The sequence below is a fragment of the Dermacentor silvarum genome, chromosome 2 (genome assembly GCF_013339745.2).
Source record: "Dermacentor silvarum isolate Dsil-2018 chromosome 2, BIME_Dsil_1.4, whole genome shotgun sequence".
NCBI classification, from domain to species: domain Eukaryota; kingdom Metazoa; phylum Arthropoda; class Arachnida; order Ixodida; family Ixodidae; genus Dermacentor; species Dermacentor silvarum.
The window spans coordinates 30,531,415-30,792,073 of record NC_051155.1 but is presented as its reverse complement, the minus strand read 5'-3'; the positions used below and the strand labels follow the sequence as shown (position 1 = coordinate 30,792,073).

At 46.0% G+C, this 260,659-nt stretch overlaps 2 protein-coding genes across 4 annotated transcripts; one reads left to right on the top strand and one right to left on the bottom strand.

Moving 5' to 3' along the window:
- Window positions 1-17,218: 17,218 nt before the first annotated feature.
- LOC119441403 (leucine-rich repeat and calponin homology domain-containing protein) lies at window positions 17,219-135,967 on the bottom strand. 3 transcript variants are annotated; one of them, XM_037706028.2, is made up of 15 exons: window positions 135,632-135,964; window positions 129,511-129,655; window positions 125,616-125,742; window positions 122,563-122,805; window positions 115,044-115,171; window positions 113,930-114,053; window positions 111,896-112,057; window positions 109,440-109,514; window positions 107,444-107,544; window positions 94,500-94,662; window positions 86,626-86,748; window positions 64,133-64,264; window positions 59,388-59,525; window positions 49,404-49,481; window positions 17,219-19,231 (listed from the first exon to the last, which is right to left on the bottom strand). In XM_037706028.2, the coding sequence occupies exons 1-15, from the start codon at window positions 135,810-135,812 to the stop codon at window positions 19,127-19,129; spliced, it is 2,025 nt and encodes a 674-aa protein (XP_037561956.1). In that variant the 5' UTR covers window positions 135,813-135,964; the 3' UTR covers window positions 17,219-19,126. The 3 variants fall into 3 exon arrangements, with proteins under 3 accessions (XP_037561956.1, XP_037561954.1, XP_037561955.1); XM_037706026.2 differs by lacking the exon at window positions 17,219-19,231 and adding an exon at window positions 21,951-31,686 and having other exon boundaries at window positions 135,632-135,967; XM_037706027.2 differs by lacking the exons at window positions 17,219-19,231; window positions 109,440-109,514 and adding an exon at window positions 21,951-31,686 and having other exon boundaries at window positions 135,632-135,967.
- A 109-nt stretch (window positions 135,968-136,076) lies between these two features.
- Window positions 136,077-233,120, top strand: LOC119441402 (syndetin-like). The gene is made up of 26 exons (XM_037706025.2): window positions 136,077-136,304; window positions 136,664-136,741; window positions 143,087-143,200; window positions 144,727-144,798; window positions 150,047-150,171; window positions 151,844-151,961; window positions 155,849-155,884; window positions 160,235-160,317; window positions 166,457-166,598; window positions 170,209-170,349; window positions 173,895-174,006; window positions 175,818-175,995; window positions 179,517-179,615; window positions 184,146-184,236; window positions 185,577-185,771; window positions 194,419-194,522; window positions 196,540-196,622; window positions 197,912-198,003; window positions 201,706-201,732; window positions 202,755-202,865; window positions 210,216-210,307; window positions 212,796-212,889; window positions 216,474-216,632; window positions 218,806-218,927; window positions 226,540-226,735; window positions 232,927-233,120. The coding sequence occupies exons 1-26, from the start codon at window positions 136,263-136,265 to the stop codon at window positions 233,044-233,046; spliced, it is 2,826 nt and encodes a 941-aa protein (XP_037561953.1). The 5' UTR covers window positions 136,077-136,262; the 3' UTR covers window positions 233,047-233,120.
- Window positions 233,121-260,659: the final 27,539 nt, after the last annotated feature.

Here is a 260,659-nt window from a genome sequence, read left to right as displayed (position 1 = left end):
TGGCGTATCGGCGTGTACCTAGCAAAGGCGATCCTTAGGGAGCAAAAGTGCCCATCCGAGGCGCCGCCGTGTTTCAAGTTCTCCCGAGGCGGCGCCGCCACAGCGAGGGGCCCAGCTGCCCTGGAAAATGAATTACGCGCGCGCGGCGACGATTTCATCTCGATTGACGTCATACGGAACCTCACGGCGACGGCGACGGCAACGGCGACGCCAGAAATCTGCTTTTGAGTGTCCATATAATTGCTATCGCAATAAAAAGTCATCCAAGCACACGAACACGCACGCACGACGGCTTCTGCTCCAACGCGCGTGCATCCGCACACGCGGCTTGTCACAGACACCACCCACCCAGCGCCCCTTATCAAAACGCTAAGGGACACATAGGGCACCGTTTTGTAGCAACACAACGCGAATCTAGGTGCAATACGGAGCAACGTTTGCTTGCTAGGGAGACCACGCACGCGCAGACCATGGTACTACTTTTCTGCGCGCATACTCCGCCGGCGCGCTGCTGCGTGTCCGGCGTTCCGAATCCGCCTTTTTCACGGCGCTACGGCGCATGCGCCCTGCCCTGGCGGATTAGTCGCGAAACGTTTTGGAAGGGTCGCGCGCGCGGCTGTGCGGCCCCGTCTCGGGGGAACGTCCCCCGAAAAAAAAAAAAAATGCGCTCGCACTAGCTCGCACGCGCGCTACTGCAAGGGCAAACTCGTGCTGTGTACAGGCGCTCTCAGAATAATTCGGAACGCCGGACACGCAGCAGCGCGCCGGCGGAGTATGCGCGCAGAAAAGTAGTACCATGGTCTGCGCGTGCGCGGTCTCCCTAGCAAGCAAACGTTGCTCCGTATTGCACCTAGATTCGCGTTGTGTTGCTACAAAACGGTGCCCTATGTGTCCCTTAGCGTTTTTATAAGGGGCGCTAGGTGGGTGGCGTCTGTGACAAGCCGCGTGTGCGGATGCACGCGCGTTGGAGCAGAAGCCATCGTGCGTGCGTGTTCGTGTGCTTGGATGACTTTTTTCTTTTGCTACTTTGCTTCCTATTTATCATATGATCAGATTATTTCCGGTAGGCGACTGTGACTAACGCTCGCAAAGGACGGTGGTTTCATCTGACGAAACCGTGAGCATATCGGTGGCCAGATTGATAAAGAGATACGAATATATTTGAACCATGCCAGTGACACGAAATTCACCTTTTTCCTATCGAGGCAGCATGCCGAAAAGAGTACCGATCGATGTGCGCAGAAGAATAACTGAGCTCTGGTTACAAGAGAAATCTCAGCGCGAAATATGCCACCTCACAGGGAAGTCTTTAAGCGCGGTCAACCGCATTATCCAGGCATACAGGGATGAAGACGGCCGACTATCAGATGCACCACGATCCGGAAGACATAGATGCACGTCGGAAGAATGCGACCTTCTCATTGTTGCTGCAGCAGTCGCCGATCCTTTTCAGAGCGCCGGCCAGATTAAGGCAGCACTGAACCTGCAAGCCAGTGAGGAGACAATCAGAAGGCGCATGCGAGAAGCTGGTCTTCGTGGATTTGTCGCGGCGCAAAAGCCACACCTGACAGATCGACAAAAAGCCCAACGCCTCCAATTTGCCAGGGCATATGAGCACTGGACTAGAGAAGAATGGACGCAAGTGATATTGTCGGATGAATCGACATTTACGCCGCGGTGGAATCAAGAGCGCCGCGTATGGAGACCATACAACTGCAGGTATTTTATTTTATTTTTGATCTTTGCCACACCAAATCTTCCGGCGCGCAAAAGGGTTTCATCTAGAAAGACCAATATTTATTTTTTCTCATCGTGTAGGTACGAACCCGGGTATGTTTCCGAGACCTACAGTAGCGGCCGCTGTGCTGTCAACGTGTGGAGAGCAAACAGCATAGAGGGCCTCGGTCCGCTAGACCGGCTGTCCCCATCGTTCACAGCTGACGCCTACTGTGAAATTCTGGACTACCACCTGGTGCCATACGCTCTGGACGGGCCATTTAAAGATGGCTGCTACTTCTTCCAGCATGACCGGAGCCCGGTGCACACCACCAGAGCTGTGCAAAATCTGCTTCAAGAGCGTGCCGTTTGTGTCCTTGACTGGCCTCCGAAAGGTGCAGACTTGAATCCGATAGAGAATGTGTGGGGCGCAATGAAGGAAAGTTTGTCCCACATGAATCTGGGAAGTGCCAGTGCTGACGAGCTCTGGCTCGCCATAACCCGAGAGTGGAAGCGCCTAGCTTAGTGAGAAGGACTTCGTAGAAGCGCTCTACGAGTCTATGCCACGCCGGCTACAAGCTGCAGTTCGCGAGGACGGCGCATTCACGCGATATTAAAGCTGAGAATAACAATCGATTCTTTCGATTCTTTTGTTTTTTATGGGAAAATAAACCCAATGTTCTTCCTAATATTTAATTCTGTTTATTTTACATTCCACTCGCACAGCCTCTCTATCTTAGCGTTGTAGTCTACCGCCGAGCAAATTGTAGTATACCGCCGAGCAAAAGAAAATAGCTGGCTGCGCCAACAAATAAAGACATGGGATCAAAATGTAAGAATACTCGCTACCAAACAGCCAGATTCCGTAATTGATTGGTGCACAAATATGCACAGACGTCCTAATGTGATGCGCAAATCAAAGATTGTGGTGTCGTGTAGAGCTTAAGATAGCATCTTTTCGATGGAGGCGAAAATGCCCGAGTGCCGTGTGCTTAGATTTAGGTGCACGTCAATGAGCCCAGGTGGTCGAAATTTCCGTAGCCCTTCACTACGGCATCTCTCAATTTCGTGGTTTTGTGGCGTTAATCCCGAACAATTACGATTGTAGTACTCATGCAGTCACTTCGTCTGCATGAAATTGGACTTGACGAACATGGCGCGTTATTTAATTTCGTGAACTGTTTTATTACCGCGATCACCGACACACCTGTAAGGGAGCGGTCGTGTAATATCCCAAATTGAACTCTTATTACCGAGCTAGTAGTACCATGGATTGAAAGATAACTAAGTAGGAACTAATACTTCGTAGAACAGACAGACACGGTTGAAAAGAAGGCAGGGATGACCTTGTGCCCTTGCCGCTTCAACCCCAAGTAGTATCCCAGAATGAATGCAGATAATGACGAGAACATGCCGCAAGGAATCGAATTGAGGTGCGCAGTACGATACAGGGCCTGGTCCGTCCAGCCCATCTTGTCATAATCAGGGGCGGATCCAGGTTTTTTCTGAGGGGGGGGGGGGGGGGTCAGCTTTTGTCGATGATGATGATGATGATAATGATGATAGTCTCTCTCATTTACCGAATTTCACCGTTTCTGCTCACGATAAACCCACGTTCTATACGGCTAGAGCAACACCTGTAGCGCGCCGTGATGGCTCAGTCAGCTCAGGCGTTGCGCTGCTGAGCACGAGATCGCGGGATCGAATCACGGCCGCGGCGGCCGCATTTCGATGGAGGCGAAATGCAATAACGCCCGTGTGCTTACGTTGTAGTGCACGTTATAGAACCCCAGGTGGTCAAAATTAATCCGGAGCCTTCCACTACGGCGTGCCTCATAATCAGAACTGGTTTTGGCACGTAAAACCCTCGAAAGATGAAGAAGCCCTATAGCGAAGCCAGGTATCGGTTTCTCCGAGCTTATAGGAAAATGACATTACCCAATACAGCCATGTGCTTGGCGGCTGTGCCTGATAATACAGGGTGTTCACAACTAAGCTTGATGTTTTCCTTAAAATTAGGCACTGGGAGGCACGCGAAGACCACCTGTGCAAATAAGTTATGTGGCCAGGGGGGCACAAAGTGAGATGATAATTATCGCTGTGAGCAGCCCAATTAACTAAAATTGAACAATAATTTTTGTCGGCTGCAGTAAGTGGTTATGTTTGTATTGAAATCTTAGAGGCAGTCGTGTGTCTGCACAGCATCAGTCGGAAGAATTATTCTAGCGTGTTCGTGCTCCGAGATATCCGACTCCAAATTTCAATTGTCGTACTTCGCAGAGTTATCGAGTCGACGCGAAAGCGGTTTATGCTTTGCATTGCTGTGGAAGGGAGGCATTTTGAACATTTTTAGGGCATTGACATCTTGATGGGTGAATTGATGTCATAAAATTTGTGCATGACACCAAGTTTAAAGCGACAGTATGAAATATTCGTTAGCATAGCTAAAAAAGTTTCTGCTGTGATGGTACAGTTGTTGCTGTTGATTTCAATAAAACTTACAATACTTGGAAATCAGCAGTCACTTTATTTGCGTAGCCCAGGCAAGGACCATGCCCGGTCGTCTAGTCACCATTACGCACGCGCACTGCCCTCCGGATTCTCTGCGCGCGCCATTATCTCGGCATGGCAGCTGCCGCCATCTTTACAGGCTGCGCGGTCGCGTGTTACGACAGCGGTTACGGGTTCTTCGATTTTTTTTTTTTATTTCGCCAGCCGTGAGGGGAAGGGGGACAGTTATTATCTTTTCCAATGCCTCCGCCGCGTTGTCAGACTAAGCGCCGTACCCAACAGCCACGGCACACCAGGGAGGAGCTTTGCGCCGATCCTCACTCTCTTGCATGCGTAATCACGCAAACGACAATTAAAATTTGTAGTTGGAAATCTTGGAGCATAGACACGCTATACTCGCGGACAACTTTCTGCGGCAATGAAGGGAAAGCTACGGGCGCGTGGATGCTGCACATGTGTTACCGCGCCAAGTAGTTCGGCAGCGTTTGACAGTGCTTTTGGTTGCTTGGAACAGACGCTGAATCGACGCAACTTCCACGTGTGACGATTTCACGTTTGCCCAGACGCGGAAGGGAAAAGCCGCAAAATGAGTAAACTTTTACACTCAGTGGTGTGTTCTGTCTTATTTAACTGTTGCTAATAAGCTGCTTATGTTTACTCTTCGCCAACGTAAACCAACGTGGATTAAAACGCGGGACTTTTTTCAGAAGCACCCTCACTTGTGAGCGCTTTGCCTCCGTAGCTTTCCCTTCATTGCCACAGAAAGTTGTCCGCGAGTATAGAAGGATTCTTCGAAGTGAAACTGTGTAGAAACACGACTGCATTTAACTTTTGAATACAAACATACACACTTACTGCAGTCAATAAAAAGTTAATTATTCAATTTTAGTCAATTCGGCTGCTGACTAGCGAGAATTATCATCTCACTTTGTGTCCCCCTGGCCATATAACTTATTTGCGCAGGTGGCTTTCACGTGCCTCCCATTGCCTCATTTTAAGAAAACCATAAAGCTTAATTTTGAACACCCGGTATATCTAGCCTGTATTGTTTCTTAAAATAAAATTTGGGATGATCTGTCGCAGGTTCGTTATAAACGTGTAAGCACGGGTCCATCTTTGGAGTTCTGTTGGGACACCTTGATTTCCTCAAGAAGATTCTTTGTGTTCGGCTGAGACACCTTCGTTTGCTTTGGAGAAAAGCTCCGCTCCAACGCGGCAACCACTACGCTGGTTGTTTACGATATGCGAATCACCGCGTATGAAGACTCACGACGGCCACCTACAAGAAGAACGATGTGGCGTAGTAGCCGTGAGCGCTGGCCAGCTAGCGTCTTGACGTTTTGTTTCCCACGCGAAGTCAGCCTTTTACACAAGGCGCGCATCTGCTCCCGTTTCTGTAACCACGCGACGCCATCCTATGCCCGCGCAATTCCTTTCTCTATGCCCGCGCGCTGGTGTTGGCCGCTGACGTCACGCTCCCTCATTTCGCAGCCGCTGCTCGAGGCTTCGCCCCGCTCCGCGAGCACGGCCACTCAGATAAACGTATCCGGCGGCTTTGAGCCTCCTATGCTTAATGTACGACAATGCAACTGCGAAGTTACAATGAAAAATTTGTAGCATACGAACGGTACGGTACTCGTACTGGATATTGTCAACGTGTAACTGTGATCACAATTGGTGCTACAGTTTTTTTTTAAAAAGTCACCTATGCGTAGTTCTTAGTTTAGCTGTTAGGTATTATTTATATATGAACACTTCAGCGAGAGATCTCTTTCATTAAGCAGGTTGGTCGCGGAACTGATAACAGCCAATGAGGCAACCGTTGACACCCCAATGGGGAACTAAGTTGATCAGGCGCGAAGGCGCTCGCGCGGACATCGGCATGCTTTGCAAAAAATGTGGTTGATCCCTCTTATATAGGAATCGGTATAGAACACGAAAGTGAAACGTGTCTTCACAGAAGTAGTGTAATGTTTATTGCACATTGATATATAATGTCTATTGGTGTTTTGTGGCTAAAGCGCCCTTAGGCGTTGATGCACCCACGCTGACGCCTGGTGGCACGTCTCCTCCATCACGACTACCAACGTCGATGACCATGAGCAACCGTCGTGCATATGGAAGCTGCACTACACTGCACACGCTAGCACAACGCGAAAGACGAAGCACGTAACTGACACACTAATACAACGCGCAAGACAAAGCACGTAACTGAATCGTCACCGAGTCAAATCAGCGCGTACAGCGCGTCGTAATTGCAGCCTCCGCGATCAACTTCAGAAACATTTTCAGAGCTAATTGCGGAGGCCACGCTCCGCTGTGCTGAGTACGGTGAACGCCACCTAGGTGGCGTTGGTAGTGCTTCTTGATGCCAGCGTCCCTTCGAATGCTGGCATCGAGGCGTCGTAGTGCTGAGACCACCGAAGCGTTCACTGTCGGTGCGCGTTAGTGTCATATAGCAGTACTTCTCTTTTCTGCTCGTAGGCGGCGGCACCGCCCCGAGCAAGAGCGCGGGTACACGGAGGAGTGTTAGATCAATGCCTCCTAAAAAAACAATGCCTGGGACGTCGCTTGCTTTGCCATTGGAGGTACGCTGCCGTGCGTTGCGAGCTAGCGCCGCGTGTTGGCGCTAGCGACTGTACTGCCGGAGTGACGCTGTCGGCAACGCTGTGTCGGCGCAGCTGACTACGTTACAGAAAGTACGCTACAGTGGCCAGAATCACTGTAACTATACGCGTTGTGCAGGCGGTTGCTTGCGCGCTCGTGGCGTGCATTTGAGGTGCGGCGTAGAGCGCGCGCCTGCTGCGTGACAAAATTTTTCTTCGAAGGAAGACCAGCTCTGGGCCGTCCGGCAGAAGATGCCGGCCGAGTCCAAGTCCTAGCTTTTTTATAAGCTTTTTTCGGCCGTCTTTCGACAATGCCGTGTAATGAGTTTTGAAGTTTTGAGCATTACAGTCACTTGGCAGATTTTCGAAGAAGAGTTAAAACTTTGTAAAGATTGGTAAAATCGTGGTAAAAAATGCGTGGCGAAATCGTGGAAAAAAAAATGCGTGGCGAAGAGAGCTACGCTCAAAATTTATCTCGTCATTAACTCCTGTACAGCGCCGCGTCGCTAGCGCGTTGGAGATAACGCTGGCATTCTTTCTGCCGACGGTCAACCGTGCATGCTGTGTTCGCCGCTGCCGAATAGTTTCGCCAGAAGCTCGCTTATGGACACAAGTTCGTCCAAATAAAGGCTACTGTTATCCCAAGTCACCTCCTCTCTTTGCCAACTGACAAAGACCGCCACTTCAACGCGACAATATGTAGCATGAATGTCGTCTGGTGAAGCAAAGGTCACGGTAGGCAAAGGCGGGCGTGCGTCGTCTGCTCGAGTTACCATGGCACGGCGACGCGCCGCCGCCGCAGGTGTGTTGCAAGCGTTCGCCGCGAGAGGATCTAGGGGTTGTACTATGTGGAGAGGAGGAAAACGGAAAGGGTAGGGCGCCGCGTCTCCGGCTCACGTCCCAGGCATAGTTTTTTTTTAGGAGGCATTGGTTAGATATATAAGGCGCGTCTGTGTAGCTCTCCGCAAATGCGTTTGTGGCGCAATGGGTTAAACGCTCGGCGATCTATCGTCGCGGACCGAGAGGTCGTGGGTTCGATTTCCAAATTTTGCATGTTTGTGGAACTTTTTCTTCTGGTTTCTTTCTTTGTATTATGTTCTATGACGTATTTCCGTGACGGAAATACGTCAGTGAAGTCTTGGTGGACCCCGGAATAAAACACTTTCGTGTTAAAAGGGACGTCCCCTCGTTCATTCGACGCCACCGACGGGACGAGTAAGGCACGGCCGGCGCCAGGAGGTCCAAGGTGTGCATGAGAATAACTACGGCAACTTCGCGACACCACACCCCTACGGAACACAACTAAGCTTGTGAGCGAGCTAGCTTTACTTCTACATGGCTGTTACCACTGGTACTCGCGAAAAATAATTTTGAAGAATGCTGGTGGCCGTATTTTTTGCGACAGGGCCATCCCCCTGTCAGCGAGGGGGCGATGCAGAAATCTGAGGGGGGGGTCAGGACATCCGGACATCCCCCCTGGATCCGCGCCTGGTCATAATGCTAAAGGGCACCTAGCGCTACCCATTTAATGCAAGACAACGCCAATCGAGATGCACTAGGGAGCGAAACTAGCTCGCTAGGGAGGCCGCGCATGCGCACACCTTGCGTGCATTTATCCGCCGGTGCGCTCCGCCGGCGAGCGGCTGCGTGCTCGTTGTTCCGAATTATTCTGGGAGCGCCCGTACCTCGTTGAAACCTCGTTGAGTTCTCGCACCCGTAGCTCGACGTCGGTGCGGTACCGAAAACGTGCGTTGCGTAAGACTGCAACTCCACTTTTAAGAGGAAGCGGGGAGGGCTTCGTCTAGACTGCACAGGGAACCACGTAGTTGCCGCCTTGCATTGATGGCTGTAATAGCAAATTTATCGATAAACCCCTGAGTTACACTTGGACGACACTTAAAAACACGTTGCTGACGAAGACTTCTTGCAGCGTCGGTCCTCGCTTGCTGGTAGTGGCAGCGTGTGCCCGACTTCACGTACTCGTTCAAGGCGCGGTAACACTGGGCCGATACGAGACCGACAAGACGCGCACGCCTACGATTGGCCGACCATTCAGCACTGTGTCGCTGAGACCATTTTATCATACCAGGCCTACAAGACGTAACCGACGAGCGCGAGTTGTCGTACTGGGACGGGCTTTCTTGTCGACGGCACCGATAACATCAGCGTTCCGACCATCATTCGATCGAACCCCGCGCGATCGGCCGTCGAACCGATAACGCGATAGCCGCAACGGCTTCGTTAGTATATATAAATAATCGCGCTCAAAGTGAGTCAAGACATGACTACGAAGTTGAAATGCACAAGATTCGACCCTCTCAATCCGTGTACAGGGTCGTCCACTCTTAGTTCGAACACGGCGCCGCGTGGCCGCGCTGCGCGGAGCGCCAGCGCACATGGCACGGCCGCGCATCGAAGCTAAGCGGCGCAGGTTCTAGCCACCCTAGCGCAGGCGCACATGGGCTTGGATGCGGGGCTTCGTGTCGTCTGCTAAAGCGCGCGAGCGAGACGTGTATGTGCCGCCTGTTGTCTGCTAAAGCACAGCGCGCTCGCGCACTTTAGCAGACGACACGAAGCCCCACCTCCAAGCCCTTGTGCGCCTGCGCCGCTTAGCTTTGATGCGCGGCCGCGCCGTGTGTGCTGGCGCTCTGCGGAGCGTGGCCACGCGGCGCCGTGTTCGTACTAAGAGTGGACGATCCTGTACATAAGTTTGAGCCATGTTGACCTGTTCAGCGAAGGTTAGGCCTGGCACCGTCGAGTTCTCGCACCCGCTACCGGCGGACGGGTTCTGAAAAGTAAGCAAGTTATAATGAAGGAAACTGCTTTTATAGTCCAATTCTAACTTTAGCGATTTGAAATAAACTACCCTTCGCTTCGATCGCCGCGTACACAATAAGCTGCAAGCGGGGACACAGCGCTGTGCCCAACGCCTGTGCCAACATCTGTACGTCACCGTTCCCGTAGGCTGCCGGTCGTATTCGCAATGTAGATGGGTGGGTTTTTACGTGTCGGCATGCTGACACATTTCTTAATTCCTGAGATGTACTCTTTATCTCTGCGTCAAACCCGAAACAAGAGACGGTACATTCGGTACAGCAGCATAAACAGCCGCTTCGCTCAGTTATATATACCAACTGTGTCAGCGATGGCATCTGCGTTTTTGCAGGAGAACAACACGGCCTTTAAATGAGCGCTTATGCGAGCACAGTTTGCTCTAATAATGCTTTATGACACGCGCAAACTAACTATTGCGAAGTTAAAGAAAAGCGAGAATCAGTAATAAATTAACAGCCCAATATTTGTAACTGGATCACAGCCGCCATTGTTTAAGTGGCTCAGCCTCACGATTGAACAATGCGGCTCATATGAGCAGATATGTGTGTTTTATTCTACGTTTTGACATTTTTTCATATCAGTGCCTTTTCATATATGCACCTTTCCCCCATTTTTTGACGCTAACAACGATCTGTGGCTGTAGATGCCGATGTAAACAAGTGCATCGCTTTGCTAAATCCGACGCGGAAGGCTGCGCACTCGAAAACATCTTATTTATGCGAGATGTCTAAAGAATGTGTAAAAAGAATTACAAAAAAAGCGAGGTGCAAGTGCAGGAGTTAGGGCCAACAAACTCCAAAGCAGCCGCGACGGCAGAGGGAACTCAGCGTGCCTTTATCGGCCGCACTGTAAACAAAACAGCACACTCAGGCCTGCTCACCCTACGTGTATATAGCTGGTGAGTGCTACATGGCTTCCAGGTACGACATGCTGCCCCCCAGAAGCCATTAATAATTATTCGCGATCCACGAAACGCACAACCGATGCGCACTTAACACGGGCACAGGTTCACAAATCAACCGGCGAAAGCCCCAGCACCCTACCAAAACGTTTCCAGCGGCGCGCGGCAGAGGGCAGCACAGGAAAATGAAAAGGCGGATTATTCTGAGAGCGCCTGTACATGACCAAGATCAGCCCGCGCCCGGCCCGGGCCCGTGATTCCAAGCCCGGGCCCGGGCGTTCATTACTAAACTTAGCTATAGGGCCCGCGTGTGCATGACCAGGTCCGGCCTGTAAGAAAAAAATTCTTTTTTTTTTTTTTTACTTGCAGATTGTACCGTATCTGTCAGCCTCACCTTCTCGAGGTTTAATCAGCTGCCGTATATAAGCAATAAAAGACCGAAATCTTTGTTTCTCCCACGGCAACATCAGTAATCCGGCCCATTGCCTGTGCTACTATTTTTCTGGTGGTGCGCATGCACTTACCTTGATTTGTACGATATGGTTCTATGATGTCATTTAGCATGTAAATATACAGGGCGTTTCATTTTAGCTGAACCAAATTTTTAAAGATTGCCTGTGGCAGATAGCACAGTTATAATCCTTGATCTAAACTACTCAATGAGGCGGCCATTACTTCCACGAGAAATCAAAACGCCTAATTGATGAATTACCATAATTACGCTAATTAATGTTTTAATTAATTTATGGCACATCTTTTAATCTACGAATTATAGCCGCCGAGTTCACAAGGCGTATCCACTTGGAACGAATTCTCAGGACTAAACCAGTTTCGAGATAATTTTCAAAGTGTCCGACGAAATCAATCAAATCAATTTATTGTCCAATTTACATGCCGGACGGTCATTTTGGACTAAAAGCTACATATGTAGCTTGACGTGACCCATAAGACCAGGCAAGACAATAGTACAGCAAACAGTGTGCACATATGCACAATAATTCACATATATTTCCAGCTATCGCTGGAATTCCTCATCCTCATAGACGAAATAGCTATGAACGGAAAGACAAAGAATATTTGCGTCATGGCGAGTTAACAGAATTGGGAAAAGTTTTAACAGAATGCATTTTAAACAACACTACAATAACAATACTAGCTATACAAAACAACGCAACACCAGGTATACAATATTGACCCTTTTCGCGACGCTCCCGTGGGCGCTGCCATGTTTGATCACGTGGTGATGCGTCCATTGCTTGCCTCAGCCGCCTCTGTTGCCTCCGCGTTTACAATGCAAGCGCGTGACGCTGGCGCGGCGGAGCAAACCTCTGTTTCGACGCGTATCGTAGACGGTGACTGCGTGCACGACACGAAGCTTTGGCCACAGCTTTAGAGGACATGCAAGCGCTTTCGGAGCACATTAAGCTTTGTCCAAACGGCGTGAGCAACGTATACGGTGCTTGTACTAAAAGCGGGGCTAGAAATGTATTCCAAGCTGTCCAAACTTTTCACTTATGAATTAAATCGGGATCAGTGTGCTCTGCGTTCTTTATTTGGCAAACATTCTGAATCAGCGGCTTGTCATATTTCTGACTCAGTAAAGTTCCTCGGTGCGGTCACTATCTGATTGTTTATTTTTAGCGTAATCACTCGCGCGTATGCTCTGCTGCGATAAATTTGTTCTTGCTGCGCACAAAGCTTGGAATTTAAATGTTCTGTACTTTGTGGTAGCCCGTAGCAAAGACGTATTATCGCTAGTCCCTCGCTTACTCTGTGGACCGTCACGAAACATTCAGCTTCCAGCATTCGTGTCTTGTCAGTGTAGTCGCCGCCACTCATGCTCCGGCACATTGATTCAAGTGTGCGCCTATTCACTCACACGTTGGCGATAGGGTGGGCGTAAGTTTTCGTGCAAGTAAGGGTGGATGTGCGTAGAATGTAGATAACGTGTGGGAAACTTACAATGCCAGTAAGTGGCACTACTTCATTTTGTAACGAGCGGTACTCACTCCCAAGTGCCGACGTTCCGGAATTGAAGTCCTTTCTTTGGAGGTTAGCTACACAGCGCAGGCGGATGAATTATATTTCTTTATCCTTGAGGAAAGCCGTGCATCGCGAAGGGCGCCAACACAGGCAGTCCTTATGCAGCAGCTGCGACACAGGTTGATTCCATTCATTAATAGACAGTTTTAGCAGAACTCCGCTCCGCTCAGATTTCACGCTCTGAGATACTGCAGGCAACTGCGTAGATTTCTCATTTGATAAGCGCGTCTTGCCGAGACGCGAGCGATGCGCTATCAACTCGGCTGCAAAATGACGAAGAGGCTAAGTAGACACGCTGTCACGCTCCGCTCAATCGGCTTTGTAGCGGAGCGAGGGATGCGGTGTTCGTTCCGCTGACGGTATGAGCCTTGTGCGCAAGCGCATTAGCGTTCCCGCTAAGCGGTTGTGTGGCATTTGGTAGCATATGCCGGTCTGAGCGGAGCGGACAGCAAGCGCTCAGCTAAAACACTCTAATATGTGAATCACTATTTTTGCAGCCAACTACCGCACACATCTTCCCTTTATTGTTACACATTTTGCAGTATGAATTGGGCAGAGTGCATTAGCGCACACCCAGTTGCATTTTCGACAGCTGATCGCACAGTAGGAGGGTAGACGCAGTAATGGTTTCGCATTCGTGCGCATTCGCTGAGGCAACGTATGGCGCGCCGCCGAAAGCGCCATCTCGTTGCTCTAGAGCAAACTGCTCCGTGAAAAGGGTCAATAGCATGAGACTGAATTTTACAAGATCAACATTTGCTAAGAAAACGAAACAGTATTTACATTATATGCTCAGAACCATACACAAAGGCAGAATAATAATCGCATCAGATACATTACAAGCGACCAAAGTGTCAGCTGAGTTCTTTCTTACTTAAATTACCGCTATTTTGTATCTGTTCAAAGTGAATGGTAGGTAATGCTGATGCTTATAGAGTGTTCTGAAGTATGGAATTGACCATATCTCAGGATTTCTTGTGTTCGCATTAATGCGATGACGCTCTAAGGAGGCTAATTGTTTTATGTAGTTCCAAGCTAATTCCGACATGGATGGCCTAATGGATGGTCAAAACGCCTAATTGAATATTTAACATAATTACGCGAATTAACTTTTTAAATAAGTATTTTACAGCACATCTTTCAATCTACGAATTATAGCCGCTGAGTTCGCGAGGCGTATCCACTTTGAATTCTCAGGACTGAACCAGTTTCGAGATATTAATTTTCAAAGTGTCCGACGAAATGCATGGGCGTTCCAGTTAACTTTTTGAGGAAAACGCTGTTTTATGCATTGAAGCACAAAAGTAACAGGCCTTAGCGCTAAAATAATGCCATAGTATCGACACTAGTAATAGTGCGATCGCAAATGCGGTAACATGGAAATGGTTTGAGGAGTGGTTGTTTGTATAATTTATTTTTCCTTACGCGGAAACAATGTTCGTTTTTGCGGAAAAGAAAAAAAATTAGCGTAGCTTGCACTGGCGGCGCAATGCTAAAGAGACAGCGGAGATGATGGGCACCTAGCTAGTCCTGGCTTTTGGGCTAGACTACGCACTACCAAGTCATCCCCAGCATTTCCCGGAATTTATTTATTATTTATTGATTATCGATTAGCTATTAATTGGCTATCGATTGTCTAATGCAAGATATTGGCCACGTATTTGGGATAGGCTAAACACTACCAAGTTATCCGAATTTGTTGATTACTGATCCATTATCGATTAGCTATTGATTGGGTGTCGATTGGCTATCGTAAGGTATTGGCCGCATATTTGGGCTAGGCTAAGCACTACCAAGTCATCCCCAGCATTTTCGGAATTTATTGATTATTGATCGATTATCGACTAGCTTTTGATTGGCTATCAATTGCCTATCGATAGGCAATTAGTCCCCACCATTCTTAGCTAGACTTATCCAGGCTCAGCTTCGCTAGTTAACAGGAGTATGTGCCATTGCGATTGGACCCTTTCTGCACTGCTGCCAGGATCGGCCCACATTTTTGGATTTAGCGGACACATTAGGCCAGGCTGAAACAGCTAGCTGTTAAAATGAGAGCTTCATCTGTTTTACTATTTTCTTTGATAAGATATAGTCATGTGATAAGATATACAGTCAAGAGAGCGGTGTGGATTTGAGAAAAAACGGGGATAACCGATATTCTAGTTGACATTAAGCGGAAAAAATGGAGCTGGGCCGGCCATGTAATGCGTAGGATGGATAACCGATGGACCATTAGAGCTACAGAATGGATACCAAGAGCATTAAGGTAATAAGGGAAGTGCAGTCCAGGACGGCAGAAAACTAGGTGGGGTGATGAAGTTAGGAAATTCGCAGGTGCAAGTTGGAATCAGATAGCGCAAGACAGGGTTAATTGGAGATCGCAGGGAGAGGCCTTTGTCCTGCAGTGGACATAAATGTAGGCTGATGATGATGATGAAAGTCATCTTGCACGTGTCACTTCAGCTTGGCACAGAATGCACTGAACCATGCAATGCATAACGGTCGCGTGTGCTCGAAGGCCTACTTAGGCCCTTCAATGAGCGGGCCCGAGTCTGGCCCGGGCCTGCGGCCTCAAGCCCGAGCCCGGCCCGAGCCCGCCGACAAACGCTTCGGATGCCCGGGCTCGTGCAGTGCTCTAGCATGCGGTGCCACGCGGGAGGCTGCGGTCGGCACACTAGCCAGTATATTGTAGGCACTATAGAATGGTTCGTATTCCGTGCCCTCTTACAGCGCAATTCATTTTTCCACTCTATTTGTGTGCAATAAAATGTTGGGGCTGTCAGCTGCTTGATGCGTTATCGCTAGTTATCTTGCGCGCATATTTTACCTCGTGGCCGCGCCAAATTGCAGCCGGCCTGTGGAGTGGGCCGTGACATCCCATATAAAGCTGATCGTGTGAGTGGTATTACCTCGATCCGTCAGGATCTTCAGTGCGTGCACAGAACCATCCAGTAGTCTGGTTCAGTGAATGATGCGCGAAAGGACGAGGACGTAATAAAACCCTGGCATGGTGAGCTGTTACGCCAGATCGTGTTAAATCGCGCTTTTAGAGCACCTCGCGCGAGCTTCTGGGATTCGCGTACGTCCGACGTGCCTTTACGCACAGAGATCACCAAATGCTGCACCAGTGCCTACTGCTTCACCTGGTTCCCCGCGCCGGCAGCCAGCGTCGGAGCGTAAACAAACTTGCACATGGACGTGGCCAGCACGCGCAATCTCGCCAACAATCGTCCACGCTATTGCACTGCGCCAGCAGACGTCACTCCGCAATGCCGGCATGTCTAGGGACAAATGCATACAAAATGAGCAAATAAACCTCCCCCATAGTACCTAGGCAAAGGTAGACATTCAAGGAGCAAATGCCCCCAGATTTTCTCTCTCGCACCCCCTCGTACTTGCGCTGGCGATTCCTGAAATGAGACACTCGTCAATGTGCAAGCGTACTCGCGAGTACGCTCACTGCAGGCTAGGCGGCAACCTAGTGCCAACGAACGTTACTATATCATTAGGTTCCTTGCTGCAGGCGGCACTAGGGGAGCGTTATGTTTCGCTCTGGCGGCCGTCATATTACGACGACGCCCATCTGCTCAATTTCGTTTTAATTTGCCGTTGCCGCCTTAAAACACTATGCAATAGTAAAATGACAAAGCATGTCTAAGGTTGCTCGGGCCCAACCAGCTCAACGTGGGTCAGTGCCACAGCGATTCTCGCCGAGTGGGCAACTTCCCACCAAAGTGCCCCTCCCAAAGAAGCCCAAGCTGAATTCGAAGCGTGCTTACGTAAGCTTGATAAACTTGCCGAAGCCGCAAAACAGACACTGCACATCCTGGGCCACTTGTGTACTATCTCCCATCTTGGCATAATTTAGAGCTGCATAACCAACTTGTATCGGTCTTCTCACTGTGACATAACTGGAACAAGACACGTTGAAAGGCTCGGGTGGAGCATTTTCTAGCAATCCTTAGCAAGGGTATGCCCACATGTAGCTTTGAGCATTGCCTTCCTTCTCCTCTTTTATTGAAAATAATGCAGGCAATCCAGATGGCAAAACAAGATACACTTCAGGCAAAGTTCTTTCGAAGGGGAAAAACATATTTTATTAAAAAATGTTGCACGTCTTTTGTCTTCCACAACTTGCATATAAATGTTGCATCAAAAGAACAAATTTGTTCAAAGCCACCCAAATGTAAAAAGAAATGTGGGCAACCATAATTTTTCAAGCTCGTCAGTTTAAAGCAAGTGCAGCTTCCACTGCAGTTTGTGACATTCATGACTAAGTGTAACACATTAAAACATGGTGTACCACACAGACAATGAGCATTTATTTTAAGTGAACAGAGAGCCAAGTTTACCGAGCTTTTATGCCCATTTAGAGTGAATGCTACAGCTCCTGCTGTGTTTGAACATAAATAAATGGCTCAAGACCTCCTGGCCAAAAGAAGATGGTACGAGAGGAAAATATGTATAGAATGGATTCAAATACTTTTTGTTTTGGCAGACAGCATGAAGGTGTCAGCTAAGACATTTGCAAAGATGCAGAAAGCTCTCGGTACACTAGTGGGTTGCCATAAGAGCAAATATTGGCAAGAAATAATGGCAATAAGGCTCGTAGCAGGACAATACAAAATGAGTTTTCTAGCACCAATCTGTGCAATGCCTTTCATTGATGCTGAGTGATGCGATAAATCATGGCCATTGAGGAACATGGAGGGTATGAAGTAACACTGTAACGTCGCATAGACACTGGGTACATCAGCCTGTAGGCAGGCTTGCATGAAGAGATCAAGCTTGCAGCAATAGGCTACAGGGCACAGCCCACAAAACACCAATAAAATGAGAGCTCATGCTCTGGCTTTCCAGAAAAGGCTTAGAAAGGAGCATCAATAATTGGCTTGAAAAGGTTCAACTGGGATAGGGATATGCACCAGGTGGCTGATGGCTGCCTGTGGTGAAATGTACAGACACCGAGTCATGGCTAGCAAGCTTGCTAGGCAAGCTTAGTGACCAAAAAAACTATATGTAATTTCTACCTGGCTGTCTTACTTTCCAAAAACTCGCTTTGCAGCTGGCAAAACAGTGTGAGGGTTTGATAAATGAGCCTTGCCACAGTTAACACAGCATTTGTAAATGTGACGTGCCATGACATCAGGTGCACCACAAGGTGCCTTTGGCAGGGTGTCGTTATGTATGACCAAAAGGTCATTTGTACAATATAAACTCCTAAAAGACCTCCGAGAACACTTTCTCTCATTAAAAAGTAAGTACATGAGTACAAACAAGTGTGTGGGTTGATGTGCACGCACTGCATAAATAAGAATGAACTCCTAGGGTGAGAAATAATTTTCCCTCAAAAACTACTCTTTCCTAACGTAATCCATTAAGTACATTGCTTTGGCAACACAGTTGCATACTTAATCACAGCCCAGAAACAAAGCGACACAGCAACAAGGTAGCACAAAACCACTTGGATGAGTAGGGCACTTTGTGACCATTGTAAAGAGGTAAGTGAAATCCACTTTTACAACAGCTTTTACTATGCCAATTTTGTTCAATTAAAGGTAGTGAAGCTGCACCTAATCGAACTGTTTAAAAATTAAATGAAGGTTGCACGTTTCTTAATTGTGCCCCTCAATATCAGAAGCAGCATACTGCACAAACAAAAGAAAGAAAAAACACTTCAGAAATGTTGCCCAAGCTTAAATTGCAGCAAAACACCTAAATCTTTAAAAAAGCCACAAGCCATGTCGTTACACACAACAGCCTCTTTACTACACATAGCAACCGTGTTGCTGTTAGGCTGTTTCATTGCATGTTGACACGAGTCTGCCAAATGCGCATAAGTAGGAGCACCTCGTAATATGTGACTTTTCTGACTAAACTGCTGAGTCATTCATGTTCAAATCTTGCAGAGAGGTAGCATTCTATGGTGCATGCAGTTTGGTACCATGTTTGAGTGCATCACATGACGGTCCAGAATAAAGTATTAGTACATGCCTGTGGTAATGTAGCAAAAAAAAAAAAAAAAAAAGCAGAATTAGAATGATCATGCCACCTCTCATTGCAACAAAGAAACAAAGTGTGCATTTCATTTCGCCTGGACAACAGATGGCACCACCACTGATGGCACCACCAAGCTGCAGCAAAACTGGCACTTTCTTGACCGGGTGATGCAGATTTCTAGTTTATTCTGGGCAACGTAAATGAGAAGTGCAGAACAAGCTCATATTAAACTGCATGCACCATGAAAGGCCATCTCTGCACGAAATGTCAGCACCGAACGTATCGGCAATCTAGCTAGAAGAGTTCTGTACATATAGCACTCCTACGTAAGCATTCGGTATATAACTTCATATCACAATGCTGGTAACTGCACACACCGTTTTGACATGCACTGTTAATTGCTGCGCTGCTCTGTCTGTGCTTTCCTCAATCTTTTTTTCTTGTTACGTCTGAGACTGGCTTACACAATGTTCACAGGAGGTGGGTTGATGGCGCACTGCTATGACTAGAAGGGTCAGTGCTTGTTGCGACTGGCGACCCGGAACAGCTCCTGTACGGTGACTGCAACACGCACCAGGCCTCGCTCTTCGAGCACGTCTGGGGCCGAGCAGGTGGCCTCCTGGAAGACAGTAACAGTGCACCAGTCAGCACTTAATGCTCGGAGGGCAGGGGGACCACATCATGTTATTACTTTCTGGACAGTAGATAGACTGTGTGCCCCTTGTTGTTTTGATCCCACGTGTGTTTAATGCTGGGTCGACCATATTTATATTTCAGCAGTTGTATCAAGTTCATATACGTCTGGTTGCGTTGCACTGTCCTAGCACAACACAAGAACTAACAGGCGAAAAGAAAACACATGGATGACGACACTAAACTTCAACTACTGTTTTTTATTACTTTGTGAAAGAAACGTACGTTAAGAAATGTGTTAAGAACATTATTGCTCACGAAACAATATAAAAAGCTCTGCATACTTTTTGCGTATCTGTGGCACATAATAATTGTATGTTGGTACCTCTTTTGGCAAAGGTGATCCACCAGTGTCTCAAACAAGTCACGCCTTTTACAAAGTGAAGTGGTGCTATTTACTCATATATTTCATATACTTGAGCCAGCAACAGCGATCGAAATAGGCTTCAATAAAGGCAATTACTAATGCTGCAGTGGTATTGAAAGTTGGACGATTTGGTGTTGCTTCATTCTACTGTTCGTTGTTAGTGTCGTCACCATCCTTGGAACAAGGCAAAAAGAGTGGACGTAAAGAGCGAGGCAAAACAGTGTATAATACTACACCACAGCACAACACTTACTCAACGACACTCACTGATAACCAAGATGCCATATGCAAACATGCGAACAGTACAGTACCGGTGGGTATTAAAGCCATCCTCAAAGACCATAGGAACTCAAATGCCAAAGTAAGGGTTACTTTCAAATGGGTGCCTGGACATCAGATGATTGACAGCAATTCCAAAGCAAGTGTGATGGCCCGAGAATACAATTACCCGGATCCCTCAATCTTTTGGCTAACAGCCTATGACCTATATTTACAAAGAACATAACTCTAGAAAAGCTATAAGACAACTATACCACTCTCCCAAGTCCATCCAGAATACTAACCAGATGCCAAGCAGTATTCAAAACAAAACCCAAACCGGTACACTCCTCACAGAAAACATAAAGCATAAGTTCTATAGATTACCAGGTACACCTAAATATTCAAAATTTGGAGCATATCCCATACCATAAACACTTCCTGGAAACACCCAGCCATGCCCCCCCTGTTCCCCCCAGTATTTCAACATATTTCTAGCTGAAACTGGCAGTCCAGCTGATGAAGTGGTAAGTGAAGGTGTTGTTGGATTTACCCCAAAGAAAAATTTAGGCATCAGTATCAGTGCTATAGACCTTTTTCACATACCCATTAAGAAAGTAATTACCCTATCAATGCTTCCACATGCACAGCTAAGCTGCTTTCCTCTTCTCTGGCTTGTAAGGGCTGGCACTGATATGTTACCAATGTCTTGTGTCGACAGGACATGCAGCATTTCAAAGCCACTCTCGCTAATTTTCAGCACACAGTTCACTATGTTGGGTCATTCTAGATCAATGGGAAACCACTGTGCAGTCGTGGGCTCCTACATAACCGCAGTACGATAGGTAGTAATTGAGCGGCGGTGGTGGTGGCCATTGGTAGTAAGTGAACCCATAATCTTCACATAATGCGAAGGTTGTGGGTTCAAATCCCATCTGCGGCAAGTTGTTTTTTTGACTGCTTTCATTTCCCTTTAATTTATTACTTCTACATTTCAATTAAAACTACAAATAACTTTCCCTATGCTTTCCTTGGCTTCAATATCTGTTGGCTCGACATGGTTGTGCGCAGGCCCGTAGCCAGGAATTTTTTTTTCAGGGGGGGGGGGGGGGGGGGGCACTTGCTGCAGGACTTGACTATTTGAGGAAAGCATCTATTTTTCAGTAATTACTTTCGGTAAAAATCGCTGTATGCAGATTATGTGACTTTTTAAATACTATTTTATTAATAGTTTTATATTTTTAGTTATGGGATGAATCTTCCTAATAGTATTTATTTTTATATGGACTATTCGTCTCAATAAATTCCATTACTAAAATTAAAACAGTGTTACTCACTATATGTGACACTCACTTTGAGTAACAGTGTTGCTAAAATTTCAGGGAAGGGAGAGGGGAGGGAGGGGGGCGGCGGGCCTGCCCCTAGGGTCCCGCCCCCCCCCACCCTGGTTACGGGCCTGGTTGTGAGGTGTCTGAATGGGCGTCTTATACCACAGGAAGCATTAGTAGAACATGGACATTTGTGCACTAATACTGCACTGCCAGCAGATGCAGAAAAGCAAACCTGATGACCTTCATGTCATCAAAACATTTTTCTTGGGCGAGTTGGTTCATAATGAAAAAGGGGTAAAACATTAGTGCGGAGTAAATTAGGGCAACAACAATAAGTGCCAGTCCTGTGTACTTGTCTCCTCGTTGTTTATTCCATGCTACTGTTTCATCTTTATGTATGTGTCAGTCAGGCAGACGAGTAAAGTCTGTAAGTGGTAAGAAACAATATCAATGGTTTAAGCCTCTGTACTTGGCTTAAACGTCATTGTGGCACCGTTATCGCCGAGGTTGACAACTGAGCACAGTGGATGATAAGAAATAAAGAATGGAGAATGAAATAGAGTGTTAAAAAATATGGCCCCAGTATTCACGCACACTTGGAACCAGCAGTATAGCTTGCAGATCATGCTGCTTTGCTGACTCCCAGTGACCCTAAATGCGTGAAATATTTGTGCTCAAACACATAAATGAAGTTACATAAGTATCTTTATTTCAGAGAAATATATGTCCATGAGTAACAGGTCTGTAGCACAGTTTGATTTCACACACTGAAATTACTAGACTACTTTTCTAGCGTTCCTCATACATGCAAGCACACAACAGCATGAAAATACAGGAGAGAAGACTGTCCTTCTGGTTACAGTGAAAAAGAAATATATATATATATATATATAGTCACACTGCGCATATTCTCTAGAATGCTAACAAAATAATTAGCTGGAACAAGAGTGCTTACATTTCAAAGGACTTAACAGTTTCATCAGACACGCCAGAAGACCTATCCACACACTTCTCTTTGCAGAAAAAGAAAGCGAAAATAGATCTGGCTTCGTCATCACTTCTGTGGGCACCTCAAAGTGGACCCAAAATGTCCATGCAACCTTGCACAGGGCAACGACTGAGGATGTGCAGTTCTTGTGCACTCACCACAGCCACTGAATACATAAGCTCACCACCACTCCACCTAACATAACCTCACCTGCTGTCATAAAAATGCTCCTGCCCATTTCAGTCGCTGATCTACCTTGGGCCGTATTCTGAAACGTTCCACTTCGGCGAAATTTCTTTTTTCGCTTTCAGGCGCGCGCTGAATGGCTGGTTGAGCAAAATTTAATGACGTCGGGCTCAACCAGCCAATCAGCTCATCCTTTTTTGCTAAAACAGGCGCGCCTGAAAGCGAAAAAGAAATTTCGCCGAAGTGGAACGTTTCAGAATACGGCCCCTTCACTCCCTTCTTTTCTTTGTCTTCACGCACTCCTTCCCCTTACAACATTAAAAAAAAAAGCCTGCCGGACACTGAAAAGGTGCACTTATAAGTTTTTTTTTGTCTTTTTTTTTGTTGTTTTACATTGAACGCTTTCTAAGACCTGCATTTGAGCCTCATGGTGTATTCCACTCTACACTGCTCCTGTTTCCTTCCAATTTCCTCTTGGTGCATTTCTCTTCCTTCCTTCACCCCCCACCGCCTCTTGCCAGCATGTCTACATTTTGAGGGCATAGGTTCACAACTAGTATTCTCAACAATTATAATCGCATAGACTAGCGCACCTTGCCCTTATACTGCAATAATAATCACTGTCGTCAAACAAAAGCGAGCCTTGCGGGGTGGAGCTTTGGTACTGAGCTGTTCGGGACATTTCATGGCACAAGGCCAGCATGTGCATCTGGCTGCATTACACTGACTGCTGCCTTTTTGCAGTGTACACAAGGAAGCAGCGTGAGCAGTGCATGAGGTGTTCTGGGCTGTGGAGAATGCACAACTTGTGCAGTGGTTGTGGCCACTTCTTAATCCAACATAAATTTCCCCCAAAGGCAAGGAATTCAGTACAGGCACTTCTGCTGGGCAAAAGCCCTCGTTCCAGCAACGAGGACAGGCACAGTCCAAACATGCAGGCTATATGAAGCCAGTTACATAAAGACAGGCGTGAATGTTCCAGGGCATCTAGAATACACTGCCACCCGGCACACTGGCAACAAGGTTTTATGCCGAATGCTCAATCAGCAGTGACAGATTAGCCTTACCAACACTTCGCTGGAGTTTCAAATACCGTATTTGCTTGAATGCAACAAGAGGTGAGACTTCAGGACTAAAGCAAATGAAATGCATCATGCAACTCTAGTTGTGGGTTTTAAGTAGAATGGTTTAGCAGATACATGAGCGACCACAGCGAAGCATGCCCCAAGAGTCTGAGTACACATGCACCCAGGCCCAGAAGTACAAATCACAGTACACTCTTAAAAATTGCACACGCCTTTAGCATGTCATTTCTTCCCAACAATAACAATAATCATTACTGACGTGTGCATTTCCTTGTTTTACTGGTGTGCGCCCAGTAATTTCCTGTCGGGAACACAATGGGCCACTGAGAAGTGCATGGCATTCCTACCAGGAAAGTACCAAGTGCGGAGTGTTAAAGATCAGCACGTGTGAGATGAATGACTACTGTTGGGCAATATTAAGCTGTACAGGGTGTACAGTTTATTTAAGAGTGCCATAGATAGGCTGTTTGACCAGTTCGCACTTGTTTCTTTTTCCTTCATCATGTCCTCACTTCATCGCCAACCTGCACACCCTACTGCGTAAGTATGCCGTATGCACGACACTGAAAGGCTGGCTTTATGCAAATCTTACTCTATCATTTCGATTAAGGTGACTTTCTCTATCATTTCGAGTAGGTAAGGTACGCTTTGATGCACGGAACAGAAGAAATGATTGCATCTTCTATATGGAGCACAGTGCTGAATATATTGTGAAATCATTTTTCAAACTATTACACATACGTGCCTCTCCTCGCAAAACTTGCCTCATAGTGACTTCCATTTTTTATTACAACTTTAAAAAGTTTTGTGCTTACTGGTGTATGTTTTCACTTGAATTTCCCTTCCAAACATCGCTGTTGGTTTGGTTAATTTTGACTTTTCATAGTAGTTGGACAGGCAGTGAAGCCAGTTCATGTCCTTGAAGTGGCTTGTTTTTCCTATGAAAAGGTGCACATACAGCAGAGATTTTCAAAAATATTTTTTAAGGTAAGCAATAACACTAAGTGTTTTGGTGATGCAGACCGAAAATGCAATGCTATTAGATTTCAGTGAAAAAGAAGCCACAAGCACAAAACCTTTCAAAGTTGTCGGAATTAACATTCAAGTCACTGTACATTTTTGCAAGTTCAGTATTCCTACTTTCGTCATCCAACTGCCATAAAGCCAGAGCACCTTTGGTAAACCTGTAGACACGAGGTACTGGTTTTCGATAGCATCACTGTTCAACAAACAATGCACACAGGGAATTTCCCTGAGCACTCCTTCGGACACAAGCACGTGACCCTTAGAAACACAGACGAGTCCACACGAGGTGAGCAACCAACAGGTGGCTGAGAACCATTTGACAGAGTAGTAATGCATAGGAAGCAGAATCAGCAGTCAGCCACAAAATACTTCACCGGCTCTAATACAGAAAAATACTGCAAACAAAATTCTAGAGCAAAAGCAAGGACAAGTAGAACCAATACTACAAAGGATATGAAAACAGTCACCAGACCATTTCAGTGGAACAGAGGCACCAGAGACCTCTCTGGGAAAAATAATCAACAATAATGACTAAACTTATACAAACTTATGCTGTTGTAAATTAAACCTATACAGCTTCCATATTTTTTCAGGGACACAAAAAAACACAAACCATAAAAAATGCACACCAAATGATGCACTAAACTGCAGGTACAAAACATATCAAAAAGCACCGGAAATCAAGGTTTCAAGTCTATAAGTTCTTCAATAAAAATAAAAATGCATCTTGACTAGTAGCAGCACTTTGAAAACACACAGTTAATTGTTGAAGACAGAATGCACAACACTGCATTAAACTATGAGATACGTTAGCTTTCAACAGATAGAAGGCGTTTCGGAGTACAGTGTCTGTTGCCATGTGTACACATCTTTTTCGTTGCCTTTCATGCTCAATGACCTCTAGTGAGCAGGCCTTCCACAGTAAAATACTACTTGTGTCCTTGCCGTTTATACACAGACCTCTCGATGTGAGCGAACGAACGTGACAAAACAAATGAAACAAGGGCTATCAGTGTTCACAACTCAAGTTAAGCTCTCACTGGAGGAGCCTTCTCACATGCAAGCTTCCAGAACCAGAAAACAAACACCAGCTGCCTGTCAAGTTTACCTAAAACACACACAGCATTACGACAGAACAATACACAGAAACAGTCGGACAATGTATATACTTTGTTCATTACGGTGTCAGGCTTGCACCCCTCAGAATGCACGCAGGTGTGAAAAAGACACATCCATGCTTCAGAAGGAAGGTGTGACAAGCTGCTCACTAGGCCCGGAATGTTAAGTAACAGCAGGATTACCTCGGAACTATGAATGTGGGTGAAAAACTGTGCCCATCAAGGGCTTCTCTAAGCTTGCCCAACACAATCACATCCCTGGCTCCGTTGTCTTGTTTCCAGAAACCATTATCACACACAAGTCACCCACACCTTGCCCACACCAGCAGCAGGCACAAAAATAAAGAGATTTTCCAAACAAGTACGTCCGTGATGGGGAAACGGCGTACAGCGCTAAGCCAAGCCTCAAGGGCCTCAACATTAGGCACAAAATGCGAGCAATGCCCAAGGGGGGGCTGAAACAACCGCTAAAACACTCTGACCAGAAGCAACACCTGCCTTTCCTGAAGGCGGTAGCAGCGCAAAGTGAAAAAATGCGAACATCTGCGTCATTGGTTACACAGCTTCAATAGATACAGTGCGAATATCACGTTATGCATGTACTCTTTCATGGCAAACATGCTAAACCACAGAGAAAAATGGAGGCGTTTGTTATTATCATATAATGCCCCGATATGAAATGGCAAAAGGGGTTTTCGATAGATTTGCTATTAACAGTCAGGACTAGAGGGATCATACAATAATAGCTTCACACATCACTCATTGGGATTCAAACAGCTCTTAAGGAAAGCATATGCAACTTGGATACCCATGCCAACTTGTGAGCCAAGGCAAGGCCTTTCAAGTACACTTCAGCTATAATGCTTCAGAAGAATCAAGTTTCGGAGAACGCATCGAATTCGTGCATAAAATAATGCACCGGGCAACTGCTGCAACAAGTAAGGGAGACAATGTTGAGATGTCAAATTCCTTCAATGCCAAAGAGGACCAAAACTGTTTGAACCTAAATGACCACAGCAGCTGGACACCCATACTTGGCCGATAGCGAAATGAAGCTTTTGATAAGCAGCTGAAGAGAGTTTTGTGCTTAAATCCACTAATAAAGCTTTTGCGCTGTTACTTTTTAAGGCTCCCACTAATTAGTTTCACACATTCCCTTCACATATTCTCACATACTTTCTCAAATCTAGTGATTAAAAAAAAATTTCATTGTGATGCACTGAATACAATGTGAAAATGCTCATGTTTAGACTCAATTAACACTGGGGGAGACAACTCTTGCAACTCCTCCTTGCACATTTTTTTGAACAAGAAAGATATACCAAATGGCACCTGCAGTTTGCAAAAAAGGATTGCGCAATGCATAAGCGACAAAGTCTGTGTTGGAGGATAACTTCAACGTGCATGATGACCACCTATTTAATCAACGATCGTAGATACATAGAAACTTTGAGTCTGATGGTTGTTGAACACCAAGGAAGCGCTGAGCTGAACCTTTATTTCCATTTTAAAATCTGAACAAAACGAGTGAAGCATTTGTAGGAATAAGAAGTTTGAGTCAACTGGGGCACACTGCAGTGATGGGTTATGAAAAGTGCCCATAAAGCTCAGCACAAGGTATATTTAAGATTCTTAAGTTTCCTTTAATGCTTTGCAAACGCCTCCAAAATAAATTGTCTCTGCATGACGATTTCCAACTTCCTCGCTCACCTTTTTCTGACATCTTAGCTACATAAAAAAAAAGAAAAAAAGTTGTCTAATGAGCCTTAAGTACTAAGAATATAAATACATACAACAATGCAACAGTTTCGTCTTCGCTTAGTACAAGAGTATTATTGCTCAAAGCTTAGTTGCACTTCTGCGAACCACTCATGTGGGACATCCTGTACGTGGGCCACTTCAGGGTTTTAAAGGTTCCGACATGACAGACAAAAAAAAAAAAAAAAAAAAAAATGAGGGTGCTGGAATAAGCACCTATGCAGGGTGCTTCCTTCCCATTTCATTGTCACATTTGCACAATGCACTGGCTATAATTACGTCAACAGCAACTTGCCCAAGTGCAGCATTGCTCTGTGGGTTGTGCCTGGAAATTAAAAGTGCTGCCCTAACAGGGGCTTTTATGAGTGCTTAGTAGCTCCAGTGCTTATAAGTTTGAATTCACGACAATCATTACGACAATATATGGATATGCTAGGTTGGTTGGGCCAGATATGCTGCCCACTTCAGCCGATCAAGTTTGTGCTGCCTACCTTGCACCGATGTGGCTGACATTTCTAATTTAAGAGGAACCTTAATCTTGCAAGGTCCTATCTAAATACGTGGGAAGGGATATAAGCATAAGTATTCATTGAACTAATTTTAATGAGGTTTGTTGCATATAAAAGAAAAAAACAAGAGGTTTACTGACTGTTGTAAGCAAATTTATGATGCATGCCATCAAGCCTTTTGACATAATCTGCCAAAATCTGAAAATCAGGGAGAAATCAACAAGCATAACATTTACAACGCTGTTACTTTGCCAAAAAAAAAAAAAAAACACACACACACACTGGAAACTGCATTTATTCAGATATCTTAAGAGGCCAAAACTTGTTATAAAATGCTCCGAATAGTACAAATAATTTGCAAATCTGACAATAAAAATTATAACCAATGCAATTATTTTACATATGTTGTGAATTAATACATCACATTTGTACGTTTTAGGCAATCTAACAGATATAGTTTACAGAACGGTGATATCTGTGTTTGGTGCAGGGCTATAGAATCGTAAACTTGGCGATTGAATTTTTTCTTGATAGTTTCTAACTTATGCCAATATTTGCAAAACATTTAAGGCCATAAAAGAAATTGTGTTTCCAAGAGCTAATAGAATTTAGATTTCTCTTAAATGAAAACAAAACAAGCAAACAAAAAAACAAACAAAACATAATTCAGATCAATTCAGTGGTCATCTGATGACAGCATTTATATCTGAATATATCTGAGCTAAAGCCTCTTCGTAAGCCAGTTTCTTCAAGTGTGACACAAACAAATGCAGCACTTATTACAAAAAATACTAGTGGGGTGACTATTATAGCATAACACATGAATGTACACTTCGCAGTGTATTGCAACATAACTGCCATGTGGAAAAAAATTAAGGAACGTAAAAAGCAGAACTGCCTGTGCTTACTGTTTAGAATAGACCAATTATGTTCAGTCCATTTTAAGAGTGTGAGCCTGGGTTCATGAGCTATGAATGTTTGAGTGCTCAAAAACAGTGTCCCAGAACCATTAAATTGCCACCCATCTCGAAATGTCAGCTAGCAGGGTCAGAACAATGAAAGTGCCTATGGCTTCACTTGGATCCTCAGTCTGAGAAAACATAACAAAATTGGCGTACATTTAAGTAGCAGCATTGAGTTGCAATGCGGCAAACAATCAATGAGTTTGGTTTGTAAATCTAGATATGTCTTTCATTCACCCTTTGATGCAGCTTTTTCAGAGTAGTTTTTACGATTACTATAAGAAATTTCAATGAACTATAAATAAGTACGTATCGCTCAGAAAGTCTGCATACAATAGCTTTGTTCAGTGTGACTCCATTTGCTCAGTGACTCCTAAACTAATTTAGAAAGGAAGCACTGAAAAGCTTATATAAAAATATGGTCGGAATTAGTACTTGTAAGTTAAGGCCAAGTAAAAAATATAGAGGCAGTAAAAGATAGCCACCACATTATATTTACAGCCTCACTTCAGCGAAATCAGTAGAAGTAAAAAAGCTATGGTACAGAGCAGGGCCTTTGGAAAGAGCAGATGACACTGCTTGCAGGCTACTGACAAAAGTGATAGAGCCCTTTCGAGCATTTGGTCTTAGCGTCCGAGTAGGAAACCGCATCGAATCACGTAGTATTTACAGGCTCAGTTAAGCAATATCAGCAGAAGTACAAAAGTTGACCTAAGGTGCAGAGCAGACATTGCTTGTAGGCTACTGATGAAAGCGGCAGTGTAGATAGACTAGAACTGTTTCGAGCACTTGGTCTGAAGGATCTGAGTAAGACGCAGCATCGAATCCATAAAGCATGCAGGCAACAGACTAGACAACTACACACAGCGTTACATTTCACAGGCTGATACTGTGAACCAATCCAATATGGCCTCAAAATTTTGCATGAGGTCCAGATGATGGCAATGTAGCTGGGCATCAACAAGCGCTGCTTTAAACTGAATACTAGTGTGGCATCATTAGAACATACCACACTATGAAAAAAGGAAATGACTTGTTTTCATAATACAGTAAAACCCCATTGATACGTTTTTCAAGGAACTGCTGGAAAAAAAAAATCGCGTAACAGCCGGGATAACATAACAGCAAAGAAGATCCCAAACTGCTATAGCAATGTCAGGAAAGGCTCTGTGCACATGTATAATTAAGGGACACGTTTTATGTAACGTTACAGTGGCCCCTTTCCACTCTCAATATGCTTTCCAGCTTAACACGGCTGTATTGCAGCTAAGATAACTTTAGGCAGCCAAAAAGAAGTACAACTCCTACAACTGCATCGCGCTTATCGGGACTGACGACCGCGTTCTTCCGGCACTTTATACTTCCAAATGTGCCTCTGCACAGTTAAATTTACCTGACTGCTACATTCAAATACAACTTAACATGTGGGAACAGTACAGAAAGGCAACATATTAAGTGGGGACATAATACATAGGAGTCATTGGACTTTAAGTCGGAACTGCGAAAATGCGACATAGCAGGAAAACTGCAAAGGTGAAAAACATATCAACGGAATTCCACTACATCACTGCAACAGCAACGTAAAGGACAGAAAGTGGAAAACGCATCACAATGATTGGTGCTGCCTTTTTTACTGTACTGCAACTAGGTATCTTAAGAATTCGTACGGCACCTGAAACCAAACAGGGCTGCCTATCGACACAAAAGCTGTCTCATTTGGCTGAACATGGAATGGATGCCCACATGGAAGACAATGCCGGTAGCACAACCCAAAATTCTTTAAGCTGGCTAATCTCATTCAGCCTGAGCCAATCAAAACAAGGCGCACTATCATCGGAGAGAGGATGCAGCAGCAGAATTGGCAACAAATGTCACATTGTGGACAGTGTTTCCCGACAACGGCCACAGCTCTGAAGGACTGAAACTGAGTGGTATGCACCGTAATGGTGAACAAGGAGAGCAGCACGAAAAGCAAGCCAAAGAACAGAAGGATATGGTAACCACTGATGCTAGAAGGAGTTCAGCAGTCAGTTTGCTGAAACCAATTTTTTTTTTTGCTCTAAATGCACTGAGTGTTAGTCAGCGTGGTCCTGCTTACAAGCACCTTGAAAAGGGTATGATTATTGAAAGTGTGGGTGTCCGAGGATTAGCATAAGTTGCCCTTCGAACATAAGATAAAGAAACCTGACCACCACTGTCAGGTGAGACAAAGTGCCATGTGCCTAAACATTACAAGCACACATGAAAACCTCTGTACGTAGTCTTATCCTCATTTGTAGTCCAGAAAAGACCAAAAAGAGCCTAGGCCTCTTTTTTTTCGGTTATGAGAAAAGTGCAATGCAACTCTGCATATAGGCTTTTGCGAGAAATCTGGGAATGTGCCCGCGAAAACTTTCTCCGAGTTGCAAGTACAGCTCAAAGCGACAGACCTCTGCAGGCAACCTCAGAACTTAAGAGGAACATCTTTGCCCAAAAGGACTTAGCGATAGCAGATGGCGTGGTCACAGCGCCCTGAGAGAGGCAGGCGTGAAGGTAGAGGCCGCAGCAGAGCCCCACAGGAAGCCAAAGGTCGACGAAGCTCCACTCGTCGCTATTGTCATTGTGTGGTGGCCATCCACGCAGCAGCAGCAGGCAGGTTCCCGCCAGTGTGACCAGGAGCAGACACGCCAGAGAACGGTCGGCACCATTGGCGCCCAGTGGCAGCCAGTGGCCAGGCACCAGTGCGGCCACAGTGGCAGCCACGTGGCCCACGTCTACACGAAGCACCAAGTCTTCCCAAGCAAACAGGTCCCCCTGCAACGGGCGGCCCAGCAGCAAGCATTGGCCCCTGTCTGATAAGCCTGAGCTCATGTGAAGTCGGGTGTAGCGAAACAATGCATGAGCACCGAGCAATGGGCTAGATAAACAGCACTTTAAATATACAGTCGACTTCTGCCAAATCAACCTTATTAGAAAATTCAAGACAGGTCCGAATATATCATTCAAACCATCCTCAATTAGTACCTGCAACAAATTAAGCATCAATTTGCCAGTTACATAATCAGTGGCTGTAGCGTTCTGCTACTGAGGCTACAGTAGTGGGTTCAATTCCCACGGGTTACGGCAGCCAAATTCTGATGGGAGCAGAAAGCAAGAACACCCGCGTAGTGTGGCCAAAATTAATCCTTCTGCTACAGCCTACTTCACAGGCCCTCTGCTGCTTTGGGACCCTATCAATCAATCATGCATGGCGACTGCAGTTACGGCAAACTCACTTAGTACATTCAGCTTTTCACCATCCTACAAATTCCGCAAAAGCCTAAAGAGGGTGGCCGTGTCAAAACGACCAGGTAACTGACAACTGACACAAGGAATCCAAACACGCAAACTCAGACATATGAAGAAAACCCTTTGACTCGCACACTTCAAAGGTGGCAGAAGAATGTGGGTGGTCAGTGACATTCCCAAGAATCATTAACTGCACTGCCCAACAGTTTCACATTTCACAGCTTCTGAATAAAGAAATACACGCATATACAGTGCAATGTTGGAATCCAAATGATGTGACGCTTGTTTGAATTGGCACGGTAGCAGCAGTGGCGGATGACCAGAGGCTAGGTGTTAGTTTTAGAAGAGCAGAGAATTTGGAAAGTTGGAACCCCGTGTTTGTCGTCTCAAGAGAAGCAAGGCACATACGTGAATACATTTACGGCTTCTGTGCCACATCCATTATGGGGGGATTGGCCGAGAATGGGCACATACCCAGTGATGCAATGCAGAAGTTACCTGTTCGGGCACATGCTCAGTCGCAACTGCCCAAGTTGTCTCTATATGTCCAACTGCCCAAGTTGTCTCTATATGTCCACAAATATATCCAGTGAGGAAACAACAACGAACGCCAACCGCAAGGTAAGAGGCAGAGAAAGCTTTGTTAAAATAAATTAAAAAATAAAGAATATTCAAGACTTTGCAAGGGCATTTCGAAGGACCTAACCTGACAGCGCATTTGACAGGTTTCCTACAAAACACTGTTGTCAAAAGTCAGCACACTGTCATTTTTACTGTACGAAGCAAACGAAAAAATCATTTTGAAAAATAACTTTAATTGGTGTCATGTATGTTCTAGACCAGACGGGTTTCCGTCCATTTCTTGACTTCATAACTTTAATTGCACTAAGCGAAAGTAACTCATTGTGGAACTTTTACTGCAGGCAATTAACCTCGTGCAACAGTCCATCTTGTGAAATTGCTTGTGGATTGCTTCAGGAGAACAACCAGTTGCATTTCTTTTATTTGCTGGTTGGACATTAAATAGCTCTTGGGCCTTGATGTTTACAGTTTTCCTCAGATTATTAAACTTAATGATAAAAGAAGAAGTTATTTGCTGTTTTCGCTTTCAAGCATCTATTGAAGCTGTTGAAAGCAGCAGTGGTAGATTAAACATTATTTTTTCTTTATCATGGTGTCAATCTCTGCTCAATGTGGTGCCTCCATCTTTTAATCTTCAACTTGGTTCTGCCCTTCCATGTATGCACCAATATAAGCAGCTGACATGGCCATCCTGAGCCATTTTGTAATCAGGACGTTGAGAACTTAACCTGAGTGGATCGGGTACGTACAGCTATTGGCTGAAACACCAGCTCAAATGTAGCCAACCATTGCAGCTTCCCCCCCCGCCCCCCTTTTAAGATGCAGAAACTGTGACATTAACAAAACTGTCAAATGATGTTTACTAAATCGCCATTTATATCAACCTACATTTAGGACCTTCCCTCGGCATCACCTACTCCACAAAACCAATGTCCAAAGACCCCTCATTAGGTTTGTGCATTGAAAAGAGACAATTGAAGTGTATAGATAAAGCAGTGACGACTGTGTCTGGAAAGTATTGCACCAATGCACGCCGTGAAAACAACAGAAAAATCAAACAAAGGCTTGCATGCTTTTCTTGAAGGAATAACTGGTGTGGCAAGCTTTTAGTGCGTGACCAAAATTCCCAATGGGGCCTGGCGAGGGGCTCTTTACCAGCTACTGAAATTTTGGACGGTGTCTGTCTTGCTCAATTTTTCACACATGACCGCTGTGCGATAAGGTGCCACAGTTCAGGTTGTTGTCTGTTGTACCACAGTGGTAGAGTGAGTTCTCAGCTTTTCGAGTGCCTTTATTTGAAGGGCAGCTTAAGCACTTTTAAAAAAAAGTTTCAACGAATTATAGTTTTTCACCCCATGAATATGAAAATCATAGTTTAACAGGCCAAAAGTCACCGCTAGTTGCTTTAATTTGGCAAAAACAAGCCACAGCGTCTGCGGGAGACGCTGCGGGTCGTTTAACGGGCTCTGATGGCGAAAACAATCGTGACGTCATCTTAGGTATCGGCGAGGAGTGTGATTCTAATAGAGCGCTCACGTGACCCCTGTATTGATGTCATCCTCATGCCCTGTCTTTCGCCGCTACTCTCCGCGCGCGAAGGGGGCAGAGCTCAACGAAAATTCAAGTCGCGACTGCGGCGCTGCTATGCGCAAAATCAAGAAAAGTACTGCAGGAGTTGAATTATACTGTGTCAGCCTTTCAAACCACCGTACATCTTCCAATTCTAAAACCTCTTCAGCTTCTCTTTAAGCTGTTGCGAAAAGGTGGATGACTTGGCACCAAATGTAATTATTAGGGACCAACTCCCAACAGAACAGCTTTTTAGGCATAGTGATGTATTCAATGTGTCCATGAGGAAAATTCACTGCCAGCTGGAATTGTGGTGGGTGACAAGCAGTCCAGAAAGTTGCCGGCAATGTGCTTGTAGCAGCACCTACCACCAGCAATGAGATTTTTGATCATGCTCATAGGTCAGACTGATAGCAGTAGAAATAGCATTTGCATCTGTGGGCAACCAGCCTACAGGTACTGTAGCCACATACTAAATCTGCTTGCGCACACACTGGACAAAATGGTGAAATCTTTGAATTGAATTCAGGCAGCAGAACATTACTCTTCCACAACATTAAAAATCCACCCTTAACGCAAGATGACGCTTGGTATGCTTGAAAAGACGCAAATACCAAAGGCAGCTGGTGACCCCGCGTCAATGTTCCCGCACCAGCTCACCGTGAGGTCCTGAATTTCGACGCCATCTGGCTGAGCCCAGTTGAATTTTTATCATAGAAATGGAGTGCACAGTATTCTAACAAAAACTGAACTTGGGGACTTTCATGAACTTTGACTGAACCATAACGGCTGAAATGTGGAAAGATATTTTTCAATCTGTTGCATCACAATGATGTACTGGCCCGGGGGTTCAAGTGCGGAATTAAAAAATGAGACTTTGCCGTCATTCTTGCAATAATCAATCGAAAGCCCGGCCCACATTCAGCGTTTTTAGCGGCGTCTCCTGCCGTTGCGTCTCTCGGCGTCGTTGCATCAACGGCGCCGGAGACGTAACCCAGCCACATGAGACGCAGGCAAACAGCGCCAGTCCAGCGTCGCGCAATGTGACCAGACAGATTTAACCAGAAGCAGTGTGCAATGTCATTCAAGTGAACTATGAGAAATGTTCCCGATTAAGGTTTTTAATCCCTGTTTATAGTTCTGTGGCACACACACACCCACACAAAACATTCACAACAGCGCGCTCGAAGGTACGAGCAGCTGCTTTCTCAGATGGCGCCGCCTCGCCGACGAGACTCTGGCGCCCCATGGTGGCACGCACGCGAACTGGTTGCTGCGGAAGTCGCTTGCAAAAGTTGCCAGCAGTGCGACTGCGGCCACGCGCTGATTGGTCGGCGCTCATCAAGCCGCTTCCGGCGGCGGCGCCGGCGCCGAGATCTCTGGCGTGTCTTGAGCACGACGTTTCGGTTTGGAGCCTTCCTCAGCGTCGACGCTGAGCGACGCCGGGTGACGAAACGCCAAAAAAAAAAACGCCGGAAAAACGCTGAATGTGGTCGGGCCTTAATACCGCAAAATAAACCAAAGTAGAGTCCTTCAAGAATTTAGCAGTCTAAAGTGATTCGATGTTTCTCTTTAGTGTCCCTTTAAGTGTGAAACAACTCGTTTCAAAATATTGTTACGGGGAGGCAGACGCAACAGGAAAATGTATTTACAATATATTTACAAGGTGATGAAGCGCTCAACCATATGGGCGAGAGCACGCCAGATAAAAAAACGTCTGCTTCATCGACGCTCCTTTTGAGGAATAGTACCGTGAGAAAATTTTCACATTTCGAGCAATTCTTATTCAGATAAGATGTCGAAACTTTCTAGGTTCAGTATCTGCTGTCTTTAGGATCGTATATAATCCTTGTACATCAATGAAGTATAAGTTAGACACAAGCAGATGGCCTCCAAATCTCAACATGTCAGGATGAGCTGGTGCGGAAATCTCAAGCCCGTCTTTCATTTTTGGGTTTCATCTGGCTCATCAAGAACCCGCCCCGCACACAGCAGGACTGACACTTCTGGTATTGCAGATGAGTAATTTATCAATCCAGCCTAACTTGATGCAACCTAACATTCCTCTATGATGGACCATCATTAAGTGTCAATCATTGCTCGTCTGCCAAATAAGTAAGCAGTATTTGCAGTAGTGTATGCAAAGTAGCAAACACTACCATCCCCCTTTTCCAGAGTGCTAGCTAGCCTCCATGCCTCTCAGCTGTCAGCCAGTGCTATGTACTGCATTTGGCAAGCCAAAAAGCTCAGCATGAATTTTGGCTCCACACAAGGCCACATCTAGCTGTGTGACCTGTGTTGTATCAGATTCGACAAGTGACGACCGTGCTAGCCCGAGTAGTTGCGATTACATTATTGCTTGCCTTTTTATGCACAAGTTTGCCCAATAAGAAGTTCGAGTCTCGCACTTTTAGCAGGGTTTCTGGTTCTTAACCACCAGTACAATGTGACACTTTTAACGAAGTACCTATCATATAGCAACACTTCTCTCATATAATCATAAGTATGGTTTCAGTTGGACGTATTTTGTAAACAGACACACTTGGGCACAAGCAATCACACACAAACACACACACCTCCAAACCACATTAAAAAAAAAGGGGGGGGGGGGCTACAGTGAATGTACTAATCAGCATTTAAGGCATTTAGGTGGCCACATTACATCACTTTAAAAACAAGGGCAAATGTACAAGTGCTTAAATGCATGTTAAAAGTCACCGCAAAAAGCTCTAAGTGATAAGGATGTTGTTTTGCTTGATTTTGATTTTGTGGAGCGCCACTGGAACTCGGGCAGCAGAATTTCATTCCACGTTTTTTCAGACAAGGTTAAACATACACATTCAGAGGGGTACATTTTGTAATGAATTCCCTTCCCTCAATGACATCCCTTTCATATAATCCACTGTGCCAAGTGACCTATCCTAGTGATAATGATCCAACAGTGGCATGTGAGCCAATGACAATGGAAGAAAAGAAGTGTTACAAAATCTGGCTCCTGGAAGCTTTCAATTGCCACCCAGTTTTTCCATGAATTAAAATTATGAGCCACCCACATTGCGGAAAGCTGTTTACACTGGCACCAATGTGACAGAAATTATGGCCATCCTAAAGACAGTGCGAGCTATATGAAAAGAGGGGCACATTGGGACTAGGATGACACAGGGGTGCACCAACACTTGGAATAGACTGAACAGGTGGCTGGTTCTGATGTCACATTTTACCACTCATACCGAGTACATCACAGATTAATTTCAAAATATGTCAGCATGAAACTTAAATGGTATTTGAATATGCTAAGTGAGGACATGCTTCATGTATGTACAGTCAGCAATTACACTAAGAAAATTGAGCGCAAGATCTTCAGTGCAAGATCTTCAGTGCACTCTACATTCATGCAGTGAGCAATCAGAAGAACACGTGAGAAGAACCCACAGCTTCTTTCACTTTACAATGTCCTCACCTAAGAGGTTTGCGAGCATGCTGTCACACAGTGACAGAGCAGAAGGTGCCAAAGGCCACATGCTCTGATCATCACGTGTTGCTCACTGCTCATTAATCACAAGGAAGGACAATGCTAACAAACAGAATGCCATTCACATTAGCAACTCAACTACACTGTGCTTCTCACTGTTGCTCACAAGCTAAAAATAACACACAGGTGCTTCAGCCAAGCATGCAATCAGCACAAAGTGTACTACTACTTCCATGCCAGCTTTACAGTGTAATACACAACTTACTCTTCGGACTTTATTTTTAAAACTCCTGACCAGGGTTCTCCTTATGGTGGGCGGTGAGGGAAATGCTGGCCACCGCTCCGGTTGACCCCCCCTTTTGGGGGGGTCTCCGCAATTAGAACAATCAATTTAACCAAAGTGTCAAAAAAATGTTTTTTTCTTCTAATTCTCAGGTGCCTTATTATCATATGGAGAAATATTATAAAGAAATCTAAAGCAGAAGTTCAGAAAATGGTCTTTCTTTTAAAACAATGCCACCATTTTGGCATTGTTGTAAAGAGGAGAGATCAGAGCTTCAAAAAAGCCCCAGCGGCGCATTTTGCCGTGCAAAACTAAAAGCAAAAGAAGAAAGCGAAATGAGAAAGAAACTGGAGTTGCAAATCGATACTGCTGCCACATGTGCACGGGAAGTGCTCCTATTGGTTGACGCAGATTTTAATGGCTGGCGTGTGTTGGGTGGGGGCGTGTGTTGGCGTGTGAATGGCAGTGATCTGTGGAGATTGTGGTAGGCCGTGTTGCTGGCTCACGTTCCTTTCATTAATGCGTCCGATATGCAAGATTGTTGACTGTACCATGCAAAATGGAAGAACGGTTATAATGAAAAAAAAAGGGGGAAAAAAAAAAAGCTTATTTGTGTGTGCACTCCACCCCTGTCAGATGTCCAACCCTCAAACATTTCTGGGGAGAACCCTGCTCAAGATTACAAGAAGGGTAACAGAAGAGAGAGAGGCGGTTGAGCAACAAAAGGAATATGCACAATGAAAAAAATAAAAAATAAGTGAATTATTACATATTTGATTGCAACAAAAAATAACGTGAAAGCAGTGCAGTAATAAATTGCACTGCAATGACAGCAAAAACCAAGCCCATGAAATGAGTGACAAAGCTCAACATGTGTAATGTGGTAAGGTTGAACAAGTGCGAGATATAATGCAAGTGCAACACATAAAGAGTAGCTATTTGTGAGAGTGACTGAAGCAACATGTAGGCGATTCCAGTCATGGCATATAAATTGCCATACAATATTATAACAAACAGCAGAAAAATCAAAGAGCAGTTCAGCTTAGCGAAAATTCGTCAAGTAAAATTATGCTGGACAATCGTTGAAGACCAGTTACCGTATTTATTCGAATCTAGGCTGATAGCTTTTTCAAATGATCATATACGAAACTCTAGGGTCGGCTTAGATTCGAGGATTTTCAAAAACGTGCCAGTTTTTAACTGAAACTGATAAATATGGTGCACAGTTAGTGCCATCTAGAAAAGTCAGTATCACAGCCACTATAGCTGCGCCAGTAGCCAACTGAAGTACACGAGGAACGTCGCCATTTTGACCTGTGTCGTATTGGTAGTATTGGTATGGTGTATCATGGGCGCGCAGCGTGGCATTATCGTAATCGCACCAAACAGGCGATGCCACTATAGTGCCGCTTTCTAACGAATACTGTATTTAATCGAATCTAACGCACACTTTTACCACGACCCTTAAACTGCATTGCCACATAGCCGTCGGCATTTCAATATGGCCGCCTCGCACGCGCGTCGAGCCTAGCTACTCTCAAGCCTACCTACCGTAGCTTCCTCCATGTGCTGCAGTACACGTGCTTTGGCAATAGCCTACTGTCTGTCTTCATGTTCTCTGCGTCTGCTCTATCAGCATGAAGTACCGAGTTCATCAAGATGCCGCATTTAAAAGGAAAGTGATCATGTGTGCGGAAACGGACGGAAATCGAGCCGCATCATGGGCGTTCGGAGAATCCGAAACTTGCGTTTGGGACAGGTGCAAACAGAAGGAGAGGATTTTCGCCAGCAAAGCAATGCTATGCGTAGCAATGTGGAATGATTTCAGTGGATCGAAGCAGGACGTAATCTGCGACGATCCACTTCGGCGATACGATCGCCTTCGCCCTATCTTGAAAGCAATCTGCGACGGGGAAAGTCCGCCGCGTGCCGTGTTTTTGCCGCTTGTAGGTCGCGTTGAAGCGAGAGGCTTCGTCACTCCAGCGTTTTGACAGTTGGTTTCCGCGGTCAACGAGCGAGATGTGTTCATGTTTGCTTGTGCGCGCGTGACACCGTGCTTGTTCGTTTATTTAGTAAGCGAATGTTTGCCCTATCTTGAAAGCAATCTGCGACGGGGAAAGTCCGCCGCGTGCCGTGTTTTTGCTGCTTGTAGGTCGCGTTGAAGCGAGAGGCTTCGTCACTCCAGCGTTTTGACAGTTGGTTTCCGCGGTCAACGAGCGAGATGTGTTCATGTTTGCTTGTGCGCGCGTGACACCATGCTTGTTCATTTATTTAGTAAGCGAATGTTTGCCCTACCTTGAAAGCAATCTGTGACGGGGAAAGTCCACCGCGTGCCGTGTTTTTGCTGCTTGTAGGTCGCGTTGAAGCGAGAGGCTTCGTCACTCCAGCGTTTTGACAGTTGGTTTCCGCGGTCAACGAGCGAGATGTGTTCATGTTTGCTTGTGCGCGCGTGACACCATGCTTGTTCAGTTATTTAGTAAGCGAATGTTTGCCCTACCTTGAAAGCAATCTGTGACGGGGAAAGTCCACCGCGTGCCGTGTTTTTGCTGCTTGTAGGTCGCGTTGAAGCGAGAGGCTTCGTCACTCCAGCGTTTTGACAGTTGGTTTCCGCGGTCAACGAGCGAGATGTGTTCATGTTTGCTTGTGCGCGCGTGACACCATGCTTGTTCATTTATTTAGTAAGCGAATGTTTGCCCTACCTTGAAAGCAATCTGTGACGGGGAAAGTCCACCGCGTGCCGTGTTTTTGCTGCTTGTAGGTCGCGTTGAAGCGAGAGGCTTCGTCACTCCAGCGTTTTGACAGTTGGTTTCCGCGGTCAACGAGCGAGATGTGTTCATGTTTGCTTGTGCGCGCGTGACACCATGCTTGTTCATTTATTTAGTAAGCGAATGTTTGCCCTACCTTGAAAGCAATCTGTGACGGGGAAAGTCCACCGCGTGCCGTGTTTTTGCTGCTTGTAGGTCGCGTTGAAGCGAGAGGCTTCGTCACTCCAGCGTTTTGACAGTTGGTTTCCGCGGTCAACGAGCGAGATGTGTTCATGTTTGCTTGTGCGCGCGTGACACCATGCTTGTTCATTTATTTAGTAAGCGAATGTTTGCCCTACCTTGAAAGCAATCTGTGACGGGGAAAGTCCACCGCGTGCCGTGTTTTTGCTGCTTGTAGGTCGCGTTGAAGCGAGAGGCTTCGTCACTCCAGCGTTTTGACAGTTGGTTTCCGCGGTCAACGAGCGAGATGTGTTCATGTTTGCTTGTGCGCGCGTGACACCATGCTTGTTCATTTATTTAGTAAGCGAATGTTTGCCCTACCTTGAAAGCAATCTGTGACGGGGAAAGTCCACCGCGTGCCGTGTTTTTGCTGCTTGTAGGTCGCGTTGAAGCGAGAGGCTTCGTCACTCCAGCTTTTTGACAGTTGGTTTCCGCGGTCAACGAGCGAGATGTGTTCATGTTTGCTTGTGCGCGCGTGACACCGTGCTTGTTCGTTTATTTAGTAAGCGAATGTTTGCCCTATCTTGAAAGCAATCTGCGACGGGGAAAGTCCGCCGCGTGCCGTGTTTTTGCCGCTTGTAGGTCACGTTGAAGCGAGAGGCTTCGTCACTCCAGCTTTTTGACAGTTGGTTTCCGCGGTCAACGAGCGAGATGTGTTCATGTTTGCTTGTGCGCGCGTGACACCATGCTTGTTCAGTTTATTTAGTAAGCGAATGTTTGCCCTACTTGAAAGCAATCTGTGACGGGGAAAGTCCAGCCGCGTGCCGTGTTTTTGCGCTTGTAGGTCGCGTTGAAGCGAGAGGCTTCGTCACTCCAGCGTTTTGACAGTTGGTTTCCGCGGTCAACGAGCGAGATGTGTTCATGTTTGCTATGTGCGCTGCGTGACACCGTGCTTGTTCGTTTATTTAGTAAGCGAATGTTTGCCCTATCTTGAAAGCAATCTGCGACGGGGAAAGTCCGCCGCGTGCCGTGTTTTTGCCGCTTGTAGGTCGCGTTGAAGCGAGAGGCTTCGTCACTCCAGCGTTTTGACAGTTGGTTTCCGCGGTCAACGAGCGAGATGTGTTCATGTTTGCTTGTGCGCGCGCGCGTGACACCATGCTTGTTCATTTATTTAGTAAGCGAATGTTTGCCCTACCTTGAAAGCAATCTGTGACGGGGAAAGTCCACCGCGTGCCGTGTTTTTGCTGCTTGTAGGTCGCGTTGAAGCGAGAAGCTTTGTCACTCCAGCGTTTTGACAGTTGGTTTCCGCGGTCAACGAGCGAGATGTGTTCATGTTTGCTTGTGCGCGCGTGACACCGTGCTTGTTCATTTATTTAGTAAGCGAATGTTTGCCCTATTCTCTTCTTTATGTTAGGTGCCGTGTTTTCATTGAATAACTCACCGCTGACTAGCAATGGCACTGACTCCGCCTTTGTAATCCTAGCCAGTGTCTTGGAAGCTCAGAAAGCATAGCGCATTGCATAATGCCGGATTCCGAAAGTCAGCTTCGCTTCAATACAGCAGTGTTATGCAGTCAAGCATACGTTAAGTATTGCGGTGAAGCATAGTAGGAGTGGGAAGGGGGCATTGTCACGGGACACTCTATGTATTCCTTAATTATACATGCGTGCACGCGCCGTCTCCTATCCCAGTACGTGCACTGATACGCCTAATAAGTGTACTGGCAGGCTTTCAGACCTATTTCCGACGAGCCAGTGGCTATTTGAGCCCTTGGGGGCAGTAACAGACATGCATTCATTTTTTTTCTGACTGCCCAACTTTCTGGACGTTTACGTGGCCCCTAGTGAGCTCGCAAAACCAGATGTTGACTGTATTTGAATTGTTTTGTGTCGCAGGCATTCTGGTGACACTGAATGGTGACGAAATGAATTGTCGCCCCCAGAAACTGCTCCTTGGGTAATAGGAGCACATCTCGAAGGCATTGCTTTTGTATACTGCAAACACCGGAAGTGATCCCGGTTACTTTGGTTTGTTGGGCACATATTCTCGGCAGCGATGTAATGATTTGCTTGCGCGATTAAAATGTTAAACATTTTGATATCGCTGCTTTCACCTACACTAGAAGCATCTCCGACCGTCAGACTGCACAACATGCAACAGAAGGATGGTGGCTTGAAAGGTGTTCGAGGGCCCCTTTAAAAGTGTGCAGTACACTTCCAATGGCGCTAGGCCACACGTGTTGTCATAGATAGACGAAGTTACTTAACGCAATAGGATTGGCAGTGATAGCTGTGAATGCAGCATGCGACGACTCGTGAGGAGACTTGCTGGTATCGAAATAGGAAATTGACTGCGTGCTGGCGTTTTCACGTGACACAGAAAGTTGAGCTCTGCAGAGAAGCTGCTGTGGAGGGCAGCTACTGCACTTGATTGCACGCGCCTCATTCCTTTTCTTGTTTACACAAGATCTATTGCCCGAAAAACATATACGATCGCAGTTTGTCAATGTAATGAATGTTGGTGCTGAAAGAAGGTGTTTTCTGGGACTGTATCAACCAGTAAAGAAGAAGCGTAACTTAATAGGTCATTTTTTGTGTTCTCAATCATGAATGTTGGTGCTCGGAAATCATATGTAACAGGATCATATCAATGAGGTTCTACTGTATTCGATGAAATACTATGTTGTTCAGTACTCCCATCGATTCAAGTTCCAGTATTCAGAAGTTTCGAAGTACAGTCGAACCCACTTGTAACAATATTCAAGTGCCACGAAAATCCCACTGTTATAACGATCATTGTTCTAACCGCGTTGCATGAAAAAAATCAAAATAGGGGGATGGCAGAGCTGTTGTGAGAAAACTATAATGGAGGGGAGGCCAGTGCCCCTCCCCACCTTCTTCCATCCGACTGCTGATTGTGCTGACTCGTTTAACTGTTTAACTCCTCTTCCTGTGCACTCCGATAGCGTGTAACATGCCACAACTGTTGGCATTCAAGAATGGCACTGCTATAACAACTCTAAAGCGGGGTCACGGGCGGCAAGTGACATGCGGTCTCTGCCTTGGCATCGCTTTGGTGGCCTCAAAAGGGCTCTTTAAAAAATGTGGTGTTGTGCGAATATTCGAATTTTCGAATAGTAGTTTCGAATATTACGCTATTTGATATCCGCTTCGAGAGCAGTTGTAATATTCGTGCTGTTCGATGTGTTGGCAAACAGTCGCAAGTTTGTTTACTGTCTAATAATCAGATCCGCTGGCAGCCGTAACCACCACTTCGGCAATGCTAGGCCTAGCTACTTCGACATTCGCTACCAAGTTTCTTGCTGTTCAATGCCGTGTTTTTAATTGAAACAGCTCACCGCTGTTGGCGAACTGAAATCGCGCTGACTCTGCCTTTGTGATCCTTGCCAATGGCTTCGAAGCTCGGAATGCACAGCGCATTGTGTAATGCCAGTTCCCGAAAGTCAGCTTCGCCTCAGCATGGTTGTGTTATGCGGTGAAGCATACCAAGAGTGGGAAGGGGCAATTGTTACGGGACACGGTATGTATTCACCTGCCGTCTCCTATCTCAGTACGAGCACCAATATGCCTAATAAGTGTACTGGCAAGTCTTTAAACCTATTTCAGACGTGCCTGTGGTGATTTGAGCCCTTCGGAGCAGTAAAAGGCATGCATTTATGTTTTCGGACTATCCGATTTTTCGGACGTTGACTATATTAATTGTAGTAATTTCATGAACTCTGTTTAACAATGGGCAAAAGAAACCGAGCAATGATCTCCAGAAATGCAGGTATATGCCGGCGTCACCTTTGACAATCTTGGTGCCCTGGTTACCAGCACTCTTTTCTCCCCACCGACACTAAGTCCGACACTAAGTTAGAAAAACCAGTTTCGGACCTTTAAAAATTTCTCATAACCTTCATAATTGCTCAGAAACTTATTTGCAAGAAAATAAACACTGCTTCAAAACATTTAAACCATAATAATCCAAGAAAACGATGAGTAAATGACATCAACAGTCTCAAATGTATTCCAATAAATAAGTCACACTTGAATTAATTGTGGTCTCATTCTCCTAAATTAGTGCACTTAATCATTGCACATAGCCAACAATTATCTTGCATGCCACTTTGTGGCCAAGATTTTTGAACAGAAACTGTTCGATATTCGATTAGAAAATATTCGGCCAAAATCACTATTCGCTTCGAACTCAAAATCCACTATTCGCACATCCCTAAAAAAATGCGAGAAGGTTGCCGCGGCAGCCTCTCAGCTTGAGAAATCCAGAGGAAATGTTGGGGCGAGATTGCCACAAGCATCAGGCTTGCACAAGAAAACCCCACGTCCATCAGCTTTGCTTGCTTTACGCGAAGCTTCCCGACATCCTTCTCTCGCGAAGGTCCCTCGCAAAAATGAAGCCCCGGAGGGACTGAATCATCTGCAGGGCCTCCTGTGAGGACAATGTTGAGGCAGCCCACCCTACCGCGTCATCGCTGCTGCCATCACCGTCACTATCCGATGCAAGTACGTTCGTGACGATCGCCACATTGGTTAGAACTTAGAAGCACTTCGTTTCCAAATCTATAGCAACGTGCTTTCTATTCACTGGCAACGCCGCGCATTGCCGATGATCCGCAGGCAGATCAGCCATCTTCATTCCGGCGGCGAGTCAAACGAGGCTGCGAAACCACGTGGACTGGACAGACTTATACCGGTGTCACACAGTAAACTTTTGATCGCGATCAAGCCCGATCCGGACCGAAATTCTCGACTACGATTGGCTCCCTGCGCAGCTTGCGCAAAACCAATCACAACCGACAAATTCGATCCGGATCAGGCTTGATCGCGATCAAGTGCGCCGTGCGACACCCGTACTAATCCATCAGCAGACCTGCGCAGCATAAGCCGTATGAGCGGCCAGCAAGCAATTGCGGCCAGTGCTATCAGCGCAGTTGGCGCGGTCCATTCGTGTTTCGGAGTGTGGTGCAGCGTAAAGCTGTGGCCGCAGCCCATTCGTGTTCGGAGGGATGAAAGGGCGACGGGAGAGAGGCGCGCGGTGGCATGCAGCGGCTCGAGTTTCTTTTTTTCTTTTCAAGGATTTCGCATTCGATTCTCTTTTGGCACCGACACCCAGTAGCTAGACTTCATCGTTATAACTGATAATGTGGCACAGGGCATCGTAGTAAGTGGGTTATTTCACAATAGAAAACATACAAAAGTTGAGGGTGCAGCAGCTTCTCATTGTTATAACCGACATATTGTTAAAAGCGGTATCGTTATAAGTGGGTTCAACTGTATTCGGCACAAAGAATTCTAAATATAAAAACATGTACAGTAGAACCCCGCTGATACATTTTTCACGGGACCGTAAAAACAAAAACAAAAAAACGTAAGAGCCGGGAAACAGGAAAAATTGAGAAATGGGAGTAGTGTTCAACTGCACAGAATATTATTTTAATTCTTACGTGTGAAAAATGTTGTAGTTTCGCCCGACAGCCGAAGTATCCATTGTGAAAGCAAATTATAGTATACAAAGTAAGAATAGTAGTTTTATCGTCCGTATAAACTGGTAAACATTCACTTATTAACTATATTAACAAGCACAGGCAAACATGAACACATCACACTCAATGAGCACGGACACGTGCTGTCAAACGCTGGCTTGAGGAATTTTAGCGCCGCTGCAGAAGCGAGCAAAGTGACCTTCATGCTTTTGTATATCGCTTCAACGCAAACTGAGCGCCGAGAACACACAGCACGCACAAAGCTACGAGCCGCCGACACACCGACACTGCCTAGACTCTGCCCCCACATAGATCGCTTTCAAGATACGGCCCACGCGCCGCGGTGCAGTACGCAGTTAAGAGCACAATGCTGCCCGCTATCCCTCCCCCTCGCCGGTGCCTCGAGCGCAACGAAAGAAGGTGTGCTTCCTCCCTGCTTTTCTTTCTTTTGCGCGCGAGATTTAGACACGGTCGTCGGCTCCCCTCGCACGCTTTCACTCGCACATACAGCATATGGCGCGCGGCGACGGCGTTATCACCCTTGGACTTTGTACGGAACATCTATGAGCCAAAACCAATTTTAGGGCCGCAACTCGACACCATCTTTAGATAGCAAATACGGATTACAAGGGCTATACTTTTGCTGGCGGAAAGCGAAAATACGTCTTAAGTGTCGTCCCCGGCACTTTGGGCGGCCAATGCCATCGTCAAGCAACCAAGCCAAGCGACATGAAAAGTCAAAATGCCCGCTCGGGCCGGTGCGGGGTGGCAGTTCGCAACGTATGATGCGGGAATGGTCCCACAGTTACGACATATCGTAAAAACCCGCATATAATACAAGGTTTTTTTTCTAAATTTTACCATGTAAAATTTCTGCCTCATATTATATGCAGATCCCAAAGTTTTCAGCGTAAAATTTCCAGTTTCGGGTTCGTTTTTGCTCACTGCTATCATCATCAAGACTCGTAGCAGAGTATGCGTCATCTTGCGGTGGCGTCGGTAGGCTGCTGCTGCTGCTTTCAACGGGCGCCAGTTTGACCACGCTAAGAATCGGTACGTTCGCTAGTCTATCTAGCACGATGTCGGGACCGTGAAAGTAGTACCCAGCTGCCTTTAAAAGGAACGTTATTTTAGCTGCCGAGGCCATCGAAAATTGCGCCGCAGGGCGGCACTTCGGCGTCACCGAGGGCAGCGTTCACGGCTCGGATGACATACCAGTTGAAAAGTTGCAACGGCAGCAGATAAGAGCATTTGGCGTTGGCAACACTGTCACTTGGGTGGCAGTGGCTCCCTCGCCATCCCTCTCAACTCCCTCGTAGCTCCCCCCACCTTCGACTGGCTCCGTGCGCGCCCGCCGCCGCTCCCGCCGGCGCGGCGCCAACTTAGCCCTATCCCTGAAGTTTTGTTTTCTGCCGTTGTCGGGAAGTTGGCCGAGACGTCGGCTCGTACAAGCGTGTTCCGGCGTGACGGTTAGCACCGCTATTTGAGAGTGAAATTGCCGCCGCGCGTTTTTTTTTTTCTCCGCGTGGCGTTGAGGGGTCTATCCTAAGCTTTTGCTCTATGGCGGTGTCGAAGCAATGCCGGTTGGAGGCGCCGCCGCGTGATTTGGAGTGCTGCTGAGGGCATTGTCGGTGCGCCGTATGTTGAAATTAACCGTCGCAAATGCTTTTGCGTTCGACTTACTGGGCGTTTTCGCCTATAGCAATACACATAACTTTGACGGGACCACAGCGTCAGTTCAAATTAAGCGTGTTCGAATTGACGAGATTAGATTGTAAATGCTTTCTGTGGGTTTTCCTTGCTCGCATTATATGCGGGTGAAAACTTTTTTTGCATTATCGCTATCCCCAAATAACACCTTGTATTATATGCGGGTCCGTATTATACGCGGGTTTTTACGGTAACAGCGGCGTTTCCAATGCATTGGGTTCTATGGGAGCTGTGCCGGGACCGGTCGAACACGACGTAACAGCCGGGAAAACGCAGCACCCGGGAACGTAACAGTGGGGTTCTACTGTACAACCAACAGTTTCAGTTTCGGCACTTTTTTAGCCACTTGTGGAATAAAGTCACTTGTTTTCTGGTGAATTCACATATTTTGATCCCGATTATTCAGACATTTTGGCGGACCCCGTCGAGGTCGAATTATTGGTTGGTGATGTATAGATAACGGGGAGTTAGATTTATTAAGCCACTTTAGTCATGCGTGCTATACGCACTTGCAGACCCTTGCAGCCACACACGTATTACGCACTTGCTACTTCTGGTGCACTTTGGTGCAAAATCATGTTTGTTTTTAATAAGGATGACGCAGGAAACCTCATTTGGTGCAATTTGGCACATTAGGTGCAAGAATGGGGGCACCGGCAATACGTTTCCTGGGTATTATGTTTTTTTCTTGTGATCCCCTGGAAAATGTATTGGAGGGGTTCTGCTGTACTAGGAAATTGGCACCTGTCTTCGTCTCCTTGTGTGTTTTCAGATTCTGTCACACACTGGTCAAAATAATACTGTGTGACGTTTCCTATAAAATTTATGGCTCATTGAAACACATCAGAGTTCTGAGGTGCTACTTGGATGGCCTTGAAACAAATGAGGTATGCCGAAGCATGGTCTCGGACAAAAGCGAACAGTTGCAAGTCACTGCAGTTGGCAACAAAAAGGCCTAGAAAGAAATGCCGTTCTGTGTGACAGAAAATGATCTTTTTTTCCATGCACATTTTAAAATCTAAATGCAGAGGCCACCTGGAGGCTTACACAGTGCAGTGAAAAGCTTTTGAACCATGCTTCTGCACAATGATGCCATGACCGTGCAGCATGTTGTAGAGCAAGCAGTGCCACCTTGCAGATGCCATTCTACCAATCTAATCTGAGGCAACATGAATGGGAGGAGATGTAAACTTCACTCACCTCAGGCACTCCTAGCTGGCGGCAAGCATTGAGGAAGTTTTCCACATTGCGTCGACACTTGGCCAGGGTCAGCTTGGGCTGCCAAGAATAAAAGGGAGAAAAAGGGTTGTCAGGAACACCAGTCAACTCTCGTCAGGAGACTGCCCTCGACAAACATGACGTGAAGAGCCATACAGCTTTTCATGACAAACCTTTTTTGCTGATGGCACACTGAAAGATTAATTCATAATTACTCTTTGTGCTTCTGAACTCGCTTTACAACTGTGAATCAACGGATAACTGTTCACTTTACAACAAAAAGCAGGGCCCCTTAACGGCCAGACAATGGGGCTTTGTCGTTATGCAAGCTAAACCATCACAGTGAACACTGCAGCCACCATAAAGCCCTATATTAAATTAAAAACTGCATATTTGAGCTGTATATGTCACAAACTACCTCTTCTGTAATTATCAGGGGCTTATTCATCATGAAACTGCTTCAAATCAAATATATAACGAGCCGCGGCAGCGGCAAGCAAGCATTAAAACAAACCGAAATTCTAGCGAGTGCTGTTCCCGTGCCGTCTAACCAATTGGCGTCATCTTGGTCTAGTTTAGTGTGCAAATTCCTGTGATATTTTTTGCTACCATTAGCACCAGCGACAGCGGTGTGGTCGAAGCATGATTCGCCAATGATGGGTGCCTTGCCTAAGAAACCCATGTGAGGTATTCTGCCTTAAACTTGACAACCAGCACACACAGCTCCTGTTGCGGAACGCCGGCAACTCGTTCACGTCTCCAGAAAAGACAGAGCCGTGATACACTCAACGAAGCCTTTAATGGCGAGAGACGAACACAAAAGGTCTTATGATGATGATAGCGGTGCGCGCACTTCTTGGCGCCAGGCGCGGAGGCAGCAGCCCACGTTCCATTCTTTCTTCGTTGTCTGCTGCTAATCTCCGACATCCTCTGGGGCCTCAAATGTGGTAACATCTAGTTCTAGACGATGTAGCTTCTGCACTGGCCTCTTGAAGACTTTGCCTCCCTGTAATCGAATTAAACAGGCGCGCAAAAATCCGTCGGTGCCTCGGTACACCTCTTGAACCCGGGATAGAGGCCAGAATAACTTGGGCGTGTTGGGAATGTCGACTGTTACGATGTCGCCGACCTTTAAATTTCTTGAGTGATGCGTGGGTGAGCGATGAGCCGTTCCGACCAACCGTTCCCACCAGCCTCCCCACCATGGGGCCACTTCTACGATGAACTTCCACTGAATTCTTTGGTTCGCAATGTAAGCCTGGAAGTCGTCTTGTCGTAGTACTTTTCATATTTTTTTGTAGCTCCCGTGACGTTCTCATAAAGGTTAAGGCATTGTCGGAGTAAATGGTACTTGGGAGTCCCCTTCTTGCAATGAAACGCCGGAATGCCAACAGGAACGCCGGTGAAGACATATCCGAGACCAGTTCCAAATGCAATGCTCTTGTTACTGCACATGTGAAAAGTACGATGTACATTTTCCTGTCGGAGCTCTCGGATGACTTCGCATACAATGGTCCGGCAAAATCAAGTCCTGTAGTGTTGAAAGGTTTAGTCTTTTCGACCCGGCAGACTGGAAGCGGCAGGTACGGCGTCACAGTGGGTTTCATGCGAAAGCGGACGCATAGAAGGCATCGGTTGATTGCTTTCTTTGCCGCTTGTCGTGCTCTTGGGACCCAGAATCGTTCGCGCACGTTGTGTATTATCGCCGTTACTCCTCCATGCATGACTCGACGATGGGCATCCGCAAATACCAGCTCGGTGAAACCATGTCGACTTGGAAGTAGCAATGGATGCTTCACGTCTTGGCTGTGTGTGAGGTTCTGTAGTCTTCCTCCGACGCGTAGAAGCCAGTTCTCGTCGAGAAATGGGTGTAGTTGTGCTACCAATGATTTACTGGGCGGATCTTGCCTTTCCAGCAACCAACTCCTCTCCTCAGAAAATGATTCAGCTTGAACTTGCCGGATCCAATATCTCTCAGCAGCCAATATTTCTTCAGCAGAGATGACTCCAGCTTTTTTAATCTTGCACTTAATGTTCGAGACAAAGCGCTGCACCCATGCTGTGACACGGAGAAGCTTGTGCAGTGAACTAAACTTCGTGGCGTCTAGCAGTGGGGTTAACTGCAATGTGTTTCCTGTAGAGTGAAGCGTCGTAGGATTTGTCGCTGTCATCCCTAGGATGTCGTTGATTTGGGGCTCTGAATGCTTCACAGCTAGCCATTTTTCTGAGTCCTTACTCAGCCAAGCTGGTCCTTGCCACCAGTCTACCTCGGCAATCAGTGCGTTTAAGGAAACACCTCGGGTCAGTCTATCAGCAGGATTGGTTTCTCCTGGACAATGCTGCCAGCTACATTCCGAAGTAATAGACAGAATTTCTGTGATACGATTCTTCACAAAGACATCTAAAGTCGAAGGCGCTCGCTGTAACCAGCCAAGCACTATGGTTGCGTCAGTCCAAAGAAAACATTGCGCTCTTGGCATGAGATCTCCGCAGCTTTCCACTATATATTTTAACAGCCTGCCTCCTGTTAACGCACCCATTAGCTCTAGTCGCGGCAAGGATAGAGCTTTCAGTGGGGCGATCCTTGACTTGGCCACAATCAGAGTGCTAGCCACGCTCCCATTCACATCTTCTACACGAAGGTATGCACAAGCTCCGTACGCTTTTGTGCTTGCGTCGACGAAAACGTGTAGTTGAAGGTCACGCGGTTCTGTAACTCCACTCATGAGGTGACGGGGAGCATTGACTTTTGACAAATGAATCAATTCGTTTCTCCAGCCGTGCCATTTTTCCGCAATGTGATCAGGAAGATCTTCGTCCCAGTCAACCTTCGAAACCCATAACTTTGAAACAGCATTTTTCCTCGCACTACGTAGGGTGCGAGAAATCCTAATGGGTCGTAGATCCTCGACACTGTCTCGAGGACAAAACGCTTAGTGTCCTTTGCCTTCTCCAAGAAAGTAAAGATGTTCTCCGGGTTGTAGACGAAGGCGTCTGTTGCTTTGGACCAACCCATCCCTAGCACTCTCTCTTGATGTCCAACTTTCGCATAGGCTAGAGGGGTAAGAGTATCATTGGAGTCGAACAGTCGTTCTAGTTGCCTACAGCTTGAGCTTCCTTAAAGGCATGCCAGCATCATCCATCAGTTCTTTGGTGCACTTGTAAAGAGTCACCACTGCTTCTAAGTCATTCGCTCCAAATAAGAGGTCATCAACGTAGAAGGATTTCAGAAGTAGCTGCGCTACGGCTTTTTTCTCTGGATGAACTTGTGTCTTCAAGTGATGCTGTGTCGTAGCCGTAAGCATGAATGAACTTGCTGTAGATCCAAAGGGTACTCTGGTCATACGCCAAACCTCTACCGCTTCTTCCGTGAAAGGAACAGCAGGACTTTTGTCAAACCACAGGAATCTGAACAGGTCACGGTCCTCTTTTCGTATCTCCACTTGCAGGAACGCCTTCTCGATGTCTGCTGTCATAGGCACTAGGTACCATCTGAAGCGAAGGAGAACCTGCAGTAGGTCCGGGTTTAGGTTCGGGCCAGTTTCGAGGCAACTGTTCAAAGATCTCTCCCCTTTGGCATGAGAGGACGCATCAAAAACCATGCGGAGCTTGGTTGTGAGCGAGTCCTCACGAATAACCTCCCTGTGTGGCATGTAGTACGCAGGTATCGATCCCTTGTCAAGTACAACTTCAGCATGGCCGGAAACAATGTACTGACGAATCGCCGTATCGTATCTCTCAAGCAATCCTTCGGGCTTCGAGATGCGCTTAACCAGATTTCGTAAACGGTTGAGTGCGACGCTGTAATTGTCTTGTAGTAGCTCAATATCCGGTTCTTTACACGGCATGGCTACTTGGTACCGCTTTCCAATCTTTACAAGTTTAGGTTGGAAAACAGACAACCTGTCTGCGTGCCCATGAGTTGCTTCGTTTGGCGCAATTCCCATAGTATCCAACGACCAAAAGGACTCCAGTGTGCTTTGGTCTGACCCTTTAACTTCTTCAGCTTGCACTCGGAGGACGCAGATCATCACTTCGGATGTTCCGTTTATGAAGCTCGTTTTCATGGTAGGACCTTGCAGTGTCCAGCCGAGATTAGTCTTGACCGCGACCAATCCTTGCACTTCCGTGCTGCGTATGATGTCGCCGCTCAAGATGTTCCAAAGCTGATCAGATCCTATGAGTAGGCTAATGCCTTTCTCGTCACATCCTCGAGGCACACTTTGATCGTCCGCCAGGCGGTAACTTTGCTCGCGTAATTTGGCTGCGAATCAACACTCCATAGCCATGGCAGAGATGTCGTGGCAAATTACTGGCATGGTAATTCAATGATGTACTCGCTATCATCAAATTGACTACGTAGACGAACTTCGACGACACTGCATTTTCTCACACGAGAAGGAGCGTCTGACGCAAACGTGTTCACCGCTATGCATGTTTCTCTAATGATTTTTAGTCCCCATCGTGCCACCAGGTCTTCCTTAATGAACGTGCGTTGACTGCCTCCGTCGAAGATGCCTCTGATATAGAATGTCTCGTTGGAACCGACGATCCAAGAACGAAAAGTCTGTAAATTAATGGTCTCGTCAAGTTGACAGCTTGTAACGGCAGTCGACTGTGGACTCTCTGCCTTCATTGGCTTGGTAGCATCAAATACGACGTTATGTGGCTTCTCGCCCCTTGTCGCTCGAAAAGCTGGGTCGCACATCGTTGAAGCATGTCTGCCTTTGCAGGCCGCGTACACGAACTTCCGCCGGCACTCGTTTGCGCGGTGGCCTTTTATAGTACATCGGTAGCACCTCATAGCTTTAGCCAGCCGGTTCTTTTTCTCTGATATGGTCAAGGTAGCGCTGCAGACCTCGGTTGCATGTCTTGTAGATTTGCAAAAGAAACATTCGTTGCAGATTTGTTTTGATTCTTCCGATGCATGCAGGACTGATGACGATGGCACATGCTTTCTGTGGGACCCGCCGCTTTTGAAGGAGGATGTCGATGGAGCACACTGCTCTCTTGTTTCGAGCTCTATCTGTGTATATCGCAAGAGCTGCTTGAGTTTCTTGGAAGACGTGGTTGCCTCCCCTGAAGCAGAGGGTTCCGTGCCTTGTGCGTCATCCTGGAGACGGTTATGGCGGTGGAATGCCACGACGATTTCTTGTGGCAGATATTGAATCAGAAGGTCGTAGAGCATCGCCACAAAACTACTAGTTGGAACTTCTAGGACGTTGAGGCAGCGGACATTCAGCTGGACTCCATCGTACAGCCTGCGCAACTCCCTCGTATCCAATGGAGACGTCACGGGCTGCATTTCGCGGAGCGCTCTGAAGTGATGCTGTACAATCCGGCTCCTGTCCCCAAACCTCTGCTTTAGCAGATCGATGGCACTCTCATAACACGCTTGTCGTTGGTAGCCCGGCAATGGCAGCTGCTGCTTCCCCTACCAGGTAGTTGCGGAGGTAGTGGAATTTATCTGTCGTGCGCAGAGTTGTATTCGCGTGGACCGCGCCATTGAATTGCTCGCAAAACGACGTCCATTGACTCACGTCCCCATGGAAAGGCTTGATGGTCAGAGTTGGGAGACGAGGTCCGAAGCTCTGTGACGCAACTGTCATTGGGGCAGGTGGCGTATTGAGCGTCGTCGAGGGAGGAGTCAGCACCGTGCTGTCGACGTTGAGATCTTCCGAGTCGAGCCCGGAGGCGTGTCAGGGTCTCAAGCGTCTGGTCGTCATAATGCGCTGCGGACTCGTACTCTCTTTCAAGATCATCGACAGGAATCACGTCCTCAAGTTCGGCATTGATCTTCTGAAGCTCGTCACGGCTGGCGACGAGTTTGTCGATAACCTTGCTGAATGCCGTGCGGTCGTTGCAGCCGCTCTCCAGCGGCGTCGTCGCCTCATTAATGATTTTCGTGGATTGGGTTTGTCTAGCAGAGCGTTTCGCTTTCAGGCGGTCCATATTTTGTTACGATGGCGGATTACTTGCTCCTAAGGTAGCCGGTTCCGCGCGTTGCTTCCCTGGGTGCGGTTCCGATGAGGATCAGATTGCTCCGGCTTCAGTTTCTAAAATAAACTCGTCAGCGCCGCCGGTGCTCATTGTCCACGTCGTTGGGATCCGCTCGTTGTCCCGGGTTTCGGCACCATATGTTGCGGAACGCCGGCAACTCGTTCACGTCGCCAGAAAAGACAGAGCCGCGATACACTCAACGAAGCCTTTAATGGCGAGAGACGAACACAAAAGGTTTTATGATGATGATAGCGGTGCGCGCACTTCTTGGAGCCAGGCGCGGAGGCAGCAGCCCACGTTCCATTCTCTTTCTTCGTTGTCTGCTGCTAATCTCCGACAGCTCCATGAAAAATCGCAGTTTTTCAAATGCTTGTGCTATGAACCAACCCTGCAAATTTCAATGATACACCATGAAACAACAAAAGTTGTGTTTGGTAGCCTCCCCCTTTAAGGGGGGACGCGGCTTTCGGTACTAACTTTCTTGTTTCTTGGTGGATGTCAATGAAAATTGGTACATAGAATAAGAATGGCTCTATGATGCTTTCATAAAAATTTCAAAGCGGTACCATGAAAACTTTTTGCTAGACAAATTATTTCTTTCTTGAACCTCGTGGAGGGACTGGAGGATTTACGAAATCAAGTGAAAAGTTTGTTAAATACTGTATGCACAGCCAAATGTATGCAGAAGGGGATAGCGTTCTCGAAATAATTTTTTTTCAACACTAAAATTTGTAGTTTATGTTTTCTCAAGTCCCACTTCAGAGAGCACCCTTACATTGCAAACAAGGAACCCTACTACGAATTCTTAAAACACTAGGATAAAAAAAGAAGAGCGCTATCCCCTAAAGTACAGTTCAGTGAGTCTGACAAAACAAACGCAATCAAAATGTGTAAAGTAGTTACCAAGATATCTGCTCCACGAGCTGAGCAACATGCCAAAAAAACTGTACTGAGAAAACAAGGCTCAAAGTTGTCAAAATTTAATAGGCACCGGGGTTATAGTCCTTTGTGTCCTTTGCGATGCGGCATTGCTTGACCATCTGACCTGATGGTCTGATGAGCTTTTGCAGCTTTATTTTTCCGCATGGCATCCTTTTCGGCTGGTTTCCTGAACAGTTTCGCCAATACGCGCGGACGATGTTCCATCCGTGCTTGAGGTGCTCAGCTGCACGTCCGCGTCGCGCTGCATGCCACCGTCATTGTCACTGCTGAAGTCGCCGGAGCAAACTTTGTTTTAGAGATCGGTGGCTTCGACTTACGAGCACCAAATTGATGCGCAGTCTTGCGTTTCTTCTTGAACAATCGCCGGCCCATGATAACAGACGAGAGCTGTTCTCCAAGCTAAGAAGGGCCGAGCTTGACAACGTTTTTCGTTTCTCTAACAAGCGAGCGCCGGTCCGTTATCATGAGTGAGATACAATTTCTTTCTCTATGGAGATACGATCTCTAAACCACGCCGCGACGAGTTGAAAAGACGCGAAATCGGCTCCTCAGCGCCGTCAGCGCGGCGAGCAGACGACCTTTCCGCCGGTTGCTAAGGGCAACCGCCCGGGAGACCAATCCGGAGCCGCGTACAGTCACGTGGCGCACGCTGCCGATCAGAAACCGCCGCGAGACCTTGAAACTTTTGCTTGCTGTGCGCTTGCTCTTGCCTGGTGCAGCTGGCCGAGGCGCCAGATTTGAAGACGGAGAATCGCGCTATCCATAGAGACCAAGATGGCGGCGCTAGGTTACATGGTTGCGGAGATATCGCGGCTTGAAAAATTCCGTTTTTTCGCTATTTTCGAGAAACTCCTCGCCACCTTAGCTTCGATAAACATTTTTTACATCATTTCCGCGCGATGTTCCGTGATGAAATTTTGAAATAAAATAGAAAAGAAGTCATACAAACTGAAAATGTGATTTTCAAAAAATCGGTTTTTTGGCCAAATATCGCGATGCGAAAGCCGCGTCCCCCCTTAAGAAGGAAACAATCTAAAACTGCTTCTGTCATGCCAGTGAAAAGTACAGTGGAACCTCGATGATACAATCACGGCTAATACGAATTTCCGGATGATACGAATTTTTCTGCGGTCCCGGCCGAGCCCCATTACTTTGCAATGTGCTAGAAAACGGTTGTTACGAATCGATTTTTGACCCGCGTCGGTTGATACGAATAAAAGCCGCCCCACCGACGGCCGCAAAAGAGAACAGCGCGCAGTCACGCGCTTTCTCCCTTTCTCTTTTGGTGCGCAGGCGTGGACGCGACGCCGGACAGCGTGGAGGGCGCGAAGAGTTCAAAGCGGTGGCGCTTTTGTTGCTTTTGTGCTTTTCCTCCTTTTCCGCGTGCCATCGGGCAGAGTTGGCTGCCGTGCTTCGGGCCGCGTTCTTTTTTGCGCCATTTTGCCTAGTCGCAGCGAGCTATGTCTACCGAGATACGATCTCAGCTGATTCGCACGGCCGTACGCCGATGCGCGGGAGCCTCCGTTGGCGCGTCTTCCGTCGGCTGTGTTATCGGTGCCGATGGCACCGGGCGATTGTGGGTTTCGCTGCTGGAGTCACACGGTGCAAGATAGCGCGGCACGTTCAGTCGGGTGCTCCTCCGCTTCTCCCGCTAATCGCCGTATTTTTCTTGCCGTAGGAGCGCTTCCGTATTCCGAAGGCATGCTTCGTCCAAAGTTTATTCGCCAACGATTGACGATCCATCACTAACCTGGGAGTTCTCAGGAATCCGAATTCTGTGTGTCAAGTGAAGACGCCGGCGTGGTTTACGAAGCAGACAACTGCGGTTGCCATCTTGCCCCTGCCACAGCAGCAACCAATGGAGAGACGCCTTTCAGCACGGCAGCCAATCGGAGGCCCGCTTTTATCAGAGGGCCCATGTGACTACCTATCGCAGACCCGCGCTTCTTTGGTGTTTGTGCGTTTGTTACAAGTTGGCGACGACGGACGAATTGAGAAGCGGAACGGCGAAACTTTGAGCTTTCGAACGATACCAAGATGGCAGCGCTCGGTGGCGGGAAATACGAGATATGGCTCCGTGAACTGCGGTGATATTGTGCGATTTAAAGCTGTTTTCTCGCCCTGCGCACTGACGAATTAAACTTTTTCGGGCACTTTCAGTGCGTCTTCAGCCAAACCATTTTGATGCAGCGTAGATTAGGCGTTGCAGATACCCAAACGCGTGGTTTTCAAAAATCGATTTTCCTCGCGATTTTCGCGATCTGATCCCCGCGTCCCCCTTAATTAAGCTAGTTTTAATTGTGTTTCGATGATACGAATTTCGGCTAATACGAATATTTTTCGTGACCCCGTGAGATTCACATCATCGAGATTCCACTGTATTCCGAAGAGTGCAGAAGCCATCGCCAAATTCAACGAAGCTTGGAGCGAGTTGTCAGCATTTCCAGAAGTTGACGGGTCAGTGGTCGACAAATTTGTGCCTGCAGACGAAGGTGCCTCAACCACGGGAGAGCTTGAGAACGAGGAATTCATTACTGACAATGTGAATCAGCCCATGAGTGAACGGAACAGTGGGTACAAGAACTTGGATATTGCACCCACCTGCTCCAATGTCCTGCGTGTGATCGCCCTGTTTGGGCGTTCTGTGCAAATATAACACTTAACACTGTTACTTACTGGGTTTTTAAGAAACTAAAGCAAAGTTGCCTTCACTAATCGGGATGCAAGCTGCTGCTAAGGCAATGTTAGCATAAAGTTCTGTCGCTGCCTATCGGCAGCTGCAGAAAGCAGTCGTTCCGAGAAGATTGCCGCGTGTTCCAGAGGAGCGTGCAACGTGGTAGCAGACCCAGACCACTTCCCAAAAATTAGGCAAGCCATCTTATTGTGCAATTACACACTGATTAAAGGTCACAAAATAAAGTGTCACATAAAATCCAAAATAATCGAGTAGCCCTAAAGAAAGCCTCGGCAACTGCACTTGGTCTCAAACATTAGGTGTACAGCAGAAGAGGTGGTACATCTCACCGTGGCAGCAGAGGGCACGTGGATGGAGGCGACGGATCGTGGCTGCACTTGGTTGGCCAGGTGGCACAACACCACTCCGTCCACAAGCGATGGGCCAATTTCAGCTGGCAGTTGGACCTTCAGCCTACTCTCGATCACCTGCACAGCCAAACAGCAGCGCAGGCATTCAGCCAGTGCAGTGGGAGTAGCTACTGAGCCTTGGCACAACCCAGATTGTGCTCTTCCATTATAACTTGCAGACAGAGTACTTGCTGCCTGTATCCATCCCCTTTTTTACACCCTTTTCTCGAATGTTTCTAGAAAGTTCGGACCCAGCTAGCTCTTCACGTAGGACTGTAGTGCAACCGCTTGTATTATTTCTTACTTTGTAAACATAGATGACCCATGCCACATCACAAGTGCACCGAAAAGCGTTCGGCACTCCCGTGAATGCTGGCGGTTTCCACGAGGCGACGAAGTAGAATAGCCTTGTCTCATAAAGACTGACTACTGTGTGAAACATGTTCCAGCCAAGTAAAGACCATGCCTCACAACAATAGCAGTGTTGGAACAGGGAAAAAGCCTTTTGTAGCAAGAAGAATGTGCGTTTGTAGCAGCGATATTGGTTTTTGTAGCACACACTTTTGGATCGTTACATGAGGTGCAAAGAGAATTTAGTATGTCATGTCTATGCCACCTAAAATGCTATACGAAGCAAATACAGTTAAACCTCCATATAACGAACTTCAATAAATTATTAGAAATTCTCGATGTAACGAAGTATTTATTATTTGATAACTTCTTGTCCATAGAACACCATGCATTTGGAATCTCAATATAACGAAGTGTGTTTACATGCAATTTCAATACAGCAGAACCTCATTGACACGACCCCATTACGTACGATTTCCCGGCACCAGCATTCATGATCAAGAACATAAAAAGTGACCCAATACAGTTACGTTTATTTTACCGGTTTGTACGTTCCAGAAAAAGACAATCTTGTGATTCCTTTTTCGGCTGCTTGATCTCATGTAAACAAGAAGCGCGAGACGCGTGCGATCGCCCAGTAACCGCCCCCAGCATCTTCGTCCCCGGTACACTCGGCCGCCCATCTCATGTGAAAATGCTGGTGCTCACTAAGTTTCTTATTACGGCACCAGCAAATCTCTTTCTCGGTCGCCGCACACTGCATTCACAGCTATCGCCACCAGCACTACTGCGATAAGATAACCCTTATCTGTTTCAGAGTGCATGGGCCGTAGTGCCGTTGGAAGCATACTGCACACTTTCAATAGACGATAACCCAAACGTGCCACCGTTCCCTGCTGCAGGCAGCGCAAAGGGAGCGTCATGTATCACACTGGCGGCATCGTATTCTGGTGTTGCCCATCAGCTCGATTTCATTTATATTCCAGTCGCAGTCTTTACAACACTGTGCAATAGGAAAACAACAACGTCCCTCTTTGTCACTTGTGCCCTACCGGTTCCACGCACGTCCGCACTGAGGCCGAATTCGAGGAGTGCAAATGTAAGCTTGCCGAAGCTGTAAAAATGACAACGCGCACCCAGGGCCGCTCGAGCCCCACCAGCTCGGCATCTCGTGCTGCAACGCTTCGTGCATGCTTTCGCCTTAAAAACTAAACTTTGTTTGAGAGCCACAGATGACATCTGCATTTTTGTTTTGATGCCGTCGGAAATTACAAGGGTGTGGAGCGGGTGCAGGCACCACAGCGGTAGGGATAGTTGTGATGCAGGCTTGAAATTCAATGGAAAATTTCCGCGGTTGGCGGTGAGAATCCTGCTAAACGTTGTAGCGGCAGGAAGGGAGGCGAGATGATGCAATGGAAGTCAGGTGAAGTGCCTGATGTGCATCTTTAAAGCGTTGACTTGAATGTACGTGTTGATGGGGTTGTCATGCGCGGTGGCTATTGGTGCTGCTGTGGATGCACAGGCTGGAGAGTACGGAAGTTGGTCCTACCGGTCCCAGCCAATACACGCAAGCAGACCCAGGAACAGCGTGTTACAGAGTTGGAACATTGCTCTCACAGACACACCTCACGACTTTCCCGGAAGAAGTCGGAGGACATTAGTGATTATGGTTAGCTTGTCTTTTTCAGGTAGGAAACTTGAGGGTCTCAGGAGAAGTCACAACCTAATATCACTCCAAGAAACTGGTGTGTCTTCTCATAGTTGAGTGGCTATTCATTAATTCTGACGGCGTACGGCCTCATTGCCTTGTGCGTGAAAGCGACCATAGAGCACTTCTTGGTAGACACCTCCAGACCTTGTGTTTCAAGATAATGTGATGTTAGTGCGACCGCTTTTTGGAGTCTTGCACGCACTTGGGGCCGCGTCACTCCTGATGCGCAAGTGCACATATCGTCTGCATAGACCTACATATGAACAGATTGCGGAAGGTAATCAGCCAGTTCGATGACCACGAGGTTAAGTAGCGCGGGGCTCAAGACGCAACCTTGTGATACGCCATAGCAGGTGATATGTCGTGATGTCACAACATCCTATGTTTGCACAAATAGTTACCTGCCCTTCAAGCAGCCCAATATTCTCCAAAAACAAGGCCACCTAGGCCGACATCGCCCAGGGCGCCAAGGATGGCTGGATGAGTTATGTTGCCATGAGCGTCTTTAACGCCCAGGAACAGTGCCTCTGACAATCTCCTTACGCTTCTTTACGCTGGATGGACAAAACAAGGTCCATGTTGTTGTCTACACAAGAGCGTCTGTGTCGGAAGCCTGTCTTAGAGTCAGGATATATCATGCAATGTTCTAAACACCATTCTAAATGGGCCAGCACCATCGCTCCATCACTTTTCCTAGACAACTGGCCCGAGCAATGGGACGATAAGACCCCGTTTAGGGGTGATTTGCCTGTTTTGAGCAGCGGAACGAGGCGGCTGGAATTCCGTGCAGGAGCAACCACTCCTTCGCGCCATGAATTGTACACACCCTGAAGAGCCTGGTGGGTGCGATGAGATGGATTCTCCCACATTGGGTTAACGCCGAGTCGACGCCAAGAATTGGACCCCGTCCACCACTGTACTTGCGGGAGTGAACCTTGCACGTGGTACTGCATGTGTTCGAGCGTGGAAACACCATGTGACTGGTGTCGCACATGCAGTGGTAGAGAACCAGAGGAGTCCACGTTGGCAGAGGCAGATGGGGCTGAGAGGAGGAGCAAGGAAGACTCATTGGCTTGGGAGCCGGCTGAGCACCATCGCACGAGAGGACCTCTATACGGCACATCTTCCGCTTCCGTCACCCAGCCGATGAACAAAGGTCTGCCAGAGCTCGCCTGCCATCTCCTCCCGTGCAAATCATCGAGCGACGCAGCCACGTCAGCTTCAGGGAATGCCCAACAGCGATCGTGCAGTGGCAGTACGAACGCTTTGTAGAGATGCTTAACTACTGTCCTCGTATGCCCAATGCTTTGTTTGCTTGTACATCTCATTTTTGTCTTTGAATACAGATTTGGTGTTGTGCTTGTCACCGTTTTGATACTTATTACGCGCCAAACACGGTTTCCCTCAGCGAGCCACCGTGTAGCACTGTGTGGCAACTGCGGTATCTACACAACGTAGCAGATTGCAGATACATGCAACTGTTGTGCGTATGTGCAGCATTTACTTTGTGCATGACAGCGATTGAGTGCGTACTTGCGCTCATATGCTTGAGTCTCACCGTGTTAAGTAGTCCAAACCAGCTTTGTCCTGCACTAGCTTGACCGAAGAATAGTAGACACATCCAACATGTGCATTTTGAAGCACCATCAATAGCTCAATACGAAGTAAAGTCTGCCAATGCGTCTAAGAGGGGCTAGGAGTGAGGGCGCACTGACAAGCGCGCATGTGGTCTGACCTTAAGTTTCGCGTGGCTCGAGGCTAGTTGAGCGTTCAAAACTAGTTGAAATTAGTGAGATCTGACGGCTATGACACCGATAAGCAGGGTGGCCAAAGTTTAACTCTTATGTGGGCGGCCGCGGCCGAGCGGGAGCAGGCAATAGTTGGCTTCTCCTGGAAGTACATAATTATTATAAAAATTCAAAAACAGACTTTCGATTACTTCAGCCTGTTGAACTTCGTCGATAAATATGCTCAGTAACAGTAGGAAAAAGGGCAGTGATCCAAGCACTCTTCTTGATTGATGTCAGCTATTGGTCAATAGCAGCCGTGTATGGGAATCTGCTATATTACGAAATAAAACGTTCGGAAAAGAGTGAGGAGTAGGCTTCTGTTCAAAAGAGAGTGTTTGAGAGAAAGGTGACTTCGCGCTCTGCTTGCGAGCTCCCACGCAGCGCACGACTGCATGAGGGGTGGTTCAGGACCCCTTTAACGGCAGTAATAGATGTAAAAAAGTAATAGATATGACGAAGTAATGAACATGAAGAAGTAATTTCATAAGAGCAGTTACTTGAGCGAGTTGGTACATGTACATGATGGAAATGAATGGCGCAACTTTAACACAGGCCTTAGGCAAAGAAGACACACACAAGTGCTGATAATTGATGAAGTAATTGACACTAATGCTAAAGTAATTTCAGCCCCCACTTTAACTTTGTTATAACAAGGTTCGGGTCTACTTACTTGTACTGTGGGCTTGGGATGTGTTACAGAGACACTGCGCGTGGCTAGAACTGGAGGCTGCCTCGTGTTCAAGCCACACAAAGAGTGTACCCCATAAGGTACACAATTCGAGCAACCAAATTAGCCCGGTTTTCTGCCTTAGAAGTGCAGTGAGAGCTCTCACCCATCGAAGCTGCTCGATGAGGTCATGCTCCTCGCGCGCCCTGTCCAGGCCTCGGCGGATGGTGAAGTCGCCACCTTGGGGAGTGCCAGCGCGGCTTGGCCGTGGTGGTGTCCTCATCCCGTCACTGGATGCCTGGGAGTCACAATGAACTCTCTCGTCACACTTTGTGCCATAAACTGTGATGTGCTAAATGTTCACTACTTAAGCTGACAGCTCAAGCAAGTCTTCACTTCTGTCAGAGTTTGTCCTATAATAATTTATATTATGCACACACGATATAGGCTTTGAGAACACGCCATGTATGAGCTTTTTCTCTGGATTTCAGCACATCAAATTTGCTCGTCATCTAATATTGTAATGGATGAAAAGGACAGTGGGTGAGAAGGAGGAGGTGGACTGATGGTGGGCTTCGAAAATGCACTACTGGCAACCAAATACCAGTGTTAATGCCATCAGGTTAGAAACAATCTGCCTTTTTTCATGGCGTGATGGTGCATGCACCCTGCCCTAGCGAAATCGTCCCAAAACAGTTTGGAAGGGTCCGCATGCGCCACCCAATCTCAAAGGTACGTTCCCTGAGAAAAAAAAAAAAAATAAGTGCACTCGCGCGCACTGTTGTAAATGCGAGTGCTGTGTACTGTGTTGCAACTCCATCAACAGCTTTACGTCAGTACGGTGCCGCAAACATATGCAGCGTACGGCTGCAACTCTACATTAAAAACGGGAAGCAGCCTAGGCTTCACCTGGACTGCACTGTGCACATTACATTTCTACTTCATTTAGGAGCTTTAATGCCATTTCTACGTTAGTTTTCTACTGGGACACACAGAAAGTGGGTGCATGTTTGATGCGGGGGTGTCTTAGAATTGGACAAATACTGCGAAATGTATTGGCGGTGTGTCTTGGGGTTTTTTTCGCATCTTAATTGGACCCACCGGATAATTCAATCAGTTTCGTTGGTCCCGTGAGGGTCGAATTGTGCAGTGTTCTTACAAATCTGGCTACTGGGTGCCTGGGCTGAAAGAAAAAAGAAAACAAAATCCTGGATAGGAAGAGGAAGACCTGGAACCACCCCACTTGTCTGCATGTGGCGCCCCTTCACTGCACCCGCATTGTGTGGCGCACATGCAGTCCAGCACGTCTTTGTCGCATTGCCAACCTCGTGCACGACCTGGCACATCTCCCTTCCACACCTTTCAAACACAAGTTGCAGGGGTAGAAGGGAGACGGGAGAGAGGCGCACGAGGCTCGCGATGCGTGGAAGACGTGCCAGGCGGCATGCAGGCGGGTGCGGTGACTCGCATATTATTTGAAAAAAAATTATTTTACAGCATTCTGCATTATTTTTTCCGTTCAGCACAGACACCCAGTAGCCAGATTTACAGGAACGTTGTAGTAAGCCAACTTATCTTACCACAGAACAGATAAATATGCTCATGGTGTTCATGATGCCGCCATGGTTATAAGTGGGCTTGAGTGTACTTTTGTTCTGTCTAATTAAAATGTATGATGTCAATTCCCTCAGTTCTCTTTTTCTTGTGCAACCCGGTTATAACCATAATCAGTTATAGCAATTATATTTTCTTGGTGCTTAAATATTGTTATAAGTAACTTCGACTGTACAGTATAGACCACTTATAACGTAACCGCTTATAGTGCAGGACCGGATATAGTGCGGTCTTTTCAGACTCCCGTTAATTTTTGCATAGCACTCCATGTATACACGTATCACTTATAGTGCAGTTGCGGGAAACGAAATACCGGTTACAGTGCGGTTGCCTGGGAGTACGGAAGTCAGCGGAGACAGTGAACGCTCCCTCAAACGGGCGCCCCAAGGAGTGCTCGAGGAAGAAAGAGAGACAAAGTGGAGGAGAAGGGCATGTGGTGCGAACGAACAGCCAGTGAGGCAGAAACCAGAATCTTGAGTGCGAGTTGTGAAATATCATGGCGCGCATAGTGAGCGAGGGCCACGAAACTGCCAACGCCGGCCAACGCTCGCTTCACGGCGAAGGCGAAGGGCGCACGCGGAGACCGTGGAATGTGAGGGAGGAGGGCGGCAGGGAAGCGGATTTCGCCTCGGCAACTCTGCTGCTTCGGTGGCTCTCCTCGCCCTCCCTCGTAGCTCCCTCACTTTCGACTGTCACCGTGAGCGCCCTCCGCCGTGCAGGCGCCGCAGCTACAGCCGGCCCGGCGCCAGCTCCCCAAAGTTTCATTTCCTGCCGTTATCGGGAAGCGGGCATTTGCCGGCGTGGGCAGTTTTGTTGGCCGGCCTGGGAGAGTGCCGCTGCTTTCCTCTGCGCCGTAGCCGCAGCGTGCAAGGTCAACACGTGACTAGAAAGTAGAGGAAGCATAAAGGAGAAAGAAGGGTTCACTGCCATTTTCTACGCGTGGCTACGGTAGCGTGGCTGAGGCGTCGGCATGTACACACATGTTCCGGCACAATGCAGAATCGGCGACCTTGCCATTTGAGAGAGGGTGAAATTTCTGCCGCATTTCTTTTTCTTTCTTTTTTTTTGTTTTGTTCGCGCACAACATTGAGGGGCCTCTCCTAAGCTTTTACTTTATGGCGGTGCTGGAGCAATGCCGGTCAGAAGCGCCACTGTGTGATTTGGTTCGACTGTAAATTGAATGGAAACGTTCCAGCTGCATTCCTCGACTGTCGCATATGCGTGGCGGCTCGGTGCACATGTTTTACATATGTGCGGGCCTTGAAAATTGTTGCTTTGGTTATAGTGCAGTACCGCTTATAGTGCGGATATTCGCGACTCCGGAGACTTACATTATAAGCGGTCTACACTGTAGTTTGATTAGCTTTTAAAGTGCCTCAGAGCGTATGTAGGGTAAGTTGGGTGTGCATCGTGTGTGTTACTTCATATGTTGTCACTCTTGGCTGAAGCTGCATGCTAGATGAGCAAAGCCTTTTCAGCTTTCTTTTATAAAGCATCTCCTATCTTCTTAATTCTTATCACTATCCACATATCCATGTCTACTGCAGGACGAAAGCCACTCTCCCGGTGATCGCCAATTGGCAATTAACCGTGTCATGCCTCGGCTGACCCTCATGCTGTGCCTCAATAATTCATAATCTCATCACCCCGTATAATCTACTGCTGTCCTTAACTTTGTTCCTTCTTCCCTTTGAACGCCCTTCCGTTACTCCAACAGATATCCACTCTGATCTATAACAAGACCTGCCCAACTTTACTATACCTTCTTGTTATGGGGGAACATGGGTGTCTTTAGGCCTAAAAAACAAAAAAAAATTGAATTTTGTATAACTGCATTTTCGGAATCTGCATCTATTATTTTCTTTACCCGCCTAGTTCCTTATCTTGTGTGTTAATATTTCAGCCATAATACAATAACTTTAAAGCTATAGGGCAGGTGATTTGTTTGTCTCTTTCATTTTCACAATTGTAATTTTGCACGCCCAGCAAATTTTTAATGTGACAAATGAGTACCTATCACAGATAAAAGAGTAATTCTTTTCGCTGCACGTAGCTAAATGTTTGGAGCAGATTTAAAAAGTATTTAAAAATTTTTGTGTGTGTGACCCCTGCACGACCATGTTCAAAACACTGCAGTTCAGGTTGTTATAATACAAGAAATAATGAACCAATCATAAAAGTGCTTCCGTCATTGTATGTCATATGCTTTTTAGTATTGATCCATGTGCTATTTATATATTTTTGTGCAGTGATTATTTGTCTATTGTTCTAAAACAAAAGGAAATATTTGCTTAATTATCTCACGAAACATGAACCCATCTCACGATGACTGTCGACGGTAATACGTTTAGGATTGAATCAGTGTAGCGACACAATGTGTTGCCACCGTCGAAACTAGATATGTGTGAGGCGTGTACTGCAGCGGGATTCCTCTTTTGTGCTTCCCTATGAACGCTCGGCGCCATCTAGTGCCACCTTGTCCTCCGACATGCATTGCCTTACGGCGTTCGCAGCGGTGCCTGCGAACACTGAGAATTGTTCCCTTGCTTGCACACTCAGTGGCACATACCCAGTGCATTTGTGGCACAGCCTGCTAATGCGCCCGGTTGCTGTCCTTGAGGAACCATTGTGACCTAGATTTGATTCGGCTCAGCATCAGAGCAATTGAAGGGATCGTTTCTGTCATTGTAGAGTGGCACATTCGCTGTGGAACATAGTGAAATCTCGATATAACAAACTTCAGGGAACTGCAGCAAATTGTTCGTTATTCTGAAAGGATGCTATAGTGAAAGCCCAAAATTAACCACTCGGCCCATCAACCCATCAGTACACCAGTTGCCACCGTATGAGCTATCCATGAAAATGTCGCCTATAGGCTCCTGGCCTGCGCAGTTGCTATTTTCCATACATCCACGACGCACCACCAAAGCACCGTATACAGTATAGACCACTTATAACGTAACCGCTTATAGTGCAGGACCAGATATAATACGGCCTTTTCAGACTCCCATTAATTTTCCCATAGCACTCCATGTATACACGCATCGCTTATAGTGCAGTTGCGGGAAACGAAATACCGGTTACAGTGCGGCTGCCGGGGAGTACAGAAGTCAGCGGAGACGGCGAACGCTCCCCTCAAACGCTAAGCTCCATAAAGTGCCAAGGAACCCCCCCCCCCCCCCCCGATTTAACCGAATTATCGAGGGTATCAAGAAAACAAACAAATGTTGCAGCACTACGTCAACACGCTTTTATTTACTCAATGAATCGTCAAATCTTGTTTCTATTTAGCACAAGACCAGTGCGGAAGCTGACATTCTCTTCATCTCATGACTGATTAGCGCTAGCAGCGGTGAAGGCCTCGCGACATCCTTTGCGGCGCGCGTTTTCATCTGAGACGCGCTTTGCACCAACGGGCCGCACATCCCGATTATTTTTTCGCCACTCAGCTGCTCGCCAACAAATTGTCCGTCGATCGCGATGTAGCCGGTGCTTTTTATCTTTGACAGCTTTGCACTGAGTAAAAGCGAAACTACTGCTTGCCGCAACCACTGTCGACGAAACCGCGGCTGCTATCGACGCGATCATGGACGGCGATTTTGCGGTTCAGAAGGCAGGCGGCTGTCGCACGCACCAAGTCAAAACGAAACTACCTTTCGCTGCAAGAAGTGCGGACGAAACTGCGGTCGCTATCGACGCTGCCATGGGAGGCGACTACGCAGTTGTGAAGGCACGCAGCCGACGCGCGCATCGAGTGAAAACGAAACTACTATTTGCCGCAACCGCTGCGGACGAAACTGCGGTGGTTATCGACGCGATCAGAGATAGCGACTACGCACTTACGGAGGCACGCGACTAGCCGCCAACGCGGTGTTACGCGCGGCGATAAACGCAAGAATAAAGGCTTTAAAGGCACAATTAGGCATGAAGCGCTTCGGCGTTGCTGTCAGTCACGTGCCGCGTACGATTGCCGCTGAGGACCACGGCGATGCGGACTGCGCCGCTTCGTTTCGGTTGGACGCTACGCCGTTCTTGCTCTTCTGCGGCGCGCATTTGCGGTGCTCCGCGTTTTTTTTTTTTTTCCCCCTTCAACGTATAGGTCAGTGCGCACGCTATCAGCACCTACCCTGTGTACAAATAGGAGAAAGGCGCATGGTGGTAAGTTACGGCCTCCGAGATTCAAGTGCGAAAGCTTAGGCGCGCTGCCCGTTCTCAGAGGTTGGGTGGCTAGAAGCTGCTTGCGTATTTATTGCGCAGTTCGCGCGTTGCTGTTACGCACTGTGATGTGCTTTTTGACACTCGGACATGGGTAATGGAGGTTCTTTGGATCAAGCGCACCTCGTGTTCGCCGTTTTTGACACTTGTCGGGAGCGGGACCAGGGAAAATTTATCAGTGGCTCGCGGAACCCCGAGCAGGGGCCTGCGGAACCCGTAGGTTCCGCAGAAGCCACTTTGAGAACCCATGCTCTATCTATACGCGTATCGCTTATAGTGCAGTTGCGGGACACGAAGTACCGGTTACAGTGCGGCTGCCTGGAAGTTCGGCAGTCAACCTAGATGGCAAACGCTCCCCTCAAGCCACAAATATCGTATTTACTCGAATCTAACGCGTACTTTTTTTCCGATAAAACAGGTACAAAAATTGTGTGCGCGTTAGAATAGAGCACGACCCTAAATCTGCGTTACCATATAGCCGTCGGCATTTCAAAATGGCCGCCTCGCACGCACGTCAAGCCTAGCTACTCTCGAGCCTAGCTACCATAGCTTCCTTCATGTGCTACAGTACACGGGCTTAGGCAATAGTTTACCGTCTGTCTTCACGTTCTCTGCGTCTGCTCTATCAGCATGAAGTACCGAGTTCATCACAATGCCGCATTTAAAAGAAAAGTGACCATGTGTGCAGAGACGGACGGAAAAGCATTACGGGCGTTCTGAGAATCAGAAACTTGCATTCGGGACTGGCACAAACAGAAGGAGAGGATTTTCGCCAGCAAAGCAATGTGGAACCGGTTTCAGTGGACCAAAGCAAGACGTAATCTGCGAAGATCCACTTCGGCGATACGATCGCCTTGGCCCTATCTTGAAAGCAATCTGCGACGAAGAAAGTCCGCTGCGCACCGTGTTTTCGCCGCTTATAGGTCGCGTTGGAGCGAGAGGCATGATAGCATGAAGGTCAATTCACTCGCCGCGCTTCGTCACTCGAGCGTTTTGACAGTTAGTTTCCACGTTCAACGAGCGAGATGTGTTCATGTTTGCTTGTGCGCACGTGACACTGCGCTTGTTAATTTATTTAGTAAGCGAATACAGAACCTAGAGCACGGTGACAGCAATGGTAGAAATGCGTCCGGAGTGTACATTATCGCAATAAAATAGTTGTTTTGGTTATAGTGCAGTACCGCTTATATAGTGCGGATATTCGTGACTCCGGCGACTTACGTTATAAGCGGTCTACACTGTAGTAAGAGTGACGCGTGCAAAAGAGAAGCTGATGCCAAGAAAACTACCGACAAAGTAGAAGCTCCATGTTGCCTCCAAAGCACAATGTTTCTTTTTGTTTGTTTGTTTTTCATATTCCTTGCCCTGGACACTAGAGATGTGTCGCTCAGGAGCGAGCTGGATCTTGTGAGCGGCTCTTCTTATAGAGCAAGTGAGCGGTGGTTCAGTAAAAATGAGCGGTGGTTCTTTTGGAGAAAGGGAGCCGGTTCTCTCGCGTTCAGAGAGCCGTGCCGATGCGTTCCGTCAGAGCCGTGTCTTCTGCTGTGTGCGACTTCCGCGCCATCTATTAGCAGTACGAGAAAGCAACTGCCCTCCCGCCCTTCCTCGCAAGAGTCGCCTTCACCCCCTCGCTGAAGAACGAAAGAACCGCCACTCACATGGCTCCCTCGCTCTTCAAAAGAGCGGCTCAAAAGATTCGGCTCACTCCTGAGTGCTCAGGAGTGAGCCGCTCTTTTCGTCACAGCTCCCTTGATCTTCAAAAGATCCGACTCGCTTCTGAGCGCGTCGCTCTTTTTGCCACGGCTCCCTCGCTCTTCAAGAGATCTGGCTCGCTCCTGAGCCCCCAGGAGCGAGCCGCTCTTTTGAAGAGCGAGGGAGCCGTGGTTCAGTAAGTGAGCGGTGGTTCTTTCGCAGATAGGAAGCCGGCAGGGCTGTGTCTCGTTCAGTGAGCGTGAGGGGAACCGTTCCTAGAGAGGGCTCAGGAATGAGCCGGATCTTTTGAGCCCTCTTTTGAAGAGCGATTTAGCCGTGGTTCAGTAAGTGAGCGGCGGTTCTTTCGGAGTGAGGAAGCCGGTTCTCTCTCCTTGAATGAGCCGTGCCGAAGCGTTTCGTCAGAGCTGGGTCTTCTGCTGGATTTCGAGGTTTCGATTTCTGACCGACAAACGGTGGCCGGAGTGGGCAGACTCGCGCTACTGGTACTCGCTCGCAGTGTGTGGTGTGAGCAACAGTCCCTTTGGTTTTTTGTGCATCCTATGGTGTGGCACCCGATGCCACCGAGGGGAGAAGTAAAGAAGTTTTAATTGGCAAAGGATGGTACCGTTCGTTGCCTGCTGCTGTTCGAACGATGTATCACGACTCTCACCGATCGCACATCGTGCGCTGGCCCAATAACACTTCGAAGATGGTCTTTCGTGTCTTTAAAGACAACAGGTGAACGTACAGTTTACGTACTGGTCTTCATTTGTGCTAATTAGTGTAGTCATGAAAATGTCGCCCATGACATCCACTTCAGTGCATTTTCTGAGCGTGTATCATTAGCACGTCATTAAAACGAGGCCAATGATCTGTTGTGTTGTAATAAAACTTTATTTCTTTTTTTTTCTTTTTTTTTGTCCTGGCATATGATGGCATGATCGCCAGTATCGCGCGTGCACTCAAGAGAAAAAAAAACGAAAGGTACGTGCGGCAGTTTTGTGGATCTTTCGTATGATTTTTGTATTGTACGAGAAGAAAGGGAACCGAGGGGCCCGATTTTTATTAATCATATCATAAGAAGCCAACAAACAATGACACCAAGGACAACATAGGAGAAATTACTTGTAGTTACTAATTGAACTAAAGAAATGATAAATTAATGGAAATGAAAATGGATGAAAAAACAACTGTCCGCAGGTGGGGAACGAACCCACGTCTTCGCATTACGCGTGCGATGCTCTCACCATTGAGCTACCGTGGAATCGTTTTGCCATCCACTTTCTGGAGTATTTATGTTTTACAACTAGAGCTAACCCTGGGAGTGTTAGCCAGCGCCACCACTCACAAACCTTGGGGCGGATGTGGAACATCCTTTCTGTACGTACTTCAAGAAATGATTTCTACATTCATTTTGCATGGCGTTACAGCTTACTCATATTACAGTGAACGTACGTATGTAAATAAATGAATAAAGTTGAAACATAATGTACAATCATTTTGTGTTTTTATTTTGACAAAAGTTGATTTTAAAGTACCACAAAAACAGACAAGCTTCTGTAATGACGATGAAGTTACATAATTTTTTCTGAAAAAAGTACTTCGCATTCTGCCTGTCACAGTATCATAAGCATTTTATCCCCAATATCAGAAAAGAAAGTTTCATTAAAACTAAAAATTCACGCTTTTAATATATGGAAAACTATTCTCCAAACATAGCGAAAATACCAATAACACGGTTATTAAATTATGCATATATAGTTTCTTTTTCAAAGCCAGACAACTATAGAATATGGATAACACAGGTTACACGTTTAAGTGAACCGGTGAGCCGTTCAAATGAACCAGTTCATTTCAGTGAGCTGAGCCGTTCCGAGCCGCTGACTGAAGTGAGCCGTTTTCCCCATCTCTACTGGACACCGCAACTGCCTTGCTCGAGGCGGATCCCTGAACTATTCTGAAGTCAGGGTTCGTACAGGTCTTGGAGACAAGAATTCAAGCATATTCAAGGACATTCAAGGCCCCTTCAAGCTTTTTCAAGGGAGCAGAGCGGCATCCCATGTAGCAATCTTTTACTATAACAATGTTTCCAAAACAATGTTTCCAAAACACTATAGTTATACATAGCTACAATGAAGTTGGTAAAATCGGCACTTACTTCGTCATATTAAAAATTGAGAACGCTTAAGCTTCGCCTTTAAGAGTGGAACGAGATAGTGTTATCAGGCCACGTTCGCATCGCATTTTTCTTTATGAGTAGGCTTCACTGCAACACACGTGGGAAAGCCAGCTTACAAAGACCAAGCTTACAGCGATACCCTTAAAGTCGGCTTCACTTTTAAACACAAATGCATTGTTGGGAAGACATTTTTACAGGGGAAATATAAGCTGTCTTAAATGAAAATGTGAAGGTCCCAAGACCTTCTTTTAAATTATTTGATTAATTGTTTGCTGTTGACCCGAGGCACGCGCGTCTAAAATTTGGAGGATGCTTCAGCATTCAAAGATCCCAGAATGCCCGTTAGGCTACCTGGAAACTGCAGCTTTCTTTTTTTCTCCACCTTCGCCTCTGCGCACCGCTACCATTCTACGCTGCCGTAGGGTGCGTCGATGCCAGCACCGCCGTTCAGGGTGGTGCCAACCTTTGACCGCCCCCGCGCCGCCGCTTTCTCGCTGCGACGCCATCTTGAGTCACAGCGAGCGGTTGCGATTGCTTGGTGCCAGTGCTTAGTTCGAGACACAGTGCGCGCGGATGCTTCGCTGACGCTTCTACTTGCTGGACAGTGTTCAGCCGCATGAATGACAAGCTTGTCAAGTGCATCGAGTCGACATGAAGGGCTGTTGTGTTCCCAAGTGCACCCGATCGACGCGTAAAGGGCTTCGTTGTTTACGCTTCCCCCGGGACCCAGAGCGAAGGAAGAGATGGGAAGCCCAAGTAAAGCGGTATCACTGGAAGGCAACGGATAGCTCCTACATTTGCGAGGTAAGTGTCAAGAAAGTTTAGACTATCGCATCGTGTTTTTCATAAATAAGAAAGTATTCTCTGATGCTCGCTCACGTACCTACGTTCGCTCACGAACTAAGCACTGCACCGATGCTGAGTAGCCTATGGTTTGCGAGCGCGCGTCGCATAGGCTTTTGCCGTTTTGATCAGCGCAGTCTATGCGAGTAGTACCCTTATTTTAAGAACTGACGAAAATGCTTCGCAGCGAAATAGCCTTACATTAGCTACAAATCGTCATGTGAATCACCTATTTTACTTTTTCACGGGAAGCACACATCGTGTGTCTCTTGTTTCTTTTTTTCCCCCTCAGTTTCTTTTTTCGCTACTGGTTATTTGGGACTAAAGAACGCAGTGCTTCTTCTGGGGAGAGCGGCTGTTGTGTACGTGGCAAGCGAAGCATTGCGATTTTCTCTGATTTCTCAGCAGATATCTTGCGGATCTCAGGTTGTTACATTATATAGCTGATTTTTTAGACGAATATATTTGTAGCGTGGTGCTCGTAAGCCGATGGTCATTCGTGCTCATTCCCGATCGTAGTGGGTACTGTGACGGTCTTTAAATGCCTGTGCACGGTATGCCCAGGTGTAGTAGAGTTAAGGGGCATCATGGGACCAAAATGTTTCGGCGCTCTCTGGCATGCTGTCTGTTGTAGCCTGTGCACTTCTTTGAAACGTGTGAAGCGAGGTAATACAGCATTACTTCTGCGAAAATTTATTTTTAAGCACTGTAATGGGTTCTCTGTATTTACAAGGCAACTTTTCATATCAATAATCACTTTTGTTGTTTTACTTGTACTTAGAAACACTTTGAAGAGGACCAGTACAAGGGAAATCGACAGGATGGGCGCCGTTTGTTAAAGTCAACAGCCCTACATCATCATGGACTATATTTTCGAAGTGAAAAACATTGCTAATATGTATTTGACTGTCTTAGTTTCATTTACGGTTTTTGTACGCGATATGTATGCAGTGTTGTTTATTTTTTCAATGTAGTTATCAGTGTTCTAATGGTTATTTATAAAATGTTCTGTACTCGCCATCGATGTGTTTGGCTGATGCGACGTATTCGATGGCAGCTGATGTATCCTGGCTGGATATCTTGATTAATATTACCCGCAGTTGCGTTTTCTTGTTTGCATTCTTGTTTTCGATTTATATTGTGTGTAATAAGGTTGATGTACTCACTTGAACCCCCCCCCCCCCATGTAATGAATAAATTACAAAACTCTCCCTATCCCGAATTGTGTGTGTCGAGCCTACCTTGCGAATTTTTTTTATCTCGTCTTTCAACATAACCTTCAGGCGCCACACAGTACATATAATTTTTCATGTACATGTCTCTTTCATGATTGACTGTACTAGACATTACTAAATAAATGTATTTTGTGCATCGTTTGGTTTCTTGTGTGTACTACGCAAGATTGACACAGACAAGTTACGTTACATGTTTCTCTACAGCACTAACTAAACCTTATTTTCACATCGCAGTTATTTTTACACCAGCTTAATCCTGTCAGCACACAGTTTTGTGGGCAAAAAAAAAAAAGCAAAATTGCGCGTAGATATCGTCAAATAATTGCAACGAACGCGAAGAGCACACGCAACGCAAGGGAAACTAACTGCCGTGCGCGAGTGGCTGGCTACGGTAAAGGAGGCATGATGTGTAAAGCAAAATACAACAGCAAAAAAGAAAAACTTCCACACACAGGGGGTCGCAAACCTTATATACCAAGCATCGAAGCGCAAAAAAAAACAAAAAAAAGTGCGTATTTCAAACATACACAAACATACACACGGCATGTTAAATGTAAATTGAATTTGGCAACTTGGGGCATGTTCCCGGCGCCATACATTTACGTCTTGGACCTTCGACGAGTTAACGGCTATTGGTTATAAAGATGTGCAGATGCGATACCGATAAAAAAATCCTCATCAAGGCAAAGCACTTGGAAGTGCGCCGCGAGTAACACTATTCATGAATGCAAGCGTAGCTGTCTCTCAGCTCGTGTGACTCAATATGGCGGCGCCAGCGGGGTTGTCTCCACCCTGGACGGCGGCGCTGGGCATCGAGGCACCCTACGCTGCCGAAGAGATGAGCACCATCTGGATGGGGTTTTCACAAGTACCCTACCTGAGCGCGCCGTTGTTGTTATGGTAGAAATGCTGGAAAAGGGGTTTGAGTTCCCTCGTAACAAAATTATGTCTTATTGTACATTCAAATTACAATCCGACGCTATCATGTCTGTAGGTTGTAGTTAAGTCGTACTTTACGATTTTTCTGACAAATTTTGCTTTCAGAAATTCAATTTTTGTTCACTAATGCCTTGTGCCACGCGGAGGGGCCTGTATGGTTGGAGTGGTAAGCATCAGTGTCTGCCACGGACACCGATGCCTACGCCGGCGCTGATGCCGACCAGGATGCCAGATTTTCTGCGACACGGGGCCCTTAAGGATATCGCGTTAAAATTGGATTTTTTATGCAAATAAGCACAGTTGCCGACATATTTTTCCTACACGAAATCAACTATAAAACCTTTCACATTATCGCACAATTTTAAAAAAAGAATTTCACTGAGGAAAACAATAATTTAGTTGAATTTGAGAATATGCAGCCAAAGATAAGGTTTCATCCAGTGTCGATGATGTCATTAAATCGATGGTATGAAACGAAGCCTGCAAAGTTTTTGTATCCACTCTGCCTTCACGACTGATAGCATTGCCTGCATTGGTATGATGCTATCAGCTATCTTGGCTCATGAACCTTCGCACCTGCCAGAGATTACAGTGAAACCTCGTTGATAATATTCTGTGTAATACGTACTTCCGGATGATAAGTTTCTATTTTATTCTTCCGATAATACGATTTTGGTTGGATAATAGGACGATACAATTTTTGGATGATACACTTTATTTTCTGGTTCCCGTGAAGACCGTATCAACGAGATTACACTGTACCGATAAGATAATGCGCGAGGGCCGCATGATGAAAAAAATGTGAGCTGCCGCACCAGCTTTTGTGCCATGCACCCGATGCAGCATGATTTTGCCACATTGCCAGCCTTTCTCCTATCCTTTTTCCAGTTTTCCGAAACATGAGCTCGACAGCGCCGACTGGGGTGGAAGGAGACAGGAGAGAGGCGCAAGAGGGTTTGACTGCGACAAAGGCGTGCGTGTGGCATGCAGGACGGTGTGATAGTTCACTTTTTTTGTTTCTGTCTTGATTTTACTGTAACATTGTTTATAAAATGGGAAGTCTGCGTGGTCCATGCTGATCCGCCATAGAAAGCGGCTCACGAAACTGACCTTAAGACTGTATTATCAAGACATTCAAGGGTTTTCAAGAGGCTTGTAAACTTTGCTTTCAATTTCAAGGGTTTTCAAGGGTTTCAAGGACCTGTTCGTACACTGAAAGTGCAAGTGCATGTAAACTACCTCGCCAGGAAAGTGCGACCGTGTGGCATCCCCGCGAGCATGGAGGTTACATTTCCCACATCTACAGTGGCCCATGTCGGCGTTAAGGGGGGACATGGTTTATTGAGATAACTTTGTTATTTCTTGATGAAATTTGATAAAACTTTATATGGTCATTCAGTTTTCTGTGTTCATTTTAAATATCCAATTATATTTTGCATATGCATAGTGGTTGCCGAGATAATTAATAATCGCCTTCTATTGTTTGCTGAAACAATGAAAATTGGCCTGCTAAAGCGAAAGTTGTAAAAAACATATAATTGGATACTACAGTGCACAAGGATAGCAACGCTGCAAGCAGATTAGAAATTGAACAATAATTCGTCATTTTACAGCTCATTGAAGTTATGTGTTCACATTATCAATAATAAGAGCAAATGTAGATGTAAATAAAAATTTTTTGAAGTTGAAAATTAACAATATGCTCTCAGCGTTGCCTTGCCAAAAAATTTAGCTTTGTGCTGAAAAAAAAAATAATAGCTCTAGCTGTCCCAGGTCCAAAGATATTGATGCAGAAAACAAGCAAAGTGACCAAAAACCATGTTTCGAGAAAAATGAGAAAAAAGAAAACAAACTTTACTCAGTGCAATACAGTAAGGCTATTTGCATGTTTACATTCAGAAGTGACCAGTAAGCCAGATAGCAATCTGCTTGCAGCACTTCAAGCATAATGCATTTAGCTTCATATAGCAAAAAAAGAAAAATTAATAAAAAGGTGTCGTTTATTGATTACCGGAGCACCGCATTTCGCGCGCAGCGAGATTGTTCGCGAGGGATGGGTTGCACGTTTAGTCGACGCGGCATCAGCGTAGATCGCGCGCGAGATGAATGTCTTTAATCGCAAAAAATGTCATTGCCGTTTGCCAATGACCGGTACTCCGTGTGTCGTGCACAGCGAGATAGTTCACGAGGAACGGCGTGAACGGCGGCCGCCGCTCACGTGCCCCGAACTCCGCGCCGACGCGGCATCGCCGCAGATTGCACACGAGATAACTATCTCTGAGGCGGGACCGCTGTCCCGTTCACCCTTCCCACTGCGGCACCGTAACCTGCGCTTTACGCAAGACAGCGGAGTATTTATAGAATAGAGGCTTGCGATAACAAAGCGCGTCGCCAGCTAGCGCATCCGAGCCAGCCACGGCGGCATCAGCGTGGCGGCTTCAGGGTGAGCGAGAAAATACGATTTTCGCTTGGTAGCCGGCGTAGAAGCAGCCTCGCAGTTTTTTCTGAAGTCTTCACTTGCTCCAAATCGTCAGGCTGCAGTAATTGTGCTCGAATGCCGCATGAACACAGGCCGCTGTCAGTACCGCTTTCATCTACTAACCCTATTTCGCAGTCACGGGAGGAGGCTTCGGCGGCGCTCAGCGCGGCTGGCCGCCGTGCCGAGCGAATCTTTCAAAGCTACTGCGCACTTTCGAAAGTTAACACCCCTCATTTCTTCCGTTCGCGGCATTTAGAAACCCGAATTTGACATCGTTTCATGCCGAGTTTCGCACGCCTGAGCGGCCCGAGCTGACGACGGAAAAAATCCGCCAATGACATGGCGTGCTTACAGTCACGCGCCTCAGTCGACGAATGGAATTGCGCATCGTGACAACTTTTTTGTGGGCTATTTCTTCGTAGCCATTCAGCGCACAGAGTAGCGGTGGCGCGAAAATTGAACGAGAAGAGTGGCTTTTTCAAACAAGACCAAGATGGCTGCGATCGGAAACTTAGAACCGCAACTGCGCATCACGGAAAAAGGCCGTTTTTTGCGCGTTCATCAAGAAAAATGCTGCTCGCCGACGTGATTCAAAACGTCATTACGACCAAAATATTGGTCCAAGAGTGAGTGAAATAACTTTATTGAGGTCCAGAGAAGACACAGGGGACACCCCGCGCCACCCGGCTAGTCCCACGTAGGGACCGGCAAGCCGAGTTTGACGGCCCGATCGCGGGCACTCTGGACGGCCAGGGTTTGGTCGTTGAGTTCGGGGCTGCCCAAAAGCGCAGCCCACCTATCCTCGCTGAAGGCGGAGCCGATGGCTTCACACTCCCACAACACATGGTTAAATGTTGCCGTTAGTTCACAGGCAGGGCAGTCTGCACTGGGATACCTTTCAGGGTATATAGCGTGAAGAACCGCAAGGTTAGGATACGCACGAGCTTGTAAACGTCGAAGGGTCACCGGCCGCGCCCTGCATAAGGCAGGGTGCGGGAGGGGGAATACCCGTCTTGACAGATAATAATGCTTAGTGATCTCATTATACGTCATCACGGGTTCCCCGCGGGGTAGGGGGACTGCGGAGGCGGCGCGGTCAGTGAGTCCTCGCGCGGCCTCGTGCGCGCTCTCGTTAGGGTTAGAGGGAGAGCCCTCAATTGACCCCAAGTGAGAGGGAAACCAAATGAGAGAATGCGGAGAGATACTTTTCAAGCTTTGGAGAATGCGAAGGGCCTGAGGGGAGACCATCCCGGTTTAGTAGGCCTTAATGGCCGCCTTAGAATCGCTATATATTACCTCTCTGCGACCATCGAGCACAGCCAGCGCGATTGCAACCTGTTCGGCTACAAATGGCTTCGAAGTGCGTACTGTAGCGCAGCAAGTGATCTTGGAATTAGAGTCGACGATGGAGACGGCAAACGCCTCTTGTTGGACATATGCTGCGGCATCCACGAAGCCTTGCCTCAATGTGGTTGTTACATACATGTTCGAGTAGAACTCTACCCCTGACCCGACGTCTGCCGACGTTGTGTGCGGGGTGCATATTGCGGGGAATGGGCGGGATGTGTAGTTGAGATCTGATGTCGCTGGGAATGAGCACGGCGTCGGGAAAATGGTCGACAGGGTAGAGGTCCATCTCATCGAGTATCTTGCGGCCCGCCGGGGTGCCGGATAGCCTGAGCAGCTGTGAACGCTCTTGCGCCTCTATTATTTCTTCGAGCGTGTTGTGCACTCCGAGCTTTAACAGGTATTCGGTGTGAGTGCTCACAGGTAAGCTGAGGGCAAGCTTGAAGACCTTTCTGATGAGGGAATTTAACTTGTTCCTCTCTGCAACATGCCAATTATGCATGGCTGCCGAGTATGAAAGGTGGCAGAGCACAAAAGCATGTATAATGCGGATGAGATTGTCCTCCTTGATTCCCCGGTGCCTGTTGGCGATCCCCCGGATGAGGCCGAGAGCACTCTCCGTTTTGGCGATGATCCTTCTGAGTGCGGCACCATTGGCCCCGTTAGACTCGATATATATCCCCAATATTCGGAGCGAGTCCACTCTGGGCACCGGGGACCCGTCACCAGTGAAAAGCCGTATTTCGCTTTCGGACGCTGGTTTCCAATCACGATGGCCACCACCTCTGGGTCTTTTCTTGTAGAGAAGTAGTTCAGACTTGGATGGAGAACATCTGAGCCCAGTGGGGCGTAGGAAGCGCTCGGTCGCATCGATGGCGCTCTGCATGGCGTCCTCAACTTGGCCGTCACTCCCGCCAGCGCACCAGATGGTGATGTCATCTGAGTAGATGGTATGGTTGATTCCTTGAATCTTGGCGAGCTCCTTGGAAAGCCTCATCATTGCGATGTTGAATAATGTTGGCGAGATGACTGAGCCCCGAGGCGTGCCGCGTGAACCGAGGGTGATTTCTTGCAAGAGGTATCTTTCGATCTTGAGCTTGGCAGTTCTCTGGCTAAGGAATGATCGGACGAAATCGTAGACCCTCTTTCCAAGCCCGAAGCCGGTAATACAGTGAACTCTCGTTAAGACGAACTCGGTTAAGAAGAATTCTCGCTTATGACGAACAACATGGGATCGATTGTTTGGTTTTTCATAGACTCAATGCAAAAAAAATCCGCTTAAGAAGAACCATCTCAGACGCACTCTTCGGTTAAGTTGAACTTTCAAACTGACCGCCGCCGCCTCGCGACCCTGCGCAGGCTTGGTAGGGCATTCATGCGACAAGCGGGAAAGGGAAAATAACAAAAGGAACTTCCCCTGACAGAACGGCACGCGAGAGAAGCGAGAAAAAGCACCCGCGCATGGGAATACGGAGCCAGCAGTAAAGCAAACAAAACCACAACAAAAGGAGCCAAGAGAGAGAGCGAGGGGGAATCTCCACCGGGCCGACCGGTTTGGAGTCGTCGTTGCCGCGATCCGCATGCTTCGCTCGAAGGCGTGCGCGCGTCGCACATAGCGGGCAGAGAGAAAAACCGCGAGAGGAGGAAAAGAGAAAAACAAGGCAAAAAAAAAAAAAAAAAGCGGAGTGACTGCTGTCTACATGAGCATGTGGACTCTCTCTACAACGCGCGGACCACATGACCACTGCGGCCACCGCACCGCGCCACCGCACCGCGCCACCGCCGCGTCCCGTCCTTCGTTCCCTCATTCTCTTTGTTGCCTCGACAGCGATCGGCTGCGAACTGTGTCTCGCTCGCATGCTTTCTTTTCTTTGCCTCGTTGCAAGGGCTAGTATGTCTGCTAGGGCAAGTGTTCAGCGCAAGCCCATCACGCTTGCAAAGAAGGCCGAGATATTGTCTGATGTAAAAGCCGGCAAAGCCTCGAAAGCTGAGATTGCACGGAAGTATGGAATTGCAAAGAGCACGTTGGCAGGAATCATTAAGAACGAGGCACGAGTAACAGCCGCGTTCAACGATGGCGAGTTTGCGCCGAAACGGAAGAAGATGCGGACTGCGGCAAACAAGGGTTTAGAAGATGTTCTCCTGGCTTGGATCCAGCGAGCTAGAAGTGCAAATCTGCCTGTCAACGGTGTTGTACTGAAAGCAAAGGGAGAAGAAGTTGCCCTCCGGATGAACTTAAAATTCTCGTGTAGTGACGGGTGGCTTGACCGTTTCCGCAAAAGGCACGGGCTGGTTTTTCGGTCGATCGTCGGTGAGTCCGCCGCCGTTGATGAAGCGACATGCAACGACTGGAGGCTAACGAAGCTCAAGGATCTTCTACGGGAATATAACCCCAGGGACATCTACAACGTGGACGAGACTGCCGTTTTTTATCAGATGCTCCCGCAGAAGACGCTCGCGCTTGCTGGTGACAGCTGCACAGGGGGCAAGCACAGCAAAGTCAGGATTACCGTCCTCGTTGGCGCCAACATGACCGGAACTGACAAACTGAAGCTTTTTGTTATTGGCAAGTCGAAGTCCCCGCGTTGTTTCAAGAATATCAAAACGCTTCCGGTGACGTACACGGCCAACGCCAAGTCGTGGATGACTCGGTCACTGTTTGAGCAGTGGCTGCGGGATATGGACCGCCGTTTCGTAAAAGAAAAAAAGGCGTGTCCTGTTTCTTGTCGACAACTGCCCTGGTCATGGGCAAGTCGCCGGACTTGAAGCCATTCGTGTGGAGTTTCTGCCCGCGAATACAACGGCGAAGCTCCAGCCCATGGACCAGGGAGTGATCAGCAGTCTCAAGAGGCACTACCGCCGATCACTTCTCCAAAGGATGTTGCTCTGCTTGGAGAGCAATAAGCAGTACGTGGTGGACCTTTTGGCTGCTGTGCATTTGCTGAGCAATGCATGGAGCCAAGTAACTGAAGCGACAATTGCGAATTCATTCCGCCATGCGGGATTTGTCGCTCCAGACGATGACAGCGCACCTGACAGTCCAACCCAGGATTGCGGCAGTGACAACGAGGAGGAGGCTGCATTGCTTTCTTCACTAGGGAGCAAAGGCGTCGTCGTGGACATGAGCACCTACGTCAGCGTCGACGAGGATGTGGAAACGTGTAGGGCGGACACAATTGACTCCATCATCGAAGAAGTGCTTGAGGTGTCTTCTGAAGGCTGCTCTGATGACGACGAGGACGATGCTAATCCAAGGCCCGTGCCTGTGTCCTGCGAGGCAGCAGATGCCTACTTGAACTCGCTGGTGATTTTTTTTCAGCAGCACGAGGGTACAGAAGGATTTTTAAAGTCCTTAGGGGAAATGGCATCGTTTGTGTCTGCTCGCCAATTTGCCACGAAGCGGCAAGCATCTATCACGGACTGGCTGAAGCCCAGCAACAGTTCAAATTGAGGGTGGTTTTCAGTAAGGTGAGCTCGAATAAATGTTTTTTGTTATTTTCTCCCGTTGTAAGTCTCCTTCATTTACCGTGTTGAAGTAGGATGTTTAGATGCATGTGGTTATGTTGCCATTTATTTTTTCGAGGCCCCTTCGGTTGAGACGAACTTCTGATAAAACGAACAAATTTTCGCGGTCCCTTCGAGTTCGTCTTAACGGGAGTTCACTGTAGTCTGGAGAATGAATTCGTGTGAGATATTGTCGAAAGCCTTCTCCAGGTCTATTCCAAGGATTGCTCTGGTATCTCTCGTGCTCCGGTCGATGATCTGATGCTTTATCAGCTTCATGGCGTCCTGTGTCGAGAGGCCGGCTCTCAAACCAATCATATTGTGGGTGTATATGTCATTAGTCTCGACGTGCACCGTGAGCCGGCTGAGCAGGGCATGCTCTGCGACTTAACCTACACAGGACGTCAAGGAAATTGGTCTCAGATTGTCGATTCCTGGTGCTTTACCGGGTTTGGGGATGAGGACCGTGCAAGCCGTCTTCCACTGTGTGGGGACATGTCCACTGCGCCAGACTTCATTAATCCTTTCGGTGAGGAAGTCGATCGACTCATCATCGAGATTCTTGAGCATCTTATTAGTGACGCCATCTGGGCCAGGGGCGGATTTGCTGTTCAGGGAGAAGAGGACCTGTCGGATCTCAACCGCAGTGAAATCCTGGTCCAACTCCGGCACATCACACCCCGTGTAGTCTGGGAACTGGGTGGGGGCAGAGCTATCGGCGACTGGTAGATACTTCTTTATGAGCCTGTCGACAATCAACTCGTCCGGGGTAGAGTCTGAAACGAGGTGGATGGCTTGCGCAAGGGATCGTCTCTGGCTGGACCTGGTGCTGCCCTCATCGAGAAGGTGTTTGAGCAGACCCCAGCTCTTGCCGGATCTGAGCTGGCCCTCGACGGATTCGCAGAGCTCCTCCCATTGTTGTTTACACAGGTTCTTGCAGTGCTCGAAGAGCACTGTTCGAGCACTGCAAGAACCTGTGCTCTTGCACAGGTTCTTGCACAGGATCTTGCACAGGAACACAGAACCTGTGTTCTTGCACAGGATCTCCCTGTTGACCTTGGAAACCTTCTTGCGGAGCCTCCTGTTATGCTCCTGTCCCTTCCATCTCGTAAGGAGGGCTTGCTTGGCTTCCAGCAGGTGGGCCAACCTGTTATCGATCTTGTCAACGTCGAGGTCAGTGACGACCTCCTTGGTCGCCGCTGCGGCATCATCCCTGATCCCTTTGCACCAACTTTCTAAATCTGTCACGGCCGTCGGTGCACGCTCCGCTCTGATCTTGCGGAAAACGTTCCAGTCAATCATCTTGAATTTCTGCATCCTACAGCGGGCAACCGTGAAGGAGACCTCGATGACGTAGTGGTCACTTCCGAGGTCTAGAGCCGTGTTTACCCACTTCACTTCCCCGACGTTCTTGACAAAAGAGAGGTCTGGGGTAGTGTCCCGGCATGTGGAGTTGCCTCTCCTTGTGGGGAAATCCTTATCGGTGATGAGTGTCAAGTCCGCTTCCATCGCAGTCTGCCACAGGTCGCGTCCCTTGGGCATGTCATAGGTGTACCCCCACACCCTGTGTGGGGCGTTGAAATCCCCGACTACGACAAGGGGGTGCCCACCGGCCAGGCTGACGGCCCTCTTGAGGAGAAACTCCGCTCTCGCTCTGCGGTAGCTGGGACTGCAGTATACGTTAAGGATAAAGAGGCTGTTTCTTCTGAGGCCCCTTCTGGGTGGGTCCATGAGGATTTCGGTCATGACATACTCAATACCATCACTAACTGTGCCGAGGTCGCGCGAGAGGCAATTGTACCTTTTGTTGACGAGGGTAGCAACTCCCTTACCTCCTGAATGTGATGACAATACCAGATAACCCGCGAGTTTGATGGGTGTACTAGATACAACTTCCTGAATAGCGATGCATGAAAATTTCTGAGATAATGCATCAGACACTGTAGAATCCAAAAATAATGTTTTCAAAAAAGTGATTTTTCCGCGATTTTTCGGTCTCGAAGACCCGTGTCCCCCCTCCCCCACACTGCCACATACTCAGTGACCCAAGTTGTTCCGATGGTTCGTTTGAAACCCTGTTACCTCAACATAGCAGCCCAGTGCACTACCCATTATACCACGGACAACCCAGTAACCCTGGTCGGTGGGAAATTGGTTAGATACAAACAACCATAGATAACCCCCCGAAAAGTGCGTCAAGTCCCCTATGAATGCGAACACATTAAAAGGTGTTTCAGGCAGACCACCATGTCAACCATTGCTAGCAGGCACATAATGTTAGAATGCCTGGTGCCAATTGACTTCAAAGCTCTGCTGGAACTCGTTTACATGGAAAAGATGAATTGGCTAAAGTATGTCACGTCAATGTCACCCCCTGCAGTTCTTTGGTGTCACTAGCACTCACTTGACATTTTAAGTACGCAAATACTTGTCCCGTCTTCATGACCATCCAGACTGAAGTGACCTTTGTCCCACCTTCACTTATTTTTTAGTTTTTGTGCCCCTGGCAGTCCCCGTGCAGGGTCTCTAACAATAACATTTGATGGATGAATGCACAAAAGATTAAATCGATCAATCAGCAGATGCCCAAACAAATGAGAGGTTTTGCGCACCAGCAAGGGTGATGCCGGCAGGCTAGGCGGAGAGGGTGGCCGCTGCAGCCGCTGTTGAGCCCAGGCAGCTTCCAGTCGCTGTTGGTGCACAATGGCCTCGTGCCGTGCCCGGAACTCTTCCTCCTGCGAGGGGGGAACGTGCACACAATCACTGTTGGAATAAATTGAAACACATATGGAAACAAAGGTAAACAACAATGAAAGTGTGCAGATGACGGAACAGGTGAAACAGACAAGACAATGTGATGACTATCAATTGAATTTTTATTCGTAGTCATACAGTATGTCAAGCAGAGGACACTTGTTTGTTTCACTTGTTCCGTCATATGTGCTGTTTTGAAATGGTGATCGTTAACCAACTAACTCAGCTCAGAATCCTTGTGAAGAGTAAACACTCCTTCCATGAGAGAACTACAGTTACCATATAAACTCGTGTAAGGGCCGCACATCTCCAACATGCCAGCCCAAAATTCTGATTAAAAAAATTACACCATCTTCCCGTAGGGGAACCCTGAGTAGTATGCCAAGCAGCCATGAGGTCGACTCAAGTTCCCATTAGTTTTCAGATCGGCCTGTAGCCGCTGCCGTTTCGTGGCAGCGGCTCGAGCCCTCTTTTCTGCGGCGCTGTCCACGGCGCTGACACTGGCGTTGACGCTGGCGCTGTCCGTGGCACTCATCACGGCGTTGCGGGAGGAGAATGAGAGGTCAAAGTGAATGATGATGAGTGGGCGAAGCACCAGGGGATTATTCGGGCAAAATGCCAGAAGCGTTCTCCGGAACCGGAAGTGGAACCAGAAGCCGGCGCATGCGCAGTAGGGGTGTGGACGCCGCACAGTGGAGGGAGGGAGGGAGTGAGATAGCCCCGACCATAAGCTGCTTCGCATCTAAAAAAAAAGAAGAGAGAACCAATCGAGTTCGGTGCCCCGATGGCGCACGCGTGCTGCATACTTCCGCATGCAGCTACTAGACGGCAATAGCTGCACGTTGACCTCTGATGCAATGGTACTTCCGGGGATCCGGGGTGAGCACAAGTCACAGCACCGTTTTGATTAAAGGTTTGGTCCAATGTAAGGGCCACACCTAGTCAAAATTGTGAAAAAAAAAAGAAGTGCAGCTCTTGCATGAGTTTATATGATAAACCTTGATATAATGAAATCTGTAAAAATATAGTACAGTCGAACCCACTTATAACGATACCGGTTTTAACAATATATTGGTTATAACAATGAGAAGCTGCACCGTCAACTTTTGTATGTTTTCTATTGTGAAATAACCCGCTTACTACAATGCCCCCATGACGCATTATCGGTTATAGTGATGAAGCCTGGCTACTGGGTGTCTGTGCCGAAAGGGAATGTGAAGCGGACTCCTTGAAAAGAAAAAAAAATTTGAGCCGTTGCATGCCGCCGTACGCTGTTTTCCACCCTTCTCTGCATCGCCAGCTTCGCGCGCCTCTGTCCCGTTGCCCTTCTACCCCTCTGAACATGAATGGGCTGCGCCCTATGCTCTACGCTGCGCCACCCTCCGAAACAAGAACGGACCGCGCCGACTGCACTGATAGCGCTGGGCTGGCGGAGCACCTCATAGATGGCGTTAGCATCCGCTGGAACGCTTTGTGCCTTTAAAGCCTTGATTCTTCCGTTTACCACCCCACATAGCACCGCATTTGCTGCATGCCTTCTGACTGCGTAGTCCCCATCCATGATCGTGTCGATAGCGAACGCGGTTTCGTCCGCAGTTGCAGCAAACGGTAGTTTCAATTTGACTCAGTGCGTGCCGTCGGCCGCACAACTTAAGAACTGCAATGTCGCCATCCATGATCGCGTCGACGGCGGCCGCGGTAGGGGCACATAGTTTCGTGTATACTTGGTATGTAATCCGCACGCTGGGCAGTAAAGTTGTTCTAAAGGACATGAGCACCTATGTCAGTGTCGACGAAGATGTGCCAATGTGAAGAGAGGACACGGTAGACACTCATTGAAGAGGTCCTTGAGGTGCCTTTAGAGGATAATTCTGAAAACGACAAGGACGGTAGCTCGGAGCCTACACCAATGACCTGCGAGGCAGCAGATGCCTGCTTCAACTCCCTAGTGAACTTTTTACAGCAGGACGAAGGCACAAAAGGATTTTTAACGTCATTAGGTGAGATGACGTCGTTTGTGGCTACTCGCCAATTTGCACAGAAGCAATAAACATCCATCACAGACTCGATGATACCAAGCAAAAGTGCTACTTGAAGACAATTTTCTATTAAGTTCAGCTAAATAAATGCTTTTTATGTCATTTCCCCCCTGTTGTATGTCTACCTCATTTACCGTTTGAAGTAAGATTAAGTTCGTCTGGTAAGACGAACTCCTGATAAGACGAAATTTTCATGGTCCCTACGAGTTCGTCTTAAAGGGAGTATACTCAAATGTTTTTAAATGGGCTTATAGAAATCAATTTGATATACAGTATTTTTACAGGTTAAACATTTCTGTTAGAATTTTTTAACTAGCATCGCCACGAACCGTATAAAATGACAACTGCACTTTAACTATTGGTCAGATTTGAAAATTTTTGGTGGATTGGGGATTCTGGCAAAATAAAACTTCGCCTAGAAGTACCGCCGAAACTAGTCTGCAGTGCAGCTAGCACTTCCTCAATCAAATGAAGCAAAATTTGTGCTTCGATTGACTCGGCCACATAATTTTTAAATGACAGCAGCAGTGAAGGCACAGAAGGTTTCTTTTTCCCACCAAGAGTTGCTTTAATTCAGTGTTTAGACAGCGTATGTACAAATTATTACGAGCAATCCTTCCAGTCGTGTGGGCTTTTCACTCACACAAGAGCACGCAGTTGATTTCAGACCGACTCTGACCTAAGTTCAAGTAGCAGCCTAATGTCTTCCTTTTTGAACACCACCCGTGCAAATGCCCTCATTCACTGCTGTACAATATTGTGCAACACTACACATTACTGTACAGTACGGTACAGGTACTCTACAAAGTACGTGGAGGCTCTAGCACCAGTTGAACGTGCCCGAATAGACCAGCCTGTTGCACAGAAAAACTGAAAGAACACAATAATCAAGAATGAGGAGGCTTCTTTCTGCATGTTCCACAACCTGACAACCAACGGGCACTTACCAGTTTTCATATTTGCAAAGCCATGGCTTTCCCACATAGCACTGCCATATCTATGGCCAGTCTGGATGCCAACAACTCTCCGAAATCATTTTTTTTCGTGATCCGACTCGCAAAAGTTGGAAACTAGGAACCAGGTGCATATTTTCTATATTTCATGTCTTTCTTTTACTCTCAGTAAAAAACATAAAAAATTATTACTTTCATTCATGTTTCTTAAGGTGCTTCTTTAAGTTTCACATAACAATTCTCAAAAACTCTTTTGAGCAATTATTTCTGCTTTCATTCTGTTCAAAACACCACTGATCAGGCTACAATTTTATGTATCAGGGTATACGTTACGACTACTATGTCTTGAAATAAAACATTAAAACTAGGGGTGTGCAAATATCAAAATTTTTTAATACGAATCGAATCCGAATACGTAGCTTCGAATATTGAATTGATATTGAACAATGATATGCATGTGCATTTTTGGGTTATTTGTTATGTTGGAACATTGCAATTACATTGTCAATGTTAAAAAAACTAGACTAGTAAGCCATTATACTAAAACAATGAGTATATGGTTCATGATAACCAGGACCCGGGAAAAGATACTTTTATCATGATACGATACAAGATACTACTACAAAATTGTATCTGATATGATGTTTTCTATTTATATCTTTCGATACATTTGCAAATTTCTTATGATAGATCCATATAATGTAGTAGCAAACGCGATCGTACAAAAATGTTTGCTTGGAAATTTCTGAATTCCGACCAACCTTGTTTCATTTAACCCTTTCAGGTTCAGTGGGGTACATGTATGTCCTCCGCAAACACCTTCAACATGGTCAATGACGTACATGTACGTTATCTCTTGTACATTTAAAAAGCACGCCTCTTTCGATCATTTCTTTCGCTTGGCATGTGCTGCCACTCGACGGAAACACGTGGAATTCTTTTTACTTGTGCCAGTGCCTCTCCGGTATTTTTTTTTTTTATGGCAACGCGCATAGGCTATTGCTCGTGCAACCGGGTGCGCGCGCGCTGCGGCGACAAGTGCGCAATTTTTTCGTTTATTTCTTTTGCTTGGTATGCGCAGCCACTCGATGGGAACACGTGGAACTTTTTACTTGCGCCAATGCCTCTCTTTTTTTTTATTTTATAGCAACGGCGCGTCAGCTAGCGCTTGCGCATCCAGGCGCGCGTGTGCGCGGCACCGGCGGCAAGTTACGGTTTTCTCCTGCGGCGGATCCCGCCTGTTGCACGCGCTAAACTGAAGGCTATCTGGTGTAAAATCTCTCAAAGGGTGACCGCTTGTTACTTGATCGTTTATCGCCCACCACAGCGTGATTACACCTGTTACCAGGCAGGCGTGTATATACACAAACGATGCTGCCGTTTTTGCGTTTCCTTTTTTTGGAGACCACAAAAGCTCTATCACAGCTTGTTGGCGATAAGACGAAGGCTTCTCACTTGTTTCGGTTTCCGGACGTGCACATAACCATTTTTTGGTATGCTTATTTTCTTATTCATGAATAAATATTGTGTATATTACAAAACAAACGATTTTTTCCTCACTTTACTGTCAATATAAAAAAATTACGACCATATTTTTCGAAATAGGTTCTTTCGAAGAATTTAAATTGGCAATAAAAAAAATCGACCTGGGGGGTCGAATTTGGCAAAAAAATTCTACCCTCAAAGGGTTAAAAAAGATGCCTTTGAAAACTGAAAAATTGCGAAAAAGTCAATTTTTGGAAAACCACATATTCTGGCAGTATGTGTTATAAACTACCCTTTCTGTAAATATCAACGTCTAATTCACCGCGAAATTACTTCAAATAAGATATATAACAAGCCATGGCAGTCCCCGTGAGCGAGTGCTGAAAATACCCCAACTTGGCCCGATCGCCCTTTCCCGATCGCTTGACTGAGCGTTGCCATCTTGGTGTTGTTTTGGTTGTAAATTCCCGTGCTTTGTTTTGCCCGCCATCCGCGGCGGTGGCGGAGGCACGACCAAGGCGGGAATTGCTTGTGATTGGGGGGCTCGCGGAAGCTTTGAGTTTCCAGCGGCTCAGATGCGAAGCCGCGATTGGACGAAGCGCGGGCCTCTCAAGGTCGCAGGGGATCACGCTGCTCCTATTGGCTGCTGTGCGCGACGACGTAGTGGTTTGCTCTGGCATACGCCCGGTCATTGTCTGCTTCGGCGTCTTTATTGCCAGAGTCCTGTGTGTGCTCCGTTTGCCATCATTGCAGTCGGTCTTCACACGTTCTCTTCAAGCTTCCACCGTCTTCACAAGACAATCAACCGACTTTATGCGACGACAGTTGCATGTAGCCTGCTGATTGTTGCGCGGTTGATCACGATGCGCGCAACAAAATTCGGGTCGTTACATGCATTCGTTGCAGGGATGCGTTCCTTGAAGCTCGCCGGCATGGCGAAGCTCGCCGCATGACAAAGCGTGCTGACGGTTGCATCGATGCTTCCAGCATGGCAGTTTCTGCTTCATCTATGCAAGAGAACGATTGTGTTGACGCTTCTAGCAACGCGACTTCTGCTCCATCGGCGCAAGAGTTCGTCGTTACGAGTGTGCCTGGCGTCCCGTGCTCACCAATGGCAGCAATTGCGGCCGCAAACATTAAGATTGCGTCGTCCACCGTGCACTTGCAAACACGTTTTCGGACGTGCGAGGATATCGCGGCGGCCGATAGAGAACGTGCTGCTGTGCAACAAATACTTGGCGCTATGCCAGCGACCAAGAGGAAGTTGCACGCGATGAAGCCTGGTCCTGAAACTACCACCGCTACAGAGGCAGCTCCAACGGGCGACTGAGAAAGATTCCCTGCATTTGAAAACGGCCAAGAAACGGTTCCGAGAGAAAATGGAAAAGCGGAAAAAGAAAAGAGTGCCTAAAGACACATACAGTTATTCTGCAGGGTCATTTTAGACCAAGATGAGTGTTCGAAACTTTGAAAGCTCATTTTCTCAAAAATGGCTTTTCTGGCTGGTGAGGCTGATTGCTCCAGAAATATCTCTAGAATCACTGATCGAATTTCTATCAGGTTTTTTTTGATTGTGTACCCAAATAATTTTTTCAAGGCAACACAGGCCCGTTTTTCCAATATATTGTGTCTGTAATTGGTGATAATTAATTAAAATTTGAGTGATAAAGCCCAATCACCAACACTAAATTCAGTACTCTGCTAAATTTTTTTAGCTTGGAAATTTTTAAGAAGGGCTCTGTCTTGCCCTGAGGTACCTATCCAGGAATCATCATAGTGAATTTCACAGTGCTAACTCATTTTGCGAATTCTCCAGGCCTGGAATAAGAGACCCATGTGAACAATTCTGAGTTATTGCTGTTACTTGGGAACCAGTGAACATAACTGCATGAAACTTTGTGGTTCTTCAAACGCCTTTGCTGTGAGCATCTTCTGAAAATTTTATTAATTTATCTCAGCAAACAAAAAAGTTGCTCTACTAGGGTAGCCTATCCTAATGAAATGCCTGTTAGTCATTTAAAATTTTTGTCTTTCTTGCTCAAAGTATAACATATTTTCATTACGAAACAACTTGTTAAGGTTGCTTTAGCTGCTTAACATGAAAGCTCTTTCTATGCTGCGCTGTCAGTGGTTTTTGCTTGTCGCTGCTTTGTTTGCTGACCAGCTACTAGCGGGTCGCCATCTAATTACAAGAACATCAATAAGAAGCCTCTGCACGATGGCGGAAATACTGCTGTGTGGAGTTTTACCTTGTGCGTTAAAACAAAAAATCAAGAAAACAAAAAGTATGCGCGCTTCTTTTTGTCAAGACAGCACGAGTGCCACCACATCACTTTGCTCCACCAATAGGGACGCGCAGACCTCATCGCCTGCTCTTGCTGGAGGGCTCTGGCGAAAAGATAAACGAATGTCGCTGCCTTTAGTTTTATTCAGGTGGCCTAGTGGCAGCAGTATCAGCTTGAGAAGCAGAGTTCAGCCAACGTTTATAGTTTCGCACGGTGATGTTGCGATAGCAGTCTCTGGTATCTCAACATACATGATACATTCTTTCAAGTATCGGAAATACAGATACTGATACACGTCTTGCCAGACGTATCATGATACAGATACAAGATACCCAAACACTATCTAAGATACCGCACAGCACTGATGTGAACTTGGAAAATTTAGTAATTCCCACTGGCTGTCCTTGCTAGCCTGTGCGTTAATATACCACATCAAATGACCGTAAACTCTGATGCCAGTCGGCACTCATCGCACTTGCTGTCAAGCAATAAGCTCAGAATTGTGGGCACCGCTGCAAAAAAAAAAAAAAAAAAAGGTGCACCCTCGCTTTGCAAACCCGTGCCCCTTGCTACTGAGAGGCTGGCTTTTGCGCAAAGTTTAACGTTTGGTGGCTAAGTGTGCTTTACAGGCAAAATTTCGCTAGCAGCACGAAATTATCACAAAATTCAGAACATCGCCCAAATATTCTTAGATTAGATATAAACAAATGGTAAAAACCATGTTTGCTCCCGCACAGCCAGCAATATATTCGATTTGATTCAAATATTCGTATCCAACCGAATATTTAAAGATTTTCGAATGTCTATTTTTCGAATCATATACGAATATTGAAAATATAATACTCGATAATATGCAAACTTTTCAAATTTTCGCCCACCATTAATTAAACCACAAAAGCACCAAAAACGAGCATGTTTCCATCGGGAATGAATCAGTTAAATTCGGTGACTGCAATGTTTCTCCACTGACCGGAGCGATCCTGTTAAGCGGCGGTTGCTGCTGCTGTTGTGCAGTCACGTGATTGGTGGTGGTGGGTGCCAGGCCCAAGCGCTGCAGCCTCAGGGCCTCCTTGAACTCACGGTACGTCTGCTGGTGCACTCGCCGAGGTGGAGGAGGAGGGTCCTTGCACGACCTGCACACGCACCCCGTTTTATCGTTCTCAAGAATCGATCATTCAGTGCTGAACTATACCCTTCAGAGGCCAATTAATTCTGTCTGTTAAAATTTAATTTCACCACATATCCTGAATTTTCCGATTCGTAGAAAGTGTACTGCAGAAGAATTGATCCGAGAATTTTGAATTTTCAGATCTCATGTTTCAGGAATGTCAGATTTTAGAACATCCAACGTCTGCATGTCCAGCATACTTGGAAACCACACATCGAGCCACTTGAAAAGTAGCCTCATGTAAAACGCTGTCAAAGACATTGAAAGGGGAACCCAATCTCCACTCCTGTCCCATCAAATACTGAATGGATTCAGCTTTCAGCAACACGGCAATAGCACACAGTGTGTCTATGCATCAGTGGTGTCTGGTTCTGGTACCACGAGACCACCACAACAGGTTTCAATGACCCGGTGAGTCCCCTGTTTCAATTCCAAAGCCATGCTCATGCACTTAGCACATGTTTTGAACTGGTCGCACTGGGCAATATAATGAAATATTTGTTGCGCCCTAGAAGAATTGATGCTCCATGCAGTAAATACTGGGTCAATGGCTATCCAATAAAAAGTAAGTACAGTAAAACCTCGATAATTCGAAGGTCGCCAGACCGCGAAAATTCTTCGAATTAAGCGGATTTTTGAATTAACCGAAATGAATAATAAAAAAAAAAAGAAAACAAGCAAGAACTTGCCGCAAAAAGAAATCACCTTTATTTTCCATGTCCGAGAAAAATTACTCAATGTAATCACCAATGCGGGATTACTTGGCGCGCTGGTTCGCCGCCTCTAGTACCATGCTCTCCAGCTGGCTCAAAAAACGTAGCATACAAATATCACCCGCACTGCACTCAACAAAGTTGCGGACAATGTTCACGGAATCGATAACTGCCGCGAAAGCGGGCGTGGTGGTGCTTGACTCCAAAAATTTGGACTTGCTGGATATTCCGGACTTCAAAAATGCACCGTCAGGGTTCCCATTGAGTTCATGCATTTTACCACCCAATTTTTCGGACGAATTGAGACCCCAAAGTTCGATTTTGCGGACTAATTCTCTCTTTCCGAGCCGCCTACCCAATCTTGGAGGCCGCCATGTTAGATTTTGCACTGGCTTGGATTCCAGTGGCTCGCTGTATAGCCTCCAAGATTGGAACGCGTGCTATCAATTAAAGCCCCTATATAAAAAAGTAGCGTCACGCTTTGAAGAATGCCGCCGCCTCCTCGCACACCCTGTCCGAGGCCGACGCCGCGTTGGTATTGGCCTAATGGCATCACGTGGACCGCCAGACCGTCGGACGCTGGCTGCGTTTGTTTACGATCACGCTCCGTCGCCATTTTCGCTTGATAAGCGTCTACCGACTGGCGAGGAGCGCACGTTGGTACCGTTGCTCTTCCTTGTTGTTTAAGTTTGAGAATGCGTTAAACTAAGTTTTGTGGCAAGTGCGACGTCGCTTCAAGGCATTTTCCATAACCCTGGCTTGCTGCGCCTTTGGATGCCAAAATACTTCTAGCAAAGGCAAGCGACTCTTCTCGATACCGCCCGGTAAGCGCGACGGGTTAAGAAGAAAGACGTGGATTCATCGAATTGGCAGGAAGAACTTCAGACCAACACCCTCCACACGACTATGCGAGGTAAGTTGCGAGTACGTGTACTTTGGTGTATTTGGACGTGTATTCGGCGCGCTTAATAGTTTTGTACGCCTACAGGCTTGCATTCGCGGGCACGCGAGGCTGCGTGCGAGAACGTCATTCCGAAACTTGATTCTGGAACTTTTTTTTTAAAGAATCTGCGCAGTCCTTTTGATAAAATTAAAGGTTCGAGTGTAAAAAGTCATCTTAGGAAAGCAACTCTTTATCGCTTGTGGTTACTTAATAGCCCTCTTTACAGCGAACAGCTTTGTGTGCCTCTTTCGTTCGTGTTTGTCGTTGGCGGTAGCGCGGTTGATAAGCGATACAAAGGCACCGATGAAAAACGTGCGTACTCTACCAAAATCGAGTTACAGGGTGCGTTCGTCGCCAAATGACAGCATCAAAGGTGTTTGAGACGTACATACATGCTAATTCACGTGAGCTTTAAAGTGTGTGAATTTTAAGAAGCGGCGGTGGAGCACTCGCAAAGAAAACATGCGGTCACCCGCTCGCAACCGTTCCCAAAGCATGCACCTTAATGCAACTCTGTTCGCGACAAGTACGTCACTTCGTGAACGGACGAGCTAACGTGACAAGTCACAAACCTGAAAAAATAATTTACTGAACGTAAGCTCAATATGCTCTAGTTTGAGACTGAGTGAAGCGCTGTTACCGCCTTCCCGCTTCGCGAGCGAATGCTAAAGAAGTGATTTCATTTTCTATGTCCGCAGAGTCCCGACTGGATGACCGGCCGCGCAAAATTCTGTCGAGTATGAGGCACTAGAAACATAATAGGACCAGCGCCCACCCCGAGCCTTGGCGCGTGCTTATAAGATTGGCAAGCACGCATGTAGGCAGCTTTGTAGCTTGCAATGCCCCATCGAACCTTCAGAGCAGCGATTGTTTGTGTCCTCTATCAGCCTTTTTACGTCATCTGATACGCGTCGTGAATTCACATGGTATGGACGGTGCGGATTATTTAGGTTACTGAGGGCTTGCTGGAGGCCAAGATGTTGACATTCGATCACAAACTTATTATTTACACCAATTCGCAACAAGATCTTGCGACACGCGCTTGACAAATGTTACGTACCTAATTGTAGCGCACGCGATACATTCGGAGTCATCATGGTACGGCGTTGGCGCTCGTTTAGGTACTTAAAAGAAGTTTTCAAAACAGGAATAAACGAAAACCTGCCGTCACTGAATTTATATAACCCTCCTTACAGAAATTCTATGCTGTACACGAAGTTACTCAAAGCTAGAAAGCAAACGCAAACGCTCAAACGCACCGCCTTGCTAAGCGCGCATTCACTCTGCGAAAGGTCGTCTGCTACGCTCGAGCGGTGTAGGCGGCGCCACGGTCGAGGAGCGAGCGCGAAAGAGAGGAGAATCGAGGAGGAGGGAAGGTGGAGGAGGAGAGTGTCGCTACTTTTTTATATAGGGGCTTTACTATCAATAGAGAGCTCCAGTCTCGAAGGCCATGCACGCTCTTCCTTGGCTGACAAAACGCTCCAGAGTACTGAGGCGCGATCTTGTACGCATTCCAAAATGGAACGGAGGCGGTCCGTTCCATCGAGCTGCACACGATTGGTCAATTTGAACCGTGAGCCGCACACGATTGGTCAATTTGAACCGTGACAATCAAATTGACCAATCGTGTGCAGCTTGATGGAATGGACTGCCTCCGTTCCATTTTGGAACGCGTACAAGATCGCACCCCTGCTCTTTTTCTTTTTTCTTAGTATATGCGCTCAGCACTATCGTTGTAACCATTTATTGTGGGATGTTTTTTTATTGCGACAGCAATTATATGGACACTTGAAGCGGATTTTCCCCAGTGCAAAGCTGTCGAAGATAAAAAGCACCGGCTACATCGCGATGGACGGACAATTTGTTGCCGAGCACCTGAGTGGCGAAAAAATAATCGTGATGTGCGCCCGTTGGTGCAAAGCGCGTCTCGGATGAAAACGCGCGCCGCGAAGGATGTCGCGAGGCCTTCGCCGCTGCTAGCGCTAATCAGTCATGAGATGAAGAGAATTTCAGCTTCCGCACTGGTCTTGTGCTAAATAGAAACAATATTTGACGATTCATAGAGTAAATAAAAGCGTGTTGACGTAGTGAAGCATTGTTTGTTTTCTTGATACCCTCGACAATTCGACATTCGGTTAATTCAGGGGGGGGGGGGGGTTCCTTGGCACTTTATGGAGCTTAGTAGGGTTCCCTGGGATGAACGTACTTGAGAACCCCTGCTCTAGAACGTCTAAGGCGTCAATATAATCGCGAACAGAGCTTTAGTAATCGAGAAATTGAGGTAAATGCAGGGCACAATAAGAGACTCCCCAGGGACATTCCGGTACTTACTCGATGACGAAGGCACTCCTAAAAAAAATTATGTCACTAGTACTCAACCACTCGTATTAAAAAGATTGTTTCGTTGGATTATAAGACGGAAGAAAATGTTAATTGTCTACTTCTATTACATTCTCAGAAAAAATACCTTTTTGGCGTTACACTTGATAACGACGCGGGCGGTCAAAAGGTTTAGTTTTAGCTCGACTCTCCGCCGCACGCGCTTTCGAGTTTCAGAAGTTTCGTTATCGCGTATTGCTGCGCTGGTGTTACTGGCTCGCTCAACTTGCACTTGAATTTGCTAGCAGCTTGAGATTCGCGACGGCAGGTCCAGACAGTGACCAGCTTCGTCACCCAACGTCGCACTGCTGGAGTCCTCGCTGCTTTCGCACTCGGAAGAGCCGGTGTCGAGGCCACCGTCGTAGTACGCAACGACGCTGGCAGCGCGAGCCCTCAGCAGCATGTCACGCTCATCGGACCTTCAATCGCTAAAATCGAGCCCAGCATCGCAAGCCAATGTGTCAATGTCAGGGTCGTCAACTAGTTGGTCGATTGCGACGAGCGTTGACGATCACCGTGTTCACAATTCGGCGCGCACTTTACCTTTCTCTATGGTGCCTAGCCACCATACTTCCGTTTTCGTACTGCCGTCGGCTCTGTCTTGGCTCTGTTTCTGGCCACGCGTTTGTGCTTTCCGCAAAAAAATGTCGTAGCGCCGTCTGCGGGCGCCGTTTTACTGACCGGTGGCACGTCACTATATGGCCATGACGTCACCACTCCTCACTCGGGCGGGTGATTTGAATTGCGTTAGAGGTACCCGGACGCTTCACATGCAATTTTCTCTTCAAATAAATCTTTTCTTGGCACGAAACAACTGTTTCGAGGTTTCTGGTATGATATTTTAACAGTCCACGTTGAAATAATATTTGCCTTTAGTGTCCCTTTAAAGGAGCCCCGAAACACTTTTTGAACATAGTAAGAAAACACTGCCAATCTGTCGTAGAGGCTGCTGTGAACATGTGAGCGAATTATTACTGGACTGCCTGTAGCAGGGAATTTACAATCTGCTGTCAAACACAGCGAAAAATAGCTTGCTCTTGCTTCTGCAATGTCGTCATGCAGCGTCACCGAAAGCAACTGGCCCACCAAAGCTATTGGCTGATTTCGTGATCGCGAAAGAAATACATAATTGCTAATTTTGAGTTTAAATAAATGAAAAATATGTCTGCAATCTCAAAAAGAGCAGGAAATCATTTCATCTTTGCACTGCACATAGCTGTGTCTGTTGTGTGTAGCCTCCGAGATGGCAGCAGCATGCTGTGTACTAGTGTAGTCTATATCGGCTGCCTCGGGATGCTGTGACGAGCTCTTTTGCTGCTGCGACACATAACTTGCGGCAGGGGCTTTGCCCTCTTGGCTTCACCACTGTATAGCTTCCAGCGCGCTAGCGGAGATGAAAAGAGAGATAAACGTGGGTATCGGTGCAATAAGTCCACCTATAGTTGAAGGCTTAGAAAAATCTTTGTGGCATGAGATTCGCGAACGACGTCCTTTATACAGTTAACGACTGATAATTCGGACTTCATGGGGAACGTAAATAAGTCTGAACTATCGAATGTCCGAAAAAACGAATGCGCCCAAAAAAAGATAATTTTATTTACGTTTTAATGCCCCTGTGCAAGGAAGAAGTGGTCAATTCGTTGCTGCACACACTTCCGCTTACATGCAACCAAGTATGCCTACATTTCTGCCAGGTTTTCTGTTGTCGCTGTACGCTGATGCAAGGACTTCAAAGTCGCTGTATGATGGTGGGAGAACTTGCTTAATTATTTCGTTATCCTTCAGTTCGGCACACAACACCGCGCTGTCGACGTCTGCAAAGTCTTCAAATGTAACGGCTGCAGGAATAGACACACCGCAGCCTAGCAGGTCATCAATGATGTCCACATTTGAGTTCGTTGTGGTAGGCGGCAGTTCAGGCTCTTCAGTTGCGGAGTCGGGGTGATTCGAACTGTGACTAAAGACTCATTCGGAGTCAGACTGCGGGGGACCGTTGGTTCCATGTGACGCGGCCTGTCAATAACTTCTCGAGAAAGCCTTCTTGGAGCGAGCAGAGCACAGTCTGGAATGCCAACTAATGGCTGGGATGCCGGAATAGGATGTGATCATCGCGATGTTGATGCGTCCTCACAATTCAGGCAAAGCCTCCAAGATCAGCATTTGTAATTTAATCTGAGGTGTAGTGCTGCAACTGAGACAAGGCTTCAGAGATTACCATTTTACTTGTAATCTCCGAGGCCATACTTCATGTCTCATCGAGGTTGCCAGAGGAGATAATGGTGGCAGAATCTGCGTACGCTACAGTCACGGACGGAGTCCGGATAATCGAATGTCGAGCTGGCGGCTGTCCGAAATATCGGTCGTCTTTACACATTAAGTCTACGGGGCCAGGGCCATTGGCGTTGCCGCAAAGCTGTCCGAGTTACCGAGCATGTCTGGATTATCGGTGTCCGATTTATCGGTTGGAAACTGTAGTGAGGCCATTCTATGATTAGTTACAAAGTGTTTCAGGGCCCCTTTAATGACTTGCACAACATTTAATATAGCTAACTGTCATAAAACTCTTGTAAAAAAGCATCCCTTGAAAGATACTATGTCCAGGCAGTACTCTTGTGGGAATTATGAAGGTTCATATTTTCCCGCGTTCCTATGCGCGCTCCGAAAGCGAGGAGAACAGACGCCTTTTCCCCTTCTTCCTGTGCGGGGAGCCAGACGGCTTTTCTAGCAGTGGCTCGACCCTCTTGGAAACCAGTTGCAAACGTAACAGTGACTTCGCCGCGGAGTCCTTTGTCCATTGGACCGAACCAAGAACAAGGCGGGGCGGTCGAAATCGGCACGGCCGGCTAACGCCGGTAACGGGAAGACTACCAGTCGCGATGAAGGAAGGACCTCAGGTAAACATCTCGTTCCCACCCTTTGTCGCGCCCAGCCATAGCTCGCCTTACGATCAACCCTGGCAACCATAGCGGTCGTAACCAGCTTGCTGCCAAGTGAATCCTCTGGATCAATAAACATTGTACTCGTTATTCTACAGTGTGCTGTCATGTTTCTGCTTGTCCTGGTACTGCCGAAGCCTGGCCGTACGAGGCGAGCAAAAGGGAGTTGGCCGTCAAGCCTTAGCCTTACCAACAAAGGCGGCTTGAGAGAACCTGAGACTACACTCTTATGTATGACAAAGATAATTTCAAAGAACCTTTAAAACCCTTACGAGGACAAATACACAGTAAACCTGTTAACTATAAGCTGTAAGTGGAGTTTCAAGATAAGCACACCACTGGCTTCTATTTTTGTGATTTCGCTTTTCTCAAAACTCTGGATCTCATGCCAAGACAACATGCTAGGCATAGAGATAAGACGACTGATCCTAATACAATATTTACGGTGGGCTTGCATGCTGGCTTCTTTTGGGCTCAGTGCTTGGGATGATCGTGCCTGCTCAAAAGTGCAAAATAACCTTGCTCAAGGCCACGATTAATACCGTGATCACAATGCTGCGTGCTAGACCGCATTCTAAATGAGAGGGGGGAAAAAAGAAAAAAAAAGTTTGACTCCCAGTTCACCATTGCTGCACGAGGCTACAACGAAGTGCAGGGAGCAGCTGAGCAAGTGTGCGTGAGCGGTGATAGACAGAAAGAAGCAGGAAAAATAATCGGGGAGCATGGCCCGGTGCGGCGCTTCTCTCGAATAGCACGCTGCCGCTGGTAGAAAAGCGAGTGCAAGCAACATTCCTGAGGCTGCCCCTTCTCCCTGGTATTTTCAAAGTCGAGATTTCAAAGTATTTGGAAGCTGGTGCAAAATGTTTTGAGATAAGAGGTGAAAAACACATGGGTTGACAACAAGGCAAAAAAAAAAAAAAAAGATGTACCAATTAAAAAGCACTGAAATGATATTTTGAGATATCAGAGTACAAGTTCATGAGGGTTAAATCTAGTGTACTTTTATCAGGATCAGCCCGCTCACTCCAGGATAGGCCCGTTTCAAAATGTGTAAACACCCTACAAGTGATCTGTACAATGCTAACGCATTAAAAGGCACAATTTTCGCAATTATGTTTCACCCATAAAATTGATTGCTACCCAGTGGTACACAGAGTGTAATCCTTCTCCCTTCGTACATCTTGCCCGCTTACATAAAGTCCAAATCATGTTATGATAAACATGAACTTGCCAGGAGGCATTCATGCCACATACCCTGCAAGTCTGGAACTGCCTTCCCAAACCTGCAACAATGATTGCTAATTATACACATTTTCACGCAGCCCTTGCTAATATTATATCACCAGGAGATTTTCATCTTAAAACACTGATGTTGCACTTATGTCAGTTATTATGTCCCCTGTGGACACCAACTTTGCATTCGCGTAGTTCAAACACAGATTGAAAAATGCGATTTGAAAAGCGCGGGCGAACGCGCGTTTCCTTTCTCGATTTGACAAGTGGCGCCATCGCCCTAAAGATATACGAAATAATGATCATAAAGCGCGGAAAAACGGCCGCTTCAAGCTTCTACGGTGCGAAGCTTAAGTCACTCTTCCTTTTTATTTGTTGTCATGGTATTAACGTTATTAAAAACACTCAAAAGCCATTTATTTGTAAAAAGAAATGTTTCATGATTGACAAATACTATCTTTTCTTGGAGTACAATGTGTAAGAGTGCCGCACGCAACTATAGAAATTTAGTGTCCACGTTTGTGGACAGGGCGCCTCAAAGCCGCCTTTCCGAGCAAGCTGCCTTGTGTAGCACATGACGCCCCATGGCTAAAATAATCAAAACGTTTTGTCTTACTTTTTCAGGCATTTCTAAGCATTCGGTAGAGAGAAGGAAGGTCAATGACCAGAATGTCAACGATCTTTTAGCGAAAATGCAAAATGGCAAGGTAACGGATGCAGATCTTTCAGATGATGAATGCGCGGAGCAAGACTTGGCACATACGGTGGCCCGTGAGGGTGATTTCTCATTTTCTGTGTTTTGTGCTGAGCAACAGCTGGTTAGAGTACCTCAGGAACGCAAGCGCTGAGAAGCTCCTACAGAGAAACACCATGGACATGATGGCGTTCCAAACAGACATTGCAAACAGCCTGATCACTTGCAACAGGAATGCTCCAAAAAAGCGCGGTAGGCCAAGCAATGTCAGCTCTAAGCCCGCTGTCAAGAAGGCCACACCCACGGAGAAAGAAGTATTTGAGGAGGAGAATCTCTAGGCGGCGGCAGCGCGCGAGGGCGGCGCGATAGCGTCACGGCGGAATGCGGTTTACACCGAAGCACGACAGATGACGCTTTCAGCGTGTTGCCATCTTTTACATGCTCTTCTATGGACGGGAAGCATAAAAATCATGATAGCGCCTCGTACATTATAAAATTTCTAAGATTTCTGTCTGTAACATCAATCGGTAGATATGACAGATATTTTAGCTGCAGTCACTAATCGATACTGCCAGAATTATAGGCCATACAGCGCTTGAAACGAACTGCTAATAGTGGCCCCTGAGCAGACGACGTCTGCCGCCGCATGCACGCGCCCCTCGCTCCTCGCTCGCATATTGTGTGCGCGCATGCGTAGGTGGCCTTGGGAGGGAGAGTTCCCAATAAGTTCGCGCATCCATTTGCGATTTGCTGGTTTTCTTTCTCTTTAGCGCTCTCAGTGGCTTCCGCGCGTTTCGCCGGCGGTGCCGACTCCGATGTTTGCGCGCACTTTTTACGCGGCGAAAAAGGAGAGTGCTTTGCAGATTTAGACCAGTGGTTCTTCAGGATGGGGCGCAAATGTTTCGTGCCGAACTGCAGCAGTGGGTACGCGTCCTGCAAGGCAATCATTTTTGACAATCTGAGTCATCGTGACGTCATAGGGCGGTATTTGATGGTGGTGATGATTTATTGCATCACTCGTCCCCGACGCCGCGGCACGCTGACGGTCAAATTTCGCATTTAATGAGGCATCTAAGGCTTTCGCCTTAGTATAAGTGCAGGGTTATACGTCCCAAAAGCACGATATGATTATGAGGGACGCCGCAGTGGAGGGCTCCGGAAATTTCGACCACCTGGGGTTCTGTAACGTGCACCTAAATGTAAATACACGGGCCTTTAGCATTTCGCCTCCATCTAAATGCGGCCGCCGCATTTCCATTATTCCCATTATTCATTGAATAGTCCCATTATTCGTTGAAATAAATTATACCTAACTCATTGGGTTCATGTAATCAAAAATTATAGATTTCGCGTTGTACAAAATATATCACGCTGGTAATTTCCCTGTATGTGACGCCATTTTTCTCATTAATTTACCGAAAAAACTTGGAGGGCGCTTGAGCTTCGCCTTTTAGAGTAGAACGCAATAGAGTAGTCGGGCCCCGTGCGCATCGCCTTCTCAATTGCTAGCCTCACCGACACCGGTATTTCTGCGAAACGAGCTCTTTAACGCTATTGCGTTAAAATTTGGAGCCGGCGAGGACGCACAAAAACATCCATTCGGGCGTGAAGCGCGAACGGCGAATCGGCGACGAATGGCCGAGCTTCGTCGGAGAGCGTGGTGAGAGGGACGCGTGCATTTTTCCTTCTCCGCTAGCGAAATCTCACGACAGAGGGCGCGTGAGCGCTGTGCCCGATTCCTTGACTTTATCAGGACGCCCGAGCGAGCGCAGTTTCGCCTCCTCAAGAATTCTTGCTCCGTGGCCACACCGCAGTCGCTTCCAACTGCTGCTATTAGGTATGACAGGTACGATCACTGGCCGCAGCACATGCGCACACCAAATGCACAGCGTTGCTGCCGCGAGGGATGCGCAGCGAAGAGCCGAATTCGCTGCCAAAAATGGAACGTATTCTTGTGCCTGTCGGCTCAGAATCATTGCTTTCATCTTTACCACACAAAGTAGATTGAAAATGCTTAGATAATCAAGGAAGAATCACGGGGAAAATGTTTTGCCCCACTTACCCAGCTAAGCGAACAGTGCAACATTTTTTTCCGGGTTAAGGCCCTGTCCACAAATGTGGACACTACGGAAAACAACGAAAAATAAAATATGTTTCCATCTTTTAATGGCTCTTGTATTGAAGCATGAAGAGCCGAAAATGATGTTAAGATAATTTTTTTCATTGCCAGAAGAAGAAGAAGTAGTTTATTGATGTGAAAAAGTAGAGAGGTCGGTCGGAATATGGAGCATCTGGCCTGCTACTCTACGTAAGGGAAGGGGAGGAGGGGAAGAAAGAGGGTCACAATGGGGGATGATAATGGGAGGAACCAGATTTCATTCACACCTGAAGGGGATATACCAAGAAGCTAACAGAAAATACATCTTAGTGCTTTTGTAAAGCCCTCACAGAATTATACAATTAGGAACTTACTATATTATCGATACTTTCAAATGCCCTTTATTTTCTCAACCTTTTCATAACCTATTCCCCTGTGTAATACCATTGGCCGTAATGGTACCATAAAAAATAAAGAGAAAGGTCTCCCAAGCGAACCATTGTCAACCGCCAACAGATTGGCCAGAAGTAAAAAAAAAAAAATTATGTTACTTTGGCAGGAAATGCACATTCTTAAGCAAGGGTTACAAGGAGTGCTACAAACCCCGACAGCCATAGGCCTCATGTACAAACGAAACAGTTGTTACCGTATTTACACGATTGTAGGTCGACCCATTTTTTCAAATTTGGCAATCCAATTTTGGGGGGTCGACTTTAATCGAAACCGAACCGTGTACCGCTAGTAACGGCAAGAGAAACGAGAAATCAGGGGCGCTACGGCGTGGTTACAACTTTGCACCTATGTTTTTATGGTTACGGTAGAAGCGTAGCGTAATGATTTACTGTATTGCATACATTCTGATTGCGCGCACCATGAGCACACGGCTCTTGTGGGAGCATCGATCATATGATGGAAGAGCCGCTGTTTAGGGGGTATTGGTAGATGGCGGAAGAGCCGCCGTTTGGGGGGTATTGGTAGCTGGCGGAAGAGCCGCTGTTAGGGGGGTATTGGAAGTTGGCGGAAGAGCCGTCGTTTGGGGGTATTAGTAGTTGACGGAAGAGCTTTTCTTTGAGATACGATTGTTTTCGACGGCCGCGCGCATCTTGTCACTTCTGCTGTTGTGCTGAATCGTCGCGCCTGTCATGAGTGCCAAGAACTTTTGGCGCTCGTTCTCAGCAGCATTCAAACGGGCTGCTATCCTCCATGTTGAGGAAACTAACAACTGCGCAGCGGGACGCAAGTCCGGAGTCAGTGAACGTGTGGTGCGGCAGTGGCGGCTTCAGCGCGAGAAAATTTGGCCTCTCTGGCTACTGTGTGCGGGTGGGTCCTCTCTGCGTGGGGGGCTGTACCGCGTGATGTCGTGGTGCGGTCGTTCGCGAAGTGTGGACTCACTTTTGATGACGACGTGCTGTGGGACCGCAGCAGCTATGATGGCAGCAGTACCAGTGAGGTTAACTCTAGTGACGATGAGTAGTCTTAGCAACCCCATCAATAAATTTCCCTTGTGTGAAATGCACTCCCGTGGTTTTTCCCCCCCCCCACAATGTTTTTTTTTGAGACATGCCATTTTGGGGGGGTCGACCTACATTCGAGTCGACTTACAATCGTGTAAATACGGTAAATGCAATCATCCGGTGCACTCTGGTGCACCAGACTATTGCATAGGTACTCCAGGCCAAAAGCTTCCAGCATTTTTTCGCTTCCAAAATGTCCAGAGCACAGCCATGATGCATCAAGAAGAAAGGCCCACCTGGCTGGAGACACTGTTGGCTCGCAGGTGCTACTGTGATCACCGTTGTGCATCTCGACTGTATGGTTGGGGAGCGGCTCAGGAAGAGCTGGGCCGTTTGACTTCAAAGACCGGCAAGAGAGAGCAAAGGACACCGTCAGAAGATACTATAAAGAACACAATCATTATTGTAATAGAGTGCTGAAGCTGCTCCACTAATCTTTTTTTATCTGTAAGAGTGGCTTTAGCAGTCCAGTGTCAACAGCAGATTCAAGACAGCAAAAGGAAACCAGAGAGCAAGCAAAAAAAGAAAAAAGCAAAGCAAGAGCTACTGCCAGCAGAAGCTTTACTGCAGCCATTCGCATGATGTGTTGCACCAGGGTGGCATCAGCATCACGAATGGTCCACAGAACCCCATGAGGGAACAAGTATTATGTGCAGGCACAAGGACCACAACGTTTGAAATATTTCCGATGGATTTGGTTAGTGCAGCATTTACTGTCTGGTGAGTGGGTGAACTAGAAAAAAAAAAAGAAAAAACCAGTACATCCCACATACAAGGCTCTACCATTTTACCACCACCGCGGTGGTTTCAACGTTTCCGTGAAAAACGGAATTTTTGGAATAGCATCTCCCCTTAAGTCCTGAAATTGCACAGTGGGTTATGAAGGCCATCGTAGTGGTGGGCACCAGATTAATTTCAACTACCTGGGGTTTCTTTCACATGCACGTAAATCTAAGCATACAAGTGTTTTTGCATTCAGCCCCAAGAGGAATGCAGCCGTCGTGGCCAGGTATCAAATGTGTGATGCTGTATCCAATGAGCCACCACAGCAGGTATGCATTGTCTGGATCGAACCTGTGGTGTTGCACCAGTAGCAACTGTGCCATCATGGTGGGTAATGCTGAGACCCTTCTGACAGCATTTCAAAGCACATAAAGAGAGCAAAATGGCCAATTCCCCTCAGAAAAATAATTCTCTGTACCAAAGAAGCATCAAATAAATTTACTCTATTAAAGAGAAGACACAAGATACCATATTTACTTGACTGTAAAACGAATTTGTAGCACAGGCGGCTACACAAAACGTTCAGCTTTGAAGTGTATCTTCGGAAGCATGCAAGCATTTAATGCGCCTGCATTGCTTCGTGCCATCTCATGTTGGAATGATCTTCCAGAGCACATTGTTTCCATATCTGAACACCCATAGGTGGAGAGAGTTCATTTTTCTGAGGGGAGGGTGCTAGGGCCCGACCAGCTTTCCAAACCCCACCCATATATATATATATATATAACCTTTACTAACAGTTGCACTTGGAGAAACTTGGTGTGACCTGGAAGAATGGTTCACTTGGAAGAATTGTCTTAATTGCGCTATTACTGCTTTGCCTTTCCAGCGAAACTGTGGCCTCTGTGTTCTGTGGAAGCCCGCAGGGTGAAAGAAGGTTCACGAAAGAGAAAACTGTCATCCACCCGACTGTAGCACAGTGCAATTTTTAAATGAGAATATTCCCTTTCACGTAGCCTTTCCTGCAACACGACGAAATTGCAACAGTTGTTCCTACACAGTAAGTGCTTGCACCACATATTAGCTTTTTCTGAAAGCAGCACTGCCATATTCAATGACTGTAAAGTCATATAAGGCGCTAGCTCGTGTTGCATTTTGTTATTGTTTCTATGTTTAAATCGTGGGTGTTGCAGTTTTCTTTGTTGTATCAATGAAACATTTCTTGCATCTCTAGTAGTAGTTTGAAAACTGGTACAAAAGAACACGTTAAAGAAGCAAATGCAGAAAAGCAAAGGAGTACTAATCTATGTTAAGACAACTTCCCAGTGACTCGTATCAGTATTCGATACACTTCCAGCCTACAAGCACGCATAGCAAAGCAGCTTGACGTCTTAGCAGAGAAGCTCCTGCTGCATACTTTTTGTGAGAAGTGGAGGGGCATTTAATAAACTGTGCAGAACCTTTTCAAGCAGCTCACATTTGCAGCCAAGCCAAAGCCAGTGGTGTTACCTGCGAGTCTAGTAGCATAGGCGTGCCACCCTCACCGTGTTCAGAGATGTCCGTGTCTGAAGAGTCGTCAAAAAACTGCATGCAAGAGAACCCCCTTCACCTCACACAACTAACGTGTGGCTGGCACATGAAAACTCACTGCAAACATATGGCAAAGGCAGGGTTAAGGACTGTCGGGTGCTCGAAGTACCATGATCTGTGCATGCAGCCCGCATTAAAGGTTTAACAAAGTTGAGCAGCAGTACTGATTATGTGAGAATTTTGCCTTCATGCGCAACTTCCCAGCAGAGCAGTCTGCATTAGCTTTAATCACATTTTTGTGAAGTCGCATGCAGAAGCATAATTGACAAATAAATGTGATCAGCATTACCATAAAGCTGCACCCTGCTTCAACAGAGGGTAACAGTGAGAGATCGGTGATAACTGCATGTACAGATCTGGAGCCTTTGCCAGCAAATAAGCCGGGCATCTTTTATACTGATCTGGGCAATGTCGAATGAAGTTACTGGCGTGGGCCACACATGCTGGTATTTGCTTTCCCCTTCCACGAGGACTGTAACTGCCGATGTATATCATATGCAGGGCAAGTTACATACGTGTAAAGATAAAGTATATCTTGCAACATTAGACTAATATGAATGCTCAACACACTTCAACTGAGAATATCTATGGCTAAAACTAGGTATTATACAATGCTTCGAAAAAGACTGCCATGTTCTTGCACAGAACATGGCTGAACAATCTTTCATATGATTTCACTTGATCAGTGCTTTAAATGATTCAAGCAGTACGCATAATGTAGAGTCTTGTTCACAAAAGCACAGTACAGTCGACTTCCGTTATTTCGACCCTGACAGGACTGACGAAATGATCTGATCATCCGGTGGGTTGAATTAAACAAGATGCAGAAAGAACACCAAAACACACCACTGATTCATTTGACTGTACTTGCCCTAACCTAGCACACCCCCGAATGAAACCTGTGCCAGCTTTCTATGTGTCCAAATTAGAAAACTAACATGGCAATGACATTAAAGCTTCTAAACAAAGTAGAAAGTTAAAGTGCACCCGATTTTTTAGCTAGAAGGATTCTATCACAATAGCGGCCAGTTTTCTAAAATCAACTTCGCCATACATTTTTTTTTGAAGTCAGCTCCGCCGCAGCACATCCGAGTTACGTGGTAAAGCATACGGCCACTACGAAGGCAGTTTTGGTTTCGTGTCCGACTGCACCACGCTAGCAATTTTTGTCAAAATTTTCATTAGAAAAAGAAAGGCACGCGTTAAATACCATAATCAGACATTGTGAGCTACGATTATTGCTTGACAATCTTCCTAGGGCGGGCCAAAAACAGGCTTTTTCGATGAGAGATGACGTGTTCAACACATTCACTGTCCCTGTCCCTTGAGCTCCGCCGAGACACCACTAAAGGGGTCACAGGTATCCTAATGGAATGCAAAGGAATTCACCCAGTGAGACCCATAGGTAACGTACACCTTCCAGAAGTGCCTGAATTTAAAGTGGACGGAAGCATGAACCGATCAGCAGTCAAGATAAACAAGAGACGTTAGCGTATTGGTGGAAAAAAAATCAGGGAAGAGATTGATACGAGTGAATCCGTTACAGGCATACGTAGCTGTTCAAGGTAGAGTAGACGGAGAAGTTTTGAGGAAGAGAGAAAAAAAAAAAAACAGATCTACACAAAAATGCTAGAATGAAAAGCATGTAAGAGGGCATCTGAGTAACTCAAGGAAGCTAGGTGACTATTTGTCACCACCCAGTTGCCAAAGAGTATAGTATAAAATTGAAGAGGAACAATTCCTTTCTAAAGGTACTAATGCCAAACAACATGTTTATTAAAAAGAATTTGGAAAGAAATATCTAAACAAACATTTTGTAGAAAAAGAAGAAAAAGTTATATAAAAATGCCATTATTTTGAAGTTCTTCTGCACACAGGAAAACTTCCAAAAATTTTCAGAATATACACTTCCAACGAAAAGGACCTGTGCAATATTCCAGCAAATATAATCTTTCTATGTGAAAAAATTCTTGAAATATAAGAGAAAACGTTAATCCCAGTGACTAGCCCTAGCCCGATGCCAAGGTTGACTCCTGGCAGTCTTATTGCGCGAAACTCAACTGTGCCGAGTCACGCGAAATTTTGCGAAAGTGAAACTATCTTCGAAAATGATCGCCCGAGAATAATGCCCAAAGAAAACTCCGTATCCTCCTCAGACGATGATGATAAGTGAAGAGAACTCGTTTCTGAATTGATTCCTGAAATAAATATACCATTTCTCTTTTTGTTCATCTCGTGTTACATTCGCGGCTTTATTGTTAAAAATTTTGCGAACTGGAAAGTTCACCCTCGTGTTACACTCGTGGTTGCGTTAAATTTGAGTAAATGCGGTAATAAGGCTCAGCCTACTGTGACAATGCAGGGAGGCTACTCACCGCTCGAGGGCTGGGCTCGGGTCCCGTCTCAGAGCAGGGGCTCAGGGTGCTGGGTGTGGTGGTGCCGCCTGCTGCAGAAGACAGGCTCAGGTCCGAAAGGCGCTCGTGCCGCTGCTCCCGGGGCACTGCCCGCAGTGGCAGTTGCAAAGGATCCTCCGGTGCCTGCAGTCAACCAGTCAGTCTAGCAATCAGTCTGCGGGTCACAGCCTAGACATGCAGCCTAGACATGCAGTCGGGGCACAAAAAGCACAGTATCAACTTGGCTATACTGTTACAGCTTGCCTCCACGACAAACATTCGTGCCACACAAACAAAATCAACTCCAAGTGCTTCAAACTACCAATTTGACAGCCATGACATTTCAGATGTGTCCAAACATTGGAAGGCCTGGATTTCCAGTAGCACAACCTTAAGAGGGCATGCCATGTACAGCTGAATTTAGGAATAAATGTTCCCTATCGGTCAAAGCGACCAATGGTTTGCCGATGGTTTACCGATGGATACGGAACTTTTATTTCTAGGTTCAGCTGTCTAGGCGTAGGCTTGTGCTCTTTTTCGAGATTTTAATTATCTTTTTGTTTAGCCATTACGCATCAGCAGTTTTGGTTGTGATCACGTGTGCGGGGGTACATACATATGTGTTTCTTCGTAATAAAGTTCAGTTGCAAGTCAGAGCATGTCCTCTTCATTCCTTTTTAGTCTTTGTCTCTTGTCCACACTGTGCACATCGCTATGTAATTGCGCACTGTTTATGTGGTAAACAGGTAAATTAGTAACTTTTTTAGACACATGCATGATAACTCGCACCCCACCTTTACCCTTAAATTTTTAGAATTCTCAGTGCCAGCTATACACTCAAAAATGTGACGCTGTCTCACCTGCCAAGGTTTATTGCTTGCTATAATTTGCACTGCTTTCTAAAATCTGGATCGCCAGAAATGTGATGCGGGTGCTGCCATATTTAAACAGTATGCAGCCGAATCTAACAACCTTGCATATAAAGTGTGGGCAGACATTGAGGCTAAGGATTCTAAAAAAAAAAAAAAAAATTTTCCCTTGTTTTAAAATAAATATGGTACTCATCTCCTGACACTCTTGACCATTACCAAGATTTTGAGCACCAATCTCCTGACCAGGCCTCTTAAGCAGCGTGAAAGTGTTACCATGTTTCAAGGTGAAAGCTGATGTGCTTGCACTTCTTGTTGCAAATGTAGAGTGAATCAGCAAAACTGCTTTGGTGTTTCAGACAAGGATGCATACAGCGAGGGAACAAAAGCCACATACCCTACACAGGGTTTGTACAGAACATGTGACGCAAAATTCAAGGACCATTCAATGATTTCCAGGCTGCTGAAGGCCAAATTTTAAGGAGGTTGAAACAAACTTCACAAATACTTATAAACTAAAAATATATTCAAATCCTGTTCTCCTTAGCTGAAATTGTTAACAGCAAAGCAGCCACTTAACTGCACAAAGGCTTCAAGCTCTTCAGGTGGCTTTTCAAAGTCGAGTTTCCCATTGTAATGATGTCAATTGCCTTGTGGCACATCACATACGTCATTGAATGAGCGTTAGTAATGTCCGACTTCCCCCCAAAACACTCGTCCCATTAAGGTGAAATGGCTGAAACTTACTGTCCTCCAGACATTTCTAATCAAAAGAAAAAAGAAAAAAAGATGGTGGTACAGCTTGGCCACTTGATTGGGCTTCGTCTAGCATGGCTGGCCAGGCGATCTAAACAAGTCTGTCGTCAGTGGCCGTGGACATGCCAGACTGCAATCGCTTACTGAAATTTGCAAAACAGAATATATAGGATCGTTTCCTGATGAAGAGTGCCTATGGAATAGCACCGATGCAGAGTTTGTTACTCTGACTGTTCAGAAGTCCCCCCCCCCTCAACACCAGTTTTCAAGGAAATTAAGGAATGCACTTATTTTCAAGAAGCTTTAGGGGCCCGTGGATCTCTTATTCCTATTTCAAAGATTTCAAATAGGTGTACAAGCCCTGCCTAGAGAACAGCGACAGACTACATACCTCAAAGGACCAACGGCTGTCAGTGACATCTGAGGTGCTACAGTAACCAGAATCGATGGTGGTTGGTCGCTTGCCGCCTGCAGGCTCCGTGACATGGCCATTGTTAGCTGGACGTTGATCCACCCTGCAAACAACCACCGTTTGGCAGCGTCAACACCAGACAGCTGTCGCCAGCACAGAACTTTAGTGTTGTCCAGTGAAACGTTTCGTGAATAGGGAAGAAAGTTTTGTATAAATGCAAGGGCTGCATTCACGAAAATTCTCTTTCACAACTGCTTCTTGTGATTGGCCATCACTGTGACAATCATCTTATTATTGTGCTGATTGCTATCATGGCTGGCAGGCACTGGAAGGCTTGCCAATTAGGCAGCATAGTTAGGTAAGATGTTTTCTAAATACAGCTACCCAGATGTTCTAGCATAAAAAAGATAGCCCATGCATTGCTCCTGCTGGACTTTCAGGGCATTTATGGAGCAGATTACAGATCCTAATTATAATTTATCACAGTGCTTGTCAGAAAAGCTGTCCATGGACTGCCAGAAATGCTTGAGGCAGTTAAAGAAACTCCACAGTGAGGGCTTCAGAGACATGCCACTGATCGGCATTGTCTATCGAGCATACATATGGGAAAGAGAAAACAAAGATCTTAATTACAATATAAAAATAAAACAAAGTGCGCTACAGAGTGTTAAATTTGACTTTTTTTTTGCTTATGAACTTGCACAAAGTACTGGCAGCATCAATTTGTCTCTGTGAAGCCATGATTCTGTGTGAAGCCTAATGATTCGAATTGAAAAAAAAAAAAAAAAAATCTGAGTTCATCTATAGCCAAACTTTGTCATCTGAACCCTCATTTATGATACGCAATATTGTCTGCTATATAACCATAGAAGCTCAAGATGACATGGTTTGAGTAGTCTTCTTATGATAAAGCACACAGTTGTACAGAAAACGTGGATTTTTTAAAACATAATCAAGGGGTCCTAAATAACCTGCGAGAAGGATAAAAGGGTTCACGATGGTCAAAAGTTTGAAAGACGCTGCTCTGCTTTGTAAGACTTGGCAAAAACAATTCACTGGGAAGCCCCAGAGAATCTCTGGGTGCACTGCTCACGGTGTGCGGCTTCCTCCTCGGCGAGGCAGGCTCCCATCGGCATCCATGAGGTGTCCTCGCCTCCGGTCTTCCTTGACAGCTTCCAGCTCTAGGTACTTGAAGACGTGCACCTGACCTCGCCTGCAAAGCTGTGCACCACAACCTGCCATCGTAACATAGCCCAAACCTAAGCACCGCTGAAAAAAATTCACCGACAATTACGATACTCCCTAATGCGAAATTTGAGCGCAGCTCTATACATAATTTCATTTTGCAATATATTGGCTGGCGCGGACAATCTGTCTCGTGCGGCACGTTGGAAACGGAGCGAAGTGTGGCCAACTGCCTCGCTAATAAGGAGATCACGACTGGCAGCGCGTGGGTGACGCGTGGGCACGATTCACAGCAGCCGCCGCTGCAGACAGACCTCCGCTCATGCAGCGCTTTGTTTTCATGTGTGGTATCGTTGGACACACTCGCTTGAGCCATCAGTGAACAGACGACAGCGCGCTACTCTGTTGCCATCTTGTAGCGGTCATCGCCCGTCTTGTGGGGCTTCTCACGCTTTCATTGCACCCTCCTCTGCTCTCCTCCTTGCGCTCTCTTTGCTATAGCCGTGTTTCATTGCCCGCTGTGCTCCACATTCGCTCTTTCATTCTTCGCTGTGCTCGTTCGCTTGCTTACGCCAAGGGACAATGCTGACGCTCAATGCAGGAACGGGTGCCTAAAAGCTGCGCTTTAAAACAACCCTTCTCATTTTTATGCCAAGTCGGTCCTCATGAGCCATGCATTGTGCTGATAATCACAGCATAGTACAGTGGAATCTCGATGATACGATCACGGCTAATACGAATTTCCGGATGATACGAATTCTTCTGTGGTCCCGGCCGAGCCCCATTACTTTGCAACGTGATAGAGAACGGTTGTTACGAATCGATTTTTGAGTCGCGTTGGTTGATATGAATAAACGCCGCCCCACCGATGGCCGCGAAAGGAAACAGCGCGCAGTCACGCGCTTTCTCCCTTTCTTAAAGGGAAACTGAGACTTCCACCCAAATGTAGCAATTGCTACAATGGAAACCCAACCGGGTTCCTCGAAAGAAAGCCTCGCAGTTGAGGAAAAATTCGTCCTGGTCCGGGACTCGAACCCGGGACCACCTCCTTTCCGGGGCAGCCGCTCTGCGGTGGTCCCGGGTTCGAGTCCCAGACCAGGACGAATTTTTCCTCAACTGCGAGGCTTTCTTTCGAGGAACTCGGTTGGGTTTCCATTGTAGCAATTGCTACATTTGGGTGGAAGTCTCAGTTTCCCTTTAATTACTTATCTCCACCTAGCGGATTTCCGCTGAACTATTACATCAAACATTTCTCCCTTTCTATTTCGGTGCGCGGGCGCGGACACGGCGCCAGACAGCGCGGAGGCCGCAACTGGGCGCGAAGAGTTTGAAGCGGTGGCGCTTTTGTTGCTTTTCCCCACGCAGGCGTGGGGAAGCACGTCCACCGCAGCGAGCGAAGATTCGTGCGGTCTATCGCTTTAACGGAAACTGAGCGCCATAAGCACAGCGCATACAAAAGTCACAGCCGTGTGGAGATCGCTTGCAAGATACGGTGCGCGCGACAGCACCGAGAGCCGGCACAGGCGCAGAGTACAAGAACGCATTGGCAGAGTAGAAGCCCCCCCTCCCTCCCTCCGGCGCTGCCTTCCCGCTTTGCTTCTTTCGCGTGGGAAATTGCGTTGCCAGTTACCCTTGTGCCCGGTTGCAAGATACGCATTTGGTACCACAGCACAGCGTCGCCCCCCCCCCTCCCTCCCATACCCCAACGGCCTTTCGCGCGATGGTCGCGTTTTCTCTCCGCTGTGCGGTCGCTCTGCGTGAAGGCGCACGGCAACATTTTTATCGCCATTGGACTCGTGCTCCACGTCTCATGCTCCTCTTCCGCATCGCCCTCGTTGATCTCTTCTCCCATCGGTGGACGCACCTCGTTGAGAAGCGTGCTGCTACCACCCTTGTCGGCGAGATTTTCCCGCGAAAGCCGTATTATAACCGGTATTTCGTCTCACGCGGCTGCACTGTAAGCGGTATGCGTATACATGGAGTTCTATGGGAGGGTAAATGGGAGTCGGAAAAGGCCGCGTTGTAACCAGTTTATAAACAGTTACGTTATAAGTGGTGTATACTGTAAATGCTTTTTATGTGCAAGTGCCTGAGTGAGTTCACGTCTGACTCTTTAAATTAGCTAGTTTTATTTGCGTTTCGATGATACGAATTTCGGCTAATATGATTATTTTTCGTGACCCTGTGAGATTCGTATCATCGAGATTCCACTGTAGTTACACAGTAACTGCAACTGAGTTCTGCCCACTTGTGCATGTTGTCGCTTTGCCGTACGCATCACCGGCCTCGTGCGCATCTCCAGTGTCGGCACAGTCTCACTGTGTGCGATGGTGCGCTGTGCAGGGTGTGCAGCACAAAGGCAAGTGTGGCGAAGGTGCGGTGGCTCGCTTCCCCCCCCCCCCCCCTAGATTTTCCATTCCTTTAATTTTCGGCACAGACACCCAGTAGCCAGATTTAACTGTTATGGACAATAATGTGACATAGGAACATTACAGTAAGCAGTTTACTTTACCATAGAATTCACACAAACGTGTGGCAGCTGATCACTGTTAGATCTGAGTGTTGTTAAAACCAGTAATGCTATAAGTGGGTTTGACTGCCCGTCCTTCTGTCGAATTAAAATGGTTGGATATTTGCCCCATGATTTTTTTCATGCAAATCGGTTATAACAATTATTGGTTATAACAATAGGATTTTCTTGGCATTCCAATATTGTTATAAGTTGGCTCGACTGTATTCCAATCCATGTATTTTGGCTAGCTGGCTTATTCTACTGAAGGTGCAATAAATGCCCTTTTTGTGCTTACACTGAGTGTACTGTGTCCTGTGTTCCTAGAGCTTTCAAGAACCCACAATGTACATACACTTTGCCAGCAATCACAGATGATAGCATGACATGCACATTTTTATTAACCAGCTGTAGAAATGCAATGGGTATATAGTATAGTTTTGTGCTTAGATACAATGACGAGTAGTAAGCTTACAGTGTTTTTCTTCTTCACCATACGACTAAAAAATTGAAGACCGAAATGGTCAGAATATATCCTGTTCATTTCAGAACTATTCAAAGATAGCTACCATATTTACTCGCACATTGCTTGCACCACTGACTTTGGCCATCAAAAATTTTGTTTTTTTCCCTCAAGTAACTACTGCACCCAAGAAAATTGCTGCAGCAACAGTCATCAGCTTGTTCCATGTCAGTAATGACACCCACTTGAAGTACGTTGGGCCAGAGAAACAGTATTTATTGATTTAATGACTCTAGGTTCGGCCAGCATCTGCAAATAAAGGTCCTTTGCAGTTCCTGCTTGCGTAGAACATGTGCTCTTATTAAATGGTAAGCACTATTTGGAAGTGATATTTCTTTAAACTTGCACTGGTTAGCCTGAGAACTCCAATTTGCAGCTGCTTCATTTTTCTATTTAGCACCCAGAACATTCCCTCGGAAAAATTTATCCACATACTTATCGTACCTCCCAACTTTGCATTTACCTTCCGACAAAAAAAGTGCAAACGCTATGCGAGTAAATACGGTATTCAAAGACCTGAAACAATACAGTCAATGTCTGAGGGCCGCGAAAACGTCTGAAATATCGGGAAATCCGAAAAATTGAATGTGTGCCTTGTACTGCCCTCAAAGGCCTCAAATCACCACAGGCAGGTCTGAAATAGCTCTAAATTCCTGCCAGTACATTTATTAGGTGTATGGGTGCTCGTACTGGGATAGGAGACGGCGGGCGCTCGCGTGTATAAGTAAGGAATACATACCGTGTCCCGTGACAATTGCCCCTTCCTACTCACGATATGCTTAACCGCAATACTTTGCGTGTGCTTCACCGCATAAAACTGCTGTACTGTATTGAGGCGAAGCTGACTTTCGGGAACCGGCATTATGCAACACGTCGTACTTCCCAAGCTTCGAAGCTATTGGTGACGATTACAAAGGCGGAGTCAGCGCCATTGTTAACAACGGCAAATTGTTTCAATGAAAAACATTGCACTGAAAAGCAAGATGCTTGGCAGCGAACGTCAAAGTAGCTAGGCCTAGCGTTGCCACGGTGGAGGCTATGGCTGCCAGAGGATTTGCATGCGAGAGCGCAGATTCGGGGTGGCGAGATAATCGAAATGGCCGCAGTGGTGGCTTCGATTAATGCCGTTTCAGACCTGTGGTCGTGGCAAAAAGTCCGGAAAATCGGACGGCGAAAGTTTTTGCGTCTGAAATTTCAGACGTTCTTATGCATTGATTCTATGGGGTACGTAGTGGTGCTGCGAAGGCATCCGAATTACCGGGCATGTCCGAAAAATTGGGAGTCCGGAAAATTGGTCATTGGCTGTATTCATAAGTAGTTTGCTTCACTGCAGCTGGGTCACATAAGAGTCACAAGCTGGACATCAAGACTGATAACCAAGGCCTGAAGTGCTACTCAAAGTGGGAGACTATTAAAAGAGCCTCAAATCAACCTAAAACTGCTAAAGTTACAAGTTCAAGGAACAAATATTTAATCCTCAATGAATATACTGAAAAGTGGTTCCTCATATGCTGAAGGAGAAAGAAAGAGAAACTCGAGTGAACTCTGCACAAAACTTCATAAAAAAATTGTGAACTGTATGTTACTGCTTTGAAATATTTTCAGGAGCAAGATTTTTTTTTTTTTTTCAAATTAGGTAGACTGAGAAGTTGTGATGCAGAGCCGTAAGCTCCACAAGAATTATTTCTGGCTGTGATTTGAAAATGCCTACATTAACCTCAAAACTTTCTGCATCAAAATATTTTCCTTGTTAACTACAGTGCAGTCCACTTATAACGATATCGAGAAAAACGAGAAATCCGATCGTTATAACCGATTATCGCTATATCTGGACTGCGAAAAAAAAATGCCGAATATACCTTTGCAGTCCCGAAACCGAAACTTGCGATAAAAAATCGACGTCGTAGAAAGTAGGCCGTGAAAATGAAACATTTATTTATACCTCTAAATAGCGTCTCAATCGTTAGGCACGCGGAAATAAAAATCTGCACTTGCTTTCGCGGAGGTTTCGGATTCACAACCGCCGTGTGCATCGCGTCCATCTGCTGCGCGAACACTGGCGGCTAATGAGCGACTCGATCGACGATGTTGCACTTTGGTTTAACCTCGCGGTCGGTGTCAAAGGCGGGCCATTGTCAATCTCGTTGTCACTGCTGCTGCTGTCATCGCCTCCGTCGCACAACGCCGCCGCCTGTCGCACAACGCCGCCGCCTGTCGCGACAACGATCGCCCCGTCGGAGCTCTCTTCGCAGAACGAGGCAGCACCATTTTCACTCAGAAGCTCCTCCATCGAAGCACCACCTATTTCATCGTCAGTAGCGACGTGCTCCCAGAGTTCGGATACCACCTTGTTGGTTTCGCCCATGGGGGTTTCGTCGTGGCGCACGAAGCCTGCCTTTTCCGTTCATCGGCATGGACACTGCTTCTAGCCTTCATGATCGTGGTGCTCCCGGTTTTCATAATCGTCATATCCACAGCGCGAGCTCGTACTTCAAGTCTTGCAAAATTTGCAGCTTCGTCTCGAGAGACGCAGCTTTGCGCTCTGACGGCGCACCTCCCGCTGCTTCCGCGGTGCATAGGCCGCGCAGGCGCCGCTTGCTTATCGCTTTCTCCCCGCTCTTGCAAAATTAGTTTCGTCTCAAGGGGCGCACCTGCCGCTGCTTCCGTTGAGAGAGAGCGCGGCAGGGAGCGCAGGCGCCCCTCGCCAGAGGAGGCATTGCCTTCGCTTATCGCCTTTCTTCCGCCCTCTCCTCGCGCGACCGCCGGGGACGCGGGGGTGAAGCAGCTGGCGCCATCTTGTGCACACTGCACCAACTTGCGATGCTCTCCGAGGCTTTCGCAATCGGCGCGCGGGCGGGATGCGCTGCGCGGTAATGGCGGCAGATACGAACTCGCGTAGGCAAACTCTTCGCCCCGTCTCGGTTAAGGGCAACGTAGGAACGCAATTTTCACGATTATTCTGCATGAAAAGCACTGTCCAGAAGCAAAATTTCAATCGTTATATCCGATATGCGGTGAATAATATATCGTTATATATGGGTTTTTTTCTCATAGGCCCAATGCATAAGTTGATACTCTTAGGTCGACTCATCGTTATAACCGATATATCGTTATATGTGGTATCGTTATATGTGGACTGCACTGTACAGCATTTGTGTAGTTGACTTACAATTTATTTTCTGCAGAGATTGCTTATAGCTGCAAAGGTAAGATACCCAAAAATTGATGATTGTTTCTTTTTTTATGCTGTGCAATAAAGTCACCAAGTTTAACTGCTAACTGCTAAGTTCACTTCAGGTCACTATGCCTATTAAAGCTCAACCAAGTTCAATAAAGTTCACTTAAAACTAGTTGCTAACTTATCATGGGCCTAGCTATCAGAACTAAGGGTTATAGCAGGGTTCAGCATTTTTGGTTTTTATTTTCCTAATAATGTGTACTTTAGTTTTTATTACCAGCTGAAAATCTGGTTTACTTTGGCAAATATATTTTTCCAGATGAACTTTCACTGTCTTTTCCAGCAGATAATGTTCTGCGTTGAGCTTACTGTTTTTTTTTTAGGTATGTTTTGTGAATATCCAGTTCATTTATTTTGTTGACTGCCATACCTACCGTATGACTGCAAATCCTGGTCATAAAAACTATAGTTTCATCCAATACATGGATTAACAAATTTTTCGAGAAGTCTAGGAGAGGCACACGCAGAAAATAGTGATGTGACTATGCAGGATAATGAGTGAGTGCATTTAATAAACACACAATGAGAGTTCACTTGTAACATTAGAGGGGTACAGAGGTCCAACAAATAATACAGAAAATAATGACTAGGTAGATACGACAACACTTTTTATCAGTTCCCAGTTGATCGACCGCAGTGGCCACAGCGCATGGGCCAGGGCTTGCCCCAACTACGAGTAACACCCTGCCCCTACCTCCTCACCACTGCTTGTTTTCATTGCACCAGCAGGCAAAGCAGACACAAGTAAGAAGAAAACAGACTGCTTGCATGCCAAGCTGACAGATGACTCTGACCTCGGCAGGCTTCTTTGCATCAGAATGCACATAGGCTTGCAGCTGTGAGTCAGTCGGTGTGTTAGCACTCTGGTAAATCTCCTTTCAGTTACCTTCTCCAGTTAAAACTGAATTGCAGATAAATAACTGCATGCTTATGACATTATGTTTTTGTTTAAACCGACAACGTTGAGCCCTAGTTAGAAGAATTGGACCTGCCGTTTACCATAAAAAGGGTCATTACTGGAAATAAGGTGGCTGTCATTTAAGGGGGTCAGCCTGCTTGTTTACTGACATGGTGTGCACGTGTCCCCACGGTGGTTTCAGATCTCTGCTGGCCAGATTCATGTATAAATCCACACAGGAATAAAGTGGCAGACTTACAAAAGCAGGCGGGGACACCAGTGGATTCCCGTCGACCAGCAGGTGGCGCAGGGAGTTCATGAGGCGCAGCAGGGGAGGCAGACGTGCCAGCTGGTTCTCGGACACGTCCAGATGCCAAAGTCGCAGCCGGCACAGCTCGGCTGGTAGCTCGGACAGCCGGTTGCGGCGCACACGCAGCGACCGCAGAGCCTGCAGCTCCCCGATGCCAGGTGGGAGCTGTGACAGCTCATTGCAGCTCACGTCCTGCATAAAGTGCAAGCTTCAAAAGGCAGCCTCGCCATTTGACTGACAATTACACGTGTAAATAGCTGTATGTACCTCATTTTGGCTAATAAAAAATAGGGGCAAAGCTTTTCTGATTCGCCCTCGTAATTGCTTGATATCCCGTCACTGTGAGTCTGAATTCCTCAATTTGTCAGCATGTTTCATATGGCTGAACAGGCTGAATTGTGTTATCTTTCACATCACGTGTGAAAGATAACACAATTCAGCCTGTTCAGGTACAATACATGAAGTGGTATACATTACTTTCACAAAAATTGGAATTTACATGCAGCTAATTAACGTGATTCAAAAGTAAACTTTGAAAATGATTAACTTGTTGAAATTATGCAATTTCAAATAAGTATTGTTGCTGTCATATCTGCTTAGCAGAATTTCTGAGAATAGCCTCATTCTTAAGATATTTAGTCTCGAAATATGTGCTAAAACATGCATTATATATGCATATTTGTTGCAAATATGTTGCAGTAATATTCCAGACACTTAGAGGGAGGTTTTCAAGAAATTGCTAACACAAAAGCCAATATATTTCCTATCACATTTTGGAAGTATATATATGACACAATGAAGTAGCGTTAGTCTTGGGATTTCTGCTAAGCAGGCATGACTTCAATGCTGCCAATTTCCAAAATGTCAACTTGTAACATAAATTGAATAGTTAGTAAGTCAATTAGCCAATATTTTCAATTCGCTACCTGTACACTGCCATTTATCATGGAAGCAATGTCCACATCTTCAGATAATTGACCTGAAGAGGCTGAATTGCACTTTTACAAACAATTCAAAAACATAAATGCATTCTATCTGAAAAGACTAGGGGTGTGTGAATATTCGAGAAGTTCGAATATTATGGAATATTATATACTTTTTAAATTCGTATTCGATTCAAAAAATAGATATTCGAAAATGTTCAAATATTCGGTTGGAGACACATATTCGAATCAAATCGAATATAGTGCTGGCTTTGCGGGAGCAAACACGGTTCTAACTAAGAACCCGATCTAATCTACGAATATTGGGGCGATTCTGTGCCGATTTCGTGGTGCTAGCAAAAGTTCACCTGTAAAGCATACTTAGCCACTAGACGTCTGAACTTTGCAGAAAAGCAAGCCTCTCAGTAGCAAGGAGTACGGGTTTGCGGACGGCGAGGGTGCACATTTTTTTTTTTTAACGTCACCTCCACTTCTGAGTTAATTGCTTGACGGCAAGTGCGATGAGCGACGACTGGCACAGGGCCAAACCGTGGTGGCTATCAATGCGATTATCGATGGTGACTACGCAGTTACGAAGGCATGCGGCCGACATGGAGTTACGCGCGGCGGTAAACGCAAGAATAAAGACTTTAAAGCAGAAATAAGCAAGAAGCATTGCTGTCATTCATGTACGATTTACACTGACGACTATGGCGATGGGGACTCTGCCGCTTCGTTTCGGTTGGGCACGAGCGCAGTTTTTGCTCTTTTGCGTCGCACATTTGCTGCGCTCAGCACTCTCCGAGCGCAGAGTTGTTCGAATTAACCAATGTGCAGCCAAATGTGTCCAAATTAGTGAGAGTTTGATTACATGCCTGCAGCGACCAGAGGACGAGTCTGAATTATCCAATTTTTGGAATTAACGAGGGTCGAATTAACAAGGTTTTATTGTATTACATACCTGCCGAGCTAGAAAACTTCATAAATTCATAAGTTCATAAATTTCATGTGGAGGGGGAGGGGCGATGGCACACATCTTCAAAAACTTTGCCCTTAGCACACACTTTCTTAGCATACATACGGGCTTCACTAACCAAGATCTCACTTTAGATGCAGCACACAAGTACCCGTAAACTTAGAACAGCAGAGACTCATAAGCAACACATTGTTTTTGGATCACACTGACGGCTTCAGCAGTTTGCTGTCGCCGATTTCACTTGCTTTGGGAACTATACTGAATAAACTTGCTTGAAGAAAGTACCCGTCTGAGATGTGGCGTTTTGTGCCACCCCGTCTTTGAATGCCTTTAAAGCTTTTTCAAAGCTAAATTTATTTTCTGACAACAGAAGACAAGTCTGTTGTCAGCGTCTAGTCTAGTTGTAGAGCGCCTGGCTCTGCTGCGAGAGGTTGTGGGTTCGATTCCCCCCACCGCCAAGTACCCACTGGTTCAAATGGGCACAAGCGTACCCCGGCCTGGCGTTTGGCAATCTTCAGAGCTAATACGCTTTGGAAAGGAGCCTGCGGCCTAAATTCCTGTCGAAACCCTTGCGAGCACAAAAAATCAAGATTTGGGCCGCTTTCATGGCGGCAATTTCCCGTGTGGCGCCCCAGACGCCCCTATTGAGGTGGGAATGCCTTCAGGTTAGGGACAAACACGCCTTTCCAAGCATTGAGGTCCCATAATGGCCGAGCGAGCTCGTATATATTTTACCGGTAGGTACCCGGCGGCAGCACTTGCCTCCCACAGCCACGGCGGATGCACTTCAGCAAAGCTGTCTGTGGTTAGACAAGAGGCACCCAGAGACTACGCATGAAATCTCTACTGGGCCCCCTTCTGAGATGTCTGAACCCCCAGAAGAAGCCTCTCTACCTATTAGAAAAATATGATGGGTTCCCGGCAGCACTGGATTTGAATTCAGTAGCTCCCGCATACAAGACAGATGCTCTAACCGCTAGACAATGCCGCGGCTGAAACATGCACATTCTGCTGTCTGTTTCACCAGTCCCGTCATCCTTGCTGTTTCACCGTAAAGAGGGGAGAGGGTTTAACTCGCAACCTTTGTAACCTCTGCTACTCACCAGGTCCATGAGCGAGCGCATCCTGCCCAATTCCTCTGGCAGCTCCGCTAGCCGGTTGTTGGACACCAGCAACACTGCCAGGGGCAACTGGCAGACTGCCATTGGAAGTGCACTCAGCTGGTTCCGGCTGCATGAAGAAAAAGAAAGGAACACTGAACTCTTCTGTGAACATAAGCACAGCGATTGGGGGCCCTGGTAGGCGCACAGTTAGCAAGTTCAGCCCTTGTGCTATAGGCGAACCATATTCATAAATGTATTCAATCTGTTGTTTAGGACAAATATATCTGCCAATACAACACTAAGCTGCACTAATGGTATGCTGACCCATCAGTTCATGTGTACAGCAGATAGACTAGAAGAGCGAAGTTGTACTTGGCACTGATAACAAGAGGCTTCTGTTTAACAATGCTAAAGCTGAATTAAGGAGCGAATTAGTGCCAGAAACAAAAAGGATTAAATTTCTCAGAGATTTCGAGGATTGCATCTACATCTGCTGCAGAAACAACAAAAAATTGACAGTGTGTAACACCTTTGCCATTAACAGCTCAATTCCTTAAAGTTTAATGCCATTCGTGCAGTGCGACATGGACATACCCAATGGCATTAAAAGTTAATTCCACTTGCAGTAAAATGCAGCAAGGTTCTTGCCACTTATACGGCCATGAAATGCGTACTCTACCCCTGAAATTTGCAGTTGCAGCTGCACATGAAAAATAGATTTCTGAAGTAAACTGAAATAAGTTTTCAGCGGAATTTCATGAACTTTTACCTGCTAAATAATGTTCTTTTATAAGACTATGACTGATAAACAAACTCACTGCTTTCAATACACCTATCATCATTATCATCACAGTGTTTCATTAAAAATGAACGCATAGAAGCAACTTCGGATATAATGCCATTCAGAAGCTTAAGGTGCTATCCTGAACAAAATAGGTTAATGGCATTAACCTGTAGAGCACATGAGGGAGAGAGAGACAACGAGATGTTGTTCCAGCACCGGAGCTCGAACTCCCAACTGATGTTTTATTTCTTCAGTTCCCAGCTAACTAAGCTCCCGCGCTGCTCGTGGCATCGCCTGACCACGTCTTCTTTCCCAGGGACGATCGTGTCAATGTCACTACATAACCTTGCTCGTGTCACCACAATTACAAATTGGACCCCTAGTAATTGCTAGATCAGCTTTTCTGTGAACTTTAAACAACTTACGCACTCCTCAAGGCCTTCATGGTGCAAATACTGTTTTATTGAATATCCTTTATATTTAAATATATTTAAAATTTTAATTTCATTTTAAAAATTTCATTATGGGATTTTACGTGCAAAACCACGACCTGGTTATGAGGCACGCCATAGTGGGGGACTCCAGAATAATTTCGACCACCTGGGGTTCTTTAAGGTGCACCTAAATCTAAGTACATGGGTGTTTTTGCATTTTGCCTCCATCGAAATGTGGCCAACATGATTGGGATTGATCCTGCGACCTCGTGCTTAGCAGCCTAACGCCATAGCCACTAAGCACCCACGGCAGGTTCCTTTATATTTCATATAATTTCTGCAGCCCTGCAAATTCTAAGGTACGTTTTACTGGTTAATTTGAGCAGGCTACTGCATCCCTACTCACGGAGTTGTGCGAGACCCGCGGCTGTGCCGCAGGAGTTCTCAACAACTATGCACATACTCGTGAAGCCTTGAACAATATGACTCCCGACAGTGCTTGCTCGGTGTCTATGCACATGTCGGGCTGGTGCTGTGCCTTTTTGCAGATTGCTACCATAAAAACGGCAGACCAGCTTGGCCCAGGGTGCACTTAGATGTGATCCTGAAGAAAATGTGTGTCATTTGTGCTATAGAAGAAAAAAAAAAAATACAGCATATCGAACGAGTTGAAATTTATATACGGCGAAGCTTTGTGTGAGTGCATAAAGATTCGAAACACGAGTGTACACACGCATGCACACACACACACACACACACACACACAGCAAATTATACTGCCCCCACCACTGCTGCGTGCAAATGCATGGAGGCGAGTGGAGGCGAGGCGGTGTGCTGCAAAGAACCCAGCTTCGAGCATGCTCCGCTGTGATTGGTGGGCCTATTCGGCAAGGGAAAAGCCAGGCAGCAGCTCGCACGGTCACGAAACCCAGTGAGGTTCGCAAAGAAAAGTTTTGCATTAAAAAACGGAAGCCACAAAAACCGACATCTGTCAAAAAACAGGAGCAAGGAGTGCTGACAAGATGAGGTCATTGTACGAATACATGTTGCTTCAAGGAATACTGAGTTGCTAGGTGCCAAATAATTAATATTAAATGATATGCAAGCTACACAAATGCTGATTGCACAAATGATTTATAGTCCTTGTTGGACATACTCTGCATAAAAAATTATTTAGAAATGTATAATTAACTATGCAATATTTATTAAGTGCAACTTCTGGCTTCGGTTCTTACAGTTATTTAAAATTTTGAAAGTCCTATGCTACGGCAAGTCTTATTTGTATGACATCTAGACACAGCTTGTGCTCCAAGATATCCATCCTAAAGTGTTCCAATCAGTGTGGCCAATTTCACATCCCCAGAGTGACGGAACTCGTAGCACAGTCATTTCTTTTTTGCAGGTGACTAAGGCAGTGCAACTGTTATCACCTCCGGCCTGCTTTCAGACGAGCAAGCAACATGCTATGACCTGCATCACTTTGGAGCATGTCTTTGCATTGACACTCCCATTTCAGAATGCAATATTAGCCATGCAAAGTAACAAACATGGGGATGAATATTTATCATAAAAGACAAGTCTCGTCGTGTTCGTACACCTTACATGTAAAATTTTATGAAGTTACAATATACTTTCCGACTATAACTTTCCATGCACAAGGACGAGGATCCTTAACGCACCTGTGCAAGCAGCATTTGCAGAGGGTCTTATATGTGAAAAGTTTTAACTTTGAAGGCACAGTAAATGTAAGCTTATGACTTCGAATGCATGTGCTGAGATGACGGCCCCTATGCACAAGATGCCTACGTTAAAAATTCCACGAGGGTGTGCAAAGGTGAGCCAGTCGGTGAGCAAACAAAGCAGCATGAACACTATACTTCTACATCATGCACGTTTTCTGCAGTGGGCACCACAGACAACGCTTGGCTTTCACTGAGTGCCACAATAACCATTTCTACAACAAGCGTGTGGTTTGCCAGCTGAGAACATGACCGCGAGTGCTGCGATTTACTGAACCTAGCATTCTTGTAACAATGGGTGCTTAAATTAACCGCGTTAGAGCTTACTTTCTGACGCAAGACGCACCATTCCTTGCGATAGCAGCAGCCTTAAAGATTTCCCGTGCACAGGCATCATCGTTTACCGTAACAAGCGTCATTGAATGCTACTATGACGCTTGTGCACGGGAAATCTTTGAGGCTGCTGCTATCGCGAGGAATGGTGCGTCTTGCATCAGCACACTGTCTTTGGTCTTGTCTGAGGCAGAACTAATATATCTTAATAACCGCAATAATTCGGGGGAAATCTAATCAGTGTCTCACTCTTTTTTTGGCCATGTGCAGTGATCTTCCTTTCTTTTTTCTTCAGCTATATATTTCTGTTTCTTTCTGAATAAAGGATTCAGTCGTCAGTCAGTGCTGGTGTGTGTCTCCCTTCTTGTCTGTGGTGCTTTTTTTTTGCGCTGTTCCCTTATCGGCTATATATAGCTATAATATTTTTCTTGTAAGTGCATTTCTACTGGCTCAACACATGCTCAATATTGCAAGATATCAATACTGAAATCACATGCGCACGCACGCTTGGTCTGAGTTGTAAATAAAAATAAACATGGAAGCGATTAATGCCGTAGCATCCGGCTGTCTAAAATAAACTGCATTTGCAACACAAAGGCACTGACCTGAGGTCAAGGTACGTTAGGGACTGCAATGCAGCCACGGAAGGTGGTACAACACGCAGCACATTGCTGTGGCAGTCCAGGCGTTCAAGCAGCACCAGGCCACACAGCTCGGTGGGAAGCTCGCTCAGCCGGTTCTTTGACAAGTCTGCACAGAGAACACCGAGGACTGCAACTAGTGCAATACAACACAACACACTTCTTTTGCTTTCTTTATCACACAGCGAGTTCCGTGGTCAGTCTAAGCACACAGTGCTTGTTAGGTGACCAGGCAGTGGTGGAACATCTTCATACATAAAAAGCATACAACAGTAAGCTTGTTATATTGCTTACAAACTAAATCACTACATTGTAAATGTGTAGCGCTTTGTACCGGCACAATCACACACTGACATTATTTACATTTGCAAAACAATTTAATGAACTGGTAAATGTGTAGCGAATTTGTAAGGCAATAAGAGAGAAATAAACGGGCAATTAAAAACCATGATAAATGTGTAGCATTTTAAAATGCTACAATAACACATTAACATTATTCACAAAACAAACGAAGCGAACGATTGAAAAGCAACTACAGTTCACTGATAGCTGCCGAAACGTATACACCACTTCCTCATTTCTTTCATCACTTTTCGTTTCGTGCTTGTGTTATATAGGTCGACAGTGAGGTCATTAAATAATTTTGGCACGTAGTAATTAGGAGTTTCATCACCATAGTTGGTAAACACTCGCGGCTCAACATATCTTTCCGTTTTTCTTAGTCTAACTTATTAATCGGTACCTTATATTCATGAGTCTAGTGGTGCTTCGTGAGCAGGATGTGCCTGAGAGAACTACTGTCATAGTTAAGCAGTGTGACTGGCTATTTTGTCTGAAAAAATATTTGTTACTACAACAGATGAATAAAGTGGTCTTTAAAGTCATAAATATCAATAAAAAGGTTGGTCTGAGGAGAGAACCTTGTGGAATACCCAACTGCATGTGGGCTCAAAACCATGTCACTAACAAATGCTGTTTGTCTACAAGTTAGAGATTTGCTCCTATCCATGTCTCTGTTATTGGGACCTTTGAAGTATTATGACTAAATAAAGAAGGAGAATTATTTTTAAGAATAGGTTGATGTTTCGAAAGCAATCTAGGGTGGGATAACCAATCAAATGTTTTTGTTTTTTTTTAATCAAGAAATGTTATACAAACCTGCATATGTCCAATACTGATGCAAAATTATTGACCATTTTAAGCAGCTAGGCAGTAGTGGATACTGCTAAGCAGAAACCATTTCCGGCCATTAAACCATTATCAGTTATTCATAAATGCTATTATCAGTTATTATCACAAAGTTATTAGTAAAGTTATTATCAGAAACCATTATCAGTTATTCTCAATAAAAGTAGACATGCTAAAAATGGTGTTTGAGTGCTTTTGCTCTGGTACATAGAAACAAATTGGCCTGTAGGAAGAAGTAAGCAACTTATCATATGCTTCAGGTATGCAAGTCATTTTTGAGTATTTCTAATTACTAGAAAGTTCTACACGTGACAATGACTACTTAAATGTTGAGCACAGAAATTTAGTATACCATTCGGCATAACAAGAAAGAAAAGCTCTGGAGATGCCATCAACTCCAGTTCACCATTTAATGTATGAATTGAATAGCATCGTTAGAACCCCCTCTTAGTAAATACAGATATTTTCTAGGGGTGGCACTCCATCAAAACACTGCAAAACATGGAACACCCCCATCACGGGTAAAGCCTCAACAATTACATTCTATTTACAAGAAACCCTTTCAAAAGCATACTTGCATAATAGTCATTCACTTATAAGGCTATGCACAACACGAGAGCGGCTGAAGAGCGTAACTAATGTTGTATTTGTGCCATGTTAACTTTGCATCTTACGTGAACCATTTCCTTTGTCATCCAAGGCCTAGAAGCACACTCAGACTTATGCTTCCAAGGAGCAAAACTGTACATACAATGTGTGACCAAATTTTTCAAAAAAACAAAATGATTATCAATAGATACACTGTTTGAGAGAACATTGAAAAGAAGAATTATCCAGTACATTTAATATATCAACAACACTGGCAAGTGCGAATTCAAGAACCAAGTTTTCGTTCGGTTTAACTTTAGGAACAGAATTTATGTCGAGATACCGTAATGTGGTCCAATATGCTTTCTCTGAGGTGTACACAGATATGTGCTTTAACAGCTGCTTCACAAAGAACAAATCCGAAAACGACGTGCTTTCTCTTCGAACATGTGTGCAGAAGTTATGTCAGGTCACGAAAAAGGAAAATGTTAAAAAAAAAAAAAAACTAAGCTTTACAGGGCAATGCAACAAATAATTTGTTTGCGCAATTTACGAAGTGTTCATCAACTCTCCCATCAGCAACAGATTACAGGATTGATCTTTATGTGTAAAAATATAATCATTTAGTTCTTCTAAGAAAGTGTTGCCTGAATTCGCCAGGAATCATTTGATACAATGTGCATGATCACACTATCAGTGGCATCAGGTAATCTAGACACCATCAAGTATTCTTTAAACCTACCAGCCACACCACTGACGAGGATCCCTTATCTTTCCAGTAAATTGCCTATCCAGCTGGTGTGATTTCCAAATTGCTAATGCCACGGTGCAACCATGTCTCGTTGAATAGTATAGGTGGATGGACCACAACAATGCTTTCAAGGTCTACCATGTACTTAGCTATACTAAAGACATTTATGCTAAAGCAACAAAATGATTTTTCATTCTCTTTTTCATTTCATTTTAGCACATGTTGCTGGCTGTTCAAATGTATTTGCATTCAAAGCTTGGCTGCCACTTTTCTATGAATTGTTGACAGGTGTTACTGTGGGTTTCGTCAATTGATCAAAGCACCTTATTTTCAAACATACAGAAAATAAATACAAAGGTATCTGGACAAATAGCTGAGAAAGGCTAGTTTCTGCCCCAGTAAAAGATAACATATTGGAATGAATAAGCAAATTTGCGAGTTAGATAAAAGGTGCAACAGAACTAACCAAAACTGAATAATTCAAATTACAGATTCTGGCTTTCGAGAAGAAACAATATGCAACCTTGCTTAAAGTTTCATGCAGTCTTAACCCTGAGGGGTAATATATTCTAAATTTCTGAGCCACGGAATTCAATTACTCTTTCACCATATATGTTGTAACAATTCAGCAGATGAAATTTGCCATTTGAAGCATTCTTGTATTATGAACCGGTATTGGCCTCCAGGACACATCGTGGTGTCATCTGTTGGAAAATCTCCGTGACATAGAAAGCAACATAACATGATACCGGCTGTAAAGTGTTCGGCATCTCCAGTGGTTCAGCTACGATTAATTCCAAGTGTTTTCATGTTTTAAGCATTTTATGTGCGGCATCTTGGCTGCAAAACAAGCTAGCGCATACATCCCAGTCTGGTGAGTAGGGATGCAAAGGTTTTTAGCAAGAGCGCAACCTGATGCTTTCGTTAACGAAGAGAGTTGGGCTAGTTGGTGTTAATGCAATTGCTGTGACATAGTTACTAGCACTCTGTCCTGTCCCACCTTTTTTCCATTAACCTTGTTCGCGCTAGTAACTATGTCACAGCAGATGTATTGGATATTCAGTTGACAAGATCTTCCATAAAAGTAGCTATACCCACTCTTGCCGCAATAAGAGTCCTGTTCACAGCATTCGTCACGGGAAGTGTGGCTTGCCCCTTTCACCAGAATTATAGAGGGACCATGATTTATCACTTGTATATTATAATATGTCGAACTTGAACCGCTTATATTTTTGTCTCCTCAATCCATGCTTCCACCATGTGCTAGCATGCAAGTCGGGTGCATCTCTGCGCAGGGTGTTTTGACTGATGTCTTATCAAGCAAGAACACTACAAGCCCTGTGTGCATCGCTTGTTTGACTCTTAACGATCACCACATTATTTTGTTTTCAGTGAACATCTCGCCAAGTATCTCGCTGCCACTTTGTATTGGGGAACACATGAAAACTTCCACAGGGCTCAGTCGAATACGGTTGGCACTACGGCACCGAGCAGTAAACCACGCTGTAAGAGTGGGCAACTAAATTGCTGTCTTGTGAATGAAACGCATTATTTAAAACCTTAAAGCAATGTTTCAATCGCCCAGTCAACGAGCTACGTTGCCAGCCGCAAAGGCGAGTCGCATGATGTCACTTTCTATGTCACAGTGACAGCAGCGCCGGTCTCTCCTGTAGTGGCCCTCGAGGCCATTAGAGAAAAGATTTGGGGAAAAAGGAAAATTTGAGCGTGCGATATTACAGACTGAAATAAAGACCTTATGGCTACATAATGCCTTAACTGAAAGGGCATGTTGCATTTTGTAAATACTATTAAAGTGACAATTTCTTGAGTGGGAACTAATTACTGTCAGAGCTCATCTTCGAGGTTTTAGTGGAGGTTTTATATATGTTTTAGGTAAGATTCAATACACTAACTTATGTGGCTGTGACAGAACACAAAGTACAGTGACCTAAGCAAATCTCGAGGAAAATATTTTCTAGCTTTGATGAGGGTGCAGCAGCCGTACGTGACGCTCTTGCACACATTATGGATATGTTCTTCCCAGAGTTAATGCTGGTGAAATGATTGCTTAGTTCTAGGGGTGTGCAAATAGTGATTTTTAAGACTGAATCAAATTCGATTCAAATAGTGTCAGGAGTGAATCGAATAGTTTTCGAATATTCAACAGCTGTTGTCACAATTATTATAAAATGATCTTCACATCCTAGTATTCTTAAAGTTAGCATGTTTCTGTAATTACATAGCATGCTATGAAGGGTTGTTTATTAAAATTACAAATGAAGCATTAGGAACAAACATTTGCTTCGCATATGCAGGACTCTTCAGAGAGTGTGAATGATCGCTGTATAGCGTGTACCCAAGTATGGCTACCCAAGTGACATAGCCTACTCCATTTCGCAAGTTCTCATGTTTTATGTCTATACTTATGCCCGTGGGGGTGAAAATTTTACGTACTTTTGCTTCAATTTTATGTTTCATTGGGGTTTTTAAATATTTGGAAAGTATTTGAAAAATATTTGAATTTACAAATAGTGACTATTTCATTCGTTATTTGGAAGTTTCGAATATTTATATTTGCCTGTCTGTAAGTTGTTCATTACAACCAGAGCAGAAAACTACATGCTACAAGAACAAGATGCTCAGACAGGACTACACCAGTTGTCACGAGAAAGTCACTGCTTGTAAGGACACTATGCTGTTGTTTTTTAATGATTTGGCTTCCGTGCATGAATTTCGTAAGATTTAGACAGTGCATGATCACCTTAATAACATCTTATTTAATAACAGAAATAAGCAAAATGGCTTGACGAAGTGAATAACAAACACTTTGAGCAATAAATATGGATTCTTTTGTAGCAATTGCGGCTACACTATAACTGTACCGACTATGCCGGTCCAGATTGAAGAGGCAGGAGGGACTGAATGGGATTAAAAATATAAATAAAAGTTGGGCGACAGAACATCGAAACACCTATCAAGAGAATTCAGCACCGTAGTGCGTCTTTAGGCTAGACTCCCGCACACTGTCATAATTCGCATAAAACACAGCAGTTTGTTTTTAGTTTGTACACTGCTCGCCCTACCAGACAAACATGACGCAGAACCAATCGACAGCTGTCATCCCAACGGGGGTCAGTGAACCAAGCGTCACGGCTGGAGAGCTCAGACACTTTACGGCGCGAGATTGACGGCTCGGCGACGGAGTGCAGATGCAAGAGGCAATCTAGGTCGAGATAGGCGAGAGTGCTCAGGCGAGGCTTCCTCTCGAGCCGTCTCGGAGGTCGTCTCGGATGAAAGTGGGCTAACCTAACGGGCGCGGCCGGCAGCAACGGTTCTCCGCTTCAGCGGCCGGACCGACTGGCCCAGCCTCGCGCGCGGTGACACTAGAAGTGCGGCCTTGGCTCTTTGAATGCCCGTGCCGCGGCCAAGCGCCAACCTCTACCAAGTGCAAAGGCGGCGCCGGACATCCCACATCCGGCGGGTTGTCGCCGAGCTCAACGTGCAAAGCACAGAGCACGAACTTGAAACCGCTCGCACGCGCATCACACTTTGTCTCACCTGCTTGTACAATGTCCCGAAGGTCGTATTTGGCCGCGTAGGGCGGCAGCTCTTTCAACTTGCGGCCGTTCAACTTGAGTTCGCCGGTGTGTTGGGCGTCCTCGAGAAGCCGCTCCAAGGTGCGCGTTAGCTGCGCGTTGCTGGACGCTGCCTGCGATGCCAAAGCAGTCGGCGCCGCCATCCCGCCGTCCGCATGTTCAGCAGGACCAACTTGAACGGTCTCGACTGCAAACCGCACACGCGAAACACTGCTGCGCTTTGCTGCCACCGTAACAATCACACACAAGCCATGCCCACCCTACAGCCGCTTCCCCGCAAGCGATCACAAAGCGCTCCGGCTCCGCTCCAGAGCTTCCCACTATTTCGACGGCTGGCGTGACGACGGACGGTAAAAGAAAAAAGACGTCAAAACAGAGGGCGTGCCGGCATGCACGCTAGCCACCCTGGCTATTTCGACGGAAGACGTGTGTATGCTTCATGAACGTAAAGTTGTAGCGGGGTTGTAGGTTGTAGCAGCCGCGCTTCGGGTGCACGATGTGTAAAGAGATGGTTTAGCATTGTGTACATGTCTTTCTTATGTTTTGTGATCATTTTGAAGCAAGGCACGATACAATCAACGGACTAAGGCGCTATGGATCTCACGAAGAAGCTACGATCGCTGGTCGGAAAACAGGCAAGTGTCAAGCGAAGATGTTGGATTTGCTCTGATCAGTATCGCGATATAGGGTCTCTTCAAAGATTCGGGTTACAATAGGATCGTAGTGCTGTGCATTGTCATATGCATTGTCTTGTGCAGAGCGCGGTCGTCCACTGGGCTCAAGCCCAGTACTGTCACTGGCCTACAGTGAGGAAGTGAATATTCTCGCATATGATGTACTAGTTGGGAGGCGTATTCTGCTGCTTGCAGTGGGTAGCTAGGCAAGTCTTCCTAATTACGCTGTTTTCATAGCGTGACTCTCTGTTCGAAAGACTGCAGTATGGAACACGCCAAGTGTTAATGGCGAAATGATAGTGATTGGCAACATTTTTCAGGGGCAGCTGCCGGCACAGGACGCGTCAAACGCTGCAACAGGGACTCCTGAGCCGCAGGCACCCATTCCTAGGCTCAAGGTAGGCATATTCCCGTAGCCATACCGGCAGCACGTTGCGCAGGCCATAGCCTCCTATATACTTTATAGGTGGCTATGCGCGGGCTCAATGCTACCAGTGGTGTGCAACACCGCGCGATTGCAGATTGCATATATCTCGCACTGCCGTAAGATCGCGCAGGCTTTCTCAAAGCCAACCGTCATTAATGACATGCAGTAATGCTTGCAAAGTATAAATCACGGCGCATGTATGCCACAGACCCACTCTCACACAAACTTCCGAATCTATAGCACAGTGTCCACAAATTTTAGTTTCACTTTTCGTTAGATCGAAGCATTCAAATTCCCACAGGAATTTAGCAGAATTTACGTTTTAGCTAAGCAATGAATCGGACTACTGTCAAAGATAACTGTCAAACGTACTTGGCACCAAATAACATGTGCCTGTTTGGCCCTATCTAGTCTCCGCTTAAAGGAGTACTGACAGAAATTTTTTGTCCCGTTTTTATTACTTTATTGGATAGCCGTTGACCCAGTAATTACGGTGTGGAGTCTCAATTCCCGAGAGCGCAGCAAATAATTACGTTAGCTTTTAATACGAGCATTTCAAAGCGCGCAGCTTCGGACGTGAGAAAGGTTACCTATTTCGTCACCAAAACCTGTTTTCGCAGTTTCGTGGTACCAGATACCACCGACACGTGGTGCCTAAAGCTGAGTCCATTCAGTACTCAACAGGACATTAGGGGAGAGAGCATCCTCCTGCGTTCCTAAAAGAAGCGAACAAACGGTAGGGGGGTCCGTTTGGCAGCTTTCGGCAACACAGTCATTGTATGGCCTTCAACCACCACACCTCGCCTACCCCGTTTTTGGTGACGTGAGAAGTAACCTTTTTCACGTCCCAAGCCAGAGAGAGCTTGATGAGCGTTTTGGGTAGGCCGTAGAAAAGGTGCTGTAATTATTCATTTGTGGGGCTCTTGAGGGATTGAGATGTCGTACCGTAACTATGGAATCGGCAGCTATCTAAAAAAGCAAGAAAAGGGGGACACCAAATTTTCGTTTTAGTACTTCATTAAACAGACCTCAAAGGGACAGGTAGTAGATTTCCATTTATCAGAAGTTACAATTATGCGAGGGGCGCAAGAATTACGAAAAATCATTTTATTTCAATTGCTGCTTTAATTTCACTGCAGTGAAAAAAAGACGATATTGTACTCTGCTTGGGGTATCACAGCTTCTTTCGCACAAGGTATTTTCTCATGCGCTCTTGGTTTGTGACTGTCTCCATCACGATGCATAAAGGAACACGAAAACTAGGCAACGCGAACGCTGCAAAGCAACCGCTGATGCCACGGCAGTGCAATCACTGATATATTGGATTTTTTTTGGCTATTTGGCATCACCATTTGAAATTCTTGTCGACCTAATCAGGGGGGGGCTTCACGTGAAGTATAACAGCTGACGAGGTAGGTGCAGTTTCGGTTCCAGTTCATTTTGACCGGAGTTCACAAAAAGAAGCATTCCATTTAAACCAAGTTTGTTAACATTGTTCCTATGAGTGGCCAACCAAAGTTGGTACCCTCATCCCGTTTATTCGGAAATTCTGTTTAAGTGAGTTTCGATCATCCAGAGTCCATTGTTTCTGGTGATCTTTTACTGTTTTTTCATTGATAGTAGAAGGATAGAGAAGTTACATTGCACTTTTCATTAGATCAATCATTGACAGAGACTTTGAAGCTGGCAGAAACTGTGAAGGGGATGAAGTGCCGATGCTCCTTTATAGACATGTTCTTGAAGCCATCAAGAACATGTGGGATTTTTGTAGCAAGGCCATTTTAATATACTGGCCCAGTACGGCTTTAAGGTTAAATGCGTGCCTTACTTGACTGGGAACAAATTGTGCGTGCATCTGGCAGTTATTCTCAGCCTACGAGAGCTAATTCTGGTCTCCCAGAAGGTTCGATACTTGAACCACTTCAATTTATATTAATTAGTCATCCTTTTATTTTATGCCGCATGTGGCTGAATATGAATTCTTTAACTCCAGCCTATGATGTGCATGCAGCAATTTGTGTGTGTATGTTTTTTAAAGTCTTTTTATGTACATGCATGAGAAGATGTATTTTTATTGCTAATTTCTCTCAACGGCAGAGGAGGCGAGCTCAGCTGCAGGCACAGGGAAAGAGGTTGAGTGAGCGGCCTCTTGAGTCAGGCTACCTTGGAGTCACATAGTGCATATTGATGTAAGGTTTATCTACAGTGGAGTTGTGAATCGTGAGAAGGAATTGCACAGAACAAAAATGGGAAATGCATATGGCAGGAAATAACAGTTAATGACTGGCAGTTCACCAATATCCTTGAAAAGAAATGTGTACCATAATTGCATTCTGCTGGTACTAACAAATATATGGGGCAGAAACTTGGGAGGTTAAGAAAGGAGCTTGGGAACAAGCTGAAGACCCCGCAACCAGAGATGGAATGAAAAGTGTCAGGCCTAACGTTAACAGACAGGAAGACAATGGTGTGGATTGGAAAGCAAATGGGGGTAGCCAATATTATAGTTGCTATCAATAGAGAAAAATGGAGCTGGGTGAGTCATGTAATGTGTAGGTCTATCAGAGTTGCAGAATGGGTGCCAAGGGAAGGGAATTAAGTGGCACGATGAAATTAGGAAATTAGCAGGCATAAGATGGTTTCAGATGGTGGAATAAAGGGGTTATTGGAGATCGCTGGAAGACGCCTTCATCCTGCAGTGTACATGAAAGGGGATGATGAAGTGACAGTGATGGTAAGAGTAGTTGAGTCTTTTGTATGTGTGCAGGAAAAGGTGTTTTGAAGAAGCTTGTGTATGGCATGCATTTGCACGCGGTGCAAAAGAACAAAAAAGTGGGATTGGTTTTAAGCTTTGCAGGGATGTGGAAGGCATTGTGTGTGACAGGCGGATGAAATTAAGGTTGATGGGGGCACCATAAAAACTTTTAGAGCGAAGCTGTATATGGCTAGGTTCGGGCAGATCGCGTCCGCAAACAAAATGACGCGTAGAACAACAAAGTGGGCCGATCCTGGTGATAGTGCATAAAGGGTCCGAGCTCAATGGCACATACCCCTGTCATGTGGCCCGGTCCTGATGATACTGCAGAAGGGGTCATGCTCGATGGTACATACCCCTGTTGGCTCGGGGACCTGTAACGTTCCCTTGAACTACCCTTGTCACATGTCGGACCCAAAGAGACAAAAACATTGCACCGGAGCGATGAATGCTGTTGCCCAAACGCTAGTCTATGACGATGCATGTTGAAACGTCAGTGATAAAACGTAATAGTCTACCAACCAATAGCTGTGTCTCATTCTCTCTTGACATAGCCATTTCCCTAGCGACATCATTAGTTGCCCCTTAGACTCGGTAAGGGTAAGACCTGTGTCGCTCGCTCCAAAAAGGAAGCACGCACCTTCAAGGAGTGCCGGCGCACTCAACGGCGCGAATGGATGCGAAAGCTACAAGAAGCCGAACAGGCAGCGGTCCAACGTGCTGTGGCTGATGGTGCAAGGTGGTGTGAATCTAGTCGCCTAAAGTCACTTTCACTCGCACATACAGCATACGGCGCGCGGTGACGCAACGAAGTTATGTGTTGTGTCTTTTCAACCATTTAACATAACCACCAAATTAAAGAAATTAAAATATAATGAAACAAAATCAACAGCTTCGCTGGTCTTCCATCTTTACTAAGTGGAAGGGCTCTGAATTTTTTAGTCTTGCAGGTGTGCAAGAACAGTGCAATAGAGGTTTAGAACAATCAGTGTAAGAGAACTAACTGTGTTGATGAAAGTTATAGTCTTGGGTTCTCTCAAGCCGCCTTTGTGCGTAAGGCTTAGGCTTGACGGCCAACTCCCTTTTGCTTGCCTTGTATGGCCGGGCTTCGGCAGTACCAGGACAAGCAGAAACACGACAACACAAGATAGAAACAAGCACAACAATGTTTATTGCTCCAGAGGATTCCGTGGAAGCAGGCTAGTTACGACCACAACGTTTGCTGGGGTTGTTAGTGCGGCGAACAATAGCAGGGCATGACAAAGGATGGGAACGAGATGTTTACCTGAGCTCCTTCCTGCGTCGTGGCTTGGAGTCTTCTCCCCTCACCGGCATTCGCCAGCCGCGCCGATCTCGACCATCCCGCTACATTTGCAACCGGTTTCCAGGAGGGTCGCACCACTGCATGAAAAGCCGTCTGGCTCCCCGCACGGTAAGAGGGGGAAAAGGCGTCTGCTCTCCTTACTTCCGTGGCGTGCATAAGGACGCAGGAAAATATGAACCTTCATAATTCCCACATCCCTCCCCCCTTAAGACCGATCGCCCCTTGCCGCGCCGATCTTGACTGCCCCGCCTTGTTCTTGGCTCGGTCCAATGGGCGCGGGGCTCCGCGTAGACGTCACTGCTATGTTTGCAACCGGTTTCCAGGAGGGTCACGCTGCCACATGAAAAGCTGTCTGGCTTCCCGCACGGGAAGAGGGGAAAAAGGCGTCTGCTCTCCTCACTTCCGTGGCGCACATAAGGACGCGGGAAAATATAAACCTTCATAATTACCACTAACTGTAAAAGATAAAATGGGGCGGCAGTATGAAGAACTTGCACTGGAAGTCGCGAAGGTGTGGGGCAATTGGCGGCATTAAAAGAAATGATCATATTCAGGCTAATTTCTTAGAGTCGCAGACATTGGGGGTACTGAAAAGATTTGTAGGAGAAAACTAGAGGTCATATTAAGGGGAAACTGTCAAGGATATGGAACTAGTTCATAGTAAACATTTCCAGTATTCTAGTAAGGAAGGCAGAGGAAATTAATGCATGAAGGGCCTGCTAAAACACGCTTCAAAGAGTGAGATAACGTATGAAGTGTTTCTTAAGTAGGGGAATAAAGATTTTGAGCTTGAAGTTTGCGAAGTTATTGCTGAACTACTCTTCAAGCAGGTGTGGATGTGAAAATAGTTTTAAGGAATTGAAATAATGCATTAATTAAGCACAATAAGAAGAGTGGAGTGCACCCAGTGGTGGTGGAGGTGAGCTAAAGTAAGGAGCACATGTTGTCGGCACAAAAGGGTGTCAGAGGGCGTGTTGTGCCACAGTCGTACAAGTGCTTTAGTATCATTTGCTATGTCTGAAGTCTGGGCTTAAAGCGAGTTAAATTGTTGCATATGCAATTTTTTATTACTAGGTCAGCACACCTTTACCAGTGACTGTAGCATGTGGGTTAGAACCTTGAGCCATTACCATGCTTTTTTTTGTCATTATGGCATTTCACAGTCGGTAGCGTCCTCGGAATGTAGAATTCAGCATTTAGATATATCTATGCATGCACACAGCAGGGCAAGAATTTGGTGAACAGAAATTTAAAAGCAACATGTCAAATTGTTTACATGACTTCTGGAATGCCAATGAAACACCTGATGTCATTCAGGTGTTTCACAGGGTAGGGCAAAATTTTGCAATAAAGCGATTTCTTGTTAGTTACAGATTTCGAATCCCCAGTCTTTCCTGTACAATGCTGAATGTGTCATTTACGCGTGCACGATTTATTTATCCTGAAAAAGACCTTTTCCAAAACGTAGGTGGTGTCTGGCCACGCCCCCTTTTACACGTACATATACAGGATCTGTACATCTCCTGTGTTGAAAAAAAAATCTGAAAGCAAAACGCAGGCTTTCTTTAGGTTTAGCAGAACCTAGGGAAACCTGTCGCGTCTGGTGACAGCAAAAAGCTGATTAGCTTTCCATTTTAAGCCAAATCCGTAGATGCTGCCAGTATCACATCAAGGCAAATTATCTCAAAACATCAATTTTTGTGATGTTTGATCCTTTTTCTTGGGAACCACAAAAGCTATAAGCATTATGTTTTGCCACTACCACGACAACACAGGGGAGAGTCTACTCAACTAGAATTATGGAAATTAATGCAGGCAATGTTGTCTGACAAGCTGTTTATTGTCCATTTTGGCGTGAAAATTGTGAGGGTCCACTAAAAACTATCCACTAAAAACTAAACTATATATAACAATAATTCTAGTTCAGTAATGAAAACACAGATAGCTTAATACAATGATACCAACATGAATCCTTTAAGCCTAGCAGATCCTGAGAAAAAGGGTCATATACACAGGCTAAAATACAGGGCCTACCGTATGTTTGTGTGTTTTTGTTCCCTTAATGGTGCTTGGGCCAGTCATTTGAATTTAAGCTTCTGGGATCAGTGTATGTGACTTGCCTGTTTGTTCACGAATGATTCACCACAGGTTAGGTGATGCTGCGAGTTTCTGCCCACTACAGTGGCTGTGTTTCAGTTTTGGCTAACTGTGCGTACGTCTTTACTGTGTGCATTCAGCCCAGTGGGGAGCTGCCAGCCGACCCGAATGAAGAAGAGGAGGTCTTGTCATGCATCGAGGCCATCTACTGCTCACCCGAGGGGGAGTTTGACGCTAGTGATCATGAGCTCAAGGTACACACACAGCTATCATTGAGAATGTCTGTCCTAAATAGCAGGAGCAGATCCAAAGAAGTGGTGACAGAATGTGCCAGACCTCTTTAAGGGTAAAGTGCAATTAAATTTTAGACCTTGTAAAAAGCCCTGTTTATCTACAGCACATTTCGTGCAGAATTGCAAATTCTAACTATGAGTGCATGCATCACAAAAAAAACTAAAACAATGTTTTTGATACTGCAACATAAACAATTAACTCAGTGGAATCTATCTCACGATGACTGCCAACTGTAATGCATTTAGCATTGAATCAATACAGGAACACAACGTATTGCTACCATGGGAACAAATTATCTTTGACACTTGTACTGCAGTGGGATTCCTCTTTTCTGCTTTCCCTAGGAACACTAGGCGCCATCTAGCGCCACTGTCGTCGCAAAGCCTGCACATGGCCTCCGAAATGCACGGCACGCCAGTGCGTGTGAAAGGCATGTCTTGTGGGTAGAGTAGTCTGGTGCAACCGCTGCGAAGTTCACTTGTCTCAGATACTTGTTACTATGTTGTCAAGCTTTCTTTTTCAATAGTTCTCACTGGGAGAATGTCAACTGGAATGTCTTGTAGCAACCAGTACGCCATGCCAACCAACGGGTGTGTCTGTGAATCAAACTGGAAGGCAGATAAAAAGGAAAAAAAAAATTAATTATATGCAGGGGTTTAACATGCCAAAACCACAATATGATTATAAAACACATCGTTATGGGAGACTTCAGATTAATCTTTACCTTCTGGGGTTCTTTAACGTCCAGCTAAATCTAAGTACAGGAGTGTTTTTTTCATTTCACTCACATCAAAATGTGGTTGCCATGGCAAGTATTGAACCCACAACCTTGAGCTCAGTAGCACAATGCCGTAGCCATTAAGCTATCGTTGGCAAATTACAGATGTAGCAGTGAATAATAGCAGTGAAGTGAGTGCATGTTCTGGGTATGTGGATGTTCTGAATATGTGGTTTGGTCCTCATGACAGCAGAGCCTATTTTGTTCTGACAGATAGATCCTGTAACTTTTCAAATGAATTTCATCAATGGAGTGTGGATTGAGAAGCAGATGCAAGATGCACTGCACCTAATGACTTAATGAGTATCAATTTTTTAGTGTCATTTCAGTTTGTTAGAACCCCTCGCATGACCAATATTCTCGAAATGAATTGTGGCACTTGCTACACCTAAATTTTCATTGTGAATGACAATGATCTATAATGGCATCTCCTTTGAAACAGGGCGGTTGCAAATCATTACCGAGCCCGCTTGAGCTAATCAGGTTTTACGACATCTATTGCAGTCTAGTACTATTTTGCCTATCTCTACTTTATATAATTTCTCCTGCTTAAAACATCTGTCTCTATATTGTACCTACGCCTGTAACGACCCCAGCTCCAACTCTTCCCTGCTTTCTTTTTCCGCCAATACTGTAACCGTCTCCTGCTTATCTTGACTGCTATTGTGAATTGTGCTGATGGAGGTGCCCCCTGGTTCCACTTTCCAGAAGCTGCCTGAGGAACTGGACCTGGCTGCCATCCAGCTAGTGCGTAAAGTCCTCCGTAGACAACTGGCAGTGGTCAGTACCTGTGGGAACTGTTTCTTTGAGTGCACACCACATCCTTTCTTCCACCTAGTTTTAAGGCACCGCATAGCAGAGGCAATTGCAGAGGCATAGTGGCAATTGGGCTGGGGATTGCATGTGAAGCTTTCCCAGTCGCCAGTGGTATTGCAAGAACTTTTTCTTGGAATTAAAGAGGCAACGGTCACATGTACAGTCGGCCACAAAAGCTTACGGGTAGCTTCTTCGTTGACAAATGTGAATTTCTGCTGTGTTAAAGCGTGACATTTCTAATTTAATAAATCACTGTGTAGCTTGCACGTGTGCATTGAAAGCTTAAGGCAGGGCCTATAGCGTGTTGTCTGCTACTGCTTGGCGCACGCGAAACCGCATGTCACTGTTGTCGTAAGCTTGCTTGCATCACGGTGCAGCGTGCCCATATGAAAGTATTTCGTATCACCGTAAGTAAAGCAGTGGGTGTCATTGCCTGTCGCAGAATAAACTGCTCGAGAGAGTAAAGAAGTGCTCGCACAATACCTGCTTTTTTATGTGTTGTGTGTTTATGAGGGACATTTTGGCGGCATTTTTCGTGATACTGTTTATAGCATGTCGAAAGTCAGAGGAGCTGAGATGCATGTTATAGCATGAACCTTTTGTACAATGTTTTCGTCAATCCTTCTTCTTGCAGGTCTGGTCTCCCTCGCTGTCTTCCTTGACTTAGTACACTCTCCCTGCTCAGCCAATACATTTATTGTAAAATCACAAACTGTGAACGTGTATTACTTCGCTGCTACAGCTACGCAACTGCCCTTTCCTAGTGAACGGATGAATAAGTTCTGTTCAGTGGCAAAATGGTGTGAAAATACAAGTACACGTTAACACGCACTACATGTGTCCCTGACTAGCCGCAGAAAAATCTTCGTCGACTGCATCGCTTTATCCTATTCAACACAACTTATACTTATATCAAAGTTGGACTGAGCAGTGATGATATTTTTTTTTTACTTCTTTAGGTAAGTTGAGACAAGTAGCACATCGGCATAACCATCATGCATATGGCATGGTGTCCAATGTGGAAACAAATAGCACCTCTATAAGAGAACTGTTATTCTCATATAACTTGTTTACCACTTCAAGCAGTTTGTTGTACCACGTACCATAAGACACTCTGTGCTTTATGAAGGTTTACACAAAAGAAGGGTCTTTGGGCACTGTGATGCGAACAATTCTGCGGTGCCAGTATCAGGCGAGGCTTTGTGCACGCCGGCAGAGTAGCAGACGATGCGCTGTAGTCGCCACCTCTGGCTCTCAACGCGCCTGCGCCAGTATTTCTCTTGGCGGCCGCATGTCGCATGTCGCAGAGCATGGCCGCACACTCGCATTTTTTTCATTAAAGTGGACGACCCTGTACAGTTGGCGTCAAAATTTTCAGAGTGCACAATCTGTGAAAAAGCGCAATTTCTGCTCAGCTTGGGCATGTAGCATCTACACCAGGGAACACTGTATTTGTCATACATATCGCTTCATACTGCAACTCTCTGTTTGAGGCCCTGTGTACCCAGGCCCTATATGTACCCAGGCTTCATAATAACTCAGATTTTATTGCGATAGCAATTATATGGACACTTAAACTGGATTTCTGCCGTCGGCGTCGCCGTCGCCGTGAGGTTCCGTATAGATAACATCATCGCCGCGCGCCGTTTGCCCGAGCGGTAGCGTGCGGGGGACGCGCGCTATCACGGAGAGCGAATGCATGGCGGAAAGCAAATGCGACCGTCGCGCGTGGGGGTATGGGAGGGAGGGAGGGAGGCAGGGCAACGCTGCGCTCCGGCACCAAAGGCCTATCTTGCAACCGGGCGCAAGGGGAACTTCCCACTCAATCTCCCACGCGCAAGCAAGGAAGCGGGACGGCAGCGCCGGAGGGAGCGGGGGGGGGGGGCACTTCTACTCTGCCAACAACCGCGCTTGTCGCTCGCCGGCCGCACTGTCTCTTATTTCCACATGGCTCTGACCTTTTCTATGCGCTGTGCATTCGTCCGCTCAGTTTCCGTTGAAGCGATAGACTGCACGTACCTTCACCTGCTGCGACGTATATGCGCTTGCTGCCAGCGTTTTGACAGTCGTTGTCTGCGGTCATTCAGTGTGATCTATTTATGTTTGCTTGTGCGCGCTCACACCACGCTTGTTCATTCAGTTAGTAATAGTCAGGCCACATTTTCCAACGCACGCTACGCATGCAATGCTGCCCGGATCGGCAGTGCAGCGCTACAGGTGTGTCCCTTCGCACGCGCTGCCCACGGGAATCGCTTCTCATCAACACCACCGTTTCACACGCGCCTTCTCGGGGTCATCGAGTCTCTCTTCATGTCGGTCTACTTACGCCGGAGCACACCTGCTTACTTAATCAGCTCATGTTTACTACAATTCATATTGATACCAAAGCCGCTCACCTTACTTCGTGTCACATCGCTGTGTTGCTATCGCATTGATTGCTTCGCCCTTAGGGCGAAACTGTGACATTTTTTTTTTTCATAGTACAGTGGAACTTCGATTATACGACCCCCGGTTATGCGATGACCCGCATTTTACAGCAAATTGGTTTGGTCCCAGGAAAACCCCCATAGAAATAATGTAATAAAAACCTCGATTATACGACGCAGTTTCACGCCGAGTCGCCTTGTACGATGCCTCTCTGGTACTGACTGGGAAAAAAAATTTTAAGCAGATGCAGGCTGGCACATAAGCACACTGCAGGTGGCTGACAATGGGTGTGCAATGCTGTATTTACCCGAATGTAACGCGACCGCGATTGTAGCGCGAGAGGCGACTTTCCAGTCAGGTGAAATAAAGAAAATAAAACCGCTAATGTAACGTGAGATGAACGAAAAGAGAAATGGTACCTTTATTCAAGGAATCGCAATTCGGAAACATTCTCTTCACTCATAATGGCCGTCTGAAGAAAAGACGGAGCTTTCCTTGGGCAGTCTTCTGTGGTGATCACTTTCGTAGATAGTTTCACTTTCGCGAAATTTTGCGTGACTCGGCACTGAAAGTCGTACCCAACAAGTGTTTCTGGCACTGTCCTAAGCTCGCAATTAGTGCAAGAGAGCTGTCAGCAGTATACTTCGAGGGTGCCGGTGCGAGCCGAGTCTCGCAAAAGTGAAACTATTGCCAAAAGTGATCGCACGAGAATTGTCATCTTCCATGCCGTCGAGCTTGTTTGAGATTTAAGTACTTCTTAAAAGACCGCACGACCATTTCATTCGGGGTCAGTACCAGGCCACTTCATGTTACACAGAGCCTTCCCGACTGGCCTCGCATTTAAAGTGGGCCTGCCACTGGTCCCGCCATCCGCAAATTGTCGATTTCTTGACGTCAAGACACTGAGCCGGTGTGCACTTTCCCAGCTCCCCGGCCATCAAAATTGCTCGTCTCTCGAAGCGTCTGTGATGCCGAATGCATTGCGTCGCCATAATGTCGCGAATGAACAGAGTCGAACCGCAAAAGGCCATAGGGTATAGCAGCATCGTAACCAGTCACAAGCACAGCGAAAACGGCGTCGATTCCAACCAAAAACAAGTTCTGACTTCAGTCGGCTTGTCAATGGATTGGATCAAGACGTAAAGTTACAGGTTGCCAACGTAATGCTATCAATCGCGGGATGTAGAATATTTGTTTTAAAATGGTCAATTTTGCTGTTATTCGAATGTAACGCGAGGGTCGAGTTCAGGTAACAAAAATTATGAAAAGAAGAAACTCGCGTTACAATCGAATAAATACAGTGATTTTTTAATAATTTAATCAACCTTTCTCAGAAGCTGTGCAGGTTTGTGCCGTGGGCTTATTCAAGCGGTCTGTACCCATGTTTTGAGCAAGACAGCGTCACTGCCGAAATTCTTAGTTTTTCGATTATACGACGCCCGGATTATGCAATAGTTTTGTGTGGTCCTCTCAAAGTCGTATAATCGGGGTTCCACTATACTGCTGCCCATAAACTTTGATTCAAATAGTGCATCAGTAATCCTCAATTGCCCACGAATAATACAGTGGAACCCACTTATAACAAATGTGGGTTTAGCTATACACTATTGGATATGAACAATGAGCAGCTGCTACACCATGAACTTTTGTGTGCATTCCTTGACAATATTGGCGTGTAGGTTTGCGCACGTCTACTTTTTTAGTGCAGCTGTGGCTGCCCATAGCTGTCAGCATGGCTTAGCACATATACACAGGCAGCGCACCCTGTTGTAGAGCTAATCTTTCGTGTGTGCAGAAACTGGGCAAGCTGAGGTGGCATGACACAGTGCTCTTTCTTCCCAGGCTTTCAGTGCTGGAGGTTGCGTAATCTCGTGTTTCAAAGACGCATTGTAGCAAGAGGCAGACGAAGCATTCGCTCTGCGCTGCCGGCGCTTTTCATTATAATGTCACCTGCTGTGGGTGACACTATTAGTCGCAAAGGCGGAGTGGTACTGCTTTGATTGCTTTGTACTGTTGAGGTGATGAAATCGTCGACGCGACTTGAAACCGTATCTTTCGTCGTTGACTCACAAATTCAGCAAAGTGTAGTTTTTTCTCATCCAAATTTTATTTTTTCTGATTCCTCAATTTGCATTCCCCTTCCATTTAACAAAAATCCCCTTGGCTACTGTTCTTATTTGCATAGGAGGTCAAATTTCAATATAACGAAGTAAATTGCCGATCTTACCAACTCCATTACATTGAGATTTAACAGTATGTATATATATATATATATATATATATATATATATATATATATATATATATATATTATATATACACACCCACAAAGAACAACAACAACTACAAAGAAAAGAAAACAGAAATGATAATATGCATGCTTTTGTGTAATGAGTACTCCTTGCTGCTGATTTGTTCATCTAGTTCTTGCAATGAGATTCCCTTGTCACCTATTTCTATGTATGAAGTGCTGATGCACATTTCAGTGCACCAGATGGCACTCTATAAGCCTAAATTATCTCTCGCTTCCTTCTGTTAGTTTCATTCGCCAACACTGTAGCCTGGTTAAATAACGCTGTACAATCACATCTAGAGCAATGCACACCAAGGCTCTCGGAAGACTGCACTTGATTACACAGATTTTTGTGTTCTCGTGATCTCGCATTGACACATCCGCCAGTGTTCACTTAGAAACTGACCAATCTCATACGTGTAGACTTTGCGATGCTGCAAAGGGGTTTTCTGTACCTCGATGTCGCGTCATGTCATGTTGATGTTGTTACAGGTGTCCAAACGAGTATCAGACCTGATCCTGCAGAACCAGTCCTGGTATACGCTAGAGCTCCAGCGAGTCACAGAGCTGCAGGACAGCCTTGATGAGGCCTGCTCTGTGTGCGTCCGAGGTCGCAGGTGAGCTGTTCGTCTTGTTGATCAGATCTCTCATTCGAGCATTGAAAAACCTGCCCTCACATAGCAAGTTTACTAGGGACTGCGGACTTGAGTCTGGCTGAGTATATCAACAAGTGCTAATGCAGGCATGTGTCGATTGTTTTGAAATGTTCAGTTTTTGTCTAAGCCCAAGGGAGGGGCTGGCATCATGATTGGTTACACAAACACTGCCCAATGTGCTCTGCATTAATCATGAGCTCTATTGCTGTTGACACAGATTCCATTGCATGTGTGTAGCAAACACAATATGGAACGGTTCACACTGTAAATTACGTACTTTGAATAAGCAGTATTAACACTTTAGCTTGCCTCTAGGGAATTCCATGTGTTTGATGCGAATTTGCGGGCACAAGTGCGGCCCGAGGAAGCCGCCAGGACTCGAGAACACCTGGCCCTCACCTAGGCGGGGCCTTTTTCCCTTCCCACAAGCTCGCAGGACCTTTCAATAAAGTTCCTTGACTGACTGAAGTGCAGACCAGACCACACAAATGCAATTCATTGCTAGGCACTAAGTGAAGCATTAGTGATGACACAAAGGGTCTTGCAGCATAGAGGCGATGTCATAACTCCAGCAGATCGCAGTCATTGAGGACCAAAAATGCAAGATTGAAAATTTGTGTTGTAGTTTTTTAGGGAGTATTTTAAAATCTCTTTTTATAGAGCAGCGAACTAGATCAAGTAATTCCGGCAGGTCAAGCATCTGGTTGGCCAAGCATTCTGTGCTAGCTACCTGTTGCTTATGGTAGCCTGTGATGACAGGAAATCAGAGTACCATAAGTAATGTTCATACAGTTTCAGTCATTCCTTCCTGTATTGAAAGAGTGTAGGTTAGTTGTCCTGGTTACTCATTACCTGCTTTTCTGATTAACCAAATTTTGAGGAAGCTTGTGTGTTGTGGGGTCTCACACATGCTCTTGAGACAAAGGAACGACAACACAGTAGTGCAAACAATCAAAAGGGCATTTATTGCACCTTTCATACACTAATGCACACTAGCCGAATTACAACCAATAGAACATTCACACGGGCGTGCGACAAATCAAGGAAGTCCGACTCACCGTGACCCGATAGCGAGCGAATACGTTCGCCCCATGCTATGACACCATCGCCTAGTCGTTCACGTGTACAGTCACGCGAACGGTGGCGCGCTCGAACGATCCATGTTCGTCCATACCGGTGTCCTGCTCTTAGCCTCGCGTGACGGTCGCGCGAAGCGCGCCGGCACATGCGCGAAGCGTTCGAGCATGTTGGCCGCCGATCCCAAGCCCAAGAGGAAGCACCTTTTTCCTTTTTCTCCCAAGTCACCCCGCCGTTCGGTGGCGTTAGCATCGCGACACTCGCACCATCTCTCGCAACGCGCCGCAACCACTACGACCACCTCCGGCACCCAGCCACACGGTGAAGCCGGACCACAGGAGACGCGTGAGAGTCGCGCATCCCCACAGTGTGGTATAACTGAATTAGTTTATCACCCGCAAAAAGTTCCAGTTTTAGAGTAGCATAATAATTGGACCTTCAAGCAGTAACATTGGTGATAATTCAGTTACTCTTTTTTTTTATTTGTGAAAGCCGTTCAATTGCTTGGGCTGGATTGACTAACGTGTCGTGACCGTTTCCTGGCCCTGCACCACAGGAGCCTGGCGTGCAGCCAGCATGAGCTGACGGTGTCCAGTCTGGGCCTCCTGGCTGCCTGCCGCAGGCGTCAGCAGCTGCTGGGGTTGTTGCGCTCCCTGCACCTCATCAAGGCTCTGGTCAGTGAGAGGGAGGGGAAGGGCATAACAAGCGCTTTTTCTTTTCTTGACAAATCAGGTCAAAATTTATTCAAAATCAAATGTGCATACTGTATAAACATGAACATAGGTCGAATTGTATTTTTTAATTGAACTGAAACTTTTCAGTTCAATTAGGTGTGTACTACTTGCTTAAGGCAAAACTGCGCAAAAATATTAACAGCAGAGTGACAAAGAAACAGCTTGTCCATACATGCATTGCTGTTTACAGAATACCGGAGATTTAGATGTGACCAGGATTTGGGGTGGCATCACCTTGCAATGCTGAGTTCAGCCATTGGCCATGAAGAATAAGGGGAACCGAGAAGCACAATATTTGTTAATTACAACCATACGAAGGCAACAGATAATGAAACCAGGAAAAGAATAGCACCAATCAACTGTTGCAGTTGACTTCCATTGATTTGACCCTGATGGGACCCTTGAAATTGATCAAGTTATCTGGCGGGTTGAATTAAACAAGATCCAGTAAAAACTTCAAAACACACTGCTGAATAATTTAGCACTGTTGGTCATATTCTAACATGTCCCGGAATCAAACGCTCGCCCACTTTCTATGTGTCCAAAGTAGTAATCTAATGTAGAAATCACATTAAACCTCTTAATCTTAATGCGCACCCGATTTTTTAGCAAGAAAAATAGTTGCACAATGGCGGCCGGTTTCCTAATGTCAGCTTCGCCACACGGGTATTAAAGTGAGCTCCGCTGCAGTACGTCCGTGTTATACTGTAGAGAAGGCGACCATTGCGAAGGTAGTTTTGGTTTCGTGTCCGATTGCGCCGCGCTGGCAATTTACGGCTCAATTTTCTTTTTTGTTTTAAAAAGGAGGGCACATGTTAAAATCGAGTAAATATGTAATCAGACATTGTGACGTACGGTTATTGCGTGAAAATCTTCCTAGGGCGGGTCGAAAATAGGTGTTTTTGACGAGAAAAGACATGTGCGCAACACCTTGACAGTACTCTAAGCTTCGCCGAGACAGATGCTGCCACTAAAGGGGTCGCTGTCAGGGTCATCATAGGGGTCAGGCACATCATAGGGGTCAGGCACGTGCGTGTTGACTGGCCAAGTTCAAATTATCTGGTAAAGGCCAATTTTAGCATCAAAATAACAAAAGTTTGGGCCCATAGAAATGCATGGGCGCTGGCCAGGTCTTTCGGCCGGGATCGAATGAACCGGAATATCGAAGTAACGAGAGTCGAATGAACGGAAGTCTACTGTATTTTAATTTAAACATAGAAATAATAATGAGGGATATGAAAGTGCATAAAAAGACTACTTGCAGCAGGTGCGAGCAGTTTAGCCAACGCACACAAAAGTATTGTGTATTGGTAAATACTACTTCACTGCTGGTCTAAAGGCACCAGGAACAACATAATCATTATTAAGAGGAGATGCGCTTGGAGATCCATTTTCGTTAATAATAAAGCCGACTTGAAATAAACAATTTTTCGCTGGCTTCTGGAAGTGAAGTGTGGTTTCTTGTGCAAGGTTGGGGCCTCATAACAGGCCTAGGAGAGTTTTATAGAACGGCCTATGTTGTTCTTAATAGACAACAGATTGCGTATAGGCTAGGCTTGTGTGAATATTCAATATTTATGAATATTTGATCGAATATTATCATATTCCATATTTGCTTTGGCTTGAATTTCAGTATTGAATCTTTTGGAAGTATTCCAATAAAATGAACGTGAATGTGAAAACATGTATAATTGACAGTTTATGTTTCCGTGAGCAAGTCTCACCACATGGTTCATTGCTAAGACAAGTGATAGACGAATTTATTTACGTGCTGTCGCCGACTGATTTTTGCACCTGCTCGATTATTAGAACATCAATCCCGGATCACCACTACATTATCTGGTGAACCAATGTATAACGGCTACGAAAGTGTCAGACATCGTAATGTGTCTGGCTCGATTTTTCATACATGATGTGTGTGCATAATGTTGTTAAAGATGGCGGATGTGAAAGCACCATTCAGGTTGCCCCACGTACTCTTGCTTTTGCTTGCGATATAGTTTCTTGGCTTCGTGAGAGCCGTACGACTACTGAAAATAGATCCACGGCAGCCTCCCTCACCAGTAGGACGTTGCTGGGATAAAATTCAGAACGCAGTTTTCCCCTCCAAGATGGGTTGATTTGTACCAGCGCAGCATGATGTCTCCCATTCCCGTGCGATGTCTACGTCAGCCCCTAGGCCGCAAAAAGGCATTGCACTGTTCTCATGTGTTGTGCATTCCCTGCTGCGAAGTGAGGAATTTCTCCCCTGTCAGAACATCACTCTAAGTACAAGAATTTTTTTTTTGCAGCAGTGAAAGCAACCTAAAATTGCACACACAAAAAAAATTGAACAAAATTGAAGATTTCCCAACATGCTTATTACTTTGCCGAGCATCAAATTTCACGAAGTTTGGCCAGAAAGCTGACATTCTTTACAAAAGAGGTGTAAAGCTTCAAAATTCTCCCGCTGCATACTAGGTGGTGTCCTCGGAACCCTTGCGAGCTTTCTCCTTCATGGGGATATTCTTTGGTGCATGGTGAAGTTTTGATTTAACTTTAGCTGTCTGTTTTGCAGACATCATCTTTATTCTTCTCTGGTCTGTCTGGTTGCTCAGAGCAATCAAATTCTTAGTTGGATGAATGCCCAACTCACCTAAAACCTCCTGAAAACCTTTGTAGCCTTTGTTGAACAGTAGTATGGCAAGAAATGGTCATCCGCACAACAGCGCGTGAAGCTTTGTTTTCGGGCACACCAACAAAATCTTGCTGTTGAGAGACTTGGCTGTGTTTTAGGTTTTGCCATAATCTTGGCGAGACAACTGCTTTTCGTCTGTCAACTTCTCATATCTAGGAAGCATGGCCTTTGCTGGAGCACTGGTGAAAATTCGACAATAAGCTGGTGCGAGCTCAGCCAGGGCTAGTGCTCGCTTCTTGTTACACAAGAAAAGCCCACCATCTGGGCAAAACTTGCGGTTGTGAGCCTCATCAGTCGAGCATGAATAAAAAGATGAAGCCCCTACAGCTACAATTCCTCGATTGGAATAATCTATCTGAATATTGCAGTTCGAGAAACATCTTCATTTTTTGACACATGAATTTAGAATGTTGAATCATAATTTTGCAACAAAAATCTAAAGAAAATTATTTTTTGGAAGAAAATTGCATTTGACAACAAAATCTGCCTGCCAACAAGGTTAGCAGAACTTTTTTGCAAGCAACAAATGAAGCATTTGCTGAAACTGATGCTAAATGCAGTTAATAAATATCAAATATTGGCATATTACCGAGCACTGCACTGTGACTTCTTATAAGAAAAGAACTTTAACATTTATGGTGAAACATAATTGACACTTTCTTGGGAAACAATAGCAGCACTTAGCTCAAACTGCAATACGGTGTTGTACGTGGAGTGTCTCTGTGGGAAACCAAGTGCATGCTTATAATGAGCATAGTGTTGCCTGAGATGAAAAACAAAAGTGTTTGGCAGCGAACTTGTTTTTCAACCAATTGGGTGCAAAGACACTGTATGTGTAATGTGTGATTAATTAAGTACATAGGTAATTCACATCATGTGCATGATGTTAGCTAAATGTTTGACACTTGATTGGTTCTGAGCTTTCTAATGGAGTGAGGATAAGTTAAGCACAGTCATAGTCTGGATGTCTTCAATATTTACTGATTGTTTCTGTTCTTATCACATTTAATGTTTTTCATGGGCAGACGTAGACTTGCTATTTTGCAAGAAATCAGTCTGTGCCTTTTTTTCCTTCTTTTTAGCAAAAAGTGGATATTAAGTTAAATGCAGTGTGAAAAATGTAATCTTTTTGTTCTCTTTTGCTTTTCAGCAAGAAACTGATGTCAGGCTTCGGGAACTGCTTGAGGTGAGCATTGTTATGTGTTTATGTTGCTTGTCAGTGCACTTAACAATTGGCTTTTGGCTCTGGAACTACAGCCTTGGAAATCTTCCAGAGCCAGAATCATGAAACGGTTGGATCCAGTGTGCAAGTGCCACTCTATGGATAAAACATTGCACACTTCATTGTGTGTGACACATACTAATGGCATCTTCGGGTGGTCGTTTTAGAGCGCTCCATAAAGGTTGTTCATGATTGGATGGTTGAAAAGGGGCGCTCCGGCACGTTCGGAGGACCCCCCTCTAGATTACCTAAGAGTGATGAAAGGCACTTCCAGTATCGCCGACGGAGTAGCTGCTCACGAGACTCTACCCATTCTTGTGATTGTGCTGGCAAAGGGCAACTCCTGCTTGGTTCGTACGCTGCCTTCGTTGCCATGTTCCACATTTAAACGCAGCTGGTGGTGGCGGCGACACTGGTCATGGTACTGGATGTTCTCCTCAGCTTTTCTTTCCTCTCATTGCTCCGAAAAGCAGCTGGCCATTCGATCGGCACAAGATATCGTCTGCTTGGACCCAGAGTGACTCCAAAATTGGTCCACTTGGATTCGGAGAATCTTAGTGACCATTCCAAGATGCCTTAAGTTTGCATGTTGTATCTCCTTACACACAAAACTCATTCCGTTTCACTTGCTGTGCATTTGGCTAGGCATAAATGGCCAAAGTTTATATGTACATCTTATATGCACATGTACAAGAGCATTATTGCTGTTTGTACGAGCAGGTTAAGCTGTCAGGTACCCCGCAGGGGCGTCTGCATCAGCAGGCATTTGGGGTATGGCAACACCATGGACCCGAGCACATGGAGAATGGACCCTCCTGCATTTATTTTGTGTGTGGCTGAGCCGTGTCTAGGGAAAGGGGGATCCTGGGGGTTGAGCTGATGCCAGGTGTTTGGAACTTTAAGGACCCCCAGTGGAGGCAACACACACCTCTTTGGCCTCTGCTTCACATAGATGGCACCTCCAGACTGACCCACCTGGAGGAAAGTGGCAGTCGCCTTTTCCTGTCCCCCTCTCCACTCTTCTTGTTTTCGCTTTCACTGTTTCTTCTTTTCTATCTTCTATGCACTTCTTCCCACTTGCTGAATTTCCAGGTGGCAAGGGTTAACCTTGTGTGGCTAACCAGTCATGGTTATGCTGTATTTGGTTTTAGCAGAAATGTAGCTTCCCTTGCAGCTTCCCTTGCGGGAACTCCTGTCACGTCTCCGCGTTGGTGGGTGGTTGGCACCACTGCCAAAAACTCCAGCTCTTTTCCTAAACTCCCTGATCACCCTCAGAAATGAGGGTGCACCGAAGACGTCTTCCAGTTTTTTGGACGCCAAATACAGAACTTTTGTCGATTCCACGTCATTCACTCGGAAAAGCCAGACAAACCAGTGAAAACAATTTCACCTTCTTTCGTAGTCTGTAGCTGAAGTTTTCGGTCCAGGTTGTAAAACATCAAAGATGGCAAGCGGTGATCTCCTCTTGGAGCTCCGCGATTCGAAACAACAATATAGCACATAGTTTGACATAATATATTTCTCATGTATAATACCGGTGTCACATACACTTCTGATCGCAGTCGGGGCCGATCAAGATTGCACTTGAACCAGGTCGACTCTTGCTACACGGTCATTTGTGATCGCAATCTTGCGAGATCCGAATCCATGAATTGTGATTAGGCCTCTTGATTGTGATTGTAGGCTGGCATTTGTGCCCTCTAGCGTAGTATTCTGAAAACGCTAAAAACAGAAAGTGAAGGCAGTTTAAAAAACCTTTTTATCAGCAATAGTAAGCTGTAAAATTGAAATATTGTCCAAATTTAACCATATTTTGCAAGTCTGAATTTGTAGCCAAGACCAGCCAAGGCATATGCATTATGCATTACACCCATTTCTGTGCTGTGCACCCCGCAGAGAAGGACGCCTTTGCCATCCTTCTCTGGTCTCTCTTCCACCCCTCTCGCCGACGTTGACGAGAGGGGTAGAAGCGAGACCGGAGAGATGCGACGTTTTTTCCCCCTGAATTTTGCGTTCCTTTTCTTTTCAGTGCAAACACCCAGTAGCCAGATTTAATTGTTATAGCCAATAATCTGGCACAGGAACATCGTTAGTAAGGGTTTACCTTACCATAGAATAGACGCAAAAGTGTTGGGTGGGGCAGCTGCTTGTTGTTGCATTAGAGCACTGTTGTTAAAACCAGTAATGTTATTAGTGAGTTTGACTGTGATTCTTTTTGTATAAACAAAATGTGTTAATGATTGTCCTCTCTGCTTTTTTTGCAACCCGGTTATGACAATTATAGGTTATAACAATGGGATTTTCTTGGCACTTGAATATTGTTATAGTAAGTGGATTGAACTGTCACATTTGATCATGCTGTCCGAGCTAAAATAGGTGCGTTTATACACAGGTGTGTATTATTTACAAATTCTTTCTTTGAAAGTCACAAAAAGTGGGGGGTGTGTCTTATACAAAGGTGCGACTTATACACCGGAAAATACGGAACATGCACAGCGGCACACATTGTGAGGCTGTCTTGTAATATTCTGAGTGCTCATTGAGCGTATTGGTGGGATAGTTACCCTGCACACTACATTAACTGTCGAACAGATTTTTGCATGGAGGCTTAGTAGCTTCTTGATCGTTGACATTAACAGGGCAATTTAAACAATTTGTCTGAATTTCCCTTATGTCTGACAGCTAAAAGTAAACAAATGCTACTGTTGAAATGCTGTTGCTTCAGGCAAAGGAGCTTTGAAACATTAATCAGCCTTTTTGATGCAGCATGTTGACCTGATGTCAGCTGAAGTTGATTTTGTCATTATTTTATTGCACCATCACCAGCCATGTCCTGTCAGTCAAATAACAAATATGTATTAAATTGTATAGAATTCGTCTAGAAGCAAGGCAGAATTATGAATCGTGTAAGAATTGCTTTAATGATTTAGTATTGCAAAGTGTCTTGCTTACAGGAAGAAGCACACTGTTTTAATGTTTGCCATATAAAAAAAATTCTTGTGTTTCACCTGTCAAAATAAAGGCTGAACAAAGGAAAAAGAGTCAAAGAAAAGGAAATAGATGAGCAATGGCTGGTAGAAAATTCTGTCGTAGGATGAATTGCAAGGTGTCAGAGGATCAAGGTCGGTGTGCTTCAAGAAGGAAATACCAAATTAATAGTGCTATCTATGGTGTTGCAGACAAGAAGAAAGAGGTAATTTTGCATATTTATTTGTTTCACAAAAGGCTGAAAGAAAAAGAGATAAGCCGTGGTAGAAATCTTAGGCAGACACAATACATATATAGTGTTGTGGTAGGTACTACGTATATGCTTTCTTAAAAAAGAAAGCACTGTACTAGGTGGGGTTATGTTGAAGAAAATATCACGGGGACACTAGCCAGAATTTACTTGCTACCATTATGGCAGACAGAGGCAATATTGTGCAGTGTGTAGTGTGATCATGCAAATGTGTAATTTTCAGCTGCTTGACTAATGTTACAGACACAGTGAAAGCTGTCACCTGTGCTGTCCTCGCAAAAGCTTAGCAAAATGCAATGTTGGGCCAAAACTTCCAAAAAAATTTTATTGAGCTTACACTACCACTATGCCATGAGATGTCTGAATTAGTCTGATCATGCAGACGATGTAAGGAAATAAAATTAGGTGAAACTATCAGTGTGTATGTCTGTGATGTACATCGCATGTGAAAACAGGCATCGAAATTTTCTGCACATATTTCTGCAAACAAGTAATATGCTGGTATTTCGAAAATGAATACTAAATGACTGAATTTATCTGCTTTGCCTGCAACAAAGTGAGGAATTAGTGCGTGTGATTTTCTGCTGTGCCTCCTATGTTATACAGTAGAAAGCTTTAGATTGCCTGCTCTATCACCACTGATTCTGTCTTTACTGCCTGCCAGCATTTCGCATGCTAGCTAAGCAGTGCCAGATAGATGAGGGCTGTGACCTTAGCTGAGACAGGCAAAGCTGGTACACGGAAGAGATGGTAGTGATGATGATGTAACTGTCACCTCCAGTGCTGGTGATGAAGGCTCATTAGCATGTAGCATAAGATGAAGAACACGCCAGCATGCCCTGCCTGAGCAGCTGCATCTAAATACAGCTTCCAGATACCATTGATGTCATGGCTGGTTGGCTTCAATAAATCTCTTCATGCCGGCTCCACAATAGAATGCCAAAGCCCTCCAATATTGACTTTTATGCTGTTCACTTGCTGTGTGCAATGTTCGGCATATGTTATTAGGCACAGCTCAGCTCCTGCTCTGTGTGCTTCACATTTGAACGACGGTATACTCTGTTCTTTTGGTGCAGGAGGAGGACTACCCGGGCGCAATCCAGCTAGGATTGACATGCCACAAAGCAGCCAGCACCTTTCGGCACTACCAGTGTGTCGGGTAAGTGACTACAGTGGAATCTCGATGATACGAATCTCACGGGGTCACGAATAGTATTCGTATTAGCCAGGGGCGTAGCCAGAAATTTTTTTCGGGGGGGGGTTCATCGGCCCGACCGGGGGGGGGGGGGGGGGCAAGCGTCTGCTTTCGACTACGTGACGTGATCGATAATAAGTATCGGTAGTTTAAGCACACTCTATGCATGTATATCAAAGACATGGGACCCCCCCCCCCCCCCTCGCGTGTGTGTGTGGCACTGTGTGCTTGTGAAGAAATTAAGTAAAAAGTAATGTAAGCTCAGTAAAATACAGTAAGTACGACAGGTACAGTGGGCGTTTGGAGCAACCGTCTCTCATCGCGCCACTGAATGGACCAGTCTTCGAAAACGCATCATTGAGACGACCCGCCCGATCGGAGAAGACATCATTAATTGTTAATCTCCGTTAAGCGTAGATGGCGTCGTCCTCGCGGGGCGAAGTGCGTTTCACAGGTCAAGGACGGCTATACATGTGAAAATGCACGTGTTACTCCCATAGCAATAGCTTGTTCGCTGCGTCTTTGCGCTAGAAAACTTAAACACGCGCAAAAACGAGTAATGCTGTTTTTACGAAGCTTTCGTCACCTTGCATTTCCTGTGGCAAGTGCATGGGCCGCTGTGTCTTCCGCTGTGTGCGAGCGTGCAGCCGTCATTTGCCTTTACGTCAACAGATTCAGAATTGTACAGAATATTTCACCGCACTGCATAGTTATGGCATGTGTACGCATTTTAAGTAGTGCGTGCGAGTCATTTCTGCTTCACTTAGGCCGGTGCAAACAGGAAGTGGCCTTGTACCTCACAGAATCTCGACTGATTGGTGTACTAGTGATGCAGGAATGAACTCCGGTCTTGTTCAGTGCATAGTGCAAATAATCAATTTCTCAGGACGCGTGAACTCCGACGAGAACTGTCAGCGCCTGCAACAACAGTTTACTTACGCTGTACTGCGCACAGCAGTAATCCATGCTTGTCGGCTGTCTGTTTCGTGCATTCTGTTGCGAATCGGTGGACTAACTGCTGGCATCAACCCTTTCGTGTGTACATTGCTGGTTTGGGATTCCACAACACAACAGCAACTACCAGCCTTTCATAATTGCTGGTTTGGGATTCAGCAACACAACAGTAACTACCAGCCTTCTGTAGGGGCGCAATCGCAAACGAGAGACGTTTTGCGCTGCAGACTATGGCTACGTTCACATTTGGCAAGCGGCAAGCGGGTGGAGAGGCCAAAGCGGCCGGAAAATCTTTTCCGCGCATGTCCAAGTTCACATTTGTTTTGCTACCACCGCGGCCGCGCTGCCGCTTTCGTCCACATCCATCTAGTCTGCGTACGTTTGTCGGCGTGGTGGCGCTCATTATCGCATTATTTCGAGCGGTATGTTCATTCACTGACCCACCCGTCATCAAAAGTGATCATCTTGCGCAAGTTCGCGTGTCATCTGCGACCTTCGGTAAATTCCTCGTTGGCGTTCTGTCATTCTTCTCACACGGGCGCGGTAGCGCTGTGTCACAGGTTGCTGCCTATAGGCGTGATTATATTTCTTTAATAGCTTTTATTTACAAGTTGTAATAACATTTCATCATTTCGTATTATTTTCGGCGCCTCCAGGACACGAAAGCGGCAACGGGAACACCAAAGCTAAAACCCGGGCTGGCCCTTGTGTTGAGGCTCGCCGAAGCCTGCGCGTCCTACGTGAGACCTACGCTCCCAATCTATCGTCGCGACGAGAAAAGCACCCTGCGACTTCTGCAACATACCGTGCACGTGCGAGGAGAATCATGGAGCGCCAACGAGGAATCTGCCTAACTATTGTCTTCCATGGAAGTGGAAGAAGAAATGGCTTTTATACTTCTACCTACTTGTTTTCTAGAAATCGACAATGAATAAACGGAAGACAAGAAAACCTCGGAAACGGCAGTGGTGGGTTCGCCTGGCTTTGCAAAAGTGTAAGAAGTTGGGTCACGCCAAGGCTTCGTTGCCGCACCTCCTGTCGCGCGACGTTGAATACTATCGCGAGTATTGCTGACAGTACGTTTGAGTGCCACTCTTGTCGTAGAGGAAGGGGTGGTTCTTGATCGCGTCGATCAGCATTACAGCCTACACTTTTGGTGCCATGTTCAATGTTACGACCGGAAGTTTACATGCTAGTGTAGCTTCCGGACGAGCAGAACGACTTTCCGCCGCGTTTCCGCTTCGCCATGGCGAAAAAATCGGTCCGAGACCAATTTGGCTCGCCGCCTGTTTTTCTGCCTGTTTTGCCGCTTAGGCGGGCGGATTTTTCCAACATTTTGCCGCTTCCGACAGCTTCGAGACCAAGTTCCTACGCGAACGCGGCCTAACCGGCACCTGAAGGGAAGCGGCGGAAATGTATACCGGAAATTTCGACCACCTGGGTACTTTAACGTGCACCTAAATCTAAGTAAACGGGCCTCGAGCATTTTCGCCTTCATCTAAAATGCGGCTGCCGCATTTGTTGCTTCATTTGTTGCGCATTTGTTGCGCATTTGTTGTTTCAGAATGCGGACGCCACATTCGCGCCCAAAACCTCACAGAGTGTCAAGGCCTTGACAAACACCGTGACAGTTTTTTTCCATATGCAGACATGATTCGCTGTAAATTACCAACCCAAACGGAAGCGCCCAGGAATGAAAGTGTGAAAGTAGCACCGGTTTCTTGAAATATGTCAGCGCGAAGCGACGAGAGAAAAGGGTGGGTTAGTGGGGGGGGGGGGTGCAAAAAATTTCGGGGGGGGTTTGAACCCCCCGAACCCCCCCCTTGGCTACGCCACTGGTATTAGCCGAAATTCGAATCATCGAAACACAATTAAAACTAGCTAAATTATGGGGGGATGAGGGGATCAGATCGCGAAAATCGCGAGAAAAATTGATTTGTGAAAACAACGCGTTTCGGTATCTGCAATGCCTAATCTACGCTGTATCAAAATGCTTTGGCTGAAAACGCACTAAAAGTGCCCAAAAAAGATTTATTCGTCAGTGCATAGGGCGAGAAAACAGCTTTAAATCGTGCAAAATTGCCGCAATTCACGGAGACATATCTCGTATTTCCCGCCACCGAGCGCCGCCATCTTGGTATCGTTTGAAAGCTCAAAGTTTCGCCGTTCCGCTTCTCAATTCGTTCGTCGTCGCCATCTTGTAACAAACACACAAACACAAAAGAAGCGCGGGTCTGCAATAGGTAGTCACACAGGCCCTCTGATGAAAGCGGGCCTCCGATTGGCTGCCGTGCTGAAAGGCGTCTCTCCATTGGTTGCTGCTGTGGCAGGGGCAAGATGGCAACCGCAGTTGTCTGCTTCATAAACCACGCCAGCGTCTTCACTTGACACGCAGAATTCGGATTACTGAGAGCTCCCAGGTTAGTGATGGATCATCGCTCGTTGGAGAAGAAATTTTGGACGAAGCACGCCTTCGGAATACGGAAGCGCAAGCCTCCTACGGCAAGAAAAATACGGCGATTAGCGGGAGAAGTGGAGGAGCACCCGACTGAACGTGCCACGCTACCTTGCACCGTTGATTACGTGCCGCGCTATCTTGCACCGTGTGACTCCAGCAGCGAAACCGACAATCACCCTGTGCCATCGGCACCGATAACACAGTCGACGGAAGACGCGCCAACGGAGGCTCCCGCGCTTCGGCGTACGGCCGCGCAAATCAGCCGAGATCGTATCTCGGTAGACATAGCTCGCTGTGACTAGGCAAATTGGCGCAAACACAAAGAACGCGGCCCAAAGCACAGCAGCCACTCCGTCCGATGGGCGGCCGCCGAAAAGGAGGAAAAGCACAAAAGCAACAAAAGCGTCACTGCTTCAAACTCTTGGCGCCCAGTCGCGGCCTCCACGCTGTCCGGCGCCGTGTCCATGCCTACGCACCAAAAGAGAAAGGGAGAAAGCACGTGACTGCGCGCTGTTCTCTTTCGCGGCCGGGGTGGGGCGGCATTTATTCGTATCAACCGACGCGGGTCGAAAATCGATTCGTAACAACCATTCTCTAGCACGTTGCAAAGTAATGGGGCACGGCCGGGACCATGGAAAAATTCGTATCATCCAGAAATTCGTATTAGCCGTGTTCGTATCATCGAGATTCCACTGTAATCACGTCAAGTACAGCCTCTTGGTTCGCCATGCAGCCTTTGCCAATCAGCAGTTGATGACTTTGCTCAGGGGACGTGTTCTCAGACTATAACTTTCGGAGAAAGTTTTACTTATGCAAGCTTTTTCAAGATAAACATTAGATGCATACGCACAAAGGTCAGGGGAAACGTGAGAAGGAAGCTCCTGTTGATCTCATGGGTTGAGTCTCACAAAATTTTTCGAGAGTGAAATAATCGCTGAAAGTTATTCCCCGAGAATACCGCCCCAGAGATTGTCATTTATTCCTTTTGCCAGCATAACATACTCAGTTGTACTGAACCTTAGCAGAAGGCAGCTAATGACATTGGAGACGACCTGTGATCCTCACTGATCTCAGCATCCATGCCTTGCTCTTTTGCTCAATCCAGTTGGCGTACGACCCCACAGTAAAGTGATTGTCTACGTTTACAGCCAATTTTCAGAGAAGGTTACACTGTCCGTTGGATGCCTTCTGGTTCCCTATGGGGAAGAGAGGAGGAGGACATTTGCTCTCCTTGCTTTTGCATTGTGTGAAAGAGAATGGAAAAATATGAAATTCTATAATTTCATCTCGGTGAAATATAGGGTGCTTTAGTGAAGGCCAACAGCTCTGGAACCCTTGGGGACATACCTTTGTGGACAGCAAATTACAGTGTAGACCGCTTATAACGTAAGTCGCCGGAGTCGCGAATATCTGCACTATAAGCGGTACCGCACTATAACCAAAGCAACAATTTTCAAGGCCCGCGTATATGCAAAACATGTGCACAGAGCCACCACACGTATGCGACAGTCGAGGAATGCGGCTAGAACGTTTGCATTCAATTTACAGTCGAATCTCGTTAATTCGAACCAAATCACGCGGCGGCGCCTCCGACCGGCATTGCTCCAGCACAGCCATTGAGTAAAAGCTTAGGAGAGACCCCTTAATGTCGCGTGTGAACAAAACTAAAAAAAAAGAAAGAAAAAAACGCGGCGGAAATTTCTCTCTCAAATGGCAAGGTCGCCAATTCTGCTTTGCGCCGAAACATGCGTGTACGTGCCGACGTCTCAGCCACGCTACCGTAGCCACGCGTAGAAAACGGCAGTGAACCCTTCTTTCTCCTTTATGCTTCCTCTACTTTCTAGTCACGTGTTGACCTTGCACGCTGCGGCTACGGCGCAGAGGGAAGCAGCGGCGCTGTCCCAGGCCGGCCAACGAAACTGCCCACGCCGGCAAACGCCCGCCTCTTGATAACGGCAGAAAACGAAACTTCGGGGAGCTGGCGCCGGGCCGGCTGGAGCGGCGGCCCCTGCATGGCGGCGGGTGCACGCGGTGACAGTCGAAAGTGAGGGAGCTACGAGGGAGGGAGAGGGGAGGCCCAAAGTGGCGGAGTTACCAAGGCGAAATCCGCTTCCCTGCCGCCCTCCTCCCTCACATTCCACGGTCTCCGCGTGCGCCCTTCGCCGTGCCTTGCCGGCGCCGCCCGCTCCCTAAGTTTCGTTTACTGCCGTTATCGTGACGCGAGCGTTGGCCGGCGTTGGCAGTTTCGTGGCCCTCGCTCGCTATGCGCGCCGTGATATTTCACGACTCGCACTCAAGATTCTGGTTTCAGCCTCACTGGCTGTTTGTTCGCACCACGTGCCCTTCTCCTCCACTTCATCTCTCTTTCTTTTTCGAGCACTCCTTGGGGCGCCCGTTTGAGGGGAACGTTCGCGGTCTCCGCCGACTTCCGTACTCCCAGGCAGCCGTACTGTAACCGGTATTTCGTTTCCCGCAACTGCACTATAAGCGATACGTGTATACATGGAGTGCTATGGGAAAATTAACGGGAGTCTGAAAAGACCACACTTTATCCGGTCCTGCACTATAAGCGGTTACGTTATAAGTGGTCTATACTGTATATATGGACCACTGTTTGAACTTGTGGCATGCTTGCAATGTGCTCAGTTCTACATTCTTGTGTGATAGTGTGACTATTCTGTGTGGATGCAGGGAGCTAAGTGCCAAGCTGCAGGAGACCCTGGAGATGACCGAGGAGCAGCTTGATGTGGCACTGTCGCGCCTGTGTGTCCAGTTCGACAATGACCACTACTGTCGCTTGGATGCTGCCTACCGACTGCTTGGCAAGACGCAGGTGCCCCTCACCTCACTGCTCTTAGCTGGCACAGTAAAAGTGTATAATGGGGATGGGCTTCTACGTCGTACACCAAACTTGGGAGGATATCTGGGAAGGACACCATGCTACAGTCATCAACCTGTTTTTCGAGTGCTCGATTTTGCGGATTTGCTCGATTATTCGGACTTCTCCGTGGCACTTCCACATTGTCGATAGAACCAATGTACAGTTAAACCTCATTATAACGAACTTCAGTATAGAGAAATTCTCTGTAGAACAAGGTATTTAATTCTTTTTACTTTCTTGTCCAGAGAACACCATGTTTTTTGAACCCCAATATAACAAAGGGTACACAATTTCAATTCAGTTAAACCGCGATATAACAATGTCAGTAAAATCAGCAATTTGCTTCGTTATGTTAAAATTTCATTGCATGGAAATTTGGCCTTTTATGCGAAGTACAGTTGCTGATCGATTTTGCTGACATAGAAGGGTCCGCAAAATTTTCCTAATCATTGGGCAACCAGAAAAGCAAGTTTGATTGAGAAAAAAAAATTAATTTTGTTGAATTTGAGCGTTGGTGACAAAAGATAGTTTCATGCCATGTCGACAATATCTTTGCATGAGTGGTATGAAGTGAAGCCAGCCACACTTTTGAGTCCAATCCATCCCCGTGGCTGACAGTGTGTCACCCGCAGTGGGAAGATGCTGTCATGAAAAGCGCCGGCAGCGAGGAGCGAATGCTTCCTCTGCCTCTCACTTCAGTGCATTTCGTATGAAGTCCAAGTGCAAAAAGATCCTATTGCACGCCACTTGCTATATGCTTTGGGTGGTGCGGGTGAAAACATGCGAGGATGAGCGGAGAAGAATGGTGGCTTGGCGAGTGTAGTCTTCCCACACATGCAAGAGGAAAGGTGGAAATGCGGGAGAATATGCATCGATTCGGCACCAAGCTGTAACTTTAGTCGCTGGCGGCCGATGCAGCAGCGCCAATTAGGCTTAATGGCTTAGGGCATTGTCGCCGGGATAAAAATTCACAGCTGGTCGATGTGGTAATGGGCCGCAAGTGCCGTCATGGATTGTTTACTGCTAATACGTTCATACGGATGGCTCACCAGGGATCGGTCCCGAGATCTTGCGTACGGGGCTAGATTGACGGTTATTGAAGCAGCGTTAATTTCGTCTCCTCATATGTGTAACCACAATGACGTCCTATGGATATCTTATGGATATTCACTGCGAGGACATGGATATTCTAGAGATGTGTTGAATGCATCTTGTGGACGTCCCTGGCATGATTGTTTAGCTGCACTTTTCATGTCCTGCAGACATACCTTGCATGTCTGCGAGGGATATCATGGGTAAATGCTGTGTACACTTTGTGGACATAAGCCAAGGCCTTTTGCAGTGTTTGCTACAGTCGCCGACCGATAATTCGGACACCGATAATTCAGACCGCGGATGTCCCAAACATATCCCACACAGATCTGTTTCGGATATCTTACCACGCACCTCTCAAGCATATTGCACATGGATCTCTTTCGGCATACACGTGAATATTTTGTCCTTCAAGAGGCTTTGTCTTTGAGTTTTCTTGTAACAGAATTATGTTTCCTCGTATGTTAAAAAAACAATCTGAAGCTATCATGTCTGCAGCTCATGTATATGTCATACTTGGCAAATTTTGTGATGCAATTTGCTTTTAAAATTTCATTTGTTCAATAAGCCACTTGTGCTTGACAGAAGGCCTAGAAGAATGAGGAGTATAGTCCGCTTCCACACGTATAATGTGTTCACGCAGTGTATCTATTCTGGATGCGTGGGCACTCTGCCTGCTGCATCTATCACACAGCATGTGCTACTAACATAGTAGGCATTTTAGCAAACACTGTGCGAAAGAACCTGGCACATGTCTGTAAAATGTATGCTGCATGTCCCTATTCCTTGAAGACATGCAAGGGATCTCCACAGAACATGAAAAGTGCGGCCAAAAGATCATGTGAGGGATGTTCGCAGGATGTATTCAACACATCCCTAGGATATTCATGTCCTTGCAATGCTGTCCATGGACGTCATTGTTGTCACTGGAGTATTCTTGGAAATCATTGTGGTAGAATATTCGAAACTGTATGTTTGTTAGATGTCCTATTTGTTTCCGAAACGGTGCCCGGACATTGGGACATGATTCGGATGTCTTACAGACGAAGTGTTTTCTCTGGGATCCAACATGATCTGCGTGCCTGCTGGCGTCTAATTGACGTGATCTTCGCACATGCTTTCACAATTTCCAAAATATGCATTGCTTTTGTTGTTGTTCCCTCTGTCTGCGTTGTATTACTGTTTCAATCGGTCTTGTCGACATAGACAAACCCTGAATCGACAGAGGTGGCCCTGGCCGATGTGGCACCATTCTGTGAATTGCAGAGTTCGGGCGCTGTGTGTGCGATCTCCACAGTTGGCTGACTTCGAGAAGTGCATAAGGCAGAAGCGCTCGCATAACCAAAGTCCACGATTGGGGCATGACGGCCCGTTCGTCGTGCGCTCAGCACTTCTTTTACACCGAAAATATCGAAGTGAGGCGCTCGCTTGCATGGCATATGAACATGAGGGGCTCTACCCGGAACGCGCAGAATATTCAGAAAATCGAATGGTAGATATACGATTTGCTAATCAAGTTGTTTTAGCACTCACTATTCCATTCAGGATATCCGACTGTCCACACACCCCTAAACATTTTAGATGCCGCACGATGTTTTGCTAAATTTTTTGGACTGATCCACACATGCAATGTCAAAAACATGGTGGCCGCAAACATACACACAGGCTGTTGCTTATGCCCTCACCTTCGTTGTCAAGGCCATTCCTCAGCATTCCTATTGCCATGTGACCGCGTTTTGTTATGTCTGTTTGTCATCAAACCACATCTTTGATTGCAGACTCCCGACAAAGCATCGCTGTTTGGGCTTAGCACGGGGGTAGCCGGGTAGCCAAAATGGATAATCCATCAGGCGAAACATGCATGGAGTGGAGTTTGGGTTTGCAAGCGATAAGCTGCTGACTACCAAGTTTTATGTCGGTGCTGCTATCCCGTGCACCACGGGTGTGCAGTCGCATGGTATTTTTCATATTTTGCGGGACTTCTCTGTTTGCCACTAAAGCGAGCATGCAGTGTACCTAGCTGGAAACACTTCATTTTGACGTGTCTTATGATTCTCTACAGCTGCCCAATTGATATCGGGACAATTATGACAACAATTAAGGTGATAATTATTTTTTTTGATTATTGCATTTCAGGGACTAAAAAATTACTGGCGGTTTCTCAACAGCACTCTAAACAATGTGCACTTGGTTTTATTGTCATAAAATATTTCGTGTTCTTAGAAAACTCGGTGCATGATAGTTGGGACGCCCTGTATAAATAAGTAAATAAATAAATAAATAAATAAATAAACCTTCCCTTCATCAAAATTTCTTCCACTTTGCAGACAAAATTAATTTGCATGTTCAATTTACGTTTTGTTTTCTGTCCTTCATTTTACAACTGTGTATTGTGCTGTTGCTCACCTGTGCCGAGCATGTATTCTTTCTACCAAAGTAAAATAGTAGCGGCTGTGTTGCATCAGTGCAGATGGCCGCCCACCAGCTGCTGATGCACTTCTCGAGTGCGGTGCACAGCAGCGCTCTGGTCGTGGTGAAGAATCACGCCACTCCTGGCGACAACACAAGGCCACCAGACCTGCACAAGGCGCAGTACATCGACCTCTGCAAGGTGGGTCCGTGTGCTTAAGGAAGGCCACACTTTGCACTACGTGGGTAGAAGAAGCACAGCGGGAATGTTTGCGACTTGCTCCTCTTGTGCTGCAAGCTATGCAGTTTACTACAGCAAAGTTGTGCCTTTGGAGCCAATGGCTGCAGGCCGCATACGTGGCCGGAATGTTGCTCATACTCCTCTCTCGAACTTAATCGTACTGTGCCTGTCTTAATAAATTAGTGAATGCTCAAATAATTTGATTCGTGAATAAAATATTTAGTATTATATTTCTTTAATATTTGGTCGGGGTTACCCCCAGAAAATTTTGAAAGGTGGTCATCATCTTGCAACTGGCAAGGGAGGGGGGAGTGCACTTGAAAACAATGTCGTTTTATCCTTCTGTTTATTTTTTTTTGATACAACCACTCCCCCAATTTTAATGGTACATTCACCAATTTTGCATTTGGGATGTATTAACGAAAGAAATGCTTGCCAGTAATGCAGCCTACTGCCATTGCACAGCTTGCCATTGTCGAACTGCGTGCCAGTGATTAATTTTTGTGTCGGCCAATAGGAGTGCTTCCTGTGTGCACGTGGCAACAGTAACGAATCACGACGCCAGTTTTTTTCATGGCTTTGCTTGCTTCTTTTGCAAAATGAGGCGCTGCTGCTATCTGAAGCTCTGATGTCTCCACTTTAGCACCGAGGTTTCCTCTTTTGACGGTACCAATATGGTGGCATTGCATCAACGAATAAGCCGTGCGGTCGGCGGTGCAAATTCGCCTCCCGAAACCCCGATTTTCTACCAAATTTTTGTTGACAGCACACTAGAAAAGTGTGATTTTCTTAACTTCTACTTCAGATTGGTTTTTGATATTTACCCACGTGATAAAAAAAAACACCTGGTAATTTTGAAAGAACAAAATTGGAAACTTTGACCCAATCGACCATTCTAATTGCCAAGTCTCCCCCAACCCCCCTAAAAGGGGTGGGCGGCAAACCAGCATGGTGGGCGGCATTTCCCCCACCACCCTCCGTGGAGAGAAACCTGTATTTTTTATATTGGGGAAAACTGGCCCTGGGTGCATTTTCTCTCGCAGTCTTTGCATAGCCCATGCTCGCTGTTGGTACAAGGTTTGTCTGGAACGACAAGACTGATATTAACAACTTGTATTCAACATGAACAAAGATAACAATGACAACATCGGCGCGTAAGCAAGGAGCGACAGTGAAAGTTGGTGCCTGGGAGCTTGTGTGATGGTCACACGAAGCAACCACTGACAAGCATGCATATCATATTCAGGCATGCAGGTTTTATCGAGATCATAATACAGTTGCTGACAAATTTTCTGGACTCGGAGCAGGGTGCGTACAGATCCTTGAAATCCTTGAAAACCCTTGAAATTGAAAAGTGCATTTTCAAGGCCCTTGAAAGTCCTGGAATTTTTTTCCTTCCTTGAAAATTCTTGAATTTCGTGAGCAATGCACTCTGATATCGACATTGCGACCTCCTTTCTGCGGTAGATCGGTGTTGATCTGACAAACTTTTTATTTCAGAAACAATACGCCGGCGCGAGCACACATGGTTCCGTTTTGCGGAACTGCGCGGAAAAAATAAAAGGCTTTACCGCGTCAAACTGCGAACGGAGCGAGAAACCCGTGCCACGCTTCGGTGCTGGTTTGGTTGGCAGCGTTTATGCTGCCTTCCTCACCCTATCGTTCATTTCACTCCCCGCCCGTCGGTCTACCTTGTCCCACTTTCACTCTTGCGCGCGAGGTGAAGCTAGTGAAGCTAAAGAGAGCTTTCAGTGGAGCAACTTATCACTGATGCTCAGTACCTTTGAGTAGAGGTTGGTTATAATATTATTTATGATAATATAAGTGCAATAACATTACTGTATTTTTCGGTCTATAAGTCGCACCTTTGTATAACACGCACCCCCCTCAAAACAGCAGTTTTTCTGGAAAAAAGATACGTACATAGGTCGCACCGTTGTATGAGACGCACCGACGAAAAATTCTGGGGAAAAAAATGCGTCTTATACACCGGAAAATACGGTATGCTGAATGTTTTGGAAATGTTTGATAAACCAACCCAGCTAATACTGCAAAAGCCTGAGCAGCTGTTGTGAGTGTTCGTTGTCTTAACTTTTAATATTGCGGATTTGAGAAATGATCAAGACAAGACATGTTTTACAAGATTGCAATATACATCTACTTGTTATGATGGATGTATAGCAAGACTACACTGAATGGTTTGGCAATGTTCGGTAAACTTGCCCAGTTAATACTGGAGAAGTCAGAGTAGCTGTTGGGAGCATTCATTGTGTTTTGTGAAATATTTTTTTGGTATTGTTGTGAACTTGCAAAGTGATCAAGGCTAGACATTATTAACATCATTGGGATATACATCTATTTCTTTTTATTTTAGTGTAATAAGCCTATGCTGAATATTTTGAATATTTTTGGTGAACTTTACCCAGCCTATACTGGAGAAATCTCAGCATCTGTTGTAAGCGTTCATTTTGTGTTGTGATCTTGAAAAGTTATCAAGGCTAGACATTTTTATTATAACTGTGATATACATTTATTTATTTTAAGTGCAATAAAACTAGTCATTTTTGGAAATGTTAGAGTAAAGAAATCCTACTTTGAATGCCGCCTTGAGTCCTTGAAAAATCTGTGACAGGTCTTGGAAAGTCCTGGAATATCCTTGAATTTTTGCCTTGGAAACCTGTACGAACCCTGTAGGGAGGGTTATCAGGAAAAAATTATCATGTAATCTATTGATAGAAAAAAAGAAAATAACAAATTTTGAGAGAAAACTTACATTTTTTTTTTATCAGCAGTATAAAGAGTTTGCAGACTTACTTGTTAGGCTTCAGTGCAACACTACAAATTTGAGATTTTGGGATGGCGAATGCTGTGGAGCTGTTTTGCTTTCACTCGTCGTGCAGCCTCATGCAAGTTGCTCTAGCTTTAACCTAGCTTTTCCTTTTCATTCCTTGTCAGAAAATAAATATTCTGTGTTCACTGAATATTTGAAGCATGTTTTTTCTTACATTCATGCTCAAATTTCACTTTTCGTGCACCTGTATTTTAGGTCAATTTCAATTCATTACCTCCCGCTCTAAAGAAGTGCACTTTGCTGGTGAGCAATGTTACATGCAAGCACAGTACAAAGGATAGTGCCCATTGGGCACACTATGTGTGTGTAGTGGACACACTTTTTATCTTTTGAAGAAAGCAAGCAGACAAAGAAAAAAGCGTCACCATCCTTTCTTTGCATTTCAGTTGTATTGTTTTCACACTGTAAGAAATGGTTATTAGTACATGGTTCTGTAGCTTGTTGCATCCTGTCTTTGCGCTGTGCACCTGCACAGCGTCTCAGTGTTTCCAAATGCCTGCATTCTTTGTAATGTGAGTGAGGGCTACTTGTTGCATCTTCAATATCCTGTGATGCATGTTTTTCTTTATTTCATTGTTCTTTGTTTCAGCCTATATTGTTTGTGCAGAGCTGTAGGTTTACTACTGGACGTGTGGTTGTGTTGGTGACTTTGCAGCTGGTTCCTGCAGAGAGGTTCCTGGGCTGCCTGGTGGATCTGTGCCAGGCACTGTGGCAAGTAATGTGCAGCTACAGGGCCCTGCTCAGCTGGCACCGGGACCGGGAGCCTGGTGAGTCCCCTCCTGGTGCTGCTTTCAAGCCCTTGATAGTGGGCTAGCTGGCGTCATAAAAAGGGAAGCAATCCATCAGCGCAACAAATAGATACGGACGAGACAATCACAGGTGCTTCAGGTGCAATCACGTGTGATCTGTGTGGTGCTTTGTACAACGTGTTGGTTTTAGTTCTTGTTTTTCCCGCATTGAAAAAAAAAAATGATGAATAAAAAAAAGAAAAAAAAGGCAGCACTTGTGATCGCCTTTTCCTTTTCGTCCTTGTCTAGTTGTTGTGCTGACGGAACATGAACACATTCAAACTCATCCAGTTCTCGCTAAAAAGTAAAGCATTATGTGTGCAGTGAAGCCTACAGGCTTTGGTATCGTGTGGCAGGAGTGTGTGAATGGAAACAAATCTTTTGGAACTAGCAGGTATTTATTTCTTGCAGAAAGTATAGAAAAAAAAATCCAAGGATATCTAAGCATTTCTTATCAGTTATGAATGCGAAAGTATTAATGTCCAACTGAATGCTGCTGAATGGTCCTTCGAGTTTTGTGCTGTGAGTAATGTTTGCGTTAATGCTCGTTCTGCCTGCCATGTACAGTAAAATCTCATTGATACGATTCTGTATATACGTTTTTCGGCATAATATGTTTCTTTTTCTTTTCCCGATAATACGATTTGGTTGGATAATACGTTGGATAGTTTGATTTTCGGATGATACGCTTTATTTTACGGTTCCCGTGAAGATCGTCTCAGGGAGATTCCACTGTATTGGGATAGTTGACGATGATGATGGATTTCGCTGTCTGCCTCTTCACTTGTTTTGCTGCATTCTTTTGTACTCTTACTTCGTCTGCGGCGTATTGGCGTAGATGGCCACATTTCGCTACTGCCAAGTTTGTGGCCACCAACGATGTAGGTGCTTCAGACTCCATAGTGGTACGTGCTGCCCGAGCCAGCAAGCGCGAGCCAGTGTCACAAGCGCACGAGGCACGCTCGTGACGCTGGCTCGTGCTCAACGCAATACAGCACAAATATAATGTGTCGGCCTATACATATAGTCATAACCGCTACAGATGCACTGGTCACTGACTCTGTTCTCTACGGAATTATGCAACGAAACAACAAATGCTAACTCAGTGCAACAAAATACGCCTTCAAGTGCGTCATTCCTTTAATAAGCTGAATTGATTTCTTTGGCTCTTTCTCCCGTTTTAAGGCGACTAGCTTTTTTTGACACTTTCTTTGTTTTTGTACTTGAACATTCTGCGAAGGGCACTTTCTGCAACGGGTACTTTCTAAATTTTATGTGATAATGCCTGAACGTGTTTGGTCTGAGGACCCCTAAGTTTACCAACAAACAACTTAGTTAATTGTTGCTAATGCTTCCTTTGTGCTTTTAATAAGTCATGCTTTATAATGTGCAGTGTAATGATAGAAAATTTGTAACGTTGTGAAATCCAGAATGTGAAAATACTTTGATATTTATGGCGTAGACTACTAGAAAAATATTTTATTCAATTTGGCTCTGGCACGATTTGATTTGTATTCGAATGGGTCTCATAAACTACTGTTCACACAACCCTATGTATAAGTGATCATGTTAGCACAGGAAGACTTCCATGGGTGCTCTTCTTGTTGGTACACGAGGCCATTGAAGCATGGGAACAGTTTTGGGGTGGTGTTACCAACACTTCTGTATAGATGGGTCGATGTCAAGAGAAGAGTGCAGATAAACACGTGACTAGTTGTTCCGCAGACAAGCAGCAACCTTGTTTTCTCGTGATAAGCCTAACCCGCGTGGCTTCCGCCTCCTCCCTGCAGCTGGAGAGAGCCTGCTGAGTGAGGACATTCAGGCACGCTTCGTCATCGAGAAGCTCCGTGAAGGGTTGCAGCGAGTGTGGCAGGACATCCAGAAGAAGGTCACCCAGTTCGTGCTCGCCTCCAACATTGCGGGCTTCAAGTTCAACCAGTTCATTCAGGTGCTGGACATCGTGCGCAGGTGCGTTTACCTTCCAGTCTGGTGTGTTCCTCTTCCTGAGCTGATCGACAGTAGTCGAGCAAGAGATGCCCCTGGAGCCATTATTTCGCTAAGGGCTTTTCTCTCTGCATTAGGGTCCCTTGTCAATGAGGCTGTCCGACAGAAATGTTTAGTAACACTCATTGTAAAACATGCTCGCCAGTGAGTGTGTACATTGATCTCCGTTGCTGCGTCGAAGTGTGTAGCCTCAATAGCAGCGCTTCAAAAATAAATAAAGTTGTACTCATGCAGGGTTGGCACTAGTTCTGAAACTACTACTTTTATGATTTTAAAATATTGTAAGCATCACTCTACCATAAGTAGTCTTTTGCTATTGAAATCGCCGTGTTTCCTCAGCTTGCCTTGGATGCAATGCTATCGTGTTAATGCGGCTGCAACAACAAATTAATTTGTTTATGCTACACACTTAATACTGTGGAGAATAATTTTGTGAGCATCGCCTAAAATAACAAATAGAGAACGTGCATACTGGTGTACCCATCGACATTGCCATCAAAGCCAGAGGATGCCGTCTAGCATCGTGCCGCCAAAGTGACACTCGGTGTAGCGAAGTGCACTGTGGGGAGCACACGCCACCATCTTATCCCGCATACGCTTGCCGTCGCATGCACACGAAGCGCACGCGGCGGGAGCCGGGTGGACACCTTCTCCTGCGTACGCGCGTCGTCACAAGTGCGCGCAGCAGGAGCCGGGCGGGCACGAGAGATAGGCGCTTTGCTCTCTCCCGGTTCTCGCTCGCCTCTCGTGACGCGCGCACCCACGCGGGAAGAGGGAAAGTATCCGACAGCGAGGAGGACATTCCCCTCGCGAAAAGGTAAGAAGCTGTAAAAAGAGCGCGACCGAGAGACCTCTGGGCCTCTCTGACCTCGCTACTCCTGACCTGCCTCTACGGATATACCCGCTGCAACCCGTGAGTGACCTCGTTTGCGTGACTATCACATGCGACGAGGCAAGCCTATTTTATTACTTATTATACAGAGCGGACTTCCCTCTGCAAGTGTGTTTTATTGCCCACAGCAATAAACGTTGTTGAGTTGACTCGCTTATTGCCTTATTCGCCCGAACCCTACGTAGCTGCGATTATATGTGCTACGGGTTGGGGAAGACCCTCACATTTGGCGCTACCAACGTGGTTCGAATTCGGCAACTTGGCGAGTCTTCTTCTGTTTTTTGGAGCTGGGACTACTGAAGTTACAGCAAACCATTGTTTGCTGCATTGCGACGGGCTTGTTGACTTTCCAGATTTGTTCATGTTGTCGGATGTAGCGGTGCAAAATCAGAGACCTAGTGCTAACGCGGCGGCAGCTTCTGAACAAGCCGGTAGCTATAATTTTGAGTGTTTCACGCGAAACAGTCAGGATCGCGGAAATGCCACGTTGGCAGGGTTTAGGCCTGAAAGTAGGCGTAACGCGCCGAGCGCCCCGCCGCTGCGCATCGCGGACACAGAGGCACATATGCCTCTAAATAGTTTGACGCAAGCTGCGGATGCGCCCGAACCTTCGGGCGGTAGTATTCCATCGAGTGAAATAATGCTGCAGAATGCGCTGCAAGTCATGCAGAGCTTAGCCGGCGCCCTGCAGAACACAATGCAGGCCTCGCCGCAGAGCAAGCGACCACGAATTAAGGTAGACATGCCTACCTATAGTGGGTACCACAATCGCACTAGTACGAACGAGTACCTCGACCGTCTGCAGTATTATCAGCAAACAACAGGGCTTTCAGACGCCGAACTTCTCGCGCTCGTGGTCCCTGCTTCACTGACTGAGCAGGCGGCTCGTTGGTTCCGATTGGCCGGACACAAAGCCCGCACGGTAGAAGAGTTTCGCGCAACCTTCCGCGAGGGATTTCTTCCAGCCAACTACGAGTGGCGTTTGAGGAGAGAGTTGGAGTTGCATACCCAGCATCCAGACGAGTCCCTGCTGGAGTATGTTCGAGCGATGGACGAACTCGTGAGCCCTCTCGCCACCTACGCCGAGAAAGTCGAGCGTGTCACACGGCAAGCGCACCCGACTTTTGCGGCCTACTTCAGGGGATGTAGGTTCAGAGGCCTAGACAAGCTCGCCGCCGAAGCAAGGCGCATCCAAGCGGACATCCTCGCGGCACGAGCATACCTTCCGCCTCCACACGCCGCACTGTCACTCGAGCCTCGCTGCGCGTGGAATGGCGGCGGGAACGCTTCACATTCCCCTAGGGTCGACACGTCGGCATCGTTCGCCGACGAGCAGGTCCAGCGCGGTTGGGAATTATCAGACCGCGCCTTGGACTCGTACGCCTACGTGCTCAAAACAGCACAGCATAACGCGGCACGCAGTGCACCGCGGCAGGAACTTGCGATTAATGCGAGACCGGAGGAGCGGCACATGCCGACCGCCGAGCGTGGAAGCTACGGCCCGCCGGATTGGAGCAACGGGCGCCCACGCCACTGAGGCTTCGGTGGCCGTTGCTACCAGTGCGGCGGACTGGGGCACATCGCCCTGTGACTGCGCAAGCACGCCGGGCCAAGGTCGAGCACGTGGTTCGGGAAATGGACGAGGCTGCCGGTGATCCAGCTTGGGTCCCGGGTGGCGATCTCGAACACAACCGGTGATTTCGATTTACTTGCGCCTTTGGCTTGTCGCGTAGGAGATGTCACGGACTCGCAGGCGCCGTTCATCGAGCTAACAATAGCCCGAAAGAAGTTTGCCGCATTATTGGATACTGGGGCAAGTGCTTCTTTATTTGGTGATGAGGTGTTGCGTCATCTCCGCGAGAACAATATCCGCTTAAGAGATAGTGACACAACTTTCCGCCTTGCTTCCGGCACAGCACAATCGAGCGGTGCAGCTAGGCTAGTGATCCGTTGGGAGAGACGCGTCAGGCGACAACGCCTCGTACATCTTCCCAGTCTGTCAGTGCCTGTTATTTTAGGTTGAGACTTTCTCGCCAAGTCGGGTATTTTCATAGACATCAGCAGCAGAGGTTACCGAGAGAATGGAACGAGTGCTTTGAAGCATTTCGCAAAAGCGCCCGTTGTCTGCATAAACACAACCCACTGCATAGACTCAACAAGTAAAACTTGTCTGAACACAAATTGGTTCTGGTACCGATAATATCACCTATGCAGCTGCTTTCCCAGGCTGGTTATAGGAGACACAGCAGACATTGAGTGGCTGTAGCAAGATTTATAACCAGTGATATTCAGTGAGGTTCATGCTTAGCTATTACATGTGCAAAGGCAGAGCAGAAGCACAGGAAGGGTCGGCAGTGTGCCAGTGTTTGCAGCTGTCATTAGGCCTTTCAAGGCATGTTCGCACTAGTGATGGCTTTGGTAAAGCAATTCCAGAAAGTTGCAAGTGTTTATATGGTCTTTAAATAGGCATTGACAATGATTGGCTATCTGTCTGCCGACCATAGCAGTGCTTCCGACACTAGTAGTGAGTTTGTACCAGTGCATGTGAGTACATTGTTATGAGTTTTTTTTTTTTTTTCTGTGTTCAATGTAGGTTGATGGACATTGGGCAAGACTTTTGTGGGAGCCAGTCGGAAGAGCTACAGCAGTCTCTGCGGCAACAAAGTTTCAACTACTTTAAGGACTACCACCGGTCAGTGGCCGCATTGTTTTCATGTTTTCACTCTACCCCGACGCGTACCCCCCCCCTCCCCCTCCCACCCCCCAACCTCCCAAAAAGCTATTGCTTAAATTTAAGCAAGGTGCTTCACAATACAAACATGGACGAGAAGAGCACAAGGACCGCCCTTCCGCTCTTCTAGTCCATGTTAGTACAGTTAAACTTGGATATAACGAAATTGACTGCCACTTCGTTACATAGAAGTCTCAAATACGTATGCTTCTATGGAGTAACAGCGGGGAATAGAAAAAACTTTGTTATATCCAGGAATTCGTTATATGGAGGTTCGTTATAAGCAGGTTTAACTGTATTGCACAGCACCTTGCTTAACAATGCATGACTGACTCGCCCAACAACGTGCACTATTGAGCTATTGCTTTGTGCATGTGTGCAAGCGTGGCCGCGCGCTCTCTCTCTCTCCCCACACCCTCTCATATTCACGAAGCTCTATTTTGTGCTGTAAAGCTATTAGTTTGCTTTTTACTACGCAGTAAGCTTAAGAAAAAAACTGTTAAACATTATTATGCATGTTGGCTTACAAATAACCTTTACAAAAGCTGTATTATAAACATATTTTTGGCATGCAGACGAAAATGGATAGCTTTTTGTTACTGCTCAATGCTTCAGGACTTCTGTGCAAGAACAGAACGATTTTATGTTAATTTTGAAATGGCAAGGGGATGAGTGACAGCAACTGCCCAAAAATTAAAAAGTGAGGAAATGTTGACTAAAATTTTGTTTGTCAGAATCATTGCAAAAAAGCCTTAGAGCACCTAAAACCTGCCAGAATAGTAGTCCTTTCCCCATGAGGTCACATTTTTTTTACATTTCTATGCAATCTTTGGCTTTCTTTAGCAGTATAAGCAGCTTGTCGGCTGTTTTCAAATGCCTTGCAACTTTATCGGGAGCCTGAAAAGGAGCTTAAAGGGGCCCTGTGAAACCTTTTAGAGTGCAGCTCTTAATGGCTCGTTCCTGGGGCGAACGTCGGCGACGGCGTAACCGAGCGAACGAGCACAACAGCGAACGATGAAAGAGCGAGACGCGAGTCGCGAATGGCGCAGACCAATGAGAGTGGCTCCTTCAGTGACGTGCGTGGGAAACTAGTTTCATGCGAACCCGCCCGACCCCTTGTTGCGTACTCTTATCTGGTCTCAGCTGGACCGCTTGTTTCGTACTATCGTCTGCTCGCGTCAGCTCTCGCTCGCGCTTGTTTGGTTTGCTTGGTTTGGTCTCATTTGCGCTTATTTCAATTAGCATGATTTACGATTGTTTTGTAGTCTGATTGTATGCACGACGTGAATTGTGTAGTACTTTCTGGAAGCCAAGCGGCACCAGTGACTACAGTGGAACCTTCGACGGGTCATGCATAAAAGACGACGCGATTGACCCGCAAGTCAGATTTTCGGCGATTGCAGACTCTGCTACATGTCTCTCTCAAATTCATTGCCTCACTATATCGTGAAATGAAAACACGTATATAGCTGCACTCAAATTTCACATTAGGGAGTATCGTAATCGTCGGTGAATTTTTAACGTTTTCCTTACCATGGGGAAAATAGGTTTTGTTTTGTAAATTATGCCAGAATTTTTTTCTGAAGGAACTACTGCACTCAGTATTTAATGTAATACATAAACAAAAAGCAGAATGAATGCACTTTTCTCAGATAAAAGTTTTATTAACGAGATGTATGTCATAAAAATTATATAAATTGCCAAAATCAAGATTGTGGGATAAAATTGAACAAAGTTTGTAAAGACATGCTTGTATCTACTAAGAAAAAAAATGTAACAAAAATTATGAGATATGCTAAATGTATTGCCATCTAATAGGCACTGTCTCCGAAAGAATAAAAAATTTTCATTGAACAGGTATCCTGCTACAAAAATTTAACTGCAAGCACTACAGTTGGGCATGCCGAGCTGCGGCTGTCAATGTTCCAGGCTGGTTTGTGATGTCGTCACTCTCGGGGAGTCGAAGTATGACAAAAAAGCAGCATCCTCAAACCCGCTGCTGCTCGATCCATCGATAAAATCAGCTGCAGTCGCAGCGTAATCACGAGATCAGCGATCTTTCAAAGCGTGTGCGCCACTCTGAGAGACGGCCATTTTTGCTTTCTACTTTGGCAATCGCAAAACTTCAGAGCGCGTTCAGAAATTACTGCCTGGAGGGAAAAAAGCGAACTGCTTAGAGAACAAACATATTGTTCTTTTCCTTCATGTCCGATGGAGCAGTGTGTTCGTGAGCGATGTGGATGGTCTTGAAAGCAGTGTTTCAAATCGTCGATAGCTAACGGCCATTTTTGCTTTCTGCTTTGACGATCTCGAAACTTCAGAGTGCGTTCAAAAATCACCGCCTGGTGGGAAAAAAATCGAACTGCTTAGAAAACTAAAATATAGTTCTCCTCCTTCATGTCCGATAGCGCTGTATGTCCGTGAACGACGGGGAAGATCTCGAAAATGGCGTTTCAAACCATCGATAGTGAGCTAATGTTGCCCAATGGGCGTGGCACAGAAAGAGTTAAGGCCACCATTTTCTCTCTAATTCTTTTATTAGCAAGTTAAAGAACTAACAGCAATAGAAATTACAGAAGTTAATGCACGAAAACCCAACTAATCGGTTGCAGAAACATTAAAATGCAGTTAAACCTTTATATAAAGAAGTCGGTAAAATAGGCACTTTACTTCATTATATTGAAATTTGACCTTTTATACAAGTAAGTAGAGTCGCCGACCGACTTTTCTTGCATGGAAGGGGCTGTAAATATATCCAAATTAAGTGGGCAATCATAAATTTTATTTTGTTAAATTTTAGAGTCAGTGATCAAAGATAGAGTTTCATGCTGTATCGACAATATCTTCACATCGGTGGTACGAAGTGAAGCCTGTGAAGCTTTTGCTTCCACTCCACTGTGTCGCCCGCAGTGGGACAACGCTAGGCAGAGGGGAGCGAATGCTTTGTTGGCCTCTGGCTTCACTGCATCTCCGAAACTCGAGATTACACAACAACCTCCAGCCCTAAACATATAGGAAGATGGTGCCCATGAAGCCACCATCCATCTCGGGTTTGCCAGCCTTTGTATTTGCCGCAGGTTATTTATAAACAGGGCACGAGGTCCACGTAACCACGCTAACAGCCATGCGCAGCTAGAGGAGGATGATGTGTGCTTACTCCTGTGATGTGGTAAAAGTGCGCGCCCGCGTAGCGTTGTACTCTGGCATCAACATTGGACTGCGTGGTCTCCGGGCCGTATCTTGAAAGCGATCTGCATTGGGGGCAGAGTCTAGGCAGTGTAGGTGCATTGGAAGCTCGTAGCTTTGTGCGTGCTGTGTGTTCTCGGTGCTCAGTTTGCATCGAAGTGATAGACAGCATGAAGGTCACATTGCTCGCTGCTGCTGCGGCGCTTCCTCACGCCAGCGTTTTGATAACAAATGTCCGCGCTCATTGAGTGTGATGTGTTCATGGTTGCCTGTGCGAATGTTTACAAGTTTATGCGGATCATAAAAATACTATCCTTACTTTGTATAGCTGTCTACCAATTTGCTATCGCAATCAGTGCTTTGGCTTTCGGGCAAAACTGACTTTTTTTCAAACGTAAGAATTAAAATAAAATTTGTGCAGTTCACCACTACTCTCATTTCTCAATTTTTCCTCTTTCTTGGCTCTTGCGTTTTCTGGCTCTTATGTTTTTTCTTACAGTTCCGTGAAAAACGTATCAGCGGGGTTCTACGTAGCTTGTTTAGCCAGTGCGGTGACTGTGGGCTGCTTTCGTATTTTCAACTGATGCACACTCGGACTGGTCCCAGTCAAAGAGGTGACAAGGAATTGCGGCACATATTGGTTATCGCCTATTAAAAGTGTACAGTGTGTTTCCAACGGCACTGCACCACAAGCGCTCTTAAACAGATAGATGAAGATGCTTATAGTGATAGAGTTGGTGCCAACAGCTGTGAATGCGGCCCACGAGATTTGCTGCTACTTACCCAAATAAGAAACACAGTTTGCACTGGCATTTTCATGTGGCACAGGCGGGCAAGTACTGTGGGGCGAAGCTGCTGTGGCGAACAGTTACTGTTCTTGATTGCGCACGGTGCCTTTTCTTGTCTACATGGGATCTAGTGGCCTGAAAACGTATCATATGATCGCAGTTTGACAATGTACTGAACGTTCGTGCCGAAAGATTGTGTTTTCCAGGAACATATCAACCAGTAAAAAGAAACGTAACTGTATTGGGTTATTTTTTGTGTTCTCAGTCATGGGACGTTGGCACCGGGAAATCGTACTTAACGGTATCGTATCAGTGAGGATCTACTGTACTTATGAAGGTTATGAAGGATGTGAGAACTTACTTATACCACTTTGCTATCTTTGATGCATTGGTTGTCAGTTTGGCGTACAGCTGTTAAGAATTTTTTATGGATGCGTGTTGTTGGCGGTCATGCTAGATGACCATTGGCGCTCTGTCAGACAGGAAGTGCTGAGCGAGCAGCCTCCTCTCTCTGCAGGAGCTGCATGGAGGAGCTGCGGATGTTCCTGGAGAATGAGAGCTGGGAGCTGGTGCCTGTGAAGCCCTCGTTCTCCATTCTCCAGCTGCAGGTGAACAAGCACTTGTTCACATCACTTAAGTGTGTTTCCAATGCACAGATTGGGCCAATATGTGCAGTGGACAGGAAAGGCTGATATAGCATGAGTAAACTGCATGAAGACAAGAGCATAGCAAAAGACACACAGGCAGTGTGTTTGTAGACGTGACAGAGTCAGGTTAAGCTTGTACATTAGTGGGAAATCTGATTGTCAGCTTTATGTACATGCTCGTGGAATGAGTCAGGTGAACTTTAAGGTTTCTCTGGGGAACTTTGCCTGCATGGAGTGGTTTGATTTACTCAACTAGATACACAAGTGCACATGAGTGTGATGGCACTGGCATCATGCACCCACTAGTTTACTGATCATGCTGTATCCTCAGAAATCACCACCACTCATTGCAATGCTCATTTCGGTGCTAGCGAACCTGCACTGCCCATTTGACACTTGGTGCTGTGGCTAGCTTACTGTAACTGCAAGGTTCATGTAAATGCAGATGGCAGAGAGTCAGAATGGCATTGTCAGAATTACCTTGACTTATCCTGCACCTAATTGTTTCACAAATATTTACCTGCTTGCACAGTTTTGCCTTTCATCTATCTCTTTCTGTCAGTATGTCTGGCACATCCTAGAAACTCAAAACTTGCATGCTCTGGCTGTGATGTTATCTCGGTAAACTGAAGCTGCCATTGCAGACTGCAAGTTGCCAAAAGTGCAAAAGCACGAAGTCTAGTTTCCCTGCTGATACCACTGTTTTCCAAAAATATGAAGGAATGATGCAAAGGGCAGGATGAATTTGAACACTGCACTGACTAACTATCACCTTGAACAGCCAACAACCAGTTACATCTGTTTAAGACATACTGGTGGGCTAGATGGTTAATCATGATGTAATATGGCAGTGCACTTCGAACAAGGACGTGTTTGTTCACTGTGTTACGTCCTTGTATCAAAGTGTGCTGCCATAATGCATCAGTTACATCTGTGCTGATTTTGTCTGGCATGTGTGTGCAACTGTAACCACTGTCACGGGTATTGGCTTGCCCACTTCCCTTGAATGGATGAGCGCGTTTTTCAGATATCGGCTTCTATGCAGTGCTGTTCAATTCAAGGCATCGGTGTCAGCCCTGCTTTGTTTCATGGTGACTACATGTATGTTTTCACCTGGCAGCCTGCTCGTCATTAAGTTTTGTTTTTGCTTACTCTTGTCGCATTTATTCACTGATTTCATCCTGTCAGTGGGGGACTGCGCTTGCTTCTCCACTCTTTAGGACTTTGAAAACTTGGGTCATATTTTAATTTATGGCATGTAACAAAGAAATCAATTGACTGTGTGCTTTTTGGGCATGCAGGAGCTGCGGTTCCTAAGGCCACCACCCAGAACCAGTGCACCACCAGGGTCGCCGAGTGGCAGCCGGCCAGAGGCACCATCTCGCCTGGCTGCTGGTGATGGGCTGCGGCTCTTCGATGCCACCTGCCAGCCATTCATCCTGCAGCAAGAGGAAGAAGAGGAAGATCTGTTCGACGCTGTTGCCTCCAGCCCTGCTGTGAGCTCTTTCAATGCATTTCTCGACTGAACTTGTCAACACTGACTGCATTTGTAAAACAATTTGTGTAGAAGGACTTGCTCTGGGCTATATACAGCTGAATCATTGAACCAGTTATTTTGAGATATTTTCTATAGACGGTTTCATCCAGCGCCACCGCGCGCTCTGGCAACGCTGTGCACCGGCATCCGGCGCCCCTAGGAAACTTCCGGTAGCCGTTCCTTTTGCTCATTTTTGCTGTATTTGTTCGCTCGCGCACTCGTCCTGCGCATATTCTGCGCTATTTTTTGGGTATATCGATATAAGTGCGACTTGTGGCATTCAGTGTGTTGCGTGACGGTGAGTATCTCTTGGAGCATCAACTGTTTTCATTACGTTTACTCGTCAACGGTGTTTTTCAAATCTAGGGAGCCTACCAAGAGCTCCCAGATTTGCTCTGCTCACTTCATCCAAGGTACGTTACTACGTGGAGTAGCTGGACTGCTATAATGCTGAATAATAAAAGTGCTACTGCGCGATTGTTCTGGCCGTATGTTGTGTAACTCACGCGAGAGCAGCTCGACTCTCACCCCGAGCTTGCCCGCTCGTCCAGTTTCTTGCCTCGGCGTGGATAGCCATGCTACGAACCTGAGGTTAAATTATTGTTTAGCGGGTGCCACGCTGCCGCCGTGTTATTTTAATGTTTTTCGTATCTGGCGCACAAGCGCACTTCTGCAGCTTTACTACCTAGGTACATGTGCGCATTGGTTTATCATGTTTAACGTCCCAAAGCGACTCGGGCTATGACGGACGCCGCAGTGGAGGGCTCCGGATAATTTCGACCACCTGTGGTTCTTTAACGTGCACTGACATCGTACAGTACGCGGACCTCTAGCATTTCGCCTCGATCGAAATGTGACAGCCGGGGCCCAAACGGCGTCTTTCGGGTCAGCAACCGGGCACCGTAGCCGCTGAGCCACCGCGGCAGCATGTGAGCATTCGTATCGGTATCGCAGAAAAGTTTGCGATTTCCGTGCATGCATGTAAGAAGTTTCGGCCACATTCTAAAAGCATTTACGAATTAACAGAGACCAATTATGGATTGCAATCTCGTGCCCAACACTACAGGTTTCATTTTGTTAGAAGTGTGGTAAATTCGTGAGCATTTAAGTTAGTCCCATTTCAGTCGACCTAGGCTTCTTGCACTAAATGACTTTTGAGAATGTACAGTTATTTGTGAATGCATATTGAAAAGCAGAAACAAGGCATATGACGCAGAAAACATGTGCATGTACACATGCACAGCTTACCACTTCATCCTCCATCTTGCAGCAATATATGAAGTGCCATTGTGAAATGCAAAAACGCCCGTGTGCTTGTCTTGTAGGGCACGTTAAAGAACCCCAGGTGGTCAAAATTAATCCGGAACCCTCCACTACGGCGAGCCTCATAATCAGAACTGGTTTTGGCACGTAAAACCCCAGAAAGAAGAAAAAGTGCCATTAAAGTTTTTCTAGTTTTTGGCAGTCCCATTACCTGACTTGAAGACAACAGCTAGTCTACGTTCATTGCATGTATTCACTAAGATGCTCCGCTTGTTGCTCCGGGGTTGTAACTGAGGAATGGTGTTTGGAGCCCGGCGAAAACGAAAATCGCACGACATCATCGTCCAGCGGATCGGGCAGCTCTCTGCCTCTAAACATCAGCTTTTGGCGATACCGATTTTTTGCAACGGTGCTTAGCGCCTTAAAATAGTGGCTCGTCATCTTGACAATATTCACGATGTAAAATAAGCTCATCACAGATTCCACCAAGCTGTGCAAAAATCGACACGCCGGCCTCACGTCGCGCATGCCTTTAAACAACATAGCCAGAAGTGATTCTAGCTCTCCTGCTGGAAGTTCCGATGGGGCAACCAATCAGCGGCAAGCGAGGTTTGTTTGTAAACACTGAAACCGTCTATATTGAACAGTAAAAAAGTGCCTCGAAGTTTATTGTGTCAAGTGCAGAACACTTAAAGGGCCAGTGAGGTGAAAGGAAGTGGGGCATACAGGTGGGCCTCCAAAAAGGGGGCAACTGCTACGGATTAAGCCTCATTCTCCTTTTAATAATGTGAACATGTTCACAATTGCCTCTCCTTATATCCAAATGCTCGCTTTTATTGCTCTATGGTTAGAGAAATTTTGCCGCCTCATTTCTCTGGATATCCCATTTCATTTTCAGAGGCCTCATTCAGCTTATTGTGCAGCACTTGTGTTGCACGCGTGCCAGCATTATGTATGCAAAAAAAAAAAAGAAAAAAGAGAAAACTTGAACTCTTTAATGAAAGTGAATATTGTATGACTGTGGCCTTTCCAATCCTGTGGCCTGTGGTCATCCTGTATGACTGTGGCCTTTCCAAACCTTTCCAACTTGTTTCTTTCTTCATGGGGACACCACAATGCCTACCAATGGTGTCTGGAGTGAGCTAAGTTAATAGTGTTGTAAAAAGAAAGTCTAGAATTAATAGTTTCTTAAAATTAACAGTGCCTGGAACTTGGAGCATGTATTTGTGCCACCTTTTGCAGGGGGTGCACTAGCCATGTATCTCTTGAATTTCATGCCTGCAGAAGAACCTAAAGAGGCTACTACATGCTTCCTGGATGTTCTGACGCGAGCCTCTTAGCATTGTCCAAGAACTTCCAGGGGTTCTTCAGGTTGCACTGAACTTTTTTGAGTGTTTCCCAGGAGCATTATGGGGTTCACAACATTTGAGTTACGAGAATGAAAAAATCTATGGAGTGGGGTACTTTTTCGGTTATGAAACTGTCTGCCTGAGACGTATTGTCATGTTGCGTTGATGGTGGAGAACCAGAAATGATGCCAAAAGTGCAAGTTTAGAGCCTGACGTTTTATTGTGTGAGCTTAAGCCCAGAAAAGCAAGAAATACTTGAATTACAATGGTAGTGGCAAGCACATTCGTCTGTTTCAAATCTGATCTTAAGGGTCAAGTCCATCTACTACACAGGGATGTGCATTTCTTGCTGAAAATCGTGGAAAAAGGATTTTGTGCTTACCGCTGCTCTGTTCTTGATCAAGTTTCACAGAAAGATTGCATTTTATGTTTCGGATCATTCAATGCAACACTTGTTCTGGATGGGTTGCCATGTGTGGAGTGAGCAACATGCAGCAACTAGTGATGTGAGGGCTTGGGGAAAAAAAAAGAATTTCGCGAAATAAATGTTTTTACTCATTTTTGTCCCACTGCATAAAAAGCGGAAAAAAAAACAAAAGGGTCCTATTTCCCCAATATAGCGGAATTAATTGGTGTAAATTATGCGAAACGTAGGTTAGCGTCACTTTGTGAGTATAAAGATTTAGGTGGTGCATTGTTTCACCCAGTTTTAGCAACATTTTTACATACATTTCTTATGGTGGTGGTGTGCTGCATCTCCACCGTTTGTTGCTCAGAGAGGCAACTTCCACATGCGTCACTTATCGCAGGACACAGGATCTGCCCTTTTATGGTTAAAGAAACTACAGGGAGGACAACAGTCGTGGTAATGCGCTCATTCACAAGGGTGCTGCTGAAAGCAGCACTTGACATGACAAGGGAGGAGAGCGAGTTCCCCTGCATTTCCAAGGGAAGCGCACAATTGGAATGGGAAATATGGCAGCTTTCAGCAACATGGTCATTGTATAGCCTTAAACCGCTACACTGGGCTGACTAGCGTGCCGTTTATTTGTTTATGATGCAGTGCAGTCCACTTATAACGATACCACATATAGTGATATATTGGTTATAACGATGAGTCGACTTAACAGTATCAACTTATGCATTAAAGCTAGGATAAAAAAATATGTATACATATAACGATCAGTCATTCACCGCAAATCGAATATAACGATGGAAATTTTGCTTCTGGGCGGCGTTTTTCACGCAGAATAATCATGAAATTTGCGTTCCTGAGTTGCCCTTAACCGATAAAGGGCGAGAAGTTTGCCTACCCGAGTTCGTATCTGCCGCCATTACCGCACGGCGCATCTCGCCCGCGCGCCGATTGCGAAAGCCACGGAGAGCATCGCAAGTTGGCGCAGCATGCACAAGATGGCGCCAGCTGCTCCGCATTGCTGGCGGTCGAGTGAGCATCATTAGGAGGGGAAGAAAAAAAAAAGAAAAAACATAAGCTGCATCTCTCTCCGAGCACGGAAATGCCCCGCGGAAGCGCAGCGGGAGGTGCACCGACAAAGCGCAAAACTGTGTCTCTCGATACGAAACTGCAAATTTTGCTAGACTAGAAGCAGTACAAGCTCACGCATTCGATGATATTGACGATTATGAAAAAAACTGGGAGCGCCACAATCATGAAGGCAGTGGCCATGCCGATCAACGGAAAAGGCGGGATTTGTGCGCCGGAACGAAACCCCCATGGGCGAAACACAGTGGAAGCCGCTGATATTACCGAACTCTGGGAGCACGTCGCTACTGACAATGAAATAGGTGGTGCTTCAATGGAAGAGTTTCTGAGTGCATATACTGCTGCCTCATTCTGTGAAGAAATCTGCGATGGGGCGATCGTTGTCATGACAGACGGCGGCGTTGTACGATGGAGGCAACGTCAGCAGCAGTAGTGATGACGAGATTGACACCGACCCCGATGTTCAACCAAAGTGCAATTTCGTCGATCAAGTCGCTCATTGATAAATTATAGCCGCCAGCGTTCGCGCACGGCGTTGTGAATTCGAAACTTCTGCGAAAGCACGTGCAGATTTCTATTTCAGCGCGCCGAACGATTGAGGCGCTATTTAGAGGTATAAATAAACGTTTTATTCTTGACAGCATACTTTCTACAACGTCGATATCTTATCGCAAGTGGGAAATTTGGTTTAGGGACTGCAAAGGTATATTCGATGGGCATTTTTTTCTTTACGGCAGTCCAGATATAGCGATGATCGGTTATATCGACGGGATTTCTCATTCTTCTTGATATCATTATAAGTGGACTGCACTGTACCATGTGATCACCACCTTCACTTTTGGTTACAAGAACATACCTGCCAAGTCTCCCGGGAGACTCCCGGATTTAGACCATTTGTTCTGTTTGTACGGTTGACAGGAAAATCTCCCGGAAATTGCAGTTGTGTCCTGTTTCTATCCGCATCCAGAGCTTTGTCAGGCTACATTGGCAAATAGAATTGAACGCAATTCAATCCAATTGGAAGTTCATTGCGCAAAACATTGTTAAGAAAGTAGTAGGGAAACTGCGCTATTTCGTTAACTGCGAAGCCGCTCCTTACGCTGATGGTGTTGTTCGGTGCCTTAGTGGCCCTAGTCTCATTAAGCTAGTGAGTGAATGCCGCATTCCACAACTAGCAACACTAGACTCTCCATCGTTCTCCTCGGCGTCAACCGCTCTGGCATTGCGTAGGCCTATGGTCAGTCATGGCTTTAAAAGCAAGGAGTGCTAACGCAAAAAAAGTATCTTCAAGTATTTTTAATGTAGTGCTCAGTCGAAGTGACGCTGGGTATTTTGTTGATACCACAGAGCAATGCAGAGCGCAAACGGCAATTTAACATCGGGAAAAATACGAGGACGCAGTGCCGCTCGTCCATGTGTCGCTCATCGAAGACGTTAGCAATCGTCATCCTCGCAAAATGTGAAAGAAATGAAATTTCCTACAATCAAACATTGGCTGAAGAATTTTTGAACACCCGCCGGGGTTGCTTAGTGGCTTTGGCATTGTGCTGATAAGCACGAGTTCTCAGGATCAAATCTCGGCCGCAGCAGCCATATTTAGTTGGGGACGAAATGCAAAAACGCCCGTGTGCCGTCCATTGGGTGCATGTTAAAGAACCCTAGGTGGTCGAAATTAATCCAGAGTTCCCCACTATGGCGTGCCTCATAATTAGATGGTGGTTTTGCAGGACGTATGACCCGAGAACTAAATAAATTGTAAAGAATTTTGGAAGCCAAAACTAGCAACAACGAAATGCTTGCAAAAGTGAGACCTTGATGTTCATGTGGTCATTTGTATATCTGTAAATAAAATTGTAAGGAAGTTCTCCTCTCAGTACTTGACAATATAGACTCCTCTCAGTACTTGACAATATAGACGTCGGGGGGGGGGGGGGGGGGTAAAACCGACTGACCCCTGCCCCCGCCCGGTCGGAACATCTCCCGGATGGGCAGGTATGCAAGAATAGTCCTCCTTTTCACGTCCTAAGCCGCGCTCTACGTAGTGCACATTTTGAGCTCCTTGCACGGAAGGCCCTGTAATTAATTATTTGTGGCTTTCGATCTCCACTAATCGAAGCTTCGTACCATAAGTATGGAGTCAAACAGCTACCTAAAAATAAAAAAAATTGGGCTGTGAAATTTTCGTGTCAATACTTCACTACTTTTAACCTAATGCAAAGTGCGCATGAGCCGAGAAATGAGAAGTTCTGTGCATCGTTTCTGAGCTTGTGTTTCTCGGCGTCAAAGCAAGGGCACTATCCTGTACATATTAGTTCCGTCCGAGTTTTCACTGTGGTGGCACAGATACTCCTTCCCCCTCCCCCACGTTGTGCTCTTCGAAATTATTCCTCCAGTAGCTGTTCTCTGCAAAGAGAGAGCTTTCTTTGACTTTCAGAAAAGCATCCACAGAAGTTCCTTCTTTCCATTGGTTCTCAATCTTGACGCGAGTCTTTGGGCTGTCATCTTCCAAGGTGGCGGGCTTTGTGGCTGAACAACTATAACTGACCTTCTTCTAGCAGAATATTTTTAAGGTGTTTCTTGTGACATAATTTCATTCACTAGATTTGATGTCAGGTGTGCAATTTTGACTTTTAAAGGTACACTAAAGAAAAGAGTTAGATTAAGCAGTAATAATGAATTCCACTTCACAAATGGCAAAAAGCTTTGTATACTTTGAGGAGGAAGCTTGGCAAGGCAGAAAAGATGCACAAAACAAAATCCGAGTGGTTATAATATCGCATATTGATATTGTCATGAAGTTCGAATCTGCCATGAAGTTCCTCGCACTGGCTCATCAAGACGTCCTAGATTTTGACAGAATTTGCATGATCGTATGGTTGGCTGTTTTTCATTAAAAAACTACACTGCTTTCTGAATGAACCACAGGCTCAACCTAGGAAATTGTGAAAACTAACCTGGCACCAAAACAGCCCAAATACGAAGAAAAAATTTAATTCATGATGTCACACCTAGTATGTGACGGCACTGAGGCTTTGACAAGAAGTATTGAAAAAATAGTTTGGCCTTCATTTTTTGAATTACCAACATTCTTGTTATATGTGATAAGAATAGTTTACCATTATTGATTGGTTTCAAGCGGGTTGCAATAGAGAACATACATACTTATGACTGCTCTTTCCACCTTTGTACGTCTAAAGGTTCTCACATGTGTGACCTAGGTTTCACCATGTCGAAACCGTAACACGTAATTGACCATATGGCAAATACACTCCATCAGCAATCTGAAAAACTGAAGTTCCAGATGGGGGGGTGCAGACACTTCTGGAACTTCAGTTTCAGCCTCCGCTCACTAATAGCATAAAAATGCACAGCTTTCATGGTTGGTAGATGGGAATTCCGAAAGCGATGAAGAAATACTTCCAAGCACATAAAAAAGTTGGGTATTTATTGTAGAATGTTCATACCTTGCCAAAACTGTTAAAGACATGTATTTGCGTGCTGTTATTTTTACTTCTGTACTCTAATAAAAGTTGGATACCTTAGCAGTGTTTCCAATATTTCTGGAGAAAAAGATGCTTTTTTTAAGTGTCTTTTTCACGGCTTCAAAAATTTCAGAAATTTTGCACCACGGCTCCTTTTTGCTGCCGGCGGCAACACGAGTTTATGGCAGCATCACCTCTGCAGCAGCTAGCTTCCCCATAGAGAAAAGCAACTTTTCATTTTTTGATTAAAGACCAGGCAAGTAACTGTACCAAGTGTTATATTGAATGATCCGTACCATAAAATGCCATCTTGCTGCAAAATTTGAGCAGGAACAGAGCAGCAGTAAGTGCGATGTCTTTTTTTCTATGGCTTTCAGTGAAAATTTGCTTTCTTGCATTTGTATGTGTCTCACCATACATTCCAGAGTAATCACTGAGGTTTACATACATTCTAGAACATTCAGTTGCAAGCAAAAACCTGGAGATCACAGATGCACAGATGCTGCGAATTTTTTTTTTTCCTGGCAGCCTAGGCACGCAGGCTGAAATCAAGTGGTACAGCCTACATGCACCTGTTCAACCAATATGCATTTAGACAATTCCATGTTGCTCGACTGTGCTAGAAAGGAGTAAAATCTTTTTGTAGATGCTGTGGTCTCTGGAATTTGGCTGCACAACACTGTTTGTGAAGCATGCTCAACTTGATTTTACATGTCCCTTTTGCTATGGAACTGGTGATGTTTTGGATACAGTGGACATCTCTTGCACTAAGCGTACTTGATAGCTGTGATAATGAGTGAGTGATGAAACGTCTTTATTTAAAAGCTAAGTGAATAAGAAGAAAGAAAGAGAAAATAAACGTACACATGGCCTCGGGTGATAATACGGTGATGACGGACACCGGCATAATGTACAATCGCACATGGCAATACTGCAGCTGTACACCTGTACGCAGAAGCTTTGTGCAGGCCTCCTTAGAGATGACAGCACCTTCCTCTGCTCATTCAGGATGGACCTGGCAGTGCAGAGGTGGACTCTGATGATTCAGACGTTCCTGAGGAGCTGAAGCGGGACTACATTGACGAAATGACTGGCGATGCTCCCCAGCGGAAGTGAGTATAATGAAATGCTATGCTTATGCGAGTTGGTAACAGTTCATTGCTATGGTGTTCACAGTCCACATATGCTAAGGAATTAAGGGACACTGTGTGTGCACTGTGTACGCCACCAAAATGAGTGTACATGATGGCTGAGTCAGTGTGACCTACCGCACCAAGTGGCAAGGGAGTTGTCCAGAAAAAAAAAAAAATCTCAGCCTTATTGGTTTAGAAGTAAAAACGTCTTCATTTACTAGCTTTTTGTGGCACATCCACGCTTATTTCAAACACGAAATTTTACGCAGGCGGCTGCTTTATATCTGGGCTATTGGAAGCGAGGCATTTTATGTGGGCCACAATATTATATTATTGCATTTGGCCTTTAGACTGCAGTACTTTGTGACGAGTTAATAATCATCACCTCAAACTCATCTTACTTTGCCCTCAGAAGTGCCTTGTATGCAATGCCAGCAATAGTGCTTTATGTTAAAGAGAAGCCTGCACTCTTAGTGCATGGATGTTATTAAAGCAGTGTTCTTGGAAGCTAGACGCTGAGGGTGGACTTGATGGCTTGACCATTTGTGCACAGTTTTATCTTTGTTCTGCTAAGGGATGACCAGTGGCATATTGTCTTTAGTTAAAGACTCTGTGACATCAGTGAGACTTTGTTTGAGTGGCAAGACAGTGCAAAACTCTTCAAGAACTTGACTGAATAGGGGCTAATAGCATCCATAGGCATTCATGCTCAACACTACGAGGCTTAAACACCATTCCACATCAAGAAAAATGTAAACAACTTGGTAACCTTCATTTCTTACACAGAGAGTACATTTGTATCAGAAACAACATAATGTTATTTGTGGTAAAAATCAATAAGTGCATTATTTCATTAATTAGCAATTGCTTTTCCTGAGCAATAAAAAACACCGCTATGGGTGTTGCGTTAAGCTTCCCGCACTTAAATCAAACTCGAGGGGCATCAAAAGCAGCTTATCAAAATGATACATTAGGCTTTGTGGGGTTAAAATAAGTTTGCTAAAGAGACACTGGAAAAGTGCATTGGGGGCACATTAAAAATCCCCTGGGGATAAAAATTAATCCGGAGTCCCCCATTACGGCGTGCCTCGTAATCAAATCATGGTTTTGGCACGTAGAACCCCAGAATTCAAATTTGACACCAGCAAGAAAAAAATCCTGCCAAGCACGGGAGAGATTACATGACAACCTGTGAGAGGCTGATTTCAGCAAGGCTTTACGGGATCACCAAGGCTGTGGGAGAACTGAAAGACTGCAAAAGCTTGGCATAAAATAGCCTGGTTGTTTTCATTTTAGAGCAGTGGCATGGTATAGACAATGCATGACTAGTGGTTTCCTTTGCTGAGTTTAACTAAGTTGTTTTTATTTTGCATTACTTTTCTGCCCTTAATGTCTCAAAAGGCTTTTGGGAGCCATTGATAGATAATATGTTTGTTTTAGCTGGCATAGGAAGTTATTGTATAGGTAACAGCTTTATAGTTATAGATTGTCAGTTACTGAAAAATGTTTCCATTTTAATCACAGGAGTAAGAGGTAATGTATGTGGCCTGCTACGTTAAAGAACTCAGTATGACCACTGAAAGACTTCCATTATGGTTTGATTAAGGCAGACTGTACAGTGTGTAGTCTTGACTGCAACCCGCCGTGGCGGCATAGTCGCTATGGCGTTGAGCTGCTAAGCCCAAGGGTGCGGGATGAAATCCCGGACGAGTCGGCCACATTTCGATAGGGACGAAATGCAAAAACATTTGTGTACTGTGCATTGGGTGCATGTTCAGAAACCCCAGGTGGTCAAAATTAATTTGGAGTCCCCCACTACAGGGTGCCTTATAATCATATTGTGGTTTTGGCTCGTAAAACCCTAGAATTTAATTTTTGTACTGTATAATCCCTTCATTTGTTGTTAATGAGTACTATTTGATGAAATGTGTGAGTGCATCCTTTCAAGTCTCCCATGGCACACACATGCATCACCCACTGCCATGTCTTGGTGCAGGCAACCCAAGCCCAGCTCTCAGGCAGCCAGCAGCAGCAGCCCTTTTGTCACCAACACGAGCCTCAATGTATTGCGTCAGTTTGGTGCGTACGTTTTACAGTCGCTAACGATAGCAACTGGAGCCATTTGGCGTTGATTCATGTTAACATGCTCTGAAGCAGTACATTAGTCAAAGGAATTTGACTTTTACAATTTTGTCACAACTTTTGCAATTTTGTCATAAAATGCCCGAGTTCTAGAGGTTGCTTATGATTGTTGTATTGACACCAATAATTTTATGATTTTCAATTCACATCCTATTTAGGCCAAAACTGATCTCAACAGAATGCAGTTGTCGAGCAATTTTTCAGAGCCTAACTTTTCGGATGCGCTCGATTATGCGGACCGTCTGGCAGCAGTGCCAAAAGTGAACGGCAGGTGAAATTTTGGCTGGCATTACATGAATATTTAATGAATAAATATCAAGAACATTTTTGTTTTTCTGTGACGCAGATCATTTTTGCTGCGAATTAAGAGCAGCACGCCTGTTCAGTGTCTCTACAAAACTAAGTCAGAAATTTTTTTTAGAAAAATGTCTGTCTTGCGTAGAAAACATATTAGTATTTTTTGCCAAAATTTAGTATTTTTTTGGCTTCAGCGGTAGTATTTCTTACATTTTATACTTGGCTGGTCTGCATGAGGGTCCATCATACACATTTAGCATTTTAGTGCCATATCCTCGTCTGTTTTTCACCCTTGAACTGCTGCCCAAAGCAGGGCAGAAACATTCTGAATAAAAAAAAATGATTCCTGCCAAGTCATTGTGCACATTCTCATGAATATCTTGACAAAGTACCTCTCCTTGTTAAAATTTAAAGGGTCCCTGAACCAAGTTTTATCGAAATCGACAAGTGTATTTGAAGTCAACGTAGACTATTTCAGAAATACAGTTAAACCTGGATATAAGGAAATTCACAAGTTGCTAATAAATACACTTGAATATCATTATTCGATTCAGTATTTGAAGCTAAGTATTCATTTTCGATTCGTATTCGAAAATTTTCATATTCGCACACCCCTACCGATAACAATTAACTAGGCCCTAACAGAAGCCGTCTAAATCTTTTACCGTCATGGCGAGCTGGCGTAAGAACTTCAAGGCACCGTTGCCGCCCGTCCCGATTTTTTTGCTCCTTTTTCTTGCTTACCAGGCCTCTCCTCGCTATAAGAGTGGTGTTTTTGGTATTGTGGAGGGGTAAAATTACTAATGCAAGTCAAATCATTTTTCTCTTTGATGTTCTCCTTAAGGACAAGCTGTCATGGGGAAATTTTGAAAAGTACCTTCAGGCTTTTCTCTCAGGCCTTTACTGAGCGTTTGCCATGTCATGTGCAGGGAAGTACATGAAGATGATGGATGTGCTGAACACCATTGCCTTTGATGTGTTCCTGTGCATGTCGCAGCTGTTCAACTACTACCTCTATGCAGTGAGTCATTGTCATACTTTTAATACATGTATATTTTATGCACTTATACAGCGACAGAATTTAGACCCATTTACAGCCATGTTACATATTATCATTAATATGTCATGTCCGTATTACCAGTGACAAGCTTTAAAACAGTCTTGATGCTCTTTGACCATAACTGGCCCTTGTGCCAATAAAATCCATGCATCGATCAATCAATCAATCAATCTATGCAGTGAGTACAGTTTCCTGGCCTGTACGGAGCTTTGCATCTCAACCGATGTGAGGCACAGTGGGCCACCATGACAAATAAGGCCATGGGGAAAATATCAGCATCAGCGTCATGTAGGAAAGAAATATAGCTTTTTGTGTAACTGGCTTACATAGAGACCTTGGATATTGAAGGAGGCCCAAGGATATTTTTTGAGTGGTAATCCACTCAATCATCCATTTATGCAATTAAAATTTGAAAACATTTCCTTAAAGTACCTATTCTCTACTGAGAGAACTGGTCATTCTGGGAAGTGCTAGCCAAAAGGCACAAACAGTGGCTAGGATTACCAAGCTATTGTTTGTGCCTTTTGGCCCATGATAAAAATTATGTTGCCGCTGTTGACAGTGTTCCTTCAATGGCATAAGTGGTAGGTCGACACCAATAAATTTGATGGAACAGATAAATTGAGCCGAATCAGTGAGTGATGTATGAAGCACCATACTTAGTAATACAGAAGTTATTTGTGTGATAATTTCAGCATCGCAGTTAACTAAAATGAATATTCCTCTCTTATTTATGCTATATTTAAGAAATGCAGAAGTATTAAAATGCACACACATGCATACCTCCTGCAGGTGATTTTGCAGTTGTGGACGCCAAGTTTTCATGTGGTGTTGTACAGAAAGGAGTATTCATGCATTTGAAATGTCTTGCTCTCATTTAAGCGTACTTCTGATACAGAGTGTGGCTGCAAAATTATTGTGTGTCTGGCCCGTTAAACAAAATGCAGGAAAATGATTTATATCATTGCAATCTGACGACTGCACAGTTTCTGTGCCTGTTACACAGAATATATACATTTGGGGGTGGAGTTGTGTATGCACCTGTATATATATGCATGTATACCCAAATGTATATGCACCTGTGTAACAGGTGCGTACGTATATACATTTGTGGGTGGAATTCTGTCAGCAGCAAGCCGAACATTGCCGTTCTTGGCAGGTAATAGTGTGTCTTCAATGCATTCACTGTCTCCAAGCACTGCTAAGAATGTGCCATTGAGGGTAGGCGCATGTGTGCAGACCAGTGAAGTAAGTTCCAGTTATGCGGTGAGGGCTTGGCTCATACTGAGTATTTCATAAATAGGAGTGCCATGTATACAGGAGACTGTCCAGCTGGTTCTCTCAAACTAAAATTTCACACAGAACTAGCATTTTACAGTGAATTTTGTTTAGTATGATGCTTGCTTACATTACTTGCCTCATTCATTCACAATTAATCTGATGTGCACATTTCCTGAAATGATGCTGCCGATGCAGTGGAATAATGGTGTCATCTGTCACCATGAGAGCCAATGATTCATAAGGACAGATAAAGCCATATTATTAAGAGAGGAAACTGTGCACTAAATGAACTGCATCACAAGTATAACAAAAAGCGTTTTTTGTCAGCAATGTTATTGTGAACTATACAAAAAAAGGATTTTTAAAACAGCTGCACGAAAAAAGATATTCCTCACCCTCTATCAGTGGCATATTGTGCAAGTCGTGTTTCATCGTAGCAGTGACAGATGTCACCAACGTTTCATTGCAGCAAAATTGACATGTTGTTGGGTGGGGTCGTTCCAGATGATGCGCACATTGGATTCATTGTAAATTAATCGGGTCAAGTAATGCATGCCAATCTGGTATTAAATTAAACTCACTGCACTATGATACCTCTGTGCTAAATTTGAGTGCAAAAGACCCAGTAGTTTAGCACGGGGAGACCGGCACACGGTGCTCCTATTTATGTAACACTCAGTAGATATGTGCAGGGCTTGGCTGGTATTTTTGGTTGGGTCCAAATTGATGCAAAGATTGAACTGGAGTCAAATTAACTGAAGTCTACAAAGTAGGGGCAGCAAAATAGGATAGAAAAGGACACTAAACAAAGTCACTGTTTCGTCCTTTGCTTCTCTTATTTCATATTTGTGGGTACAACGTGCAAGAGGGCTTACCCAGGTGCCTGCCTGTTGACCACAGGTGGCTGCGTTTGACTTATGAAGTCTTTTACTGCCTCGTCTTTTGAATACCATACTTGCATGAATCTTACGCACACCTCTTTTTTTCCGGAAAAGTGTGTCAGAAAATTGCTTAATTGGGTACGAAATGAAAACCGCGTTCGCGGCGTTGGCAAGAGCCTACCATCAGAGCCGTCAGATGCAGTGTCATCGCCATCATGAAATGGCGGCAGAGCACATTTTCGTGAAGGTAGCTGTGGGTTCATTTTATGCTCGACTACGATCACTTTCAGAGATGCTATCACTTGCACGACATTTCATGCAAGTGCACCGGATGTGTCGGCATATGCGGCCACCAGCATTTCTGGTGCTGTGCCAAGCTTGCTATTTGCACGGAGTGCCAGGAACGTTCTCGGCCGCACATTTCGAAAAGTCTGATGCAGAGTCACGTAAAATCTTGTGAAAGTGATAGTAATATTACTAAACGTAATTGCTTGGGAATGTTGCCCCTGTGTGCTTGGCATCTGTGGCTAATGAAGCACAAATGGTGATGACGATGCACTGCTTTCATTATGAAAGCTCATTTAAAGAAAAAAAGTTACCATTCTTTGAAGGTAAATTCTGCATGTCTCCTTTTTTTCTAATCGCAAACGTGGGGACAGGCTATATAACGGGTGCATGTTTCATTTGGTGCATGTCAGATTCACGTGCACTTTTCTGACTTCAAGAGGGCCCTGAAACACTTTTTGAACGTAGTAAGAAAACATTACCAATCTGTCGTAGAGGCTGCTGTGAACACGTGAGCCAAATATTACATCATTGCACGCAGCAGGGAATTTACAGCCTTGTGTCAAAAACTCTGAAAAATCGCTTGCTCTCGCTTCCGCAGTGCCGTCATGCAGCTTCAACGAAAGCAGGTTGACCCACCAACACTATTGGCTGATTTGGCGATCGCGAGGGCATTCTCAGTAATACATAATTGTTAATTTTGAGTTTAAAAAATGAGAAATATATCTCTTCGATCTCAAGAAGACAAAAGATATTTCATCTTTGCACTGCACGTAGCTGCGTCAGCTGCATAGCCTCTGAAATGGCAGCAGCATGCTGCATGGTGTAGTCCACGGTAGCCACCATGGGTTGCTGCGATGAGCTTATTTGCCTCCGCGACGCTCAACTTTCGGCCGGGGCTTTGCCCTCTTGGCTTCTTCACTTTGTAGTTTCCATCGTGCTGGCAGAGATGAAAAGAGAGAGAAAGCCGGGTATTGGTCATTTTCCGACATGAGATTCGTGAAATGACTTCCTTCAATTGGGAGGCCTTCTATGATTAGTTAAAAAAGTGTTTCAGGGCCCCTTTAAGGCCGAAAGTATTGGGTGTCCGTTAGATTTGGTGGCGCGTTAGAATCGTGTAAATATAGGAGCTTACCCATTACTGCAGATAAACATACTTCATTCTTTCAGTTCTGTCGAATTTGTGTGTTAATAATGCTTCTTATGTTGTTTTCAGGTGTACATATTCTTTGCCAAGGAAATGGTGAGCCCAGTTTATTATATTCCAAAGCGACAACTTGTATTTCTTGTGCGGCTTTGCTGGCACACCAGAACTTATATTGTAGATCGACTGTAAGCTTTCTGAACTTTATGAACTGTGCTTATGGTGCGAATTAGCCGATCCATAAGCAAAGGCACTGTCCTGCCGACAGTGCCCTGGTCCACACCTCTCACTTTGCGCAAAATCCTGTATGTGAATGTTGGAAGTTGTCAGTCTTGCAACCTATTTTCCTTATCTTACCCCGAGTGACTTCTGTTGCTTGAACATTAAAAAAAACATTTTTGAGGATGGTGATACTATTACAAGAGTTCACTCAAAGGAGCCATCAAATGTTATTTTCATGTTGGCCACCAAATTTTTTTCTTTCTATTGTTCTTCTCTTTTCTTTCTCATTTTTCCAGGAGTTGGAGAGTTTGTAATGTTTGAGGTGGTACTGACATTTAAAGGGGCTGCGTTGAAAAATAAAAATGTTTTTGTTCACTGAGTTCCCAGTTCTGTGTGAGGCTTATTAAATGCCTTTTGTACATCTCTGCCTGTAGTGTAGGTGCAGCAAATATAGCACAGCTTAGTTATATTTGACAGTTCCTGCATTGTGAGAATGACTATGCAAATACAATTAACCCTTCATATAATGTTCAGTATAACGAAGTATTGAACATTTTATAGCTTCTTGTCCATGGAACACCATGTATTCAGAACCTCAATATATTAGGCATAGCATTTTTCATAAGCCCAGAAATTGTTATTAGGCAGTGTTTTATAACTTATCATTAATGCACCCTGTCACAAGAAAACGTCAGTTCAAGTGATGCATACCGCTTCTTTTCTGCTATTTTCTGCATTCACTCTGTTCATAGCTGACAACCAGCTGTTGAAAATTCCACTCGCTTTTTCAGTGGAGTATTCCTGAGCTGCTTCTGTTTGATGCAGTCGACGTGTGGCATATATTGCTGTGGTAGTGCCTTGCGAGCAGAAAGTGTGATGCGGTGAATTCACTGGTGCAGAGTGACTTCCGGGAGAACTCCCTGAGCGTCAAGGCTCAGAATGCACTCCAGAAGATCCGTGAGGACCTGTGTGAAAGCCCAGACAGCGAAAGCCAGGAGCCCAGCTCTAAGGTGGGTCCTCGCAAGGGGACAGAAAAATTAGTTCGAATGACTGTGTTCGCCTATTCAGGTTCCTTCCATACTTTCACTAATGGTCAGTATGGGGAAGCATACAGCTAGGTTCTTTTGTGTGGTTTTATTTTTGAATGCCCATTTTAGTGACATGTTACAAACATTGACAGAGAGTGTGGCATAGGTTTTATCCTGTCTGCATATTTGCAAAGCACCAGAAATGTGGATGTAACTAAAAGTATACTAGTAGCAACATACACTGGTTTCTTCGACCACATTGCTTTGGAAATGCTTTGTGTTGCATAACTGTTTCATTAAAGGATGAAAATATAGGAGCTACTGTGCATAAATAATTGTGTTGCTACTGACACTTTATACCAGTGGTTTTCTATCACATATTCCATCATTGCAATAACAGTTCTGTGCATTTTTGTTGCATTCAGCAATGCAAGATGGCACCGCGAAACCAAAACTAACCGACGCGCGCCTTTGCACATGCGGATGTGCCAGCAGTTGATGAAACGCCAGCGTAAAGAAGCCGTTGAATGAAAACCAAGAGACTATGAAGCAAAAAAAAAAAACCTTCTATCCACACAGGGTGGCAGCACTTGCTGGGCAACAAAAAGTTGAAAAATTGGCATGTGTGTCAGACATACAGGCGACCATTCGGGACTTGTTTGCTGCGCCTTATATTTATACCATTGATCCTCAAAGGGTTAAGAATGTCTCACTTTTAGGCAGCCTATACACAAATTTGTCATCTCGATTAAGGCACGGCAATTTATTATTCGGCCAATTGTACCGCGTTTGCTCGCCTTTAAAACAATCTGAGCTGCTTTAGCATCCCAGTTCCTTCCTTCAGCAAACGTAACACTCTACGTGCATGTAGCACAGACTTATTTGTAACAAATTGCATGTGAATGATTACTTGTAACAATTGCATTTTCTGGCATTTTGCAGTCTATAGATTACTTGTTTTACTCGGTAACACTCCCTGTAATTTGCTTACTTTTTTGAGTAGCCATTTACATGTTGTGGGGTCTCAAACGTGCTATTGGGACAAAGGAATGACAACACAGTAGTGCAATCAAACAGAAGGGCATTTATTGTGCCTTTTATATGCCAATCTAGCCAGCCGAATTACTACCAATAGAACATGCCAATGGAACGAATTGAGGAAGTCAGACTCACAGCAACAGGATATCGAGCGAATATGTTTGCCCCTATGCTGGACGTGTTGGTGCTCCACTGCCCTGCTCCGAAGCCTCTCGCAATACAGTCCAGACACCCAGCCGACCCCAAGCCAAAGAGAAAGAGGCTACTCCCATTTGCGCCCGAGTAATCCCGCCGTTAAGTTGCGTTAAAAGCGCAACACTCGCACCATCTCTTGTACTTTTTGCAACCACTGACTGCCGGTGGCACATAGCTGCGCTGAGAAGCCAGATATTCAGGAGACGCAAGAGTCGTGTGGGAAAAACATCAGGGGATATGTGAGAGACTAGCATCCCCACAATGTAATCTGTTACTTCATTGATGGGACAAGCTGTAACAAGGGACACAGCTCTGAGCTCTTGAATTTGGCGAGAAATGCAATAGAAGGCTCGCAGTCGTGCCAAGCTGCAGCCTCGCGGATGCATGCATTCACAGTGGCAAAGCCAGGTGCACAGTATGTTTCCTTATATTAATGCTCTGCCAGATGTTGCCTGACGATTTGAACTGGCGTTGCTATGCCTCCATAGCAATGTCCACTTTGGATGTTGGTGCCAGGAAATCACCTATGAATGATTTTGTCATCTTTTACATTGGCCCTTCTGGGTCCTTTCTCCGAGCCCCAGCAACAAAGTGCTTCATGGAGAACTCAGCCATGAGCATCGAGGCATTGAGTAACTTTAGTCCCGTGCGCAAGGTGTTTGTGCTTTACTGCACCGCTCTTCCCTTTAGCAAGCACGTTGAGGGAGTTTTCAATGTCACTGCTAGCATCTTCACAAGAAAACGAGGAAAGATGACTGCCAAAAATTTTGAAAAGTGATTGTTAGTGAAGCTTAACAATGTGCAAAGGGCTATGGAGGGGGCACTAAATGTTCCAAGACAGCTCGTTCTGTTTAGTGAATTATTAAAAGTTCAGAGGGAAGTAACATTGAAGTAACAGATTACTTTTGTGTAAATCCTCAATTACTTTGAGGTGGTTGTAATCAATAACTGAAATCAGTCACATTTTTGAATGAAATCGTAATTGTAATTGTAATCGGTAACCTTTTTCTGTGACATGTAGTAAAGTGTGATCTGGTTACATGCTGTTCTCTTGTTTTATTACAGTTGTTTTCATGATGCTTGAGATAATTGAAGGCAGTTTCTCCTTTACAACCTCCTTAATTGACTGGGCATCCATTTGCGAATGGCGTTGCTTGCAAATATCAAACAACTAAATAATCTTCTTTCTTAACCAGATGGACTCCACGCAAACTTCATAGTGTTTCACTTTATTGGAAATTAGAAAAATATTCAATATTTGGAGGTTGTTTCTCTTGAATATTCATATTCGATTAAATTCAGAATGGCAATTTGGGCAAATTGGTCTAGGTTTGTGGCACGATTGCAGCGCAAAGGGCCGAAGTGCAGAAAGACAAACTTGAGGTTAGTGGAAAGAAGAACATTTAAGAAATTTCACTATTTAAAGACCCCTGCACAAATGTTCCTTTGGTTAACTTGTGGTCAGGAATCAAAGCAACAATAGTAGCGGGCTTCAGGGGCTGCAGTTGTCCAATAAATTGCACTGCTGTATTCCAGCTGCTATTTATATATGTGCCATCGTACATTCAAGTGCAGCTGGTGGGGCTTGCATTAGTTTGAGAATGTAGCATTTGCCGCGGATGTAAAATCCGATTAAGATGGGTCCATCTCACTATCAACGTCATTAAGCATAGGGATAGCATGATAGTGTGACGAAAATATCACCGGTCAAAAGCAAAGCAGTGCATGCATAGTGATATAAAATAATGCATTCTCAATGCTTTAGATTTTTCAATGTTATGCTGAAATAAAGTAGTACGCTTAATATGTTAACGGCACATTAAGATTTAGAGATTGACTCCAACCAAATAAGGAAATTTACTAGCCCGACGTTTCGGAACCAATTTGGCTCCTTCTTCAAGGGGTATTCTTCGGAGGTGACGGTGTGCCGCTTTTAAAAGGTCCGTCGTAACAAAGGAGAGGAAGGGGGAGAGAGCGTAAGGTGCGGAGACACTTGGCAGGGCACCTGCTCTAGACAGACAAATAGGTGGTGGGGGTGGGGTGGGTGGGGTGGCTTCGGCGTCGCTGGTGGGCTGGGTTGACCGATGCTGGGCGCCCTTTAGTCGCGGGAATGCGTTGACGAGAGACAGGGGAGGGGGGGGGGGGACGAGTTGTTCTGGTGTTGCTGACCTAGAGCGGGGGGTCCTTTCTTCCCTTCGTCGCGTCTGCAAGGCCATGAACATACAAAGAAGGAAGAATGCCCTTCACGCGGTTTATATTACCCGCCGTGTTCTGAATGTTCCAAGACTCGAGTAGTAGCCTTTTTCGCCAGTTTGTCTCTGTTTGACGGATTTGGGTTTCTTGGAAAGAAATCTTGTGGTCGGCGTCTTCGGAATGTTCGGCGACGGCGCTGCGTATTCAGTTGAATGTTCTGACGTCGTTTTCATGTTGTCTGATTCTTTCTTTTAGATTTTTGGTTTCCCCGATGTACGACGCCGGACAGTCGGCACAGCTGATTTTATAGACGACGCCTTGAGCTTTTTTTTTGGTGGACGGTCTTTTGGTTTAGGAATGAGGATATTCAAAGTGTTCATCGGTTTATGCGCGACTTTGAGGCCTTCTTTTTTCAATATTCGGCTGAGAGCTTCGCTGGTACCTTTGACGTATGGGATGGACACTCGTTTCTGTGGTCGAGGGGGAGTTAACAGTTGGAGGTCTCGTAGTTTGTTTTTTCTTTTTTGTTGTCGGGTTGTTTTTCGAATGAATTCCGTTGTATAGCCGTTCCTTTTGAGTTCGTTGAGAACCGTTATCCTTTCTTTCTTTTGATCTGATTCCGATGTGCAATAAGTTTCGACTCTTTTCAATAAAGAATTTACGACCGATGCCTTGTGGTTTGCCGGATCGTTGGATGCGAAGTGTAGGTAACGGCCTGTGTGGGTTGGTTTTCGGTAGACTGAGAATTTTAGATTGCCGTTGGTTCGTGTAACTTGTACATCTAGGAATGGTAACGATCCGTTTTGTTCGCGCTCGACGTGAACTGTATATCCGGGTCTATGGAATTTAAATGGCTCTGCAGGTTTTCGACTTGCGACTCTTTCACGATACAGAAGCAATCATCCATGTACCTGAGGAAAACTTTTGGCTTCGGGGAAAAAGTACTCGGAACTCTGTCTTCGATATTTTCCATAGTTAGGTTAGCCATGGTGACGGAAATTCAGGCCCCCATGGGAGTTCCTTTCACCTGCTTGTACTCCCATGGGGGCCTCAATTTCCGTCACCATGGCTAACCTAACTATGGAAAATATCGAAGACAGAGCTCTGAGTACTTTTTCCCTAGTTAGGTTAGCCATGGTGACGGAAATTGAGGCCCCCATGGGAGTTCCTTTCACCTGCTTGTACTCCCATGGGGACCTCAATTTCCGTCACCATGGCTAACCTAACTATGGAAAATATCGAAGACAGAGCTCTGAGTACTTTTTCCCCGAAGCCAAAAGTTTTCCTCAGGTACATGGATGATTGCTTCTGTATCGTGAAGGAGTCGCAAGTCGAAAACCTGCAGAGCCATTTAAATTCCATAGACCCGGATATACAGTTCACGTCGGAGCGCGAACAAAACGGATCGTTACCATTGCTAGATGTACAAGTTACGCGAACCAACGGCAATCTAAAATTATCAGTCTACCAAAAACCAACCCACACAGGCCGCTACCTACACTTCGCATCCAACCATCCGGCAAACCACAAGGCATCGGTCGTAAATTCTTTATTGAAAAGAGCCCATCCCATACGTCAAAGGTACCAGCGAAGCTCTCAGCCGAATATTGAAAAAAGAAGGCCTCAAAGTCGCGCATAAACCGATGAACACTTTGAATATCTTCATTCCTAAACCAAAAGACCGTCCACCAAAAGAAAAGCTCAAGGCGTCGTCTATAAAATCCGCTGTGCCGACTGTCCGGCGTCATAGATCGGGGAAACCAAAAATCTAAAAGAAAGAATCAGACAACATGAAAACGACGTCAGAACATTCAACCGAATACGCAGCGCCGTCGCCGAACATTCCGAAGACGCCGACCACAAGATTTCTTTCCAGGAAACCCAAATCCTTCAAACAGAGACAAACCGGCGAAAAAGGCTACTACTCGAGTCTTGGCACATTCAGAACACGGCGGGTAATATAAACCGCGTGAAGGGCATTCTTCCTTCTTTGTATGTTCATGGCCTTGCGGACGCGATGAAGGGAAGAAAGGACCCCCCGCTCTAGGTCAGCAACACCAGAACAACTCGTCCCCCCCCCCCCCCCCCCCCGTCTCTCGTAAACGCATTCCCGCGACTAAAGGGCGCCCAGCATCGGTCAACCCAGCCGACCAGCGACGCCGAAGCCCCCCCCCCCCCACCCCACCCCCACCACCTATTTGTCTGTCTAGAGCAGGTGCCCTGCCAAGTGTCTCCGCACCTTACGCTCTCTCCCCCTTCCTCTCCTTTGTTACGACGGACCTTTTAAAAGCGGTACACCGCCACCTCCGAAGAATACCCCCTGAAGAAGGAGCCGAATTGGTTCCGAAACGTCGGGCTAGTAAATTTCCTTATTTGGTTGGAGTCAATCTCTAAGCCTTAATCAATTTTCCCAACCAGACAGGTAATTGTCGAAATGTTTAGCTTAACGGCACATTCACATGTGTTTTATGAACTGTTGTCAGTTTTGTTTGAGCACTCTGGCAAAATTAAGGCTGCTAGATGTAGTGTTTCTCTAATGGCATGGGACCGATTCCTGTCGTTGATTTCAGCAAATAAATTATTTGTCATGGGTAAATAGTTTCTAGTTATATCTTTCTTCGAATGCATTGTTTACAGCACATTAATGGAAGCGTACAGTTGAAAAAGGCACCAGTGCCCGCAGCTAAAGGTCCTTGAGGTTTCGATAGAGTTCTGTGCAACTCCGCGAACTCAATGAACTACTGACTTGATGGCCATCGAAGCTGCCCGTGTTGCAGTGCCTACATTTTTTTCGAGTAATCTGTTCAGAGATCTTCGAAATGGCCCATGTGACCAGGGAAAGAGGTCTTTGCAGGTACTTTTCATTGCTGCACAGCTGCGTCATTGAGAGAGCTGCTTGGCACTTGCGCGAAGCTTTCATTTTTGTATCTCATCCCATTGCCACATAACAGTGCACGTTTGCCAGTGTCTAGTTTCTTGACAATATTTTTGTTCAGATGTCTCCAGAAGAGTTAAAAAATATTGCTACTATATATAGTGTCATATATTTCCCAGTGCAGTGTCATATCTTTCATTGCTATCACTGTTGCTTTTTTTTTTGTGTGCCAAAGACACTTATAGTGTCAGACTGTTCTTACTTCATGATTGCTGGGAAAGCTTTAAAAAAAAAGGCAATGGTATGAGAGGCTATATGACGGATGTATAGTAAGTTCCTGAATATTCACAATGATACCAGGTTAAAGTACAGCTCTTGATAGGGACCATTTGTATACTACATTGTTCTGTTCAATGACTATGAAATCTGCTAGCCACTCTCACAGTTTTGTTTTTCAGGGCACATAAGTTTTCTCAGATAAATAGTTTTGGTTTTTAAGGTTTATCATTAACTGCATAGCCACATACATGCCAGACACTGAACCTGACAGCAACATTAAAGCCTGGACTTTCTCACTACCCTTGCTGCTAGATATGAACTACTATGCCATTCATGTATTGCTAGCGACCATGAATGGAAACTTTTTTCCCCAATAACGATAGCTGATTTGAATTCCTTGCCTGACAATTCATCCTTACTCAGTTCTGTCTTTTAGGTTGTTTTATGTGTCGATCCATGTGACGTTAATTCAGTCTGTTGTATATCCTTACCTGGAATTGTTAACCCAATTGAATTTGCAGTATGAAGCTCTCCTTGCTTTAGATGTATCAATTTAATGCATTACTTTTATGCGTTATTCTACTTATTCCTGGGATCCTTTGTATCCTGCTTGGAACCACACAGTTCGGAGTATTGAATGAATGATTGAATAAATAAATAAATAAATAAATAAATAAATAAATAAATAAATAGATAAATACATAAATACATAAATAAATAAATAAATCATCCCTACCATTGCTGTTTTTCAGATCCAGGTTCCACAGTTGTCCCCCGTGGTGGACCTGAGCAGCCCAGAAAAACTCTTTGGCCTGGCGCCTCGTGTCGTGGCTGCTGAGTCCCTGTGAGTGCTAGGCTGGAGGCGAAGGGGAATGTACAGCAAGTGTTGTGTACGCTGGCCGTGTTTTTCAGTGCACTTAGCTCAGTCAAATAGTGCCTTCATTGAAACAGATTTTCAGATGTCGCCGATGTGCAAAAGAAAAAACAAATGAATAAATAAATAAATAAACAAAAAACAACAACAAAAACAAGCAAATAAGTGACGAGAGATGCATCTAGTGTCCTAATTCCTTTTGCACATCAGTTATGATGACTTCTTTCCTACTTTTCCAACTTGCAGTTGTGTTCAGATGTAGCACTTGGGATTATTTAATGTACCTTTAAGTTAAAACTGTGTTTTCTGCTTGCTAAGTTGTTATGGTGTATACTAGTTGGTTGCTAGGACGAGGTTACCATTGCAACCTCTGCAAGTTGAGTGTGAATTTTGGTAACACCGACATCTCTGATGGGAGAGATGACGGCATGCTAATTTGCAGGGCAACTGGCAGAGAGCAGAGCAATAACTTTAGTTCAGGGTCAACATTTCAAAAGAAGGACTTACTTTCTTCGTGGCAACTGTGGTGAATGCTCCGTTCTGCTATAATTCCCAAAAGGCTACAAGCTTTGTTCGATCAGCAATTAACATTCATGCATCAGCATTTCATGCTCACTTGTGGACATCCAGTTACTTGAAATAGCATTATCAGTGGACTAGGGTTAGATCAAATTCAATTGGCAACTTTAACTTTCAAATATAGTAAAGCCTCTTTATAACAAAGCTGAAGAGGGAGCCAGAATTACTTTGTTATGCAATTATTCGTTATATCCATTATTGCATGTACTGCAATATGAATCTCTGAGGGTTTCAAGGAGAATTTCACTTCATTATATATGATTTTGGTATAACAATATTTATCTGTACATGTCTGCTTGTCTGCCTACAAGTTATGTGTCCTGTGCTCATGATAGTACAAGTTGAATAATATGAACATCCATTTTTTGGTTCTTTATTTCTTTGGGTAAATGGAACTGCTGTGGAATATATGGTGATTCAAAGGTGCCAAATGTTGCCATGGTCTGTCAAAGCACCTTACCTAAGTCAAGCTTGCTTGAGCAAAACAAATCTTCAGCTTTCTTTTATGTTAAATTTAAATGAAACTTACTCTAGAATTATCAGCCTGGAAGAAATCAAAATGCTTAATTTTTTATCTGTGTTTTGCAAAGCAGTGTGTAAAGTCATGCGGCAAGCATTGGTTTAACTGCTGGAAAGTGTTGTGTTATGGCTCACTCATATACCTATTTCCTGCTCTGTCCCATCACTGTCATGGCGCCAGCTTGCGTCAGAAAAGAGGGTGATTGGTTTCTTCCCGAAAATAGGCCACCAGTGATGTGAGCGTCTGCTTTACGTTTCCATTTCTGCACTGGTAACCGAGCCCTGCCCTCTCGGAAACCAATCAATCGGGAAACTCTTGCGCACCGTCGACTTCTGCCAAGCCCGTGCCATAATGCTACCCTTATCCGTTATACGCATTAGTTGCCAGTCGTCATGGCAGAAACATGTTTATATTTTTTACTTGAAGGGAGCACACTTTTACAGCAGTATATTTGCACATTTCTTTTAATTGTATTTATGAGTGGTCGTCAGAGTCAGAAAAATGATTACTTGCATTGTTTGCTCAACAACTGTGCCAAAGTGATTTGGTTTTAGCCAAACTAAGCTTGTCAATCAACTTGGAAACGTGTTCAGCAGCCTGTGCCGCTGCAGTCATCAGCTCTTTGAATGCAGCTGCGCCAAATCACTGGCACTTTTTGGTGACAGTGTGAAATGGATTACGGCTGAGTTAATGAGGCCTTGGGCATCTTACGTCCCCTTTTGTCATTATCTGCTTGTCTGCTTGGCCCTTTACTTAAGGGAGACCAAAAATTAAAAAAAAAAAACTTTATTCTTTGAGGTATGGTGCTGAAAACTTTTGCATATATGTAGTGTTATGCGCTTATTTGGAATATGAGGTTCATTTTTGTTTATCTATTTTGGTTCTAATTTTATGCAAACTTCATTTAATAAATTTTCTGGTAAGATTGGCAAAATATCAGTTCCTCAGATTTTGCTAAACAGGGTATCAATGCTTCTGTATGATTCAGGGAATTCTCTAAGACTAACCTTTTTGCTCTGCATATACTACAACAAGAGTTGTGAGATATTTTGAACTTGAAACGCAAAGGTGTTTTGCTGGAGCTTAACTGCGAAGTCTTGTACTTAAATGTGAAAATTTGCACAGAAGCTCTTCTATACGTACACTATCCGAAATTAGGTTTCTATAATGTCTAAAATTTCATTGCATTTGGCCTTAGAAGCTCGACCCTGCAATGCATTGTCTTCCAAGTCAGTGTTACTTACACTAGTATTCGTTGGACTGTGAAAAAGCATGTTTTTGAAAGAAAGACTGCGAACGGCATGTGAAGAGAAGCTTGTGTGCTTCTTCAGTCAAGATATGGATATGATGTTCTTGCAGGCAGTTCCTGGCTGAGCAGTTTGTGTTTCTGGCACCACACTTAGAAGCCTTGCTGCACAGCAGCAAGCGTTCCTGTGTCCAGGCACATCTCCAGGCAAGTTTGGACATGACGGGAATTGCACTGCTACTACTTGTGTTGCTTGTATTTCCAGCTTGTAAGCTGTGGCTTGCCAGATGTCTGCAATCATTGTTTTAAGTTGTACTTAACGATTTTTCTGATGGATTTTACTTTGAGAAATTCAATTTTTGTTCACAAACGCCTCGCGCCACACGAAGGGCCTGCCCGGTCGGGGTGGTTCGGGATGATGTGGTTCGCCATAATAATTTCCGCCAACGACGTCGGTGCCCACGCCGACACCGACGGCGGATTTTCTGCGACACGGGGCCCTTAACGTTATCACGTTAAAATGGCGGATGGTCTGCTAAGGCAGCTTCACTGTAGTACATACGTGTTATGCGATAAAGCACACAATTGCTGTACAGCGATTTTGGTTTTGTATCCGATTGCAAGTGGGCAGCCAATTTCTGGCCCATAATGTTTTCTTGAATAAAAATAAAGGCATGCATTAGAATCAGCTAAATACCGTAATAAGACATTGTGAGCCATGGTTATTGCTTCAAAATCTTCCTAGGGCAGGTCAAAAATAGGCGTTTTCAGTTTATTCGCTGTCCCTAAGGTGCGCTGAGACAGACGCTGCCATTGAAGGGGTGGCTATTGGGTCATCATAGGGGCTAGGCATGTGTGTGCTGACTGGTCAAGTTCACATTATCTGGCGAAGGCTAGTTTTAGGTTTGAAATAACGAAAGTCCAGGCCCATAGGAATGCACGGGCACCGGTCGCGACTTTCGGCTTAAATCGAATTAACTGAAAAACTGAATTAACCGAAGTCTACTGTATACAGATGGCAAGCTCACACACATCTCTCCAAGTCTTCCTTGACGTCTGCTTCTCTTAGAGAATCTTGTATGTAAGCTGATTGTGACTATGATCAATAATACTAGCACATTCGTCAAAGTCAGGAGCACACTCGCCATTCTTGCCATGTAAAGCAAGAAAACTGCCAGTTGAGATTTTAACATCATTGTTACGCTCGAGCAGTCTGTCATTCAAACAGCGCCCTCTTCATCCAATGTAGTGAAATGTAATGTAATGTTTGCCACAAGACAAGGCAAGCTTAGACACTGCACCATGTGCACATTGTACAAATTTGACTTGATGTCCTTTTTTGCATCTAAAACGTATCACCTTCTTGAGGTTTGTGAATTTACAAAGCTTTCCAAGCTTATTGTGAGCAAAAAAAGAAAACCATGTAAACATTCACACCGTTATTCGTCACTTATTCTGAGTTGTACTAATGTCAAGGAAACATCCTGCAAGATTCATCATACACATTTCGGCATCAGCACAGTAAGTCATCATGTAGTGCTGGCTGTAGCAGTGTGTCAACACAAGGATGAACTTATAAACTGCCAGAGCGAGGCTGAGTGAACATTTTTGAAGGATATCTTGTACTTGCCACTGCTTTCTTTTCACTCACTTTTCTCAAGATTGCATTTTCTTTGTGCACGCATTTTGAAAAATCACATGGTGTTGTTGTTTGCCTGTTCTGTTCGAGCGTATAGTTGCCATTAGGCAGTGGATGCTGTCCACGCAACAGCAGCTGCTCGCTTCTCCAGTGGCGAAGTGTGTGTACAGTGGTGGTTTTGAAGCAACACTCTGCTTGCCTATTTACCCCACTTTGTGGCTGCTTTCTTGCCTGATGGGCTGATCTCAGAGATAGTGCAAACCGAGGCAGCCTGTGGCAACCAAGGGCCTTATAAATTGCAGAAGGGTTGAAAATTGAGCTTTTTGGTACATTGTTGGTAACTTGGGGACAGCACTAAACAACAGGACAAGAAAGACAACACATGGGCGGCGCAGACTAACAAGTTTTATTTGAAAGTACTACTTATAACTAAGGGTGTGCGTGTAATCAAATATCACCGAATGGGGATTTGAGGGGTGAAAGTTTGAATAATTCGATTCCCAGCTTGAATATCTAGTATTCGAGTTTTTGAATCCCCCGATATAATGAAGTTGTACTTGCAGCAGAAAACTTTGTTAAATCGCGAATTTCGTTTGTTCGAGGTCCTAAAGTTTCAACAGTAAAAGCAACTTCATGAATTCCCAGAGCATTCCTAGTCGATAGTATCTTGTTAGTAAGCACTTATATACAAATCACAAGTAGGTCGGACTGTAATAGTGCGGTTATAGTGCCAGTGCATGTGATGCAGATTGCGCTGAGCGCAATGTATCAATGTGGCAGCGTCGGTGATTTGTGTATGCTGCATCGCATGGATGCTGGGATGGAATCTTGGATGCCATGGCTGACCGCGCTTAGAGCCCACAGCCAGCACTCGCAATTTATGAACAGAAGTGTAAAAAGATATGGATATTCGTCCTGAGCAGAAAAAATAAGCCACAGTTTTGCCAGAAAGGCGGAGCATTGATGGCAGTAGCAAACACAGAACTACACGAAGTAAGGTTTGTAGTTTGATCGGCCATACAAATTGCAGTAAACACTTACTTACTGATAAATTAACAAGAATTGTGTCACGAGTGCACAGGCACACATGAACTGATCTCACTTCATGGCTGTGAACGCTCACTGTCACAATGCTGGCATAATGAAGGGTGCCTGCAATGGAGAGTAGACGCTTCAGTCTGCCTCTCGCTTCAATGTGTCTTCTAAACTTGAGATTACACTGCCTACGCTGCACGGACAGCCATAGGCAGCCACAGCATGGCTGGAGATGGCATGGGAGGAGATGTGTGCTCACCTGTCCCCCCTAGCATGCACTTCATGCACTTGCGCACACTTTACTGCATGACCTCTGACTTTGGCACGAGGGAAGATGGTGTGCATAAAGCCACCATACTTCTTGGCTCATGTTTACACGCTTTCCCTCATGCCCATAGCAAATGGCACGTGGGGTACAGTCTTATCATACTTGGACTTTATACAAAACCTCACAGCAATGGCGACAATGACAATGCGCCTAGAGTGTCCATATAATTGCTATTGAAATAATAAGTAATATGGCAGCTTGACAGGTTGCCTGCCTCCCCCCCTCTACAGGCAATGATTTGCGGACAGTGGTGGATAGTTTTCCATTTTTTACAAGTGAAATGTCATGAACATAAAAGTTAACATGACAGGCTTAACAGGTATCACAGGCATGATCTCTAGTGGTAATAATAATCCAGAAGTCTGCTGGCAAGTTTTTTTCGGTTGCTCTTTGCATGCTGATAAAGGTGCTCTCATAAATGTTATGGCATATCAATGTATTACCACTGTATGTGATAGAATACCTTCAGACAAATGCATGAAAGTCTCTTGGAAATATTCTTCTATTGTATTAAGGTAAGCTTTACAGAAGTGTGTTGAACTGATGGAAGGCTAGACACTAGCCACTTAACTGTTTGGCATGGAGAATTTATGCTAACAGAGTCTATTTTAAAAGTAGTCTACTGTACTTGCATTGTCTTGCTCTACACTCTCTTTTTGCATGGCTTAATTGATGTACTGCACCATTCATCTTAAATGGATGCAGTCTTACACTGCAGGACTTATTTCTCATAATTGTCTGCTCACACATTCAGGGTTGAGAATAAATGACATTCCCAACTTGTTGCAGACGGTGTCACTGTCAGCTGAGCTGCGGCAGCCCATATACATGACCGTGGCGGCTCGTGCCATCGGCTATGAACAAGTCTTCTCACTTATGGAGCGTGCCCGTTGGGATGTGCACGAGATCATGTCTCAGCACAGCTACTACGTGGATGTCCTTGTTCGGGTGAGAAGGAGGGGTGGATGCTGGCTGGTGGAGCTGGAATTGTAAATATTGCGGGAAATATGCTCTGCGGAAGCACGCATAGTGGAGGAAGGTTCATGAAGGGGAAAATTGTCATTCATACAACTGTAGCATGAAGCTTCAAAGGAAAGCCATACAAATTTCTCAGAAAGTGTCTTAGTAGTTGAAGAAAAATGTGTCTTGGTTTGGGCATCAAGCATGCGACTAGCGTCTTGCCGGAGCAGTCGCTCTGCTATCTGAGTTAACTAAAAGGCTAGCAGATCACAGAGTGAGGCTGAATTTATGGATGACTTGAAACACAGGGACACTGATTAAGTTAGGTGGTAGAGAAATTGCCCCAGAAAGGCTTAAGGCCAAATTTTTAACTGCAAATCTTTTTAACAATTAGCTGCAAACATTTCTTTCTGAGAAACTCGTGTGGGTTTCTATTGTAGCTTATCATATGGGCCCGGTCAGGTTGATAACAATTTTTCCTTTCACTTAACTTTGTGATCTTTATCACTGTGCTCGGCGTGTTGCTAAGTGATATCCCATATAGCATGGGAACTGCTGTATGCTGCCACCCGCCGTGGTTGCTCAGTGGCTATGGTGTTGGGCTGCTGAGCACGAGGTCGCGGGATCGAATCCCGGCCACGGCGGCCGCATTTCGATGGGGGCGAAATGCGAAAACACCCGTGTACTTAGATTTAGGTGCACGTTAAAGAACCCCAGGTGGTCCAAATTTCCGGAGTCCCCCACTACGGCGTGCCTCATAATCAGAACTGGTTTTGGCACGTAAAACCCCATAATCTAATCTCTAATCTGTATGCTGCTGTCAGAAAATAAAAAAACTATCAACCCAAATATCTGACAATTAAAGTTGTTCACATGATTTCATGTACATTCTGCTATCATTTCCTTTGATTTTCTAGGGTACTTTCAAAATTCTCAGTGAGAAAATTGGGAAGTTTTGCTACTTTTTATGTGTTCTGTGGCTCTTATTGTAGTGAGATTCAGCTGCACACTTCACTCAGCTGCACGCTGCTTTCCGGCTTTCCTCCTTTCACGTGGGAGTGAGTCGCCAGTTCTCCTTGCGCCTGTTTGCAAGATACGCATTTGGTGCTCCCTCCCTCCCATCCCCCCACGACCTTTTGCATGACAGAGGACTTCGTGTTTGCTCTCCGCCATGCATTCGCTCTCCGTGAAAGTGCGCGTCCCTCACACACTTTCACTCATTGATTAGAATTGGGTGCGTCATTGCACTTTTTAGACAACTTGAATTTCATTATTCGATTATAATGCGTGGATGACTACGGGTAGCAAAAATCTGGAAAAAAACTCTCGTTACAATCGAGTAAATATGGTAATACATTTCCAGCGGGAAACAAGAGATAGTAGGGAGTGCTTCGTAGCACTTATGCTTGCATGACAGTCGCAGTTACGCAAAATAAAGGGAACTGAGGTATTTTGGACAAGTTCGAGGACATAAATTAGGTTGTCGGGGCTGGGATTTTATACTGTTAACAGCGTACTTGAGTTGAGCAGCTTCAGTGATGCAGTATTACAGGTGAAAAGTTGCACAGAGGATGTGAAGGGATTAAGTTGTAAATTTCTAGTATGATGTGTGTGTGTACTGGCTATGCAGAGTAGTAGATTGGTTAGCTGTTTTGTTATGATTTCCCTTACTACTATCACTCCTATTCTTACGTCTCTGTTCTGCTTGACTCCTTATTAATATAAGAGTAGCGGGCTAGAAACATGTCGCTGAGACCAGCCTCTGCACCTTTCTTCCATTAAAATCTGTCAATTGTGTACAAAACAGGCATTGCTTTCTCACATTCAAAATACACGAAACAGTTTCTGACTGTAATAGCTGCTGAGGGGGAACAGTTTATGACAATAAAATTTTAAGCAGACAAGTGGCTTGTTTATTGTCTTGGTTTCCTGACATGTTGTCATTGTTTTCAACACTTCACATTGCTCAGTAATAACTAACTAGCTCTGCTTCAAATTCTTACATGTGGCCTTATGTTTGTATTGTGTCATATAGGCTACAGAGTTCAGTTGCAAATATTTAATCTGTAAGGTTGACACAAATATAAGCACGTCTGCATATGCTGTTTCCATCCTACTGGCCAGGCATCCACATTGAAAGCATGAACTACGGCCCTTGCAGGAGTTACAGCTGTTCCTGATGCGCCTCTCGGAAGTGGCCAAGCAGATCCCTCTGCCATCTGAGGCCACAGAAATTCTCTGGGAGCATGCCATACGCATCGCCCACCGCACCTTCATCGAAGGGTATGTCCGTCTAATGCATCACCTGTCATGTTGTCATGGTTCTGCTTTCTGTTAGCCTTTATATTGCCAGATTCAATTTTTTAGTTATAGCTATGACTAGTTCTTGTCTGGGCATGCCATGTTGGTGCATTCGTGATTAACCCAACAAAGCACTTCTCTCCTGGAATTGTCGACTGAACTGAAAACGTTCCAGGAACGTTGTGGGGATGCGACCATACAATGTCAGGAACGTTCCGGCAACATGCACTTTCCTACAAAACGTTCCTCCCAGGGGCCTACCCATGTGGTTACTCATTCTTTTCTTGGCATCGATTGAGTATAATTACCCACTTCGCTGACTGTAGCATTTGAGCATTTAAAAATGCGCTGAATAGCCATTTAAGTCTGAATAGCCCCTGAAAAGGCACGCTGATCGCATCGAGTTCAGTGTTCACGCACACAGATTCACGCATTTGGGAGCTTTCTACCCACATGCAAGCACAAAGACGAACTTGGCTCGTGCGCTCGCTGTAGTTGCCAGCTGGTTGACCGCAAACCCGAACGCCGCTTCAACTACCGTCAATCTAACTCGCATGCGTAATTTTGTTACTGATCAGTTATGAGCCACCCGTAGGAACATCCTGTCTGGGGTTTTATGTGCCATAACCAGTTCTGATTATGAGGCACACCGTAGCGGAGGGCTCTGAATTAATTTTGACCACCTGGGGTTCTTTAACGTGCACTACAACACAAGCACATGGGCGTTTTTGCATTTTGCCTCCATCGAAATGCGGCCGCCATGGCCGGGATTTGATCCCGCGATCTCGACCCGTAGGAACATATTAGCGACAAGCTTTCCTCAATGGCTTACAGCCATTATCACATCAACAGGCGGCAAATTTTCGTTAACACAGCCACGCAGCCTTATCAGAGCTGCGTCGTCGGTGTCACATGTAAGAGGCCGCTCGTGGCGAGAGAAGAGGCCGAAGAAGTTCGAGGAGCGTTCCGAACGGCGCGAGCGCTCGAGGCACGCGAACTGAGGCGTAATCCGCGAGGGAGAAGCGACGGAACAGCATTATCGACGTGGCTCTTGAGCTGGAAGGTTGCCTTGTCAGCCATGCTCTGACGACGGGAGAGCGGAGGACCCGGCCACCAAGTCGTGACGCTGGCAAGGCCCAGGCGTAGCTGTAGTTCTCGGAGACGTCCGGGCGAAGCTCCTGGGACTGGCCACTGCTGCTCACGGTGGTTCCGGTCTTCTTCTCGAGAATCCCTCTTCTTCGGCCAAGCCCGTTCAACCGATAATCACCGGGGCACCGGGCCGCCACGCAGATCATCGGAGGGCGAAGAACACTTCATTAGGCAAATTTGGAAGAGGACCGAGAAGGACGTGGTAGAGAAGGAACGCTCAGAAGCGTATCTTTATCACTCTTTCCCAAATTCTTGAATCCTTGTGCCTCTACGAACTGTTCTGCTTGTTCGGCCATCTGCTTTACTGTTTGTAACTTTCTTTCTTTGAGGAATATTGCTAAACTGTTACTACATCTGGCCAGAAATTGTTCACCTACGACTTTGTCACGAACTGCTTCATATGTTTTGTCAGTCAGTCTCTGACAACTCTAACCACCTCTCAAAGTAATTAGTTAGTCGACACGCGAACTGTTTGCCTGTCTCAGAGTCTTCAGGCTTACACGACCGAAACTTCTCCCGAAACCCTTCTGCCGTCAACCTAAATCTCTGTAATAAAGTCTTCTTCACCTTGTCGTAGTCTAGTGATTCTTCAGCTCTCATGCGCCCATATACACTCAACGCTTCACCCACTAAACATAGGCTTACGGCGTTAGCCCACTCGCTCTTCTCCCAGCCTTGCCCGACCACTATCCTCTCAAACCGATGCAAATATGCATCCAAGTCGTCTCTTCGCTCGTCAAAAGGAGCCATTAATTTTCTAGGGCAAATCTGTTTTGGTCTGGAAGAAGCTGAGTGAGATGACGCCGATCCGAGTGAACTCGTGCCGTCGCGAGAACCTGCGCCCATCTCTGCCAGTCTTATCTTTAGCTCTAAAAATCCTTTTTCATTTTTGTGCTGTTCGTGCACTCGTTCATGTTCCTCGCGTGCTCGTTCGTGCTTCTGGCGCTCTCGTTCGTGCTCCTTCTCTCTCTCTTGTTGAGTGTACTCGAAAAATGTCATTGTCTTGTCCTTAGACATATTCAAATCTTTCGCTATTGCCGCCAAACGCTCCCACTCCATCTTTGCAACTCCTGAGTATCGGTGACTGGGCTAAGATAGAATCCTGGAACGGATCCTGGCTTGCTCGCCAATTGTGATGTGTTTTTTGTCACTGATCTCGGGGGCGTGCGGATGTTAAAAGAGATGAGATTGGGAAATGCATGGCAACACAGCAAGCATGTTTTAATCTCATTCAAAACCAAAATCTCAAACTAAAACCTCACTCCCTGAAAGCAAAAAACCTCAAACCAAAAGCTCAAATACACACTGAACTAAAAGACAATGAATAAAAAAATGCTACCAAAAATACAACCTAATGAACTAATAAACTTGCTCTTAACTTCGCCTAAGTTAGTCCTGGGCGTTTCCTACACAAAGTCTGGCATCACTGGCCTACTGTTGTGACGATACAAGAAAGAGTCTGTCTTACAAAGTTCGTCGATGTTGCTCATATTTTTACGGCGGCAATCTCGATGAGCCTTTCTGTCGTTGCTCTCGCCGGCCCTCGCTTAATCGTAGCTGCCTTGTGATCGGTCCATCAAGTTGAAGTCCAGCTTGGTAGAAGCCCGTAACCCGGTCGCTGGCGCTGACGTGGCTGAGAAGTTCGACGGGTTAGGCCTCACGACTGGTTCTTTCACGGCGTCGCTGTTGCCGTACGTGCCGATGACTTGCGCTTCCGTTGACCTGGCTGGAGCTCCGGTAGCCGCCGCTGACGTGTCACTTGCCTAATGAAGTGTTCTTCGACCTCCAACGATCTGCGTGGCGGCCCGGTGCCCCGGTGATTATCGGTTGAACTGATTATCGGTGATTATCGGCCGAGGAAGAGGGATTCTCGAGAAGAAGACCGAAACCACTGTGAGCAGCAGTAGCCGGTCCCAGGAGCTTCGCCCAGATGTCTCCGAGGACTACAGCTACGCCTGGGCCTTGCCAGCGTCACGACTTCGTGGCCGGGTCCTCCGCTCTCCCATCGTCAGAGCATGGCTGACGAGGTGACCTTCCAGCTCAAGAGTCACGTTGATAATGCTGTTCCGTCGCTTCTCCCTCGCGGATTACGCCTCGGTTCGCGTGCCTCGAGCGCTCACGCCATTCGGAACGCTCCGTGAACGTCTTCGTCCTCTTCTCTCCCCACGAGCGGCCTCTTACATGTGACAGTCGGGTGTCGGCAAATAAAGTTATGGTTAACTAATCAATGCAGACTTATTCACAGACATTTTGACAGACATTTTATCAAGAAAAAAAAATATTTTCCAGACCTTCGTTTACGAACTGGGTTGTTGTCAATGCTGGCACACTGATTTGGTGTTCCCTTTCATAAGAGTGGAGCATACTAGTATGCATCTCGATTCATAGGTTACTGATAACTAGCAAGATTCTTGTTAAGTAATGGCATTAGCCTCCTGAGCATGATGTATAACTCTGTTTTTTGCATGAAATTTGGAAGCATAAGAATTTGTGTTAAATTTTCTCATATTCGATGTTCGATTTGACATCCAGCTTTTTTCTTTCTCGATTCGATTCAATATTCAATTCGAAATCTACTATTTGATATTTGCACGCCCCTAACAATAACATGTTTCTACATACTGTATACCGGCAAAAAGTGTGTGCCACTCACAATGGTTGTAGGTGCAAGAAATTTGGCTCACAGGTACATTGCACAATGGTATTTAGTTTCTACAGCAAAGAGGCATACTTCAAAAAACTACTTCACATAAAGCACTTTCTTCTTGTAAAGATATATTTATTAACAGAGTAAAAGTTGTACAGCAGCATCACAATGAGCACATGCCTCCCTCGTCATTTCACCAAAGCTGCTTGGAAGCAGACACATAGTGTGTGTCTGGGCATAAAATGTAAAAAAAAAGCAACAATAACAACAAAACAAAAGCATAGTGTTTACCTTAGGAGGACGCTTTAGCTCAGGGGCTCCCATCTAAATACATGGGAAAGAAGAAATACTTTTCTCGGCGACCGCTGGATGACCCGTTTCTTTTTTCTACTTCACTTGTTCTGTAGGAAGGCACACATATTGTGAATTCCTGATCCGGCTACTCAGCAGTCCCACTCTAGTCCTTCGTTTCCTTGCTGTTCTTAAACTTCTGAAAAGTGAGTAAAACACAGCAAAACAAAATAACGGCACATAATGTTTCGGTAAGTTCCCACATAGCTTTGTGCAATCTACCTATAGAGCTCGTGCGCTAATCACTACTACTTAAACCAAACTGCATGCACAGTAAATATGCCATAGCATAAGCACAAAACATTTTAAGTCGTTGTGAACCTTTTAAGTATGGTGAAACAGTATTGCTAGATCGAAATCTTTGCGACAAACCTCTCAGCCATGTACCGCTGTGTAACCATTCTAAGGGAAACAGCTCTTGGTCCACTTTATCAGGCGAGATGGAACCAAACTTATTGTGTACTTATCCTGAGAAAGTAAAACGTATCGTTTTTATGCATTGTTTAGTACCTTACGTAGCTGATTTCAGCATGGAAACCTTAGCATAAAGCCCACTGTAGCTTTTCTGGCATGCTGGAGCCACGTTTCATTTGTGTATAGCTGAGCAAAGCAATTACTAGTTAGTTAATTACAATAATTACTAATTTGTAAATGAAGCTACATTTTATTGGGTTTTTTTTTTTGCAAATGTACTCTCCATTGCCATAAATTCCAGCCTCACAATCACTGCAGTACTAATTTGTGACTCTCAACTATGCGTTCACACATACAACAATGGCACTTGCACCACTTCCGTGCACAACGAGCAGCACCAACAGCTGCTTGCAAGCTTGTCCTTTCAGTTTTGGTATACATACCCATGAAGTTAAATAAGACATGCTTATTCAGGAAAAAAAAGTTATTTCAAGCCTGGCATGTTCACAGCATGAACCCACTTTATACCCATGCAGGGTTAATTTATTTGTTGGTGCTTTCTGGATTGATTGATGGTCCTACACTTCCTTGTGAGCCTTCCCAAGACATGGGTCAAGGTCTTTTGTGCCGAAACAGATGCATGGTGTACTTAAATGATGTTGCATGAAGCACTAAATTAATTTAACTAGCACACAAAAACTGCTTCAGTGTAATGACTGTGCCTCGTGTTTAGAGGCTCTTTCATGATCATTTGTATGCAGCAGTTAGGAATGTGCAAATACATTTCAGCTTGAATCAAATTCAAATTGAATATTGTTTAATAGAGGCGTCACAAGATCAAACGTTCAGTTTAAATCAAGTATTGAAATTATTTTTGGCAGTACACATTGATTTAACCCTTTGCGATAATGCACCCAATTTGTGGTCTTTCTAGTCAGGAGCTATTTCACCTATTTAGACGCCATGCCGAAGAAGTGCTCAGGTAAAGAAACGCATTTTAAGTGGTTTATTTCAGAAAATGTATTTATTACCGAGTTAAATTTCTCAACAGTACTACCACTGTGTGGTGGCACTTGAAGCATTCGCCTAGGTGGAGGCCAGAATTTGCGTTGCATGTCTGTAGGGTCCTCATTGACACTATCTGTGAAAGTGTCCTCATCTGAGGACGGTTGGTGCCCATCTGAAGGCGAAATATATTTATCAATGGCACTAAAATTATTTCCTGATTCACTGAACTCACGTGAATTTCATCCATGAAACGCCTGCACAGAAGTCGTCGCTATCCTGTCGGTGCTTCACGCCACAAATCCTGCAAAAATCTTTTGGAGTAAAGGGAAAAAAAAAAGTACCGCCCTCGTATGGAGCCATTGCAAAGTGCACTTGTAAGTTGAAAATGCTCACAAAAGAGAGCCCTACTAACCCAAATAACAGGTGAATGCAAGCACACACACATCAGGCGCTTTCCGAATGTGACCAAAATGAAAATGTTTGCCCAACACGTGACCGCAAAGAATTAATATGCCCTCAGAGTCAAGTAAATACAGAGTGGTAGGATAAGTATGTGAAAAGGAAATCAACACCAAAAAAGTTAAACTGATTCATTGCCATAATGATGCAAAGCTTGTATCAATTGATAAGGTTATTACAGTATTTAAAGGACCAATGAGTGCCACATTTGGCTTGCTCATAATTTTATGGGTAGTGCAGTTATGTATAATCCTGTACGAGACTTGCAGGTGACAAGTGGATGGTTTCGTTTTTACTCCTCATGGGAAGGAGGGAGCCATCAGCGCAACATTGCAATAAGTGTTCGACGCACGCTTGCCTGCATTGCCTGCATGCTTGCCCTCAGTTAGGCCCATGCTGCTGGATACAGCACCAGCTTGGAGGCTGGAATACCTTTCTAAGAAACTGCACAGTAAATTTGCCCATGGGTAAAACGCTTCATCCAAGCAACCCCTGGCATTTTTTTTTAAACTTTGGAACACAAAAGCAAACTGCCATATCTAGCTAGGCCCCTGCAGTTCTTGCCGTTGGGCTACATGGCAGGGCAGGTATTAGCAGCAAGCAAAACTTCACCAATAGTTTATCTAATTACTTAAAATGTCAAATTCACTTTCTAGTCACTAACTTTAGGGCACATGTTGCAATTGAGAAATTGAAGCAGGGCAGTTATCAAGTCTTGTTTGCTTAGCAGAAACCTAAAGATGAGCACCACTTTCAAGATATCTGATCTTAAATGTGCTATGAAACACAATGGCATTCCAATCAACGTTTTAACAAAAGCATGACTCTCACAGTTCGGGATGGTCTTGACTGGAATGTCGAAACTTTTTTTGCAGATTCTGAGGGTGGCTATCTTGAAAGCGGTGCTTGTCTTAGGATTTTCACTTAGCAGGCACGACTTCACTGCTCCTCAGCTTCAATTTTGCAATTTAATGTGCCTTAAAGTGGGCATTTGAAAATTCAGTTAGCCCTTTCTAGGTAATTAGTGAAGTTATTGGTGGAAATTTTCTCGCTGCTTATGTCCACCTAGCCAAATAGCCTATCTGCAAGTGTTCTGCATAAGAAAAAAAAAACACCTGGTAATACTATACTGATTTTAACCAAGTGAGCGAAAATTAAATTTCGTCACAGTTGGTCTTTAATACGTTTTGGCTTGTTCAGGGACTTCAGCATCATTCTTGTAGTCAAATATTTAGCCAAATGAATTTTCATCAATCTACAGACAAGTATAGATGAAAATTTTTGCTCCTGTGACAGACTGGGCCATGCTTGTTTGTTTGCTTTTTCTTTACTTTTTCCCACAGAGTTTGTAATTTTAATGTAAAACAAAATTAATTGTGCCCTTGTTTGAATCGTGCATTCTTTATATTACTGCATGGATCCATAACTAGCCTCTGGCTAAGAACCCATACATTGTTGCCTGATGGTCTTGTATGCTGAATTAAATAAAACTATTATTATTATTACTATTGTAAGGTGCGAGAAACTGTCCCAACAAGCAGCCCTGTGTTGTGGCTTGATGTGCAGCTTCTCGCAAGCCAAGCGCTGCACCCCCGAGGGCCGTGCGCAGATGCAGCTGGACCACCAGCAGTTTGTGAGCAAAGTGGAGAAGCTGCGCGAGCAACGCCAGCCCCTGCCAGACAAGGAGCTGGTCGAGGCATACATCAAGGCCTACTACCTGATGGAGCGCAGCCTGCGGGACTGGATCATCGCCCACTCCAAGGTGCCTGCTTGTCTACTTTAGTGTTGAACAAGGTTCCAAAATACGAGGTGTCATGCTGCACGCTCGATCCCATGGAACGGGATGGATGTTAACATGCTCATCAAAAAAGAGAGCGGTGAGAGAATTAGTGCTTTATGTCCGAAGCCTCTCTGCAACACCTTGGCATCATTTGTTGCGCTGCTAATGACACTGAACCCTACGCCCAGTGGCACCTGAAATTTTATTTATATGGCATCCTTATAAAGTCCTGCATTATTATCTGCTAGGTTTTTGGTGGAGAGCTATCAACAGTTGTCTGCTTCAGCATTGGCTTCAGAAAAATCCGTCTCGTAGGCAGTCTGCAGAGTGGGATGTTATGAAGATGCAGTGTTGCTGCCATCATATTCTGTGCAGGCAAAAAAGGAAAGAATAAAAAATATAAAAATCTACAAATTCTGCTGGCATAAATTTCCTCGGAAGGTAAGGTTAACAGGCTGGGCTAATTTGTCAAAACTTTCTTCGCTAACATTGTTTAATGTGTCAAGGGATAGAAAGGTCAATATGGTCATGACATGTGCTCTTTTTGCCTCTGCTATGTACATTTGTTTACAAGCGTGCAGCTTGTTTATTAGTTTGCCGCAGTACTACTTGAGCATCCTGCTATAATGCCTGCTTTCAACTTGCCTCCTTTCCTAGAATTTAGGCAGCCACTTATGCCACCCAAGTATCTTTCCCAGTGGGTGCGACTTATTATGGGCCATTCCCATAGTCACTTGGGAGCTGGTGGTACGTCGCATAAACTAATCAACAATGGTTGCACTCTACATTTCAACCTGGGTACCGTGTTTTTGGTGAAGACAAATCCTCTTGTCAAAACATTATTATTACTTGTTAAGATGCGAACCAAAGTTAAATATGACAAAAACATCAAGGAAGCTCCTTCCTGTCTTTGGTGTATCACTTTGGTTCACGTCATAACACGTTGTAATAAGTATGAAACTAGCCAAGCAACAAGTACTCATATGTCAACCACTGTCGGTTGTTGTTCAACCAGTCTCAATCACTTCATCTCCATCTTCCTGTGTCTTGTTTGTATCTCATAGATTGCCAGTTGTCGGGTGGTGACAAAGGAAGTTAGCTGGGCTTGTTGGTGTTTTTTCAATTAGCTTTACCAAAGTTGAAACATCTACCACCATAGAGATTGTGTACCAGGTGTTTCAATTAACTTGAACTAATCTTAAACCCTTTGAAGGTAAATTTTTTTGACAAATGTGACCCTCAAAGGTCAGTTCTTCAATTGTAGATTTAAAATCTTCCGAGTGACGTATTTCAAAAAGATTTTAAAAATTTTTTTGACAGTGAGGATAAAGAGACAAAAATATTTTCTCTTGGTAAACATTCATTCTTTATTTATGAATACCAATGGACTTGCACAAATACTTATAATAGGAATAAAAAAGTAGATACACTGTAATAGATATATTCCGAGTCGGCTTTTGGGCAGTAGTCCGCTTGAAGGAATTGCCACTCAACTCTCTTGCAGAAAAGCAACCAGCGCACATGTCCATAGCGTAATTGTGTATGTGAGCGCACGCAAGAAAACTCTATGGTTGATTGCCCATCAGAAGAACCAAATGAGTTAGAAACTTGCAGTAATCCTTCGTCCCTTCAAATGACCCATCACCAGTGAGAAGCTATCAGTTTTCACGATTCTCAACAAAAGAAACGCAGGCATGGCAGCATCGTTTATATACAACGGCATCATTTGTATATACTACCACATGGGGCAGAAACTTGGGTTAAAAAACAAGCTTACGAAGGCGTTAAGGACTGTGCAGCAAGCGATAGGATGAAAAGTGTTTGGTCTAACCTTAAAAGTCAGGAAGACAGTGGTGTGATCAGAAAGCGAACGGGAAACGCCAACATTCTAGTTGGCATTGGGAAGAAAAATGGAGCTGGGCAGGTCATGTAATGCTTAGGGCAGATAACCGGTGGTCTATTAGAGTTACAGAATGGGTGCCAAGGCAAGGGAAGCCTGTCCAGGACTGCAGAGAATTAGGTGGTGTGATGAAAGCACAAGGTGGGAAGGCAGCGCGGGAGGGAGCGAGGGGGGGGGGGGGGTTGGCTTCTACCCTGCCAACAAATGCATTCTTGTACTTTGCGCCTGTGCCGGCTGTCGGTGTTGTGCAGTTGCGGGAAACGAAATACCGGTTACAGTGCGGCTGCCTGGGAGTACGGAAGTCAGCGAAGACGGCGAACGCTCCCCTCAAATGGGCGCCCCAAGGAGTGCTCGAGGAAGAAAGAGAGACGAAGTGGAGGAGAAGGGCACGGGGTGCGAACGAACAGCCAGTGAGGCTGAAACCAGAATCTTGAGTGCGAGTCGTGAAATATCACGGCGTGCAGCCACGAAACTGCCAACGCTCGCTTCACGATAACGGCAGTAAACGAAACTTCAGGGAGCGGGCAGCGCCGGCACAGCACGGCGAAAGGCGCACGTGGAGACCGTGGAATGGGAGGGAGGAGGGCGGCAGGGAAGCGGATTTCGCCTCGGCAACTCCGCCGCTTCGGTGGCTCCCCTCGCCCTCCCTCGTAGCTCCTTCACTTTCGACTGTTACCGAGCGCGCCCACCGCTGTGCAGGCGCCGCCGCTCCAGCCAGCCTGGCGCCAGCTCCCCAAAGTTTCGTTTTCTGCCGTTATCGGGAAGCGGGCGTTTGCCGGCGTAGGCAATTTCGTTGGTCGGCCTAGGACAGCGCCGCTGCTTCCCTCTGCGCCGTAGCCGCATCGTGCAAGGTCAACACGTGACTAGAAAGTAGAGGAAGCATAAAGTAGAAAGAAGGGTTCACTGCCATTTTTTATGCGTGGCTACGGTAGCGTGGCTGAGACGTCGGCACGTACACGCATGTTCCGGCGCAACGCAGAATCGGCGACTTTGCCATTTGAGAGAGGGTGAAATTTCCCCCGCATTTTTTTTTGTTCTTTTTTTTTTCTACGACATTGAGGGGTTTCTCCTAAGCTTTTACTCTATGGCGGTGCCGGAGCAATGCCGGTCGGATGCGCCACCGCGTGATTTGGTTCGAATTAACGAGATTCGACTGTAAATTGAATGCAAACGTTCTAGCCACATTCCTAGACTGTCGCGTATGCGTGGCGGCTCGGTGCACATGTTTTGCATATGTGTGGGCCTTGAGAATTGTTGCTTTGGCTATAGTGCGGTACCGCTTATAGTGCGGATATTCGCGACTCCGGCGACTTACGTTATAAGCGGTCTACACTGTATGTTGCAAACTTGAGAAACCCCTAGAGGCCGCGAAAACGTCAGAAAAATCGGGCAATCCAAAAAAATATCGCAGTTTTCGCCCAAAAGGGGAAGCATTGATTGCAATAGCAAATTACTAGACAGCTACACGGAGTAACGATAGTAGTTTCAGCATCTACATCTTTGTGGACAATGTAATTATTTTATCATGTTTCCCACACTTTAAAAACTACCTTTATTTGCCCTAACATGAAAATGAAGATGTAACAATGTGTAATGGATTACCATGTTGATTGATGCTGCATTCAGGATTTACATATGATTTCACATTCGAAACTCCCTTCATGGTTCCTTTCGTTGTCTCTGACAACACAGTGTATCTGGATGAAATTATTGTCAATTTATTGAATGTTTACAGCAAGACTATAATTAAACAACTTTCATACTGTTCCACATGCATCTGACTTGATATCCAGGAAGACTGTATTAACATTTGTGCTTCGGAGGTAATCTTGAAACAGACAGAAGGCAATGTGCAATATAATGTACAACAGGTCTGAAGACAATATTAAAGTCTCAACACTAGATGGCTGGTTTTGTCTGACAGGAAGGGATTTTAACATGGAATCTTTTCAGTGGATCAGGAGAAATATTATGATGACACACTTTCTAGCCAACTAACTCCTTTACCCTGCAAGGACCAGGTTGCACATACATCACTGCCAACAGGTCCGCCGCTGAAAACTTTGACAGCTGACAAGAGTTAAAGGGCCATAACACCAAAAAGCTTTCAAGCTTGGGATTACACAGTCAACGACCGATTTTTCAGACTCAGTAGGGGCAGCGAGAATGTCCGAAAAAAAAAAAGTTGCAGTTTTGCCCGAAAGGCGAAGCATCAATTACGATAGCAAATTAGTGGACAGCTTCACGAAGTAAAGATAGTAGATTTATTGGCCGTATAACTTGTAAACATTCGCTTACTAACTAAATTAACAAGCACGGTGTAACGCGCGCACAGGTAAACATGAACACATCTCGGTCGATGACTGCAGAAACACGCTGCCAGAACACTGGAGTGAGGAAGTGTGTCAGTAGCAGCGAGCGAATTGACCTTCGCGCTGTCTTGCTTCAACGCCAATTAAACTTCGAAAGCACAGTGCATACGAAGCTACCAGCCGTCGTCATACTTTGTCCACATCGCAGATCGCTTTGAAGATGAGGCCTGCGTGGGCGCTCATTTTGCCCACGTCGCAGATCGCTTTCAAGCCGCGCCGTAAGGAGCAGCCGCCAAAGAACAACCCCCCCTCCGTGCCTCGCGTGCGAAAGAAGACGGCGCGCTTCCGCTCCGCCTTCCTCTCTCGCACGCAAGATTGAGCCGCGAACGTCGGCTGACCCTTGCAAGCTTTCTCTCACACATACAGCGTACGGCTCGCGGCGACGATGTTATCTTGTTTGGACTTTATACGGAACATCATGGCAATGGCAGAAATGCGCTTGGAGCATCCATGTAACTGCTATCACAATAGAATGAATGCATTCCTTTTACTGCCCCCAAGTGCTCAAATCGTCACAGGCATGTTTGAAATAGCTATGAAGGCCTGCCAGTACACTTATTAGGCGTATCGGTGCTCGTACTGTGATAGGAGATGGCGGGTGCACGCGTGTATAATTAAGGAATACGTGCCGTGTCCCGTGACAATTGCGCCTTCCCACTCTTGATATGCTTCACTGCAATACTTTGCGTATGCTTCACCGTGTAGCACTGCTATAATGAGGCAAAGCGGACGTTCGGGAACTGGCATTATGCAGCGCCTCGTGCTTTCCGAGCTTCGAAGCTATTGGTGAAGATTACAAAGGCGGAGTCAGTGCCATTGCTAACAGCGGCAAATTGTTTTAATGAAAAACACAGCACGGAGCAGCAAGAAGCTTGCTAGCGAACATCTAAATAGCTAGCCTAGCGTTGACGCGGTGGTGGCCACGGCTGCCAGCAGATGGGTGTGCGAGAGTGCCAGTTTGATTTGGCGAGATAATTAAAATGGCAGCTGTGGTGGCTTTGATTAATGCCGTTTTGGACCTGCGGTTGTGGCAAAAAGTCCGGAAAATACGACAGTGAAGGTTTTTTGCATCCGAAATTTCAGACGTTTTTGCATTGACTCTATGGGGGTACGTGGCAGTGCCGTGAAGGCATCAGAATTACCAGGCATGCCCAAACATTCGGGGGTCTGGAGAATTGGTCGTTGACTATATATGCGTGTTGAACTATACATGTCCTACTGCAAGCTCGGCAAATTTGAGCGCGTTGATTGTGTATAAAATTGTCTGGCAGCATTGACGGGTGATGAAATAAAGTTCTCATGTTGTGCTGTGTTTATCGTGCGAATAAAAGAATTGTGGGCGCAGTATAGTGGCGACGCCCTCGCTGCACCGTTGGGTGCCAGGGCTTGCCAAGCTAGGAAAGCTCGACGCGACGTGCACATTGTTTCAAAATGTTGTGGAGCAGACGACACAGGGGTGGCCCCGCACTTTTTGACATCATCAAGCGATGCCAAAATGATGGTTGGTTTTGATGGGAGTGGATTAGAGGCAGCAATTTGAAATTGAAATCTTGGGCAAAATGTGCGTTGAGAGACCAGGTTTTTTGTGTGGATAGCTATAATGCCCCTATATTAAAAGTTACATTGATAAACTGAAAACACTTGGATGACCAAGCCATGGCATCTTTAATAATATTCCCAGATGGAAGTGGGGCTTGTTTCTGCTTCTTGAGCAAGCAGTGTCCTTTCCCAGATGGAGTTTGATGTCACCTTCTGGCAAAGGTGTCATTTTCACGTGACAAGCTATTTAGAAAAGGGCAGGATAGCTACACCTTCACACACTGTATATAAGGCTCCAGAAGCCATATACAGGACTTCTGGCTGTACCCACTGAATGCCCTCATGGGGAAATTCTTCTGCAGGACTATTCGACCAAGCAGCTGACCGGCCTTGTGAACTGTATCAGCCATCTGAACAAGAAAGGCCGCCAGGGACTGCTCAATCTCATCGATGAGATCGCCACATCACCACCTCGAAAGTGACCACGGGTGTTCTCTGCCCCTCTCTGTACAGCCACCTTAAAAACTTTCATAATAAACTCAAAACTTGCAATTTTCTTTTATGGTCAGTTTTGCTACATTTGTGATCATGCCATTCTTTTTTTCACCAAGTGTATGTGTAATATGAAATCGATCAGATGCCCTCCTTGCTTTTCCAAAATATCTTAAAATGGGATTGACTGCGGCGATATGTGACCGCCTAAGTTTTGTAATTAGGAGTTGTGAATCGCAAGGGCTGCAATTCGATGAGGCTACCAGTTCAGGTGTGATATGCTATGTTTGAATGGGGCTGATGCGCTGAAGTTTTGAAAGTACTGTGGCGCAGCCTGGTGGCGTGCAACGAAGTTGGCTGGGTAACTTAAGATGGACGGTGTCCCTTGATTTACAGAGGTCTCGCTCGTTTTGTGCGTTGTGTTGAATTCTGTGAGTAGTTTTCAGAGTCAAAAAGTGCTTGAAACGTACGCACGACCTTGTGCGCCACCGCTTGCATCGTTGGACATGGAAAGTGAGTGCTCTCGGTTTCGACAAACCGCGTCGAAAGCAGGGGGACCTGGCGACTATGCTGAGCAGCACGTGGTCCCGAAGCATGATAGCCGCCGGTATTGTTGCTTGGTAAGTTGTCATGAACATGAGGGTCGTAATTCTGATGTGTAGTTCTATCGGTTCCCCAGAAAGCCGTACGAAGCGGAGCGACGGGAGTGCTGGATATGTGCTGTTTGACGCGTGAAGTTGAGTACACAAGAGAAAGGCTGTCTGCCACTAATATATGTAGAGTATTTACAACCTATACATGTAGGGTAAGCCTGCCACCTACATCGTTCACCTGCCAAGTGCCGCAAACGAATTAATGAGGTTAACCAGGCAAGGTGAACAAAGGGCTCTGTCAAGGCCAGTGAATACCAACCCAAAGTAGTTTCGGAGCGTGCAGCCAACACGGGGCAGATTGAAAAACAACGGCTCAGCATGTGAATTTGCGAACTGCTACCACGCACATACACAATTTGAAGAATTTTCTGGAGACAAATGTTGAAAATTACGAATAACTGCCGTGCATGCTGCAAAAGTGCTCGCGCGATTGACTGTGCTGCAGAAATGGCATAGACGCACGACGGCCCGAATGCGCAGATTCGGGCCGCCGCTGGCCGCGGCCAGCAGTCGTCGGTGGGCCTATCATAATTCCGTTTCGTCAGTTATTGCAGATAATTTCGGGTTTCTTAAGAGCAATCTCTTCGTCCATTTATTGTCACTAATCGCGCGAACATGCCTCGTAGAACTTTCCTGTATGTCAATGTTGCAATACATTCGCTGAACTTGCGAGTGGCAGCGCGCCGAAGTAGTCCCTGCAATCTCCTGTACGTCGTAAACGTACAGGAGATTGCAGTCGCCACGTTGATGAGCTTCCTGCCTTTTCAAAGAGTGCTTGGCCTGAAGAATTCTTGCACGCCTGAAATTCGCAGTAATCCAAACCGCAGTAAACGCGAAAGCGGCGGCTTCATTGCGCTCCTAAGCTTTCAGCAGCATACGACCACTTTTCCCCCTACTCGAAACCAACGAACTCACCGTTGGGGGCGCTGTGTAGCGGAGCTTTTGCAGCGCCGCCTGGGCAGCGAGTCTTTCCTATACTGCATCTGTGTCTATGCATTATACATAGCTCCCTCATGGCTAAGTTACTACCCGAACCTACCTAAGCAAATGCCTCATTCTGCTGCTTTTCATCTGTGGATTACCCATACACGTGACTCAATTGTGCTAAACATTTGTAAATTCAGAGTGGGGGCTAATGTTAATTGTGGTTTTCAACATGACTCACTGATAGCATGGTTAGGCAGTTGATGTGTGAGTTGTGTGTTTGGCACCTTTTAAACATTAAAATTGGTCACCGTCAAATGATATGGCATCTGTGGGAGATAGAGTTAAACCTCGATGTAACAAAGTCGGTAAAATCAGCATTTTATTTTCTTGCATCGAAATTTCGCTATATTGAAATTCGACCTTTTATTCAATAAGTACAGCGGCTGACAGACTTTTTTTCACAGAAAGGGCCATCAAAATTTTCAAAACGTCGAGCTATTGAAAAAAAAATTAATTTCAATGAGGAAAAATTCACCGATGATTACGTACGATACTCCCTAATGATAATTTTAGTGCAGCTGTTTAGGTGTTTTAAATTCGCGTTATATTATGGCAAAGAATTGGATTCTGAATGACAGGGTCCTCTCGACGGCGGCGCTGAGCCTCTGTTCGGGCAGATAGTTTAGCAGCAGCTGCAGACAAAGCATTTCCACCGATTGCGTCGCTCATTGTTCAGAACTAAAGCGTGAACACGGGAACGCGTGGCTCGCGCGGAGCGCATTGTCTAGCAGCGGCGGCGCAGACGAAGTAGCGCATGCACAGTGGTTCCGAAGCCATGCACGCCAGCTTTGTTTCCGCGCTCGCCGCATGCCTGGTAGCCGCCGGCACACCGCTTTCCTTCTCATGCCTTCGCTGCACCCACCTCTCCGCTTTCCTCCTCACGCTCTCTTCGCTCTCGGCGTCTGTCATCCCGCGCTGCGCTCCACATTCGCTCTTTAATCCTGTGCTCGTTCGCTCGGTTACGCCGACGCTCAACGCAGGAACGGGCGCCCAAGAGCTGCGCTCTAAAAAGAATTTTGTTGAATTTGAGAGTCCGGACTAATGATACGGTTTTATGCCATGTCAACGATATATTCGCATTGGTGGTAGGAAGTGAAGCCTGCGAAGCTTTCGCGTTCACTCTGCCGTCGTAGCTGATAGTGTCGCCCGCAGTGGGACAACGTTGTCGTGAAGCGCGCAGGCAGAGGGGAGTGAACGCTTTGTCTGTCACTCGCTTGAACGCGTCTCCAAAACTCGAAATTACGCGACCTCCATCACTAAACGCGCTAGAAGACAGCGCACATTAAGCCAAGGCCATCTCGGCTTGCCCAGATACGGCAAGATGCCTCCAAGAGAGGGCGCGCTGGTCGCATGTGCAGGTTGCCTAAGGACCAAAACATACCAGAGCAAATATTCGGAACTAGATGAGGCATGTGTATGTTGCAGTAAAGATCCAGAGACCACTCAGCACATCCTAATGGAATGCGAAGGGATTCACCCAGCGAGAACCGTAGGTACCCTACAACTTCCAGAAGCGATTGGGTTTAAAGTGGATGGAAACATCAAGAGATCAACCGTAGAGATAAGCAAGAGACTATTAGATTACTGGTGGAAAAAAAGCAGGGAAAAGGTTGATAAGACCTGATCTCTTAAAATCATAGGTAAGTGCAAGGTAAATTTTTGAAAAAAAGAGAAAAAGATTAATAATGAGGTATACAAAAATGCTAGATAAAGAACATGCATAGTATACCTGATTAAATCAAGCAGGCTTGGTGACTATTTGTCGCCGCACCGTTTCAAATTAAGGGGATGCCAATAAATCATCATCATGACTCAGCCGCTAGCCACCGTACAGCCGCGCTGACACGCATACTACGAGTTACCTAGGCATGCGATGCGCAGCAGCCACGGCCGGCCACCCCCTTAACTATAAAACCCCGGCATCTCCTCGCTGCCTCCTGTCGCCCCAGCCTCCTCCGCTCCCCCATTGGCCAATCCGTGTCACGGGGAAGCACACGTTGCGCTTTTGCACACACACACACACACACACACACACACACACACACACACACACACACACACACACACACACACACACACATATATATATATATATATATATATATATATATATATATATATAGATATATATTGTTTCCAGCGCGCTACGACCGCCATTGTCGGGCCTGTGCGACGAAAGTGCTGTACACACAAACGGATCAAACGTGTTAGGGACACGAACTTCGTTGTGATGGCATGCTGCTGCGCCTTAAGTAGCCGCAACCGACAAGGCGAGGGCAAGAGGCTTTTTTTTTTTTTTTTTAGCATCAGGCGAGCGCAAGCGCAAGCTTGCTTCACACTTGGTATTTGCGCCGTCTCGCATTGTCGCGTTGCTACTTCCAAAACGGCATTATTAAGGCCAGTTACTGACTGACGAAGCAAAATCGCGCCTCGAAAACGTCTCCGCAGGGCGCGATCGAAGTTTTCCGCGGATTTCCTCTGGTAGCGCGTTAGCTGCAAGCCCGACGTAGGCGGCGCTACTGTCGATATCGCGCCTCGATGGCGCTGGCCGCGCCTAAAGTCCCTAGATATTTTTTTGCGCGGAAAATCTAGGGACTTTAGCCGCGCCGAGCGCGACAGTGGAACGGAGGAGGGGGGAAGTGGTTGGCGCTACTTTTTATATATAGGGGTTTTACCCTTAACCCCCTCCAGCCAACGCCTCGATCACGTTGCCCCCCATGCTCGCGCGGGAAGACAGTGCGCATAAACACACCATCTTCGGCTCACCATCGTACACTTTCCCTGGTACCAACAGCCACGGCCGGGCTCGACTGGCGCGCGCGCTCGCTTAATTCTTACGGCTTTCTCACCCGTCGGGGAAACAATGGGAGAGTTTCTCAGCACGTTCCGCCAGCCGTCGGTGGTAGGGACGCTGCGACCCTGAAAAAAAAAAATCATCATCATCATCATCTTCCTCCCTGCTCCGCGTGCATGCGCTTGCCTTCGCGCTTGCACGATCGTTTTCCCGCGGACTTAATTTGTCAGCGTTGTCAGCGTGTAGTGATTTGTGGGCTCCTGAGGACGGTCGTGCAGCCTTTAAGCACGTGCGGCCACAGCCAAGACTTGGCGCCGTTCATTGCACATCTGTATTTAACTGCTGTGTGATGGTGTGTTGCTGTGTTCCATATTGCAAGTCCCGTTCCGGGAAAACACCCGGTGTTTCTTTTCACCAGTTCCCAAGCAATGCTGAACTGTGCTCCAAATGGCAAAAGGAATATTTCGAGAGACAACCTAGTTATTAATGACAAGTCTGCATCAACCGTCGTATGCAGCAGACACTTCCGCGATGAAGACTACGTACCTGCGTGCCGCATCAGAAAACTTCTTCCTGATGTCGTGCCTACTGTCTTCGAGGACTTTCCTTCCTACTTGATACCAAGTGCAAAGAAGCCTCGCAAGGATCCTGCTTCTCGAGCTTCGCCGCCACCTCCAACATCAAGGAAGCGGAAAGCGGAGACGAACGAATCCAGGGGCGTAGCCAGAAATTTTTTTCGGGGGGGGGGGGGGGGGGGTTCATCGGCCCGACCGGGGGGGGGGGGGGGGGGGCAAGCGTCTGCTTTCCACTACGTGACGTGATCGATAATAAATATCGGTAGTTTAAGCACCCTCTATGTATGTATATCAAAGACATGGGACCCCCCCCCCCCCCCTCCCCCCTCGCGTGTGTGTGTGCTAGAGCACTTCACGGGCTCGTGCTTACCCGAAAGCCCGGGCCCGTGGGCCGGGCCGGGCCGGGTAGAACTGTTTTTTCACGGGCTCGGGCGGGGCTCGGGCACGGCGTGTGCTTTTTGACCCGAGCCCGGGCCGGGCTCGGGCTTTCTGGTGGTGTGCATGTAACGTGCAGTGAGTTGTTCTCGGGCGACTCAACTCTGAAAAACATTATTTTTTGGTCTCGGGCCGGGTTCGGGCCGGTTTAGAGTCGGGCTCGGGCCGGGATCGGGCCGGGCTCGGGCCGGGCTCGGGCCTAAGGTAAAGGGGTGGCGGGCCGGGCCGGGCGGGTAACGTAGATTATTCTCGCCATAAAAGTTTTGATCGGGCTCGGGCGGGCGACCCAACGTAATAACGGGCCCGGGCCGGGCCCGGGCTGAAAAAATCGGCCCGTGCAGTGCTCTAGTGTGTGCTTGTAAAGAAATTAAGTAAAAAGTAATGTAAGCTCAGTAAAATACAGTAAGTACGACAGGTACAGTGGGCGTTTGGAGCAACCGTCTCTCATCGCGCCACTGAATGGACCAGTCTTCGAAAACGCATCATTGAGACGACCCGCCCGATCGGAGAAGACATCATTAATTGTTAATCTCCGTTAAGCGTAGATGGCGTCGTCCTCGTCGGGGCGAAGTGCGTTTCACAAGTCAAGGACGGCTATACACGTGAAAATGCACGTGTGACCATGCAGGCTATATACCTACTCCCATAGCAATAGCTTGTTCGCTGCGTCTTTGCGCTAGAAAACTGAAATACGCGCAAAAACGAGTAATGCTTTTTTTTTTTTTTTTACGAAGCTTTCGGCGCCTTGCATTTCCTGCGGCAAGTGCATGGGCCGCTGTGTCTTCCGCTGTGTGCGAGCGTGCAGCCGTCATTTGCCTTTACGTCAACAGATTCAGAATTGTACAGAATATTTCACCGCACTGCATAGTTATGGCATGTGTACGCATTTTAAGTAGTGCGTGCGAGTCATTTCTGCTTCACTTAGGCCGGTGCAAACAGGAAGCGGCCTTGTACCTCACAGAATCTCGACTGATTGGTGTACTAGTGATGCAGGAATGAACTCCGGTCTTGTTCAGTGCATAGTGCACATAATCAATTTCTCAGGACGTGTGAACTCCGACGAGAACTGTCAGCGCCTGCAACAAGAGTTTACTTACGCTGTACTGCGCACATGTAATCCATGCTTGTCGGCTGTCTGTTTCGTGCATTCTGTTGCGAGTCGGTGGAATTTCACTGCTGGCATCAACCCTTTGGTGTGTACATTGCTGGTTTGGGATTCCACAACACAACAGCAACTACCAGCCTTTCGTAATTGCTGGTTTGGGATTCAGCAACACAACAGTAACTACCAGCCTTCCGTAGGGGCGCAATCTCAAACGAGAGACGTTTTGCGCTGCAGACTATGGCTACGTTCACACTTGGGAAGCGGCAAGCGGGTGGAGAGGCCAAAGCGGCCGGAAAATCTTTTCCGCGCATGTCCAAGTTCACATTTGGTTTGCTACCACCGCGGCCGCCGCTGCCGCTTTCGTCCACATCCATCTAGTCTGCATACGTTTGTCGGCGTGGTGGCGCTCATTATCGCATTATTTCGAGCGGTATGTTCATTCACTGACCCACCCGTCATCAAAAGTGATCATCTTGCGCAATTTCGCGTGTCATCTGCGACCTTCGGTAAATTCCTCGTTGGCGTTCTGTAATTCTCCTCACACGGGCGCGGTAGCGCTGTGTCACAGGTTGCTGCCTAGGCGTGATTATATTTCTTTAATAGCTTTTGTTTACAAGTTGTAATAACATTTCATCATTTCGTATTATTTTCGGCGCCTCCAGGACACGAAAGTGGCAACGGGAACACCAAAGCTAAAACCCGGGCTGGCCCTTTGTGTTGAGGCTCGCCGAAGCCTGCGCGTCCTACGTGATACCTACGCTCCCAATCTATCGTCGCGACGAGAAAAGCACCCCGCGACTTCTGCAACATACCGTGCACGTGCGTGGAGAATTATGGAGCGCCAACGAGGAATCTGCCTAACTATTATCTGTCATGGAAGTGGAAGAAGAAATGGCTTTTATACTTCTACCTACTTGTTTTCTAGAAATGGACAATGAATAAACGGAAGACAAGAAAACCTCGAAAACGGCGGTGGTGGGTTCGCCTGGCTTTGCAAAAGCGCGAGAAGTTGGGTCACGCGACTCCGTTGGCTTCGTTGCCGCGCCTCCGGTCGCGCGACGTTGAATACTATCGCGAGTATTGCTGACAGTACGTTTTAGTACTTCTCTTGTCGTAGAGCAAGGGGTGGTTCTTGATCGCGTCGATCAGTATTGCAGCCTACACACAGAACACCCATACGCCTACACTTTTGGTGCCATGTTCAATGTTACGACCGGAAGTTTACATGCTAGTGTAGCTTCCGGTCGAGCAGAACGACTTTCCGCCACGTTTCCGCTTCGCCATGGCGAAAAAATCGGTCCGAGACCAATTTTGCTCGCCGCCTGTTTTTCTGCCTGTTTTGCGGCCTAGGCGGGCGGACTTTTGAAAGATTTTGCCGCTTCCGCCAGCTTCGAGACCAAGTTCCTACGCGAACGCGGCCTAACCGGCACCTGAAGGGAAGCGGCGGAAATGTATACCGGAAATTTAGACCACCTGGGGACTTTAACGTGTACCTAAATCTAAGTAAACGGGCCTCAGTAATTTTCGCCTTCATCTAAAATGCGGCTGCCACATTTGTTGCTTCATTTGTTGTTTCAGAATGCGGCCGCCACATTCGCGCCCAAAACCTCACAGAGTGTCAAGGCCTTGACAAACACGGTGACAGTTTTTTTCCATATGCAGACATGATTCGCTGTAAATTACCAACCCGAACGGAAGCGCCCAGGAATGAAAGTGTGAAAGTAGCACCGGTTTCTTGAAATATGTCAGCGCGATGCGACGAGAGCAAAGGGTGGGTTAGGGGGGGGGGGGGTGCAAAAAATTTCGGGGGGGGGTTTGAACCCCCCAAACCCCCCCCCCCCCCCCTTGGCTACGCCACTGAACGAATCGGAGCTTGATGTTGCGGGTTCACAAGATGTTTTTAGCGAGCAAGCATCAGTAAGTGTTTGCACGCGAACAATGAACGGTGACGCTCATCGCGCCGGTCGATACCTGTCTATGATAGGAAGATTGCGCTCCCAAGTATCGTACCACCGTTCAAAATGTCAGAAGGTGCAGCAGTTGCTTACTGCAGAGGAAAAGGTGACCGCATTTTATCGCGAAAGCAAACAACACGCATGTGTAAAGAAAATCGCAGCGGACGCACAGAAAGGAGATAAGAAGGCCGTGTTTCTTCTGCATCAAATAGAATTTTACGGAAAGAAGCGTGCAGCTTACCCTGAAGAGGTTGTTAGAGAGTGCGTGATATGGAGTTTTCTCTCTCCAAGAGGCTACGATCATGCTCGCTCTTCGGGTCTTTTAACATTACCAGCAAAGTGTACCCTTCAAAGGTACATGGGTTCAAGCCCAACAACATAGGGAATGAGCAATGCCATGAAAGAGCGCCTGGTTCACGAGGCCTCGCTGCTGAGCAGCAAACAGCATATGGCCTCATTAATAATAGATGAGGCCAGCATAAAACCAAAGTGCATCTATGATAGGAAGGCTGATGCAGTCTTTGGTCTCAAGGACAAGCCAGACAGCAGCATGGCGAACCCACGGAAAGAAGTCCTTGCCAACAGAGTCCTCTGCTTTGTTCTGCATGGTACGACGAGTCGGTGCAAAATTCCGTGCTCCTACTACTTCACGAAGCAGCTAAGTGGTAGAGACCTCTTTGCATGGACGAAGGAGGTGATCGCTGCTGTGGAATCATGTGGCTTCGTCATAGTTCGTATTGTCACTGACAATTATTCGGCAAACGTAACGATGTTTAAGCTCATGGGAAACGGAAGCCGGAAGACGGTTGTAGGTCACCCACACGACACAAACAGCGTTATCTTTCTAAGCTTCGACCCGTGCCACGTACTCAAGAATGTTCGAAACCAGTTCCTGGAACGTCAACTTAATGATGGCACAGGTGTCATTAGTGGTGTGTTCGTGCAGAAATTATACGAGCATCAAAAGCGCTCGACTGTGAAGCTGGCACCAAATTTGACGAGGAAATATGTCTACCCTTCCATCTTGGAAAAAATGAATGTGCAGCGAGCGGTTCAAATTTTCTCTCCTCAGATTTCTGCAGCCGTGGAGCACCTTCAACAAAACTCCACTGGTGGCGCCCGCGATTTTAAGGACGCAGGTTCTACCGTTTGCTTCATGAAGGCCATGAAGAAATGCTTTGACATTCATGACACTTCTTTCAATGGAAGCGGCCACAAAGCTCCCATTTCTAGGAGCGATGACAGTCGGCTACTGTGGCTGCAGAATGATTTCACTTCTTACGTGGCGAAAATACAGGTGAATTCCATAGGATCAGTGAATGATGGTTTCACTAACGAGACGTACCAATCCTTGCTTTTCACAACAATGTCAACTGTGGAGACAACGCAGTTCCTTCTGGAGCAAGGTGTTAGTTATGTCCTAACAAAAAAATTGAACAGCGACCCCATCGAAGCGATTTTTGGTAAGGAGAGATCAATGTGCGGTGGGAATGACTTGTTGGATGCTAGAGCCGTCACCTCTGCTCTGGACCATATTGTTAATTTAAAGTTCGCAAAGCTAAAAGAAATCAAAATATCAGATGTTGAAGTTGAGGACGAGGCCGCCAGGCTATCAGAGACATTTGATGAACACCTGAGGTCTTTGCTAGAGTACACGGCTTCTCCATCTCCATCTGTCACCTACTCTGGTCTGGCATACCTTGGTGGCTACATCGCCAAGCTGATTACAGATCTTGGATGTGACTCTTGTACTGCGTTGTTGACAACAAATAACAAAGATAACCCGCTGTATAAGCTACCACAAGGCCAAGACAGGAGCGAACTACATTATGCAAAGCCTGAGTTTCTAGCCCTTTTGGACAAGATAGTGTTTTTTTTTTTTTGATAAAGCCTCCGAACACCTGCCACGCAGGAATGTACTAGAAGTACTCGAAAGAGCAGTTCAGCCCTATTTAGAACGCGCTCCCATCTTGAGCTGCCCTGAAGGCGTTGACGACAGCCATGCGAGACGATCCGCAAATATAATGGCCGAGAAGTTTCTGAGAATACTCCTTGTAAATTACTCACACGAACTGACTGATGTTAGGAACGGGTTGGCGTTTCATCTCAGCGCTGCCATCCGTTGTTGCGGCTCGGGTAGCGTTTAGGCCCGTGATCCTTCAGCCAAAGGGATGAGTACGTCCGGGAGTAAGAGCGATATAAAAAAGGGTTTATTTTACATATTTACAGTGGCTCCAAATATCGAAGCCCACTCCATGGGGGATCACTTTGAAAGTCTAAGCTCACTACATGTCTGAGCACATGTCAGAACTCGTCAGGACACACCACTGCACGCAAGGTGTCTCCTTATAAAACATCGGTCTTCCCTAGTTGACCCGACTAGGGAATCAGATGACCTTGATGCGGCCAATCAGAAAGGCCGTCTTTAGAGACGGCCTTTCTGATTGGCCGCAATATTAGAGGCGTCGTTCGCTGAACTCCGCCTCTAATATTGCACCTTCGAAGCAAGACGAGGCAATCCGGAAACAGGGGGTTGACACTCCTTCCACGAAAGTCGGTGACCTGTTTCTTGCCCTCCGACGGTCATCTTGCCAGGGTCGGGAGAATGGCCTTTGCACTAATCCCCGCGTCTGACGAAGGGTGGCGGTTGTGGTCGGTCGCTTCTAAGTGAGCGTCTGGACGACGCTGATGAAAGGGGTGGCATCGGGGGAAACACCCAAAGAATGGGCACTGCCGAGTTGGGGCGCTTGTTTGCCCGTCTCGTCGGTGTCTGGCACTGTCGCCGTCTCGTCGACGCTCATGAAAGGGCCTGCCTCGATGGGAAACAATCAAAGAATGCGCCCGGTCGATTCGGGACGCAACACTGACGAAAACGACAAGCCTTCGGCCTATGTACACAAGCCGCCAAGGGAACACTTTAGATTGTAATTGTGAATGAGACACATTTGTGAGCTACTGTGTCCGCAAGACTTTTCGCCTGAAAGTATGGCAACCATTTTAAGTGTAAACGAGCAATAAATATTTATTTTCATTCCTCAAAATCCATATGCGTTTGATGGTGGAGAGCCGTTCTCCCGGCGCATGCATCTCCATTTTTCCCAGTGAACTTAAAGAAGCGCGATGTATTAATACGGTTACACTGCATGCATTTATAAGAAGCCTAGATGAACCGTTTACGCATCCTCAACAATTAGGCGACTTGTTCTTGAATGCACGGTGAGGTAAGAAGCGCGCCCGACCCAATCTTCCAGCGTTGCGCGCGCTGCACAGATCGGCTGGGAACAGCTGAGCAGGGTTAAAATCCCTATATAAGAAAAGTACCGCCATCTTTTGATAAACGCCGCTTCTATCTCTCCTGTATCTCCGATGGGACGATGATAGCGCGTGCTTTTCACTTCTTTATATTTAGTTTTTTTTCCGCCTCAGAGCCACGTTGAAAGTCCTCTGCGCAGCCGCAGTCGCCGGCGGCGGCGGCGGCGCGCGCCCGGCCTGAAAGCTTCAACGTAGACTTTCTAGGTGCGCCACCGTCGACTTGACTTTGGCAAGCAAAAAGTAAAGAAAAAAGCAAGCGCTTTAGTAGAGGAGGCTGCGGAGGAAAGAGTAGATGGCGGTACTTTTCTTATATAGGGATTTTAAGCAGGGTTAGGGTGCCTCGATGCCAGCGCCGCCGTTCAGGGTGGTGCCATCCTTTGACCGCACCCGCGCCGCCGCTTTCTTGCTGCGACGCCATCTTGAGTCACAGCGAGCGGTTGCGAGTGCTTGGTGCCGGTACTTAGTTCGAGACGCTTCTATTTGCTGGACAGTGTTCAGCCGCATGAATGACAAGCTTGTCAAGTGCATCGAGTCGACATGACGGGTTGTTGTGTTCCCAAGTGCACAGGATCGACGCGTAAAGGGCTTCGTTGTTTACGCTTTCCCCGGGACCCAGAGCGAAGGAAGAGATGGGAAGCCCAAGTAAAGCGGTATCACTGGAAGGCAACGGATAGCTCCTACATTTGCGAGGTAAGTGTCAAGAAAGTTAAGACTATCGTATCGTGTTTTTCATAAATAAGAAAGTATTCTCTGATCCTGGCTCACGTAATTACGTTCGCTCACGAACTAAGCACTGCACCGATGCTGAGTAGCCTATGGTTTGCGAGGCGCGTCGCATAGGCTTTTGCCGTTTTGATCAGCGCAGTCTATGCGAGTAGTACCCTTATTTTAAGAACTGACGAAAATGCTTCGCCACGAAATAGCCTTACATTAGCCACAAATCGTCATGTAAACCACCTATTTTACTTTTTCACGGGAAGCACACAATCGTGTGTCTCTTGTTTCTTTTTTTTCCCCCTCAGTTTCTTTTTTCGCTACTGGTTATTTGGGACTAAAGAACGCAGTGCTTCTTCTGGGGAGAGCGGCTGTTGTGTACGTGGCAAGCGAAGCATTGTGATTTTCTCTATTCTCAGCAGATATCTTGCGGATCTCAGGTTGTTACGTTATATAGCTGATTTTTTAGACGAATATATTTGTAGCGTGGTGCTCGTAAGCCGATGGTCGTTCGTGCTCATTCCCGATCGTAGTGGGTACTGTGACGGTCTTTAAATGCCTGTGCACGGTATGCCCAGGTGTAGTAGAGTTAAGGGGCATCATGGGACCAAAATGTTTCGGCGCTTTCTGGCATGGTGTCTGTTGTAGCCTGTGCATTTCTTCGAAACGTGTGAAGCGAGGTAATACAGCATTACTTCTGCGAAAATTTATTTTTAAGCACTGTAATGGTTTCTTTGTATTTACAAGGCCACTTTTCATATCAATAATCACTTTTTTTGTTTTACTTGTACTTAGAAACACTTTGAAGAGGACCAGTACGAGGGAAATCGACAGGATGGGCGCCGTCTGTTAAAGTCAACAGCCCTACATCATCATGGACTATATTTTCGAAGTGAAAAACATTGCTAATCTGTATTTGACTGTCTTAGTTTCATTCGCGGTTTTTGTGCGCGATATGTATGAAGTGTTGTTTATTTTTTCAATGTAGTTATCAGTGTTATAATGGTTATTTATAAAATGTTCTGTACTCGCCATCGATGTGTTGGGCTGATGCGACGTATTCGATGGTAGCTGATGTATTCTGGCTGGATATCTTGATTAATATTACCCGCGGTTGCGTTTTCTTGTTTGCATTCTTGTTGTTGATTTATATTGTGTGTAATAAGGTTGATGTACTCACTTGAACTCCCCCACCCCATGTAATGAATAAAAAAAATCTCACTATCCCGAATTGTGTGTCGAGCCTACCTTGCGAATTTTTTTTTATCTCGTCTTTCAACAAAACCTTCAGGCGCCACGCAGTACATATAATTTTTCATGTACATATCTCTTTCATGATTGATTGTACTAGACATTATAAGTAAATGTATTTTGTGCATCGTTTGGTTTCTTGTGTGTACTTCGCAAGATTGACACAGACAAGTTACGTTACATGTTTCTCTACAGCACTAACTAAACCTTATTTTCACATCGCAGTTATTTTTGCACCAGCTTAATCCTGTCAGCACACAGTTTTGTGGGCAAAAAAACTGCAAAATTGCGCGTAGATATCGTCAAATAATTGCAACGAACGCGAAGAGCACGCGCAACGCAAGGGAAACTAACCGCCGTGCGCGAGTGGCTGGCTACGGTAAAGGAGGCGTGACGTGTAAACCAAAATACAACAGCGAAAAAGAAAAACTTCCACACACAGGGGGTCGCAAACCTTATATACCAAGCATCGAAGCGCAAAGAAAAATGTGCGTATTTCAAACATACACACGGCATGTTAAATGTAAATTGAATTAGGCAACTTGGGGCATGTTCCCGGCGCCATACATTTACGTCTTGGACCTTCGACGAGTTAACGGCTATTGGTTATAAAGATGTGCAGATGCGATACCGATAAAAAAATCCTCATCAAGGCAAAGCACTTGGAAGTGCGCCGCGAGTAACACTATTTATGAATGCAAGCATAGCTGAGTCTCAGCTCGTGTGACTCAATATGGCGGCGCCAAGCGGGGTTGTCTCCACCCTGGACGGCGGCGCTGGGCATCGAGGCACCCTAAGCAGGGTTAAAACCCCTTGATGTTAGAAAGTAGCGACACTCTCCCCCACGCGCGCGCTTTCCTCCTCAATTCTCCTCGGATTTCTCCCCCTCACCGGGCCGTCGCGGCGCTGAACCCTCCAGTGGCTCGCTGCAGCCGCATTAGAATCAATGCGCGCGCTTGTTTATTCGGCCCTTTGAAGCGTTGTATGGGAATTTATCCCTTGTGAAACTGTCATGACGAAAGTACGTTTCCGATAGAACGTCGTGCCATTTTTTTAGGACGCTTCGATAAATACAAGCGGAAGCGCTCCGAAAAAATTAGTACCAATCAGTGGCTGAGCTGTTTACCTCTACGTCGCCACTTGGGTTGTCCGTAACGCGGATGTGTATTGGGTGCATACAATATAAGCAGCGTAGAGTATAAACGAGAATTTGGTTCACTATCTTCGCTCTTAAAAGGCTCAGAGAAGGTAACCAAGAAGAAATGTGAAGTTTACTTAAAGTGAGTTCTCCAAAATGAGTGGGCCAAAAGCCTTTGTACCAATGCCACTGTGCGAAATACGTGCTGTGTTTGCGAAACAGACAACATAGAACTTTACACACGCGCCTGTATTCCGTCACTATGAAACGACGAGAAATTACATTCCATCACCTCAGGGAGTAACCTAAAAGTCTGTCTCTCAAAAAAAAAAAAAGGCTGATTGCTTACACGGAAACTGCTAAGACTGGCACTTGATAATTAACTTACAGACTTCAAGATGTCAAGTTTATCAGAATTGAGGGAGATTATCAGAAGCGCGTGGCTTGTACTTAATGAGCACGCGCGAATAATACATAATACCACTTATCTACCTATATATTGCGGTTCATGCCTTCGCAACATAAAGTACATCAAGAAAAAAATGCTCGCAGTATTGAAACTTTGCAAAGATACAATAAGCACGCAATAAGAGTAAAATAGTTCCTTCGCTTCACAAGTATCAGGCGCAAGGATCACACGCACACACACACGCGCGCACACACATACATGCACACACATACACGCACACAAGCACACACATACACAAACACGCACACACACACGCACACAACTACAAAATATGAGTTACAGGCATTAACTCACAAATTACATACATTTGAAAACTAACGCAGGCGAAAACACAAAAAGCTTTGTCACGGCTCGAAGAGTCAACGAAAATTTCAGCCGACTCACTTAAAAAAACTATATGCACAGTTATCGGTGCTCTGTATTAAACTGAACGAAGTGTCCGGCTATGCGAAGAGCATTAAAATCTCCATGCAACTTCATCCACAAATATGAGGAAAGCTGCAACATTCACCTCGCAAAGAACGGCGTGCTTAGAAGGTGCGAAATCCCTTCTCCCGATGTTATGGAGCTACTGCTTCCGACGCACGACATTCCGTTCACCTCGGGGGATATAAAATAAGGCTTGCCCTTTCTCTGGCCTGCTGCTGCATTGAAACGCGCAGCAGCAAGGCATTTTCACGGAGAACGAATCTCAGATTCCTACGAAAGGATGGAAAAACTTGGGAAACACACGTTCGGAGCGGCAGGGCGACCACCACTTGGACTGCTCATGGCGAGCGGGAGAAACTAAAGGCGCGCGAAAGCAAGTTTCGCGCGGTTTTCGTGACGTCAGGGTCACCTGACGGGGTAGTCTCGAGCGCCGCAGCCATTCAGCGTGGCGGATGCGCTGCCTCCGCGTAAGAGGGGGAGAAAAAGAGGAGGTGGAGCGCGCCGGCGAGGGTGTTGCGGCGTAGATCAAAGCGTGTCGCTACTTTCTAACATGATGATGATGATGATGATGATGATGATGATTTATTGGCATCCCCTTTGAAACGGGGCGGCGACAAATAGTCACCTAGCCTGCTTGATTTAATCAGGTATACTATACATGTTCTTTATCTTGCATTTTTGTATACCTATCATTATTTTTCTTTTTCAAAAATTTACCTTGTACCGCTGCCTATGATTTTAAGAGATCAGGTCGCATCCATCTTTTCCCTACTTTTTTTCCACCAGTACTCTAATCGTCTCTTGCTGATCTCTACGGCTGATCTGTTTATGTTTCCTTCCACTTTAAACCCAAGCGCTTCTGGGAGTTGCACGTTACCTACGGTTCTCGCTGGGTGGATCCCGTCGCATTCCATTAGGATGTGCTGAGTGGTCTCTGGATCTTTACTGCAGCATACACATGTCTCATCTAATTCCGAATATTCGTTCCGATATGTTTTCGTCCTTAGGCAACCGGCTCGAGCCTCAAATAGCAAGGCACTGCCCTTTGTGTTATCGTACAGATTTTCCCTTCTAATTTCTTTCTTCTCATTCTTGTAAATCTCCATTGTCCTTTTCGTTTCCATTCTTTGCATCCAATTCACGGTCTCTATTTCTCTCACTTTCTTTCTGATGACCCCTGGTTGTCTATTTACAGTTTCGATTATCCTGTACTTGGTTGCCAACTTCCTTGACCTCTTCCTCCATTCTGTGTCCACGCTTTTCATGTAGAGATACTTGTGCACTTTAGCTGCCCATTTATTTTCATCCATGTTCCTGAGCCTTTCTTCAAAACTAATTTTGCTTTGTGCTTCTCTGACTTCAAAAGAGGCCCAACCCATGTCTCCATGCACTGCCTCATTTGTCGTATTACCGTGTGCTCCCAAAGCCAACCGGCCTACTGATCTTTGGTTAACTTCCAAACCCGCCAATATATCCGATTTTAAGCATATAATGGCATTTGCGAATGTTAGCGCTGGCACCATAACTCCTTTCCAGATTCCACGCACCACCTCATACTTATTGTGGCCCCACAGTGCTCTGTGTTTCATTAATGCTGCATTCCGCTTCCCCTTTATTTTCAGATTATCTTGGTGGTTGATTGAGTAATTCTTTCCTTCGTTTATGTGTACGCCGAGGTACTTATATTGCTTCACTATGGGTATTACTTGCTGTTGAATTGACACCACGAAGTTACTCGTGTGCTCATTAAAGATCATAATCCCTGATTTCTCTGTGCTAAACTTAAGGCCTAGATTTGTCGCTGCGTTCCCACAGATATTCGCAAGTATCTGTAAATCTTTTTTATTGTCCGCTAGTAGCACAATGTCGTCTGCGTACATCAGTCCAGGGATCTTCTGTTGCACCATTTGTCCATTACGCATGTAGGATAAATCAAAACCTAATTCGCTGTTTTCCAGTCGTCTTTCTATGCCCTTGACGTAAAGCGTGAACAACAATGGTGACAGAGGGCATCCTTGCTTCAATCCTTGGTGAATTCCCACCATTTCATTTCCTTTTCGGCCTTCCCATGCCACTTGTACTTGGTTGTCTCGATATATCTCCCTCAGCAGCTCCACGAAATCGTCATCTATGCCTTCGTATTGAAGAATATCCCACAACAATTCCCTGTCTACGTTGTCATAAGCTCCTTTAATATCTAGAAATGCTATCCATAAAGGTCTTTTCTGAGCTACTGAAATCTCTATGCACTGAGTTAGTACAAACATATTGTCTTCTAAGCGTCTGCCTGGCCTGAACCCATTCTGTAGTTCCCCCAATACACCGTTTTCCTCCACCCACTTCGACAGTTCTAATTTTATGGCTTGCATTGCCATTCTATATATCACCGACGTTACTGTAACTGGCCTGTACGAGCTCGTCTTATCCTTATCTCCTTTGCCTTTGTAGATAAGATTCATCTTGCTTTCACGCCATCCAACGGGAATATTCTTTGTTCTAATCACTTGCTCTATGGCATTAGTCAGCAGTGCCTTGCTTTTTGGACCGAGGTTTTTGATTAGCTGTATTGGGATTTCATCGGGTCCTGCTGCCGTGTTGTTAGGGACATTTTCTGCTGCCTTTTTCCAATAAAAGCTTTCTATGCTGAATTTTGATCTCTCAGGCCTCTCTGTGGTTGCTGGATCTGTTGTCTGAACTACGCTTTTTCTCGTACCGAAGTTATGCCTGATAACGTCTGTGATGTACCGCAGCGCATCATCGCCTTCATAGATGTTACCGTCTTCATCCCTTATAGCCGTTTGCGAGTTTCTAGTTGGAGCTCCGAGTGCTTTTATATGGTTCCAGAATCTTTTTGGGGCGCCTTTGTCTCTTTTGTGAATGTTATGCACCCAACGTTCACTTGCGCATTTAATTTTCTCTTGCACGAGCTCACTCGCAACCCTTTTCTTTTCTCGGTACGTATTCCATCTAAGGAGCACCTCTTCTTCTTGTAATCCCAACTTTTTGGCTTCTCGATGAACCCTAGATGCCTCTTTACGCTCTCTATAGCTTGTTTAATTTCCTTGTTCCACCACTTACGTGGTTTCCTCTTTCCAATCCAACAATTGTGTCCGCCTTATTTCATGCTGCATAACCTCCACCAGTTCCTTATATTCCCAGACTGCTGTAGGAAAAGCCTCAATTTTCTTCTCTATGTTGTTTGCGATCTTTGTTATTTGCTCGTCATTCATTTTTAAAAACTCTGAGGCTATTGGTTCATGTTCTGCGCTGGTATCTCTCCCAAACTTTAATGCTAAACGTCTATGATCGCTTCCCAGGCTATTTTTTCCATTTTCGTCTATTATCATTTGGTCCAGTTGTTCGTAGACCATTTCTGAGACTAAGGCGTAGTCGATACATGACTGCCTGTTTCCGCATTGCCACGTTACCTGTCCATGACACTTATTCTCCCTGTTAACTACTATAAGGTTCTGTTCATCACACAAATCCAGCACTAGAGAGCCGTTGTAATCAGTATATCCGTCTAAATCGTCCATGTGCGCGTTCATATCTCCCACTAATATCACCTGGCCCGAGTTACTGAACTCATTAATATCGCTTCTAATGCAATCGACCAATTCCTTATTTTTTTCCCTGCTATCACTACCTGTCCACAGGTAAGCTACTCCCAGCCACGTCTTTTTACCTTGCCATGTACCACTAATCCATAAATGCTCTTTACATGTCTCGTTTACCCTTCGCCACTTCAGACCTCGCCTAATTAGTACGCCTACGCCTCCGCCTTTCCTTGACCCGGTCATTCTGTTGCACCCTTCCCATACAAAGTTGTCAATAACAGGCGGCTGCTCCAAATCTCGTAGATGCGTTTCGGTCAAGGCGTACACACTAATCGCTTCATCATTCAGTTGCGTTTGAATTTCCAGCCATTTTTCCAGGGTGGGGTCGCAGCGCCCCCCTCCAAGCAGCGGCGATAGGCATGAACTAGCCCCGATGCGAAGGCCGTAAGAAGCGAGCGCGCGCGCCAGTCGAGCCCGGCCGCGTATTTCCATTTGCTAGTAGGTACAGCGGTGAGCACTGTTAGGGTGAACACGCGAGCGCGTGGCCGACGGCACCGTCAGCGCCCCGTTACGGTCATCACTGGAAACATTGCGCATGCGCATCACGCCTTCCGCGAAATAATTGTTCCACCGTGCGCATGACGTCATGAATGCACTTGTTCGTCGTCTGCTAGCCGCATTTTTGTTTTCTAAGCCCATGCATCCTGCATTTTAAGATTTCTTTAAACATCTGTGCTTGAACAGAACAAGACAAAAAAACTTGTATATCTATGGGGGCGTGTCTATTCGTTCCCTTCAAAGTTGTTGTGCATGCAACGCCGTATATAAAACAACCAAACATCTTTCGCAGCCGTTCATTCTGTCGCCAGATCGTATTATGGCTAGGGTTCCCGATGATGAACGGCGCTCAATTGTCGATCTTTCCCTGAAAGGTTATTCCCAGCGGTATATTGGCGCTTTAGTTAATGGGCCCCTGAAGACTGTGAACAGGATAATTCAAGCCTACAAGTGTGAAGGTCGCATTCAGGATGCACCCCGCGCGCCCCGCCCTAAAGCTACCACAGACGATGAAGACGCCCTCATAGTTGCAGCTGCTGTTCGTAACCCTTTCTTGCCAGCCCCAGCAATACGCGAGGACTTGGATTTGGACGTTTCGGACACCACTGTTCGACGTCGCCTGCGTACTGCGGGCCTTCGCAGTCGCGTCGCAGCGCAGAAGCCACTACTAACGGCGGCAAACAAGGACGCACGACGGCAGTTCGCTGAGCTGCACGAAGCATGGACATCAGAAGAGTGGGGTCGCGTCATCTTTTCGGATGAGTCGACGTTTTCGACGCGACAAGACCAAAGATTGCGTGTTTGGAGACTACCAGGCACACGGTGAGGCAAACTTCCTGCTTTGAAAAGCAATTGTTTTAGTTAACGTCACAATGCCACGCAGGAACGACCCGGACAACGTGCAAGGTGTTTCTGCCAGTGGGAGATCGAGTGTGAACGTGTGGGGTGCTGTTTCAAGATATGGTTTAGGGCCCCTGCAACGTATACGTGGACACTTATCGTCGGAACAATACTGCAACATTTTGAACAATGTGCTGTTGCCATATGCGAGCAGTTTATTCCCAGACGGTGATTACCTGTTCCAACAGGACCGGTCACCGATACACACGGCGCGGGCTGTCAAGGAGTTCCAGGCGGAGCAGCACATGCAGCTACTGGAATGGCCTCCGAAAGGAGCGGACCTGAATGTGATAGAAAACGTGTGGGGCCGTCTGAAAGCTTCTTTGGCAAGGAAGCCCCTTTATTCCGCGACTTCGGACCAGTTGTGGGCGCAAGTCAGCAACGAGTGGGAAAGGCTGAAAGCCGATCGGGAATATGTTCGATCACTTTACGACTCGTTACCGTCCAGAATAGCTGCAGTCGTTGCTGTAAGTGGTCACATGACTCGCTATTAGATTTGCTCATGTTTTTATATTTGTTCTCATGGTCTTGTTTAACTTGAATTGCAAAAGTGCAATTTTCTTGAATAAAAAGTTTAATAATTATCCCTCTTACACTCACTTTTTTCCTTCACGCGCCAATCTTCAATCCAGATGGACCTTGAAATGCAGAAGGTATCAGCTCACCGAACAAAAAATGCGGCTAGCAGACGACGAACAAGCGTATCGATGACGTGATGCGCGCGGTGGAAAGAGTGTTTCGCAAAGCACATGCTGCGCATGTGCAATGTTTCCAACGATGGCTGTTACGCGGCGCTGATAGTGCCGTCGGCCACGCGCTCGCGTGTTCACCCTAACAGTGCTCACCGCTGTACAGCGTTTGACCGCTGGCGCCACGCTGCGCCGCTCGCGCGTACCATGTTTCGAGCCGCCGCCGTTGGAACGGAGGAGGCGTTGACGGAGAAAACGCTGGGCTGGGGGTGACTTAGCCTGCTGTTGGGATCGGTGGTATTATAAAGGCATCACTGTTTTGATGATCCAAATATAATCTCACTATCAGGGAGGGAGCAGTATTTTTTTATTTGGGGTGTTGCTACGCTGCGCTCCGCAACACCCCAACGACCGCCGCTTCGCGTCGGCGCCCGGCACCACGGCTGCCGCCGTGGCGCCGGGGTTCAAGCGACCGCGCTGGCAAAGAGAGAGAGAGAAAAAAAGGGAAAAGCGTGATATTAAGAAAAAAAAAGAAAAAATGTGGTTGATCCCTCTTATATAGGAATCGGTATAGAACACGAAAGTGAAACGTGTCTTCACAGAAGTAGTGTAATGTTTATTGCACATTGATATATAATGTCTATTGGTGTTTTGTGGCTAAAGCGCCCTTAGGCGTTGATGCACCCACGCTGACGCCTGGTGGCACGTCTCCTCCATCACGACTACCAACGTCGATGACCATGAGCAACCGTCGTGCATATGGAAGCTGCACTACGCTGCACACGCTAGCACAACGCGAAAGACGAAGCACGTAACTGACACACTAATACAACGCGCAAGACAAAGCACGTAACTGAATCGTCACCGAGTCAAATCAGCGCGTACAGCGCGTCGTAATTGCAGCCTCCGCGATCAACTTCAGAAACATTTTCAGAGCTAATTGCGGAGGCCACGCTCCGCTGTGCTGAGTACGGTGAACGCCACCTAGGTGGCGTTGGTAGTGCTTCTTGATGCCAGCGTCCCTTCGAATGCTGGCATCGAGGCGTCGTAGTGCTGAGACCACCGAAGCGTTCACTGTCGGTGCGCGTTAAGGCCGGAATACATGGAGCGAATAACCGGCGTCCGAGCGAAGAACTTCGTCGGGCGGCGAACGTCCGACGGCCGGCGTCAAGAAATTTGCCGTCCGCAGCCGATCTGCCTGTCCAAACATTTTCGTCGGGCGAACGCCGCCGCCGGAAGCGTCTAGCGCGCAGCGGTGGACGACAGCCAATCAGGAGGCACTAGTTCCGGTCGCAATGCATGCTGGTGTTTCGCGCGCGCGCGCCTTTTCGCGTCGTCTGCAATCGCGTTGGTGTTGCCGTGTCTGCATGTCTCTGCACCGATTGAGTAGTTCCTAGTATGATCTCTCAGGAATCGCGTTGTATTTGTACATCCCATATCCGCTGATCTGCGAGGAAACAGACAAGCAGTGCAAGCTCTCTACAACAACCTTCAACAGAAATCTTCTGATCTCAGAGGCCACATGCTGTCGTCATGCCTATCTCCCGACTTCCCCGATAGATGACGTTGGCATCGGATATTTCTTTCGCTAGGCTTAGACGCGTTCGAAACGAGAAGCGATCTCGAAAACTACTCAAGGTTATCCATAATACTCTGTCGTCGAAGCGGCCTGAGACTAAGCGAAAGCCGTTTACGCAGTCATTTGCTTCCAACTAAGTCAATTCTACAAGGACAACGCCAAATTCAGTTCGAAGCGGGCGGCCGGGACCGCCGCCAACACGGCGGCCAACGCGCGGCGGCGTTCGCCGCATGTATTGCAACACAGCAAACATCCTGCGTCGTGTCGCCGCGTCGTTACTTGACGCGTGAAGTTCGTCGAGAAAGTTCGCTCCATGTATCCCGGGCTTTAGTGTCATAATGCAGTACTTCTCTTTTCTGCTCGTAGGCGGCGGCACCGCCCCGAGCAAGAGCGCGGGTACACGGAGGAGTGTTAGATATATAAGGCGCGTCTGTGTAGCTCTCTGCGAATGCGTTTGTGGCGCAATGGGTTAAACGCTCGGCGATCTATCGTCGCGGACCGAGAGGTCGTGGGTTCGATTCCCAAATTTTGCATGTTTGTGGAACTTTTTCTTCTGGTTTCTTTCTTTGTATTATGTTCTATGACGTATTTCCGTGACGGAAATACGTCAGTGAAGTCTTGGTGGACCCCGGAATAAAACACTTTCGTGTTAAAAAATGTAGCCAGAGCGGGTTTCGCGCTCGCTTCGTTCCCGAAGCGAGCGCCGTAACCACTCGACCGTACAGCCACGCTTCCAAGGGTTGCATTCGTGCAAACCATATGATTGCGTTCGAGCGCCCTCGGTGAACGGAACCACCTAGAAACGCGGTACGCGCGAGCGGCGCAACGTGGCGCCAGCGGTCAAACGCTGTACCTACTAGGAAATGGAGTGTTGCAGCCCGGCCGTGCAACAGCATACGGCGCGCAGAGCGCGATAGGATCTTATCGCACCTGGACTTTATACGTAACATCACGGCGAGAGGGTTTTGTTGCTACGCTGCTAAGCTCTGGCAGCCGTTCTCTGTCGCGCGGCGCGTGATCTGGGAGATGCGTTTGCAAGCAGCCGCAAGTAATTGAACCATTTGACTGTCTGTGTCGGCGGTAGTTTCCAACCAGATGGTTGGAAGCATTCCGAGTGTGCAGATGTTGCAGAGAGTCAAGTCATTTTCTTGGTCACCAGCCAATATTTCAATTGAAATATTGAAATTGAAAAATTGAAATTTCAATTTAAGTACACGTAATTTCCCCTGTGTTGTCCTTGGTGTCTATGTTTGTTGGCTTCTTATGATATTAGCTATGTTAATATGATGTCGTATGATGCTATATGATGTAATATGAGTGATGTTGCAGACATCACTTGTTTTTTGTCCTCACGAGAGTTTTCGACGGGAATTCAAGGCGCAGGCTCCTTTCCGAAGCGTATCACCCCTGAAGGAAGCCGAACGCCACGCATTTGAACCAGTGGGTGCCCGGCGGCGGTGGGAATCGAACCCACAACCTCCCGCAACCGAGGCGGGCGCTCTTCCACGAGGCCACGGCTAATAAAACTATCGCTATTTTTATTGTATAACTTCGGACACACTGTTCTCTCTTTGTTGTTGCTTCTTCCATGTCTATCTTTGTGTTATTTGGAACTAATATTATTTTGTGATATTTGTGTTCGCTCATGCGTTGTTCTTTCCACGTTTGACTTATCCCACTGTATAACATTTTTTGTTGTATTTAACAGCCCCTATGTAATACCCTCCTGCGTGAGGGCCTTTAGGGGTATTTTTAATAAATAAATAAATAAATAAATAAATAAATAAATAAATAAATAAATAAATAAATAAATAACTAAAATCGGGCCCCTCGGTTCCCTTTCTTCTCGTTCATTGCATAACGATGGTGTCGAATCCGGCTCCATTGATGCCTTCAGGTAACATATGTGGGTTTATTGACCAGTTGCCTTCACCCAAAAAGATCACGTACTCGTGTCACCTGCGGCAGAAAGGATGTTCCACATCCGCCGCCAAGGTTTGTGAGTGGCAGCGCTGGCTAACACTCCCAGGGTTAGTTGTAGTAGTAAAACATAAATACCCCAGAAAGTGGCTGGGAAAACGGCGCCGCGGTAGCTCATTGGTAAGAGCATCGCACGCGTAAAGCCAAGACGTGGGATCGTTCCCCACCTGCGGCAAGTTGTTTTTTCATCCACTTTCATTTCCATTAATTTATCGTTTCTTTATTACAATTAGTAAGTACACGTAATTTCCCCTATGTTGTCCTTGGTGTCTATGTTTGTTGGCTTCTTATGATACTATATTGACACGTATAGATGTTTATCTTTCACCGGTGGCCGCTTTCCACCGGCTAACAAATGTTAAACGTTATCGCTCGGCGCAGGACGCGCCTGTATCGGAAGTTTCTAGAACGTTATCGATGCTTCTTTCCATTGCCTGTTTTCACCGACGCTTATGTTATCTGATTGCATGACTGACGCGAATTGTCCAGAACTTTCTGGAAGACACGCGGGCATCAGGGATTAATCTAGAACCTTCGATGACTCAGGTATAAAAGCCGACGCGTTTCGCCGCTGATCAGATTTTCGACGACCGCCAACTGTGTTGGCCACTTTCGTTGTGCTTTGAGTGTACCTTGCTTTTGTGGGCACAGGTTCGCCCAATAAACAACCAGTTTCGTTGTACACAGTTTTACGACTGTTTTCTTCAGCGTCACTACTACGTGACATCTGGTGGAGGTGCTTTTGTGTCCATGCAGCGGACGCCCCCGCAAAGCCGCGACCCAAGCCCGAAACCGGAGGACGAGACCAACGTCGCCAAGGACCAGCGAGCTAGCCGTAGGCAGCAAGGTCTTTTGCCAGAATACGGACTTCTTCCCGAGAAGACCACAGCGATCAAGGCCAAGTCAACGACCTCAATGGCAGCCCCAGCGTCCCCCATCCTGCTGCAGCAACCTCGGGAGCCACCGACCTTCCGTGGATCATCAGCTGAAGACCCTGAAACATGGCTGGAGACGTACGAGAGGACCGCGACATTCAACAAATGGAGCGACGATGACAAGCTGCGCCATGTCTATTTTTCGATGGATGACGCTGCTCGGACATGGTTTGAGAACAGGGAGACCACCCTGGTGACTTGGGACCTATTTCGCGAGAACTTCGTGAGGACCTTCACGAGTGTCGTACGAAAAGAAAGGGCTGAAGTTCTCCTCGAAACCAGAGTTCAATTGCCGAACGAGAGCATCGCGATCTTCACGGAGGAGATGACTCGCCTCTTCCGCCACGCCGACCCCGACATGTCTGAAGAAAAGAAAGTTAGGTTCTTGATGCGGGGCGTCAAAGAGCATCTATTCACTGGATTGATGCGCAACCCGCCCAAGACTGTGGCAGAATTTGTTTCGGAGGCGACAACGATCGAGAAGACGCTTGAAATGCGAGCCAGACAATACAACCGCCGTGCGCTGACAAACTACGCCGAAGCTCAAGCTCTAGGCGCCGAAGACCTGCACGAGACGATCAGAGCTGTTGTACGGGAAGAACTACAGAAATTATTCCCAAGGTCGCAGCCTCAGGTGACTTCAATCGCCGATATAGTTAAAGAAGAGGTTCAGCGATCACTGGAAGTGCCAGAAGTTCCGGCATCGCCTCAACTACAGCCGCAAGCGATGACCTACGCCGCCGTCGCCCGTCGTCAAGGCCCCCCTCCGCGCTCGCGCCAGGGCCCCGTAACGCCGCAGATCCGTCGTCAACCGCCGCCCTCGCCAGCACGCCCGCCCGTCGCCCAGCGCAGCTACCAGCGGAAGACGGACATTTGGCGCGCCCCCGACCACCGCCCGCTCTGCTATCACTGCGGGGAAGTCGGCCATGTCTACCGCCGATGCCCATACCGCGAGATGGGCCTACGAGGGTTCGCCGTCAACGCGCCACGTCCACAGCTTGGCGAGCGACCACGCGACATCGCTGACTACCTCGCCGGAGCCCAGTGGCAACCACGACGACCCTCACGCTCGCCGTCACCAGGACGTTACCTGTCGCCGCAGCGCCGACCATACACTGGCCCAGCGCGGGGCCGGTCCGTGAGCCCCTATCCGGGAAACTAAAGGCAGCAACCGATGGAGGTGCGGTTGCTGTACGACGCAATACCGAAGATCCTCCGCCGCCACCGACGACGACAACTCACGCATCATCACAACGAGGTACCAGCACACCGCCTAGCAAGAGCCTTGACGACAACACTTCGCCGCCGAAAGAAGACCTACCGACGCGACGTAGCAGCAGCGAAGCAAGCCGACGTAGCCGTGATCCGACGCCACGACTTAACCGCAACGCCAGATGACGGTCTACCGACTTAGACGTGGTAATCGATGGTCATAGCGTCACCGCTCTCGTCGACACTGGAGCTGACTATTCCGTCTTCAGTGGCCCGTTCGCCGCCAAGTTGAAGAAGGTGAGGACGGCCTGGCAAGGACCTGATATCCGGACAGCTGGAGGCCACCTAATAACGCCGGCTGGAATCTGCACAGCGC

Coding starts and splice junctions, on each gene's coding strand:
- LOC119441403 (XM_037706026.2), bottom strand. CDS start 135,812: ATGGCGGCGCCGACTGCTTTGGCATCGCAGGCAGCGTCCAGCAACGCG. Junction 129,656..135,631: donor TCGGGACATTGTACAAGCAG/GTGAGACAAAGT, acceptor TTCTCTGTGCAG/ACTTGTCAAAGAACCGGCTG. Junction 107,545..109,439: donor CTATGCTACTAGACTCGCAG/GTAACACCACTG, acceptor CGGTCTTTGAAG/TCAAACGGCCCAGCTCTTCC.
- LOC119441402 (XM_037706025.2), top strand. CDS start 136,263: ATGGATCTCACGAAGAAGCTACGATCGCTGGTCGGAAAACAG. Junction 170,350..173,894: donor AGTACATCGACCTCTGCAAG/GTGGGTCCGTGT, acceptor GTGACTTTGCAG/CTGGTTCCTGCAGAGAGGTT. Junction 194,523..196,539: donor GGCGATGCTCCCCAGCGGAA/GTGAGTATAATG, acceptor GTCTTGGTGCAG/GCAACCCAAGCCCAGCTCTC.